A 265,517-nucleotide genomic window follows, 5' to 3' on the forward strand; every position below is an offset into this window, starting at 1 on the left:
CTTTGTTGTTTGTGATTCTCTCAATGGGTAATATTCCTCACCATCTTTTACAAATTTTTATAATGTAGCAAATTATTTTTATTAATTGTTGTTTTTTCTCGAAATATCTTTCAACACTACTATAATTATGTCAGTCCTCAAAAAAAAAACTGTTATGCTATTTCCAAGAACCACAAATCTGATCCATGTGAAATTGGTATCTATCTTTATATGAGCATGCTACATCTGTGTGCTGTATGTTTAGATTCACCACTCAACATCTTCATATGTACTGAATTTTTATATGATCTTACATATGTTATGAAATTACTACAATTGCTCATCAACTTTCTGTTAAGGGAATACTTATTGCTGAGGTAAGGTGTTTTTTTCTGAAGCATTTATTGGGATAGAATGAAATGCATCAAGAGACCAAAGTGAAATTGATAAAATTTTACACAGACTTGATGCATCATATTGTGTTGTACACTTGCTACTTAAAAGTAAAGGATAACTATTTATGATTATGAAAGGGACCCTGCAATGAGTATTCCAACATTAGAATTTTGAAAATGGAAATTTCATATCACCTTCAATAATAAAAGTCTGACCAAGCAATTTGATATGTCTTTCTGTTTATTTTTGATTTGATTTGATTTGTTTTTAATGCCACTTTTAAGCACTAATTTTGGGCTATTTAATGGCAGCCAATTTTTATTGGTAGTGGAAGCTGGAGTTCCCAGAGAAAACCACTGTCCTTTGATAGGAAAACTGACAATCTTAGTCAATTAAGATTTTAGGCAAGTACACCTGCACAAGCAGGATTTGAACCCACAACCTCAGTGTTGACTGGTTAATGATTACAGTAGTAACTACTTAGACCACTATGACATTGAGGTCCCTCTCCCTGTTTAAAACAAGAAGTGATAGAACTATATGTAATTTATGGTATGTCTATTCTAGAATGATATGCCTGGTTGTTTTTTTGTTAAAATGTTTATACTAGAATGATATAATAATTTGCTATCATTTCAAGTGTTTTTGTAATCATTCATCATCAATCTATTTATTTCAACATTTTTATATTTTATCATCTCCTTTTTGATTGATTTGTTCAAATTGAACAATCCAGGAAGAATATATAGCTTTATATTCAAAATTATATGTACTTTCCAAGAAAAACATTCTAATTAAGATTTCCTTATCTTCTTGTTTCAAACTTTATACAAACTGCAATTCACAAAGACATTCTCGTCAAGATTCCAAGGTTACAACCCCTCATACCAAATGTAATCAGTATTCAGAGACAATATATATTATTTGAAAGTATGTATATTTTAATCAGTTGTTCCTTCTTGTTGCATTCTTACATTCTCTCTTGTCTGATAATGTTTGAAAAAGCTGATCAGAATATGCAATTTCCTCTTGCCAGAAACAAAATGAAGGAATCTGATTTAATTTCTGTAGATTCTGTCTAATTTATCTGATAGGCCTTTTATTTGTCTCCACAAAATATGTTTTTAAGTTTTAAATTGTCAACATAGAAGGTTTAAAAATTTTAGATTCAACAATGCGGGTAAGAGAACTTACAAGTCATAATAGAAAATCCTGTGATTTCAGTAATCATTTACAGCTTATTTAACTATTTAAATCAATGACACAATTTTTTTTAATTGATACCATAAAATGCATACAAATATTTAGGAATTGTGTGAATTGTGAAAAAATTATGTTGCATAATCATGATAATACTTGGGTACATTTATAGAATTGTTGGTGTTGTTTTTATCATTTTTGTTATGTATATATATATGTTGTGGAAATACTACAGTTAGATTGCAAGATGCTTCCAGCTGATTACTTGTCATAAACATGTGGTTATGTATTACATCAAACTTTATTTATAAGTAATTTTTATCTTATTCAATTGAACCCATCACTTACTGTCTGTCAGATTTATATGTTTTTGTATGAATTGAATTGAAATAAAAATGTTTTTTTTATTGAAAGAGACTACAATCAATTTTTATACAACCGCAAAAAAATTATTGGCATAGTAAAATGGTATGATGTTGTTGTCTGTGTCTTCTGAAGACTTATTTGGTGTCCAGACATTAACTTACGTTTAAGTGACTGGATCTCTTTGAAATTTAACAAGAAGGTTCAATGCCACAAAAGGAAGGTTAGGATTGATTTTGATGACGATGGTCCCAACCCTTTTGGAATTAGAGGCCAAAAAGGGACCCAAAACAAGTATTTTTCTACTTTCAGGATATGAACTTGCGTTCAAGTATTTCAATTGCTCTGAAATTGTACCAATGTTTGATACCACAAGAAGCAGGTTTGGATTAATTTTTGGGTTAATAGTGCCAACAGTTTAGGTATTATGGGCCAAAATATAGCATTTTTGTGTGTAAATGTATGGATCTCTCTTATATTGTACCACAAGGTTCCATATCACAAAAGGAAGACTGGGATTGAGTTTGGGGGTAATTGCCAAATTCATGCAAGAATTACGGGCCAAAACTAGAGGCTCTCAAGAGACTCTACTTGGGTTTTTGAAATCATATAAAAAAAAGATAAAATTTGGCTACAAAGTAACAACACTTGGCCACCACCACATTAGAAAAGGAAAATGTATGCTATGTTTGATTTCATTCAATTTAGTGGTTCTCTAGAAGAAGACTTTTGTATGCATTTCCCATAGGGTCCTATGCTAAACAAAGTCACCCCACTGGCGGCCATCTTGGATGTTGGATCGGCTACAAAATTACAACACTTGGTCAGCACCTCATAAGGAACATTCATACTGTGTTTGGTTTCATTCCATTCAGTGGTTCTCTAAAAGAAGTCATTTATATGCATTTCCCATAGGGTCCTATGTTAAACTAAGTCCTCCGCTGGCGGCCATATTGGATGATGGATCGGCTAAAAAGTAACAACACTTGGTCAGCACCTCATAAGGAACATTCATACTATGTTTGGTTTCATTCCATTCAGTGGTTCTCTAAAAGAAGTCATTTGTTTGCATTTCTTATAGAGTCCTATGTTAAACTTAGTCCTCCGCTGGCGGCCATATTGGATGATGGATCGGCTACAAAGTAACAACACTTGGTCATTTCCTTTTAAGGAACATTCATACTATGTTCGGTTTCATTCCATTCAGTGGTTCTCTAAAAGAAGTCATTTGTATGAATTTCCCATAGGGTCCTATGTTAAACTAAGTCCCCCGCTGTCGGCCATCTTGGATGATGGATCGGCTACAAAGTAACAACACGTGGTCAGCACCTCATAAGGAACATTCATGCTATGTTTGGTTTCATTCCATTTAGTGGTTCTCTAAAAGAAGGTATTTGTATGCATTTCCCATAGGGTCCTATGTTAACCTAAGTCCTCCGCTGGCGGCCATATTGGATGATGGATCGGCTACAAAGTAACAACACTTGGTCAGCACCTCATAAGGAACATTCATGCCATGTTTGGTTGCATTCCATTCGGTGGTTCTCTAAAAGAAGTCATGTGTATGCATTTCCCATAAGGTCCTATGTTAAACTAAGTCCTCCGCTGGCGGCCATCTTGGATGATGGATCGGCTTCAAAGGAACAACACTTGGTCAGCACCTCATAAGGAACATTCATGCCATGTTTGGTTTCATTCCATTTAGTGGTTCTCTAGAAGAAGTTCAAAATGGAAAAAGTTAACGACGACGGACGCCAAGTGATGATAAAAGCTCACTTGGCCCTTTGGGCCAGGTTAGCTAAAAAGGACTAAAAACAAGCATTTTTCTAGTGTCTAGACAATAACTTGTGTTTAAGAATATGGATCTCTCTGAAATCGTACTACAAGGTTCCATACTACATAGGAAAGGTGGGGGTAATTGCTCAAAGGGGGGATTCAAAAAGTTTGGGGGGTTCCAATTTTATTTTAAATTTTTTTCCAATTTTCAAGAAGAATCCTTTAATTCCACAGTATTGTGTAATATATTTGTAAGATCTTGACATTTAGTTTGTCAGAAATCTTACTATGTAAAAAATTTAATCACAATCCAAATTTAGACAGAATCAAGCTTGAACATTGTGTCCAAATTTGCCACAACTGTTCAAGATTCAACCTCTGCGGACGGATCAGGCTGCGCTCATTGAAGCACTTTATTCTGTCATATCTCAAGTTCACTGCAACAATTATTCGGTATCCAAATAAAAAAAATCATAGGATTGACTCTCACACAGATACACATTTTTGTCAAGCCTTCGACTTTAGTCGAAAAAGCGAGACATAGCGATCCTACATTCCGTCAGTGTCGGCGTCGTCGTTGGTAGCGGCGTCCTCAAATATTCACTGTGTGGTTAAAGTTTTTGAAATTTTAATAACTTTTTAAACTATACTGGATTTCTACCAAACTTCGACAGAAACTTATTTATGATCATAAGATAGTATCCAGAAGTAGATTTTGTAATAATAAAATTCCATTTTTTTCCGTATTTTACTTATAAAACTTTAGTTTTTCCTTTGGGAAACATTACATTCACTCTGTGGTTAAAGTTTTTAAAATTTTAATAACTTTCTTAATATACAAATGTATACTGGATTTCTACCAAACTTCGACAGAAGCTAGTTTATGATCACAAAATCATTGTAAACATAAAATTTAATTTTTTCCGTATTTTACTTTTGAATGGACTTAGATTTTCTGCCAGGAAACAACACATTAACTCTGTGGTTAAAGTTTTTAAAATTTTAATAACTTTTCTATACCATTTTGGATTTGTACCAAACTTGGAAAGAAGCTTGTTAATGATCAAAAGCTAGTATCAAGAAGGGAATTTTGTTATAACTTTGTACCTGTGTATCTGTATTTTACTTATAAATGGAGTTAGTTTTTCTTCCAGTTAACATTACATACAGTCTGCAGTTAAAGTTTTTAAATCATTTATTAGATTCATAATCAATCTTGGATTTGTACCAAACGTGGACAGAAGCTTTTTACAATCAAAAGATAGTATCAGCAGGAATAGTTTTATTGATTTTTTTCTCCTCATTTTTGTTGATCCTGTGATTAACAGCAAATAGTTATCAAAGGTACCAGGATTATAATTTAGTACGCCAGACGCGTGTTTAGTCTACATAAGATTCATCAGTGACGCTCATATCAAGATATTTATAAAGCCAAACAAGTACAAAATTGAAGAGCATTAAGGATCCAAAATTCCAAAACGTTGTGCCAAATACGGCTAAGATAATCTATTCCAGGGATAAGAAAATCCTTAGTTTTTCGAAAATTCAAAGTTTTGTTCCAGAAAAATTCAGATTAACGAAGGGATGAGTTCAACTTCACCACTTAGAACTCTTGGTTTAATAGCATCCTTGTGAGAAGCAACCATCTGTATAATCCGTATGTAGGCGCTGCCGGAATATTGCTACATAGAAATGGAAAGTTCACAATTGAGAATCTGAAATCATCTCTATTGTCGTAAAGATTTGTTTTCAACAGACCCAAATTTTCAACTTCGAGATGTAAGTTGATAAGGACTGGAAGTAAAAATAAACAATCTGCCCTGGTTCTATTTTGTTTGTCTATTAGCGGAGGTTCTACTTCAAATGAATACAAAAATAAATGGCCTGTAGAAGGGTACGATTAGTAACCCATAAAATAATCCCACAGTGTGCTTTAAAGGCCAACATTTTTGTTACACCATATTCGTTGTATTTTTTTGTTCGAATCAATGAGTTAGGTTGTTCAAAAAGTGGGGATTTTTTTCATGACAGAAAAAAGGAATGTGTATTAACGATTTCCTTTTTTGTTCATCAACTGTTTTGCATCACAGGCACTTGTCTCAGAATTTGTTTCTTCTTATATAACTTTTAAATATTTTAGGAATATAGGAATTTTTTTTCTGAAATAAGTGTCTGTGGGCAAAACGGCTAAAACGTACTCTGCTACCCAATCGCAGCTTTCATATCTCTGTTGACATGTAAGCCTCATGTCTGTACACACTGTAGACAAACTAATAGGGTAGTGATTCTAACATTAAACTGCAACAGATAGATATAACGAGGAAGAATGACTAAAACCGACATTTCAGAAAATTTACAGACACAGTCATGAGCTGGATCACCAATACAATGTGTTACTCGTCCCAAGCGACATGTTTTTCACGGTCTCATTTCTTTAGATACCAGGAAAGTTGTCCGATCTATTTCAATGATATTGTTCTATTCCTTATTGTGATAATCTGAATGCTGGTTGAGTGCATGCAATTTTTTGAGGTTTACTTTTATTATTTCGATTTGTGTATTTTACACTGAACATAAGTAAACTACTATTGTATTTTACACTGAACATAAGTAAACTACTATTGTATTTTATACTGAACTTAAGTAAACTACTATTGTATTTTACAGTGAACATAAGTAAACTACTATTGTATTTTACACTGAACATAAGGAACATAAGTAAACTACTATTGTATTTGACACTGGACATAAGTAAACTACTATTGTATTTGACACTGATCATAAGTAAACTACTATTGTATTTGACACTGAACATAAGTAAACTACTATTGTATTTCACACTGAACATAAGTGAACTACTATTGTATTTGACACTGATCATAAGTAAACTACTATTTTATTTTACACTGAACATAAGTAAACTAGTATTATATTTTACACTGAACATAAGTGAACTACTATTGTATTTTACATTGAACATAAGCAAACTAGTATTGTATTTTACACTGAACATAAGTAAGCTACTATTGTATTTTACACTGATCATAAGTAAACTACTACTGTATTTTACACTGATCATAAGTAAACTAGTATTGTATTTTACACTGAACATAAGTAAACTAAGTAGACTACTATTGTATTTGACACTGAACATAAGTAAACTAGTATTTTATTTTACACTGAATATAAGTAAACTACTATTGTATTTTACACTGATCATAAGTAAACTACTATTGTATTTTACACTGAACATAAGTAAACTACTATTGTATTTTACACTGAACATAAGTAAACTACTATTGTATTTTACACTGAACATAAGTAAACTACTATTGTATTTTACACTCAACATAAGTACCCTAATATTGTATTTTATACTGAACATAAGTTAACTACTATTGTATTTTACAATGAACTTAAATAAACTACTATTGTATTTTATACTGAACATAAGTTAACTACTATTGTATTTTATACTGAACATAAGTAAACTACTATTGCATTTTACACTGAACATAAGTTAACTACTATTGTATTTTACACTGAACATAAAAAATAAACTACGATTGTATTTTCCACTGAACATAACTGGACATAAGTAAGCTACTCTTGTATTTTACACTGGACATAAGTAAGCTACTATTGTATTTTACACTGAACTTAAATAAACTACTATTGTATTTTATACTGAACATAAGTTGACTACTATTGTATTTTACACTGAACATAAGTAAACTACTATTGTATTTGACACTGAACATAAGTAAACTACTATTGCATTTGACACTGAACATAAGTTTACTACTATTGTTTTTTACACTGAACATAAGTAAACTACTATTGTATTTTCCACTGAACATAACTGGACATAAGTAAACTACTTTTGTATTTTACACTGGACATAAGTTAGCTACTATTGTATTTTACACTGAACATAAGTAAACTACTATTGTATTTTACACTGAACATAAGTAAACTACTATTGTATCTTACACTGAACATAAGTAAACTACAATTGTATTTTACACTGGACATAAGTAAACTACTATTGTATTTTACACTGAACATAAGTAAGCTACTATTGTATTTTACATTGTATTTTACACTGAACATAAGTAAACTGCTATTGTATTTTACACGGAACATAAGTAAGCTACTATTGTATTTTACACGGAACATAAGTAAGCTACTATTGTATTTTATACTGAACATAAGTAAACTACTATTGTATTTTACAGTGAACATAAGTAAACTACTATTGTATTTTCCACTGAACATAACTGGACGTAAGTAAGCTACTCTTGTATTTTACACTGGACATAAGTAAGCTACTATTGTATTTTACACTGAACTTAAATAAACTACTATTGTATTTTATACTGAACATAAGTTGACTACTATTGTATTTTACACTGAACATAAGTAAACTACTATTGTATTTGACACTGAACATAAGTAAACTACTATTGCATTTGACACTGAACATAAGTTTACTACTATTGTTTTTTACACTGAACATAAGTAAACTACTATTGTATTTTCCACTGAACATAACTGGACATAAGTAAACTACTTTTGTATTTTACACTGGACATAAGTTAGCTACTATTGTATTTTACACTGAACATAAGTAAACTACTATTGTATCTTACACTGAACATAAGTAAACTACAATTGTATTTTACACTGGACATAAGTAAACTACTATTGTATTTTACACTGAACATAAGTAAGCTACTATTGTATTTTACATTGTATTTTACACTGAACATAAGTAAACTGCTATTGTATTTTACACGGAACATAAGTAAGCTACTATTGTATTTTACACGGAACATAAGTAAGCTACTATTGTATTTTATACTGAACATAAGTAAACTACTATTGTATTTTACAGTGAACATAAGTAAACTACTATTGTATTTTACACTGAGCATAAGTAAACTACTATTGTTTTTTATACTGAACATAAGTAAACTACTATTGTATTTTATACTGAACATAAGTAAACTACTATTGTATTTTACACTGATCATAAGTAAACTACTACTGTATTTTATACTGAACATACGTAAACTACTATTGTATTTTACACCGGACATAAGTAAACTTCTATTGTATTTTATACTGAACATAAGTAAACTACTATTGTATTTTACACTGAACATAAGTAAACTACTATTGTATTTTATACTGAACATAAGTAAACTACTATTGTATTTTATACTGAACATAAGTAAACTACTATTGTATTTTATAGTAGCCCATATGTGTAATGAAAAAAGTAATATTACAAAAATACCGAACTCCGATGAATTGTTATTTGTATTTCGTCTTTTTGTCGTTTGTTTGTGTAGTTATCGCTCTACTACTTCGTCTTTGAAGTGTCTGATTGACGTTTCGGTATCTATTTACTTTCCTTCATAAACATGTTTACTATGTTTACATATTGACTATACTCATTCAACTAAGATACCCTTACCTTATCATAGACGTCAGCTGTCTTTTGTTTTTTGCAACAATACTTTGTATAACGCATTTTCCTTAAAATCAAAATTGACGAATCGGTTGCTTATGAAATCTTGACAAGCCTAAGCTTGTTATTGTCAGTCTTCGTTTTCGAGGTCTGCAAAATAACTTCTTTTCATTGACCTATTGTATAAGCAAACGTACATTCAAAAAGCAAAATTATGTATTTCAATTAGTTGTTCTATCAAACTATAATTAGTAACAAAGATCAACAAACAAAAAAAGTAAAATTCACAAAAATATGAGGTCCGAGGAAAATTCAAAACTTTCCCATATCAAATAGCAAAATTAAACACTCAAACACATTAAACGAATGGATAACAACTGTCATATTCCTGATTTGGTACCGACATTTTTTTATGAAGAAAATGGTCACTGATTAATGAAGCTGATTAACATATGTCACTGATTAATGAAGCTGGTATTTTGGACCCTTACAGAGATGCAGGTTTCATCCCACAGCTTTTGGTATAGTTAGTGTTGCTTATAATTTTTCGTTTGGTGTTTTTTGTCTTCATTATCTTCTTTCTGTTGGCAATGAAGTTGTTTGTTTTCTCGACTTACTATTCTCGATAAGTCCTTTACATTTTACTTAGTACAACTTTGAGTATAGGGCATTATAGCGATGTTTTTTTTTTGTTTCGAAGCAAACATATTGAAAGGTGTCAATCAACTGCAAGATTTTATTTTTTTTGCATTTTTTAACAAAATTTGTTATCATTTCAATATTCAATGTAAAAAAAAAAAATTGAAATTGGAACTCTTAGATAGGTTTATTTTGAAATGAAAGAAAATTTACTCAATATAAACATTTATACCAATACGCTATGTACAATGTTGAGACTCTAGAAAACAATCTATTGTGATATGCATTTAAGGTGATTGTCAAATTGCAAGCAGTATTACTGTTTATGGCATGAGTAAGAATCCATCTGAGTTAATAGTTACATTATATATCCATTTTATGGCATAATCCTCAACTTCATCCATTAGTAACCGGAAGTTCTTTTTCAAAGTGGTGATCTGGGAATGCGATATTTCGGGGCTTTGACTCACAGCTCTCTTAGTTTTACAACTATTTTGATCTGAGCGTCACTGATGAGTCTTATTAGACGAAACGCGCATCTGGCGTATAAGAGTAAAACCCTGGTACCTTTGATCACTATTGTTTCATAGTTGATGATGCCAAGGTCTCTAGTTTCAACATAATCAATAAGACTGTATTTGTATGGGGACAATGCACGCATATGGGGGGCTTTGAATTCACATCTTTGACGGCAATGGTCTCTGATAACGTTCCGTGGTTGGAACTTTTAGAGGCAATACGTTTAGCGAAAATGTATGAAATGACAGATGTAATTTGATCTATGAGAGCACAATATTTCGTCATATATTTATCAAAACATGCTTTATCATACCATCACCGCGTTTGAATTTATTGAAGATGAAAGCTATCTATTTACTAGGAATATTGTTGGTGGTTTGTGGACTTAATAAGTCTGAAAAATGTGTCTGTCTTCATTGGGAAAACGATCCAGGTAAAACCGTGTTAGATTGTATTTGTATTTTCGCGGCAGAGTTAAAATAAATTAACGCAATATTTTATGGATCAATGTTTACTAATATTCAACCTTTTATTCTTATTTTCATAGAATCAACGTGCCTTGAAATCCACTTTTTCGAAGGGTTAATCAAACAGAATTTCAGTGTAAGTATTATGTCTTCAAATACAATTGAGAATGGAAATTGGGAATGTTTCAAAGAGACAACCACCCCACCAAAGAGCAGAAAACAGCCGAAGGCCACCAATGGGTCTTCAATACAGCGAGGCAGACCAGCACCCGGATGCGTGCTTCAGCTGGCACCTAAACAGATCAGTGATCATGGACGTCATACTAAGCTCCAAAATATTTAAATGAACTAAAATTAAAAATTATACAAGATTAAGTTGGTTTCGAATAGTATATCATTCTCTTAAGTCGACAGCTCATCAAAATATTCGAATTTATCAAGGAAAACCTAAGTTTGAGACAATGAAATAACAGATACAAACTTAGATTAGAAACGCAAAGGCATATTAATGGGAATTCACTGGTAAATATATCCAAACAGCAACGACCATTATTATCTAAATCAGATTTTATCACCGGCTACCGGTACGACAAAAACAACAGTTGATATACTTAACTTGTGCTTACAAAATTAAGTAAAATATGAGAAATATATATCTCTGGTAAAATACACGAAAAGTGACTGTGTTTTCTGCTTTGGTCGGGTTGTTGTCTCTTTGACACATTTCCCGTTTTATTTTCCAAAAAATTGTGCACTTTTTATTTTTGTAAGAAATAACGAAATACTTCACATGAATAAAATGAGATCCTAACCTATACTTTCGTGAAAATCTCGCTAAATCTGTAATTACAAAGAAGAAGGGAAACCTGTGTTTCAATTTTATTTTCCAAAAAATTCTGCACTATTTATCTTTGTAAGAAATATCGAAATACTTGACATGAATAAAATGTGTATCTGGCCTAAACTTTCGTGAAACTTTCGCTAAATTTGTAATTACATAGAAAAAGGTAAACCTGTGTTTCAAAATAAAAATTTGGAACAACAATTGAAAAACGCGTCTTAAAAATGATGCAGAAATTCGACAAGTCAAAATAACCGACACGTTAAAGTGATAGCTTGGTGAAACTTTGATATGGTTCCCATACTTTGATATGTCTACCATACACGCACTTACTCGTTTTAAAATATGGCATTTGTAAATTATGTTACTACAATGCATGATAAATCTTAAAATGAAGAATTGATCATAATAATATTTAACTATATAATTTGTTTCCAGATTTCGACTCTCGATATTTCACTCATCACCATAGAGGAAAAACAGATATGTAGAAGTAAGATTAACAGTTAATCTCTTTTCTCAGAAATTTAAAACATCGGTATAAATGATCATAAAATTGAGAATGGATCATACCTGTACTAACTTCGAATAAAGCATTATCACCTTCATTTCAAATCATAATAAACTAACAAAATAATTACTTAAAAAGATGTGATTAAAAGTGATACTGGGTCTTCAGCAAAGTAACGTGAACCAAATACGAAAGAACTGGGAATTGCACTCTTAAAATTTCAAAATATTTCCTTATGTATGAATTATTTATCAGATCTTAAAGAAGAAGACAGAAAGCTTGGAGGGAGCATTGATATAACAACAAACCCAGACGGAAGTCATTCGTATGGCGGCAGTGTAGATACACCATTTGGAGGCGTTAGCGGCCATGTGCATACTTCTCCAGATGGTCATATATCTGGTGGAGATGGTGGGGTGTCTGCTGGAGTAGGACTTGGATCTGTAGGAGTACACGGTAGTTACGATAAGGGTAAAGGTGTGAGTGGAGGTGTTCATGGTAGTGTTGGTGTTCCTGGAGCAGAAGTAGGAGGTTCTGTTGATGTTAATTCACATGGGACTGTAACTGGTGAGGGCAGTGTTAATTCAGGGGGAACTACGTTTAGTGGCAGCGTTAATTCTAAAGGAGAAACTGGTTCAAGCATGACTCAGTCATTTCCCTTTGGTAAACGTCACGGTAAGGTTACAAACTAGAGGCTCTAAAGAGCCTGTGTCGCTCACCTTGGTCTATGTGAATATTAAACAATGGACACAGATGGATTCATGACAAAATTGTGTTTTGGTGATGGTGATGTGTTTGTAGATCTTACTTTACTTAACATTCTTGCTGCTTACAATTATCTCTATCTATAACAGTACTTTCTGTGGAAAATGTTATTGAAAATCTTCAAATTTTAAGAAAATTGTTAAAAATTGACTATGAAGGGCAATAACTCCTTAGGGGGTCAGTTGACTATTTTGGTCATAGTGACTTATTTTTAGTTCTTACTTTGCTGTACATTATTGCTGTTTACAGTTTATCTCTATCTATAATAATATTCAAGATAACAAAAAAAACAGCAAAATTTCATCAAAATTACCAATTCAGGGGCAGCAACCTAACAACCGATTATCCGATTCATCTGAAAATTCCAGGGAAGATAGATTGTGACCTGATCAACAATTTTACTTCCTGTCAGATTTGCTCTTAATGCTTTGGTTTTTGAGTTATAAGCCAAAAACTGCATTTTACCCCCATGTTCTATTTTTAGCCATGGCGGCCATCTTGGTTTGTTGGCCGAGTTACCGGACACATTTTTTTAACTAGATACCCCAATTATGGCTTAGTTTGGTTAAATTTGGCCCAGTAGTTTCAGAGAAAAAGATTTTTCTAAAAGATTACTAAGATTTAAGAAAAATGGTTAAAAATTGACTATAAAGGGCAATAACTCCTAAAGTGGTCAACTGACCATTTTGGTCATGTTGACTTATTTGTAGATCTTACTTTGCTGAACATTATTGCTGTTTACAGTTTATCTCTATCTATAATAATATTCAAGATAATAACCAAAAACAGCAAAATTTCCTTAAAATTATCAATTCAGGGGCAGCAACCCAACAACGGGTTGTTCAATTCATCTGAAAATTTCAGGGCAGATAGATCTTGACCTGATGAACAATTTTATTCCGTCAGATTTGCTCTAAATGCTTTGGTTTTTGAATTATAAGCCAAAAACTGCATTTTACCCCTATGTTCTATTTTTAGCCATGGCGGCCATCTTGGTTGGTTGGTCGGGTCACTGCACACATTTTTTAAACTAGATACCCCAATGATGATTGTGGCCAAGTTTGGATTAATTTGTCCCAGTAGTTTCAGAGGAGAAGATTTTTGTAAAAGATAACTAAGATTTACGAAAAATGGTTAAAAATGGACTAAAAAGGGCAATAAATCCTAAAGGGGTCAACTGACCATTTCGGTCACGTTGACTTATTTGTAAATCTTACTTTGCTGAACATTATTGCTGTTTACAGTTTATCTCTATCTATAATAATATTCAAGATAATAACCAAAAACAGCAAAATTTCCTTAAAATTATCAATTCAGGGGCAGCAACCCAACAACGGGTTGTCCGATTCTTCTGAAAATTTCAGGGCAGATAGATCTTGACCTGATAAACAATTTTACCCCATGTCAGATTTGCTCTAAATGCTTTGGTTTTTGAGTTATAAGCTAAAAACTGCATTTTACCCCTATGTTCTATTTTTAGCCATGGCGGCCATCTTGGTTGGTTGGCCGGGTCACGCCACACATTTTTTAAACTAGATACCCCAATGATGATTGTGGCCAAGTTTGGTTTAATTTGGCCCAGTAGTTTCAGAGGAGAAGATTTTTGTAAAAGTTAACGACGACGGACGACGAACGACGACGGACGACGGACGCCGGACGCCGGACGCAAAGTGATGGGAAAAGCTCACTTGGCCCTTCGGGCCAGGTGAGCTAAAAACAAAGCTAGAAACAATGTTTCATAAAGATATACTGGTACTAGTAATTAGACAGTCCATGATAGGTTAAAACGGGAGGTTTGATTAGCTATAAAAGCCAGGTTCAACCCACCACTTGTTCAGGGATGTGGCAGTTGTAATTAAAGTCCGTATCAATTACACACCAAATGTATATATTGGCGTTTGTTTTTGTTGCACTTTAGTGTTTCTGTTGTTCCGTTGTTTCCGCTTATAGTTCGTGTTTCCTTGGTTTTAGATTGTAGCCCGGATTTGTTTTCACTCAATCGATTTATGACTTTTAAAAGCGTTAATTACTGTTGCCTTTATTTAAATTAACTGAGGACTAAATACCCCTTTTCTACAAAAGTATTTTATCAAATACTCAAATTAAAAAAAAACAGTTAAAAATAAGTGAAAATCTTGTATTGTATTAATAATATGCACTTTTCAAAGACCGACCATTTTGTTTTGATGGTTGTCCATATTGTTATATTTGCTGCGTATTTATACTATTTAGAGTTTGATATTTTACTTATAATATTTACAGTTGAGGTTGATGAAGAAAGGGTGAATGAGGAATCAGAAGAATTAAAGATGATCATCAGTAACAAAAATACAAATGACGACAAATCCGGTGATGTCTTGATAACTATACTCATTCCACAAAGGAGTAGGATACAACAGTCACGGATTACTTACCGTTAATTCTACAGGACAAATTTAATGCTCCAAGACAAAAAAACGTTTAGTTGTTGTATATCTGAATAGGTGCTCACTGATTACCTAGTCAAATGTTATTTTGTTAAATAATATATTGTTCATTACTACAGAAAGTTAATAAATGCATGGATTTCGTGTTCCTAGCTTTTTTTTGCCTGAAGAATTCCATTGTGACAATAACTTATAGTAGATAAGAAATTTTTCATTGCACTTCTTGTAAAATTAGATTTTTTCCTCATAACAAACAGCTGTATTCTTGTATAAAATACGTGTAGACTATTTATAAAACAATATAAAATGTGAAGAATCAGTATATTATTTGTTAAGCACGATTGATTTGAATCAATGTGTATTTGGAAATTTGAATTTTATTTGTTTTCATTGCTTTAACTGGTCAAAATTTAAAGTTGTGACCAACAGGAAATTTAGCAAATACGAACGCAAGATAACGTAAGGATACATATCCAAACCATGTTGGTTAGTTGCAAACTGTGATAAGCCATTTATAACATAGATGCATAACCAGGGAATACGTAAATTACAACATTGCCTGATTAACTTTATAAGAAAATTAATCTGTCTGTCCACTATGAGATTAATATTTTCTTTGACAACCAGTTCTGATAGAGATATTTTCCCCATAAAAATTAAATTAGTGAAACAAAAGATGACAAAAAATGTTTGACATACTTACTGCTGTTTTTACTCTATGGTTGATAATGATAGCCTTAAAAGGGGGAGGCAGAAGGTACTGGATGGATAGTCGAACTAATAGTTGACAAACTGACAAAGTTATGGTAAAATACAAAAAAAAAGAGAAAAACAAAAAACCCAAATAACTATCTGCAAAAAAACCATAGAAAACTAAAGACTGAGAAAACGAATCCCTCCAAAAACAAGGAGTGATCTCAGTTAATCAGATCTCAACATGCGACACCTGTCTAGGTGTTCCTAATAAAGCATTGAAATGAGGTCAATGCCCCATCCGCATAATCATTTCCATGTGGACCGTAAAAATGGGGTAAACCTCTAATTTGGCATTACAATTAGAATTTTCATATCAGAAGGAACATGTGAACTAAGTTTCAAGTTGATTGGACTTCAACTTCATCAAAAACTACCTCAACCAAAAACTTTAACCTAAAGCAGGACAGACGAAGAAACGGACGGACGCGCATACCAGAAAACATAATGCCCATAAATGTGGCCTAAAAATAATCACTGTCCATAATCTATCATATATTATATGACAGTTGTTATCTTATGGTTCGTTTCTGTGTTTGTTGCATTGTTTTTTGTTTTTGTTGCATGTCAGTGTTTCTATTGTTTTGTTGTTTTCCTTTTATAGTTGATGTGTTTCCCTCATTTTTAGATTGTAACGGAGATTTATTTTCTCTCAATCAATTTATGACCTTGGAAATAAACTCCTCATAGATAACAGGATTAAATTTTGTATTTACGCCGGAGTTGCGTTTCGTCTACAAAAGACTCATTAGTGACACTCTAATCCAAAAGAGTTAAAAATGACAAATAAAGTATGAAGTTGAAGAGCATTGAGGACCAAAATTCCTAAAAGTTTTGCCAAATACAGCTAAGATAAACTATTCCTGATGTTGAACAGCGGTATACGTCTGGTGCCTTTATATAATTAACCCTAAACTTTTGGTTAACCTTTAGTGCCACAACCACCACTATTGTAACATTAAAACTCCTAAACAATTTACCTTTATATCTACAATGAAATCACAAACAGGTGTAAAGCTATTTAGCAAAATATTTGTATGATTGAACATATTCTGCTGACTTTTGTACAGCGGAATACTACCTTTGCCTTTATTCGTTATAATCATAAAACTATTCTCCCCAAAAACTTCTTAGAGAAAGACAGAGAGTGATCATTAACACAATTTAAAACATTTCAAGCTTTTTTACAGCCAACATATATGAGTAAATAAACAATGAAATAAAGATTGTATGTAAATATTTTATTCAGCCATCACTTAAACATGTAAAAGTGCTATATTCTGGTTCATTCATACTAAAACACATACATCAAAGCTCTGAATTTCCTGGAATTTTCCTGGATCTGTGTTTCTTACTGGCATTACATTAGGCATCAAAACTATTATATCAATTAGGCATATCCACTGATGTAAGGGAGTTCTTGACTTATACCTATTTAAGGTTTTATAAAAGTAGATTAATTAAAAGTTTTGATAAGGTTGATCATAACACAGGTGTCAATTATATTTGTGTTATATAAAATTTTGAGGAAATTTAAAAAAAATCTCATTTCTTTTGAATATGTAGTTAACTCGGTTGACATTTTACTTTTGATTGTTGTCTCTAAAATCATTGAAAATATTGGTGTTAAAGAGTTGAGTCCTGTGTGACTCTTATTATTTCTCTCACTGTGCCTTTTTATCATTTGATTGATAAAGATGGTAACCAGGGAGGATTGAGTTCTCCAGAACTAGTTTAGCACCATCCCATGCTTATATGCCTAATCCAAGTCAGAAACCATATCAGTGGTTGTGTTTTTATGTCACACCTTAATGTTTTTGTTGCTTAGGGAACTAACAGATATATGGTAGTCTCTGTTAATATTATTTATTTGTCTGGTGTTGAACAGTGCTAAAGTTCTTCCTTAATTTTGTATTTTCTGTGCTAAAGAGGTTCCTCTTGTTATCTATCTTCCACAGACAGTCTGTAACTTTCATTTAACTTGTGTATTCAAAACTAATTTTGCTCATATATTTCTTTTCCATAACTATCATCATACAGATAAGTTATAATTGGAACTTAGAATGACCAGCTGACAGTGCTTTCTCTGCTAAAGATACTCTCTCTATCAATAACTTATTCTGTTCTTGTTTAGACTTCTTCCCGACAAGAAAATGTCTCATAAATAATTTAAGACCTTCATGTAAGAGATGTAATTTTGTCAATGGTGCAATTCTAGAGAAAACTTCTTGCATCACATGATCAGGATGATCCAATAGAATTTCTTGTAACACTTGCTTTAGGAATCTCACCATGTTCTTGTCTAAAGTACCAAACTCTACTACCTGAAATAAGATAACATATATTAATTCTCACTTTAAATTTTGTTCCTAATTTATCAATTTCACCATTTGAATTGAATATTTTCAGTTTTACTTTTCTTGCATTGTAGCATTTGTCCAATACTAAATGGTTACATTGTATGTGTAATTGCTAATTCAAGGTTGTAATATAATGATAGGACTGTGCCAATTAACATACACTGACATAAGAATACTTTATTTATTTTTTATTTTTTAATAAACAACATTTTTTTTCTATAGAAAATAATGACAATATTTTTCTTACTGAGCAGAGGGGTTAATTTGAACATTTATATAAAACATAAAGACATGGATGCTGACTTTGTTATATACATAGGGTATAAGTGTTATTTACATTTTTAATATGTTTACCTACATACCTTAAACACACTGAGTGATATGGACTTTGTAACCAAGAGATGGACCACAATTTTCCCTAAATTGTTTCTACTCTGTTCTGATTGGTGACTCATTTCTTTAAATTTGTCCCACAGCATGAATTGGAATGTCATCTTAAAATATCATAATTATCTAACTTTAAGTATTATTGAAAAAGCTATTGTGAATAATGAAGGACATTTTTTTAGTCTGTATTTTCTCAAAACGTTTTAAAATAAATAACATGCATTTGATTTATAAACTTATAACTTTAATAAATTATCACCAAAATACCAATATATCAAAAATCCAAGTTGTCCAAGACAAGTATAACAACAAGATATCAATTGAAAAGTTATTGACATATCCAACGAACAGTGATGATTAAAGATAAAATAACTGAAATAGTGATAGCTTTATCTATCAGGAGATATGTCCCTTGCCATTGATAGCTTTCCCTATCTGGAGTTATGTCCCATGCCATTGAAAGCTTTCTCTATCAGGAGATATGTCCCTTACCATTGATAGCTTTCTCTAACATGAGTTATGTCCCATGCCATTGATAGCTTTCTCTATCAGGAGTTATGTCCCTTCCCATTGATAGCTTTCCCTATCTGGAGTTATGTCCCATGCCATTGATAGCTTTCTCTATCAAGAGTTATGTCACATGCCATTGATAGCTTTCTCTATCAGGAGTTATGTCCCATGCCATTGATAGCTTTATCTATCAGGAGATATGTCCCTTGCCATTGATAGCTTTATCTATCAGGAGTTATGTCCCTTGCCATTGATAGCTTTCTCTATCAGGAGTTATGTCCAATGGCTGAAATCAGCCATTTTCCTAATAATTACTGATGCAAGTGTTTTATCACATTACTTCCCTTAACTGTAATAGCCTGTCAGAATCACATAATGGTTTGTAAACAATATGAATAATGTACATCTTATAACTTTCCTTGAGACAGTGGTCTTTTATCTTAAGGTTCATCCTACTTACCAGAAATCTCCTGTCATATTCACAGAACTTTTGTAGAAGATAAGAATAAAATTGATTATATGATTTTTCCTGGAGACAGCAGTCTGTTATAACATGGATTAACTCCCTTTCTTGTTGATTTTTCAGACCAAGTCGTAAAAGTTTCTCAAATGCATCAATATAGTCCTGAAAATGCACAATGCATACTGTAGATTTAGATTTCTAATTCACCTATGTTTTTTATTAGAATTTATGTTTCTCAATATTTTATTTCTGGACTATTGTTTGTCTGTTAGTATATTTTATTGACAAATTTACTCCTCTGTATATCTTTTGGATCCTGATTGTTTATAGATTCTACTAATTTGTGTGCCAAAACTATAATGATAGACATGTAAAGGAAGCATATACATTTACCATGCTGTTCATTCAACTGAAAAATAATTTGCCTCCATTGTTTTACACATACTGTTTCTTTTTTTCTTTTGAGGTTAGTGAAGTAAATTCAAGTAACGGAAAGAAATGGTACTATATTAACTAAACTATGTCTAAGGTTTGACATATTTTCCCTATCCCAGTGTTACAACTTTGTCATTATAAAACAGAAGATAGTTCTCCTTATTTCAGTATTACTCCCTTTCCTGTGTATTGACTGAGGTCCATACAGAAAGGGGAGGAGGGATGATATGGTACCAATATCTACCTCACTTGTCATTACAGAACAGAAGATAGTTTTGAAGTTTGACTGAGGTCCACAGTAAAAGAAAGGAGGAATGATATGGTACCACTATTTACCTCACTTGTCATTATAGAACAGAAGATACTTTTCCTTATTCCCGTGTTCATTCTCTGTTTTCTGGCTAATTCTAATATTTTATCACTGGCTTCGCCAAGTATTGTAGTTTGAACTGTTTGTTTAACATCTGGAACAGAAAAAAAAAAAATTTTTATATTTTAAAATATTTTAAATAAAAGAACCTTTATGAGTATGCTCACATACCCGACATACATGATATGCACATCTCAAATTACAACATTATTATTATTTAAAAACAGAAAACAGGGAAAATTTCCTTGATGGAGTCAATTCCTGCTTTCAGTCATATTGCCTTTTTTTTCATAGATCATGTACTGCTGATCATTTTTGCCATTTACAGTGTCTGTATACCTATTATATGTTTCAAGACAATAGGCAAAACCATAAAAAATAGTATAAAATCACAGGGCTACCTCAGCTAAAAAGTGTAAACTAAAAGTGTGATCTTTCTTCACATACCTTCATGTTTATCTGATCTTCCTTCCCATGCTGATCCAACGACCCACCAGCGACCTTTGTCCTCTGCATTCATTAAATCTTCTAAGCCTATTCTCAGTTGGTTAGTACCAAGGCTTGCTAAATATGAAGAAATAAAAATAAATATATGAAATATAGTTGGGAATTTAACATTATCAAAACAGTCAGCTGCCTAAATGATAGTTTCTAAGCATTATGTAATAATATGGTTGGTCAATTTCATTTTTTTCTTTGAAGAGGTACAATTACCCAATTATCCTTACTTCAATGGATGATTTGATAATTGAGAATTGAGAAACCCTCTTTATAAAAATAATCATTTCATTCAGTGATTAGGTAGGATACTTGGCAGTAGTTTTGCCACATAGGTTCCCAATTGAACCTTATTCATATTCATATGTCCAAATTTTATATTCCATTGACATGCTTCAACTTGAAAGATTTAAGATCTTACATTGTAATATTGCCTTACACCAAAACTATATATCTTCAAATTATGTACCAAAGTATATTTCGTGGGTATTTTCTGGTGTAGTTATATTTTAGTTGTAATAGCTTTTTGAATTAATCTTAAAATATTTTTTGCCAATTCATGGTTAATAAATATTTCTAGCAATGTCAAAATTGATATCATCCCATAATGTAGTGTTCTTACAATAAATAAACAAATACAAGTGATTGTGTTCTACCTGGGTCAACTGTCTAGCAGTAACCCTGGATCCTACAGTAATATATTATTATTTGTTGGATACCAATTTTTGTGGGTTTCGTGTAAACAGGTGAACCACAAATTTAAATATTCAATGAATTAAAAAACACTATTGCCTTGTTCGTAAAGAATGGCAAAACCATGAAATCAAATATCCACTTAATTCAGTTTTTCTTCAATCCACAAAAATTGATATAAATGAAAATAAATAAATCCACAGTATATAGCTTACAGTAATAAATATTATAGCTTACTTTTAGCATGATTTCTAGCTGTTTTTTTCATCTGTTCACATTTCTCTGGGTCATAATTTGGTATTTTCCTCATGTTATTGTTTTTAATGGCAAGTAATACATCTAACATGAACTGTACCCGACTTGATTGAGTTTTATCCAATGAAGTAGCCTTCCCTTGTATCAAGAGTATAATGTCTTTCAGTGTGTGAGGGTCGTCCTTCCGTAAACTGAATCCAACAGCTGAAGAAATAAATCAGGGTCACTTTATTTCAAGAACAGAATGTCATCATGTAGAATATATAATTGATGTTACATTTAAACATAATCAACTTTAATAAACCAGAATCACTTATCTGACAAAACAATATCTTACACTGCTGATGTCTGTTTACAGTTTCTACCTATATATTATAATTTTTGAGGTCATAGGCAAATAGACATTTTTAAAGCAATTTGATTTCTAAAAAAATTCAGTCCAGGTATTCTCTTCTTTTAATCTTAAAAGGCTCATACTTAGGTAAATGTTCTGTGCATAGGCCAACATCCATGATTTTTGTTAGACAGTGGCTATTTATGTATACATGTACTTAGTCAATCAGTATATTTATAAATTTATATACCTGAGAGACAGTGACTTCCTATAATGATGATTGAAGTGCTTAACGTTTTGACTGTCTATAGAGCCCTCGCACGGTCAGGACTTTCTATACTTGCAGTTCAGAACCAGTAATATCAGTTCAATCAAAAACTGTATAACTGCCTTATATTAACTATGTGTACTTACATCTTAGTACCAGTAATATAAGTTCAATGTCTTTTTCTGTAAATCTTTCCACAAACTTTCTAATGATGTCAAAAATCAGTATACAGTGGATAACCTTCAATAAAACATATATATTTTTACATTTTTGTACAAGCTGTTATTTGGGTCAACATATTTATAAACTCTAGTGTTTTAAATTTAAACATCATTGTGGACATTTCATATCCATTTCTCTCATCCATGTCTGCAACACCTAGAATGTACTCACTACCACTTTGTTAAAATAAGAATACAATAATATTGTTAAATAATTATAGAAAAACTAATAAAAAAATTGAAACATTATAAAATATTCAGCATGTGACTAAACAACACCTTTTTCACGACTGTGTGTAGTGTATGAGTTAATTATTAATGTTGTTTGGTCACAAGTTGAATATTTTTGAAATTTGAATTTTTTTTATTAGATAACATTTTTTTTAATGGCAATAAGGCAGAAAATTCAACATTTTTGTACAAGGAACTATATATTTTTTTTCTGCAAATTGTTTTGATGCAACATCACTAACAATTTCTTGACACTACTTATTGTTGTATGATGTCAGAGGAACATCACCAACAACTTCTTGACACTACTTATTGTTGTATGATGTCAGAGGAGAGAAATCATCAGAGTAATTTCACGAGAAATGATCAGTATTTATTTCACTAGGAAATCTTGGTAATTCAATACAATCAAAGTTAAATATAATAATTCACATTTGTTTGTCTTTCTTTCACATCACATTCTGTTCCTGTATCAAGATAGGCTACCATTGAGTTATTCATGATTTTTTTTCCCCATCTTCCTTCTTGAAGGAGTGGTTTGTTTGTTTGAACTATTGCATGTATTGTACTGTTCAATATCTAGTTAATTCCTATGATTCTATTGATGTATCATTTCTCACTTTACAGATAAAAAAACAAAAAAAAGGACACTGTAAAATGATTTACCCCATAACTTCCAAAATGTTTGATGGTAATAAGTATACTCACTTTGAAGTTATAAAGATGAGAAAACAATAACACAATATTGTCAAGATATTTCCCCTCCAAATCTTCCCAAGTTGCTTTTAATTTCCATGCTAATTCTTGAATGAACAAGCCACCTAAAATAAAGTAAAAAAAAATCATGGAATAGTTCACAAGCCGACTTGAAAATATAAAAGACAAGCATATATTGTTGTTGAAACTTAACATAATTGCTGCCTGGGATTTGAAGTATGTGGAAATTGATGTGAGAAATATCCTGTTTCTTTCCAGTCAGACTAAACTTTTTTTTACTTTAAACTTGTCATTTTCAAAAACATTTAATACATTGAGTAGAACTATCCTGACTGTTGAAGGTCATCTTTAATTTTGTTCATTATTAATTTTAGGTAAAAAATATCTATGTTCATGTGGAGTTTTATCTTTATCATTGATGTTAAAAGCTATTTTACCACCTTTATTGATAGTTAATGACAATGTCCACCTATTTGAATTTTGAAGACTTGATTTAACCTTTTAATAGTATTCAAAACAAAAAATGATTACAATATATTTCAAAATGACAGACCTTCATTGCTAAATAAGTAAAATAAGAGACCATTATAAAAGTTTTCCATCTTACCAACTTCCATTCCCACGTTATTATTTAGTATAGCGACCAACATCATCAGTTCCATAGCTAATCTCTCAGGCGTGACCATACTTGACACAGTCGACTCCATGATGATATCTCGTAACGTTTCATTAACATCTCCTCGACTGTTTGTTGTATAAATAGTCTCTATCTGTGAGATGATTGGACCCATGTTAGCTTCACTTGTCCTAAACAAATATAAAACAATCCAGTATTTTAATACAATGTAGGTTAATTTTTGATTCTGAGTATTACTGTACCCATGGTTAAATGACAATAAGCTAAGGTCTCAATCTATAAGATGATTCTGGGACTCCATGTAAGCCTACCTTGACCATTCAAATAAAAATCTGTTGCTAAATATCAACAATTACTCAGATCTCACAAAACATCATTGTTACATACATTTTTGTAATATACCCTGTCTCAGTTTTGGGCCTTTGTTAGTCTTGTATGATTTTAATGTTAGTTCAGTTATTTGTTTAGTGTGATGTCCAAATTCTCTGAACTGGTACACATTTTGTTAAGGGGCAAGCTGAAGCCTGCCTCGGTGTGCTGTAATTTTCTTGCTTTGTTGAAGACTCATTGGTGGCCCTCGACTGTTTTTTCCACCTATTGATCAAGCTGTTGTCTCTTCGACCCATCTCCATTTCTATTCTCAATTTTATTGCAGTCATTATAATTTTGTGAGATGATTGTATGAATCAAATAATATAATAATATGATATGCCCGTTGCTCTTTTAACTTGTCTTTTATGCTTATGAATTTATATGATCAACTAGAAATATATATACAAATCAAAAGGGATGTTACATTAATTAAAGACATTTTTTAGTCATAAAAAAAGTGGGGATTTTCAACACTTTGGACATATGAATAAAGCCCCATAAATCCAAAACTTAAAATCTGAAATTTATAAAAATTGAAAGGGAGCTTACATCAATAGATATAAACAATTCACCAAAGTTTCATGGACATTGGTGAAAGCCTTTTTGAGTTATTGTCCTAAGTGTTGAAAATCCCCCCTTTTTTATGAATAAAGCCCCATAAATCCAAAACTTAAAATCTGAAATTAAAAAAAAACGAAAGGGAGCTTACGTCAATAGATATAAACAATTCACTCAAGTTTCATGGAAATTGGTGAAAGCGTTTTTGAGTTATTGTCCGAAGTGTGGACGACGGACAGACGGACGGACGGACAACGGTATACCATAATACGTCCCGTCTAAAAGACGACGGGCGTATAAAAATTATATGTTAATATCATACATACATATTTTCTCAACACTACGGCAATATCTAAAAAGGATAAGAATAAAAAATGTTGTACCCTCTATATACTTATATCTAATAGGAAACCAGAGGATTAATCTTAATTAGAAGTTCACCTGTTAATTAAACCTTTTAACTGTTTCTTAAGTCTTTCCATTTTTAACTTTTTCTTTTCATCCATGGTGTCTGACATTGCCAACCTCTTCCCTGGTGGTATATATGAGCCTGTTGCCGCAGTTACTATATTGCCCTGTGAATCTCTTAGCCTTCCATAGATATCTTCTTTTAACGTTGGTTCTGGATTGTCTCCCTTATTGTGATGTAATTTTGATACTGTTTCCGTGTCACTGTTTCCGTCTGAAAAGCTATCATCACTTTCATCACTGTCAGTTTCCTCTGTTGAATATTTAAATGTACTGCTTAGAATCCTTTCATCCTCACTTTCATCATGATTGTGTAAATCGTCTTCATCTTCACTTAAATTCTGATCATCTAAATTTTCCTCATCATCTTCAGTCACATCTTTATCATCATCACTTAAATTTTCATCCTCATCCAAGAGATCATCCTCTACATCTGCCTCTCCCACCTCATTGTCCTCAGAGAATTTAACATTTGATATTGTTTTATCTTTCTTGACAGTTTTAGAAGTTTTCAGTATTGATTTCGCCTCGGACTTTTTGAGATGTGACATTATTTCCTTGATTGCTTTTTTCTTTTGTTGATCATCGTCCATATCATCTGAGTTTTCATCGTCCATCTCATCACTTACCTCCTGGTCACTGTTACTGTCATCTTTATTCCCTGGAAAATACATTGGTAGATGCTAGGGAGATGTCTATTGGTAGATGCTAGGGAGATGTCTAATGAATATTTGGGAATAAAGACGTGGAAGTGGAATAAAAAATAAAGATTATTCTAACTGTGACATTACTTATTCATTTCAATTATATATTTCTATGGATGTAGCAACTTTTACATTTACAAACATATACCATGTATACCATTAAGAATTGTTAGATGAAGACATATTGCTTTTGAAAACATTTAATTCTATAGCTCTTCACTACTTAATAGAATACTGATGAAATATAAGCTGTTAGTTTTCTCAAGAGTAGTTTCACATTGGTTATTTCTGGCTCTTTTAAAGCTTGCTATGGGGTATTGGTTTAGTTCACTGTAAAATACCATACAATGAATCATAGTTGTTTACTTCTATATTATTTGGTCTCTGCTGGGAAATTGGGAAATTGTCCCATTGGAAATCATACCACATTATTGTTATAGCTGACAATAAAATTGAGAATGGAAATGGGGAATATGTCAAAGAGACAACAACCTGACCAAAAAGCAGACAATACCTTGCTACTTGAACATTGATTTGAATCAAATATAATAATACAATACTAATTATAAAGGTTGTGTATTACCTGCTGTAGTTTCCTCCTCAATGTCAGAGTCCTCGTACAGGGCTGTTACTTTGTCTTTATCTACTACGTCTAATAAATCTGTATTTACTGTTAAGGCTTATTCATATGCACAATAAAACACCAAATGTCATACAAACTTTTAAAATATTTGACAAATTGAACTACTTTTGACGATGTTTGAATTTTACATGCATTAACCATTTAAATGAAAGACTGTAACAATATCATCTGGCTTATTAACTTCTTTTTTACCATGGTCAACGAGGAAACAACACAAAAATGCAAAATTCAAGAAGCAAAAAACATTGTAGATCCAGAAGATGATTTGTGTGATGTTTACGGATTTTAACAAAAGAAGCACAATGTGAAGTTTGGGTAACAACTTTTGGGTTTAGTGATGAAGAATGTGAAGTCTGCTGATAATTAATTATCAAAGATTGACAATAGCCAATAGGTATTCTGACCCAAACAATTTTTTTCTAATCAAGATGCATTCTCAACCTAGGTATTTTTTGTTGGAAAGGTACAAAAGACGTAACACTCAAACAAAGCTTTTGTCCTCTTTATTTTGTGGAGCATAGTTTTGGTAAAAAAAAATAAAAACAGACAATTATTTTATTGATAGGATCCAGCAAAAAATTTTATCAATGACAACTGTGACCTTAACCAATAGACTCTGCAATCAATGACAACTGTGACCTTGACCAATAGACTCTACAATCAATACGGATGTTCTTGGTCCCATACGGCAATATCAAACCATAGTTGCTAAAAGCTGGACATTTATGGTTTGAAAAGAAATCATCTGGAAACTATTTTGCCCAAATTGTTGCAATGACCTTGACCTCTGAACTGAGTCTGAATTTAAGTATATAAAGAAACTTGCCACATATAAAATATATATCTACATTTAACATTCTAAATCAAAAGATACAATCCAAGCCATCATTCAAAAATGACTGTGGTAGAGTTTTACTCTTTCTTTTATTCAAATGAAGCTGTTTCGACAACTGCTTTAACATTCTCTCTTCTTTTTGAATGGCAGCACGCATATCTTCTTTTTTCATCTCTTCTTCCTAAATAAAAAATCATATTACAATTGTCATTCAATATAACTGTAAATAATTCTCATCCAACCTTCAAACCAAATAAATACCATATTTTGAAGAAGTCTATACTTAAGCACTTGCTCCTTTTAACATATTTTGAAGAAGTCTATACTTGAGCACTTGCTCCTTTTAAGTGTGTGTGTGTTTAGTTTACAACATCATTATAATGATTAAGTTTTAAGTTCTGTAAAGTGCTTTAGGGTTTAAATGATTTAGTGTACAATTGATAGTAAAAAGGCATCTTTGTCCTTAGGTTTTGTAAAATAACTAGTTAGTCTCATTAGCTAACATGCTGCATCTTCTTTTGTTCATATTAACAATTTTCTATGCTGCTGGTGAAGTTGACTATCCATAGAAATAATTCAGTAATAAAATCAAACACATTAGTAACAATATTCATTTAGACTAAAGATCCCTGTACTGTTATAACAAAAATAGTAAAAATTTTCAACCCCACACTATTATATAATGACCAATAAAGTATTCTGACCAAAAACATGGTCATTCTAACCATTTTCAATTTTTCTTTCTTTTTTTCTTTTGATTTTTTCTTCTTTTTCTTTTGCCTTTCCAAACTTTTCTGTTTTCTTTCAATCTTTTCATCTTCTTTCTTTTTCTTTAACTGGTCTTCTGCTTTAGGTATCTACAACAGTATAATGAAATGTTAATATGAGAGGGGTCCAATTGGTTGATTGATTGACTGTTGGTTGCTTAACATCCAGTAGCAAATATTTCATGCATATTCAGGACGAGAACAAGTTCACAATAAATACAATAGGTAGGTCTTGTCATAATAGAGGCCATAAAGAGTGATGATCAGGGAAATTTCGACTGCCACTGGAAAATGAGGGTATATTGGATAGGGACAGAAATTTTGCCTTACAACAGGCCACCTATGGGCCCTCAAAGAGCTGTTGTAAGGGTTCTTAACGTGTAAAGAGCGTGGCACTCTTTTTACACGAGACATCAGATTTAACGTCCCCATTCTTACCGGACGTGACTGCAAACTGAATACATTCCGCACAGCCAAATGGACACCCCACTTCGGCAAGCGTTTTACTGCCGGTCGGAAGAAGACCAAGTGACCATATTTCGCTTCCCAAGTCACCCATGGGGGGGGGGGGGGGGGGTCCAAAAGAGGCTGGATTGGTTTGACGCAGCTACGACTTTAAACAGGTGGATATTTACATGTAAGTGAATAGAGGTACAAAAAAATGTATATATCCACTCCTCATAACTTGTTGATAACTCAAACACATGTTTTAGGGGGGCAAGACCTTTTTTCGGGATGTTGGGATTGGATGTTTTTAAACTCTGGATTTTGTGATTGGCCCATTCGGGTTTCAGGTTTTCTTTTTTCAAATTTCGGGATATCAACATTTTTTTTTTTAAATTCGGGACCTCGGGATTTCATGTTTTTAAACCCAGGATTTTGGGATCAGGACCCATCCGACTAACCTCATATCTGCCTTTAGAAAGTGTATAATGTACCTGTTTTCCCTGATAATGTGCCAATTTTCTAGCTTTTTTCATATGCCTTTCCTCTTTCCTCTTCATTTTCCTTGGTAGTTTCTTCTTTCCGCGTAATGAAAATTCTGATTTATCATGCTTGTACAGTTCAACATTACTGTCTTTTGTTTTAGGTTCAGACAGGTGCATTATTTCGTCTCGAAATCGTTTCAAATTCGCTGGGTCATCTTTAAACTGGATTTTTCTTTTTCTCGTCATTTTCTACTTGGTTTATTTCACAAAAACACACAGATTACTACTTAGTGTTTCTATTCCATGGGCGCAGCCATTTTTGATGAAGTCATTTCGCCACAAAACACTATTCGTCCCAAATTCTCTTTCGGCCTCTTTTACGATTTGGATTGAAGGAGTCTTGCTGTGATGTGCGTATCAACGTCAACTATCGGTTACAGCCATCAATTCATAAAAAAAGTAAGACTTACAGGCCCGGTGGTACGTACACTTACAAGGTGATGTTTCTTTAGCCCCCTCTAACGATGTATACATTCTACAACTTTAATTACTGATTCGCTTTACCCGTGTATGAAGTCGTGTTTTGGATTTTGATGATTGTAATTTATGTATAACTGACATTTTAATAAAATAATGGATTTTGTAACCACAACGTAATTAAAACTTTACCAAATTCTTTCATAGATACAAAGATTTTACTTGGAAGTTTGGCTGATCCAAACGGTTTTTCACGCACACCCATATTTTTACGGCTGTATTGTTTATAAAGCCCGGAAATTTAGATACAATCTATGTAAGTCATTGATCTTTTTATTCTTAAAGGTAATTAGTTGAACACAATAGTAAAATCTTTTAACATTGTTTTATTGGTATCAACATTGATTGATATGTACAGTTACGAGAACTAACAATCCTACATCATGTCAATGTTCATATTACTAGTATGGCATTGAACAAGGTCATGCGTTTCTCAGACTGTTCATGACGTCTTTACACTTGAAACAGCAGGTGGTCGGTGGCTATGCGTCAACGCTCACTCTTGTCCATTAATGGTTCGTTTAGCTGAGACTGAGCTCTGGCAAATTAAACCCGATACAGACCCCGCATAGTCAGCTATAAAAGAGGGACGAAAGATACCAGATGGAGAGTCCCCGAAATGCTGTGTGGCAGACAGTGTTATTAATTAATTATTAGCTCCCTAGGTAAAACTCCAAATTTCATATTTAATGTATTTCATTGTTAAATAATTTACATGAAGCTTAATAAGTATATATTTGTTAATTGCAAAGCTTTTGCTATTTGAATCCATTGGTTAAAGATATTTATTTATGTTGTAAAGTTTAATATTTGCATCGTCGCAAAATCTTTGGTCACCTTCTTTGGTTTCCTTCTGTGAGAAACTTATATATTTTATAGATCCCATTAAAATTCATTCAATTACCGACATATCGTGGAAGGGCTACGGTATAAACTTCAATTTATTGGGAGAATTATATATGGAACTATACGTGGACTGACAATCAGTCCTACCAAGGCAAGCTAAGCTTTCCACATCTCAATCAATAAACGCAAACTACATGGCTTCTTGTAATAAGGGTGAATTGAAGTATTGATTGCTCCATTTCTACTTTCAAACTTTGGGCACGATGTTCCTACAACACCACGTTACACTTAAAATGCGGCGTCGAAGAGGGTTTTTGACTTCGATTAATTTTTGCAAGTTTAATTCGGTTTTTTATATGTTGGTTGATTCTGGTTCTGTTCGTTTTGTGATGTCATTTTATCATAAGTTACCTCAAATTGTGGAAATCGATTTAATAATGTTTACCCTTAAAGTTATTTCAACTAAAAATGCAGAACTGTCGCAAGTAATGTAGGAAGGAAAGATGAGACGGAAGTACATGTATACGGTTTTCAATAAAAAAAATTTTTTTTAGATGTACAAAAAGGATGTTTAACTTTCAAGGTGCATATCATCTGTCATTGTAAAATTTCTATATCTTAATTCAACAATACAAATATATCTGACACTGCAAGTAAATCGAACATTTTTACCCTTGGTTAAATTTGAATAGAATTGTATTTTCCCTGGCACACAAGTTGTCGAAATACACCCCTTCAATTACTTGAACCTTGGCCTAAGAATTATTTCCCAAGTCATCTATAGTGTTCAACTTCTGATATACATTTTAAAATATAGTAATCTACTCCTGGATCGTCCGCGAAAACGGCTAATATAATCCCGGGTTTTTATTAATTCGATGAAACAGTTTTCGTCGCTCTTTGGGATTCGTCTTTCAATTACCTCCATTTCATGCACAAGTTTCATGACGAAAAGTTCCGGCTTCGCTAGTACAGGAATTACTTTCATCACGACAGTAATAACATGAATAGCAGGACAAATCGCGAAGTAAAACATTCCGTGAACTGGTATTAAGTCTTTTAATATTGGTGATTGCACCTTACTGAAGTGACGACTTTAAATGGTCTATTTCGGAGTACTTCCGCAACATAAATTTCAATTCGCATTTTACATTTAGAGGACTGTCTTGGTGTCTCCAATTTGTCTTTGCAAAAGTTGGACGAAGTTCATGTGATTTTTTCCCCATTTCCCCATTCCATTAAATAAATCGTTAAAAGCTATAAACAATTAATAAATATTGCAAAATTTAATCTGTGTCGAACCTATGTCCCGGGCGGAGTCTATAGCAACATGCACTATTCTTTTTTTCGGCAGCAATCATCAACCTCTTTTTCCAAATTTCATAACACGATCATGAACATTTAATTGAAACTTTAGCACATGTAACGTCGGAAATTAGCGTCTTTCGGATTTTAGACGTTTTCAGACGTTTGGACAAATTGGCTATCGTTTTGTTATGTGTGGAATCATTTTATTCCTTGAAGACCCAAATATGTAGTTAATAAGAAAAGTATCTTGGCATTTTTTACTCTTCGTGTATCTAACTATTGTTTTGATCAATTATAAAAAATACGCGTTAACTGCTTTGAAAAATGAAATATCAATTTGGACAAAATGGCTACCGTTTGAAAAACGACTGAGAAGAGAAGATTTTATTGAATCAGCAATATTTGAACTCACGAACAATGAGGCATGTATTTGTACTTTTGTTAGATATTATTATTGTCATACTCTTTTTATTCATTTTCTGCTATATCTACTTATAAAATTCACTTTCAGTCGTTGAGTTAACGAAATACGTCGTTGGATATTTTTCTTATTCCAGCTTAATATGCAGCCACCGAGTCAAATGAAATTTGGCAAAATAACGGCTTTAACGCCACAAAGAACCGACACATGTCGCTGTTCCTGCCAAGAATAAAAAAGATCAGAGAATAAGAAATAGGATCACTTTACATAAGAGTTAAAACAGTTTTTCACAAATATAACGTTGGACATCCGTTTTTTGTCGAGCCTGCAACTTTTGTTGCAGAAAGCTCGACATAGGGATAGTGATCCGGCGGCGGCGGTTTTGGTCTTTTTATCTAATACTGTATGCTATAGGTCAACTATATTTGGTGTATGGAAATATTTTATGATCTTTATGTCAGTCGCGCAGGTTTTATTTGACAGTGACCTCATTTTCACGGTTCATTGTACAGTGTTAACTTTTTGTGATCTGGTCTATTTTTCTTAAACTATAAGTAATGTGTCAACTATATATGTTGTATAGAAGCATTGTTAGCTGTACATGTCTGCCTGGCATGGTTCATCTGACCTTGACCTCATTTTCAAGGTTCATTGGTCTTTGTTTAGTTATCTTGGTTAATGTTAAGTTTATGAGACAGTTGTAATAAAACTAAGCTTTATACTTAGGACTATCAACATAATATCAATGATTAGTATAGAAGGCGAGACATTTCAGCGTATGCACTCTTGTTTCACATAGCTTTGTAATTTCAATCCTAAAATAAACTGGGTATTACTTAATATATACTAGTCAACAAAAGAAACGATACACGACTTTGAAATAAAATTTATCAAAAAGTATTAAATATAAAACAAAATGAGATATACTATTTTAAAAAGCTTTCATTTGCAATGTATGCACATGTGATAATGAAAATCAAAACTTTTCGGAAAGTATCTAAATTCCGTGTAAACGAGCATAGGGTGCAAATTAGTTTTGCGGAAAGTTGAATAAAAAATCGACAGATAATTTTCTAAGTACTAAATAAAATTTCAAGTTTGGGTAAAAATATTCAATATGCTAATCAAGTTATGTTCATGTTGTAATTAATGGGTTGAAATATTGTTTTTTTTCAAATTTTTGGGAAAAAAGTGTTTTTTGAAATCTCAAAAAATGCAAAAAAATGTTTTTTTTATTTTCGTCTCAAATCAATGCTTTAGATATGAAAACAACTCACAGTAAATTTGGAACCTTTCAGATTAATTTTAAGATTTTTACCGCTTTTTGAATATCACTTTACACATACTGTCTATGGTAAATCAGTTGATAATGTATACATTTTAACGATTTCTCGTGGGGCCGAACTTTGCTTAACAAATAAACAAAGAAACTGTATGATTTTTAAAAACAAATTGATGGCAAACATTGTCTTTACTTTTAAATGAGAGGTTGGCATCATTAATTGGAACTTCTGTTTTTAAAATTGTCGTTTTATGTAAATTTTGTAAAAAAAAAATAAAAAAATCGCGAAAATCGTCACGAAAGCAAAAAAATATTTTTTTTAAACGGATTTATATTTCCATAATGATTAAGTATTACTACCTTCAATATTGGTCCAATGAACGGAAAATTTTATCTTTAATTTGAAAAAAAGTCTTGTATCGTTTCTTTTGTTGACTAGTTTATGATCAAGAGCTGTAAAAACATAATTTAAAACATATATTGATTTTGTTTTAATATTGGTTCGTGTTTTCTAACATTTTTTTTTTGTTTTGCGGATGAAATTTCGAAGATTCTGTTTTAAACCGTTTGAAAGTAGAAATAGAGCAATCACTACTTCAGTTCACCCTTATTACAAGAAGCCATGTAGTTGGCGCTTATTATAAGGAGGTGAACAGCTTGGCTTGCCTAGGTAGGACTGAAACAAAAAGATTATATCGACCTTAACAGGCTATATGGCCCTTCCACGATCGGTACTTTGCTTAACTTCATTGGGATCTCTAAAATATATAAGTTTCTTACAGAAGGTACCCAAAGAAGGTACCAGAGATTTTGCGACGATGCAAATATTAAACTTTACAATATAAATAAATATCTGTAACCAATGAATTCAAATAGCAAAAGCTATGAAATTAACAAATATATACTTATTAAGCTTCATGTCAATTATTTAACAATGAAATACATTACATATGAAATTTGGAGTTTTACCAAGGGAGCTAATAATTAATTAATAGCACTGTCTGCCACACAGCATTTCGGGGACTCTCCCTCTGGTATCTTTCGTCCCTCTTTTATAGCTGACTATGCGGGGGCTTTTCTAATTATTGGGGGCATTATGATGACCTATAGTTGTTAATTTCTGTGTCATTTAGTCTCTTGGCAATCATAATACATATTCTTTTAAATATATAGCGATGTCGTTATTACGACATGTTATATCGAAATTACGACATAGCGATGTCGTTTTAACGACATGTAATGTCGAAATTACGACATAGCGATGTCGTAATAACGACATGTTATGTCGAAATTACGACATGCTATGTCGTAATTACGACATTTTTTTTTTTAATGGCCCTTATCGGCTTCCGTAGTGAGGAGCTATTTCAGCTCCACAGTTAAAAGAATGCGGAGCAATGATATCTCCGCTGGTCTATTTGAGACCCAGTACAAAATATTTCTATAACACGTCTATCCTTTAAATTTTGCCATGTCATTAGAGACTTTCCGATTTGATTTTCCTCTGAGTTCAGTATTTGTGTGATTTTACTTTTAACAAGTTCATTTATAAGGTATAATTCCTCCATAAGAATGGCAGTTTTCTATAAAATATATAGTAAGTTGTAAAAACGTCTTTAAATCATCACAATATACATGTAATTTTATTTATGTCTTCCCTTTGATATTCCGTTCTTACACAGTACTATAGTTCTTTTTACGTCATCCTGTATTCTAGCAAAGGGAGATTATTCCAGAACATCTCTGTTACACACTAAATGCCTCTGATATGTATAATTGTGATATTAAGTCTGGGACAACGCGATTTATCTATTACTTTTTATTTATTTAAACTAGTTAAGTAAATTCGAGTACTCCTATTTCGTAGCTATGTCACGTGACGGTCTATTGTTTAATGTTAGTTATTTCTATGTCTCTTTACGGCTTTTTAGTTAAGCCCGTTAACTTGTAACTGGTTTGTACAATTAATTGTTCTTATGTTGTGATGTAATACCATTAGATTAGGATAAGGTTTAGTGCTGACAAACATGCTTAATCCAGCCACATTTTATAAGTAAAATGGGTCAGAAATATACATGAGTTCAGTAAGCTACGAAATGATACTTATGTGGTCAAGTCCAGTGACGTAGTTCACCACGATTGTCAGGTTTTGAGATCACAAGAACAGTTTAAATACACATTCTGCAAAAGCAGTTTAATATCCGCAGTGCACTTAGGTTTTTCGAACAAAGAAACAAAAAAACATTCCATCAGAAACACCTACTCATAGCAAAAACAAAATCGGTGGACCCCAGCACCAACAGGAACAAACTACATTCTAGAAAACCCACGAATCATTGAAGTTCATGAAACTAAATCAAGAAAATGCAACCATTCGTTCTGAATAATCAAGTCTACTCTCTAGGACTGTTTGGCAAATACAAAGCACTGAATGGTCAGTATTGTGTCAAATGGTAGTTTGAGGAACATTGCCAGGACAATTAAGCATACCAGTAGTTTATTTGCTAGTGATTGACATACATCCGAGTGACCTCACTTGCAAACTTCAACACTGCATTTCACCCCTAAGGAAGCAAGATGACACAATGTAGACCCTTTTGTTACATCGATTAGCATTTATACTGGAAAGAAGTTAATATTATCCTGAATAAAGCAGAAAGTAATATCTTAAAATAAATCCAAAACGTTTTCAGAATTTCATACTGAAATGAGTTTTCTAAGATATAGCGGAGACATTATTAAAAGCTCCGGTCTCTCAGAAGTTTTTTTTAAACTGTTTATGCGCCTACTGCTTTTTGTCAAAAGGTAAGTGGTAACGCAAATTCCCCTAGCTGATCTTAATTATTTCCGTACTCAAATAACTTTGACTCTACTCATTACAACTGAAATATATGACAGAACTGACACCTACGATCCTTCCTGGTATTTTTTTGCATTCTTGTCCTTCGTATTCGCTAATGTTCTTTGTCTATATTACGTTTTGCTTTTATTTGTTGACATATTTCTTTTTTTTATACGAATTAAGATTATTACACAATGTTAATGTAGACTGCTGTACTTCTATTTTTGACGTTTTGACCTATTATGTCTGTTTGTTTTTCTACACACATCATTGTCAATATAATGGTATTGCGACTGCCATGCAACTGAGAGGTTTAACTAGCTATAAAATCAGATTTAACAAGTCAGGAATATGACAGTTGTTTTCCATTCGTTTGATTTGTATAATGTTTTGAGCTTTTGGTTTTACCACTTTATTGTTGTCTTTCCGCTTTGAATTTCCCTCGGAGTTCTGTATTTTAGCCATTTGCCTTTTCTCAATCTTTAGATGGTTTACCTAGGCAGGGATATGACAGTTGTTATCCATTCGTTTGATGTGTTTGATGTTTTGAGCTTTTGATTTTGCCATTTTATTAGGGACTTTCAGCTTTGAATTTCAATCGGAGTTCGGTATTATTGTCATTTACTTTTTTCTTAACCAAATTTAGATGACAAAGAAAACTTTCCACAACAGATATAAATCATATCAAAATAACTGCCAGTAAAAAACTAAATTTCACGATCTAAAATCGAGCATTGGTAGAAGTTTTTTAATGTATCCAATAAGATTATATGCCGATCAAACCATTGAATGAAAAACCAACTATAAGGTGGATCACATCATAACGTTTAGAAAATATTTGGAAAATTGTCGCAATGCTTCCCTTTGGTTCCAGTATATGGATAGGGTTTAACTTCTTCTAAAAATTATCACCGCTGAAAGACAGGGAACTGTTAGTTACATTTAAAATTTATTCAGTAGATGCTTATCTAGAGGCTTCAGGGAACAATTGTTATGCAAAATTCGTTCACATTTATTTGCAACAAATGTCAAATCTGCCTGCATAGCATCATGCCATAGACTGTTTATTCACTCAGGCCTAGGACATCATGTGATCAGACAAACAGATCGTTTCTGGACCGGTTTGTATACTGATCTGGTAATTGAACAAGCCGTGATGCGAAGTTAAAAGACCACTAATGGTATGACCAAGGGGCGTGGTTAGAGTCAATCACAAAGACTCAGTGACTCAATGCCACAATATTCAGAAGGATTGAAACTTCGCAGAAGCTTACTGATGTGCTTATTATACAAGAGCATAAATAAATTTGGGAAAGTAGAATACAGGACAAAGAAGGATGTTCAATTTTGAATTCGTTTTTTGGGAAAAGATTTGTTTTTAGTTAGGTATAAGATAACAGTATATATATAACTGTTAATTTTACTGATGAAAAGATAAACGAAGGCAAATGGGAAATACATTTAGAGGCATCTGGAAAATCAGAATGCAGTATTGATGTTTTTGTTTTCAAGAAGAACAAACAGGTGCTAATTAGCTTAAATTTAGCCTGTAAAGATAAACGGAAGAAAATAGCGAAGAAGAGACTGTTGACCCAAGCTGTTATTAAACGCATTACTGCTGCGGTGAACGAATTTTTCCTTTTTTTTTTGAAAATCTTGAAAACTTTAAAGCTTGAAATTTAGATTTTTTTTCAATTTAGAAATTTTGAGTATTCAAGCTACATGATTTGAACTATCAGGACTAATGCGACAAGCTCAAAGGACATAAGCTGATGTCTTATGGAACATTGGTAACTGTGATGTTAGTTATCAAAGGTACTATGCATATAATTTAGTACGCCAGACATGCGTTTCGTCTACATAAGACTCATCAGTGACAACTTGACTCTGAACTTTATTGTGATTTGATGATTACATTGATTCAACGCATTCCATGAAATAAAGGAATGACTTTTTAGAGATCTAGTATGTACATTATAAAAAACGTCGATATGACCATGAAGTTATCGTTTTTGACCGTTACACATCAGGCTTTAACACAAAGGACCATATACAAATGTGCCAGTCAATATGAGTAGAAGGTGCTTAAATCATTTTCAAAACAACGACCCCTTTAAGTATTAAAACAGAAATTTTATTACAATGAAAATATACTAAATTTCATAAATAAGCTAACTGATGGCTTAGTAAAGAATTACTTTCAAACTGAACTTTCAAATACTGATGCTAATGTTCTTATAGCAAAGACGGGTGCCAAACAATTACTATCAAATCATACTGTTGTCATTTGAGAAGAAATATTCTAGACCTTCTCGTATTTCACTGCAAACTTAATTCGTAGGGACTATTGTACAGATTTGATAAAAGAAATCAAAAACATGGTTCGATCAAATTTTGGGATATACAAAAAAGAAATAAGCTACGAATGAGACTTCCGTTAATACACTCATTGCCATGGTATGACTCTATCTCAAAACTTTATGAAAAACTTCCGTATTTAAAACAATTAAGAATTTCGTAAATTAGCATTACCATTTCTTAGCAACTGTTACAGTGACTTGACTGTAAGTGTTGCTATCCACCAATTGCAACTTATTCAAAATTCTGACCAAATTGCAATTTGTTTTATAAAATCAAATTGTTCAACTGGTCAGAAATTTGAACTAACTGCTGTAGAAAATCACAGTCAAGTAGTGAAAGTGCAAGGTGATAAAATAAAACATACTTACAATCCTATAAGACTTTAACTCCACTTTAATGATGTTGTGACAAAATCAGTTTATCAGTTTGTATAGGTATATTATAGTCATTTCCATGCTGAAGGAACTGTTATTATTTTGAATTGCTATAAAAATGTCCAAACTAAGCTTTCATATAGTTTTTCTTTCTAAAAGTATTCTATATTCATAAGAATATGTTGTGTCATGTGTACTATTGTTTTTCTGTTTGTCTTTTTCATTTTTAGCCATGGCGTTGTCAGTTTGTTTTAGATTTATGAGTTTGACTGTCCCTTTGGTATCTTTCGTCCCTCTTTTAAACTATTTACCGGATTTGTTATCAAATAAGCAACACGACGGGTGCCACATGTGGAGCAGGATCTGCTTACACTTCCGGAGCACCTGAGATTACTCCTAGTTTTTGTTGGGGTTCGTGTTATTTATTCTTTAGTTTTCTATGTTGTATCGTGTGTGCTATTGTTTGTTTTGTGTGTCTTTTTCATTTTTAGCCATGTCGTTGTCAGTTTATTTTAGATTTATGAGTTTGACTGTCCCTTTGGTATCTTTCGTCCTTCATTTAAAAATGAAATAAGATGTCTTATAAAGAATACAAGATATCTTGAAGGATTTATTGAACTTTATAAGATATCTTGAAATAAAAACGGCTTGTCATTAGTATAGAATCATGATCAGTTGAATAGTTCAAGTCTCATGGCAAGACTGGTTCACAAGAGGGTGTATTCTTTTGGACTGGGAACAGTAGAATCCTGAAATTGAGTTTATGTCCTGCAGTTGATACGATATTCCACATTGCGTTTCCTATCATGATTTCCTTGATAGACGGAATCTGCTTATCATGCCTATGAATAAGCTATTTAACAAAGGGTTACCAGTGCTAAAGTAGACGTCATCACTTTTAAAGTTTTACGACATTATCACGGCTTGGTTGACGTTGTGGAATATCCGTCATTAGACGACTACAGATATATCCCAATAGTTGTTTTCCCAATTTTCCTCGATTGTGTCAGCATCAAATGAGACTTATTACCACATTTGTACTTATACATTGACAACATGACGTGTGCTACTAGTGAAGCAGGCTACCAATAAGAGCACCTGTCCCAGTTTTTGATTATGTTTCGGTTGCTCAGCCTATAGTTTAATTGTAGTGATTTGTGGACTATTATTGACGGTCTAACATTCTTTCGATACCTATGTTTTGAAGATCATGTTTTCTCTCATAGTTTATAGAGTATTAACACTTACTCCATTGGATGGTTACTGACAGACAGTTAAGTTTTATAGAAATGATTCATTTAATCATTGTTATTGGTTTTCAACTAGCTTTCAGCATGTGCGAGTTCTCCTATCTGGACTTTATCTGTGGTGTTTTTTTTGTATTTTTATTTGGTGCTTTATATCAAACCTATTTAATTTATTTTTATAGATAGTTTTAATGCTGTGATATTATATTCTTGCCCCAGAACCGGGGTATGATCGAGCGCCCATTTTCTAAGTTTTTTCTAAGTTGTCTGTTTGTCGTCCTTCCTTTTTTTTGCCATAGGTTGTCAGGTTTTCTTCGACCTATTAGTTTTGAATGTCCCTTTGATATCTTCCAACTCTTGTATAAAAATAGGGATAAGGTACGCTTGCCAATTCGCGTTTCAGAATCTAATGCATCCTGGGTAATATTTTCAAACGCGTACACCAAAACGTTATGATTGGTTAATAACGTACTAAACAATAGAAATTCAACCAATGACGTAACGTAATTTACATTTTGGTGTACGAACAATGAGATTACCCATAACCCTTTAGATTCCGAAAAGGCGCATTGGCGAGGATGTAAGCTATTAAAGGTCACCGTACGACCATCCACAAAATGAAGAAGTTCATATTGTCTTGCATATATAGCTATAAAACCTCCCAACTGCACCAACATGGTCCCATGTGAAACAATTCGAAAGCGGAAACTAAACGATTTCAGATTAAAGACATTAAGATAACCACTGAATCAAAGGCTCATAATTCGTTTGATGTGTTTGTGCTTTTGATTTTGATAAGGGACGTTCCGATTTGAATTTTCGTCGGAGTTCAGTATTTTTGTGCTTTACTTTTTTTTTTAACTCAACAGATTTTCTATATTGGGATTTGAGCCATTGAACGATTTCCAATAAATTTGTTTATTTAATTACCAAAAAGTATGAGGATCAATACATCAAACGTGAACCATTCACACTTGTAAGTTTATCAGATACCACATGTCTCATACTAGATAAATATAGATTCATACATCAGTGGATTACAGGATTTATCCAATCGAGAAAGTTGAGTAAAAAAAATTATACAATGTTAGAGACATCTGTTCTCTGAGACTCAAGTACAAACCAGTAAACAGCCTGTTATAGTTGAGAGTAATTAATATCCGTGCACGATGTATTGTGACAGGTAGATGGTATACGTTGCAGCTGTTTTTCTCGGCCGTGAAGGATGATAAGTTTACTTATTATGCAGTCACGTCAATGTGTTTTCTTGTCATAAAACATCATGTACTGTGTTACAACCATAAACAAAGCCGACGAAGAAAGGCGTAATTCCATTGGCTATCTATTCTGATATAGGTAATTTTGCCGAGTGGTCTTGAGCTCTAGACTATAGTTCGGCGACATATTATGATGTCACAGAATCATGGGTGTAAATGCCGACGAGGGGAGATAAAAACGCAGATCCAATAATGTTGTGCTAAAATAAATACTTGAATGGTTTTACACTAGTAATTTTGGGGCCCTTTATAGCTTTTTGTTTCGGTGTGAGCCAAGGCTCCGTGTTGAAGGCCGTACATTGACCTATAATGGTTTACTTTTATAAATTGTTATTTGGATGGAGAGTTGTCTCATTGGCACTCACACCACCATCTTCCTTTATCTATATCTACAATTAAATCCTGGCTTTAGTTATGTATTAACTTTGATTATCCACTTTGTGAAGTCATAGCTTGAAGTTGTCAAACATTGAAATATAGTCGTTCTTTTTATGCTATGTATTTGACCTTCACAAAACGACGACCAGCTGTTCCATCAAAACAGTTACTAACCATTCTATAGATATGTGATGTGTGCATGAAATCAATATAATTCTTAGCCGGGTGAATTTAAAAACAAAAACGTTTAAGAAACACACACGATTTAATAACAACTAGGACAACGCAGCAGCTTAACATATATACATGATAACAATTATCACCAGTGTCTCAACAATAAAAAAGATGATCTCTCAAAATGGATTTAAATGTGCCCAAAATGTCTCAATATATTTATGATTTGTCTAATTATAATTTTCTTTTTTACATTCATCATCATCCTCGTTATTTGTACAATCTTTTCCATTGCTTCCGCTTCCTCCACTGCCTCCGCTTCCACCACTACCGCCACCTCCTGATCCACCACCTCCTGATCCACCGCCACCACTTCCTCCGCCACCGCCTCCGGATCCACCTCCTACACCGGCACTAGCGCTAGCAATTGCTACTGCAGCGGCATTTCTTAAGTCGTCATTACCAGAGGTCAACATCCATGCAAGTCCTTGGTTTCCACCAGCCAAAGCTAATGCGTAAGCAGATGCAACAGCTTCTGCGTCTGCTCCTGCCATTGCAGCAGCAGCGGCGGCAGCGGCAGCTGAAGCTGCTCCACCATCATTTCCTCCTGCAGAAGCGGCGGCAGCAGCGGCTGCTGCTGCTGCAGATCCACCATTTCCACCCCATCCACCACCACCTGCAGCTGCAGCTGCAGCGGCGGCAGCGGCTGCTGCGGAACCACCAGCTCCACCCCATCCACCACCTCCTGCAGCGGCTGCGGCAGCGGCGGCAGCAGCTGCTGCGGATCCACCAGCTCCATTCCATCCACCATATCCACCATTATTTGCAGCGGCAGCGGCGGCGGCGGCAGCTGCTGCTGCTGCTGCACCAGAACCTGCACCATAACCACCAAGGAATTTTCCACCATATCCACCTCCACCTCCGGATGAAGCAGCGGCTGCAGCGGCTGCAGCAGCAGAACTACCACCACGTCCACCTTTTCGTCCACCTCCAGCTCCAGCTCCAGCGGCTGCAGCGGCTGCAGCTGCGGCAGAACCTCCAGAACCACCTAGCCAATTCCTCCATCCAGCACCTCCACCTCCGCCTGAAGCGGCTGCTGCGGCTGCAGCGGCTGCTGCGGCTGCTCCTCCAGCTCCTGATCCAGCTCCAGCACCAGCTCCAGCTCCAGCTCCTGCTCCTGCTCCTGCTCCAGCACCAGCACTTGCACTTGCACCTGCCAATGCACTGACCAATTGTGATCCAAGATTTACTAATACTGAGAGAAGTCCTTTGAGATCATCATCATCATCACCTTCGTCACTACTATCACTGCTTCCACCACTACTATCTGAGCCATCACTTCCGTTACTGTCTGATGAGCCACTGCTATCGGAACTATCATCACTGCTGTCAGAACTGTCTGAACTGTCTGAACTTTCGGAACTTTCTGAACTCACATCTACTTCAACTGCAGCTTCGGCATCAGCACCAGCTCCAGCACCTGCACCTGCAGCGGCAGCAGCGCCTGCACCAGCTCCAGATCCTGCACCAGCTCCAGCTCCTGCACCAGCAGCAGCGGCAGCACCAGCTCCAGCTCCAGCTCCAGCACCCCATGACCATCCCCAGCCACCTTCATCACTTGAATCACTTGAATCGCTACTACCACCACCGCCTCCTCCACCACCACCACGGCCGCCTCTACCACCGCCTCTACCTCCAAGGCCGCCTAAACCTCCAAGACCGCCTAAACCTCCAAGTCCGCCTAAACCAAGAAGGCCTCCAGCACCAGCTCCTGCACCGGCACCAGCACCAGCACCGGCACCAGCACCGGCACCACCGGCACCGGCAGCAGCAGCAGCAGAGGCACTAGCACTGGCGCCAGCACCACCTCCCAGCAACCATCCGAGTCCGTAACTGTCCTCTCCGAATAAATAATCATAATAGTCTTCCCAGTAATCTTCTGCATCCTCGTTAGCAGCTGAAATGTAAATGGTAAGAATGAAATCACCACCATAAAAGTATCAAAGATGTCATAGCCGGAAGATATAACAGATTGATTGGTTCAGATAGAGCAGAAAAAGATGAAGTCATCATGTCCGGAAAATAGGACAGATTAATTGGTTGTTGGTTGAGACAGAACAGAAAAGTCAGAAATCATTACTGCATCAGAGTGAGACAAATAAACAGGTAGCAGTCATTAAATAATAAATAATTCATTTATTATTGCTATTTCTTGTGAACTTGAAAAATTGATTTGAAAATTAGGCGTTGTAGTGATTGTCCAGTTAACACAAACAAAAAACAACGACTTCTAATTGTGAACAAATATGAAAATAAGGATTTTGACATACAGTTGTACATATAGTTCACTACCCACCAGAGACGAAAGAACGAGAATCTAATCTACTAGTATATCTATATTGCATTATACGGTTTTCAACCATAAGAAAAATCCCTTTCATTTATGGTAGCAAGACAAACTGTGAATTGATTTAAAAGAGAAAAACGACGGCCAGAAAACTGCAACAGAACAAGATAAAAACTATATGACATATAGACATGAACGATAACCACTACAAAAATTTGATTGGGGATAAATATGTTTGTGCGCGCTCTACTCTACATTATTCTAAAACTGTAGGTGAACAGCAAAACGAATAAAAAAAGATATGTGAAAAAGGGTCTAGCTCATCAGATCGGCACTAAGCAACAATGAAAACCAAATAAAGATAAACACAAAATAGAAAAAAGAAGGAAAAAAAACTGTACTTATCTAACTACAAAACAGAGCTGCCAAATTATCCTTTAACATACAGAAATAACTAAACCCTCAATAGAGAAACAGAAATAAACAAATTCAAATGCCTCATGAAAGGGTCAGATAAAATTTCTCCAAGAATAATGAATACATTAAAAAAAATATTAATGAATTTCACTTCAAAAATATATACAAATATGTTGGCTGGAATATATATAGATATACTCACAACAACAACAACGTCCTTTGTTCCATACAAGTCCTACATTACACGAAAATGTTTGCCATCCTACTCCATTTACGAGCGAAAGAAATTGTCCAGGGTTACTTGCTGGTTTGAATGCACATCCTACAAAGAAATATACATGAAGTCACTGAAATGTTTATACAATAAAATGTTACAATTTGTTTAAACGGCGTAAGGCTCCGTGTTCAAGACCGTGCCTGGAACTATAATGATTTACTTTGATAAATTGTGACTTGGATGGAGAGTTGTCACATTGGCACTCATACCACAACTTTCTATATCTATAAAATATAGTTCAGAATAAACTGTTGACAGAGATACAAATCGCGGTTTTATGTAATATTGAAAGTCTAATGCAAATGTTGATATTAAAATAGCAGAATTTAAAGATGTAAACTATGTAAATCATTAAAAGCCAATGTACCATGACTGAGGGGCGGAGTAAAATAATTTCCATGGAAATAAGATGTTCACGTACTCATACATCTGCATACCAAGTATCTTTGACCTACCACTAGTGGTTCCCCATACATAAATATAAACTAAGCAAAAGTGTCAATGTCAATAAACCATTATTTATGTGACGAGACCAAATCATCTTTTATGACTCTCCACTATAAATAACTCTTTTTTTTCAAAAGAATAGTCCCAAGTTCTTCCCAGCATTAAGTATAGTGCAATAGAATTAACCTTAATGAACTTTATTGAACAATTTAAATTTTCGTCAATTTCTCAACTGTAGAATGCATTATGTTGACTAAAACACTAATCTTTTGGTCAATTTCTCAACTGTAGAATGCATTATGTTGACTAAAACACTGTTCTCAATACCTTTAGGCATACGAACAAAATTTATGGAAGTTTATTGTTTAGTAGAAGAAGAAGGAATCTGTAGCCTTCCAAATTTTCAGTGTTACTCATTCCTTATGTAGTTAACCAATTTTATTTCAACAGATTTTGTAATCTAACTTATAAGTTTATTAATAGGCAAAACTGACTGAACGGAAAAGGAATAGACCATATAAAAAAGAAGATGTGGTATGATTGCCAATGAGACAACTATCCACAAAAGACCAAAATGACACAGACATTAACAACTATAGGTCACCGTACGGCCACCGACAATGTAAAACAATTCAAACGAGAAAACGGCCTTATTTATGTAAAAACAAAAATGAACGAAAAACAAATATGTAACACATAAACAAACGACAACCACTGAATTACAGGCTCCTGACTTGGGACAGGCACATATATAAATAATGTGGCGGGGTTAAACATGTTAACGGGATCCCAACCCTCCCATACCCTGGGTCAGGGGTATAACAGTACAACCTAAGAACGAACAATAAAAATCAGTTGAAAAAGGCTTTCTATAAAAAAATAAGTAGATCTGGTACGATTCCAAACGCCTGACTACGGATTTCCCCGATGGGTTTACAGGAAAGGCGTACCTAACGTGCGTACCCGAACGGTGTTTTAATAAAAGGTGTTATATATATCAAAAGTACTCACCAGCGAAAGTTTGTGTTACGAAGCAGAGAAGGGCAACTAAAATAAGCTGCCTCATTTTGAATAAACCCAGGTGGTGCTCTGAAATGAAAAAATATTGTTTCCAGTACAAGAAAAAAATTCAAACAGAAAACTAAAAAAAAAACAAAAAAAAAACAACATTAAGTATGAGCACTTGACGTTTAAATACTTATGATTTAAATCTCAAATTACATTTAGAACTTTATAAATACACAAAGCTTAAACTATATTTTTTTTCAATCCAAAAATAAAAAAATTGATAATGATATATACGGAACATTAATAACGATTATGTTAAAGATAAATATGAAACATTAATAACGATACTCTGGTGAATTCCATTTTATGGATTGATTTTTCTTGTTATTCATTTATCATGAAAATTACTGAAGTTGATTTTAATTATTTGTTTTTTGATATTTTTCATCGATTTGAAAAAAAAATCAAGTTCACAGCAATATACTACACATAAACAATTGATTGGAATGATACAATTAAGGAAAAGTTTTTGGTTATACATTCAAATGAAATATAAAGATATAAAATAGTTCTATAGAATTGGATTGCCTTACTTACTGTGTGATAATATGGAGAGCACACCCGCTGTTTAAGTTTCGTAATGATATGAAAAAACCGATTGCGTCTTTATATATGGGTTCATCAGTATTCCACACGTATAATGCCCTCTGTTGGTAGAATGAATTAAGCTAATATTGCATTCTAAATGTAAATAGGCGTTGTACAATGAAATCCTTTGACAGATACCTTGTTTGTTAAGTGTCAGCATTCTGACCGACATGAGCCGTCATCGTGCTCACGATCGTTGTTAAGTATGTATTAAACACATGCTTTTATGATTATTTACTTCATTTATCTTTTTTAATTACAAAATTAAATTACCAACATTTTCATGATGGTTCTAACTTATGATTTTATAATAACGAACTTCATTCAAATCTAATCTTTAAAAGTCATATCACTTCAATCTGACATTTCAGAGATAATTTGTAATAGAAAGCACAATTCTATCACTCATCGAGGATTGAGACGGGACGTAAAAAATACAATTACTTAATAAAGTTAAATCGCGATTCCAATTCTGTTCATAGCGCCCTACGTTATTAGAAAATAAATAATCATTCATCAGAAAATAATTGCTACAATATAAAAAGAGATGAAAACGACAAATCCTTAGGATTGAATATTATGATTGAAGATAACAATGTTACTTTAATTACATAAAGTCCAAATATATCACTCCAGAATTTTATGACAAACTTGGTGAAGAGTAACAGAGAGGTTTGGTAATCAGACAATCAAAATCAGACTTATTCAAAAGTTAAATAAAAATTATAGATATAAATAAACTATATAATCTAATGATCCCTACAGAGAGTTATATTGGGAAAGTAAAGGGTGTACTTGGAGTTAACAAAACCTTATAAAACACTTGAGACTGGACTTTATTTTTGTTTCACAAAGCTTTTACCAAAATATTCATGAAATAAAGATGCAGAATATTTAAAGATCAAATTAATGGCATATCATTTATAACTGAAATTTGATAACTTCAGTATTGGGAGGGGTATGTCCCAAGTTAACAATTTTCCTTTTGTATGAGGTTACAAGTCAAACTAAAGAACATTATGGTGGTCTTGTATATAGCAGAGAAAACCAAAATTTGGTAGATTCTAGTGATATCGGATTCACAATTAGTGATCAGTTATTTTTAAAACCCGTATCACTTGAAATAAGGGGAAACAGCAGGATTGACTGCTGCAATTAAAGGAATGAAAAATGAGAAAAGCCAGTCATCTTTTTATATGTTTTTTTTCTGTGTGCTACAATTTTAGGAAAACTTCTTCCAAAAAAAACCCCGAAAATAGTAAAGGTTTGCTTTTAAAGACTCAGACCTTTTGATATTATAATATGCTGACGACTCCCCATTTGTTTAAGATGGTTTACCTATCTTAAAAGAGGTGCATCTATTAGTGTTTTAGAATTATAGGCTAAATGGTCGGGTCTCACGATGAATTAAGAAAAGAAACCCGAAGGTAATTTAACAAGGTTTAAGAAAATGAGATAGAGCAAGATACAATGTATGTCAATTGGGGTGCCAACAGATTTACGCTACTGAGTATTAAATATGACCATTAAATATTCGGTTGATTAACAAGATATATAAACACTTAATTGTGGACCCAAACGTAAAGAGATTGAGAGAACAATATATAGTTTGTCATTAATATATAGCTTATTTCTAACATTATCAATTCTTAGGTTACTTTACCAATTCATTATAAATTTATTTCCTTAATTTTGGATGGTAAACCTGTCAAAATTAAAATAAAAGAGAAACAATTTCTCAAACATAAACTGGTTAGAACGAATTATTACATAAACTTGTAATTATTGTAAATAACTAATTTGTACTGAAAAAAACCCAGAATCATATGAACTGTTCTATGTAGGCCCAAGAAGTTAAGTTAAGTTTTAATGGCTTGGACAGAACTCCAAACTAAAGTAGCTGTCAAGAACGAATATTTGGAACCTGTTGTTCAGGGGTTGTCGTTTGTTGAAGTGGTTAATAAATGTTTCTTGATTTTCGTTTTTTATATAGATTAGACTGTTGGTTTTTTCTGTTTGAATTTGACACTTTTAGTGCCTTTATGGCTTGCTGATCGGAGTGAACCAATGCTCCGTTTTGAAGGCCATATTTTAACCTGTAATGGTTTACTTTTTAGATATTGTGACTTGGATGGAGAGTTGTCTCATCGGCAGTCATTCCACATTTTCTTATATCTATTTAATGAATTTAAAAAAAGAGGGACGAAAGATATCAAAGGGACAGTCAAACTCATAAATCGAAAATAAACTGACAACGCCATGGCTAAAAATGAAAAAGACAAACAGACAAACAATAGTAAACATGACACAACATAAAAAAGAATAAGCAAAACGAACCCCACCAAAAACTAGGGGTGATCTCAGGTGCTCCGGAAAAGGAAGCAGATCCTGCTCAACACGTGGCACCCGTCGTGTTGCTTATGTTATGACAAATCCGGTAAATAGTCTTATTCGGTAGGTCACTTTCATGAAAGGGAAGGGGATTGTAGTTACGACGTTAGGAACATATCCGATATCATTTGTGAAACGGTTATTCCATAACGGTCAACCAACTCGTGATGGCGTCCGTGAAATTTACGAAGGGATGATTTCAACTTTTTTTTTGACTATTTTGAACTCTTGGTTTAATAGCTTCCTTGTGAGCAGCAACCCTCTATCAAGAAAATCATGATAGAAAATGCAAGCACGGGAATATCGTATCAATTGGGAGATGTATACCCCGTTTGCAGGTGCTGCTGGAATGTTGCTACCTAGAAATGGGAAGTTCACAATTGGAAAGCTGAAATCATCTCTTTTGTCGTAAAGTTTTGTTTTCAACCGACCCTCATTTTCAATTTCTAGATAAAAGTCAAGATATTAGGCCGACTTAACTGTATCTGAAATATCCTTTATCTCTAGTTCGATGGAATAGATGCGTTCCACATAGTCACCAAATTTTGAATTATTTAGTGAAAGTACATCATCGATATAGCTGAAAGTAGAGTTTGTTTAACTCGAGGCTCTATATAGAGCATGTGTTGCTCATCTACATATTCAATATTGGCCACATTTAAGTAAAATATCATTATTAAGGGGGAATAACGAAGAGTTAACTGATAAATTAAGTCGTGTTAGCATATTTGTAGATCTTATTCAGCTGATGATTTTTCCTGTTTAAAGTTTTTATTTATCTTCTAGTTTTCAAGATAATATGCAAAAAAGGCAAAATAATTTGAAAAAATTAACATACATACACTATGAGTTGACGGAAGATTTTGGCCGTTATGTCTTATTTGTGGATCATGTCTAGCTGAACATTTGTTCTATTAAAGTTTCTATCTATCTATAACAGTTTCCAAGATAACAGACAGTCATTAAAAAATTGTTATTAAAGGGCAATAACTTCAATAATGAAACGAATAACAATGAAACGAATAACAATGTAGGTCATTTGATTTAGTATTGCTGATAACTTTTGTTATTTAAAGTTTTATCTATCGAATATAATTTTAAGATATGAGGCCAAAACGCAAACCATTTGTAAAATTATAGAACAATCCCCCTAATAAGGCGTCGAAATAATATTAAGCCATGTGGACTAATTTTAGATCTTTTTTGCTGATCATGTTTGCTTTATCAAAGTTTCTATCTGTTTATTTCTGATTGTCGAGATAATGGGCAATTTTTTTAAAAATTGGAAAAATTCATTATCTAAGGGCAGTAACTCCTACAATAATTCGTCTAACAGTTTTGACATAAATGATCAATAGATAACCATAAACATTTAACATTCTGAACAATTTTCCTCTGTCAGATTTTCACTATTCATATCGGATTTAAAATTGATAGGCAAAGCTTGAATTTTAACACTTTGTTTAATTTAAGCCATGTCGGCCATCTTGGAAGACAAGCGGGGTCATCGGACACAGTTTTAAATCTAGATACTGCAATGATGATTTAAACCAAGTTTGGTGAATAGTCAATTAGTTTCAGAGGAGAAAACATTTGAAAATTAACAGACGACGACGATGGACGACTCACACCAAGTAATGAAAACAGGTGATCTTGAAAACAAATAAAATTGACACTAAGTTTCTTTTATACCAGGGTGTGATTTCGGCAGATAATATTCATATGAAAAATTTTGATATCAAATGCAATCCGATTTTTAAGCTTTGTGGGCCAATTATACCAAGTTATTTTTGTTTTAAATCTAAAAAAGGTTAAAAAAAATAAATTTAAAAGATAAAATACCAATTGTCACATCATTTGTATATTTCACCACAGGCTCCCTTAGTCATTTGTGTATTTTATCATGGACTCCCTTAGTCATTTGTATATTTTATCATGTACTCCCTTAGTCATTTTTGTATTTAATCATGGACTCCCATAGTCATTTGTATATTTTATAATGGGATCCCTCCGTCATTTGTGTATTTTATCATGGACTCCCTTAGTCATTTGTATATTTAATAATGGGATCCCTCCGTCATTTGTGTATTTTATCATGGACTCCCTTAGTCATTTGTGTATTTAATCATGGACTCCCTTAGTCATTTGTATATTTGATAATGGGATCCCTCCGTCTTTTGTGTATTTTATCATGGACTCCCTTAGTCATTTGTGTATTTTATCATGGACTCTCTTAGTCATTTGTATATTTTATAATGGACTCCCTTAGTCATTTGTGTATTTCATCATGGACTCCCTTAGTCATTTGTATATTTTACCATGGGCTCCCTTAGTCATTTGTATATTTTACCATGGGCTCCCTTAGTCATTTGTATATTTTTTAATGGGACCCCATAGTCATTGTATATTTTATAATGGGATCCCTCCGTCATTTGTGTATTTTATCATGGACTCCCTTAGTCATTTGTGTATTTTATCATGGACTCCCTTAGTCATTTGTATATTTTATAATGGACTCCCTTAGTCATTTGTGTATTTCATCATGGACTCCCTTAGTCATTTGTATATTTTTTAATGGGACCCCATAGTCATTGTATATTTTATAATGGGATCCCTCCGTCATTTGTGTATTTTATCATGGACTTCCTTAGTCATTTGTGTATTTCATCATGGACTTCCTTAGTCATTTGTGTATTTCATCATGGACTCCCTTAGTCATTTGTGTATTTTATCATGGGCTCCCTTAGTCATTTGTATATTTTATAATGGGATCCTTTAGTCATTTGTGTATTTTATCATGGACTCCCTTAGTCATTTGTATATTTTATAATGGGATCCTTTAGTTATTTGTGTATTTTATCATGAACTCCCTTAGTCATTTGTATATTTTTTAATGGGATCCCATAGTCATTAGATATAGGAAGATGTGGTGTGAGTGCCAATGAGACAACTCTCCATACAAATAACAATTTAAAAAGTAAACCATTATAGGTTAAAGTACGGCCTTCAACACGGAGACTTAGCTCACACCGAACAACAAGCTATAAAGGGCCCCAAAATTACTAGTGTAAAACCATTCAAACGGGAAAACCAACGGTCTAATCTATATTAACAAAACGAGAAACGAGAAACACGTATATATTACATAAACAAACGACAACTACTGTACATCAGATTCCTGACTTAGGACAGGTGCAAACATTTGCAGCGGGATTAAACGTTTTAATGGATCCAAACCTTCTCCCTTTTTCTGAAACAATAGCATAACATCACAACAAAGAAAAACATACGATAAAATATCAATTGGCAGACTTAACTCAATCAAAAAACGTATGAATAAACAATGAACGAATAAATTTGATCTGCGATATCTGAATACAAATGTACAGTTAATTAAATATTAGAGACAAACATTCATGACCAAAAAGCTAACAAACAAATTCAAAAACAGGACATGACTGAGAAATATTTAACCAATCAATGTTCACTTTAGAAAAAAACCGGTTTTTTTATAATCTTGAAGTTTATACAAATGTTGTAAGAATAAGTGAAGATATTACAAATAATCAAAGCTGGTGTACAGACAAGATCCGTATAAATAAAAAATGACAAAAAAGCATTATAAACAGTATCAACAGGTCGAATTAACAAGAAAATACGATTTGAGAGTACTCGCAGTTACTGACAGCTAGTTAAAAGCCAAAACCAATTAATAATAAAAAATCATGCATCAGAGACTAAAATCGACTAAAACACATCACAGGGATTTAGTATTTTAACGTCATTAATAGTCAAAGAAGACATGACTTGTATATTTTACCATAGGCTCCCTTAGTCATTTGTATATTTCATTATGGACTCCCTTAGTCATTTGTATATTTCATCACAGGCTCCCTTAGTCATTTGTGTATTTTATCACAGGCTCCCTTAGTCATTTGTGTATTTTATCATGGACTCCCTAAGTCATTTGTGTATTTTATCATGGACTCCCTTAGTCATTTGTGTATTTTATCATGGACTCCCTTAGTCATTTGTGTATTTTATCATGGACTCCCTTTGTCATTTGTGTATTTTATCATGGGATCACTTAGTCATTTGTATATTTTTTAAGGGGACCCCATAGTCATTGTGTATTTTATCATGGACTCCCTTAGTCATTTGTGTATTTTATCATGGACTCCCTTAGTCATTTGTGTATTTTATCAAGGACTCCCTTTGTCATTTGTGTATTTTATCATGGGATCCCTTAGTCATTTGTATATTTTTTAATGGGATCCCATAGTCATTGTGTATTTTATCATGGGCTTCCTTAGTCATTGTATATTTTATAATGGACTCCCTTAGTCATTTGTGTATTTCATCATGGACTCCCTTAGTCATTTGTATATTTTACCATGGGCTCCCTTAGTCATTTGTATATTTTACCATGGGCTCCCTTAGTCATTTGTATATTTTATAATGGACTCCCATAGTCATTGTATATTTTACCATGGGCTCCCTTAGTAATTTGTATATTTTATCATGGACTCCCTTAGTCATTTGTATATTTTACCATGGATTCCCTTAGTCATTTGTATATTTTTTAATGGGACCCCATAGTCATTGTATATTTTACCATGGGTTCCCTTAGTCATTTGTATATTTTACCATGGGTTCCCTTAGTCATTTGTATATTTTACCATGGGTTCCCTTAGTCATTTGTATATTTTACCATGGGTTCCCTTAGTCATTTGTATATTTTATAATGGACTCCCATAGTCATTGTATATTTTACCATGGGTTCCCTTAGTCATTTGTATATTTTACCATGGGTTCCCTTAGTCATTTGTATATTTTATAATGGACTCCCTTAGTCATTTGTATATTTTACCATAGGCTCCCTTAGTCATTTGTATATTTTATCATGGACTCCCTTAGTCATTTGTGTATTTTATCATAGGCTCCCTTAGTCATTTGTATATTTTACCATAGGCTCCCTTAGTCATTTGTATATTTCATTATGGACTCCCTTAGTCATTTGTATATTTTATCAGAGGCTCCCTTAGTCATTTGTGTATTTTATCATGGACTCCCTTTGTCATTTGTGTATTTTATCATGGGATCCCTTAGTCATTTGTATATTTTTTAATGGGACCCCATAGTCATTGTGTATTTTATCATGGACTCCCTTTGTCATTTGTGTATTTTATCATGGACTCCCTTTGTCATTTGTGTATTTTATCATGGGATCCCTTAGTCATTTGTATATTTTTTAATGGGACCCCATAGTCATTGTGTATTTTATCATGGACTCCCTTAGTCATTTGTGTATTTTATCATGGACTCCCTTAGTCATTTGTGTATTTTATCATGGACTCCCTTTGTCATTTGTGTATTTTACTATGGGATCCCTTAGTCATTTGTATATTTTTTAATGGGATCCCATAGTCACTGTGTATTTTATCATGGGCTTCCTTAGTCATTATGTATTTTATCATGGGCTTCCTTAGTCAATTGAAAACAACACCTTTAATAATTCTATGAGTCCGAAGCGCTTTTCTGGATTTACCTTCATCAGGAACGCTCAAATCCAAACATTTGAAATCCAAAGATGTATAAGTACCGAAACTGTTAAAGAGCTATATGACAAAAATACTAAAAATAAATAGCCAAATTCATCTAAATTCAACTTTGCCTGAGGGAGTTGAAACCTTAGTTTCTTAATAATTTCAAAATTTATAAACGGACAATTTTAGTTAAGTTTGTTAAAACATGTCAGTACCGAAAAGCTGATGATACCCCCTGGGACTGATAGTCCACCAGCAGAGGTATCGACCCAGTGATATAAAAAAAAAATGAAAAGAACTCGTTTGATAATTATATGTGTCCGAAGCGCTTTTCTGGAAAACCTTCATCAGGAACGCTCAAAGCCAAACATTTGAAATCCAAAGATGTATAAGAACCGACACCATTGAAGAGCTATATGACAAAAATACCTAAAATAAATGGTGGTAAATCGTTTTTATTGTCTTGAATGAGTGTGTAAAGATTATATCTGCATAAAAAAAAATTAAAGATAGAATTGAGAATAAAAATGGGAAATACGTCAAAGAGACAACCCGACCAAAGAGCAGACAACAGCCGAAGGCCGCCAATGGGTCTTCAACGATCTTCAACGCAACGAGAAAATCACGCACCCGGAGGTGGTCCTCATCTGGCCCTTAAATAAAATTGTTCGCAAACATTTGGCGTGGTTAAACATGTTTAAAGATGAAACCTGATACGTTTGTTCCAAAGGGGATATACATAATCTTATAGTTGGCCAAATTCTGTGGTTGCTGCTAGTAACTATACGGTGTATTTTTGTTTTTATTTTGTGTGTTAAACTTTTTTAGGCATTTTGTCTGTATTATGACATCATATTATTAGGAGCATATAGAGTTCTTTATAATTTGTTTTTGATTGCAAATTCTATTTTCCCACTGAGTCGGGTGTTTGTGTTTGGTGTTCATCAATTCTTTCGATGATTCCTGTTATGATCTGTTATCCTTTTTGTTTAGATTGAAAGTAATTCTTATCTCAGAGGGAGTGTTTTATGCTGAACTTAGACCCCGTTTACACTGGCAACGAAATTAAATCGATCTTTATTTGAATCGATCTTAAAAAGACCAGTTCGCGTTTTACATTGCACAAGCAAGACGAATTTAAGGTAGCACAATACAAAGATTTGTTCACTCCCAATCAGACAACTTTAAACAAATGTAATTCATTTCATCCTTCTTTATATTTTATAAATGAGGTACCAAAAGAAAGAAGAAAGATTAATCTTTCATATTGTGATAATTTCATTATGACATAATTATTACATAATTAATTATTATGTAATTAGTTGCTATATTGTGATGTCCACACTTGAATGAATTTAGCGTCTTTGTTCTTCATAGCATCCCAAAATATTTTATAGATTCTTGTACAACACAGCTTGACCTCCAAAACTGTGTCTCAGATTTCCAAAAACATCAATAGAACAAATTTTATACCCAATTGAATTTAGTGGTCTCTTATGAATTGATGTTGCAAACTTCATTTAAGATTTATGAGAGAATGAAATACAATAGGAAAAATCTGAGACACAGTTTTGGAGGTCAAACTGTGTTGTGCAAGAATCTATGAAATATTTAGGGATGCTATGAATAACAAAGAAGCTAAATTCATTCAAGTATGGACATCACAATGTGGCAACTAATTACATAACAATTAATTATGTAGTAATTATGTCATAATGAAATTATCACAATTTGAAAGATTAGTCCTTCTTCTTTCTTTTAGTACCTCATTTATAAAATTTAAAGAAAGATGAGTGGAATTACATCAGTTTAAAGATGTCTGATTGGGGATGAAAAATCTTTGTATTGTTCTACCTTAATCCAGTGCATTTACAATACAACATTTAAAAAAAAACAGTCTGACCTTTATTTTCCTATCTAAATATAACAAACACCTGAAAAAAGATCGATCGCGATCAATCTAAGCGTTTACACCAAAAAAAAAGATCGATTCAAATAAGATCGATCTTTTTCAAATCACCTCTAGAGGTAGACTTTTTAAGTCCGATTGAAGTGTAAATGGGGTCGTATTCGTCAAAACACTTTCTCGTTTTATTATGTAGAAGAATCTATGCCAGTAGGAAAGATAAAAACACTTTTTTCCAACTTTCATCATCATAGCCTTTACAACAATGTACTAATTGAACGCATGAATTATTCTGAGCCGTCATTATGTTTAGATTTATATTGCTTTGTTGATCCCTTGTTCTACATGTATGAATAAAAAGTCAATATCTAAACAAAGGATGTCTTTATTCTGTAGACAGACGTGAGTCCTGTCATTATCACTTAATTCTTACTTATCTTACTTAGTAGTCGATGAATCACGTCGCGTATAATTGTTTTTCTCCAATTAAAGTCATCAAATAAGAAAATTGTTACAATGTTATAGACAGTATTAAACTGTAAAACAATTAGTATTTAGCATGTCAAATCGTTTGTCTCGATGTGTACCTTTGTAGAATGTGTAATTAGCTACATGTGTCGTTTTTGTAATTATAATTTAACTAGGTAATTAATTAGGACAGTAATTATAGATGTTTTTTCTCATTTTTTATTTTCAAATTTAGAAATAGCTTATCAAATACAACCACAATTAATTATGACTTTTTACATTCTATATATCATGCCATAAAGTTGGATTTCACGTGTCAGGCCGGACGGATAATTATTTGCATTCAAAGGAAGCAAATGTTGAAGGTGGAGAAATACTAGAACTACTTTATCAATTTAAAGATAATATATTTTTTTTTGTGAAAGAGAGTTAAATGTTTATTCAATTTTTGAAAGGATAGTAAAATTAATGTATCAGGTAGTTTGTTTTTCTCTTTTGATTTATATTACATTTTGTCGTGTCGTAGAGTTTACTATACGGTTTGGGTTATACTCATTGTTGAAGCCGTCACTTATAGCCCTGGAAAAATTAAGTTATTAAACAAGAAAGGTCATCATACGTTTGGGAATAAAGCAAAACTTTAAAAATTTGAAGATTACCTTTATTTCATTATTAAGATCAGATGACTACAGTAGAAATATTAGTGTATATGATTTACAGACATTTAATTGTAATTATTTCTTTGGTCACTGTAAACAATTTTAGAACTTGAAAGTAGCAAATGAAAAAAAGGTGCAATATCATCCTAGTTTCAATCCATTTTGCTTCAAAGTGGTATGTAGTTTTATTGCTTCAAAGTGGTGTGTAGTTTAATTGCTTCAAAAGTGGTGTGTAGTTGTAATGCTTCAAAGTGGTGTGTAGTTGTATTGCTTCAAAGTGATGTGTAGTTTTGTTGCTTTAAAGTGGTGTGTAGTTTTATTGCTTGAAAGCGGTGTATAGCTTTGTTTCAGCTAATTTCAAAAAATTGTTTTCTTGTTTCATGAATACACCAATAATTGTATCTTTCTTACAGTGTAAGCGTTTGGAATTTTAGAGGCAATTTTTAAGCTAGTGCTGATAAAGATGATATAAATAAAGTTATGCAAAACGCTGATAAATAAAGCAATCAACGGATTACAGTTAACTATGTAGCTAAAAACTGTAAGTTTGACTGATTTTCAAAAATCTAAATTTATTGATAAAAAATATAATAAGACAATTCTTAACAAAAATTTAAATTATTGGGAATGGAACTGTTTTATAGTTATAGTTTCTTTCGAAAACAAACTGATGCAATTTGGTTAGACACATCATTCGAAGCAAAACTTGTAAACCAACAAAACAGTAACACGAAGCGTCGATTAACATTGAGAACTAAAGATATATGTGAAGTTTTAAAAAATGATTTATGCATTTGAATTAAAATCTTTAATTTCAAAATTACTGTCAGATTTTGACTCCTTTCAGATTTTAACATAATTGTAGTGGAACTAACACAGGTGAACTTAGCCCTATCCCATTTCTTAATTTAGCCCGAAGAATTTTGTTTACATGTTAATAATATTCCGTTTTAGTGATGAATGATTGCATGAACATTACAGGGGTCAATGATAGCAGAGTCACACCAGTGGCCACGATCACTCACCACCTGGTAAAAAAGTGTCAGTACGTGTGCTAATGTACAAGTTAGTCCTTGTCGCTTTGTGTTTCATTTATAAAATTTACTCGTTTAATCAAGCTCATCGAGTACTTAATATAACAACAAAACTGCGAAACGAATTAATCCTCGCATTAATCAAAGCACACTGGTATTTTTTTTACCAGGTGTTGAGTGATCGTGATTTTGCCATTGATTTTTTTCCATTGAATTAGGTTATTTTCGTTCTCAATTTTCCTCGGCGTTCGGTATTTTTGTGATTTTTCTTTTTTCTCTGCAATGTATCTCATTGACTTATGTTCTGTAGTATTACTCGATTTATTTCTCTTGACTGGGCGGAGTTTAACCGATTCGCTCACAATAAACCAGTCCATCTATAGATAGGTGTTTTAGGATAAACTCATCAATGAAGTCCAGTCATTGTTTTGTAAATTCCTTTGTTGACAGTGAAAGGTGATTAGAAATCAGTAATAATTATAACGGCAGTCATTCGTATCACACACATCTTCAAATAGACTGTCCTTATTCAAAGTAAAACATAAGCTCCGCCCGATCAGTTGAAATGACATTTATTAATTTATCATACAAGTGTTATTAAAGGGGCACTAGCTACGAGATATATAAAAAATCTAAAAAAATCTAAAGTTTGATTTTTTTCTGTTCAATCAATTATGAAAGTGAAATAGTGAAATAAGGCCGTGAAATAACAATTCGCTTTTTGCAGCCAAAAAGATTCAATTTTGTCAAATTACGCTAAGAAACATTGATAATTAGTTAGTCACTTGCAAGTGAATGAGTCGACCTCTTTAAATCCGTATTCATAGACCTATAACAATCCAATTGCACATGTTGGTTTAATCTATTCATATCTTATGTTTACATCGCTTACATGGTCATCTGAGGTCAAATCGATAGTTAATTAGATGGCGTCTGGACTAAAATACACACGAAACGAAACTATATATTATCTATCCCATGCTCTGTAAACTGTTTATTTTAGACTGTTAATAGTTAGGATAAATGGTTTTCATTGTTATAAATCAGATATGAAAATTTGAGTCAAATCGGTGACCATTAATTTGACAGCTAGTGCCCCTTTAAGAGCGATGAATTTTCCGTCGAACTTTATAAGATGGATTGAAATCATTTACACTAACATATCAAGTAAGGTTAATATTATAAATAGATCACTTAATGACAAGATTGAAATTACAAGATCTATTAGACAAGGATGCCCAATAAGTATTAGTATTTATGCTGTCATAATAGAAGCATAAGCCTGTAAAGTTCGCAGGAACAATAATATACAGGGAATACAAATTTCTGATCATAGCACAAATGTAAAACTTTTTTAACACGCAGATGATTGTTCTATTATATCGACGAATCTAACAGACTATGAAAAATTACTCGAAGATTTAAACAATTTGGTTTGGTATCTGGCTCAAAAATTAATGAAAACAAAACCGAAATTTAAAAAATTGGAAATCCCAATACAATAAACTTTGGCAGTATAAACAAACTAATCAAAGACGAAATTAAAGTCCTTGAAATATGGTTTGGGAAAAATGTCTTTCCTTAATGAACAGCAGTAAAGTTCTGTTGCCTTTCCTTATCGAACAGTGGTAAACTACTGTTGCCTTTCCTTATCGAACAGAGGTAAACTACTGATGCCTTAATTATCGAACAGCGGTAAACTACTGTTGCCTTTACTTATCGAACAGCGGTAAACTACTGTTTCCTTTACTTATCGAACAGCGGTAAACTACTGTTGCCTTTACTTATCGAACAGCAGTAAACTACTGTTGCCTTTACTTATCGAACAGCGGTATACTACTGTTGCCTTTACTTATCGTAGAGCGGTAAACTACTGTTTCCTTTACTTATCGAACAGCGGTAAACTACTGTTGCCTTTACTTATCGAACAGCGGTAAACTACTGTTGCCTTTACTTATCGAACAGCAGTAAACTACTGTTGCCTTTACTTATCGAACAGCGGTATACTACTGTTGCCTTTCCTTATCGAACAGAGGTAAACTACTGTTTCCTTTACTTATCGAACAGCGGTAAACTACTGTTGCCTTTACTTATCGAACAGCAGTAAACTACTGTTGCCTTTACTTATCGAACAGCGGTATACTACTGTTGCCTTTACTTATCGTAGAGCGGTAAACTACTGTTGCCTTTACTTATCAAACAGCGGTAAATTTCTTTGCCTTTACTTATCGAACAGCGGTAAACTACTATTGCCTTTACTTATAGAACAGCGGTAAACTTCTGTTGCCTTTACTTATAGAACAGCGGTAAACTACTGTTGCCTTTACTTATCAAACAGCGGTAAACTGCGGTATACTACTGTTGCCTTTACTTATCAAACAGCGGTAAACTGCGGTATACTACTGTTGCCTTTACTTATCAAACAGCGGTAAACTGCGGTATACTACTGTTGCCTTTACTTATCGAACAGCGGTAAACTGCGGTAAACTACTGTTGCCTTTACTTATCGAACAGCGGTAAACTACTGTTGCCTTTACTTATCGAACAGCGGTAAACTACTGTTGCCTTTACTTATCGAACAGTGGTAAACTGCGGTATACTACTGTTGCCTTTACTTATCGAACAGTGGTAAACTACTGTTGCCTTTACTTATCGAACAGCAGTAAACTACTGTTGCCTTTACAAATCGAACAGCGGTAATCTACTGTTGCCTTTACTTATTGAACAGCAGTAAACTACTGTTGCCTTTACTTATTGAACAGCGGTTTACTACTGTTGCCTTTACTTATTGAACTGTGGTATACTACTGTTGCCTTTACTTATTGAACAGCAGTATACTACTGTTGCCTTTACTTATTGAACAACAGTATACTACTGTTGCCTTTACTTATCGGGTACATATTCCTATAAAGGAAAGATGATTTATTGTGTTTCAGCATGAATGGCTATATCGTAGTGGTGTCCAGTTTTTACTTGTGATGGAAGGCCAAGTACCCAGAACATCATTCAGCCAGGAAAAATGGCAATCAACGTCAATAAAGATGTGGGTCAATTGCACCCTCCAAGAGCACATTTCAAACTTATCTTGCACTAATGATTTTGATCAGGCAACACAAGAATCATGTCTTTTTTAACACTGCACATGCATGGCCCGTTGCTGATACATTATATATTATATTATAGTATACCTGAATTATAAGGCCTATAAATACATAGTTTCCTGCCAAGTTATCCAAAATATATCTGTACATGGTTGTCTAAATGATTGTATTGGTTTTTTTCTCAGTGTTGAAGGTTTTTGTGACTTTAAGATTAACAACAGCAATAACAGTGCTGTTCCTTTTGTATTTTTGCTGTGAATGTACTGATTTTCTGTCATGAATGGATACCCACTATCTTTTCTTTCTATCGTATACATTAATATTATTTTGAAACACTATATTTTAGGCTTAATAAGGTGTCACAGAATAGAAGTTCCTTTATAATATAAGTTCCAAAAGGAAAATATATTCTGGAATATTATTTCCACAGGAATAAATATTACAGTATATGTTCCTAACAGAATAAATGGTATAGAATATTTGTTCCAACAGAAATAGATATTATGACAATGTTTATAACAAAGTTTCCATTGGAACTTCTGTTAGGCGGAACAAATATACGTTGACAAGTCAACTATACCTTCTGTTGTATATTTAAGGCTTAATAAGGCCCTCAAGTCAACTATACCTTCTGTTGTATATTTAAGGCTTAATAAGGCCCTCAAGTCAACTATACCTTCTATTCACACAGTTTTGAAAATAAAACAAACGTTTCTAGTTCTATGCTTATGTTGAAAACAGCAGAGACTTGTATGTATACTGAACACTAACACATACATGATATTATCTGTTTATTCACTCACATAATAAGAAATGTTTACATAGCAATCAGTAAAATTACAGAGAATAAACCATCTTAATATTACCCACTCCTGTGCTAAGACATTCTGCTACTCTGTCAAACTAGAGCATGTAAAATCAAGATTAAAATCTGAACAAAATAGGTATAAAAGTGCTGTTTACCTATTTTGTTGTGTAAGAGTACATTAGTCACTGGTAATTTCCCTAATTCCACATATAAGGACAGTTTCTAAATAGAATTTCAAGTGTTATTAAAAGATATTTAGCCAAACAAAAAATGTCACAGATGTAAACTATAGGAGAATTGCGTCTTACAGAATTATAAATCCAAAATCAAAGTCTGTTATAACCTTATATACCTTCTCTAGGTTATAACATAGGAAAACAAAATAAAATTAGATAGTATCTAAATATAACTTTGCTGCTAGTTTTCCTTTGTGTACATTCTATTCTTTCAAAACAGGTTTATGTCTCAGCTCTTATTTTATAAGTTGTCAAACATTAGAAAAAAGTTCATCATATTTTAAAACATTTTCTTAGAAACTTGCAATATTCAAACACTTAATGCATTTCCTTTTTACAATTTTAAGTAAAGTCCTGTTCTAGTAATGTGAACAAAATAAACTTCCTAATATATATATTTCTTTGGAGATTTTGTATGGTAGACATGAATATATAGTGTGACCATTAATTGATTAATGATACCATGATGAAGAAAACTTAATAACAGTATAACTATACAAATATATGTATGATTATATATTGATGAAATAAAATGTCTCTATTTACATAATGTTAAAATAAAACTTTGGAAAGAATAATGTCCCTAATAATATAATGTTGAGAAATACATGTATCTATCAATACTCAAATAATCATAGCAACATATGATTGAGACAATAAAAGAAATTAAATAGAACATGCAAATATACAATGGTTTTCATCTCCAACTATAAATTATGCTAAGTGTAATATCTGCCTCACTCAGGCCACATGAAATACATTGATATAGTCAGCAATATTTTTACTTAATTTTTGTAAACTTTTTATAAGAAAATCAGAATCTTATTACAGCAACAGTGGTTGATGCCAATTTCCACAGCAAGAACAAAATACTTGAAAATAAAACATCTTAGCTGCCAGACAACACCATAATAAAACCTCAATCTATCAAACTTATCTATTACAACTGTTACATATATCATACCAAGTGTAAAAGCTGTACATTTATTCCCATATAATTGTGACACCAACAAATGTTATTTTATAAACCACTTTATAGTTCTATCTATAACAAAGGACAGTTCCACTCCAGACTTCATATTCACTGCTTGTTTTCTATTTTAGTCATAAATATTAAACCTGAACTTTGTGTGTCCCAATTACATCAAAAAGTGCCATTGTACAGTGAATTAGTATAGACCGATATTGAGTTGTTTATAATGAAGAATGAGAAAACTAAGCATTGACAATTAATGGAAATAATTCTTATGTTATAAAATTGCATCAATAATAAATATAAAAGAACTTGAAGATTGTTGAAGTGTGATACCAATGTTAACTCTTCTTTATCATGCTTATGGTGAGGAAGGGACTACAGACATATCTTCAGAGAGACACATTAGTTGTTTCAATGTACAAAGCCGGAAAACAGAGTGCAACTACACATATACTTTACTAAACTAGACCCATGCCAGCAGAGTGTTAAATAACACTGCCCTGTTACTGATACCAATCAAAACTTAATTATCAAACCAGTGATATATCAAAGAATGCCTACAGCAGTGAATATATGTGTGTACACACAGAACACTATTGTGTATGTGTACACACAGTACAAAATTGTGTATGTGTACACAAAAAAACAATATAAAATCTGTGTACACACAACACAATATAGTTTATGTGTCCATCTACATAGCAAAATATAAAATCTATGTGTACATAACATATAATATCATAAATGTGTATACACAATACGATAAAAGTGTACACACAGTGCAATATCATATACAGTTACCTGTTGTTGTCTTAAACTCAGTTGACTCAAAACTTTGGACGAGTAGAAACTTTCCCGTACTTCAGGACTTTCTCCAATATAAGTATATGTATTTCGACTCCTGATGAGTTGTAATTTCAGTTGAATCAAACCAAAAAGAAGGTCCTTATGTCCAAAAATATGTAGAACTATTGGTATATGGAAATATTTCAATGGTCAGGCTGATTTCTAGATATTGAGAGTCAACTGTATGTGTGCACACTGCACAATATAAAATCTATGTGTACACACTGTATAATATAAAATCAATACATTATAAAATAATCTACATTGATCTCCACACTTATATTTCATAATAATTTAAAAAATCAGGCTCTGATTCTTGATATATACATAAATATAACTTACTCTATAAAAAAAAATTATGTTTACAAAATAAAAAGATAGTCAATTCCATAGTTTTAAATTACAGACTTAAAGGTATTCATCTCATAATACTCAAGCAGAAATAAAAATTCTGATAATAAAATTTACACATGAACAATGAAAGAGAACTGCAGAGAATGAAATAATTAATGAGATGGACGAGTCTCACCAGGAGATCAGTTATAATGATTCACATGTTTATGTTGTCCTTGAGTTATAATGATTCACATGTTTATGTTGTCCTTGAGTTATAATGATTCACATGTTTATGTTATCCTTGAGTTATAATGATTCACATGTTTATGTTATCCTTGCTATAAGTATTTGGGAATTGATAAGCAATGGATATAAAGCATTTCAAACAGTATAGCATTCTCACATTAAGCTTGATACAAAATATCAGAAAACTCTTATTTGAAGTTTCAGGAAAAATAAGATAAAAATTTCATATGTGCATATTATCTATAAGAATGTAAAATTATTTGGTAAACACGAAGTAGATTGAAGATGTATGAATAAATGCACGACAGGGAAGAGCATGCTCACTAAAAGCCTTTTCAAATTTCAAATAATGTCAAATTAGTGACTAAGAGGGCTCCACCTTTATTTGAGAGTAAGATACATGAGTAATAGCCTAAGAAAAGTAATGGACTACTTTTGGTAAGAAAGTTTATTGTTAATGGTCTGTCTATTGCATTACAGACTTATTTACTCAGAAATGGACAAAATCAGAGGAAGAACAACTATTTTGTCAATATTTATCACATGGTAAACAAAATTTAGGGTCCAGCCAATTGTTTTCACATTCTGCAAGTTTTGGTCCATTCAAAAATCTGTTCTACAGTGTAAATACATATTTATCTAAATTCATATAAAAATTTATGCAGCAAAAAACATCACATGAGGTTATATAAGCAAAGACATCATTTATTTCAAAATGTGTAAAAATAATTAGTAAAAGCATCTGATCAACAGGCTAATCATAATAATTAGAAGAAAGCATACATTTAAGTGAGTAATATGACATTGAAATATTAAATGTTTTATGGTTTCGATGACATTCTAGCTGCTGACTTATAGAAAATACACATCTTGTATATGACAGTCAATTTTGTTATAAATTTATAACACTGATATTGATGGTTGTATGAAAAAATGTCAGACAAATGAAAAATGTCAATCTTACATGAAAATAATAAGTGTTTAACGTTTCCGACGACAAACACGCTTGTGTTCTTTATGCCAATGTTCTTGTTGACATTTTACACTACAGTAAGATGTGTTCCAGCAACAGTGATACATAGCCTCTTCTTCACAATTATAACACTGAAATAAATAAATACAAATCATAAAATGATCAGAATAGTAAATTACAGGTGATATACAACCTCTTCAGCTTAACAACAGATAAAGAATTAAGTCACATTTTGAGCTTCAAAATCTTCTTTTTGTCAATATTGAAACCATTCTGAAGCAGGCTAAAAGTATATATAAGTCTAGGTTATGTTTGACAACCAAAATAAACATATGACGTTACATTGTTTAGATGCTCAAGATGATGCAACAGATTCAGAGACTCTTTCTTTTATGGTATTTTTAAGCCAAAATATTTATCAAATGGAATTTATTTTTAATATGTGGCATTAGAATGGATATAACTGTATTATATTTTAAGCTTGGCATTCTTAAATCTTCCAGTTAACTGTCACAGTTATCCATTTAAAAACTACACTTCATGTTGCTAGGTAAACTACATTTTACGAAGACCAAGCTTAAAATTCAATACAGTTATCTCTTTAACGGGACAGATACATTTTCTATGTTCAGTGGACTGTGAAATCAGGGTAAAACTCTAATTTAGTATTAAAATAGTAAATATCATATCATAAGGAACATGTGTACTACATTTAAAGTTGATTGGACTTCAACTTCATTAAAAACTACCTTGACCAAAAACTTTAGCCTGAAGCGGAACAGAGTGACGGATAGAAAAACAGACCAAAAACACAATGTCCCTAGGTATTAAGTTTGACCAAGTCTTGGTGGAGACCATGATCTGTATCAGAATTTATTGCCACACCACTATTGCAGATCACTAAAATAGGATTTTAAAAGGTTATTTCATAAAAACTCAAATAAAATGTACCCATTGTTTCTTTTTTGTCTGTGAAATGGCTTCTTTGTGTTTTTGCTGTAATTTTTTCATTTCGTCCAGGATCTCTGCTTTACATTTTTCTTCTGTTTGTCGTTTCGTTTTCTCTATTTCCCGTACCATACTCGACGTTGCCCTGGAAACAGCCTGCTGTTTATCCTCTTCAAAATCTTTCAGTAACTAATCAACAAATAGAATACAAAACATCAATAGAAGAACCTTTAGGATTTTGCTCTCTGATATAAAGAATTTATCTTAAGAGTCCAGAAACTAAAATGACTGAAGAATACGCAGGTATACTATAACATAATACATCCATATTGTTTTGAAAAATGTGGAATAATGGGGGCATAATGGGGTACAAGTTACTTTGTGGAATGAGTTTAATTAAACAATTTTGAAGACAAGATTCAATTTTTGACTCTTAAAGCAACTGAAATTTTTATCACATGCAAGATATAGGACCAATATGTAGAAATATTGATTCATATAATGTTCTGCAGAACCCTGTGGCATGCCTTCTATTGCTGCTGTCAAATCTAAAGTGTTTTAGACAACATATTCACTCAAGTGTGGTAATTTTGTTGATTTGTTAACTATAAAATTGTATATCACTTAAATTATATATCAATTACATATCAAATCATTAAGCATGAACACTTACCCTATCAGACCCTCATTAAGCATGAACACATACCCTATCAGACCCTCATTAAGCATGAACACTTACCCTATCAGACCCTCATTAAGCATGAACACTTACCCTATCAGACCCTCATTAAGCATGAACACTTACCCTATCAGACCCTCATTAAGCATGAACACTTACCCTATCAGACCCTCATTAAGCATGAACACTTACCCTATCAGACCCTCATTAAGCATGAACACTTACCCTATCAGACCCTCATTAAGCATGAACACTTACCCTATCATACCCTCATTAAGCATGAACACTTACCCTATCATACCCTCATTAAGCATGAACATATACCCTATCAGACCCTCATTAAGCATGAACACTTACCCTATCAGACCCTCATTAAGCATGAACTGACATACCCTATCACACCCTCATTAAGCATGAACACTTACCCTATCAGACAATTCTTTGAGAGCTTTATCTGTATTGGCTTCATGTTCTTTTTCTATTTTATCCTGGTAATCCTTCATCTTTTTGTTGAATTTTTCCTCACAGTTACATTTAGTAGAGGAATCTGTCTGGGAATGTTGTTGTTTAATGGACTGAAAATACACAAAAACAATCTACCAATTGTACACCAATGAAATTGAAGACCAATAGAGTAAAGGATAGCAGTTTTAAATGAGAAATGGGGATGATCCCCACTGTGCTGCACTACTGTTTGCATATTGAAGTAAGTACATTGAATTACCTCCCCTTGTACATGTTGAATAGGGATAGAGTATAGCCTCAGGTAGTAGTCTATAATTGTATAAAGTTTCATCAATATCTATCAAATGGACAGACATGGTGATGCCTATATTCCCCAGTATAAATGGACAGACATGGTGATGCCTATATTCCCCAGTATAAATATACAGTTTAGCAATGCAAATACACCATACATATTGTTTGGACAACAGTCTTGTTGATAGATGTTGCCAGCCAGATGTCTGTAAGTTAATTGTGGTGTTCGGTCGTCATCTCCTTGGAGTGTTCACACATCTCCCTTTATTTATACTTTTTAGAAGGATATTCTGCACTCTGGAGAGCCTGATGACACCCTTGATTAAGTGCAGATTATGTTTCTTTGTCCTTAGTCTTTTTATGTAAGGCTTTGAAGACTTCAAGTTTTTAAGGGTGTATATAAATCTGACAAAGCAGAGGATCCTGTAAGGTCTTTAAAATAGAAAGTGGAATGGAGCATTTTCAGATCCCTGTAAGTAAAGCTTGACAAGAGGATCTGTCTGGTCATTCTGTTGGTTTGTTATAAACAGTATAAAATTCATTTTTATTTTATGTCAAAACAAGTCTTTTTTTAAGTGTAAAATTCCAACTTTTTTAGTGTTTCCTATTGTATCTACCTTTTTAATGGTTTGTGTTGCCATAGTAACAGTAGGGACTTTAGGAACTGCTTGAACTTTGTCCTCACTAGAGGTCACAATATCCTCTGCAGCATTAACCTAAAACACAGACAATTTTATAATAGCCATGCAAATCCATTCAGTTAAAAGGATTGCAAGAATCCAGTCTTCATTAGAATACTTGATTAATACTTTCATATCATATTGGGAGGACTCCTTAAGGCACAAGCAAACTCACTTAAGACAGAAATAAACTCTTAAAGAATAAACTGCCAACTGAATACTATAATTATTAATATTCAACTCTTGTCTATATATACTATCAGAATGACATCTTAAGCAGAAATAACTCACAAAAGAATAAGCTGAGTCCTATTAACCCCTCAATATTGCCAGTAGTGAATAGAATTATTTGTTTTCCTCTTGTCTTAATTTTTGTACTATTCCATAAATTTTATGCATCCGATTGGACATTTAAAACTCTATTTAAATCACATGTATTTATATAAAGATAGTTTCTAAAGATTTACCTTGAGACATGGTCTTTTCTTTGGGGGACTACTGGTGGAGCTTACTTCTAAAGCACTATTCTCCACTTCTTTCTTATCTTTATCAGCCTCACCATCAGACTCATCTTTATCTGACAACACAGTTTCATTGTTAGCTGCCATTTCAGAATCAAAGTCATAGGGGTCATCTTTCTCCTTGCTAGCCTCTGATTCTACTTCCTCTTTCTCATTACTTGCCTCTGACTCTTCTTTGTCATCATCTTCATCATCATTTTGTGAAGGGAGATTGGCTAAATTTTCCTGGTATCTTTTTAGCTCATCACAAGCTTTATTAAAACCTATGAAATACAATAATGACTTGAGATATAGCATACCAACAATAATGAGTTGGCATTTCGTTAATATTCTATACCAAATACATTTATCTCAAACTTATTAATCAGAGCCTGATGTTGATCATTGTAATATTTAAGTATTATAGCCATAAAATAGTTCGTCAAAAAATCTTGCAGTGTATTTTTGATTGTTAAAGTCCAAAAACTCTAGATCTGGAAAGCAAATCTGTAAATTTTTAATATAAATAGCAAACTTCTTTTTTTATCTATCTAACAATAGTATAAAATTTGAAGTGAGCTGATACAAGCATACTCAAGCTAGCATGCAATGTGTCAAAAACTTTATCCTCATTAGTGTTTAATCAGAAATCAGAAAGTTTTCTAATACTTAAAGTAGCTTTTATAAATCCAAACTATATATATCCAACCACACTTGAGCTACTATGTCATATATATATGAAAATATGATAACTATCTAAAGTAGCAAACAACAGATTTTTGTTTCTTCATTTGTTGTGTTATGATGTTTCAAAGTTACAGGACTAAAACCTTCTTCAATCATACACAAATCTTAAATATATCATGTGTGTTTAATCAAAGAGCAGATTGCTCTGAGGGATACGATTGCCGTTGTTTCATTGACACATGTATACATGTACATGTAGCTGGATAATATTATTTTCAAAACTAATTCAACTGCACATTTAAAATAGTTACAAAATAGCCAATCACGGATAAAAGTGTATGAACAATGTAATCAGGCCTATGTTCTATTTTTGTACTATCAATTCCAAGTTTACTTTCCACAGCAGTCACTGAGACTCAGACTGAGAGAAGGTATTTCACTTCGTATCTTATCACCTATTTTCCTACGTTAATTCTAGGAGGAACCCCATTCCTAACTCTTTAAATATTTAATTTCCTTTGGGTCAGTGATCATGACTCCTTTCCGTACACATTTATCGGTTTAAAATGCGATCGTTTTTTAATTTAATACGACGTTTATTGACAGAACGAGCTAATACTCGACGTGTTGTGATTCAGAATTCACGGAAGGAGTCTTCCATATTATCGTTTCGAGTTGTCTCCCTTCCAGAAGAGAGACAACTCGAAACGATAATATGGAAGACTCCATTTCGCCTGAAGGGGTGTTCTACGATAAGGATTCCTTTTTTTTAAATTTAAATGATGCATATGATTTAAAATTATGCAACAACAATAACCTTCAATAGCAGACATACATAGAAAAAATCCCATGAGTTATAAATTAATTAACTGAGTGGAGAATCCAGAGCAACCATTCAATCTAAAACCCCTTGAAGTCAAGAAAACTATACGCATGCGCATAATTTCCAAAACAAACCCTGGAGCAAGAACATATATTAAATGTTTATTAAACGACCTAGATGGTTCTCTATTTCTTTATGGAAGTACAATCTCAAATATCAGTTTCATAACGGTAACATATAAGAAAAACTCCACTTCAGTTCTTAAATGACAGAAATAGATTTATCGGAATTCAGAGAACTCTCGCATTTTATCAAAACTGGGAATTCCCTCTGACGTGTTTCTAAATTTATAAAAATACTAAATATAAATACTGCTTAATTCTGATTTTCCGTGTTGTTTAAAACACGCATATAAGTCAAGGGAATTATCAAACATGAAGATTATGAAAAGAACATTATAGGAAAGTTGTTTAAGTTCAATCCCTTTGTTTGTTTTTACCTTTTAAAGCAAAACTATCATAAGAATCTGAGATGTTCCTTAATGTTTAGAATAAAACGATTGACGTGAGGGCAATGCTCTGAGCCACCGGTATAAGTCTACAGATTGCTTGAAAGCAATCGTATCCCAAAAAATAAAAGAAGTTTATTAATGTATTCTTCCTCCATGTTCTTTATGTGATGATATTAAACGTACCTGCCGTTCTTTTTGTGACTAGTTTCTGAATATTGATATCTACTGGTTTTATTGATTCTTTAGGTAGTAGAGATCTACAAAAAGAAACATAAAATTCTTGTTACAAAGTATTCACCAGTCAGGAGCCAGTAATTCAGAGGTTGTCGTTTGTTTATGTGTTACATATTTGTTATTCTTTCATTTTTTTTTATATAAAGAAGTCTTAGTTTTCTTGTTTGAATTGTTTTACATTGTCATTTAGCGGCCTTTTATAGCTGACTATGTGGTATGGGCTTTGCTCATTGTTGAAGGCCGTACAGTGACCTATAGAAGCTAATTTCTGTGTCCTTTTGGTCTCTTGGCAATCATACCACATCTTCCTTTTTATTTATACAATAAAACATTATTGAAATAAAGCTCAATAACCATAGACATTCTATTATAATTTTTGTACATTAAAGCTGGATGATTTCCTTACTAGAATGATTTATAAGTATTTTAATTTTAGTGCTCTGTGGCTACTATTTTTGTTCTTTGATCTTTTGAGTTAAGCCAATTGCAACTGATTTTTATAGTTTGTTCTTGTGAGGAGGACTAAACTCTCACAAATATATTTTACCCCACTACATTCTTTATGGGCCAGTCCCTAGCCATAATTCATGTCAATTATAAAATTGAAAATAGGAAAGTGGAACATGTCAAAGAGACAACAACTTAACCTAAGAGCAGAAAACAGCCCAAGACCACAGATGGGTCTTCAACTTGGCAAGAAAATTCTGAACCCAGAGGCCGTCTTCAGCTGGATCTAACGAAATAGTATATCCTACTTTATTTCATAAAAGAACAATAACATAAATAAGATGTTAGTTTTATTGTTTGATTTGTTTTACATTTTACATATATCTGAACCTTTTATAGCAGACTGTTTGGTATGAGGTTTTCTCACTTATAAACCTACCTTTTATGAAATTCCTGTAATCACAGAACTGTCACAGATGAAAAAACTAAATTCAAAGAATTGCTTTGAAGTTTAAGAGTGAAAAATCATATCAAAAGTAGTTCTCGGAGTTGAGAAATGAGAGAAAAAATTCCCAAAACAGAAGTTCTCTGGAGTGGACATATTTGTCAATTAAAGTAGTTTAATGAATGAAATAATTCTTTAAATTTATGTAATTGTTGTACTGAGTTAATTTCTGACCTTAGCAGACTTGGAACTAACTGTTAACCTTATGATTTATTTGACCAACCTTTGATGAAATCCACCGAAAAATCTGACATCACATCTATCACCGAGTCTTCTAATAATCTTGGCAGGCCAGTAACTGTAACCTTTCAGTTTTGCATATACAAGTTCATGTGGTGGGTCCTTTAGAGAGAACAGTTTAAAAATACTTTATAAAAATACTTTATAAAACCACTTAATTATAAAAGACACTTCACAAATTAGATGCATGATTTTTTTATGGTCAAGGAACAGTAATTGAAGGATCCTATTAACTTTTTGGGATGCTGATAGATCTAATGCATATGTATACAAAAGCCCTTTATAGATTGCAATTAGGTGTGAACCAAGGCTCTGTGTTGAAGACTGCACTTTGACTTATAATGGTCTACTTTTACAAATTGTTACTTGGATAAAGAATTGTCTCATTGGCACTCATACCACATCTTCTTATATATAAAGATGGAATTGTACCAAATCCATGGAATGAGGCAGAGATTGAAATTTTCTGACAAATCTTACTTGCCCAGGGATTTTTTATTGTCTAGATATATAGTTGCAAGAGGAATATGCATACTACCCCAAGCCTTGCACAATCCTTGTTAGGCTTATCCAATGTATTATACATGATTTTCCTGTCAGTAAGTTATAAAAAAATAAAAAAATATTAATTAGTTTTGATATGTTAAAACCTGAACAGATAAATCTTTTTTAATGTTTTCTATGTGTAAAGAGATGAAGCCGGTCAGATTTTGCTTACTTGTTGCACTTGTTTTTTATGCATAGTACTGTATATAGGCTACAATGTTAAAGGTATAATTGCACTGGAACCCAGCAGAGGCGGATCCAGGGGGTGGTCACCCGGTGCCGGTGACCACCCCCTGGGTTTGCAAAAATGGTGCACCATGTACCAAAAAATGGTGCACCTTGAACATTTTGAAAAATAAATTCGTCGATCAAATCAATTTGTCTATCGTAATCACCAGTCATAAAGTTGTCATTACTTACCTTAAGGCTAAATACATATACCTTGACAGGTATGTTTATACATGGAAGTATATATAATACTTCCATGGTTTATACAATGAACATGTAATCAACAATCGCTAATTACTTGGTCGATTTCTTTGATGTTAAGGTGTAAAAATGAAGAGACAGTCCTCAATCTTAGATGTTTTTAGCAGGTAATTTATACTTTTTTTTACATTTATACGTTTATCTAAATTTTTAAAGTTTATATAATAACTTTTCTCGACCTATAATATTTTTTTACTGTGATGTCAAAATTCAAAAATAATTTTAAAGTTTTAAAGTCACATAAATATTTTATATGGAATGAATACCCCCGTTCCATCATCTGTTTGTCTAAAAGTTTCGTTCATTCCAATATTTTAGTAACTTATACCATGTATACCCTCTTTCCTTCAGGAAATGCCACAAATCAGCCCCCTCTGTAGTACCAACGACTTGTAATGGACCTAGCATTGATACGAATAAAAGTGATCAGATTAAAGAAACAACCCCCGACTTGTGAGCGTTCGAATAGTGAGCTCGGGTTACTGAAAACATTTTTACGTGCAACAATGGGCCAGGACCGACTAAATGGACTTGCACTGATGCACGTGCATTACAATTTAGAGTTAGAACTTGATGTTATAGTTGACATGTTTGCACGCAGGCATCCAAGAAAAATGAAATCGGAATCAATTTTATAAATAATGTGTAACTTTTGTCTTCTATAGTTGTAACTATTTTCATGATACCAATAAAAAAAAATGAATTTTGATTTAAGATTTCAAAAGGTGACCACCCCCTAATAAATTCCTGGATCCGCCCCTGCCCAGGTTGGGTATTTGCAATTGATTTATGCTAATATCCCCATGGTTGAAATCATGGACTCTTTTATAACCAAACAGACAACATAAAATATTCATGAGTACCTGTACTTGATTTTTCACAACTCACATATGCCATGTTTCTGTTTACAACTTTTCAAAGATGTTGTTATATTTCTTACAGTGATACATGTTATAAGATACATAGAACATGAAGATATAAACTAGCGATCACAAGATGGCAGGTAACAGGTTTCCCTTGATGACAAATATTTTTATCTAGAGTACATTATCTAAAATCTATAAAGTACTGTTTATTATAGTGAAACCCTCCACAACTATCCTAATGCTTGTTAGCTGTGACTGAAATGACACCAAGAACGGCAGGTACGTTTAATATCATCACATAAAGAACATGGAGGAAGAATACATTAATAAACTTCTTTTATTTTTTAAACACACATGATATATTTAAGATTTGTGTATGATTGAAGAAGGTTTAAGTCCTGTAACTTTGAAACATCATAACACAACAAATGAAGAAACAAAAATCTGTTGTTTGCTACTTTAGATAGTTATCATATTTTCATATATATATGACATAGTAGCTCAAGTGTGGTTGGATATATATAGTTTGGATTTATAAAAGCTACTTTAAGTATTAGAAATATTTTTGATTTCTGGTGTTTTTAAAAGTATGCAATCAGTTGAAAATTACTTCTTTGATAGTTAAGAACTTACACAAGGCTGACAAAACCAATTATCTGGCTTGGCATTAGATAAGTAATAACAGCTTCGACACTGTTTGATTTCTTCCACCTAAAATATAATAAACATCACATGGTTAAAACATTGGACAAGTAATAACAGCTTCGACATTGCTTTATTTCTTCTACCTAAAATTTTATAAACATATATAATAACAGCTACAGCAATTAAAGTAATTTTTTTGGTTTTTTTTTAATGTGTTTTTGTTAAACAGAAAAAAAGATGTTTCTCAAAATATTTTATTTTTTAACACTACCAAAGTTTTTACCTGAAATTAAATATAGGAATCAATCTGGAATATCATATTATAATTCTTTAAGTATTTTCATTAAAATCTGTGCCAAAAAGAAATATCTCAAAATTTTAGATTTTTTGTTAACACAAAAGTTTTTTCCACTACTTTTTCCACTTTCCTTATGTATATTTAAACATATTTATTAGCAGTGTGTATTAACATTATTGCAATCTGTATGAATTCATTATATTGTAATTTTGATTACAGTTTCATTATGTAATTTGGTTTTCACTCTTTTACAATATAATTCTCAATTTTGTATTTGTTCACTCATAAAAAAGAGAATGGAAATGAGAAACGTGTCATAGAGACAACAACTTTACTAAAGAGCAGAAATTAGCCAAAGGCCAACAATGGGTCATCAATATAGCGATAAAATTCTGCACCCAGAGGGCGTGTTTCAGCTGGACCGTAAACAAAAATGTGTACATGTTAAGCGAAAATGAACGTCGTACTAAACTTTGATATATACCATACAAATATACATGTCCACTCTGTGTTTTTGTTAAATGTATTTCCATTTGTATCCATCTGATGAGTTAGGCATTTTTCAACTGATTTTGATAGTTCCTTCTCATGTTGTTCTGTTACACCAATGTCCAAGGTTAAAGAAAGTGTAGGAAAGCCTTCACATTCTGTATGTATGTGCTGATACCAAGTCAGGAGCCTGTAATTTGGGGTTGTTGTTTGTTGATGTGTTACATATTTGTTTTTCATTCAGTTTTTGTACATAAATTAGGCTGTTAGTTTTCACCTTTGAATTGTTTGACATTTGCCATTTCGGGGCCTTTTATAGCTGACTATGCGGTATGGGCTTTTCTCATTGTTGAAGGCCATACAGTGACCTAAAGCTGTTGATTTCTGTGTCATATGGTCTCTTGTGGAGTGTTGTCTCATTGGCAATCATACCACATCTTCTTTTATATATGTTTACACTCCTTTCCTATTGTTCAGACAGAAATATCTAATTATGTAATTTTCTACTTGATTTTACCTCATGTTCACAATCTTTTGCCATTATTCTTGCCAATTCAGCAATGCCACCTTTGTATTCATCTGTAAAAGAATTTGTCTGAAATTAGTCTAAAATCATTGTTATTGTGGAGAAATCAGTATTTCTACATGTAAAACACAACTGTATCAAAGAAATAAATTTACTTTTTTTGTTTCTAATTTTGAACCATGTAACCTGAAACTGGTAATGAGGTCTAATTTGCCATCCATATAGCATGCATTGCGGTACAAAAGTTGCATTTTTTTACATATATTTATTACCTGTACCAAATTAGGAATGTGAAACATGTTATCCATTTGTTTTATGTGTTTGAGATTTTGATTTTGCCATTTGGTTCCAGAATTTCCCATTTAATTTTTCCTCGTAGTTTGGTATTTTTGTTATTTTACTTTTTACACATGTATATTACCTCCATATATTAAGTGTGTATTGTGATATATAAGTTGTGTGTATTACATCCATATATTAATTGTGTATTGTGATATACAAGTTGTGTGTTTTACCTCCATATATTAAGTGTGTATTGTGGTATATAAGTTATGTATATTACCTCCATATATTAACTGTGTATTGTGGTATATAAGTTGTGTATATTACCTCCATATATAAGATGTGTATTGTGATATATAAGTTGTGTGTATTACATCATATATTAATTGTGTATTGTGGTATATAAGTTATGTATATTACCTCCATATATTAAATGTGTATTGTGGTATATAAGTTGTGTATATTACCTCCATATATTAAATGTGTATTGTGATATATAAGTTATGAATATTACCTCCATATATTAAATGTGTATTGTGGTATATAAGTTGTGTGTTACCGCCATACATTAAATGTGTATTGTGGTATATAAGTTGTGTGTATTACCACCATACATTAAATGTGTATTGTGATATATAAGTTGTGTATATTACCTCCATATATTAAATGTGTATTGTGTTAAATAAGTTGTGTATATTACCTCCATATATTAAATGTGTATTGTGGTATATAAGTTGTGTGTATTACCTCCATACATTAAATGTGTATTGTGGTATATAAGTTGTGTGTATTACCTCCATACATTAAATGTGTATTGTGATATACAAGTTGTGTGTTTTACCTCCATATATTAAGTGTGTATTGTGGTATATAAGTTATGTATATTACCTCCATATATTAACTGTGTATTGTGGTATATAAGTTGTGTATATTACCTCCATATATTAACTGTGTATTGTGGTATATAAGTTGTGTATATTACCTCCATATATAAGATGTGTATTGTGATATATAAGTTGTGTGTATTACATCATATATTAATTGTGTATTGTGTTATATAAGTTGTGTATATTACCTCCATATATTAAGTGTGTATTGTGGTATATAAGTTATGTATATTACCTCCATATATTAAATGTGTATTGTGGTATATAAGTTGTGTATATAACCTCCATATATTAAATGTGTATTGTGATATATAAGTTATGAATATTACCTCCATATATTAAATGTGTATTGTGGTATATAAGTTGTGTGTTACCGCCATACATTAAATGTGTATTGTGGTATATAAGTTGTGTGTATTACCACCATACATTAAATGTGTATTGTGATATATAAGTTGTGTATATTACCTCCATATATTAAATGTGTATTGTGATAAATAAGTTGTGTATATTACCTCCATATATTAAATGTGTATTGTGGTATATAAGTTGTGTGTATTACCTCCATACATTAAATGTGTATTGTGGTATATAAGTTGTGTGTATTACCTCCATACATTAAATGTGTATTGTGATATAAAAGTTGTGTGTTTTACCTCCATATATTAAGTGTGTATTGTGGTATATAAGTTATGTATATTACCTCCATATATTAACTGTGTATTGTGGTATATAAGTTGTGTATATTACCTCCATATAGTAACTGTGTATTGTGGTATATAAGTTGTGTATATTACCTCCATATATAAGATGTGTATTGTGATATATAAGTTGTGTGTATTACATCATATATTAATTGTGTATTGTGGTATATAAGTTGTGTATATTACCTCCATATATTAAGTGTGTATTGTGGTATATAAGTTATGTATATTACCTCCATATATTAAATGTGTATTGTGGTATATAAGTTGTGTATATTACCTCCATATATTAAATGTGTATTGTGATATATAAGTTATGAATATTACCTCCATATATTAAATGTGTATTGTGGTATATAAGTTGTGTGTTACCGCCATACATTAAATGTGTATTGTGGTATATAAGTTGTGTGCATTACCACCATACATTAAATGTGTATTGTGATATATAAGTTGTGTATATTACCTCCATATATTAAATGTGTATTGTGATAAATAAGTTGTGTATATTACCTCCATATATTAAATGTGTATTGTGGTATATAAGTTGTGTGTATTACCTCCATACATTAAATGTGTATTGCATACCTGTCAACCTGTGACGATGAAAATGCAGGTCATGACCTGCATTGAAGAATCAAATCTCAGGTCATAACGCGTACAAACTTTTTCGAGCTGAATTTCAGTATTTATGGTACATTTTCTTATAATGTATATCAAAGATACCAAAACATCAATGCATGTTCACTTGGTTAAGTCATTTTGAATCTTATTTATTATTATTTCATTTCACTTTTAAAGATTTTTATTAACTTGTGTATCACAGTCTTATGTCCTTTACTCTTTGTCTTCATCTAAAATTTATTTTTCAAATGTAATTTTAAATGAGACTACTAGAATTTACACATACCATGTAGAGGTATTTCAATGTATGAACATTTATCTCTCAAATGACAAGGAAATTAGACTATGATAAAATATAGTAATACAGTTAAAGGAAGTATAAATGTAAAAAATAATTTTCAACTTTTTTTTTAAAAATTGTATAAAGGTATAAAAATAATGAAAAGTTATTTTTCAATATGTATTTGAATTTTATATTATTATGATTTAATCTTTTTCACCCATACAACGTAAATATAAAGAATAATTTTGAATGGTGACAAATAAGGGGAAGTAACTCTTAGTTGAAATATCTTTGTGAAACAACACGGCAATTTATCTACGACCTAAAGCTAATGTAATTGGTGTTAATCAACAGTGTGTTTGACACCAAAGCTGTCAAGTGAAGCCATGCACTTAATGGGTCACTTAATTTGACAGTTTACATGGCTAGATGAACTGCATGTTCATGGAAGAATTACGAATTCGCCGGTATTTCAAAGGAATATTACTTATGTCATGAAAATCAATCTCAAGGCTAAGAAATACGGGTGAAATCGGGTCATTTTCGGAATTTCCGGGTTATTTCAATGACCCGGCGGGTGATCCGGGTGATCCCTCAGAATTGTGAAAATCTCGGGTCACACCCGCAGAATCCGGGTCAGTTGACAGGTATGGTATTGTGGTTATATAAGTTGTGTGTATTACCTCCATACATTAAATGTGTATTGTGATATACAAGTTGTGTGTTTTACCTCCATATATTAAGTGTGTATTGTGGTATATAAGTTATGTATATTACCTCCATATATTAACTGTGTATTGTGGTATATAAGTTGTGTATATTACCTCCATATATTAAATATGTATTATGGTACACAAGTTGTGTATAGTACCTCCTTATATTAAGTGTGTATTGTGATATACAAGTTGTGTGTATTACCTCCATATATATTTAGTGTTGATTGTGGTACATAAGTTGTGTGTATTACCTCCATATATTAAGTGTGTATTGTGATATATAAGTTGTGTGTCTGCTAGGAACTCTTCCAGACTTCTATATTTGTGATTGTTGACTTTATTTTCTATTGTATTTAAGTCACTATGTTTAAAGACAAAGAATTCAGAGTAATTCACTTCTTCTTCTCTGTGGCCTATCTTGTGTAGTTCTCTTGTCTGAAATAGAACACAAAGAAAATACTTACAATGCTAAATCAAATACACATAAGGTGTTCATCAAAAAGGAAATATACAATTTAATTTTAGATTTTAGAAAATATATTTTGAAGATAATTAATTACCAGCTCCTTTATTAAGAAATCGATTAATCAACATGAAATTAGAATCAAAGAAGAATTGGAATAAATAGAACTCAAAAAAACTTTTGACACAAGAATATGTATCGCCTATTTAAAGTTAAAAAAAAAGCTAGAGTTAAGAATTCTTTTGAAATTAAAGGGGACAAAGTTTATCTTCTCTTATATCTCATAGTACACATTCTTACCTTTTCTTTCATTCTCATAACAGTATAACTCAGCAGTGTGTTTAACATCTTTCTTTTTAACTTTCTTACTCTTCCAGCCTAAAATATGTAAAACAAATAAGATTTAATCTACGGGTTCCCAGAAGCCTGTACTGTTTGTTCACTTAAAGCATGCATTGTAATGGCTACTAATCATACTTCAAAGCCTGTATGGTATAGTGTCTATTCATAGTTTTAAAAATAAACAAAGTTACAAACAACACATGAATATGTGCGTATGTAATGCCATTTCCTAAATAAATAAAAGACAATAATGTACAAATTATGTTCACGATAGGTCAAATTTAGTCCAATAATTGAACAATTAAACAGATTCCTGAACAGTGAGTTTTGCTTGTAATCAAAACCTGAAAATACAATAAATCATTACGTACCTAATCTATCAAAGGTATGATGGCAACTAGAAAGTCAAACATTTAAGGAAACAAGTCACATGGTATTGCAAAATCAGATAATGCTTGATGCCATAGAATATTTGAGGATTTGAAAACATGTCAAATCATTCACATGGTAGAAAGTAAAATCTACTGAACTCCAAGGAAAATTCAAAACGGAAAGTCCTTAAGGGCAGAAATTGATGAAGCTTGATGTATTATGAAGCTACCTCTTGCAGCTGCTGAGCAAAAAGGTAACACGAAAAGTACCAGGGACAGACAGTGATTATTAAGAATACATCCTTAAGAGAAAAAAAATCCTGAATCCTGCCTGTATATATGTGTCCATTTATATATATTGTGATTAAATTAATGCATAATTCCTATAACTACAAAGAAATAAAAAAAAAAAAATTTGTAACAAGTAACGTGAATAATTTTAACTAGACTATTTGTTTGTACATTGACATATAAAAAGAAAATGTGGTATGATTGCCAATAAGACAACTCTAAACAAAAGACCAAAATGACACAAAAATTAACAACTATAGGTCACCGTACAGCCTTCTTTTTTAAAACAGAAAATAAATAGCTGGATAATATATGTTATAAAAATGTCCATTAATATAATATAGTCACATGCAAACTATTACATTAAATAAATAAAGCAAATAAAAAACTGTAAAAAGCCACTGTCATTTACTGGTTATAATTTTTTAAGCAAAAGAGCTGGTTGTTATATAAGCAAATTTATATATCCATAGCTTTATATATATACACATGCTATAAACTTGATATAAGTACATTATCAGACGGGTATGAAAATTTTTTTCCTAGCATTTAATAACAATTGAAAAAGTGACAATCCTAGTCAATTAAGATTGGAGTCAAGTGTACCCGCATGAGCAGGTTGGAACTCACAACCTCAGTCTTCACTGGCTAGTGATTACAGTAGTAATTACTTAAACTACTCGGCCACCAAGGCCCTAACTAGCCAACTGTACTCATCAGTTGAAGTGACGTCACCATATACAATGTATAAACATGTACAAACTTGTGTGAATTTTACATGCTGTTTGAAATGGTTAATACTGACCCATCAATCAATCAAGCTTTAATTAAGAAGTCAGTTCATAGTGATAGGGAGGACAAACACAACTAGTTTGACCATACTTTAGTAGCTTCCACCAATTTACTTCATTTGGTTTGCTTTTAGTTTAAGAATTTCTTACAGATATTTGTATAACTTTAAAAAAAATTTCAACCCATGTCCCAACTCATGGAGTGATTTAAAACTTAAATATTATTTATGGTTTGAGATTGCAACATGACAACTGTCAGATTTAGAGCTATTCCTTGTGTGTTGTTGGCTAGAATAATTACAGGATTTAACAAGAACTCTTCTAGTCATTATCACAAGAAATAAATTTGACCAGGGAAATCCAGTCTAAAAATATCTATCCCTTGACAACAGTGTTCTCCCATCCCACTCCTATGTGTAATCCCAGCATGCATCACCATGTCACATGACCACCTAAATATGTACCTCATCAAATAAGTAGAGAGTTTGTAAACTTTCACCACTGTAACTTGCCTCTAGTTCCTTGTGATTTAATAAAGGTCAAAGGTTATTATAATACTATAAGTAACAATAAGTAAAGATTAAGTAATAAAATATTTGACAGCTTATTTACTGTTGAGTAGTTTTCAGTTTGGAATGAGCTGCAATAGCTGTACTTAGTACTTTGAAAGGTCTTATAACACTAACATTTATAAGATATCCTTTAGAAGAATCTATTTGGATGCCTTTAAGGAAAAGTTAAGATAAAAAGATTTCTACAAATTAGTAAAATTAGAAAATAAGGACTCCATGGAGATATAACTTTAAACTGACAAAAGTATGTGTGTACTCTTGGTTAAGACAGTATTAAAAAAGTGAACAAATTTCCCTAGTTTGTCACCATGACACTTAAGACTGTATCTATGAATTCCATTGGCAGCAGCAGGGGCTGCAGAATCAATGCATGAACACATAGAAGTAAAGATTTAATTGTCAATCAAGTAGCTCGGGTCCCTAAATGTTCATTCGACAACAGATTTTTCCAAAAAGCAAACTGTCTTATCAAATTCAGAACAATTAACTGCCCTTTTAAAAGATTAAGATACACTTTAAAACACAAGTTGTAATTGGATATTCAATTTTTCAACAGGTTACCTTCATTGTTTTCACTACCATAAGAGATTACATTTATAAGTGCACGTGGTAACTTCATAGTTATTTTACATTATATTTACAAATTAACTACTGTCAAATGAAATATTTGTAAAACCTGAAGCTTAAAAATATGCTTGGTAGAGAATATAATTATATATAATCATTTAATGACATTTTGATGAATTATTTAAACATGATGAAACTAGAGGCTCTTAAGAGCCTGTGTCGCTCACCTTGGTCAATGTGCATATTAAACAAAGACACAGATGGATTCATGACAAAATTGTGTTTTGGTGATGGTGATGTGTTTGTAGATCTTACTTAACTGAATATTCTTGCTTCTTACAATTATCTCAATTTATAATGAACTTGGCCCATTAGTAAAAGAGGAAAATATTTTGTTAAAATTTACAAAATTTACAAAATTATTAAAAATTGACTATAAAGGGCAATAACTCCTTAAGGGGTCAACTGACCTTTTTCGTCATGGTGACTTATTTGTGGATCTTACTTTGCTGAACATTATTGCTGTTTACAGTTTATCTCTATCTATAATAATATTCAAGATAATAACCAAAAACAGCAAAATTTCCTTCAAAATTTCCAATTCAGGGGTAGCAACCCAACAAACAGTTGTCGGATTCATCCGTCTTGGTTGGTTGGCTGGGTCATTGCACACATTTTTTAAACTAGATACCTCAATGATGATTAAGGCCAAGTATGGTTAAATTTGGAACAGTAGTTTTAGAGAGGAAGATTTTGGTAAAAGATTAGAAAAAATTAGGAAAAATTGGTAAAAAATGACTATAAAGGGCGATAACTCCTTAAGGGGTCAACTGACCATTTTAGTCATAGCAACTTATTTGTAGATCTTACTTTGCTGAATATTATTGATGTTTACAGTTTATCTCTACCTATTGTAATATTCAAGATAATAGCCAAAAAAAGGTATAATTTCCTTAAAATTGCCAATTCAGGGGCAGCAACCCAACAACTGGTTGTCCAATTCGTCTGAAAATTTCAGGGCAGATATATCTTTACCTGATAAACAATTTTACCCCCTTGTCAGATTTGCTCTAAATGCTTTGGTTTCAGAGTTATAAGCCAAATTCTACATTTTACCCCTATGTTCTATTTTTAGCCATGGCGGCCATCTTGGTTGGTTGGCCGAGTCACGCCACACATTTTTAAAACTATATACCCCAATGTTGATTGTTGCCAAGTTTGGGTTCAAGGAAAAGATTTTTGTAAAAGCTAACGACGACGGACGATGACGATAACGGACGCAAAGTGATGAGAAAAGCTCACTTGGCCCTTTGGGCCAGGTGAGCTAACAACACATCATCAAAAGCAATCATCAGATAAAATAATTTCATAATTTAATATTATAAGGAAGCTATAATAATACAGCAATAATTGTAAATAGAGTGAGGAAGTCACATGACTCATGCAATATGTCTAACTGTTGGTATAGGGGAAGAACTATGAACGCAGTGTTATCTATACATAGCTATAGAATATACATGTCACAATTCTACATATAAAACTAAAGCTTAATGAAATAAGTCCATAGCAGATATACTAGGAAATAAATTCCATACTCTAAAAATGAACATATGATAATGAAGATTAAAAGAGGTTCATGTTACCATAGAATAAAATACATTGAATGTCTTATGTTAAGTATTGGATAAATTCGTTTTATTTTGGATAAAGGTCTTTTAATGTTAAAGTCAATTCTAAAATTGAAAAATATATGTAAAATCTCAGTTCAATTTTCAAATTGTAATTATTGACTTAGAAGAGCGATGCTTCAATACAAAACATGGTAAATTATCTGCTGTGTGACTTCTGGCATGAACAATTATCATAAAGAGCTTGTGAATGGAAGTTTATTGGACTACATATAAATCAAATCTTTTTCTCCCATTTTCTCCCTCAGAATGAGATGGATACACAGGAAATAAAGAATATACTAAAAAAAGAACATATTTAGCAAGCAAAGAATTGTGTGCTTCATATTTCTGGACATTTTAATCTGCAAAATCAAAGCAGTGAATTTTAAATAATCCCAAACACAAAAAAAAAATGTCAAAACAAACTTTAAATAGAACTAAATACAGCATGAAGTAAAAGCTATAACAAGGTTAGACGAGAAATGTTACCTGTTTTTCCTGTCGGTAGAAATATATAGAAAGCTACATGAAAGTTTATACATCAATAAGGTATATACATTTGTGTTGCATCTACCACATTGTACTTATTATTAATGGGTCCTAACTTTTATTGCAGCAATTGTCAGAAACCAAATTCAGTGGCCAGTATAAACACTTTGAGTGCACTGATTAACAAACTTTTGACAACATAGCAACTCTTATTTTAATCCCGTTATAAGAACTGTACACCCATTTATTTGATGTTTTTTTAAGCTGACTACAGATTGATTGTAGATTATAGAGTAAGGGCTAATTTATCATTTGTAAATATTCATCAAACCTTATAACTAATGTTGTAGATTTCATGCTGCAATAGTTTGGTGGATTTATATGTGTGGAATGACAAACAAGTAACACTGTAAACTATATAGCTACGGCTCACTAATTATACCCTGCTTCAAAAGTAAACTGGTTGATGAACGAGGAATTACAAATCATTTAACACAGTAAAGCATGTTCCCATTATGTCTGATAAAAACCAGGTGCTCTGCAGGGGGAAGCTTTATACGACCGCAGGAGTCGAACCCTGAACAGTTGGGGCAAGTATGGTCACAACATTCAAGCTTGATACAGCTCTGAATTTGGATTGTGATCAAATTTTTGACATAATATGAGTTTCTGACACAAAACAAATGTCAAGATCTTACAAATCTATTGCACAATATTGTGCAATTAAAGATTTCTGATTTTAACTTTTCAAAAATTTGGAATTTGAGAAATTTTAAGAAAATAAAATTGAAAACAACTACCACCCCCCCCTTTTTTTTTGCAATTAGTCCAAAACCTGACATTTCTTTATACATAATATACAAGTAGTGTAAGGGAGGTAAATCCAAACATATCCAACATTGTATGTAAAATGTTTTAGAATTACCTCCCTTATACTGCTTTTAAATTGTATTAATTGTCCATTGACCAGAAATACGTAGTTTTTCCCCTTTGTTGCCCCTAATTGTGGTATGGTATCATGGTATGGAAAGAGATTCATACACTAAAACATAAGTTATTGTTGGAAAACTACAAAAAAGATTATTTTGGGCCCCCTTTTTGGCCCCTAATTTCTAAACTATTGGGACCATAACCCCCAAAATCAATCCCAATCTTCCTTTAGTGTTATTGACCTTCTTGTTAAAATTTATAGAGATGCATACACTTAAACACAAGCTATTGTCTGTAACCTAGAAAAATGCTTCATTTTTGCCCTTTTTTTGCCCCTTTTTCCTGCATATTCGGGAAAATTAACCCCAAACTGAATCCCAGCTTTTCCCTGTGTTTTATGGAAACTTGTGGTACGATGTCAGAGAGATCAATACAGTTACACACAAGTTATTGTCTTGAAACTAGAAAAATGCTTGTTTTTGGCCCCTTTTTGGCCCTTAACTTATAGACTGTTTGCTTAATAACCCCTTAAAATACATCCCAACCTTCTACTTATGGTATTAAACATTGATGGTACAATTTCAGAACAACTGAAATACTAATACACAATTTTTTGTCCTGAAACTAGATAAATGCTGTTTTTGGCCCTTTTGGGCCCTTAATTTCTAAACCTTTGGGACCATAACCCCCAAAATCAATCCAAAGTTTCCTTTTAAGGTTATAAACATTGTTTTAAAATTTTATTGATTTCTTTTCACTTATTCAAAAGTAATTATCCAGAAACATCTGTCTTCGGACGACGCTGACACAGCCGACGTGATAATAATATACTACAAATTTTTTTTTAATTTTTGCGGTCGTATAAAAATGCAGGTTTCTCTTATTTGAAGTTCCCCAAAAAAATATGATGAATTAATTTCATGGGACGTACAGACCGACAGACATAAAATGGCATACTCCCCCTCTTTTGGAGTAAGGGTGTAATAATAAATAATATACCATTCTATATCTAATTAATTTGATCTCAGCTGAAAAGTACAGGTTTTTTCTTGATGTTTGCCAGATCCATCAAACAGTATATGTTGACAGATTGACTATGGTATACTATGATAATTCATGTCTATAAGGGGTCTTTGATAATCTATGGACCAGAAATACCTACCCTGCATATAGTACAAGTAAATGTTGGTCCAGTCCATTCTTCTTTGGTACAGCTTGGATGGAATACTCTCCAGCAATCTGAACAAGGTAGCACTTCTCCTACATTATGGCAGCCAAAACAGTACCAATCATGGTCCCCTTTCTGTAATGTAAAGATAATATTACATTATGGTAGCCATATGGCATGACACTGACTGGATATTAATACATTGTCATTGCATGACATTGACTGGATATAATACATTGTCATTGCATGACATTGACTGGATATAATACATTGTCATTGCATGACATTGACTGGATATTAATACATTGTCATTGCATGACATTGACTGGATATTAAAACATTGTCATTGCATGACATTGACTGGATATTAATATATAATTAATATATCCTGTCAATGTCATGCAATGACAATGTATTAATATCCAGTCAGTGTCATTCCATGACAATGTATTAATATCGTTGACAACACTAATATTAATACATTATCATGGCATGACATTGACTGGATATTAATACATTATCATTGCATGACATTGACTGGATATTAATACATTATCATGGCATGACATTGACTTGATATTAATTATAAATACATAATTATTAATGAAGAATGATCACTTGACTGCACTTTTTGGGTTTTACCTATGAAAGGTAGAGATAAACCTTAGAAGATATTCCACATGGTACAGTATGTTTGCAGCATCCTTATTCTAACATTGCCCTCTGATTGTTTGAATAAAATACCAATCATATTATACTGAATTTCTCATCTATCTTATCATGAAGAGAAAAAAATCCTAACAGTTTATTTCCATTAAACATGATGTTTTTTCTTGGGGGTTATATTTCTTCGAGCGACACATGAATATTTTTAGAAGAGATCAGCCAAAGGGAGACTTATGATTGACTTCTAAAAAGACATGAATCTGTAAATAATACTGTTAGTTCATCCAAATCTGCAGCCCCATTGACCATGATAACTTATATAATAATAAATACCACTAGTTCCCCCTCATCTGGAATCCTATATCCCTCCTGCTCTATTCCAGTCTTGTTTCCTTTTTTACCCAATGTTGTATAGGAGATTACAAGTCCATCTTTGCATGTATATTGTAGCTGTTTTTCTGTCTCCGCTGGTTTTGTGTCATACACACGGGTCATGTACTTTTGGATTCGATCAAGGTTAGGAATCTGTTTTTGTTGTCGAATGTAACGAATAGCATGAACTAAGGCTTTGGCTTTCACTACAGAGGAATGTCTTCTTTTTACTGGTCTCACCATCTTTAAAGCTAAAAATAGACAAAAAATGCTAACAAGTAAAAAAAAAAAAGAAATATATTTCATACTAATTTTGTTCATCATGTTCATGTTTATACAAAATTTGTACATCTATTTGCCTACACTGTTCAGGCAACATTGTCTGAATTATTGTCAAGCAAATAAAGATTGAATTTAATCAATTTTTTGTCTCATTAAAGGGAGATTATCCATTGATTGTATTTTGTCTTTATTAAGACAATCTTTAATTGATTGATTGTCATGAATTATTTTTCCTTGGAGATTATAGAAATTAATATTTTGGAAGATAATTAAAGAGTCTTTTATTCTATAAATACTAAATGGAGAATGTGTCCACGAGACACAGATGATGCTCCTGCTTAATTATCATATGACGTCAGTTACATGCAAAATCATGGAACACATCATTTTCAAACACATTATGCAACATCTTGAAAAATATGACATATTAGTCGATTACCAACACGGCTTCAGACAGAAAAGATCATGCGAATCTCAATTAGTAACAACAATTGAAGATATCGCAAAACATCTAGATAAAAAAGAGCAAGTGGATATGCTAATATTAGATTTCAGCAAAGCATTTGATGTAGTGCCTCACATACGGCTTCTGCGGAAACTAGAGCACTATGGAATAAATGGCAAAATAATAGAATGGGTAAAGGCCTGGCTCACACAACGACAGCAGTGTGTAGCAGTTGAAGGCGAAACATCTACAAATGCCTTTGTAAAATCAGGAGTACCCCAAGGTACAGTTTTAGGTCCATTGATGTTTCTTTTGTACATCAATGATATTGGGGATGACATCAAGTCAAAGTTGCGTCTCTTTGCAGATGACAGCCTATTATACCTAGCAATAGACTGCAAAGATGACTGTAACCAACTACAAAAAGATCTAGATAAATTGATTGACTGGGCATCTAAATGGCAGATGAAATTTAATGCTTCAAAATGTTATGTTCTAAGAATAACCAACAAGAAAAAACCTATATTACATAACTATCATATGCATGGCCAAGTTTTAGAAAATGTAAGCCAAAACCCATATTTAGGAGTTCAGTTTACCAACAATCTGAAATGGGATATACACATCAATAACATCACGGCAAAGGCAAATAAATCATTAGGCTTTCTGAGGAGAAACATCGGCAAATTCCCAGAAGAAATTAAGAAAAGAGCATATCAAGCCATTGTCAGACCAAACGTTGAATATGCAAGCAGTGCATGGGATCCATATCAAGAAAACCACATCAAACAGATAGAAATGGTGCAAAGAAGATCAGCACGTTTCATCAAACATCAATACAGCAGAGAACCGGGGTCAGTTACTAGTCTACTGAAGGAGCTAAAACTACCATCATTAGAAATAAGACGGAAAATAAAAAGGCTTTGCTTGTTTCACAAAGCTTTACATAAAAAGATAGCCATAAATATACCAGATTATGTAGAACAACAAGGCAGGACAACACGGCAATACCACCGAAGCAAATTTAGAAACCTTCAAACTTCAACAAACACCTACAAATACAGCTTCTTTCCACGTACCATCAAAGACTGGAATACTCTACCAATAAGACTGTTAAATATAGAAGATGCAGAGGCATTCAAGAACAGCCTCACATCTTATTTAACAGAGTAGTCACGCAACAAACATTTGATTTTAATTTCACATGTAAATACGTTTTTAATGAGCACCATATTGAATGACCAAATTAGTACTTGCGTGATGGGTCTTAGACCCTTTGCATTTCAACGATATAGATGTAGATGTAGATGAAGATAACTTCAAGTTATAAATATACATAACTAAAGAACGGTAAAAGTGACACTACCCAAATTTGTACTTGATCTGAGTTTTGTGGTACATTTTAATAAGCATTGTGTATAAATTTCATTTGTAACATTTGGTAAAGTCAAACTAAGTTTGAGAATGGAAACAAAAAAATCAGAAATTTTCCATTTGAAAAGGGACATAACTCTTTCATAACGTTTAAAGTGACACCACCAAAATTTGAACTTGATCTGTGTTTGGTAGTAAAAAGAAATGTGTATACATTGTAAGTTACATAACATTTGGTAAAGGCAAACTAAAGTTAAAGAATATGCATTGGATGCAATAATAAGTATCCAGTAATGGCAGATAAATAGCAATAGGGTGTATAGTCCAAATAATTATGACGTCTTGAAATAGCCTTTCAAGACGTCATAATTATTTGGACTATAGGGTGTATAGCTATTGCATGTTGGTTGTCTGCATTTTCTGTTGCTTTATTAGCTTTAATTTTGCTTATTAATCAGTTAATTGCTATAATTTGCTGTGCTTGATACCAATATTTATGCAATGATGTGCTCACTGTTCTTTGTGTTTTTTGTCTAATGCTTATCATATATGTGCATGTCGGATAAAAGCTTTACAGAACAGTGCTTATGTTGTATTGTTATTTATATACCCGACTTAACATAAATCTTGTATGCTGTGCAGATTACTGTATCTTTAGAGATGGAGCTGAATTCATATTAAGGGAAAGCATGTGCAATTCCCCCACTTGAGATTATATCGTTAAGTGCAATTGTCACTATTTTTCAGCACCAGTTTTTGCTATGCAGCTAAAGAATATGAATCAATACTGAACGAGGAGGAAGCACATTAAGCACTAAGAAGGGGTTATTGCAATTAACGATTTTATGCATCCTTTGCTGACATAATCAAATTTTATACTACTATACAAAATATACTGATTTGAATGCATTCAGCTTCTGACTTTCAGATAAAATATTTACATGGGATGTTTACTTACTTCGAGAAGATGGTGTCCTGTGTAAAACGTATTAACAGCAATTTATGCAACGTCATAGATTTTTGTAAAATAGTACGCATAAATTCCTGACGTTTTCTCATGTAAACCGGAAGTGAATACCTGTGCGGATGGCAACAAGTACGCTCAGGTAGATTAAGACATGCTTTGAACTTTGTAAAATCAATAAAGTCTACGTACAGAGATAAGAACAACTGAAGATGCCAAGAATAGTGGAATGTGTCCCCAATTTCTCCGAAGGTCGTTGCAAAGAGGTATACAGGAAGTAGTTTTGCAGACACTTGATCAGTAAATTCCTAAAATAATGATAAAATTCGTCTGCAACAGATTAAAATTCCAATTAATTATGTTGAATCATGCACGCATTAGACAAATGTCTGTCATGTCCGGACTTATTTTGAAATGTATTTTGTTGATAGATGCATGGAATTTGAATCTCGTCTTGCAAACATCCATGGCATTGACTTAGAGTAGAGTCTTGTGCACAAATCTGTCAAAAAACTTGTGCATAAATAGATTCTTATTCATGATTTTTTTTTTTAATTGCTGATTTTTAGAAGTTGTACTTCAGTTTAAAAGCACACATATTTGTTAATTAAAAAAGTGGAGATGATTAGCATTGAGAACATGTACACTACACATAGACCAAATGATGAGATTGTAAACAAATATAATGCAGCCTTCAACAATGAGCAAAACTCTTTATAATTTAAGCTTTTAATGGCATATGTATGTATACAATGTATGTTCCGTATCTCCCTCCTTCAGTAGGAGCACCACCATGGGTTATGGTGTAAAAAGGAAGACATTTAACACACTGCATCGGTACAGATTTAATGTGAGCATTTGCCTATCCAGTCTCCCAGCCTGGCCGTGACGGGTCAAAAAAAAGAAAAAATATTTGTGAAACAGTTTGAAAGAGAAAAGTAATGGCATGATTTATGCTGGAAAAGAATTATAAATATATCAATTGAGGGGGATAGGACCTTTATCATGACTGTGATCGGGTGTTTTTAGGCTCAGGATTTTGGGATTCATGACCCTTTCAGGATCTGGGATTTCTTTTTTTGGAATTTTTGGATTTAAATTTATTTACATTTGAGGCCTCAGGATTTAGTGTTTTTAAGCCTGGGATTTCGGATCAGGACCCCTGCTATCCCTCCCCTAATAGAGTTAGGATAGTTTTGATTTTATTAAGGTGGTACCTAACACTACAGGGAGATAACTCTGTAAAGTCAGCTAAACGTTTTAATTACGTTGTGTTGTATTAAAAGGGAATATTAAGCTTCTTAATGATCAAAATTTGTGCTTGTAAAACTGCTATATAACCAGTGTATATTTTCTGACAAAACGGTTGGTTCAAAATTTTTTTAATTTTTACATTTTTGTTGAAGGGTCAAAGTAAATACTTTGTTAGAATTTTATTAAAATTAGACGAGACAAATTAATTTTAGTGAAAGTGTTAGGTACCACCTTAAAAAGAATTACAGATACAATGCTAGATAAAATTTTAGGAAATTTGGATATGCTTTTCCAATAGTTAGATTCAGCCATTAAAAAATATTTGACGATAGCAGAATATTTTATTATTACTGAAAGATCCTGAAATTATGAAACTGTGCAGGGATTATATATACTTTGAGTAGATAATACTGATATCAAAAGAAAGTACTGCCATTGCTTCTCCCAGATCTACCTTAACTCATTGAATCTTTAAAAATAATCATTTCAATAAGAATTGAAATGTGACATTCATGTAGTAAGCATGTTGTGTACTTAGAGTTACTTACTTATCTAAAAAAAGTTGTGTGGAGTGATTATCTATGTATGAACATGATGTAGATGTCATATTAATAGATCAGAACTTTCTCTAGATAAGGCACACATTGTAAGTTTTAATAGATAATCACAAATCTAAATATGTTAAAGATGAAGACCAAAATAATAGAATGTGTACCAAATTGCTCTGTTGGAAAAAATAAGGAGGTATGACAAAGTCTACTATATATGTAACTATGTCTATCAATAATTATTTCTTGAGGATTAAGTTCACAAAACTGTAGGTAATAGAAAACTGTGGATTCATTTATGTGGGTTTCAATTTTTATACGACCGCAAAATTTAAAAACATTTTGGTCGTATATATTGGTATCACGTTGGCGTCGTCGTCGTCGTCCGAATACTTTTAGTTTTCGCACTCTAACTTTAGTAGAAGTGAATAGAAATCTATGAAACTTTAACACAAGGTTTATGACCACAAAAGGAAGGTTGGGATTAATTTTTAGAGTTTTGGTCCCAACATTTTAGGAATTAGGGGCCAAAAAGGGCCCAAATAAGCATTTTCTTGGTTTTCGCACTATAACTTTAGTTTAAGTAAATAGAAATCTATGAAATTTTGACACAAGGTTTATGACCACAAAAGGAAGGTTGGGATTGATTTTGGGAGTTTTAGTTCAAACCGTGTAGGAATTAGGGACCAAAAAATGGCCCAAATAAGCATTATTCTTGGTTTTCGCAAAATAACTTTAGTTTAAGTAAATAGAAATCAATGAAATTTAAACAGAAGGTTTAAATGACCACAAAAGGAAGGTTGGGATTGATTTTGGGAGTTGAGGGCTAAACAGTTTAGGAATTAAGGGCCAAAAAGGGGCCCCAGTAAGCATAATTCTTGGTTTTCCCACAATAACTTTAGTATAAGTAAATAGAAATCTATGAAATTTAAACACAAGGTTTATGATCACTAAAGGAAGGTTGGGTTTGATTTTGGGAGTTTTGGTCCCAACAGTTTAGGAATAAGGGGCCCAAAGGGTCCAAAATTGAACTTTGTTTGATTTCATCAAAAATTGAATAATTGGGGTTTTTTGATATGCCGAATCTAACTGTGTATGAAGATTCTTATTTTTGGTCCCGTTTTTCAAATTGGTCTATATTAAGGTCCAAAGGGTCCAAAATTAAACTTAGTTTGATTTTAACAAAAATTGAATCCTTGAGGTTCTTTGATATGCTGAATCTAAAAATGTACTTAGATTTTTGATTATTGGCCCAGTTTTCAAGTTGGTCCAAATCGGGGTCCAAAATTAAACTTTGTTTGATTTCATCAAAAATTGAATAATTGGGGTTCTTTGATATGCCAAATCTAACTGTGTATGTACATTGTAGTTTCTTTAATTTTTAGTCCCGTTTTCAAATTGGTCTAGATTAAAGACCAAAGGGTCCAAAATTAAACTAAGTTTGATTTTAACAAAAATTGAATTCTTGGGCTTTTTTGATATGCTGAATCTAAACATGTACTTAGATTTTTGATTATGGGCCCAGTTTTTAAGTTGGTTCAAAACAGGATCCAAAATTATTATATTAAGTATTGTGCAATAGCAAGAAATTTTCAATTGCACAGTATTCAGCAATAGCAAGAAATCTTCAATTGCACAGTATTGCGCACTAGCAAGAAATTTTCAATTGCACAGTATTGTGCAATAGCAAGAAATCTTCAATTGCAGAGTATTGTGCAATAGCAAATTTTTTCAATTGCACAGTATTGCGCAAAAGCAAGAAATATCTAATTGCACAATATTGTGCAATAGCAAGACATTTTCAATTGATTGGAGTTATCTTTCTTTGTCCAGAATAGTAGTTGATTCAACTTAAATCATTGTTTTATACAATAAACAATGTATATTCACTTTTACTACCAACTGATATATTAAAACAATCTTTACCATTCAGTGATAACAAGCACCTTTTGTTACATTTTAATATTTTATGATGTATTTAAATGAGTAGTTATTGTTTCAAACTCCATTAGCAATTTGAATTGAGATCAGTTTTGGAAAAAGAGAAAGGGGGATGTGAAAAAGAAATGGGGGGGGGGGTTAAATTTTTCTCATTTCAGATTTCATAAATAAAAAAAAAAATTCTTCAAACATTTTTTTGAGAGGATTAATATTCAACAGCATAGTGAATTGCTCAAAGGCAAACAAAATATTTTAAGTGCATTAGACCACATTCATTCTGTGTCCGAAACCTATGCTGTATCAACTATTTAATCACAATCCAAATTTAGAGCTGAATCCAGCTTGAATGTTGTGTCCATACTTGCCCCAACTGTTCAGGGTTCAACCTCTGCAGTCGTATAAAGCTGCGCCCTACGGAGCATCTGGTTGTAGATTGAGGTCAGGAAAACTTGCATTTTCATGGACATTTGATTTAGTGGTTTTACCAATTTTTGCATTCAAAGCCTATTAAATTATTTTTGATTTGTTGAAAATTTGAATTAGTGGATCACTTGTACAAAAATGTATCCATGAAACCCTAGACAAGTGGTATGCACTAATAATTAATAAGTATTAAAGTCATAAGAAACCTCAAATTGAAAAAAAATTATGCATATATTTTTTGTATAACCATGATAACTCAGTGGATAGTTTTCATTATAAAACTTGTGTGCATATACTTTTTTCTGAAGAAAATTCTTTAATTTGTCCATATTTAGAAGAAGTTTACTTTATTTTCATTGCTTCCTTCCAGGAAGCAATTCCCTGACATATTTTCTGTATGCAAAGAGACCTCAGTGTGACCCATCTCGTAAAAATCCATGGATCGCAATACGCATGGATGTCCTTAAAATAAACTATTATCTGATTGTACATGTTAAACACATGATCAAAGCCATGCTTTTTTGTTGATTGTTGACAAACAGGTGACAATCTTTAAACTTCGGCTTCAAAACACGAACTTTAATTACCTGCCATATTTTCACAACAACACTGACCGATTGAAAAAAAAATGACGATTATACGAAATTTATTCGAAAAAATGATAAAATCGTGCACAGAAGACTTTTAGTTTATGATGTTTGTATGCATTGGTTCAAGAATTGGAATAACATTATTTTTCACCGGTCACTGGTTTCTTATGACTTTAACTTGAACGAATGTTCATTTTCGTTTATCAGAAAAATGAAATATTGAAAATGAATGGCTGGCATTTTATTAGAGGAGTAGGTCCAGTAGTGAGTAGGACTCCTTTTTTTGCCCCAAAATATAGCACTTTTACAAAACTGTTAAAATGTAAATTTTTGGTGATTTATTGGAAAGTAGAATGCTTCTGCTACATAAATATTAGCTGTTTTTGACAAAAACAATGCCTGTATTAGGTGTTAGCCCCATTGAGTCATGCTAAATTACTGAAATTGTCACAATTTAAGCATTTTAGTTAAATTTTAGACGGTTTCCCTCTTGAATGAAAGAGGTTGCATTTGTGTTTCATTCTTAATATTAAAATTCTTAATATTAAAATGTGAGTTGTATTTGATGATAATACATAACATATATAAAGGTTGAGGATGAACACGGATGCAGACACTTTTATTTTTGACAAAAACCATCTGAACAGTGACATTTTTGGCATATTTGATAGATTTTTCATATTTAAGCCTGAATCAGAGCGTCTTTAATGATTAAATCTGTTAAAATCTGTCACAAAAACAAATTGAATCAACTGAAATACAATATAGACACTTTAGTGTATAAAAAGTGTCCAAAATCTTTCATCAGATGAACCTGAAATTTGAGACCAAAATTGGAGTTACCTACTCCTTTAGTAACATTTGATCAGAGTACAAATACGTCTCATGAATTAATCTAATATAGGGACAACATTGATTTGTACCTTCACTAATTTAAAATGCAGTAGGCTATAACAGTGAATTTTGAGTACTGAAGGGGTGGTAATTATTTGAAGGTTGATGAATGTTTAGTATATCATTATGTGAGCTTGTTTGTAGTACCTCTAGTTTACAGCCTTAGTTATTTGATTATTTACCCTTCTGAAGTAGTTATGCAAGTAGATGAGGGATTGTTAAGGTATATTTTGCTTCACTCTTGTTGTTTTGGTTGCTCTCTCAATTGAAGTTCCTCCTCTCATATCTGTGTAATTCTATAATGTACCTCTATAGGATGATGATTTCTTTTATTTAGGCTGTTGAAGGCATTGCCAATGCTATAGCCAGTACTGATGGATGTAATTTACTGGATGTGGACCCAGGAGTGTCTACTAACAGGACAGTTTACACTTTTGTTGGTCCACCAGAAGCAGTTGTCCTTGGAGCCCTGAACGCTGCCAGAGCTGCATATACATATATAGATATGAGGACACATACAGGTAATACATATACATATACAGATATGAGGACACATACAGGTAATACATATACATATATAGATATGAAGACACATACAGGTAATACATATACATATATAGATATGAGGACCCATACAGGTAATACATATACATATATAGATATGAGGACCCATACAGGTAATACATATACATATATAGATATGAGGACCCATACAGGTAATACATATACATATATAGATATGAGGACACATACAGGTAATACATATACATATATAGATATGAGGACACATACAGGTAATACATATACATATATAGATATGAGGACACATACAGGTAATACATATACATATATAGATATGAGGACACATACAGGTAATACATATACATATAACAGTCTATTATTTGAACTTGGAATTATTTTTAACTATGGAATTTGCTTGATTTCTTGTTACTGAAATTTTTAATAAATTCCATGATTATTCTGTACTGAAATGTTCTGTGCTGCGCACAACACTTTCTATTACAAAGAAAATAGTATATTTTCAATAGAATGTACTGTGCCGCGCACAACACTATCTAACCAAAATACATTGTATGGAAAGTGTTATTAACTGCTAAAAAGATCATAATACAAAATAAACATGGAATTTATAAAAAAAAAATTAAACACAAGAAATTATACGAATTCCATAATTAAAAATAATTCCAAGTTCAAATAATAGCCTGTTATATATAGATATGAGGACACATACAGGTAATAAACAGAATAAAGTTATAGATATGAGGACACATACAGGTAATAAACAGAATATATAGATATGAGGACACATACAGGTAATAAACAGAATATATAGATATGAGGACACATACAGGTAATACATATACATATATAGATATGAGGACACATACAGGTAATACATATACATATATAGATATGAGGACACATACAGGTAATACATATACATATATAGATATGAGGACACATACAGGTAATAAACATATATAGATATGAGGACACATACAGGTAATAAACAGAATAAAGTTAAACAGTTAGCAGTCAATCAAATGCATGACTTTTCTCATGGTACTTTCTTATACTGTCTATTTCTTAAAGAATTTAGGTGATATGTGTCTAGATGGGATTAAAAAAAAGATAGAATGTATTACTCTGAACCATGTACTCAGTTTAATTACTATTGATATCAGTATAAAGAAATAGGTTGTAGTTATCTACTAATTATCAATCTGAAATTAAACAACAAGATAGATAACCATACATTTCACCATTGAGCAGACAGAAAATGTAGCCATGTTTGTGAGAGCTCAACTATTCCTTTTACCTGGGACAGTGGTGTAACAGCAGCACACCATAAGAATGTTTCCCTATAGATCAAAGAATCAAAGCTGCCAACCCCTCACTCTTTATTGACTGGAAACAAGTAACTAACAAGGGAAAGTATTTGCATAAAATTAAATTTTATGAGGTGAATAAGATTCATTGCTCATCAAATTGGTTGCTATACAAAGTGATGTTCAATAAATCTATCTATGTATTTTGTTTGTTTTGTAAATAGGAGAACATCCAAGAATGGGTGCCATGGATGTGTGTCCATTTATTCCAGTCCAGAATGTAACGATGGAAGAATGTGCCATGTGTGCGAAAGAATTCGGAGAAAAACTAGCACTAGATCTTGATGTACCAGGTAATTTAAAACAAGGAGTTTGATGAAAAACTAGCATTATAGCTTGATGTATCAGAAAATTAGAAATAATAGTCTTTAGATTGATGTACCAGATATTTATTATCAAATAGTTATACAAAAAATTGCACATAAGCTTGACGTACTAAGTAATTTAAAACAAAAAGTTTGAAGAACTACTAGTCTATTACTGATAACCATCATAAATGAAGTTTTTTCATCTTGCCCGAGATAAAAGTCTTAGTTTACATGTCTGTCTGTCAGGTTTTATCTGACCTTGACCTTGTATCCATCATGATACTCAGATATGCATGTGAAATTTGTTACTAGGCATTAAACATTATATATCAATCAATCCATCTGATTAATTCAGTATTATTTTTGTGAAGAAATCTTAATCTTAAAATAATCTTTGCCAGTTTTCCAATAAACCTATTTATAAGTTTTGTTACTGCTCTAACTAATTTACTGGATTGTTTTTTTAGTTTATTTATATGCTGAAGCTACAGAAATAGAATCAAGAAAAAAATTATCCAGCATTAGAAGTGGGGAATATGAAGGATTACCAGAAAAGGTTAGAAAGTTGATAAAATATTATTCAGCATTAGAAGTTGGGTATATTAAATATACTCATTATAATGGAAGAAACAAATAATATCCAGAATAAAAAATGAACGGTCAATAGAAAAGTTGAACAAAAAAACTAGACAGCAATAAAAACAATTTTTTTGTATCTTCCTTAAAAGAGGGACGAAAGATACCAAAGGGACAGTCAAACTCATTAATTAAAAATAAACTGACAACTAAAGAATAAACAACACAAACCCCACCAAAAACTAGGGGTGATAAAGCATTATATATAGAATAGTTTTTTGAAATTGCTTGTTCTAACTTCTAGGATAATTCTATAACTCACAGTTAATATGCCTGAAATCATTGAATTCACTGGAGAATATCTAACAAGATTTACATGCTATACACATAACATTGATCATCTGTAATCAAGGCTATATTATTTATAGATTCTACAAGATGAATGGAAACCAGACTTTGGTCCTGCAGAATTTAACCCTAGATGGGGAGCTACTGTGACCGGAGCAAGGAATTTTCTGGTAGCCTATAATATCAATGTTCTATCAACCAAGGAACAAGCACACAGGATAGCACTGAATATCAGAGAACAAGGCAGAGGAGAAGAGCAGGTTAGTTATCTCCCTTTGTCAGAGTGCTCTCCCTTGTATATTGGTTATTGTGTGTTGGCTTTTTGTACATGGTCAATGTTTTATTTTTTCTACATCACACTATTCTTACTTTCTTAAACTTCTTTTATATTGATACGCTTATTAAAAGACAGAAACACGAGAAATGATATTTACCCCAAATGTCATGGTATATAAATAGTATTATATTATATAAATGTTATAAGTGAATAAGTCGAGATTGCAGTGTAGCCAATCAGATTAACATATTATAATGAAACATACATCTAATGTAAATATTAATCAATGAAGGACAGACCATACTTTCTAATATCAAATTTGCTTATATTTGATTCTTGTAGAAATATTTTAAACAAATTTGTCTTTACAATATTTTGTAATTAGCATTGTGTATTTGTGTAGCATAGTGTATTATCATAGCATTTTGTATTTTTGTTTCATTGTGTATTATCATTGTATTGTGTATTATATCATTGTTTATTTTTAGACGTATGGAACAGGGTTTAATAACGAGGTATGCTCACCTTCACTGTTAGCAGTTGAAATACTAACGTTTTCTCACATAAACAGATATTAGACTAATATATTCTTGCATTTTTTCTGAATTTCTAATGTTTTCTCTATTTAAAACGTTGGCAGAATTTACCTGCAGGTTTTTTTGAAACTTATGTTTTTTTTCTCTCACATAAACCAGAGTTAAATAAAATTACCTGCAGTTTTTTTGTTTCGTCTGTGACTAGAATAGTGAAGTGCAAGACATAGGGATTACTGGCAACTACAGCATAAACTATTGATTCATTTTATCAGATAGAAGTCCTGCTTTTTACATGTTATGTAAATGCCATATGTTACAAAATTCCTGTTTGTGTATACTTTTATACCCCTTTGCCTCCATATTACAGACTTTTGATATAGATTCAATCATTATATACAATCAGGTGACACATTTCAGCCTGTTCTCTCTTGTTGATACTGATGTTTTATCAAGTAAACAGTTCTAACATCTTTAAATCTGCAGGTTTTGTTTGTAGAATTTGTTATCATCAACTTTAACTAAGATATAAGATGTTAATTCATATGTCTTGTATGTATGCTAGCTACTCACAAGCTTGATAAAGATGAATCAAAGATAAATACCATTATATATCATTTAAAGTCAAATTTTCTACATATGTTTATAGATTGATTTTCTCGCTTAAGGGGGCTCGCGGGTCTAAATCAAAATTTTTATTTAATATAGGATTTCTCTATATTTTTCTATAAATAAACTTTATCTTATACTTAATAGAAAAATGAAATAAAAAAATGGGGTCACCGTTCATTAGCATATATTTTTGGTAATGTCTTTTTTTTCTGTTGAACTAAGAGGAGAAATAGTGGTAATATCGAAAAAAAAAGAACTAAATTACAGAAATCGCTTAAATTTTACAATTATTTAGTTTATGTACAGCTTATTCGAAAACAACAATAAAAAATATAGGTCACCGATGAGTTGAACAAGATATTTCAATTTTAATGCCAAAAAATGGCATTTTTTGCACCAAAGGGAGATAATTTGGAGCTTTTTCAATGATTACTACATTTTAAAAGTCACCTGGAGCCAACATGTATTGATTTTTTGGAATGATTTTTGTACCATATGATAAAGTAACAACTACTTAAGGTAATTAATAAAATTTGTAATGAAAATTAAATGTTGTTTTTTTTTCTCGAAAATCTGATACCCGCGAGCCTCCTTAAGCTGGTACTGTGAAAGTGAGAAAGCAATCGAGTTGAGATGACCAATGATAATTTGTTTATCACTGTTTTAGCTATGCCGAAGTTGTCAATTTCAGTGACAATGGCACATGTTAGTTACTAGCGATAATTTTTCATATCAATCTACAAATGTGCCTTATTTGATAGAACTCTTGCTAATTCATCCAAAACAAATATCCAAGATAATTGTCAATTGTTTAATTATTATAGGATTACAAATTATATTTTTGTAGCAAAATGACTTAATTTTACACCTTTTTTACTTATCGATAAAGTTGCCTTTATCTTTTAAAATGCTTATAACATCTGGGTACTAAATAGTGGATCTTTACAGACCATCTCTGTTCACAAATTTTTGAAAAAGTTCATCAGTAGAATGTTATTGTTTCTTGTCAACCTTGTGAGTGTTTTGTGATTAGATCAACTAATACATGTACTATTGATAACATATTATCTTATTACTTTAATATAACACTAAATGATATGCTATTAAAGTCATTTATTATTTACTAACAGTTAAGAATATGTTCTTGAAGTCTCTTGATTTTACCAAACATAGAAGTTATATACACCAATTTTATGTTTCAGTATTTTACCATACTAATGATTGACCTGAACTGTGTTCCTCTTGACCTAATTACATTGATAAAACAATCTGTTAATATTTAGGATGTCATTCATTTCCTTATATGACACTTTACAAAATGATCGGAAAACATTTTATTTCCTTATTTTATGAATGCAAAACTGGTGTATAAAAATATAGGAGAAGGCTTATAAAATGTATTATATATGTGTGTATATTAAAATAGTTAGTTATATGAATGTTTATATAGATTATGTCGCTCATTGCTGAAATAAACCAAATTTTAGACTTGATAAGTTCTACAAAACAATGTCAACTTTGATATTTGTTTGCTTGATTGGAATATATAAGATAAACTTAGTTTGATTTACATCTAAAATTAATTAGAGAAAGTAAAAGAAGTTTTGTTTCACCTATAATGCAAAAAGAAGAATGGAAGTAAGGAATGCCAATTTGGCAACAGTGTAAACTATTTGTATAATTCTGTATATTATTGAAGGTGGAAGATTTGGAGTCATATGTCCATTGACCTTGACCTAATTATCATGGTGCAACCATTTCAAAAAACCTTTTTATATTTGGTACAAGGTCTACATATTTGTCATACAGGAATTAATCACCAAACCTTTATTCTGATTTTATGGTGTTTCCCTGGTCAATTTTCTTACTCAGATACTATCAGCAATAGGTCATATATGCATATGATTTTAAGGTGTCAAAATTCTTTTTGACAGGTTCATCTGACTTTGACATTATTTCCATGATTATACATTACAAATATGTGAACTTGACTGAAATTATAACTTTTAAGTCTTGATACAGTAATTCCCCTTTAATGACCAAATAAAGTGGCCAATGTTAGAGATGCAGGTCACAGGCTCTTAGGAAACTCTAGTTTATGTAAAAGACCTTTGTTAAGGTTATTTAATTAAAAACACTTTTACATAAAATCTATGAATTATTTTGTTGTCCAGTAATATAGTTAAATGTTTGTTTACAACTGAAAGGGGTGGAGGGTTGGGATCCTCTTATCGGGGCCTATTATAGCTGACTATGTGGTATGGGCTTTGCTTATTGTTGAAGGCCGTACGGTGACCTATAGTTGTTAATGTCTGTGCCATTTTGGTCTTTTGACGATAGTTGTCTCATTGTCAGTCATACCACATCTTCTTTTTATATACTTTATATATATTGTATAATTATTTGTATTACAAAACAGGATAGAATATCATGGTATCTAATCATAAACATGACTTATTTTGTACATATTTTTTAGCATTACGGAACAGGCTGGAATCCCGTGGTAATTAGACACTTATTGCAGTGTGCACTGCATGCTGATATAGCTATATTCACTGCTGGAATATAACCATTGCTTATATAATTTTATATCTTACAAAGACCTGTCTAAACCAATCCTTGACTTAACTAAATTCTTCTTTGACCTGAACCCCACTGAAGATACTTCACTTTTCTGACCTTTTTTAAACTGGTATCCTCTTCTGAACATCACTGAGTATTCTTCCGTTGTTTTTCATTTATATACAAGATTCCTGTTTAAATTTGATTCTAAACCAAGATTAAATATTGTAAAATAATTTGTCCTGTATATACCAAGCACTTAAACCTAAATCTCACTCTTACTGAGTATCTTTATTAAGACTGTTTGATGGACAGTGTGAAATCGATTTGGTTTAGACAGAGTTTCTGTAGAACTTCTCTCTAACATTCATTGGAATAAGTATGGAAACTCTGTGGATTTAATGAAAATAATTTAATGGATTGGTCACTTTTGATATGCAAACAGTTTATTTATTAATACTAATGTTTATCATGTTATTTTATATTTGTATTGATTAACAATAACATACTCATTTTTAACCTGTTGAAGTTTGATGTATAAGGTATTTTATTTTTATCCCATTGCACAAGGAAGAGAAAGGTATGACCCTTGGGAAATCCCATGTCATGCCTCTACTTGTTGTAATGGTATAAAAAAGTATTAATCAAGCTATATATTTTTGCTATAATGATACTGTATTAAGTTTTTTTAGCTTTGTAATATTTTTACAGTGTTACATGAATGGAATGGAGCTAAAGCTCGCCTATGTTGCTAGAATTTCTAATCTTATAGCATATCTTCTGTCTACAAATCTTATTGTAATTAATTTATTCATGCTTATGTTGTTTTGTATTTTTTGTTCAGTCTTTTAAAAAGCTATGGCATGCAATTATTCAGTTGTAGCCTTTCAATTAGTGTTTCAAAAGATACCCCCTAAATATTGAAACAATGGCCGTCTTTTCCCTCAGAGCTCTTCAGCTCTTTGATTTTTTATAATTTTCCTTGATATTAAATTACATCTTTGCACATTTTATTAAATTTGGATTTTTTGCTAAAATTCTTACAGAGGTAGGCATTGTGTCTTTTCTTAAAAATTTGATATTCATGGTCTATCAAGTGAAATTAAAATGTGTACGTAGTAAGTTAAGTTAGTAAACTGAATTTGTTTGAAGCACTTTTCAGGATTTACCTTCCAGGAGAATGTTAAAACCAAACTTTTAAAGCAAAGACAAATGAACATTAAGATTTTTTATAGGGACTCAAAAATTGTAGCCAAAACCAATATATGTCAACTTTTCCTGACTGCATCTTGTTTCCTATTGATTTATATATTCATTTACAGCATTTCCATTTTCACTATGGATTACATAATGATTTATCATTGAGTACCTATTCCATTAAGATCTTCACATGTTAAATATGATATTCCTGGAAACTACATTCCTCTGTCTTGAAGGACAAACAAAATTTCTCTGACAGGTTTAGTCAGTTTCAATAACACTACTGTTAGGATAGGAAGTTTATAGAATTTTGAAACAGTAAAAAATATTGTAATTTTATTAAAACCAGTTTCATAAAGTTTAAATAAATACCAAGCATATAGTTATTCTGTAAGCACATTTTTTTTTATTTTTCTTCTTTTGGCAGCTTAAAATTAATGTTTAAGTTAAATATCTCTATACAAATTGATTTCAATACAGAACTGTCACATTTCCCAAAAAGAAGAAGAATTTTAACTTACAAATCTTACTATTTTGTTATTATAAAAACTATGTTTTCACCTTCATGAGATGTTTTGTATAATTTAACAGAAAGGGCGATGTAAATCTGTGCAGGCCATAGGATGGTACTTAGAGGAGGCCAACATGGCTCAAGTTTCTACCAATATATCAGACTATAACGTGACACCCATACATAAAGTTTACGAAGAAGTGTGTAAAGATGCTGCGGTATGTAACTTGTCATCTAGCTTGTCTCCTGACTTGAATGATCAATGGACTTAATGAGTGACAGAGAGAAAATATAGCCATATTGTTCTCAATCAGCAAATAATTCAAATATTTATGCGTTTTATTCATTCTATTACTGGACCATGCATGAAATACTGGATAAGTTTTAAGTGCATTTCAAGATTGAAATTATTCCCCTCATATTATGAAAAATAGTAAAACTTATAGCAGCTAGTTCATTAAAATTTGGAAATGTTATAAAGAAACTTTAAGCACGATTGATGCTGGACCTTGTCTGTGAGGTTTGCAAATTGATAAAATAGAAATAACAAAGTCTGATTTTATTATTATTTACATGTAATGATAAGTATGGTAAAATCAAAATAATTTACCTTTGTATGGGTAAGCCCTTAATAATATACATTCTTTTTCATTCATTGCAGGAGTTAAATTTAGCAATTTGTGGCTCCCAGATTGTTGGTTTAGTCCCATTAGAGGCTTTAATGCAAGCTGCTGATTATTACATGGAAAAAGAAAATCTGTTTATTTTAGAAGAAGATCAGAAACTTAGATTGGTTTGTATTAATTTTGTAGTTACCTCCCTTGTTTTAACATCCCTTCAACAGAAAGGAAAAAATAAAAATGCAAGTACAAATCATCTCCCTTGATTTAACTTCCTTGTCACAGAATAGAAAACTTTGAGTAATAATTTAAAAAAAAACATTCTTGTTGGCCTTATGTTGTAGGTTCATTTATTTAAATGGCTGTTTCTATATTTACAGGTTATAAACAGAATGGGTCTAAACTCACTAGGAGCCTTTAGTCCTAAAGAAAGAATTATAGAGTAAGTACTTGAATCCAAAGGAGCTTTAATTAAGTTAAAATGGAATATGTATGTGTTATCCTTTTCTTTTCTTAAGATGTCTTACTATCTACTGTAGTTCAAAATAATGAGATATTCATCTTTGCTGCAATGTCTGATTAACAGATGCCTATGCAGTGACAACATTTACCAATTCTTCAATATTTCAGAAGCTAGAAAAGCTAGACAATAAATATTCAATATACTGTAGATTCATCAATATTAATTGAAAGCAGTTTTAATGGATTTCAGGCTTACAGGGGAATCACAAATTCAAATGTTCAACAAATTAAAACTTTACCATATGAATGTATATAGAGCTTGGCAAAGCCAGGAAAATAAATATCCATGAAAATTCATGTTTTCCTCAATCCATAATTTTTTTTTATCCATTAAAAGCCATAAATCCACAAAAAAAAGTTTTGGTTCATATAATGCTATGATGTGGTCGTTGTAAACAGAAGACACATTTGGTTTTCGGACAATAAATTGAGTTTAAATGAATGGATTTCTATGAAATTTAATAAGATGGTTCAATACCACCAAAAGGAAGGTTAGGATTGTTTTGGGGGATGATGGTTCCAACTGTTTAGGAATTAAGGACTAAAAAGGGTCACAAAACAAGCATTTTCTAGTTTCAGGTCAATAGCTTGTGTATAAGTATTGTGAATGCTCTGAAATTTCACCACAGGGTTCAATACCACATGTTAAAGTCTTGGATTCATTTTGGGGGTAAATGTCGAAACTAAAACAAAAGGGGGGGGGAGGGCTAAAAAAAAATGGGAGGGGGGATTTTTTTCCCCCTCAAGATTTTAAGAAATGAAAAAGAAAATTTATTCAAAAATTATTTTTTGGGGAAAAGGGCTCACAAATATTGGGTTTTTTTGGGGGAGGGGGCTCAATTTTTTTCCCTCAAGATTTAAGAAATTGTCAATTTTTCCGAGGAAAAAGTTGGGGGTCACAATTATTTTGGCTTATTCTTTGTATATTAAAAGTCTCAAATAAATTTACTATGTATTGCACAACATCAAAGTGTATTGCACAAAAGCAAGATATCTTCAATGGAATATAAGTTCAAGTCATATAACCAATTTCAAGTTCTTTGACTTCAGTTTTTCTGTGTCAGAGACCTATAATGTAATATTTACTTACAATCCTAATGAAGAAGATTATTTATATTGAGTTATAACATATTTTCATACAATTATATTTATTTTTAGATATATGATATCAGATGACAATGATGGTCCACTAGTCAGCATGGATGTTAAAGATTTTATATTAACTATTGGATCAAGGTCACCTACACCTGGTGGTGGCTCTGTGGCAGCACTGTTAGCTTCTCTAGTAAGTATAAGGTCAAGGTCATTTACACCTGGAGGTGGCTCAGTGGCAGCACTGTTAGCTTCTCTGCTAAATATAAGGTCAAGGTCAGCTACACCTGGAGGTGGCTCAGTGGCAACACTGTTAGCTGCTTTAGTAATTATAAGGCTAATGTCACCTACACCTGGAGGTGGCTCATTAGCAGCACTGTTAGCTTCTCTAGTAAGTATAAGGTCAAGGTCACCTACAACTGGAAGTGGCTCAGTGTTCTCTAGTAAGTATAAGGTCAAGGTCACCTACTACTGGAGGTGGCTTAGTGGCAGCACTTAGCTTCTCTAGTAGGTATAAGGTCAAGGTCACTTTTATCTGGTGGTGACTCAGTTGCAGCACTGTTAGCTTTTTAGCTCACCTGGCCCCAAGGGCCAAGTGAGCTTTTCTCACCACTTGGCGTCCGTCGTCGTCGTCGTCGTCCGGCGTCGTCCGTCGTCGTCGTTAACAATTTACATTTTGAACTTCTTCTAGAGAACCACTGAATGGAATGGAACCAAACATGGCATGAATGTTCCTTATGAGGTGCTGACCAAGTGTTGTTACTTTGTAGCCGATCCATCATCCAAGATGGCCGCCAGCGGGGGACTTAGTTTAACATAGGACGCTATGGGAAATGCATACAAATGACTTCTTTTAGAGAACCACTGAATGGAATGAAACCAAACATGGCATGAATGTTCCTTATGAGGTGCTGACCAAGTGTTGTTACTTTGTAGCCGATCCATCATCCAAGATGGCCGCCAGCCGGGGACTTAGTTTAACATAGGACCCAGGGCTCACGCTACCAGGCGACTTGGGGGAAGAAGTCGCCTTCCCGACCGTCACTTCGCTTTCCCCGACCCCCAAAAGCGAAAACAAGTCGCCCTGTTCTTGACGATAGTCGCTTTCAGTCGCTTCCGTCATCGGACATTTTCAATTTTTACCAAGTTGATGAAACATCAATTTTTTATTGATAATTAAAGAAACTCAGACATAAACGATTCATTATCTTTAGAAAAGACGTTGAAGCATTGTCTTCGTAGTGTGTAGCAGGTTATTTGATAAAAATACAACTTTTTATCACTTCTTGCATTTCTGCAAGTTCCGGTGCTTGTTACTCGAAAACGTACATTAACCTCAAATTCGGCGGCAACATAAGTTTGTTACTTCATTTAAACGTGATAAAAGTTGCCTCCAGTAAATTTTTAATCCATTTATTGCATTAAAAACGTCATGTTCCTTTCCAAATAACATGCCAAACATCGTTTATTTTTGTAAATTTTCTTGCATTCGTCCGCCATTGACCGATTTCTAAACTCCGGATCTGAACCGGACCAGCTATGACCGAAATCCGTACTTTTACAATAATTACTACGGACGCACTGATGGAACAACTGACAGAAGAATATTGATCCCAAAGGGAAAAATTACGCATTCCACACGCATTAAGAGACTTTTGGTAACATCTAATTGATTGGTGTATATAATTCCCTATATTTTTTATGGATTGTTTCAAACTATTGATTAAAGTTGCTTAACTCTGAGACTATTATACTATATCAATATATTCTGACACAGCTTAATAACTTTTATATTTTTTTTATGAGAAACACTGAATGTCATACACAAGATAATTTTTAATTAAATTGTAATTGATATATTATAATTTCTTTACATTTTTTAAAATAATTTTTTTTTTTTAGTGCTAGATATTTAGTTTGTAGTTTCTCACAAGAACCTTAGTAAAACTTAAACAACTTTTAATTTCAAATTTTACTTTAATTGTAATTTTTTTACTCAGATATGAATTGAACAATATTAAAAGAACATTATGTACATATGGCCCTTTATACTAATTGTAAAATCCAAACATTGTATCGCACCGCGCGAATGAGCACTTCTCTTTCAAATCTCACCACTTCTCCCTATCAGTTTCAAAAAGAGAAGTCACTTCTCCCTATAATTCTGAAGTAGTGTGAGCCCTGATAGGACCCTATGGGAAATGCATACAAATGACTTCTTTTAGAGAACCACTGAATGGAATAAAACCAAACATAGCATGAATTATCCTTATGGGGTGCTGACCAAGTGTTGTTACTTTGTAGCCGATCCATCATCCAAGATGGCCTCCAGCGGGGGACTTAGTTTAACATAGGACCCTATGGGAAATGCATACAAATGACTTCTTCTAGAGAACCACTAAATGGAATGAAACCAAACATTGCATGAACGTTCCTTATGGAGTGCTGACCAATTGTTGTTACTTTGTAGCTGATCCATTATCCAAGATGGCTGCCAGCAGGGGACTTAGTTTAACATAGGACCCTATTGGAAATGCATACAAATGACTTCTTCTAGTGAACCACTGAATGGAATGAAACCAAACATGGCATGAATGTTCTTTATGTGGTGCTGACCAAGTGTTGTTACTTTGTAGCCGATCCATCATCAAAGATGGCCCCCAGCAGGGGACTTAGTTTAACATAGGACTCTATGGGAAATGCATACAAATGACTTCTTTTAGAGAACCACTGAATGGAATAAAACCAAACATAGCATGAATGTTACTTATGGGGTGCTGACCAAGTGTTGTTACTTTGTAGCCGATCCATCATCCAAGATGGCCGTCAGCGGGGGACTTAGTTTAACATAGGACCCTATGGGAAATGCATACAAATGACTTCTTTTAGAGAACCACTGAATGGAATGAAACCATACATGGCATGAATGTTCCTTATGAGATGCTGACCAAGTGTTGTTACTTTGTTGCTGATCCATCATCCAAGATGGCCACCAGCCGGGGACTTAGTTTAACATAGGACCCTATGGGAAATGCATACAAATGACTTCTTTTAGAGAACCACTGAATGGAATAAAACCAAACATAGCATGAATGTTCCTTATGGGGTGCTGACCAAGTGTTGTTACTTTGTAGCCGATCCATCATCCAAGATGGCCGCCAGCGGGGGACTTAGTTTAACATACGACCCTATGGGAAATGCATACAAATGACTTCTTCTAGAGAACCACTAAATGGAATTAAACCAAACATAGCATGAATGTTCCTTATGGAGTGCTGACCAAGTGTTGTTACTTTGTAGCTGATCTATTATCCAAGATGGCGGCCAGCGGGGGACTTAGTTTAACATAGGACCCTATTGGAAATGCATACAAATCACTTCTTCTAGTGAACCACTGAATGGAATGAAACCAAACATGGCATGAATGTTCCTTATGTGGTGCTGACCAAGTGTTGTTACTTTGTAGCCGATCCATCATCCAAGATGGCCGCCAGCTTCGGACTTAGTTTAACATAGGACCCTATGGGAAATGCATACAAATGACTTCTTTTAGAGAACCACTGAATGGAATGAAATCAAACATCGCATGAATGTTCCTAATCTGGTGCTGACCAAGTGTTGTTTCTTTGTAGCTGATCCATTATCCAAGATTGCCGCCAGCAGGGGACTTAGTTTAACATAGGACCCTATGGGAAATGCATACAAATGACTTCTTTTAGAGAACCACTGAATGGAATAAAACCAAACATTGCATGAATGTTCCTTATGAGGTGCTGACCAAGTGTTGTTACTTTATAGCCGATCCATCATCCAAGATGGCCGCCAGCAGGGGACTTAGTTTAACATAGGACCCTATGGGAAATGCATACAAATGACTTCTTTTAGAGAACCACTGAATGGAATAAAACCAAACATGGCATGAATGTTCCTTATGAGGTGCTGACCAAGTGTTGTTACTTTGTAGCCGATCCGTCATCCAAGATGGCTGCCAGTGGGGGACTTTTGAATGAAATTAAACATGTTCCTTTCCTTATAAATGAGGTTGTGTTGTCACTTTTAGCCAAATTTTATATTTTTTTATATGATTTCAAAAACCCAAGTAGAATCAGGTGAGCGATACAGGCTCTTGAGAGCCTCTAGTTTAAGTAAGTATAAGGTCAATGTCATCTACACCTGGTGGTGGCTCAGTGGCAGCACTGTTAGCTTTTCTAGTGAGTATAAGGTCAAGGTGACTAACAACCTTGGTTAGCTATTAAAAACGGTGAATCAATGACAGAACTTTAAGGTTCTCTTTTAATTTTTTTTATCAAAGTTACCTAAAACTGATATTTTATAGGTACCAAACTTAGGGGTTGTTGTTTATTGAAATTTTTTATTGAATGCCACCATCTTAATATTTTTGTTTTGTTTCAAAAAGAACTTTAATTTAATCCTTATAAAAAAACTATCAAAATGTGGAGGCAATTAGATATGGGTTTCCTTTTCTAAATAAATGATTGCAACAAAGATACAATTGTCAAACTTTGTTAAAGAACAATGCCCAAAAACTTCCTATAAAAAGCTGTTAATGGTTGAGGACTATTAAGCTTTTAAAAAACCAATGTATATTAGTCTACATTTCCAATTTTAGATACCAGGTAACTGTTCAATGTTTTTTTTTCATCCACTAGTTTATCCCTTTAATGTCATGCTGAAAAAGATTATCTCTCTTTTTTCAGGGATCTGCTCTTGGTGCAATGGTTGGTTTTCTGACTTATGGAAACAAAAAGTTTTATGAACTTGATTCAAGAATGAGAAAGATTATACCACCATTGTATAAAACCATGAAAGACTTGATACAGTTTGTTGATGCTGATGCTGCTGCATTCAGTGAATATATGGTGAGTCGACTCAGATGTGATGAACTGTTCATACTGGTCTGCTTATTAAATGAAAGACATAGCATAACAAAACTTAAAATCTTACAATCACCTCTTATTGACTGGTAATTACATTACTGCCGACAGAATACATAAATCATATGAAATCTTTTTCTAAAAAGGTAATGATTGACTGTTCTTTCCATACACAGTATAATAGTAATTTATCATTAGGTTATTTGTCTATTGCCCATAACAGGTTGTAAATACCGTTCTACAATTCATAGTTGGAAAATGGTTAACAATCCTGTCATGGAAATTTTTTTTATTGATTTAGTCTTGAAATGCAATCATCTTGCTTATCTGTTCATCGAATGGATGTGTTTGCCTCAATTTTGCCAGTAACCTTTTGAACAATGACTTCATATTGGGTCATAGTGTGTGTGCTGGTTTTAGATTTGTGAGATAACTACTTTTGGTTGACAGATACTTTTAAATTAATCTACAAAATACAGCATGAAAATGAAACAAAAAAGACATTAACATTATCAATTCCTAAAAACTTATGGTATTGTTAAAGAAATTTTGATTGAAATTTTATATTACAATAATGATATATGTGTTCCATATTGGAATTTTGTAACAAGAATGACATTTTATATATAATATGTTTTCCTTTCAACCAACAGTTGGCATTAAAGTTACCACAAGACACAGAGGAAGATAAGGTTTTGTAAGTATGCAAATTTTCTCTCTTTTTTATATGACCGCAAAATATTTTGTGGTCATATATTGGTACATTGTATCACGTCGTCATCATCATCCTCGTCATCCGAAGACATTTGGTTTATGGACAATAACTTAGTATAAGTTAATAGAAATCTATGAAATTTGAACCCAAGGTTTAAGACCTCAAAAGAAGTTTGAGATAGAATTTGGGGGTTATGGTCCCAACAGTTTAGGAATAAGAAGTAAAAAAGGGGCCCAAATAAGCATTTTTCTTGTTTCCAGACAATAAATTGATGAATGGTGTATGGATCTCTCTGAAATTATACCAGAAGTTTCCATACCACAAAGGGATGGTAGGAATTGGCTTTTTGGATTATGGCTCAAATCATTTAGGATGTAGGGGCAAAAAAGGGAGAAAACAAGGGTTTCCTGGTTAATGAACAATTACTTAAGTACAAAACATACTTCAAATGCAGTTAAAGGGAGGTAATTTAAACACAACATTGAAAATTACCTCCCTTGCACTGCTTTTAAATTATGTATAAAGAAATGTTGCATTGTCTTAAGGTGATTAGCAGTCAATTTATTCTTAGAAGTTACTATTTTAAAAAGGCTGATGAAGGTAAAAACAAAAGGGGAGGGGGGTCAATTCCCAACAGCATAGTGTATTGCACAAAGGCATGAACATATGAATATAAATTCAAATCACATAACCAATTCAAGTTCTTTGACTACAGTTATTCTGTATCTGAAACCTGTAATGTGTCAAATATCTAATTACAATCCAAATTCAGACCTGTATCAAGTTCCACTATTGTGTCCATTTTTGCCCCAACTTTTTAGGGTTGGACTTCTGCGGTCGTATCCAGCTGGGTTCCACGAAGCAATTTGTTTACATTTCAATTTTTGAAGAATTATTTAATGTTTATTTTATGGATACTTATTTGACAGCTAATATGAAAATGGTATAAGGTTTTATTGGTTAAGTGATAAAACTCATGTAACAGGTACAAACAAAATTTTCATTTATCAAAAAAGCTTGCCATAGTTTGTATGAAAAATGAATTAAAGCTCCCTATAGCTAGTTGTAAGATATAGATTTGAAACAATAACTACTTCATGATTTCTATAACATCATTTATTAGAAAAATACAAATCACAACTATAAAATGTTTTCTGGAATCGAAAATTACTTTACCATCACAATATACACGAAATAATGCCTAGACTACATAGCAAACAATAATCGATCTATCATATTTTTGTCTTGATATAAGATCAGTACTTTGTTTTAAAAATTGTGTTTACATATTCCAGGAGAGCTGTAGCAATGCAAGAAGGACTTCATACTGCTATCAGGGTACCATTAACAGTATCCAGACTGGCTAATAGCATGTGGCCATTCTTAAAGGAACTAGCAGAAATAGGCAATATTAACTGTAAATCTGACCTACAGGTAAATAGCATTTGACCATTCTTAAAAGAACTAGCAGAAATAGGCAATATTTACTGTAAATCTGACCTACAGGTAAATAGCATGTGGCCATTCTTAAAAGAACTAGCAGAAATAGGCAATATTAACTGTAAATCAGACCTACAGGTAAATAGCATGTGGCCATTCTTAAAAGAACTAGCAGAAATAGGCAATATCAACTGTAAATGTGACCTACAGGTAACTAAAGGGATATAACTCTAGCTTTGTTGATGTCACCTTGAAATAATGTTTACATTATCATAGTAATGATATATATATCTAATTATACCCCACGCAACGAAGTTGCGGAGGGTATAATGTTTTTGACCCGTCCGTCCGTCAGTCATTCCGTCCGTTCGTCCGTCAGTCCTGTTTCTTGTCATCGCAACTCCTCTCAAACCACACAACAGAATTTCACGAAACCTTTTCAGATAATAAGGACATACTATGTAGTTGTGCATATCGACGGGAAATTGCGATTCAATTTTGTAGCTCACCTGTCCCGAAGGGACAAGTGAGCTTATGCCATCACTTGGCGTCCGTCGTCGTCCGTCGTCTGTCGTCTGTCGTCGTAAACTATTTCAAGAATCTTCTCCTCTGAAACTACTGGGCCAAATACTTTCAAACTTTAACTGAATGTTCCTTAGGGTATCTTATTTATAAATTGTATCCGAAGTTTTGATCTATCAACAAACATGGTCGCCATTGCTAAAAATAGAACATAGGGGTCAAATGCAGTTTTTGGCTTATAACTCAAAAACCAAAGCATTTAGAGCAAATCTGACGTTGGGTAATATTGTTTATCAGGTCAATTTCTATCTGCCCTGAAATTTTCAGATGAATCAGACAACCTGTTGTTGGGTTGCTGCCCCTGAATTGATAATTTTAAGGAAATTTTGCTGTTTTTGTTTATTATCTTGAATATAATTATAGATAGAAATAAACTGTAAACAGCAATAATGTTCAGCAAAGTAAGATCTTCAATTAAGTCAATTTTACCAAAATTTTCAATTGACCCCTTAAGGAGTTATTGCCCTTTAAAGACTTTTTTCACAATTTGTTCATCATGTTGACTTACTTTAAAAAATCTTCTCCTTTGAAACTGCTGTATCAATTTCAGCCAAACTTAGGCTAAATGAGTTTCAGAGTATCTAGTATAAATTTTATATTTTATTTCCTTGTATGTCAAGAAACATAGCTCCTATGGCTAAAATTGAACATAGGAGAAAATGATTATTTTTTTTGGCTTTTGAAGAAAATAGGACTATCCAATAAACATTTAAATAAATTGAAAAGCCAAAATAATCATTGATGAGAGATTTAACCAAAAGAATTAAGGTGAGCGATTCAGGCTCTTGAGAGCCTCTTGTTTTCTAGGAGTTACGCCCCTTTGAACTTATTTACTTCAATGTACTACTGCAACAGTTTGTCATCGCAACTCCTCTGAAACTACATAACAGAATTTCATGAAACCTTTTCAGATAATAAGGACATACTATGTAGATGTGCATATCGACAGGAAATCACGATTCAATTTTTTTTCTAGGAGTTACACCTCTTTGAACTTATTTGCTTTAAGGTACTACTTCAACAGTTTGTCATCTCAACTCCTCTGAAACCACACAACAGAATTTCATGAAACTTTGTAGATAATAAGGACATACTATGTAGATGTGCTTATCAACAGGAAATTACAATTCAATTTTTTTTCTAGGAGTTATGCCCCATTGAACTTATTTGCTTCAATGTACTTCTGCAACAGTTTGTCATCTCAACTCCTCTGAAAACACACAACAGAATTTCATGAAATTTTGTAGATAATAAGGACATACTATGTAGATGTGTATATTGACAGGAAATTATTATTCAGTATTTTTTCTTATACTTATTTAATTTCTCCAATGACAATGTGGGGACGTGGGGTATGTGAGCGTGCTCACTAAGGTTCTTTAATTTCAAAAAGAATAATATCAGCTATTTCTAGAACTATTTAGGCTTAATTGGAATAGACCACAATTATCATCTAAATGATAAGATGTGTTTTGCACCATATTATTGGCAGCATTTGTAAGTCAATTGGTCCTGATTTGAGGCCAATAAACCATATTGCTAAAAATATTGTCTATTCATGACTATATTACCCATGATGCAAATTATTAAACTTAAATAGCAGTTTCATAGATATTCTTGGAAGTTGTATGCAGTTTTTGTGTTAAAAGCTTTTGAATAAGATATTGTGAAATTTATTTTATCCAAAATATTTTCAACTGAGAATATTTTTGTTGTTTTAGTAAGTGTTTTTTTTTTATATCTAGGTTGGTGCCAAGACATTAGAAACTGCAGTATGGGGAACATATTATAACATACAAACAAACCTGACTGATGTACAAGACGAGGAAGTTAAATCTAAGGTAATTATCTAGGTTGGTGCCAAGACATTAGAAACTGCAGTATGGGGAACATATTATAACATACAAACAAACCTGACTGATGTACAAGACGAGGAAGTTAAATCTAAGGTAAATATCTAGGTTGGTGCCAAGACATTAGAAACTGCAGTATGGGGAACATATTATAACATACAAACAAACCTGACTGATGTACAAGACGAGGAAGTTAAATCTAAGGTAAATATCTAGGTTGGTGCCAAGACATTAGAAACTGCAGTATGGGGAACATATTATAACATACAAACAAACCTGACTGATGTACAAGACGAGGAAGTTAAATCTAAGGTAAATATCTAGGTTGGTGCCAAGACATTAGAAACTGCAGTATGGGGAACATATTATAACATACAAACAAACCTGACTGATGTACAAGACGAGGAAGTTAAATCTAAGGTAATTATCTAGGTTGGTGCCAAGACATTAGAAACTGCAGTATGGGGAACATATTATAACATACAAACAAACCTGACTGATGTACAAGATGAAGAAGTTAAATCTAAGGTAATTATCTAGGTTGGTGCCAAGACATTAGAAACTGCAGTATGGGGAACATATTATAACATACAAACAAACTTGACTGATGTACAAGACGAGGAAGTTAAATCTAAGGTAAATATCTAGGTTGGTGCCAAGACATTAGAAACTGCAGTATGGGGAACATATTATAACATACAAACAAACCTGACTGATGTACAAGACGAGGAAGTTAAATCTAAGGTAAATATCTAGGTTGGTGCCAAGACATTAGAAACTGCAGTATGGGGAACATATTATAACATACAAACAAACCTGACTGATGTACAAGACGAGGAAGTTAAATCTAAGGTAAATATCTAGGTTGGTGCCAAGACATTAGAAACTGCAGTATGGGGAACATATTATAACATACAAACAAACCTGACTGATGTACAAGACGAGGAAGTTAAATCTAAGGTAAATATCTAGGTTGGTGCCAAGACATTAGAAACTGCAGTATGGGGAACATATTATAACATACAAACAAACTTGACTGATGTACAAGACGAGGAAGTTAAATCTAAGGTAATTATCTAGGTTGGTGCCAAGACATTAGAAACTGCAGTATGGGGAACATATTATAACATACAAACAAACCTGACTGATGTACAAGACGAGGAAGTTAAATCTAAGGTAATTATCTAGGTTGGTGCCAAGACATTAGAAACTGCAGTATGGGGAACATATTATAACATACAAACAAACCTGACTGATGTACAAGACGAGGAAGTTAAATCTAAGGTAAATATCTAGGTTGGTGCCAAGACATTAGAAACTGCAGTATGGGGAACATATTATAACATACAAACAAACCTGAATGATGTACAAGACCAGGAAGTTAAATCTAAGGTAATTATCTAGGTTGGTGCCAAGACATTAGAAACTGCAGTATGGGGAACATATTATAACATACAAACAAACCTGACTGATGTACAAGATGAAGAAGTTAAATCTAAGGTAATTATCTAGGTTGGTGCCAAGACATTAGAAACTGCAGTATGGGGAACATATTATAACATACAAACAAACCTGACTGATGTACAAGATGAAGAAGTTAAATCTAAGGTAATTATCTAGGTTGGTGCCAAGACATTAGAAACTGCAGTATGGGGAACATATTATAACATACAAACAAACCTGACTGATGTACAAGACGAGGAAGTTAAATCTAAGGTAATTATCTAGGTTGGTGCCAAGACATTAGAAACTGCAGTATGGGGAACATATTATAACATACAAACAAACCTGACTGATGTACAAGATGAAGAAGTTAAATCTAAGGTAATTATCTAGGTTGGTGCCAAGACATTAGAAACTGCAGTATGGGGAACATATTATAACATACAAACAAACCTGACTGATGTACAAGATGAGGAAGTTAAATCTAAGGTAAATATCTAGGTTGGTGCCAAGACATTAGAAACTGCAGTATGGGGAACATATTATAACATACAAACAAACCTGACTGATGTATAAGACGAGGAAGTTAAATCTAAGGTAATTATCTAGGTTGGTGCCAAGACATTAGAAACTGCAGTATGGGGAACATATTATAACATACAAACAAACCTGACTGATGTACAAGACGAGGAAGTTAAATCTAAGGTAATTATCTAGGTTGGTGCCAAGACATTAGAAACTGCAGTATGGGGAACATATTATAACATACAAACAAACCTGACTGATGTACAAGACGAGGAAGTTAAATCTAAGGTAATTATCTAGGTTGGTGCCAAGACATTAGAAACTGCAGTATGGGGAACATATTATAACATACAAACAAACCTGACTGATGTACAAGATGAAGAAGTTAAATCTAAGGTAATTATCTAGGTTGGTGCCAAGACATTAGAAACTGCAGTATGGGGAACATATTATAACATACAAACAAACCTGACTGATGTACAAGACGAGGAAGTTAAATCTAAGGTAATTATCTAGGTTGGTGCCAAGACATTAGAAACTGCAGTATGGGGAACATATTATAACATACAAACAAACCTGACTGATGTACAAGATGAAGAAGTTAAATCTAAGGTAATTATCTAGGTTGGTGCCAAGACATTAGAAACTGCAGTATGGGGAACATATTATAACATACAAACAAACCTGACTGATGTACAAGATGAGGAAGTTAAATCTAAGGTAAATATCTAGGTTGGTGCCAAGACATTAGAAACTGCAGTATGGGGAACATATTATAACATACAAACAAACCTGACTGATGTACAAGATGAGGAAGTTAAATCTAAGGTAAATATCTAGGTTGGTGCCAAGACATTAGAAACTGCAGTATGGGGAACATATTATAACATACAAACAAACCTGACTGATGTACAAGACGAGGAAGTTAAATCTAAGGTAATTATCTAGGTTGGTGCCAAGACATTAGAAACTGCAGTATGGGGAACATATTATAACATACAAACAAACCTGAATGATGTACAAGACGAGGAAGTTAAATCTAAGGTAAATATCTAGGTTGGTGCCAAGACATTAGAAACTGCAGTATGGGGAACATATTATAACATACAAACAAACCTGACTGATGTACAAGACGAGGAAGTTAAATCTAAGGTAATTATCTAGGTTGGTGCCAAGACATTAGAAACTGCAGTATGGGGAACATATTATAACATACAAACAAACCTGACTGATGTACAAGACGAGGAAGTTAAATCTAAGGTAATTATCTAGGTTGGTGCCAAGACATTAGAAACTGCAGTATGGGGAACATATTATAACATACAAACAAACCTGACTGATGTACAAGACGAGGAAGTTAAATCTAAGGTAATTATCTAGGTTGGTGCCAAGACATTAGAAACTGCAGTATGGGGAACATATTATAACATACAAACAAACCTGACTGATGTACAAGATGAAGAAGTTAAATCTAAGGTAATTATCTAGGTTGGTGCCAAGACATTAGAAACTGCAGTATGGGGAACATATTATAACATACAAACAAACCTGACTGATGTACAAGACCAGGAAGTTAAATCTAAGGTAATTATCTAGGTTGGTGCCAAGACATTAGAAACTGCAGTATGGGGAACATATTATAACATACAAACAAACCTGACTGATGTACAAGACGAGGAAGTTAAATCTAAGGTAAATATCTAGGTTGGTGGCAAGACATTAGAAACTGCAGTATGGGGAACATATTATAACATACAAACAAACCTGACTGATGTACAAGATGAAGAAGTTAAATCTAAGGTAATTATCTAGGTTGGTGCCAAGACATTAGAAACTGCAGTATGGGGAACATATTATAACATACAAACAAACTTGACTGATGTACAAGATGAAGAAGTTAAATCTAAGGTAATTATCTAGGTTGGTGCCAAGACATTAGAAACTGCAGTATGGGGAACATATTATAACATACAAACAAACCTGACTGATGTACAAGACGAGGAAGTTTAATCTAAGGTAATTATCTAGGTTGGTGCCAAGACATTAGAAACTGCAGTATGGGGAACATATTATAACATACAAACAAACCTGACTGATGTACAAGACGAGGAAGTTAAATCTAAGGTAATTATCTAGGTTGGTGGCAAGACATTAGAAACTGCAGTATGGGGAACATATTATAACATACAAACAAACCTGACTGATGTACAAGATAAGGAAGTTAAATCTAAGGTAAATATCTAGGTTGGTGCCAAGACATTAGAAAGTGCAGTATGGGGAACATATTATAACATACAAACAAACCTGACTGATGTACAAGACGAGGAAGTTAAATCTAAGGTAATTATCTAGGTTGGTGCCAAGACATTAGAAACTGCAGTATGGGGAACATATTATAACATACAAACAAACCTGACTGATGTACAAGACCAGGAAGTTAAATCTAAGGTAATTATCTAGGTTGGTGCCAAGACATTAGAAACTGCAGTATGGGGAACATATTATAACATACAAACAAACTTGACTGATGTACAAGACGAGGAAGTTAAATCTAAGGTAAATATCTAGGTTGGTGCCAAGACATTAGAAACTGCAGTATGGGGAACATATTATAACATACAAACAAACCTGACTGATGTACAAGACGAGGAAGTTAAATATAAGGTAATTATCTAGGTTGGTGCCAAGACATTAGAAACTGCAGTATGGGGAACATATTATAACATACAAACAAACCTGACTGATGTACAAGACGAGGAAGTTTAATCTAAGGTAAATATCTAGGTTGGTGCCAAGACATTAGAAACTGCAGTATGGGGAACATATTATAACATACAAACAAACCTGACTGATGTACAAGACGAGGAAGTTAAATCTAAGGTAATTATCTAGGTTGGTGCCAAGACATTAGAAACTGCAGTATGGGGAACATATTATAACATACAAACAAACCTGAATGATGTACAAGACGAGGAAGTTAAATCTAAGGTAATTATCTAGGTTGGTGCCAAGACATTAGAAAGTGCAGTATGGGGAACATATTATAACATACAAACAAACCTGACTGATGTACAAGACGAGGAAGTTAAATCTAAGGTAAATATCTAGGTTGGTGCCAAGACATTAGAAACTGCAGTATGGGGAACATATTATAACATACAAACAAACCTGACTGATGTACAAGACGAGGAAGTTAAATCTAAGGTAAATATCTAGGTTGGTGCCAAGACATTAGAAACTGCAGTATGGGGAACATATTATAACATACAAACAAACCTGACTGATGTACAAGACGAGGAAGTTAAATCTAAGGTAATTATCTAGGTTGGTGCCAAGACATTAGAAACTGCAGTATGGGGAACATATTATAACATGCAAACAAACCTGACTGATGTACAAGACGAGGAAGTTAAATCTAAGGTAATTATCTAGGTTGGTGGCAAGACATTAGAAACTGCAGTATGGGGAACATATTATAACATACAAACAAACCTGACTGATGTACAAGACGAGGAAGTTAAATCTAAGGTAAATATCTAGGTTGGTGCCAAGACATTAGAAACTGCAGTATGGGGAACATATTATAATATACAAACAAACCTGACTGATGTACAAGACGAGGAAGTTAAATCTAAGGTAATTATCTAGGTTGGTGCCAAGACATTAGAAACTGCAGTATGGGGAACATATTATAACATACAAACAAACCTGACTGATGTACAAGACCAGGAAGTTAAATCTAAGGTAATTATCTAGGTTGGTGGCAAGACATTAGAAACTGCAGTATGGGGAACATATTATAACATGCAAACAAACCTGACTGATGTACAAGACGAGGAAGTTAAATCTAAGGTAAATATCTAGGTTGGTGCCAAGACATTAGAAACTGCAGTATGGGGAACATATTATAACATACAAACAAACCTGACTGATGTACAAGACGAGGAAGTTAAATCTAAGGTAAATATCTAGGTTGGTGCCAAGACATTAGAAACTGCAGTATGGGGAACATATTATAACATACAAACAAACCTGACTGATGTACAAGACGAGGAAGTTAAATCTAAGGTAAATATCTAGGTTGGTGCCAAGACATTAGAAACTGCAGTATGGGGAACATATTATAACATACAAACAAACCTGACTGATGTACAAGACGAGGAAGTTAAATCTAAGGTAAATATCTAGGTTGGTGCCAAGACATTAGAAACTGCAGTATGGGGAACATATTATAACATACAAACAAACCTGACTGATGTACAAGACGAGGAAGTTAAATCTAAGGTAATTATCTAGGTTGGTGCCAAGACATTAGAAACTGCAGTATGGGGAACATATTATAACATACAAACAAACCTGACTGATGTACAAGACGAGGAAGTTAAATCTAAGGTAATTATCTCAGTTGGTTAATCAGGGGTGACACACTAGCTCTAGTATGGTCAAATTACTACAAACTGTTGTTGGCCTGGAATTGGTGAAAGTTACACCATTTCAATGTATAAAATAGGTCGTATCATGAGCTCTTTGCAGACCTCTTTATTCCCTATGTTGACTTGACACTTTCTCAAATAAAAGCTCAAAAGAATGCACTCATATCTGGTCAGTAGTCCAAAAGTCATGGGTTATAATGTGTTAATATTGGAAACATACCTACTTCCTGTTTGCTGTTTCTTTGAATTTGTTCATTTACTTCAAATTATTTTTCTCACTTTCCTAATAAATTAATCACCTGCAAGCAATCATATTAGGTCATCAGCTCAAAAATGATGAGTTGAAACATGCTTGTTCTAAATGATTTATAAGGATTCAACTATTGTAACTGGTATTTGTAATTTTAGGTGACTGAAGAAATAGATGCAGCAATAAAATTAGCTGTTGAATCTTGTGCTGAAGTTCTGAAGATCTGTGATGAAAGGAAAGCTTAATTTGGACAAAACAGTATTTTACAGTGTTAGAGCTTTGTTTGAATCTGTGACTATACTTGATTGTGTTGCATTCCTGTCAGCTTTTTGTAAAAGCTTTTTGTTATATAGACTATTTCATACATGTTAATTATAAAATTATGATAGAATAATTGGGATTTGACTAAAAGTTAATAATTATGAAGAGCTCAATTTCTTTATTAAGATTTAAAATACTAATTTATGTTAATGAGAATATATACTGTTTACATTTACCAAAAGAAATTCTTTTTATGTTATGTTTTTAATTGTTTAAGATGTAAATTGGCTTGAAATATGGTTTATTAGCCTTTTTTATTTGTGTATTTATATAGATGCTCTTTTGAGTTTGATTTAAAACTAATTTTCAGGAAAGTGCTTATATATATCCCGCCAGAGACAAATTTGGTTGTTTTGGCAAAATGGTTATACTATTTATATATGTAATGATTATTTTAAAATCGCTAAAGAATAATAGCAGGTGAAATTCTAATTATTGTCATTTCTTTTCAAGGAAATATTGTTATGAAATATTCAAAATATCAAAATAAAGATTGCACAGTGCCAGCTTATGTATTAATTTTTTTAATACCAAATGTTAGAAGGAAAAATACAATTCATTATTTTTGATTTTACATAAGAAATGTATATATAGAGAGCAAACATTATTCATCACAATTTGTGCCATAATTCTTCAACATTTATATGACAGAAATACACCAGAGAGAGAAAAAAAAGTGATGGTTCAACAAGTTACTCAAACTATATTTTTGATAATAATCAGATAACTTTTTCAGAAACCAAATTACTTTGCATATTACAATTTATCTAACCACAATTAATTGACGCTATTGTTTGAAAATCCATGGTGAAAGATATACTTATGTTAATGTTGAATTATGAGTTATAAATAAACCTTCAGCATACCTTTATTTTTATGTAATGGTAGACAACTGTTGTTAAATATACATGTATTTAAGATTTTAATGAAGAAGTGTTAAGTTTTTGCAAAGATATATTCTGAAATACACTTTATATTTTTATTTTTGTACACATTTGAAATAATTGCTTTTATTTTTTTGTTTTACTGTTCCAGAATAGTCCAAATTAGGTAAATTTCAAATGTTCTTACATGAACATAAATCTTTTAATGTCAAATTTTGGGTATTCAAAACATGGAATTAAAAGTGCATGGTTTCATAAAAAGGGATGACACAATTTTTTGACCCATTGACCTTTTATGTTTTAATGGAAACTGTGTGAACACCTACAAACATGTTTTCAATTTCTATTGTAAAATGATAGATATAGTAAAGATATAATAAAGATATAATAAAGATATAATAAAAAGTTAGTCTAGATCAGAAAAACACATGTTATAAGTGTGGAATAATGTGCAATGGTATGACATAACCACTGGTATAAAACTAAATGGTTAATAATTATAGATAAACATGTATTAATTTATGTTCTTTTAGCAATATATTTTCATCTAACATACACTAATACTTAATAAAATGTATATTTATATATATATGTGTGATACTCCAACAGTATTTCCATAATTGACAATTTCTCAAGTGTATCTAATTAACTTTTTGTCACAAATATTCAATAGGTCAACAGTACATGATTGACTCTAGATTTGGAAATTAAATGTTTTTGTAAGGCTTTAGATTTAATGTTACCAAATATATTTTTTAGATGATTAGATTTAAAATGATCCGTCCAATAAATATTGTACCTTTATGCTGATTCATCAAAACCTGTTTATGTAGTTAGATTTTATTGTTTGTAAATATTATTAGTCTGGCTTAAAGGAGGTAGTAACTAATTAAAACTTTGTGTGATTTGACCTTGTCAATATTTCAAGGTTACAGAACAGATGTAGTGTCACACAATGACTTTATTTGTGCTTTCATCTTTGTTTCTGTAGACTAGAGTTGGGAGAGGGGTTTAACAACAACACGCATATAGATCTGATTAATTCAATATCTCATCACTGAAAGATATATCAAATTTGAGAATGTATTTTTATTAAAGGTCAAACAAAATAATGGATTTTACAGTTATACTCAATACAACTGAAATTGTTAGCAATTAGAAACTCCTCATGCAAATTGATCTGCCTTTAATGCATTTCTTTTTTCACTATTTTCAAAAATGGTTTAAAATTTTTGAAATCAGAATTAACCATCAAAACAATTCAATACTTATATCAAATTTAATAAATAATACAAAGTTCTAGTTAAAGATGTCAGTTGGTTCATCTACAGCACTTCAATTTTAATTCACACACATTTACTGTTTTGTTGTTATTCAAGAATGGTTTATTATTGATGACATATTTTTGATTTATTATTGCTGATTATTCAATATTTAGAAGGTTGTGGCTGTGTTATTTTAGTACTTGCTCAAGTTTGTTTTTTACTTCCTGTTTTTATTGGCCGTCATAGAAATCTTTTTGATTAATTTACATGCAGTTTTTTTATTACATTCCAAATAAACACAATTGTGATAAATTATAGATTTTTAAGCATTTATTTATGTAATTTAACTTTGTGTTGTTACTGACCAAAATAAATTATTTGTGGAATAAAAGTTATTGCCTAATTTGTTATATTGTAAAGTTTATTATACATTCTCACTGGCATATTCTCATCTTTTTTTTATCATATGCCATCTGTTCAAATCCAATCTACATGCACTGAAACTTTTCCAGCGAGGAGTACCTATATATATGAATAATGTTTAGCTTTGAACTTCATAAGATCTAGCCATATGGCACCTGCTACTGAAAATAGAACATATCTGTTAAGTAAAGACAGAAACTGCACAAGAGATATTCAAACTCATAGTTGATAACCATCTGAAAAATCATCAATATTGTATTAAACTCCTGAGCCTTATGATAAATAGTTTCCATGGTAATTTCCTTTCTGAGTAATATTGGTCAGATAGTCAAATTATATTCTGAAAAGAAGGATAGAATTTTTCAAATAGTTTTTTTCTTGCCTACAAAGAAAATAGCTGAGGAGATATTAGTGATTTTAACAGTCCATTGTCATGACAGCATACTAAATAAGGACAGAAATTTAGCATTTCAGTTGTAATACCACCATTAATTTTCATCTAAAAATTGACAATTTGGGTTTGTTAACAACAATTCTTTATGGAAAAATAAATGATTTCAGCTTCCCAATTGTGATCTACTATTTCTATATAACAACATTCCAGCAGGGCTTATGGATTAAATATCTCCAGAGTTTTAATATGATGTCATGAAGGAAGCTACAGAACCAATGGTTCTAATTGGTTAATTTGCATTTATCCCTTTAAAAGTTTTATGGACAATACTTGAGTTGATAATGGAATATCAGTGGCTCATGTACAGATGACCTAGTATATGTTTTTGGTTGGGTTCGAATTGCTCAATCTTTTAAATTTTCCTTGTGACCTTTAATGACCTTAATGTTTATCTTTTTATACGACCGCAAAATTTGAAAAAATTTTCGTCGTATATTGCTATCACGTTGGCGTCGTCGTCGTCTGCGTCATCGTCGTCGTTGTCGTCGTCCGAATACTTTTAGTTTTCGCACTCTAACTTTAGTAAAAGTGAATGGAAATCTATGAAATTTTAACACAAGGTTTATGACCACAAAAGGAAGGTTGGTATTGATTTTGGGAGTTTTGGTCCCAACATTTTAGGAATTAGGGGCCAAAAAGGGCCCAAATAAGCATTTTCTTGGTTTTCGCACTATAACTTTAGTTTAAGTTAATAGAAATCTATGAAATTTTGACACAAGGTTTATGACCACAAAAGAACGGTTGGGATTGATTTTGGGAGTTTTGGTTTCAACAGTTTAGGAATTAGGGGCCAAAAAAGGGCCCAAATAAGCATTATTCTTGGTTTTCGCACAATAACTTTAGTTTAAGTAAATAGAAATCAATGAAATTTAAACACAATGTTAATGACTACAAAAGGAAGGTTGGTATTGATTTTGGGAATTTAGGTCCCAACAGTTTAGGAATTAGGGGCCAAAAAGGGACCCAAATAAGCATTTTTCTTGGTTTTCGCACCATAACGTTAGTATAAGTAAATAGAAATCTATGAAATTTAAACACAAGGTTTATGACCATAAAAGGAAGGTTGGTATTGATTTTTGGAGTTTTGGTCCCAACATAATAAGGGGCCCAAAGGGTCCAAAATTAAACTTTGTTTGATTTCATCAAAATTGAATAATTGGGGTTCTTTGATATGCCGAATCTAACTGTCATGACTGTGTATGTAGATTCTTAACTTTTGGTCCCGTTTTCAAATTGGTCTACATTAAGGTCCAAAGAGTCCAAAATTAAACTTAGTTTGATTTTGACAAAAAATGAATCAGTTAGGTTCTTTGATATGCTGAATCTAAAAATGTACTTAGATTCTTGATTATTGGCCCAGTTTTCAAGTTGGTCCAAATCGGGGTCCAAAATTAAACTTTGTTTGATTTCATCAAAAATTCAATAAATGGGGTTCTTTGATATACCAAATCTAACTGTGTATGTAGATTCTTCATTTTTGGTCCTGTTTTCAAATTGGTCTACACATAAGTCCAAAGGGTCCAAAATTAAACTTAGTCTGATTTTAACAAAAATTGAAATCTTGGGGTTCTTTGATATGCTGAATCCAAAAATGTACTTAGATTTTTTATTATGGGCCCAGTTTTCAAGTTGGTCCAAATCAGGATCTAAAATTATTATATTAAGTATTGTGCAATAGCAAGTCTTTTCAATTGCACAGTATTGCGCAATGGCAAGAAATATCTAATTGCACAATATTGTGAAATAGCAAATTTTTTTTAATTAGAGTTATCTTTCTTTGTCCAGAATAGTAAGCAAGAAATATCTAATTGCAAAATATTGTGCAATAGCAAGATTTTTTTTTAATTGGAGTTATCTTTCTTTGTCCAGAATCAACTTAAATCTTTGTTATATACAATATACAATGTATATTCACTTTTTACTACCAACTGATAAATTAAAATAATCTTTACCATTCAGTGATAACAAGCAGTTATTGTTGCAAACTCCATTAGAAATTTTAATTGAGATTAGTTTTGGAATAAGGGAAAGGGGGATGTGATTAAAAAAATTGGGTTCAATTTTTCTCATTTGAAATTTCATAAATAAAAAAGAAAATTTCTTCAAACATTTTTTTGAGAGGATTAATATTCAACAGCATAGTGAATTGCTCTAAGAGAAAACAAAAATTTTAAGTTCATTAGAACACATTCATTCTGTGTCAGAAACCTATGCTGTGTCAACTATTTAATCACAATCCAAATTTAGAGCTGAATCCAGCTTGAATGTTGTGTCCATACTTGCCCCAACCGTTCAGGGTTCAACCTCTGTGGTCGTATAAAGCTACGCCCTGCGGAGCATCTGGTTTTAATTTTGCAATTACATTCTAATATTTTTTTATGACATGATGAGTTCTGAATATGCATTTAGTATCTTCTCCTGCTTTAGTACTGCAATGATTTATAATAATCCTTTCTTAAAACTGTCCATTTATAAAATTTGAAATCATAATGAAACTAATGTTTCAACTCCCTCAGGCAAAGTTGGCCTTAGATGGATTTGGCTATTTTTAAATAAGGTTATTTTGGGGCATAAAGCTCTTTAAATTATCGGGTTTTTATAAATCCTTTGCTTTCCGGATAATAACTTTAGTTTAAGTGAATAGATCTTCATGAAACTTTTTCAGAAAGGTTCAATACCACAAAAGGAAGGTTGGGATTGATTTTGGGGATGATGGTCCCAACCGATTAGGAATTAGGGGCCAAAGGGGCCCAAAAACAAGCATTTTTTTAGTTTCAGGATAATAACTTGTGTAGAAGTATTTCAATTGCTCTGAAATCATATCGCAATGTTTAAAAGCACAAGTAGAAGGTTTGGATTCATTTTAGGGGTAATGGGGCCAAAGTTTAGGAATTAAGGGCCAAAAAGGGGTCAAAACAAGCATTTTTCTAGTTTCAAGACAATAACTTATGTGTAATTGTATGGATCTCTGTGAAATTGTACTACAATGTTCAATACTGCAATGGAAAGCACGGGATTGAGTTTAAGGGTTATTGCTCCAAGGGGGTTTAAAAAAATTGGGGGGGGGATTTTTTGTTTACGATTTTTGAAGGGCTTCCTTTTTTTTCAAAATTTTTCAAATTTCGAATTTTGAAAAGTTTCAAGAAGAAATCTTCAATTGCACAGTATTGTGCAATAGATTTGTTAGATCTTTGACCACATTAATTTTGTGACAAAAACCTATATTATTTCAAAAATTTGATCACAATCCAAATTCAGACAGAATCAAGCTTGAATATTGTGACCAAATTTGCCCTAACTGTTCAGGGTTCAACCACTGGGGTCGTATAAAGCTGCGCCCTGCGGAGCACCTGGTTATATATTAAGATCTTTTTTTAGATATGGGGAATGTGTCAAAGAGACAACAACCCAAGCAATCAACAGAAAATAGCCGAAAGGCTGAAAACTGAATGAAGGATAGCTGCGTCCCTAATTACACTTGTTTTGTGCAAATTGAAATTTAAAATCTTTAAGTGCTATTTCATGGTCTTTAAAATTGACTCTGTCCTAGTTTCATAAATTTTGCATCAATGATTATTTGTGTCTTTCAATATATATCAATGAGTGGCTTAAAAATTCCATTTAAATGTTCTTTGTATCTGTCGTTTTTTCTTCAAAAGCAAAAAAATGCATTTTACCCCTATGTTCCATTTTAGCCATAGTGGCTAAGTTTCTTGAAGTACAAGGAAATAAAATACAAAGTTTATACAAGATACTCCCAAGTTGGGCCGAAATCGATTTAGCATATTCAGAAGAAGACTTTTTTTAAAGTAAGCAAACTAGATGAACAAATTGTGAAAAAATTCTTTAAAGGGCTATAACTCCACAGGATTCAATTGACAATTTTGGTCATATAAACTTATTTGTAGATCTTACTTTGCTGAAAGTTGTGCTGTTTACAGTTTATCTTTGTCATGACAGTAGAGAACAGAATCTCATACTACAAATCAGTTTTGATGCATAAATGCCTTAAGAATGAAGCCCCTGTATATCTCACTGAAAAATTTAAAGAAATGCCAGAAATAAACCAATATTGTTTGAGAAATGCCTCTTGCAAAAATTTACAAGTTCCAAAAGCCAAAACAGAGCTTTATAAGAAATCTTTTATATATTCAGGATCTATTTTATGGAATAACTTACCAATATCCCTGAAAAAATCAACCTCAAGTACAAGCTCATTCAAAAAAGATTTAAAAAATTACTTGATGGAACATTAAGATGCTGTGCGTTTTTTATATGCATAATAATTTTCACACACTTACTCAAACTTATGATATTGTTAATGCCAATACTATACATGTCATATATGAATTTGTAACTTTTGCCTGTTTTGAAAATTGTATATTTCATAACAATTTTTTATTTCATTATTCATGTATGTGTGTCTGTTTGATATTTTGTAATTGTTTGTTATATTTCATTGTATTTCATGAGGGCCTCAGGGAAGATTAGCTTTATAGCTAACTGTGTAACCCTCTTTAAATAAAGAATTATTATTATTATTATTATTAATAATATTCAAGATAATAACCAAAAACTGCAAAATTTCCGTACAATTAACAATTTAGTGGCCGCAACCCAACAATGGGTTGTTAGATTTATCTGAAAATTTGCTCTCAAGGCTTTAGTGTTTGAGATATAAGCTACACACTGCATGTTACCCCTATGTTCTATTTTTACCCATGGCGGCCATGTTTTTTTACAAAATTGAAAATAAAACACAAACTTTATTCTAGATATCCTAAGGATCATTCAGTTTAAGTTTTACTGGAATTGGTTCAGTAGTTTCAGTGAAAATGTTTCAAATATTTAACACCGAACAGACGACGACGGACGCCAAGTGATGGCAAATTTCACAGTTCCTTTGAAACGGTGAGCTAAAAAAAACTACGTCCGTCCTATTAGAAATAAACTGAAAATAAAAAATTAAAAACTTGTACCATCGAGAGCGCTAACGAGGCCACTTTCCATAAATTTTAATATTTTTAAGGGTCATAACTCTTTAAAAAAAGTCCATTGTCCATCATTATAGAACTTAATTTTTTATTTATAAAAATACTATTTTTGATATAACAAAAATAAAAAAATATTTTATTTTTTTTGTCTTAAAACAGTGGTTTTGATAAGAAAATAACACTCTGTAAAGATTAGACCAATGGAAAGTTTTAAGCTTGGTACAGTGTATCCAATTTCATTATCTATGGAAAATACATTGCCTTGTATCGTTTCTTTTGTGGACTAGTATACTATTGCGCAGAGTCAGATTATGTACACATAATGGCTGTTATTATTTACCTCCAATGTAAATCGACATGTACATCAAAACCTTTATGCAAACACTTATTTGTCACTATGTCAATTTAACTGGGTTAAAATTGAAATTGAAGAAGAACTACAGAACCTTTCTTTCTATTCTAATATATAATAAAATTAATCTAACTTATGTAAAAGATTTGAAATACATGCGGAATGTGTCCATTGGACACAGATGATGCTCCCGCTTGCATATCATAAAAGTTATAAACGGACATAACTGAAGAACAGTAAAAGTGACACTTACCAATTGTGTACTAACTTTTATGGTGATAAGTATTGTGTAAAAGTTTCATAACATTTTGTTGAGGCAAACTAAAGAAAGAAATACAAAACAAAAAATTCAGCAACTTTTTTCCTCTATAAAGAGGCATTGCATAGAACAGTGAAAGTGACACCACCAAAATTCAAAGTTGATCTGTATATGGTGGTTTTAAGCATTGTGTATAATTCTAATAACATCTGGTAAAGACAAACTAAAGTTAGAGAACATAAACGGAAAATTCAGCAATTTTTCTATCTGTAAAGGGGCATAACTCTTGGACGGTTTAAGTGACACCACCAAAATTCAAACTAAGTCTGTGTTTTATGGTAATAAGCAATGTGATTAAGTTTCATAACATTTGGTTGAGGCAAACTAAAGATAGAGAACAGAAACCAACTTTGGGACGTACTGAGGGATGGACAAGGGTAAACCTTAATGCCCCCTCCGCCACTGCGGGGGCATAAAAATGTGTAAATATAACAATTGATTAAATTAGAAAAAATTCAATGAATGGTCATTGCACATGGTTGTCATAAAGGTTTGAGAATCAAAACAGTATATAATAGTTAGGACCAGCAAATTGTCCTCAAGGCCACAAGGAAAATATGTTTTGAGAACCATAAAAAAAAATCGATTATTCTGCCGTATACAAATAATAATCAGTTAGGTTTTTAAAAATAATAATAATAGACAAGCTGTCCTTTTCCACCATATACAATAGAAACATTGACAAATTCTTGCACAATTTAATGTAGATCGTTGGTATATTTTTCCTCAGATAGAACATGTAGAATTTGTATGCCCCCACCGTGTACCCTTGTCCGTAAGTACGTCCGTTCCAGAGTTATACCATTATATAAATGGAAAAAAGTGCTGACTTTTTTGTTTCCGTTCTCTAACTTAAGTTCATGAAGTTTGCCACAACCAAATTATTTGAAACTTATACACAATGCTTATTTCCATAAAATTCAGAACAGTTAGAATGTTATTGGTTTAACATGTACTGTCAATAAGTTATGCCCCTTATAAATTGGAAAAAATGCTGAATTTTCCGTTTCTGTTCTCTCTTTTTCGTCTGTCTGACATAGTTCATCTTACACTGACCTCATTTTCTTAGAACATTGATAATGTTAAGTTAATATGATACTTGTATTAAAATCTTTACATAACACTTACAGAGTTTCAAAAGTAATTCAATGATAAATAAAACCAACCAGACATTTCAGGGTGAACCTTCTTGCTTAACAGATCTTAGTCTAGGTTTAAAGTTTTTAAAGCATTAATCTGTTTCAAAAACCAACAATGAGTTGCATTAAATTGTTCCTGTAACTTTTTTATAGCCATTTTGAAAGACAAGTATCCTGAGCTATTTTTTTAAAAATGTTCATTAAGATTTGTTTTTCTAGATAATCATGTTATGCTCATTGTTGAAGGATATACGGTGACCTGTGGTTGTTTATTTCTATGTCTTTGCTCTCTGGTGGAGAGTTAATTGTCTCATTGACAATTACAACACATCGTCTTATTTTTATACATAGACTTACTAGTAATTAAGTTTTGGATTCAACATTATTCTTTTTCACTGACAGCATCAGTCTTAGATACGACAACGGGTTATGCGTATTACCAATTTTTTTTTTAAACTTCTGATAAATCTTACATATAAGATTGAAGGGAGGGGGTACATATGATGCCCTCAACTTTAGAAGTTGTGTTATGCTTAAATTCTTAAAATACTTAGTTCACAAGTAAACTAAATGAGATACCACGTTTTTTTTCAACAAATTTTATAATTTTGAAAAAAAAAAAAAAAAAAACATCGAAAAAAGGGGGGTGGACCATACCCAGAGTGATGATTTTTCATTTTGTACAAGTCTATCTTCATTTACTATATATTTTTGTTTAAAATTAACAAATGCGTGTCAGAATTGCACATATAAATGGAATATTTTAGCTTTTTAAGTTGCTAAATGTTTGATTATTCATCTGATTGTTAATCTGAATTTTGGTGAAAATTGACAATTTTTGACTAAAAATTTTTTTTTAAAGAAAAAAAAACGCACGACTTTCTTTTTATTTTATGAATATATAGAATGTGGTCTTTCAAAATTTTTCAATGACATTTCATGGTATTGTTGGTCTTGGGAGATAAACAGATTTAAAATTTAGGAGTTTTTGAAATTTTTCATTTTCGAAATTTAACACATTTTTAAATGGTTGCTATGGAAACAAACTATTTAGTAAATGCACAATTTTAATGTTTTTGTATAGTTTGGGGTTTTGTTTGTCAATACTGTAAATATACATATTGTTTGTATTGATTAACAATATTTCTATGGGACTTTAAATTCCGTTATTTTATATTTTCAAAAAGGGTCTTTTTTCACATATTCAAGCAAAATGTTGATTTGATGGTTACCATGGCAACGGGCATAATACAGGGAAAATAAAGACAGAATTTTACTCATCTACCAAAGTTCTTATGATATAGGGCAAAAAAAAATACTTCTGTGACATGTCATGAATCACCTTCTGCATGATTTTTACAAAGACAGGTACTTAAAATACAGGGCTTTGAGTGTTTCTGATGAAGGTTAATCCAGAAAAGCTCTTCTGACGCATGATATTTATATAACGTGTTGTTTTCATTTTTTTTTATAAGAGATGCCAAGTGAAACAAAACTTTTATGAATATTTTTTTCAGTTTCTCCCTAATTTAGTGTTGGATGGACTTGGTTTTTGGAGATAAACATACAAGGGTAAACGGTATTTCAGAATATCAACAACCCTTTTCAAAAGAGGGACGAAAGATACCAAAGGGACAGTCAAACTCATAAATCTAAAACAAACTGACAACGCCATGGCTAAAAATGAAAAAGACAAACAGAAAAACAATAGTACACATGACACAACATAGAAAACTAAAGAATAAACAACACGAACCCCACCAAAAACTAGAGGTGATCTCAGGTGCTCCGGAAGGGTAAGTAGATCCTGCTTCACATGTGGCACCTGTCGTGTTGCTTATGTGATTACAAATCCGGTAAATAGTCTAATTCGGTAGGTCACATTCATGAAAGGGAAGGGGATTGTAGTTACGACGTAAGGAACATATCCGATACCATTTGTGAAACGGTTATTCCATAACGGTCAACCAACTCGTGATGGCGTCCGTAAAATTTACGAAGGGATGATTTCAACTTCACCATTTGGAACTCTTGGTTTAATAGCTTCCTTGTGAGCAGTAAACCTCTATCAAGAAAATCATGATAGGAAATGCAAGCACGGGAATATCGTATCAATTGGGAGATATATACCCCGTATGCAGGTGCTGCTGGAATGTTGCTACTTAGAAATGGAAAGTTCACAATTGGAAAGCTGAAATCATCTCTTTTGTCGTAAGTTTTGTTTTCAACCGACCCTCATTGTCAATTTCTAGATGTAAGTCAAGATATGAAGCCGACTTAACTGTATCTGTAGTATCCTTTATCTCCAATTCGATGGGATAGATGCGTTCCACATAGTCACCAAAGACGTTCCTGCATGAAGTCAGCCTCATAATAATAAAGAAACAAGTCGGCAAGTAGAGGGGCACAGTTTGTTTCCATTGGGATGCCGACAGTCTGTTAAAAAACACGTCCTCCGAACGTTACAAATATGTTGTCAATCAAGAAATCAAGCATCTTGATAATATCGGTTTCAGAGAATTTTTTGTTTGAATCAGAGTGATTCTTTACGAAGTATGATTTATCCCTCCCTAAGACAAGATACTTGTATCTACGTTGGCCATTCTTTTTTATGAAGCAAAGTAATACCAACTCTTTCAATTTGTCTTTTAGTTTGGAATGTGGAATACTTGTGTACAGAGTAGAAAAGTCAAATGTTTTAATACTGTTACAAGATGAAAGAGAGTTAGATTGTATGTACTCTAAAAGATCTTTGGAATTTTTAAGTATCCACATCTGATTCACGCCACCTCTAGAATAGACAGTTTCACAATAACTTTGAAGCCCGTCTTTGATTGCTGATAAAATAGATGTTAATAGTTTAGAAAGAGGTTTCGTGGAGCACTTGGAAGACCCAGCAATATACCGTTGTTTGAAAGGACACTTATGTAGTTTAGGTATCCAATACAGTGATGGAAGATCCAGTTCTTCATCTTTGGTTGAAATACCAAAGGAACAAATAACAGACCTATGATTATCCAGGATTTCCTCTTTGGTAAGTGTCGTGAGGGTATATGTTGAGTTTCCAAGTGAATTGTCTATACCTAATCCGTTTATCAAGCAATTAATGTAGTGACTTTTACAGACAAAAACGATGTTATTTGGGGCTTTGTCTGCGGGGACAACAACATATTTATCATGGAGGTCGGATACGTGTTTAGCAACATTTGGGTCTTTAAAGATTGACGTAGCATTGGCATTGATGGACCCATTCAGTTTCTTGATTCTGATTTGTATTAACGACCTCACTGCCTTAATCCATTCGGATAGAGTGTCTACATCTTCTTTTCACGTTTAGCCCATTGCCTGGCATAATCCTCGACTGAGTCCATCAATATTTTAAAGTTGTATTTCCATTTGATGGATTTAGGCTCACGATATTTCGGACCTTTCGATAACACGTTTCGTAGAGAAGTGTTATTAACAATGTTAAGGTCACCGGTAATAACGTGGCCAGCAGGATTATATATGAATTGGGAACTAGCACAAGTGCAATCAGGAGGTTTAGACTTGAAGTCGTCAATATCGAGATTCTGCAAAACGCGTTTGTTATTGAAAATTTTAGTTGCAATAAGTTTGGTATAGGTATAAGAAATTATTGGTACAGACTGGTCTTTGAAATAAGGAGGTATTTTCGATTGAACTAATTTATGATGAAGGATATTGCCTAGGTTGACGCCATCGAGACCTTTGTTGGCAAAGGAAAGATTTAGAAAAGATCTTTTCTCTTTTTCATCTTTTCCAATGCGAACTGGCTTGAAAAGTCTGTGACTTGCAATATCCAAAATTATAGCTTGAAGTTTGTATTGGTTTGAATGAGGGTTTGTTACAGTGGATTCCAAACATAAATTGAACAAAGAATAAAGCTTTGAAAGGGGTAATGCATAAAGTTTCGTGCGAATGTGATGAATAACTTACGGCTTTTGTATGAATGACAGCAAGTCATTATTAAATAGAGACATCATGCAGAGAAGGTGATGTATAATGACGATGACCATGACTGCGTCTACGTCGAGGAGTCGAGTTGAAAATATTCATCACATTCACCGAGTTACACGAAGGGCTAGATAGAATACCTATACCATCAATTTTGTCATTCATCAAATTTCACGAAACGTTTACAGAAGTTTCTTTATTATTGTGGAATATAATGGTAAGCTCATTAACCGTGTTTATTATTATGGAATATAATGGTAAGCTCATTAACCGTGTTTATTATTATGGAATATAATGGTAAGCTCATTAACCGTGTTTTTGTATTTACTTAGGAGTGGTTATAAATTATTTTTTTGTCAGCCATCATTTATGAACAGAATGTTGTCAAATATTTAAAACTTTAACATCTTTGTCAAATCTCCACCGAATTAACAAATCTTGGACAGACTCTTTTTAAAATAAAGAGAAAGCAATATAAAAAAAACTTTTGTTGGTGATTAACTAATGAATGAACTGAGTTTTTTAAAGTTAATATTACACTTTAACACTTACATCAGCGGTTGCAGAAAAGACACTGAACAATGACATGTTAAAATCGATGAACATCAAGTGGGAAATAGAAATACATCTTTGAGTTTAATTCCTGCAAGTACTTACACAATTAATTATATTTTTTCTGTAAAATTTTTCAGTATGGCAAATATAAGAGTAATTGAAAGTGAATCGTCAGTGCAGACGCGTATATCTGTTAAAGAGATATATAGTTCATAAGAAGAAGGATGATAAATGTTTGTTTGTTGTATCAATTTTTATAATGTAATTAACTCGTCATACATACCAGAATTGAAATTTTGTATTTGCACCAGACGCGCGTTTGCTCTACAAAAGACTAATCAGTGACGCTGGAATCGAGATAAGTTAAAAAAGCCAAATAAAGTACTAAGTTGAAGAGCAATGAGGACCAACAATTCCTAAACGTTTTGCCACACAAAACTTAGGTAATATATTCCTGAGGTAGAAAAGCTTAGTATTTAAAAAATGTAAAGTTTTTTTTCTAATAGTTAATTCATAATTACGACCATATCAATGATAATGTCAATACAGAAGTGCTGACTACTGGTCTGGTGATACCCTGGAGGAATAAAAACTCCATCAGCAGTGGCATCGACCAAGTGGTTGTTAATAAACCCATCATAGATACCAGGATTGAAATTTTGTATTTGCGCTAGACGTGTGTTTCGTTTAACTTTACAATAAATAAACTCATCATAGATACCAGGATTAAATTTTGTATTACGTCAGACGCGCGTGTCGTCTACAAAAGACTCATCAGTGACGCTTGAATCCAAAAAAGTTATAAAGGCCAAATAAAGTACTAGATTGATGAGCATTGAGTTCTGGGGTAGACAAGCCTTAGTATTTCAAAAATTCAAAAGTTTTGTCAAATACAGCTACGGTAATCTATTCTGGGGTAGACAAGCCTTAGTATTTCAAAAATTCAAAAGTTTTGAAAACAGTTAATTTATAAATATGACCATATCAATGATAATTCATGTCAGCACAGAAGTGCATCAAAGACTCATCAGTGACACTCGAATAAAAAATAAATAAAGAGGACAAGTAAAATATTCTATACTTTATTTTTTAAGTAATCCTATTTTTTGTTCTCTAGCGTGGTACCTCTGCAAGGACACAAACTCTGAGGCGTTTGAAAAGTATAGAAGAGAGCGCTCCGATTTGTATATAAGGGTTATACTTCATCAAATGAAATCATGCTGGATGCCTCTTAGTTTACAAGTTTTCATTTCTGCAGGTGAGAAAAATAAGGACAATGGTACTTGAGACTTACACTATGCTCCAGTGTGTGAGAAACTGGTCTATTTAAGAAAGTATATAATTTAAGGTACGGTAACATCCTGGACATACCACATATAACATTGCAACAGTCCATTCTCTATGTATGACGAACTGCAGCTCTGTAATAAGGGGATGAAGAGTAGCAGCCTGTTCCATAATTCAGTAATATGCTATTTTTGTTATTCGTTTGTAACGCATATTTTGTCATTTTTTTTGATAACCGGCGTTATGGCACCTATCATCTATATCCTTTTTTCTATATCAATAAGCCTTTAAATGAAGTCTAAGGTATCTTTTGTAATAACGGGATAAAGGGTAGAGGGTAGCAGTATTAATATGCTATTTCTTTATTTTTTGCATTTTGATTCCCTATTACCCTGTAAGCGTACATGTAGATTGTCCGATGCTACTTTTTCCATGCAATATGTATTTCGTGACATCTCTTTTGTAATAAATTATCTTATATCTTTGAAGAATGCCTGTATTATGTAGCTTTGTCTATGCACTTGGTAATTTTAAGCCATCACTTGGTGGCCATCATTGTCTGATTCCTTTGAAGAATAACTGCACTATGTAATTTCGTGCCATCATTTTGTGTTCGTCATTGTATTATTTTCTTTAAGAATAATTGCATTTGTGTACCTTTTTTCAATGATGTCGGTAATTTCTTGCCATCACTTGGTGTCCTTCATTGTCTTATTTCCACAAAGAATTAATGCATTAGAGTACTTATTCCATACACTATGTAATTTCGTGCCATCACTTGGTGTCCTCCATTGTCTATTTCCTTGAAGAATATCTGCATTATGCAATTAAGCGGGAGGTTTGGCAAGTCATTTAACCAAGTTGAAGAAGCCATTTTTTCTTAAAATGTCCTGTACTGAGTAATTTAGAGACATATTTTGTCGAAATGCGCATCTGGTGCAACAAAATTGGTACCGTTGATTTTATTACTACCACTGGGTCGATGCCTCTGCTGGTGGACTATTAGTCCCCGAGGGTATCACCAGCCCAGTAGCCAGTACTTCGGTACTGGCATGAAAATACGGATTTTTTGTGTTATTTAAATTTGCTGTTACAAAATATTAGAAATTATTATAAATTAAGGAATGTATCTCCCTCATGCAAAGCTCTGATTCCTTTCAAGAATTTGACTATACTTTTTGGACCTTTTGGATTATAGCTCTTCATCTTTTATATAAGCTTTGGATTTTAAATATTTTGGCCACGAGCATCACTGAAGAGACATATTTTGTCGAAATGCGCATCTGGTGCAACAAAATTGGTACCGTTGATTTTATTACTACCACTGGGTCGATGCCTCTGCTGGTGGACTATTAGTCCCCGAGGGTATCACCAGCCCAGTAGCCTGTACTTCGGTACTGGCATGAAAATACGGATTTTTTGTGTTATTTAAATTTGCTGTTACAAAATATTAGAAATTATTATAAATTAAGGAATGTATCTCCCTCATGCAAAGCTCTGATTCCTTTCACGAATTTGACTATACTTTTTGGACCTTTTGGATTATAGCTCTTCATCTTTTATATAAGCTTTGGATTTCAAATATTTTGGCCACGAGCATCACTGAAGAGACATATTTTGTCGAAATGCGCATCTGGTGCAACAAAATTGGTACCGTTGATTTTATTAGGAACATTGTACTAGTACTTGTTATCAAATAGATATAGGAAGATGTGGTGTGAGTGCCAATGAGACAACTCTGCATACAAATAACAATTTAAAAAGTAAACCATTATAGGTTAAAGTACGGCCTTCAACACGGAGCCTTAGCTCACACCGAACAACAAGCTATAAAGTCTGTTTCTCTGTTGGCGTTTGTTTTTGTATCAGTTCAGTGTTTCTCTAATTTCCTTTGTTTTCCTCTTATAGTTGATGTGTTACCCTCGGTTTCGATTTGTAACCCGGTTTGTTTTCGCCTAATCGATTTATGACTATTAAACAGCGGTATACTACTGTTGCCTTTAATTTTCATGCCATCATTTGGTGTCTGCCATTGTCTTACTTTTTTTACGAATATATTTAGACAGGTGCAGAAAACATGAATTATTCCTTGCTTAAAAGCATTTGTGTATAATTTTTCAAGGATACATTGCGTCCGGTCAGAATGGGGACGTTAAATCTGCTGTCTCGTGCTGAGAGAGGTTGCCAACTTGTTATTTGCCGACTTGTTTTTATAACCGTATGAAGCAGAATTAATTCAGAACCTTCGTAACGACACAATGAAAAGGTAAAATCAGAAAAATACTGAACTCAGAGGAAAAACAAATCGGAAAGTCCATAATCACATGGCAAAATCAAATGACAAAACACATCAAAAACGAATGGACAAGAACTGTCATATTCCTGATTTGGTACAGGCATTTTCAAATGTAGAAAATGCACCTTGACAAATTCTCTAATTTACTTTCAGTTATATTGATGATGTTCTATCACTGAATTATCCATATTTCAGTCAGTACCATATATCCCAGTTAACTTGAAGTTAGGGATACTACTTCCCAATCATCAATTTCCCATTTCTCAGCAGTAAAATACCCTCTGCTACTTCGTATGGTGTGGACATATCTCAATTGATACGTTATGCACGCGCATGCTCGATTTGAGTGTGCTCCTTACGCAGAAACTGTTCCAACAGAGTTATGAGGAGAAAGCATTGAAGATGACGCTCCGTAAATTTTACGGACACCATCATGAATTTGTTGATCTATACGAGGTGTCTGTTTCTAAACTAATTACTGTAATGTTTCCCACGCCTTAGATTGTGGTTTATTATTGCTGTCGTCCGTCTGTTCGAATTGTAATGAATGTTCTTGGGTGTGTTTGTGCGGATTTCTGTCACGTAGTGTTGTCATTGTAGACGAAACGCGCGTCTGGCGTATATACTAAATTTAGTCCTGGTATCTATGATGAGTTTATTTCCACGATATTTTTTAATATTGTCACTAAGCGTGATGTTTGGCTATCCATGACACCTGGTTTAACCCAACATGTATTTCTTAAAATGTCCTGTACCTAGTAAGGAATATGGCAGTTGTTATCAAATAGTTCATTTCTATGTATGTTGGCGTCTTCTTTTCCTGTTATGCCTTACGTGTTTTCCCTCGGTTTTAGTTTATAATCCAGATTTGTTTTCTCTCAATCGGTTTATGACTTTTGAAAGCCGATATACTACTGTTGCTTTTGTCTGACCCTTTTAAATATAACCTTATTTTTCAGTATCCAAATTTCTCCGACCGTCATACCGGACGGCATCTATTACAGATAAAGGCATCAGTAGTATACCGCGATTCGAAAGTCATAAGTCGATTGAGAGAAACAAATTCGAGTTACAAATTAAAACTGAGGTAAACACATCAACTAAAAGAGGAAAACAACGAAACAACAGAAACACTGAAGTGCAACAAAACAAAAAACGACAATGCAACACACACAGAAACGAACTATGAGATAACAACTAACAATTCAATATTACACATGATTTTTATGCAACTTTCATACAAATGAGAGGTTTAGCTAGTTTTGAAACTAGGTATATTCCACCATTTTCAAAGTATGAAAATGCCTGTCCCAAGTTAGGAATATGAAATTTGTTATCCATTCGTTTGATGTGTTTGATTTTTTGATTTCATCATTCATTATGGAATTTTGTAAAAATGTAAAATGAACAATGGACTTACTTCAGCGCGGTTTGCTTTTAACTAAACATATCCCTGTTTTCTAAAAATTGATACAGTTTTTTCAATGAAGTGTCAAATGAAATGGAATGAATGGTATATAACATGATATTAAAACTGCAATAGAAGGTGAGTTTAGGATTGTTTTAGTCAGTATTAAAAACTAAACACATTTTAACATTCAAAGATGTAATGAAATAAACCCATCATACTCGGATAGACATATTTTCTTATTAGATAAAGTAAAACACTTTTTAAGGGTATAAAAGAACACCAGAGAACGAAGTGAGGCGTAATCCTGTTGATCCTTCACTATGACCCCCGACAGCAACCTCGGTGAATACAACATCCCCAGCTTTAAGACGAATGATAACTGTATTTCCGCCTTGAAGATCTTGTGCGTTATGATAAGAGTCTACTGCCGCATCTATAACGTTCACGCTATTGACCATTAGATAGATATAAGCGCCTTTAGGTATAGTGTCGCCTCTCTCTCCAATACTGAAAAACAGCAAATACATTCCACTTTCCGGACATGTAAAAGACCCCGTATGTACATTGTATCCATTTCCTTCGTTTGTAATTATCTACAACAATAAATAAAAACATAATTAACAAAAGGGAAATTTGCAAAAAATATAACTGCGAATATAGTTTGAATATGCGGAGTAGGATTCGCTTACACTTCAAGAGCACCTGAGATTAATCCCAGTTTTGGTGGGGTTTGGGTTGCTCAGTCAGTATGTTTTTCTATGTTGTGTCTTCTGTACTATTTTTTGTCTGTTTGTCTTTTTATTCTTAGCCATGGCGTTGTCAGTTTATTTCCAATCTATGAGTTTGACTGTCCCTTTGTTATCTTTCGTCTCTCTTTTGAATAGATATGTTTATCCATGAAAGCCATTGTACAACATCACTCCATGGACATTTTGTATCTCTATTCCTAAGTTCAATACTTAAAATTTCAAATTTTTCTCACGCAAATTACTAAAGATTACCACCCTGTATATTTCAGAAGATGTAGAGCAACAAAAGACATCGATTTTCCTTTTATAAAATACATACCCTGTTATATTTCAAAACTTGTTGTGCGCCAGAATCGGTGTCGTGGTCAAGATAAACACTGAATGCGACACCACCAGAACCAGCTAGTCCAAATGTAAAATTATAGATAAACATTTAAAGTGATGTGGAATAAATTAACTGTTGGGATAACTTTAATCAGATAGTTTTTTTTGTAATTGTAATGATTGACAAGAGCCGAACTTAAAGAAAAACAATCAAAGAATATTTGCTTAGTAAAACTTTAGTTTATTTAACATGATGGCTAACGTAGATATAAATATCTGGTTAATGAAGAGGTCAATCATACTAATTAAAATATCACTTTGATTCAAAGAAAGCAAATTAATTTGAGCTTCTCAAATGTAAACCTAACATTTTTATAAGGCAAACTTTCAACAGTCCTTGCATATGAAGTTTGAATCTCACAGTGGATAAGATGTCCTAGATTGTATTTTTTATCAATATATACTTGATAGAGGGTTGGTGCAACAAGGAAGCGATCATCACAGGGTTCTAAGTGGTAAAGCTGAAATGAGCCCTTCGAAAGCTTCACTAAACGTCATCATAAGGTGTGAATGATTTCTAGCTAAAGACCATCAACATATTTATTTTGTACTGACTTTTTTTTAGTACAGAATGGTTTTAAAAGAAAGGAATAAATATCAATTATAAATATGAAATCCTTTTGACAAACACTTCCCAATTGCTTATTTATTGCTGACATGAACGCCAAAACAATAGCAACCTAACAACCAAAAATGACTATAAACGGGCATCCAGGGGTCCCTACTATAACTTTAACAACATATCTCGGAGTGGGGTAGTGACAATGTAATAGGTGGTAGGGATGAGACGCGTGAAAAAGTCTCTTACCTCAAGCTTCTTGATAAGTAATAGGGTCGCGAAATTAAGAAGGCATATAAGGTGTCATGAGTGGTGGGCATGACCCGCGTGTAAAAAGTCTCTTCTTTCAAGTTATAGAGTCACGAAATTTAGAAAAAACATAAAATTACTGATTGAAACAAATGCAACTGAATCATTTCAGATGTCAATTTTTTCTCAGATACGATTGAATACACCAGATATTTGTCACATCTATTTACCTCTCTATAAAAAAGTGTAAATATGTTATGTATAAGTAGAATGATTGTTAAAACCAAATCTGAGAAGATTCACAGTTGTGTTTAAAAAAAAAAAGGAAATTAGGGATACAGCTGCCGATCACCTCTTACCCCAAAAGAGTCGATATGCCTTTCCCTTCCGAAAGTAATGAAATATTTAAACTATTAATAGTTTTATTATTTACATTAAAGCAGAACAAGATCCTAACATCTTACCTTGAATAAGTCTCTTGTATAGTTTAGACCCCACAATACTAGTGTTGTTTAAAGACTGGTTTGTTTTGTGGATCGAATCTTTAACAGGTACCTTTTTTCCAGCCAGTTTCTTCTCTTGTTTGGATATGTTATTAGAAATGTGTTCATGTTGTATAAACTGTGAGTTCTTCAAATTTTGATTGATGTCAGTCCCAGCTTTTATGTTGGTTATCTCGTTGTCATAATCCTTGAGTACAAAGTTTTGCATATTCTTCAATTTACCAATTTCAATAGCTTGGTCTTCGATAACTTTCCACATTTTCACAAGTTCAGTTTTACAATTGGATTGAACCTTGATCAATGTCCGCAATTCCTCAATTTCAGCTTTTTGATCGTCTTTATCCTTAGTTACTTTCTGCAGCTCCTGAAGTTCAGCAATATGATATGCTTGATTAACCATTTTTTTCTTTTGCAACAAAATGGGAGCTTCATGAATCCTAAATCAATATAAAGAAATTTTAAAGTAAAAGCTATCACTGTAAACATTTCTCAAGATTCTTATATACAATTAGTATTATGTAATTTAATGTCATAAGACGCTAATATACTTATGACACTATTTTACTCATCATTCTAGAATTGGCGATGTGGTATGAGTGCAAATGAGTCATCAAAGATCAAATGACTTGATGTAAGAAAAACCTATACCGTATATTAAGATATAAAGGCTCCGCCAAGACAAAATGTAAAACAATAGACCACCTTCGATTTCATCCGTCACCGGAAAAAAATCGTCAATTATGCGCGCCTTCATGACGTCATTTACCAGATAGAGGGGATCGCCTGTATCCCTGCACTATTAACGTTCATCAAGCGTCTTAGTGATGGTTATTGTGCAGGATAAAGTACAAATAATATTTGTTTTGTAAGTACTTAATTACAATTTCCTAATTACAGCAGCGCTGATTGTCAATTATGAAAATCTATTTTGCCGAATAATTCGTGCAATATAGCATTATAGTTTTCCAACCATTCGCTCAACATTGGTCCAGGAACGGAAGTGACGATGCCCCTAAACGCACGAATGATGTTCACTAAAACCAGAGTTTTTGACGGAAATGCATCGAACTCGAAAGTTGTCTAATTAAACTAGAGGTACATCTAAATTCTAATATGATTTATGCTGCCATTGATTTATCTCCATCGTTTTTATGTACCTTTTATTTCTTTGACTGAGAGTAGTGATGAAATAACTGAGCTGTTCTAATTGGTGATTGGATTGCCAATTTGGCATCAGGTCAAAAGACAAAGATGTAAATAATAAAGATTCAAAAATCAAGCTTAAGGACACCAATTATCGACTACAAAAACACACAAAACAAAATAAATTTGAAGGAGAGTCATTAAAATACAGAAAAATTACGATTTGAATTAAATGTTTCAAACAGATTTTCAAAAGTATTTCTAATTTTAAAGCATTACTTCTGTACTTAATCCTTCTAGACGGACTGAGAAAAAATATGATCATTAAAGAAGTTTACTCAATTTGAGAACTGGCTGATAACAATTTAAGATTAATACTATTGTTCTGATTTGAAATGGTTTTATTACCTCCGTCTTGTCCGGACCAATACCTGCCACAAAGCATCAGATAGAAATATAATTTCTGAAAATTGTTGTTTATAATGTACATTTCTTGATATCTATACTACTAAAGGAGGAGATTAATTTCATTGAGCTGCAACACCGAAATATTTGTGAGATGATGTCTAAATGTTTTGTACTTCCAAAATTTGTCTTTCAAACAAAACATTTCCACAGATTTTAGAGAAAACTCAAATTCGGAAATTGTTATCGATCTGTGTCTTATACGCTTTCGCATATTATGCTCAGTCGACGTACTGCTCGCGAAATTATGATACTAAAATAACGAAGTCATGAACTTTGTCATTAAACAGGAATTAAATCTGCTAAACTTAATCTATGTCACGTAGATTTTCTGGTTGTAGTAAGAAATCCAGGACGGGTTCGAAGATTTTGAAAGTAGAGTAAATAATGCAATTTATTATCAGCACGACTTTATTGGATCACATTAATAACATTTAGAATAAGGCGTAGGTTCTTAGATTTATTCACGAATCGCGATGTCATGGGTGTTTTCTAGTACTTTTTATAGTTAAGGAGTGAACGGAACTAAACAAATATATAAATGCTGTGCTGATAAAACATTCGTAGTATACCCATCAGCAGTATAGACCCAGTGTTAGAAATTTCCTCAATCAAAGTATTGTCTCGTGACTCACACAGCTTCTAATCACACATTTATCTTGTATTAAATTAGACATCTTGTTGAAATCATGCTTTGCTGTCTAGGAGGAACTACCGACCTAGGTGGTCTCGTGCTGGCGTGTTCGCCTTGTGTTCGAAACCAGGTAGAAGCAAACCATAGACTTTAAATTTGGTATTTGCTGTTTAACCGATTAGCATTGGCAGTGAGCAGTAAGAACAAATAGTTGTCTACTCGAAGTAAATATATTGTCGTATTACATTAACATTAATCATCATACTTATTGGCTTATTAAAAAATGCATATGTGGGGACTAACTGTGCACCACCACTTATTGCGGACCATCGAAACAACATCTGATACATAAATTAGATAATGCTTTTAGATATTTGGATGATATATTGGCTCTCAATAATGACGAATTTAGTATGTATAGTAAAGAAATTTATCCTGTTGAACTTACTTTGAATAAAGCTAATACTAACAATGACCACTGCCCTTTCCTCGATCTTGATATCTATATCATTCACGGAAAGCTTTATACAAAAAATTATGATTAAAGAGATGAATTTTCATTTCCTATCGTTAATTATCCATTTTAAGATGGTGGCATTCTCTTGTCACCATCTTACGGTGTTTATATATCTCAACTTGTACGATTCGCTCGTGTATGTAACAACGTTTGAGATTTTAACGAGCGAAATTTATGTATCAATGAAAATTATTACACAAGGGTTTTCGATATCACAAATTAGTAAAAACATTAACTAAATTTTATCATCGGTACAAGGGCATCATTCGTAAATACAAATCAACATGCAGACTTCTTATTCGTTCTGGTATATCACATCCAATCTTTTATGGTAATATTCTTTGCAAAGCACAAAAATGTAAGTATTCACCTCAGAAGCTTACAAAATCTTAAAACAGACTTATAAATAAAGGCAACAGTAGTATACCGCTGTTCAAAACTCATAAATCCATGGACAAAAAACAAAATCGGGGTAACAAACCAAAACCGAGCGAAACGCATTAAATATAAGAGGAGAACAACGACACAACACCGAAACGCAACACACACAGAAACAGACCAATCATCAGACAAAACACCACGAGAATAACAAATGTAACATGAAAACCAAATACATGAATTTGGGATAGACAAGTACCGTGCCACGTCTTATCTCAATATCTCAAAAATAAGAGAAAACACAAACGACTCAACGTTAAAATGCAACACAAAGAGAAACGAACAATATTATAACAATGACCATCTTCCTGACTTGGTACAGGACACTTTTAAAGGGGAATAAAAGTGGTGGGTTGAACCTGGTTTTAAGGCATGCCAAACCTCGCACTTTAATGGCAAAGTTAAATACAACACCGAAACGACAACACAACACCACAGGACCACAACACAAACAAACAGGAGATACCCTCAGGACGAAAAAAAGAAGGAATATAGTTACGATACTGTTGTCAGGTCATTAGAGATTGCATATTTTGGCTTTAATATTGATTCACTATATTTGCATCTGAATCAATAACATTTATTTAAAAACCAGTTGGCATGAAACGGGTTATGTTCTTCTCATAATTATATTTTATGATGGTATGATATTAAACCCCTTACGGGATGAATTGTGCCTGATATTCATATGATGAAGACATAATCTTTCAAACAGTTTAACTGAGGTCTGGAGCTGGCATGTCAATAACTGCTAGTAGTCTGTTGTTATTTGTATATTATCGTCATTTTGTTTATTTTCTTTTGTTACTTCTGCTGACATCGGACTCGCACTTTTATTGAACTGAATTTTAATGTGCGTATTGTTATGCGTTTACTTTTCTACATTGGCTAGAGGTATAGGGGGAGGGTTGAGATCTCAAAAATAAATGTTTAACCCCGCCGCATTTTTGCGCCTTTCCCATGTCAGGAGCCTCTGGCCTTTGTTAGTCTTGTATGATTTTTAATTTTAGTTTCTTGTGTATATTTTGGAGTTTAGTATGATGTCCATTATCACTGAACTAGTATATATATTTGTTTAGGGCCATCTGAAGGACGCCTCTGTCTGCGGGATTATCTCACTGCATTGAAGACCTATTGGTGACCTTCTGCGGTTGTGTGTTCTATGGTCGGGTTGTTGTCTCTTGGACACATTCCCCATTTCCATTTTCAATTTTACATATATCTACTTTTTAAATAAAAAGCCTGTACCAAGAAAGGAATATGACTGTTTAAATTCAGTTGATGTGTTTGAGCTTCTGATTTTGCCTAATGATGAGGAACTTTTGATTTGAAATTTCCTTTGAGACCGGTATTTTTGCTATTTTGCTTTTTTATTTCTTTGTTGACAGAGTTGTTTGTTTTATATCGTTTCGTCCTGAGGGTATCACCAGCCTAGTAGTCAGCACTTCGGTGTTGACATTAATATAAATTAAATGATCGTTTTTATAAATTTTCTGTTTACAAAAGTATAAATTTTTCGAAACACTAAGGATTTTCTTATCCCATGCATAGATTACATTAGCCGCATTTGGCACCATTATTTTTAAATAGTGGGTCTTCAATGCTCTTCAACTTTGTATAGTAATTAATAGTATAGAACAATTTTGTCTACTGTATTTAATTTATTTTACATTTGTACCCACTACGTCTATTTGTATTGCTCGCATGTTGCTGTCAAAAAAAGTGAAAAACTAAGAGACGTAGATGAACAATTATGAGTAGGCTTTAAATCTTCTATTTCAGATATATAAGTTTTTATTCCTACCTTTGTTTATCTGGAACTTCTGTAATCATTTGGTTTAATACAAAGCCGTCATTTTCTTTTTCAGCTTGTATAGGTAATATTGAAAAAGAATGAATTATGGTAAGCAGTAGGATAGTGTATGCAGGAAAAGACACGTCAGCCATGTTGGTTTATGTGTGACTCAAACATCCTTATCTCGTAATATTTAGTACAAACCATACATCGTATCGCTATTTGACCGGCATCTACAGGATATTACAATCTCTCTCATGAACTTTAAAATGATCGACAGAGTAGTTCAAAAGTGATCTGTATAGTCGAGGAAAGATTCGTAAAATCTCTTGCGAAGATGGATTATATATATATCCTCATCATTTCTGTATACAATCGTGGCTATAGTTCTTATATTTTGAATTTTATTCCGTTGACCCATATTTGGTCAATCCTAAATAAAACGGGGTCTTTTCTGTTCGCTTGTAAGAGATGTTGACATAATCAAACACATGTGATGTGATTGCTAGTAGAAAAGCAATCCACAAACACCAAAAGACAACTATGTTCAGAACTACAGGTCACTGAATGTACTCCATCAACGAGCAGAATCCATACCTTTATAAAGCTACAAAACACTATGATGTGACAAAACACTTACAGGGCTAACAGTCTCATTAAAATTACCCCCCCCCCCCCTCCCCCCAAAAAAAGGATAAACAAATTAGTCTAAAAACAACCAACGACATCCTCGAACCAATGACATCAACGAGGCAATGACATCCACGAAATTAAAGGTTCCTTGGTTTGGACAGGCACATAGTTCGATTTCAACTTATATTTAAACCATTTTTTACAGACGGAAATTCTAATTGTAGTTTATTTTTAGTTTAAAAATATTTATTTATAGTGGATTGGGAAACAAGTTATTGCAACTTATATTTACCCCTTTCCACTTTGCGGGTGCGAGTGTTGCCTTGTAGCGGCATTAACCTGCTCTTTTTTCAAAATCTACAAGGCTCTCTCTTAACACGGGTAATTTCATTTATCGTCCCCTCAAGACCATACTTGCAAAGGGAGAGTCGAAAATACAGTCCCTTCAATTTTCATCCCGGAGCGGGTATCGAACCAGGAACCTTTGTGCTAGTAGTCCGATGCACTAACCACTACACCACGGCTCTCTAATTGTATTGTATACAGACACTATAAATAGTCAGAGAAATATAAGCATAGACAGGATGAATGAACGAAAAGTATTTACACCTATATATAAATATATGTTTAGTTATGTACTAATTAAAGGCAACAGTAACAGTAGCCATTTAGTTACAGAATTTTCTTTTAGAATTTTCCTCGGAACTCAGTACTTTTTGTGATTTCATTTCATACCGCTGTTTAGTAGTCATACATCGATTGAGTGAAGGCAGTTCTGGATATTAAACCAAAACCGAAGGAGACACATCAACTATAAGAGGAAAACAGCGGACCATCAGAAATACCCAACAATTATAAACAAAATCAAACAACATTGAAAAAAAATTGACTGGAACACTTTTAAAACATATATAAATAAGCTTATGTAGATATTTATACTTATAGGAGCCATATACACAACATCATAGGTGCAATATCCCTTTTAATTTTAACATTAAGTTCGTTTACCGAATTGCCGACACCAAATAGTATGTGATGAGAATTATATTTCCACCATTTGTTTTCAACTCTTTCAATCCGATTGAATATACACCAATGGTTTGATCATATACAAGAAAGCAAAAAGCAAATGCATTTTGAATCTGATACATGCAGCTAAGTAGATATCTTAACATGGACTATATGCACTGAGTGAATTATGCAGCAAAGTAGGCATCTTAACATGAACTATATGCACTGAGTGATATCTTAACATGGACTATATGCACTGAGTGATATCTGAACATGGACTATATGCACTGAGTGATATCTTAACATGGACTATATACACTTAGTGATATCTTAACATGGACTATATGCACTGAGTGATATCTTAACATGGACTATATGCACTGAGTGATATCTTAACATGGACTATATACACTGAGTGATATCTTAACATGGACTATATGCACTGAGTGATATCTTAACATGGACTATATGCACTGAGTGATATCTTAACATGGACTATATGCACTGAGTGATATCTTAACATGGACTATATACACTGAGTGAATTATGAGCTAAATTTCAATGAGACAAACAATCCAATTGAAATCAAATCCTTTAATTTCTCTCTTTCTGATATTTCGTTTGATGTGTTTTGAGATTTTGATTTGTGCCATTTGTTCATTGAATTTCCGTTTTGAATTTTCTTCGAAGTTCTTCTTTTTTTTTTTGCTTTTCTGATTATTTCCGTTTTGAATTTTCTTCGACGTTCGATATTATTGTTATTATACGTTTTGGTTATCAGGTCGCTAACGTAAAATGTTATTTTTACGACGTCGAACTGTGACAAATCTGGAATAGATAAAATTGAGAATGGAAATGGGGAATGTGTCAAAGAGACAGCCTTTCTCAACAGATTTGTATTATTCAATTTGATTCAACCTGAAAACGAGGACATGGATCTTTCTTTTCAAAAATGACATTTGGCTTGATTATATATGAAGATTTTGGTGCCAAAATCACCGAGTCATTTTATTTTATTGAAATTGTGATTAAGACGAATTATTCCAAAAGCATGGTATACATATCCAAACACACTTATGAAGAGTTGATATTCCGTTCCTCGTGGTTTTACAAAGATCCGTCTACGTTTATCTTTTGAAACATAAAAGTTAGATTATTCTTTCCAAATATAGAAATATCTACGAAACCTAATTCAAAGTAAATTTTTTAAATTTTGACCCAATTTATCTATAAAAGTAGCACATTAAGGTATGTTTTGTTACCTATTTGAAGTGGCTGGATGAATACGAGCTTGTATACAAAGTTTGGAACAAAAATCACAGTGGGGTCAAAATGTATAGTATGCACATAATAGTAAGTCTTTTTAGATTTAATCCTTGATTTGCGTTTATCTTACAAAATTTTATTTTTCTCTATGTAGGTTTTTATTTTCCGTCCTTTTTTATGTATAGATATAAGAAGATGTGGTGTGAGTGCCAATGAGTCAACTCTCCATCCAAATAACAATTTATAAAAGTAAACCATTACAGGTCAATGTACGGCCTTCAACACGGAGCCTTGGCTCACACCGAACAACAGGCTATAAAGGGCCCCAAAATTACTAGTGTGAAACCATTCAAACGGGAAAACTAACGGTCTAATAGGCTTTTTTGACACATTCCCCATTTCCTTTCTCTATTTTATTTTTCTTTATTTAGGCTTTGATCTAATTTTCCTTTTGAAACTTGAGTTTTTTTCTATATTCAAGCGTTGTTCCACTTTTCTCTGTTTAAAAAAAATGAAAGTTTTTTTACACTTTAAGCTTTGCTGTACCTTTCTATTTAAATGTAAGGCTTTTCTCTATTTATGCATCGCAATTATTATAGGGTCAGTATCTTTCTATATGTTCCTATATACGTCATTCAATCAAATTCCAAGTCAGTGTATATATAAATCAACCTTTGTGTATTACAAGACGAACGAAAATTTAAAGGGTTTATATTTTTGTTTGTCTAACTAAATAATGATATGTTTCGTCCCCGATCGTATCACAAGCAAAGTAGTCAGCACTTCGGTGTTGACATGAATATCAATAACATGGTCATTTTTATAAATTTCCTGTTACAAAACTTTCAATTTTCGAAGAATAAGGATTTTCTTATCCCAGGAATAGATTACCTTAGCCGTATTTGGCACATTATTTTTGGTTGATATTTTGGGTCCTCAGTGTTTTTCAACTTTGTACTTGTTTGGCTTTATAGCTTTTTTGATCTGAACGTCACTGATGATTCTTATGTAGACGAAACGCGTGTCTGGCATATTAAATTATAATCCTGGTATGATAACTATTGCTATAATATGTCATATTAACATATCACTACAAACCATTAAAAGTCTGAAATGGCCTATATCTGTACTCGACTGTACTGATTTTTACTCGACCAGTCTGAATTCGTCTGAGATTTACTTGATAATACTCGACTGTAGTCTGAACCATACTTAACAGTCTGAATGTGTACTTGACCAGTACTTAACCGTTTTATACGAGTCTGAACTGTACTCGACCTAGTCTGAACCGTACTCGACCTAGTCTGAACCATACTCGACCTAGTCTGAACCATACTCGACAAAGTCTTAACCACACTAGACCTATTCATTGTATCTATCAACTGAATTTTATCAATTTAGGATATTTTTTTTTAACACAAATGAAATTTGAACAACAACTTGAAATTAAAAATGTATTCAATACAGTATTGAAATTAAAATTTCACAATAATCAATCATAATATAACTTCAATTCAATATTAATCAACATTTACATACTAATATATATCAACTTTTAAAATATAAATAAAACAAGCTGATCAAATAATCTAAAAAAATGAATTGTGACTAATATTTTCAATATTATTCAAAATTTTATGAATATTTGGGAAGTATTTTATGGTAACTGGACTATTTTCACCATTAACTTAAGCCTAGTATAGATTTATGGTGTCAGTTGAAATCAGGTAATAATGCAGTGAATGTTTTTTATTAAGATATATATAAAATAGTATATAAAACAACTTAATAAATTTTAAAAAAAAATGAGAGCTTAATTGTTTTGTTTTATTAAACCAAGAATTTAATATAATCATCATAATAGAATTTCCAAAGCAACCCTTGATAACCTTTTTAAAAAAGGAAATGTATTTCAAAGTAACAGTAAAAAAATTTAAAATTAATGTAAGTATTTTTTTGTCAAATTAACATGGCATATATAAAGCACTTTAATATGTTCTAATTAACTCAGTACACTTGTGTTTTACAGGTAAAAAGAAAGCCCTATTTTCTTAAATTCGTGTATTACTTATCTAGTACATACATATATATACGAAAGGCCTTGTTATTTAATTTAAACAGCATGTTGCAATTTTGAATCAATGTGAATTAGAATTTAATACCTGTGACCAGGTGTGATCTTATTTATGTGTTTGCCCCAAGCAGAGGTTATACTTTATATTTCCCACTAATCAGAAAAATATTTTTATTCATTTTTTTAATTTTATCCTTTTTTGATATAAGTTATATATAATATATTTTTTTTATCCTTAATATAATCAGAGATATATTTCTTTTATAAGGTTAAAATCTTTTATAAATTTTGTTGGCTGTTGTTATATATGTCAGTCAAAAAGAAATTTATTTTTTAAAAACAGTTAAAAAGTAGAGGGTTTTTGGTCTAGTATGGTTCAGACTGGTCGAGTATTGTTCAGACCTTTGGTTAAGTATGGTTTAGACTGGAAAAATAGGTCAAGTACATGTCGAGAATGGGTAAAGACTGTTTCAGACTGGTCGAGTAATAGTTCAGACTATTTTCAACGGCAAAGATAAGGGTCAAGTACGATTCAGTACAGTCAAGTATGGTTCAGACTGGGGTCGAGTAATGTCAAGTAAAAGTCAGACCAATTCAGACTGGTCGAGTAAAAATCAGTACAGTCAAGTACAGATATAGGCCATTTCAGACTTTAATGGTTTGTAGTGTATACTACCATACCTGTGTAATAACCGAATGAATTGATTTATCAAGAAGTTAATGTATACTCTCAAATAATTTTATTTTTAGGAATAAAGCATGAAACCGGAGAATGAAGTAAGGCGTAGACCTGTCGCCCCTTCCACATGACCACCACTGTCCTCGTGTTGAGTTATTACAACATCTCCAGCTTTCAGACGAATGATTACCGTATTTCCGCCCTGGAGATCTTGTGTGTAATGAGGCGCATCTACCACTGCATCAATAATGTTCACATTGTTTACCTTCAGATAGATGTATGCCCCTTGAGGTGATAAGCCGCCTCTCTCTCCTATATAAAACGATAGCAAGTACATTCCGCTCTCCGGACAAACAAAAGCCCCAGTGTTTAAGTTGTATCCACCACCTTCATTTGTGATAATCTATAAAAGTAATCACACATGTCATGTCATAAACAGATTGTGATAAACTATCACAGTAATCACACATGTCATATCATAAACAGATGGCGATAAACTATAACAGTTATTACACATGTCATATCATAAACAGAAGGCGATAAACTATAACAGTAATCACACATGTCATATCATAAACAGATGGTGATGAACTATAACAGTTATCACACATGTCATGTCATAAACAAACGGTGATAAAATATAACAGTAATCACCCATGCCATATCATAAACAGACGGTGATAAACTATTACAGTTATCACACATGTCATATCATAAACAAATGGTGATAAAATTTAACAGAAATCACACATGCCATATCATAAACAGATTGTTATAAACTATAACAGTAATCACACATGTCATATCATAAACAAATGGTGATAAACTATAACAGTAATCACACATGTCATATCATAACTAGATGGTAGAATGTAACCACTTCTAATAAGTCCCTTAAATTTAGAGTCACATAGTTATAAACTCTAACAGTAATCACACATGTCATGAGCAGACTGTGATAATCTATTACATGCCCCTCAAATTTGAAAGTCACATAGTTATGATATATCAATTGTTCAAAACTGCTGCAGGGTGCTGAGGAACATTCCCAATTTAAATGAACATTAGTTTGTAAATAACAAAATATCTGTAATGAGGCGAAAACTATTTGTTAAAAAGGAAAAAGACACTTCATAAATTGGTGTGTCCCGAACGCCATTCAGTATTAACCTCTATGTGACCAAAATGGGATATAACTAGAACAGTCAAAATATATCATTTCAGGATCATTTTAGTTTTACTATTGCTTTCAGTAATCTGTCTTATATCTATATTTTGCAGTTTAATAGTGTTTTTTTTTTCTTTCGGTTGCTCATTAACGTTTCTATTTACACATCATTTTTTACTAAAAGTTTTGTATATAATATGTGTATTTGAAGAGGTTAATATTTTTAAAACTCTTTCATACCAACCTTATTGTACTTTAAAACTTCAGGCGCACCAAGATCCAAGTCATGGTCAAGATAGACACTGAATGCTATGCCAGCACCTACCAAAACAAATTATTAAAATAAGTAATTCGGTATAAATTGCTGAGGAAGTGAATGTGTCAAAAAAAGTAAAATCACAAAAATACTGAACTTAAAGGAAAATCAATTCGGAAAGTCAATAATCACATGGCAAAATCAATAACAAAACGCATCAAAAACGAATGAACAAGAACTGTCATATTCCTGACTTGGTACAGGCATTTTTAAATGTAGAAAATTGTTCTATAGCGCTAACCCTCTCACTTATTGACTAACATATTGATACAAATACTTATTTCATGAGATGTGACTTAGATGAAGATTAGAAAGTGTATAATAAAGATGATAATCACAGTCCTTTTTTCATGCAACAACATTGAAGTTTTTGAAAAATATTGACTTCTCTGTAATACAATTATTTTGAAGTTTCTAAAAAAGTAATAATGACCTCTCTTTAAAGCCACAAAATGAAGTTTTTAAAAAATATTGACTTCTCTTTAATGCCACTACTTTGAGGTTTCTAAATGATATTGACTTCTCTTTAAAGATCTTTATTTTGATCAATATGATCATAATATTGCCTTTAAGTATCGGTTTTACCCCTCGGTATCTATAATATTATTATGGATACACCATCTTCTATAATCTTTGTATTTGTAAAAATTCAAAGAAACATACCTTGAAGTTGTCGCCTGTAGATATTATTCCTCACAGCATGGGGAATATTCATGGATTGGTTGTTAACAGCTTTGATTTGTGTTCTATCGTTGTTTGTTATCTTTAAGGTTTTGTCATATTCTTGATCGGACTCATTGTGTTTTATTTTGTTTGTACCATTACCACTACCATGAAATAGGTTTTTAAGTTTTGCTATTTCGTTGGCTTGATCCTTGATTGTTTTTTGTTGACTAATCAGCTCATGTTCATAAAATCTTCAATGAAAAAATATCATATCCATTAATTTAAAAACTGTTTAATCCTTCTAAGTAATAAACACTGTCATTGTATCTGTTCCTTTAATAAATAAAATAAACCCATCATAGATACCACTATTAAAATTTAGTATTTGAAACTAATATTCTATACCATTAATATGCCGCTGTAATATTTATTCCAGTAGAAGTAATATTCCATTTTTTTCATTTAAAGCTTATGTTATGAAGGAACTTGAATTTCGTGACAACCCAGGTGGTAACTGCATGGTTCTTAATGTCTTATCATTTTAGTGTAATATTTGTACTTTTTTTTCGGCCTAGTGTACGTACGGTCGTTATAAAAGAGGGACGAAAGACACCAAAGGAACAGTCAAACTCATAAATCTAAAACAAACAGACAACGCCATGTCTAAAAATGAAAAAGACAAACAAACAACAGCACACATGACACAACATAGAACACTAAAGAAGAAACAACACGAACCCCACCAAAAAAACTAGGGTTGATCTCAGGTGCTCGGGGAGAATAAATCCTGCAAGAATTTTATATCTTAAAGTTCCAAATGGTGAAGTTGAAATCATCCCTTCGTAAATTTTACGGACGCCATTACGAGTTGGTTGACCGTTATGAAATAACCGTTTCACAAATGATATCGGATATGTTCCTTACGTCGTAACTACAATCCCCTTCCCTTTCATGAATATGACCTACCGAATTAGACTATTTACCGGATTTGTAATCACATAAGCAACACGATTGGTGCCACATGTGGAGCAGGATCTGCTTACCCTTCCAGAGCACCTGAGATCACCCCTAGTTTTTGGTGGGGTTCGTGTTGTTTATTCTTTAGTTTTCTATGTTGTGTCGTGTGTACTATTGTTTTTCTGTTTGTCTTTTTCATTTTTAGCCATGGCGTTGTCAGTTTGTTTTGGATTTATGAGTTTGACTGTCCCTTTGGTATCTTTCGTCCCTCTTTTAAAGATAATAAATATTTCAACAAAAATCATTGATCGATTTGCTAAACATTAGGATTCTGAAGATTTTGTTTATACTAAATGTATATAAACTCATCATAGATACCAAGATTAAAATTCTGAAGATGTTGTGTATACTAAATGTATATAATCTCATCATAGATACCAGGATTGAAATTTTAAACTCGCACTTCGTTTACAAAAGACTCATCAGTAACGCCCGAACCAAAAAAAGTTAAAGGCCAAATAAAGTACGAAGTTGAAGAGCATTTAGGACCAAATAGCTATCAAAGGTACCAGGATTATAATTTAATACGCCAGACTCGCGTTTCGTCTATTCAAGACTCATCAGTGACGCTCAGATCTAAATAGTTAAAAAGCCAAACAAGTACAAATTTTTAGAGCATTGAGGACCCAAAAACTCCAAAAAGGTTGTGCCAAATACGGCTATGGTTAATTATTCCTGGGATAAGAAAATCCAAACATTCATGAAAGTTTCGCTAAATACAGCCTAGGTATTTAAATAAGTATCTAATTCATAATTATGACTATATCAATGACAATTCATGTCAACATAGAAGTGCTGTCCGTTTATATAAAAAAATTATCAACAAACTTAGTCCGTTGTTTATTCTTTAGCTTCTATGTTGTGTCATGTGTACTATTATTTGTCTGTTTGTCCTTTTCATTTTTAGCCATGGCGTTATCAATTTATTTTCGATCTATGAGTTTGACTGTCCCTCTGGTATCTTTCGTCCCTCTTTTAGAATCTTATATCGCAAGCAATGTTTTCCAACATTAAATTGGTTGTTACAAAATAATGAATAACTACCTTTGTCTTTTCTGAATATCTGTGATCAGTTGTCTTAATTCAGAAATCACATCATTTTCATCGATATTACCAGCTTCTATTGTAACAATCGAAAATAAATAACATATGATTATAGCAAAAACAACCCTTGTTACTTGAGATTTGACCGACATTTTTATGTATGTCTTATCTCCATTAGAGAATACATTAGAGTTCAACACTTAGTAACCTCTACGATGATCTGAGAGATTTTAATCAATGATCGAACTTTTAATACCAAATTCGCATTTTTATAAGACGTGTTACGATACTTATCTATCCCAAATTCATGTATTTAGTTTGATGTTATATTTGTAATTCACGTCAGATTTTGTCAAATTGGTGCCTTTTCTATTATAATCATGTGTTATGGTAAAGAAAATTAATCACCGCCTTCATTTATTAGATTTGATTTTGTTCAATTTAATCTGTACGATCTTTTACGTTTGAAGTTAAGTCGGGTGTGTCTATTTTCTGTGTTGGTCTTCAATGTATTATGTATTCGGGTTTTGTTTTCTGTAAGTAGTTAAGACGTCAGTTTTTTCATGTATATCTTTTATATTAATTTGATAATATTTACTGTTTGCAATAGCATAAATTGTTCTAAATAATAAGGATGTTCTTATCACAAGCAGAAAACCCTAGCCGTATTTGGCACAACCTTTTCCAATTTTTGATCCTCAGTGCTGTACAACTTTGTACCTTTTTTTGACTTTCGAACTTTTATATCTGGGCGTCACTGGTAAGTCTTGTGTGGACGAGGCGCGTTTTTGACGTATTGAATTTTAAACCTGATGCCTTTTGTTATCTATTATTCATGTGTTTCTTTGCCTAATACGGTCTCCTATTTATTTGTATTGTAGTCCTGTAATATTATGTTGTCATTTTAATGTTATATTTAACATTGACATTAAAGTGCGAGGTTTGGCATGCCACAAAACCAAGTTCAACCCACCATTTTTTCTTTAAAAATGTCCTGTACCAAGTCAGGAAAATGGCCATTGTTATATCATAGTTCGTTTCTGTGTGTGTAACATTTTTACGTTGTGTGTTTCCGTTGTGTCGTTTGTTTTCTCCTATATTTTAGTGTGAATTCACATTACTATAAGACGTGTCACGGTACTTTTCTATCCTAAATTCATGTATTTGGTTTTGATATATATATTTGTTATTCTTATCGAATTTTGTCTAATGCTTAGTCCGTTGCTGTATGTGTAACATTTTAATGTTGTGTCGTTGTTACCCTCTTATATTTAATGCGTTTCCCTCAGTTTTAGTTTGTTACCCCGATTTTGTTTTTTGTCCATAGATTTACGAGTTTCGAACAGCGGTATACTACTGTTGCCTTTATTTTAACAGATCCATGATCCGAAAAAGTGTGAGAATCGTAAAAAGAGCAATACCAAGATTGTAGATTGTAGGATAAGCGTCTATGATTAAACCAACTATTCAAAGACTCTTCGTTCATTTAATGTTGATACTACAAGCTGATTTGTAAAAACAAGTATATGTAGTTAATTGTATGGGAGCTTTGTTTTAGATGATAGTTATAAAGTGTCACAATATTCCTTGTGATAAATATAAACACAATAAACTAGACCCAAGTAAAACATAATTATGAAATCTCCACCACAATACAATATGGAAATATATATATGAAGATGAGTACTTATGTAATGTGAACAATTGGATTATACTAATCATGAATGTGCAGAAAAAAGCAATGAGCATATATTGAGAAAATTTTTTAAGATGAAGACGTATTTATAAAAGTTAGTTTGTGTATAGGCCATTTGACAGCAACCAAAAAACAATAATACAAATAACGACATGCCATTTCGGTCATGTTATCTTAGCAAAAGACTTTATGAATGACTGGTCATTATAATGATTACAGTGTTTTAAATGAAGGTAAATCCAAAACACCGATTCGGACGTATGACATTAATATCGTGTTGTTTTCTTTTTTTCGTACTCTGTTTTGACTTCTTATATTATCATATTTTCCAGCAGAACTGATGAGTATTTGAGGACAAAACACACGTCCGGCATAGAATTTAGAATGGAAATGGGGAATGTGTCAAATATATAAGAACCTGACCAAAAGGCAGAAAACAGCCGAAATGGTAAATTCAACGTTTTTTGTGATGATTCAAAGTTAATTATTAATGGTTAAATTATATATTTTTTAGTGTTAGTCTAGATTGTTTTTCAGATCTGTTATGTTTTATGACCATATACAGATTGTATAACCATGCTTGTGGACGTTTTACAACTAAATAGACAACACGGTTGTGCTGCAATATTGTTGTTGAGAATAGTTCGAAGTTATAACGTTACGTTTCCCGTATTTACGTTCACATGTTTGTGACGTTGCTTAGACGTTGTATGGGCTTCGCCATTGTAAATATTATACGCAAAGTAAACACAACGCAAAGTACATATACGACTTATTTAGTTTATTCCACACAATTGTATCATATATCGACAATTTTATATCACGTACAAGGGGAAATATTTTCGAACAACTGAGTTTAACTGCATGCATGAACTGGCACCAAAAGTAAAATTATTCTAAGGTATGTTAAGGGGATAAGACTCACTCTTTTATGGTGTGTCTTAATTCAATGTTATATGATTGTGGCTTATATTAACAAATAAAATATGTGATAAACATTTTGCGAAAGAAAATCTTTTTAAAAGTTTTAATTTTGGAATCCTGAACGAGAATTTTTCAATTTTTCAAAAATCTTAAAGAGTTATGTCTACAATAGAATTTTACCAATATATCTATATTTAATTGATATACTTAGTAGTCGGGCGTTTAATTTTGTCCGATTGTAAGTTGGACTTCAATAATTTTTACAGGTTAATAACTTTTGAAATTAAAGTCTTGGTATTGCCAAGTCATTTAATAACGATATGTAATATCAAAATTCTCAAAAGTTTAATGCCATCTGTCATTGAAACGACATGGAATGCATTTTCCTGATTCAATCATTTGTTACCGCAAGTAGGCGTAAACTATCTTAAGAGCCATTCAGGGGGTATAATGCTCTTTTGTTTGTAATTCCAAGAACTGATGTGTAAAAACATACCAAGTAATGTAAACATTAAATGTTAGGAAGTTTTCCTATGCATAGCAATAAAATTAAATGACACGTTGATTAATCTTTTGTACAACCGAATTACAAAATATTATGTAAACCGACTGAAATTCAAACCAATGGCTTGTATAACCGTGTTCATGTTAAAATGTCTATTAGAACATACTCACCCCTTCTCGTCCAATGAAAAGTCAGTTTTTGCCCTCTAGTTTCCATAGTACATGGTTTTCCATGCACTATGAAATGCTATACATGAATGACTTTTCATTGTCAGTTAATTATGCAAGTGAACTCTTTAAAGCTGCACTAACGAAGTGTACAATCCCCTAAGACATTTTCCTGGGGAAAATAGCCTACTGATTAAAGATGAAAGAGCAAGATTAAAATAAAAACATTTTGAATTTTGCAAAATTTCATGCATTTTCTCATGGTACACATAATAGAATGCACAAAAAAAATTGGTAAGGATAAATACAATGATATTTATTTAATTTATATACCTTACATTTGAGGAAATTAATTTTCTTTCCTTCAAAAAATCACAATGCCAGACTGCTGATATATAAAGCAAAGGGTTGTTTTCGGAGAAGCGCAATACATTTAAATTTATCAATAAAATGTAAGCATTTAATATTGAATGGTCTGAATTCAAATATTCATACAGAGAGTTTTATATCTATAAAAATCAAATTTCAAAAAGGGGATTTATATAATATTGTGTTGCTTTTTAAAATAAAAAAAATGTAAAGATATATGAGTATTAAAATTTACCTGAAGCAGAAATAAAACAATTTATCCTTCACAAACTATGTCCGTGCTATTTTATTTCATTCATTGAAATGATCGTTAATTACCTATGTTTTATATTTAGTTTATTATAAAAAGTGAACTCTTATTTAGGTTTGAATATTACAATGGGAAAGGATAGTTTTGTAAGGTCACTCGAAAGTGTGAATATGTTCTAAATTGGTCAGTCAATACTTGGTCATGTTTTATGAAGAATTAAGTCCTCGGCCTCGCCTTGGGCTTAACTCTTCATAAAACATGACCAAGTATTGTCTAACATATAAGTAAACACGTCGAGCTTTTGCAAAATAAATGAATGAGAGAGAGCCATATCAAAGAAAAACAAAAGTTTATATCAAAGCTGCAAGATGTCTCATTATGACAATTATCTTGTATACCAGTTAATCCCTTAAACGTTCTGATTTAAAATATCTTTGATAACATAACTCTCAGTAATGTTATGGTTAATTGAATGTTGAAATCGTTCTCATTTTGTCATATTTACCTATTATGTCAGTTTGGTTGTTTTCACACATCGTTAATGTTATCCATTCGTTTGAGTTGCTTCAACATTTGATTTTGGACTTTCCGTCTAAAATTCGTTATTTTTGTTATTTTACTCCCCTTATAAATTTAAAGTAAAAAAGTTAATATGCGATAAATCAAGTTTTCTAATAATTTACAATTTCAAGTTACTTACATAAAAAGTAAAATCACAAAAATTCTGAACTCAGAGGAAAATCAACTCGGAAAGTCCATAATCACATGGCAAAATCAAACAACAAAACACATCAAAAACGAATGGACAAGAACTGTCATATTCCTGACTTGGTACAGGCATTTTCAAATGTAGAAAATTGTGAATCAAACCTAGTTTTATAGCGCTAACCCTCTCACTTTGATGACAGTCTCGTCAAATTCCGTTATATTTACAATGATGCGTAAACTAAACAGACACAATAAATAAAATAGTCAAAATATATATGGGTACAGCAGTCATCATCGTGTAACAATTTTAAAAGGAACAATTTAACAGAACACATAAACATCTACAAACACATTCATTAATTCGCGTGCCTGACGTCAGAAAATACGTCACATATATTTGTCGTTCAATATACATACAAACAATTTTAAAATGTCACATAGGCAATGCTAGCATACAGGGTTAAAAAATCAAAATCAAAATCAGAAATAGACCGAGATTTAAAATAGTCCAAAAGTTATATATAGAATTTATAAGAATTCAACACGCATATAAATATCATATAGCAAAATCGAAAGCACAAACAAATTAAACGAATGGATTACTACTGTCATATTCCTGACATGGTACAGACATTTTCGTATATAGAAAATTTATTTAATTGATAGAGTTTATTATCTAATTAATTTTTTCACTACACATGAGTGGACAGTTTCGTCATATAGATATAAAAAGAAGATGTAGTATGATCGCCAATGAGACAACTCTCCACAAAAGACCAAAATTACACAGAAATTAACAACTATAGGTCACCGTACGGCCTTTAACAATGAGCAAAACCCACACCGCATAGTCAGCTATAAAAGGCCCCTGAATGACAATGTAAAAGAATTAAAACGAGAAAACTAACGGCCTTATTTATATAGACATACTGTTTTATAAAACATCCAACAATTTAGAAAAATATAATGAATTATTCGTATATGTAATAAAATATCTTTTTACAAATAGATCACGTTTTACCTGAAAACAATATTGATAATACTATTATTCTTGAAAAACTTTTCTTTTTTTAATCAAATTAAACAAAATGATTGAACAGTTCACTAATTTATATATAAAAACTGTGATACTACATATATGTAACCAATGGTTTATAACCTTAGTAATACAAACATACAAAAATAAAATACAAAAGATCATAAAATACAAGAAACAATAAGAAACCTATTAATATGATATCTATAACAATTAAAGATAGATACATTCTTTATAGTATAATCTAATATTAAGATCACAACAATACATTCAACTGTCTATCAATGGGAACGACGCTCCTACCGGTCTTTGTCTATAGGGTACAAAAAATAACTGGTTAAACCCATGTTCTAGGAAATCAGATATAGCATATGTATATATAGATGTTACCTTAACACTCAGAGGGACTTTACATCTGAAACCCTCAAGGTAAGTTTTTTTGAGAAATTTTAGACGTAATTATAGTTGTCAATACTTCTGTGAAGACAAGAATTATCATTGATATGGTCATAAATTGTTATTAACTGTTTGAATTTTTTTAATCCATAAGTAATTTCTAACCCAATAATAATTAAAACCTGTATTTGGCAAAAACCTCACAAAATTGTGTGTCCTCACTACTCTTCAAATTCGTACTTTTTGTTTTAACTTTTTAAGTTTTTCGTGCATTACTGATAAATCTTTTGTACACGAAACACACGTCTGTCATATTGTTTTTAATCTTGGTAGTTTATAGTAAAATCATTTATGGTAATTTTCAGTGGACATTTTATATTTATATTATTTTTAGTGTTAGTGTATGGTTTTATTGAAATCGTTTAAAATAAATAATTTTCCTATAGAACTAACTATGCGCCTCTCCTTGCCTACCTATCCTTATTTTTATATTATTTGGAGTTCGTTCATACACTTGTCAAAAACCAGTTGTGTTTCAAGAACGTTTCGTCCTTTTTCTAAAAAGAAAAAGGTTCATTGGAAGGTACCTAGACCTTGTTGACAAATATTCCATATCAACTTCACAAATAATACACGATGGTCTTGAGATATAGATTATGGGTCCTGACGTTGTTTGTCATATTTATAACGAGTTATAGTATTTTTTTGTTTGTCCTTATGAATATTAATTGTACTGTTTAGTATAATGTTGGTGATATCCATTCGACGTGACTCTTTACTTGTGCATATCGTCAGTGTGTGGTATTGTTCTATGATATTTTTTGTTTTCTTGTCTTTCATTTTTAGATCACCTGGCCCGAAGGGCCAAGTGAGCTTTTCTCATCACTTTGCGTCCGTCGTCCGTCGTCGTCGTCGTCGTCGTCGTCGTCCGGCGTCGTCTGTTAACTTTTACAAAAATCTTCTCCTCTGAAACTACTTGGTCAAATTTTACCAAACTTAGCCACACTTATCATTGGAGTATCTAGTTAAAAACTGTGTCCGGTGACCCGGCCAACCAACCAAGATGGCCGCCATGGCTAAAAATAGAACATAGGGGTAAAATGTAGATTTTGGCTTATAACTCTGAAACCAAACCATTTAAAGCAAATCTGACTTTGGCAAAATTGTTCATCAGGTCAAAATTTATCTGCCCTGAAATTTTCAGATGAATCAGACAACCCGTTGTTGGGTTACTGCCCATGAATTGATAATTTTAATGAAATTTCGCCGTTTTTGGTTATTATCTTGAATACTATTATAGATAAAGATAAACTGTAAACAGCAATAATGTTCAACAAAGTAAGATCTACAAATAAGTCTACATGATCAAAATGGTCAGTTGACCCCTTAAGGAGTTATTGCACTTTATAGTCATTTTTTACCATTTTTTCGTAAATTTTGTAGTCTTTTACAAAAATCTTCTACTCTGAAACGACTAGGCCAAATTTTACCAAACTCCGCCACAATCATCATCGGAGTATTTTGTTTAAAAAATGTGTCCGGTGACCCGGCCAACCAACCAAGATGGCCGCCATGGCTAAAAAAAAAACATAGGGGTAAAATGTAGATTTTGGCTTTTAACTCTAAAACCAAAGCATTTAGAGCAAATCTGAAAGAGTTAAATTTTTTATCTAGTCAATATTTATCTGCTCTGAAATTTTCAGATGAATTGGACAATGGGTTATTGGTTTGCTGCCCCACAATTGGTAATTTTTAAAGACATTTTGCTGTTTTTTGGTTATTATCTTGAATATTAGTATAGATAGAGATAAACTGTCAACAGCAATAATGTTCAGCAAAGTAAGATCTACAAAAGAGGGACGAAAGATACCAAAGGGACAGTCAAACTCATAAATCTAAAACAAACTGACAACGCCATGGCTAAAAACAAACAACAGCACACACGACACAACTTAGAAAACTAAAGAATTAACAACACGAATCCCACCAAAAAACTAGGGGTGATCTCAGGTGCTCCGGAAGGGTAAGCAGATCCTGCTCCACATGCGGCACCCGTCGTGTTGCTTATGTGATAACAAATCCGGTAAATAATCTAATTCGGTAGGTCACATTCAGGAAAGGGAAGGGGATTGTAGTTACGATGTAAGGAACATATCCGATATCATTTGTGATACGGTTATTCCATAACGGTCAACCAACTCGTGATGGCGTCCGTAAAATTTACGAAGGAATGATTTCAACTTCACCATTTGGAACTCTTGGTTTAATAGCTTCCTTGTGAGCAGCAACCCTCTATCAAGAAAATCATGATAGGAAATGCAAGCACGGGAATATCGTATCAATTGGGAGATATATACCCCGTATGCAGGTGATGCTGGAATGTTGCTACTTAGAAATGGAAAGTTCACAATTGGAAAGCTGAAATCATCTCTTTTGTCGTAAAGTTTTGTTTTCAACCGACCCTCATTGTCAATTTGTAGATGTAAGTCAAATAAGTCAACATGACCTAAATGGTCAGTTGACCCCCTCAAAGAGTTCCTTTATAGTAAAATTTTAACAATTTTCATTAATTTTATTAATTTTTGTAAATTTTTACAAAATATTTTCCTCTGTGTAACTAAAGAATCAAGTTTATTATAGATAGAGAAAATTGTAAGTAGCAAGAATATTCAGTAAAGTAAGATCTACAAACACATCACCATCATTAAAACATAATTTTGTCATGAATCCATCTGTGTCCTTTGTTTAATACATGTATGCACATTGACCAAGGTGAGCGACACAGGCTCTTAAGAGCCTCTAGTTGTTTTAAGTTTGTCTATATGCCTTTTTCTATTTCTTTGATACATATGACGTGGGTCTGTACTTATACATCCCTTCATTGTGTTATTGTGCAATGGTATTTTTTTGTAATCTTGTAATTGTTGTTAACTTGCTAATATGCATTGTCTGAATGCATTTTGTGCTTCTGTGGTAATTATTTGTTTGTTTTATAGTGATTAGGATTATAACACAATGTTGACTTATGTTCTCGTATTTTTGATATTTGGTGGTGAAACATCGTATCATAGTTCCGATAATTTTCGAAATTTATATCACTTATTATGTGAAAATTGTTTCTAATAACTAGGGTTTCCTTCATGCTGGAACTGGTGGCAAATGTAAAATTCAAAGCAATTATACTATGGTTTTTTTTTTTTTAAATTTCAATGCTTTTCATGTCTATATTAAATGTTCTTGCCAACAGATAATTTTTTTTTATCGCTGCCCATGAGTGTTGTAAATTAGAAAAAAAGGCGTATAGCGTAAAAGTGATAAGCCAGGTATTATTTAAAGTCAAGAATCTTTCAATATGATGTTTTTTTCATTATCGTAAGTTTTATCTTCTATTTTTTTAATAAATGTTTTTGTAATCAGGATATCTAATCCGAATCCGTATTTAAACCACTCATTTTCATTCTTAGAACAATATGCATTTTGAAATAAATTATCATGTTGTGACAGATCTTCTGTAAATTTGATATCTGTAATCCTGATCTAGAACCTTTTTTGAATTCTCAATTATCCACTATTTGTCATTTAATAAAACACATCATAGTTTTCTCTCAATAATGATTTAAAATCTTAAATATGAAACACATTTGATTTAGTCGAGAATTTGATTTTGTCTGTTTAAGGACTTCCAAATGTTTTTAAATATACATTGTAGCGAATACTTTCTACATGTTTAATACTTGCTATTTTCAATTAAAAGTTATTATTTCCAACGACAAAGAAAGCTTTTTTTTTCTGAATAACTTCAGTGGTTCGAATTAACACGTAGGCGTATTGGAAAATATCTCAATAGCTATCGAAGGGATAAAATATCCTTTTGTTTGTATTTCTTAGAACGGATTAAAAAAAACGTTCTTAGTAATGTGGACACTAAGTGTTACGAAATTTTCCCATGCATAGTAATTAAATTGATTGTCACAATGAATAATCCTTTGTCCAACCAAATTACTATATAGTAATTATACAGATCAAAACTCAACCAATGGCATTGTATAGACGTGTTGGTGTGAACCGTAGTGCAAGAGCAAACATTCTTACAAACGCAACTGGTAAACATATCAAATTAGCTAAAACAATTATGAAATATTTATGTCGGGACCATATTTTGATATAAAAATTGTAAGATGTCTGGAAATGATAATAACCTTGCTTACATGTAACCTGTTTCAACTGACTGAGTTAATTTGATGACGTAGTTCTCAGTATATATATATATATATATATTTATATATATGTGTGTGGTTAATATTTAAAATCCTTTCTTAACATATAGAAAACCCTACTAAAATAATATTTATATGGAATAAAACATATTGTTTCGAATGCATCATGGTATAATAGTAATGACAGTAATCTTCTTCTTCTTTAGTTACGGAATAATATCAACTTTTTGAGGATTACTTTCCGGCGCATGCCTGTATGAGGTCGCTTTAAGTTAATTTCATTTTTTTTTTATTACTTTTATTTATTTATGAAATTTACAATTTTTTAAGTTTCAATTTTTACATTTTTTATATATATTTATATATTTTTTTTATAACTATAAGATAAAAACAATAAGCAAATTTAGTTCAGATGAGAGTGTGTTTTAAGGAGCACCTCATGAGTGAGTGCATCCTTAAAGTTGTCTGTAGAGGTTTGGTTTGAGATATCGGGTGGTAATTTGTTCCAATCTTTGATTGTTTGGCTGAAAAAAGAAAATTTAAAGGTGTCTTTATTACACTGAAGATGTCTGTATGTCTGTTGATGGGTAGTTCTTGTTTTAGACTGGCTTTTTATGAGTATATCTTGCGATGGTATTGCAATTTCATTGTTGATGACTTTGTGCAACATTTTGGAGTCTGGTTTTTAGTCTGCGTTCTTGTAAGGATTGCCATTTTAGATGTTATATCATTTCAGATACACTGCTGGTATTGTAATATCTGTTGCAAGTATATCTTGCAGCTCTTCTTTGTACTTGTTTCAACTTATATATATTTTCTGAGGTGTATGGATCCCAAACTGTACAGCAGTATTCTAGTTTTGGTCTCACTATTGTTTCATTGAGGTCTGAAGAAAGTGTAATGCCTAAATATTTTGCAGATTGAACTGTTCTAAGATATGATCATGCATGTTGTAATAAAAATGTATTTGTTTTTTCTTTGTTGATACTCTAAGGATGTTACATTTCTCCGGGTGGAAAGACATGAGCCAGTCTTTCTCCCATTTTATATCTGCTTCTATGTCTTCTTGAAGCTTTATGCAATCATTTTGGCAGGTTATATGCCGATAGATTATGCTGTCGTCTGCAAAGAGTCTTATTTGGCTGTGTTTTAGATAGTCTGGTAGGTCGTTTATATATATGAGAAAGAGTATTGGACCTAGTACAGTCCCCTGAGGAACACCTGATGTTACTGGAATTATGTTAGAAGTTGTGTTTTCGAGGAGTACTGTTTGGGTTCTATTGGAGAGGAACGAATCGATCCAATGAATTGCTTGATCAGAGATGCCATAGTGTTTTAATTTGTAAAGTAGGCGTTTGTGTGGCACTTTATCAAACGCTTTCGCAAAGTCCATGATTACTGGATCAGTTTGAATATTTTTGTCGTTGTTTTGAGCAAGTTGGTGTACAAGAGAAATTACTTGTGATTCACATGATCTTTTAGATCTGAAGCCATGTTGTAGTTCATACAATATTTTGTTTGTTTCTAGGTGTTTCATCATGTTACTTGCTAATATATGTTCTAATAATTTACATGAGATGCAGGTAAGTGATATTGGTCTGTAATTTCCAGGATGATGTTTGTCTCCTTTTTTAAATACTGGTGCAACGTTAGCATGGTTCCAGTCTGAAGGTACTTTGCCTGTCTCTAGAGATTTGTTGAAGATGATAGTAAGAATGTATGAAGTTATTTCAATGTTTTCTTTAAGTATTTTGCCAGCGATAGTATCTGGTCCTGTAGCTTTGTTAGTGTTTATATTTTTTATTAGTTTATATACTCCTTCTCTACTGATGTTTATTTTTTCCATTATAGGGTGTGAACTAGGTTCTTTTGTTGGTATTTCTATATTTTTTTCAGATGTGAAAGCTGATTGTAATTGCTTATTAAGGATGTTTGCTTTCTCAGAGGGGTTTGTATGAAGGGTACCTTCACTTCGTAATAGTGCAATGCCGGTGTTCTCATTTCTTTGGCTTTTAATATACGTGTATAATTTTTTGGGTTGCTTGTTGAATCATTGTTGGTCTGGTTCTTTTATGTCAATGTCGAAGATCATATTTTCAATATATGCCCAGTATGCTTTTCTCATCTCTTTTTGGAGTTTAGTCTTTATCTCTTTGTATTTGCTGTTGTAGGATGAGTCATGTTTTTTTCTTTTTGTAAAGTTTGTTTTTCTTTCTGATGAGTCTTTTTATGTCTCTATTTACCCATGGTAGTTTTGATTTTTTTTCAATTTCTTTGGTAGGTATGTTTTTGTTGATGGTTTCTGTCGTTTTGGTTTTGAAGGTGTTCCACAGATCATCGACAGTCATATTTTTCTTGTTCACTTTTAAGTTATCATGAATTATTTCAAGATCTTTCTTTATGTTCTCCCAGTTTGCTTTTTTGTAAATAAGTACTTTATGTGGGTGTTGTTTTGGTAATGGTAAAGCAAAATTAATCTGAGCTTTAATAAATAATTGGCATAAATTTAAATGTATTAGATATATATTTTTAAAACTGATTGTAACATATATATAATATATTGTTTCATATTGATTTTTCCAAGAAGAAAAGAATATAGAAGATGGAGCTGCAGTTTTGGTGTTTTCTGGTGCTAATGATGATGAGTCAGTTTGGATGCCATGCTGCAAAATATCAAGAAAAAGTACAGGTCTTATTCTTATATTCTGTACCATAGGATAATTTCAACCCTTCTCACATGTCATATAAATGTTTATTTCTGACTTGGGAGATGGACATACATTCTCTTTCTCTCATTTCACAGAAACATGAGTTTGAATCATGCAGTGGCGAGAACAAGAAATTGGTGTAACTAATTTATTTTTATATCGTTTGTGTGGCTATTGGGCCTTAACAGGTATAATTTAATAACCTTTGTATTTTTTTGATACACATCTAAAGATCCAATCCGTAAGTTGAATGTTCCAATATTTTAACCTGTTATGTTTGTTTGTTTTGCTAAAAAAAAATGTTGCCAATATTATGGAATTTTATGCCGCTGTCATACAAGTGAGAGGTTTATCGACCATTTTCTATATCTTGAAATCAGTCAGTTTCGTTTCGTGTGATGTGTTTGAGGTTTTGACTTTGCCATATAGTAATTATCCGTTTTGAAATTTATCCTTGGAGATCTTTATTTTTTGTTATTTAACTTTTTGAGCCTCTATCTTTGACGGATAATGTATAATAATTCATAATTATATTGGTATCTTTCTGTTAATAATAAATAGATCCATATGATCCTCATCGGATGGACATTAAAGTATTTAAATTCCCTTTCCGATCCAAACACTGTTTATAAACAGACAAGTGCTAATTAGAAAGCTTTCGTAGACAAGTAAATGTTACACTTTCCCAGTGAAAAAAACCTCTTCTGTATTGACCTGGTGTAGCATTAGAACCTCTGTGTGTACATAGTAGGTACATGGTCGTACGTTCGAGAGATGACTAAAATCTGTGTGTACAAAGGATTTTTTTTAGTCGATTGAATAAAGTCAACAATAGTTTACCGATGTTCAATTCTCACCAATTAAGAAATCAAATCAAAATAAGACATAAAAACTGAGGAAATCGTATGAACTCTAAAAGTAGTGAGACCGTGAAAACAGATTAAACTGATATGAAATAAATTCTCAAAATGCACATAATATGCATCTTATTACTTCGGTTTCTATTACTTTTGTATTATTACTATTTTGTTGATACCATAACCTGCATTACTCATCAACATTAGCCGTGTAGGTATTTTTAATATACGACACTAAGCAAAGCAACGGCATGTAAAGTTTCGGTTTAAAAAAGAGTGGCGAAAGATATCATTGACATTCAAACTCATAGATCGAGAATAAACAAACAAAGCAATGGATAAAAATATAAAGGACAAACAGACAAACAATACTAAACAACTACACTACATAGAAAACTAAAGACTAAGCAACACGAAACCCATCAACAACTGGGGTGATATCAGGTGGGTGAGCTGACACTGCTCAACATGTAAGACGTTAATATGCATAACAATTACTTTTGTTTTCTTATTATATAAGTGATGTAAACTATCTATTCTTTGATACTTATATTTATTTATTCAAATCTTTCAATGCTTTTTGATTGAAGATACTAGAAGGCCTTTAAATTCTGGATTCGTTTCAGAGTTTTGAAGAAAAGGTTTTTGCCCATGTTGCTAATTTTACACCAGCATTTGCAAAAAGTTCCTTGGAAGATCGAATGTATGACTTAAACACTCGTTTTCTGTCAATACTGATTAACAAAGTAGTGAAAGATGATGCAAAAATATGGAGCAAACTTGAAGTGGAGAGGAGGTCATACAGTGAAGCAATTGAAAGCCTTAAGACTGAGTATCATGAAGAAATTCAGACGGTAGATAGGCTCCAAGGCGAGGTCATCACTCTAGAGACGCACACTGTGAGATTGAAGGAAAGGTGAGAGAAGTAAAAGGATATTATCTGGCATCTTTTGTATGTGACTTACATTTTAGTCTGAGACCATAGTTGTATTCAATTTCAGAGATTCAAAAGAGGACATCAAATATAGAAATTTTAATATTCCACTCCCTTTTAAACTTTGAGTTCTATTTTCGTCGAAGATTTTTGGACAACAGTTTTTTAGGTTAAAAGATCTACAAAAAAACTACTCTACTTTTTGTCTCCAAGTCGCTCCAATAGTTATGCAAACATTTTTGCATTTGAAATATTAGAACTGCAACAGTTTACAGTAAAGTGTCACAGATTTTTTGGTAAAACTCTAATAATATAAGCTCGTTGAACTGTAACTGAAAATAAAAACAATAATGCATTTATCTATTTTATTATATGATATTTTATCGAATGGAATCTTTCAAAATAAGTGTGTATTTGTATAAAAATTACATAAAATCCGAAAACATCGCTCTAAAAGTTGTATTTATATCCCCGATTTCAAATCCATATTTCTCAAAAACACTATACGTTTTATTATTTAAGTTTACGCTTTAATGATGCTAAATAATAATAGGGTCCAAAACTAAACATTGGACCAGATGCAGATAAGATCAAATTATTGACTTGCAACCAAGATATGCCTCTGATAAGGAACTTTTCATTTTGAATTTTCCTCGGAGTTTAAATTTATTTTGCGATTTACTTTTTTGATAGATTGTACTTTATGAATTCGTTATTGTATTTATTACAGTGTTGAAGATTTCAAATCTAAGTACCAACACATGTTGGACAACTATATGAAGCAATCCGAGACTGTCAATGAACTTGAATTAAAACTTCGAAACACACAGCAAACACTTGAGCAGAGAACACAAGAATATGTTGAAGTGGAAGAAAAAAATACCGCATTAAAAGAGGCAAGTGGTAAAATAGTATTATTATTATATTTTAAAAAAACCGATGTATCATGTTAACATAAAATTTCCAAGGGTGTACTTTAACAGCGTGAATGTGTGTAATTTGATTATATGTAGAAGATTTTGAACAAATCTGAGGGCTTCAGATGTTGTGAGGATGCACAAAATTGTGAACAAATAAAGTTAATGAATTTTGTATACGTTTTGTTAGTCATTGTTATAAAAGCCGAAAATGTACTGAAGTAAGATCGCAGTTTTAGATTACAAACATCTTCTAAGGGTTTCGATTAATTCAACACTGTGCTACAAAAATCCGGATTGCAAGCTGAATTTATTTTTCAACGGCTAATCCGTTCTATTCGTTATATTTCAGAAATACTATAGGCAAGAAACGACAACCAAGATCACAGAAAAGAGAATGGAGACATGTGAACGAAAGCTTAAGGTTTGTTTTTGATAAATCCTTTCGGAGTTTAAAATCATTTGTATTCAAAATACGCGTAATTACTTATCAATGGTACCAGGATTATAATTTAATACGCCAGATGCGCGTTTCGTCTACATAAGACTCATAATAGATTTAAATCTTTTGAACAGTTGCTTAATTTATTAACCGATAACCTATGATTAGTTTGACATAAATCAAGACAGTACAAAAGCACAGAATACAGCTGATGTTCTCATTACGTCTAACGTTTCACTAGCACTTTTTTCGACTGAGTGCTTAATAAGGATTACAACACTTAATAAATTACGTACGCCCAAAGCGCTTTCCTTGATTTTATATATAAGAAACAGTCAAACCCAAACACAAAGCCAGCGATGTAGACGACATAAACACGTTAAAAACTATATGACCAAAATGGACATCAAATGAAAGAAATACATGTTGAAAATTATATAATTTCAAATTAAGACGTCCATAGAGTTATTGAATAAATTACACCTTATGTAAGAATCCTGGATTTTGATTGGTTCATAGCAAGTGTATTTTTCACCAATTTACTGAATATCGTTCATTTTTTAACGCCGCCGTGGTATTTTCCAAAAGGATATGCCTTTTTTTACCCTCTCTGCCGTGGTATTTGCCAAAAAATACTCTACTCTACTGGACGCTTGTAACGTCACGATCATCAATGCGTTTTTGAACATTAACATTCGGTGTAATTAAACAGATATAGCATGTTCTTGAGGGGTATTTGCGAAAATACCAGTCTTGAGAATGAATTTCAATCGACTTACGGCTCGCGAAATTTAACATTCTCTCGACTGGTATTTTTCGCAAATACCCCTCCTTAACATGATATATCTGTTTATGAATCACTAAAACAATTCACATGTAAGCAACAATTAATTTACCGATATTCAAAATTCATTAGTTGACTTGAAATATATATAACTAGGTAATAATTAACAAAATATCATAAAAACTTTAAAAGGAGAGAGACATGATGCGTTGATTAAGCGTCTCCTGTAATGCGTGAATCCTGCTGCATACATCTTTAACATATGAAGATGTATATAATTAATGTTCTCACCTTTAAATATATATTTTTTTTTTAATTTGTTAGCTATTCGAATCTGTTCGGGTACAAGCGGAGACTGCGGAGGAATTAATAGAAGTGTCCTTGAGAGATGTTTCCAGATTGATTTTCAATATGCAATCTACATTCTGGACGAAAGTACAAAACTACTTTGAAAGCTAGAGGCAGAATTTAGAACTGAAGTAAGTAATAGTTTTTCTTGAGTAAATTATGAAAACAATTAATTTTTTTTTTTATTTATTTGCATTCACACAATTAAGCCCTTTGTATCTGAGAAAAGTACAATGTAAAGTAAGATAATTTTTTTTACCAAACTCCAAGGAAAATTAAAGACGTAAAGTCCCTTATCAAATGGCAAAATCAAAACCTCAAATGCATCGTACAAATGGAATACAACCGTCGTGACTTGGTACAGACATTTCATTAAGTAAAGTGGACTAACCCTTGTTTGATAGCTAACGGAAACTAACATAACACTTGTAAGACAGAGGCAAAAAAAAATTATTATCGGAACAACAATGTGTAAACCCATAAATTTACAAAAGATTAAGAAAAATTGCTGTAAGCAAAAACTTACAGCGTGCGTATTGTTATGCGTTTACTTTTCTACATTGGTTAGAGGTATAGGGGGAGGGTTGAGATCTCATGTTTAACCCTGCCGAATTTTTGCGCCTGTCCCAAGTCAGGAGCCTCTGGCCTTTGTTAGTCTTGTATTATTTTAATTTTAGTTTCTTGTGTACAATTTGGAAATTAGTATGGCGTTCATTATCACTGGACTAGTATATATTTGTTTAGGGGCCAGCAGAGGGACGCCTCCGGGTGCGGGAATTTCTCGCTACATTGAAGACCTGTTGGTGACCCTCTGCTGTTGTTTTTTATTTGGTCGCGTTGTTGTCTCTTTGACACATTCCCCATTTCCATTCTCAATTTTATTGGATAACTAGATAAAGTGATATATAAGTTTATATTAAGGTCCGAATTTTGGATTTATTGTGTCTTGTGCGCAATGTACAGTGTGTTTGTCCTTACTCCGGGACTCCAGCAATACAATGAAATTGGAAATGACAATGTTTTTCGTATTCCCCAAACTAAACAAAATAACCGGTAATAATGAATGAATTATGATGTATACATAACGTTTTTTAAATCTGAGATTAAAAGAAATATCTGTTTAAACCTATTTGTTAAAATTGTTATTTAGTCTGTGATTAAACATTGAGTGAAGGAAACAAACCTTATTATTAACAGGTAACTAAGGTAAAGAAGATCGAGTATTCTAAGTATGATAAACTCGTCATAGAGCAGAAAGAAGAATTTGAGAGACAGGTAAATGTAGCCAATATGTAATGTCTTTAGATTAGTAAAATAAATAAAAGCACAGAACAACTTAAGACACAAAGCATTTACAAAATTCTAGTTCAAAGCTAAAGTAAGTAGCAAAACGAGATATTTATCAGGACCTCTTGCCTTTGTTAGTGTTGTATGATTTTTAATTTTAGTTAACTTATATGTTTTGAGTTTATTCTAATACACATTTTTGACAGCGCTGGCTTGCTGTGTTTGATGGGAAGAAGGAATGAAAAACAAAACACAATTTGTAAAGTTAACTGTTATAAAAGAGGGACGAAAGATACAATAGGGACAGTCAAACTAATAAATCGAAAATAAACTGACATCGCCATGTCTAAAAATAAAAAAAAAACAAACAGACAGACAAACAATAGTACACATGACACAACATAGAAAACTAAAGAATAAGCAAGAACCCCACCGAAATATAGGGGTGATCTCAGGTGCTCCGGAAGGGTGAGCAGATCCTGCTCCACATGTGGCACCCGTCGTGTAGCTTATGTGACAAATCCGGTAGGTCACACTCATGAAAGTGATCCTTTATGGTGCAGTTAAAAGTGATACTTTACGGTGAAGTTGAAATCATCCCTTTGTAAATTTTACAGACGCCATCACGAGTTGGTTGACCGTTATGAAATAACCGTTTCACAAATGATATCGGATATGTTCCTTATGTCGTAATTACAATCCCCTTCCCGTTTCACAAATGTGACCTTCCGCATTAGACTATTTACCGGGTTTGTAATAACACGAGCAACACGATGGATGCCACATGAGGAGCAGGATCTGCGTACCTTTCCGTAGCACCCGAGTTCACACCCCCCCCCCCCCCAGTTTTGGGGGGTTCGTGTTGTTATGTATTTAGTTTTCTATGTTGTGTCTTGTGAAGTAATATTTGTCTGCTTGCCTTTTTCTTTGCTAGCCATGGCGATGTCAGTTTATTTCGATCTTTGAGTTTGGCTGTTCCTCTGGTATCTTTCTCCCCTCTTTTGAGAATTTTAGAAGCCTGTTAATATTGCAAATATCTTAATCTCCAAGAATATTATTAGTGTTATTTAAGAAGTGTCTACAAAGAAAAACAGGAAGATTCTAGAACAATTTCCAAAATTATAAGTTATAAACCATAATTCCAAGAATATTATTGTTATTTTAAGATAAGTAGTGTCTACAAAGAGAAACAGGAAGATTCTAGAACAATTTCCAAACTAAGAGAAGAAAGAAATATGCTCCAAGAAAAACTAGCCATTGTTAAAGTACAAATTGAGGCAAGTACCTATTTAAAACGCAACGGAGTAATTTATCTGCCATACATAAGGGTAGAAACATTGTATTTAATAAAATATTAACCACATTAAATTATTTTGTTTAATTCCATCTTACATGACAGTTACTACATTTCTAATAACAACGAATATGTTCTATTATTAAATGATATGAGCAAATAAGACCTAATACGGATAAATCAGCATGTGCAATACTGAAAACGTTTCACTGTCAATATAAATCAAGATTTCATAATTTTTATCAACAGGAATACAAGTCAAAAATAGAGGTAACTTCAGGACAAACAACCACTTATGACATAGTACTGAAAGTGAGACGCGAGGAAGACGAAGGAATGCTTGAGCAAGTTAACTTTTACGAAGTTTTAACAGAATTAGCTGAAGAAGAGTACGTTATCTTGCTTCATAAGAACATTTCAGTTCATACGCATACATTTCTTTTGTCGTACTGTTAATTTCTTATTTTATAGTATTGGATCCTGTCTACTATTTAAATTCGTTATACTGCTTAGGCTTAAGTATGAACAAGGAATTATTTGGTGTTTAGATTTCTAATATGAGATTTTTTTGTTTTACTAAACAAAGGAGATTTTTTATGGAGATTTTCATCAAATTATTTTTGTACAATTTGTCCCAAGTTAAGCGCTGTGCTGGTACGATATGGCATCGTTGCAGTCTCTTTTTTTTTTTTTTTTTGGTACATTAAATGTCACAAGAAAAACTAAGGGTTTACTACTCTTCAGTTTTCGGTAAGTGTAGTTATGAGAAAAGTAAAATCATAAAAATACCGAACGCCGAGGAAAATTCGAAACGGAAAGTCCCTAACCAAATCAGGAATATGACAGATGTTATCCATTAGTTTGATGTGTTTGTGCTTTTATTTTGCCATTTGATTAGGGACTTTCCTTTTTGGATTTGCCTCGGCTTTCGGGATTTTTGTGATTTACTTTTTTTGTATGACAGTCGCATTAAATTCCATTATATTGACAACGACGTGTTAACAAAACAAACTAACATAAGAGGTAAACATGTCCAAATTGAGGTACAGCAGTCAACATTGTGTTATAGTCTTAATCACTATAAAACAGAGAAATATGTAACAAAGAAACACTAAAAGGCATATAGACAAAGCACACCATAAAAATGAAAGATAAGAACTAGCCATAGCACATTCACACAATGACGGGATGCATAAGTACAAAGCCGCGTCAAATGTAACAAAGAAACTAAAAAAAACATATACACAAAGCACATCAGTAAAATTTACAAAAAACAAGAATACAAAAATTGATCATAGCACTGCAACACAATGACGGGATGTATAAGTAAACGACTGTTACTTGTACATATCTTACAAAGCAACACAATGACGGGATGTATAAATATATGACTGTTACTTGTACATATCTTACACAGCAACACAATGACGGGATGTATAAGTAAACGACTGTTACTTGTACATATCTTACACAGTAACACAATGACGGGATGTATAAGTAAACGACTGTTACTTGTACATATCTTACACAGTAACACAATGACGGGATGTATAAGTAAACGACTGTTACTTGTACATATCTTACAAAGCAACACAATGACGGGATGTATAAGTAAACGACTGTTACTTGTACATATCTTACACAGTAACACAATGACGGGATGTATAAGTAAACGACTGTTACTTGTACATATCTTACAAAGCAACACAATGACGGGATGTATAAATATATGACTGTTACTTGTACATATCTTACCAACAACATAATAACGGGATGTATAAGTATAGACTGTTACTTGTACATATCTTACACAGCAACACAATGACGGGATGTATAAGTATACGACTGTTTCTTGTACATATCTTACTCAAATTGATACTACTTCCTTACTAGTACAAACCTGTATTGTGTTTGTGTAAGTGTTTACTAGTACAAACTTGTATGGTGTTTGTGTAAGTGTTTACTAGTACAAACCTGTATGGTGTTTGTGTAAGTTGTTACTAGTACAAACCTGTATGGTGTTTGTGTAAGTGTTTACTAGTACAAACCTGTATGGTGTTTGTGTAAGTGTTTACTAGTACAAACATGTATGGTGTTTGTGTAAGTGTTTACTAGTACAAACATGTATGGTGTTTGTGTAAGTGTTTACTAGTACAAACCTGTAAGGTGTTTGTGTATGTGTTTTTGAACATTCTTTTCCACATTTTTTTGAAAATGTAGCTTTAAGCAATAATCAATCCCACTAAAAATTCATTGTTATCATTGGAACAATTTCATTTATGTGACGACCAATGCTACAATGCATACTCTGGATCAGTTTGAAGCTCACATTCTTTAAATGAATACATGCATACTGTCAATATAGCTATACGTATCACATATTTTTTTTCTATTTTTGTACTTTGCATTATAATGACATATACAATTTCCTTCTAACATTCCTTTTTTCCCTTTTTTATCAAGCCAACTATGATTAACAAGTGAAATGATTATTAATGAATTATGATTTCAGGGAAAGTCAATTGACAGCAGAAACAATGACAATGAGATGGGAAGATTTGAAGACGTGGTTTAGTCAAGGTATGTTGTTTTAAATTATCTCTAATTGTGTTATTTAATAACACGTGTGTTTTATTGACCAGTCTGTACCAATAATTTCTTATACCTATACCAAACCTATTGCAACTAAAATTTTCAATTACAAACGCGTTTTGCAGGATCTCGATATTGACGACTTCAAGTCTTAACCTCCTGATTGCACTTGTGCTAGTTCCCAATTCACATATAATCCTGCTGCCCACGTTATTACCGGTGACCTTAACATTGTTAATAACACTTCTCTACGAAATGTATTATCGAGGGGTCCGAAATATCGTGAGCCTAAATCCATCAATTGGAAATACAACTTTAAAATTTTGATGGATTCAGTCGAGGATTATGCCAGAGCAATGGGCTAAGCGCGAGAAGGAAGACGTAGACACTCTATCCGAATGGATGAAGGCAGTGAGGTCGTTAATACAAATCAGAATTAAGAAACTGAATGGGTCCTTCAATGCCCATGCTACGTCAATCTTTAAAGACCCAAATGTTGCTAAACACCTATCCGACCTCAATGATAAATATGTTGTTGTCCCCGCAGACAAAGCCCCAAATAACATCAATTTTGTCTGTAAAAGTCATTACATTAATTGCTTGATAAACGAATTAGGTATAGACAATTCACTTAGAAACTCAACATATACCCTCACGACACTTACCAAAGAGGAAATCCTGGATAATCATAGGTCTGTTCTTTGGTATTTCAACCAAAGATGAAGAACTGGATCTTCCATCACTGTATTGGATATCTAAACTACATAAATGTCCTTACAAACAACGGTATATCGCTGGGTCTTCCAAGTGCTCCACGAAACCTTTTTATAAATTATTAACATCTATTTTATCAGCAATCAAAGATGGGCTTCAAAGTTATTGTGAAACCGCCTATTCTAGAGGTGGCGTTAATCAGATACTTAAAAATCCGAAAGATCTTTTAGAGTACATACAATCTAACTCTCTTTTATCTTGTAATAGTATAAAAACATTTGATTTTTCTACTCTTTACACAAGTATTCCACATTCCAAACTAAAAGACAAATTAAAAAAGTTGGTATTACTTTGCTTCATGGCCAACGCAGATACAAGTATCTTGTCTTAGGGAGGGATAAATCCTACTTTCTAAAAAATCATTCTGATTCAAACAAAAAATTCTCTGAAACCGATATTGTCAAGATGCTTGATTTCTTGATTTACAACATATTTGTAACGTTCGGAGGACGTGTTTTTCAACAGACTGTCGGCATCCCAATGGGAACAAACTGTGCCCCTCTACTTGCCGACTTGTTTCTTTATTATTATGAGGCTGACTTCATGCAGGAACTTCTTGGGAAGAAAGATAAGAAGTTAGCAATATCCTTTAACTCTATTTTCCGCTATATAGATGACGTTCTTTCACTAAACAATTCAACATTTGGTGACTATGTGGAACGCATCTTTCCCATCGAATTGGAGATACTACAGATACAGTTAAGTCGGCTTCATATCTTGACTTACATCTAGAAATTGACAATGAGGGTCGGTTGAAGACAAAACTTTACGACAAAAGAGATGATTTCAGCTTTCCAATTGTGAACTTTCCATTTCTAAGTAGCAACATTCCAGCAGCACCTGCATACGGGGTATATATCTCCCAATTGATACGATATTCCCGTGTTTGCATTTCCTATCATGATTTTCTTGATAGAGGGTTACTGCTTACAAGTAAGCTATTAAACCAAGAGTTCCAAATGGTGAAGTTGAAGTAAATTTTATGGACGCCATCACGAGTTGGTTGACCGTTATGGAATAACCGTTTCACAAATGATATCGGATATGTTCCTAACGTCGTAAATACAATCCCCTTCCCTTTCATGAATGTGACCTACCGAATTAGACTATTTACAGGATTTGTAATCACATAATCAACACGACGGGTGCCACATGTGGAGCAGGATCTGCTTACCCTTCCGGAGCACCTGAGATCACCCCTAGTTTTTGGTTGGGTTCGTGTTGTTAATTCTTTAGTTTTCTATGTTGTGTCATGTGTACTATTGGTTTTTTTTCTGTTTGTCTTCTGTTTGTTTTATTTTTAACCATGGCGTTGTCAGTTTGTTTTAGATTTATGAGTTTGACTGTCCCTTTGGTATCTTTCGTCCCTCTTTTATTGTAAGGTGTCTTCACGAATTTTATAGAATATTAAAATACTAATCAGTAGAATTTTTAAATTGCAAGTTTGAATCTTTCATATGTATATGTACCTTTTATATGAAATCATTGAAACCATACCCCATTTCCTTATTTCTAAGTAAATGGTTGTGATTTTGTGTGAAAGTTTTGACGCAATACAGCTTTTCATCGATTGCATTATCTACTTTGAATCATATAACTTACATGATTGCCACTATCGGAAATGAGTAAAAACCGCGAAATGAGCTATAAAAGGTGCATCGAAGGAGATGACAAGATGCAAAAACAATTCAAACGAGAAAACCGATTAATCATAAAAGAAGACTCATTGATATGTATTTCTGTAAACACACTGTTCACACAATGTTGAAACGCTATGGTTTGTGTATCCCAGGCGACGATTGCCTTTGTTGTTTTTAAACAATGGTATACTACTATTGTGTTTATTTGGACAAACCTTCAAAACTTTTCAAAAACTAATGCTTTTCAACTTTGTAACTTTTGATTGGGCTTTTACATTCAAATGTATTTAATGCAAATGCTTTGTTCCTTTTATAGATCCACCAGAATACATTAGAAAGAGACTTGAATCGGCCAAAACAATACTGGACAACCCTGCGACAGTACAGAAGGTTGATCGGGAATCGTCTCAGTTGCAGGTATGTATAACCATGATACTCAGACAAAACTTTCTATTGATAAAAGTTTGTTATATAGACGTTTTTTATTTGTTTTTAGCTGAATAGAATATTTACAAATTGTCAAGTCTTTGTTTTGACGGGGTTCGAACGAACGAGCACACTTAACTCTAAGTTTTTCTACAATAAAAGGGACAGTTTAAATGTTAATATACGATTTTAAATTTTTTTCACTTAATGATACAAGGTGAGCGTACAAATATCGATATAACATTCAAAACCATAAGTTGGATAATCATACAAATGCTATGTTGCTTTGTGTCCTTTGATAAGGACTCTATTATTGTACCATTGAAATGAATTATATTATTGTATATCGTATTTAGTATGTAAAAAAATACGAAAAAGGTAAAAATATATCGTTTACGATGATACAACTTCGTGCAACAAACGACAGTGTCGTGTTCTTTCAATTTTCATTTTTCTCTGAACGACACATTTGCTGGTTCAAAAGTAAAACACATTGCCTGATTGTTCTAAAATATTCCTTTATAAAACCCAATTTGTTTGTTAGGTGTTTACCAGCCTAACCTCACATCTCTATTAATTTTCAGGAAAGCCTAGATCATCAAATGAAAATGGAAGGCAAGAACCTCGAATGAAACATGTGATTAGTAAAACTTTCTTTTTTATATTTATATTGTTTCGCCTTCTTTTATGTATTGAAAGTGTTTCGTTTACTATAAATATATTACTTTCATTGCATTATTCATATTGATTATAAAAAAGATTTATTGCGGAAGGAAAACGTGGTCGTTATTTAGAATTAAGAAATTACAAAAAAACAGAGATTCTGACAAAAGATTAGTTCACTTAGAATTTCTACTCATCATAGGTTATTTCTGTCATAAAGCTCTAAATGTATTTAGATACGTTGATGTGCATGACTTCGAAATGATAATGTTTTATTTAAAGCGTTCATAATAAAGGTTAATTGAGAAAAGCTCCTCGGACGGAATAAATAGACGAAGTCCTAGTTTTATTTATTTTCTATATGCTTTGGTGTTGTTTAAAAAGTTAGACTGCTCATTATTTTGCCAACTTATAAAATAGTTAAAAAAATAAATATCACAGAAAAAGCTGTTTGATTTATATTTATATCTCAGATTAAATCAAAAACTGTATCTTACATATGAACACGTATGAAAATACCAAAAAAAATTGGTACATAAATATTTCAAGGATTCAAATATTGATACATACACCAAGTATGACTTATATTTATGTATTTTCAGGAAAGCCTAGGCCAGCAAATAACGTAAATGAACAGCAAGATAAAATTTGTGAAAGCCAAAATAAAAAGCCAGCAGAAACTCAATGGAGACATGTTATCAGTCTTATTCTCTTTTTTATATTTTTAATTTTTCGCCCTTTTTCGAGAGTTTAATAAAGAGAATAATGACTTATCTTTGAAAAACCATAGTAAATTGTGTGTCTTATTTATGCAACATTGTCGTATCAACATGTTAAAATGTCTTCATATCTTTTAAATACGAAACACATATAAAACAAATTCAGTATTAAGTGTTATAGTTCTTTTTCTTTTTTAAAATGCGGTCTTCTTGTGTTGTTGATATGCTTGGACAAACCAGAATGCATATGCGCTATTATTTCGGATTTACGACAGCAAACCCCACAATTTACATAACATTATGATTTTATATAAAACATCGATCTAATAGTCCATTTTGCCAACTACCGATTTGATTCTGTTTAGTTACTTCACTTTGTCAATTGAAGACTGGTTCCAGACAATGCAAAGTATAATAATAATAAATGATAAATAAAAAAGCTTTATTTAGAGTCGGCATGGTATATAAACATAGACAAACATAAGCTCTAATAAGCTTTTAACCGACATAAAGCCATATCATTCAGTATAATGAATTGAAAGTGATGTATCGCCGGATAAACTAATTCTTCCTAAAAAATAATTTCTGATGTCAAAAGAATTTAGAATAACAACAAATTAATGTAATTAAAAAATTTGAAAACCTTAAAGATAACTCCCATTACGCACTTGTAAATTTACTTGTTCTGCTAGGTCTCCATTATAAATGAAAATTAATGTCCCTCTCAAAAAAGAGGGACGAAAGATACCAAAGGGACAGTCAAACTCATAAATCTTAAACAAACTGACAACGCCATGGCTAAAAATGAAAAAGACAAACAATAGTACACATGACACAACATAGAAAACTAAAGAATAAACAAGGAAGCCAACTGAGAGAGGGATCTCTAATTACAGAGTCAATAACGGGAATTGGCAAAACGACTATTGTGTCTGAAATAAAGGCAACAGTAGTATACCGCTGTTCGAAAGTCATAAATCGATTGAGAGAAAACAAATCCTAGTTACAAACTAAATATGAGGTAATACTAAAAAGAAGATGTGGTATGATTGCCAATGAGACAACTTTCCACAAAAGACCAAAATGACACAAACATTAACAACTGATAGTCCGTCGGAAGAGGACGATAAATGGCTGACCCGTGTTAAGAGAGAGCCATATCTCTTGCACGTTAAAGACACCCTTGTAGATTTCGAAAAAGAGTAGGCTAATGCCGCTACAAGGCAGCACTCGCACCCGCAAAGTGGAAAGGGATTAATATAAGTTGCAAAACTTGTTTCCCAATCCACTATAAATAAATATGTTTAAACTAAACTAAAATTAACACCTATAGGTCACCGTACGGTCTTAAACAATGAACAAAGCTCATAACGCATAGTCAGCTATAAGAGGCCCCGATAAGACAATGTAAAACAATACAAACGAGAAACACATAAACTATAAGAGGAAAACAATAACACAACAGCAACACTGTGCAACAAAAAACAACAATGCAACACACACAAGATAAGAGAACAACAGCCTTTTTCCTGACTTGGTACTGAACATTTTAGAACAAAACGGTGAGTTTAAGGTGGCTCGGGTGTCTTCCTCAATCTTGGATTTTAAATAAGCAGATATCTTTGGTCTATATATTTGATGAAATGTGCAAATTTTGAGAGTTGTATGTAAATTATGTAAAAGACTTGATATAAATATAGAAAATTGTGTGTTTTAACATAACTTCAGTTGTAATTTTGTAAAAACGCCTTGTTTGTGTTTGATTAGATTTTTTCAAACTTTGCCAAATAAGGGGAGATAACTCCGATAAAGTAAATTTTACAATAGAAAGTGTTATGAATTTACCTATTTTGATATGTAGCAAGAAAACAAGTTCGGTGACCCCATTTTTTCTTTTGTTTATTTGAAAGCATGTTATAAGAGCAATATTCTCACATTTTATCTTAAAGTTCTTATAGTATGTTTTCGTTTTATCACACAAAATTTAATTTTCCATGAATAATCTATACAAAATCTGACAATTTTGCGCAACCTGTAGCGTGAAAAAAAGTCCGGTGACCCATACTTTTTAATACAGTTTTGAAAAAAGCATGATAAAAGCTTTATCTTAACAAGTTATCAAAAAATTCTGTCAGTTTTAATTAAGACGCCCTAGCCACCTTAACCTGGTTTTGCGGCAAGCCAAACCTCGCACTTTTATGACAATGTTAGATATAACATTAAAATGACAACATCACATAAACCCTTTATTTCATTCTGTATTGAAACGAAAGTTATTTCGCCTTTCTTTTGTTATATGAAACGGCATTAAAAGAGGAAAGACAGATACCAGAGGGACAGTCAAACTCATAAATCGAAAATAAACTGACAACTTCATGACTGAAAATGAAAAGGACAAACAGACAAACAATAGTACACATAACACGACATAGAAAACTAATGAAGAAACAACACGAACCTCACCAAAAACTAGGGGTGATCTCAGGTGCTCCGGAAGGGTAAGCAGATCCTGCTCCACATGTGGCACACGTAGTGTTGATTATGTTAAAACAAATCCAGTAAATAGTCTAATTCGGGATACCACCATTCCTGATGTGAAATTTAAAAATCGCCTTAAAGAAATAATTCACAATGCCTTTCAACATAAAAATGGTAGCACACACTATAAATTTATTACTTTGGGATTTCATAAGGCATATTTCGTTAATAGTGACAACCAAAAAGGTAAAACATGCTACACAGAAGAACAAGTGGTCAGTATGCTGGAGTTTCTTATCGACAACATATTTGTTGAGTTTGGAGGTACACTTTTCCAACAAATTATCGGCATTCCTATGCGAACAAACTGCGCGCCTCTTCTTTCCGACCTCTTCTTATTTTCATATGAATCGGAGTTCCTCCAGACACTTGTCAAAAACAAGAGGATCAAAGAAGCCAGAATATTTAATTTCACTTTCAGATATATTGGTGATTTTCTTTCCATAAACTTTTCTGATTGGGTTCCATTAATATATCCCCCAGAACTAGAGATTAAAGAAACAACAGACACGGTTTCTTCCGCGTCATTTTTACCTCACTTGGCCCATAGGTCCAAGTGAGCTTTTCCCAACACGTGGTGTCCGGCATCCTGTTTCCGTCGTCGTTAACTTTTACAAAAATCTTCTACTCTGAAACTACTGGGCAAAATTAATCCAAACTTGGTCACAATCATCATTGGAGTATCCAGTTTACAAAATGTGTCCGGTGACTTGGTCAACTAACCAAGATAGCCGCCATGGCAAAAATAGAACATAGAGGTAAAATGCAGTTTTTGGCTTATAACTCAAAAACCAAAGCATTTAGAGCAAATCTGACAAGAGGTAAAATTGTTTTACAGGTCAAAATCTATTTGCCCTTAAATTTTCAGATGAATCGGACAACCCGTTGTTGGGTTGCTGCCCCTGAATTGGTAATTTTATGGAAATTTTACTGTTTTTGGGTTATTATCTTGAATAGTATAATAGATAGAGATAAACTGTAAACAGCAATAACGTTCAGCAAAGTAAGATTTACAAATAAGTCAACATGACTGAAATGGTCAGTTGACCCCTTTAGGAGTTATTGCCCTTTATAGTCAATTTTTAACAATTTTCATAAAATTTGTAAATTTTGACTAACATTTTCCACTGAAACTACTAGGCCAAGTTTATTATAGATAGAGATAATTGTAAGCAGCAAGAATGTTCAGTTAAAAAAATGTACAAACACATAACCATCACCAAAACACAATTTTGTCATGAATCTATCTGCTTCTATTGTTTAATATTCACATATACCAAGGTGAGTGACACAGGCTCTTTAGAGCCTCTAGTTAGACTTATATCTCGAATTTGACGTACACAGTAATCTCAGAACCAGAATCTACGACAAACGAGAAGATTTTAATTTTGAAATTATAAATTTCGCCCACCTTAGTAGCAATATACCAACTTCATCTGCATATGGGATATATATTTCCCAGCTTATTCAATATTCTAGAGCTTGCAGCTCCCACTCAGGTTTTGTAAAACGTCATCAGTGTCTGAGTAGAAAGTTGATGAACCAGGGGTATGCCAAAGAACATCTCGTGCTTTTTTTTTTAAAGTTCATCGGAAAGTACCAAGATCTTGTTGATAAATATTCCGTATCAACTTTTCAAATAATACACGATGGTATTGATGTATAGATTCTGCGTACTGATGTTGTTTATCATCTTAACAACGTGTTTTATTGTTCTTTCATTTGTTTTTGTTCTATTATTAATATTACTTTTACTGTGAATGGTTTTATGTGATATCCGTTTGACGTGGCTCGGTACTTATACATCTCGTCAATGAGTGTGTATTGGCTTACATTTTTTAGTGGTTTGTTTTGTGTATGCAACTTTTTATAACGTGGCTCTACGTTAAAAGATCCCGTTAGTATGATGTTGTTCTATTATATGGCATTATGATATATTTGTATTATGAATTACTATATACGTTGAACCACAAACGTCAAAATCATTCAATCGCGTGATGGAATCATCTATTTTGGGGATTCTTATAAATTCTTTATATAACTTTTTGACTAGTTTAAATCTCGGTCTATTTTTTTAAATTTATTCTTACATCATTTTGATTTTTTAACCCTGTATGCACATTGAACGACAAATGTATGTGACGTATAGAAAATTTCTGACGTCAGACACTCAAATCAATAAATGTATTCGTAGATAGTAGATGTTTTTGTGTTCTGTGAAATTGTTCCTTTTAAAATTGTTATACGATGATGACCGATATTTCATTGTATATTTAACGCATCAATGTAAATATAACGGAATTTGATAAGACTGGCATTAAAGTGAGAGGGTTAGCTCTATAGAACCAGGTTTAATCCACCATTTTCTACATTTGAAAATGTCTGTACCAAGTCAGGAATATGACAGTTGTTGTCCATTCGTTTTTGATGCGTTTTGTTTTTTTGATTTTGCCATGGGATTATGGACTTTCCGAATTGATTTTCCTCTATGTTCGGTATTTTTGTGATTTTACTTTTTTAGGTTGGTCACATTCATGAAAGGAAAAAACAAGAATACAAAAATATACCATTGCACAATAACGCAATGACGGGATGTGTAAATGCAAAGCCAAGTCCAATGGATATCACCAAAAACAGACTAAAAGGTCAAAGTTTTATTCGTAAAAAAAGATAAAAGAATACTTTGGCACGTTATTTAAGATGACAACCAACCAACGTCACGACTCAAAATCTATTTTTCAAGACCATCGTGTATTATTTGTGAAGTTCATACAATATATTCATCAACAAGGTCTTTGTACCTTCCGATGAACTGGTTTTAGAAAAAGAACAGGACTTTCTTTGACAAACCCCTGGCTCAACAACTTTCATAAAACTGGTGACGTTTTTCAAAGTCTGAGTAGAGCTGCAAGCTCTTTGATAGTTGGGAAATGTATTTTCCATATATGAAGGTGAAGTTGGTTTTATATTGCTACTCAGATGGGAAATGATGATTTCAAATTCAAAATTGTTTCGTTTGTCATAGATTCTGGTACTAAGATGACAGAGTTTGTCTAATTTGAGATACAAGTCTAAAAATGTTTGTTGTTTCTTTTATTTCTAGTTCTGGGGGAAATATTAATGGAACCCAACCATAAAAAGTTTGAATCGTTTATGGGAAGAACATAATCAATATATCTGAATGTGAAATCAATTGACCTGGCTTTTTTTATCTTCTATTTTTCCGAAGGAACTCCAACTCATGAAAATAAAAAGGTGAGGCAGACAGTTTGTTCCCATAGGAATACCGATAATTTGTTGAAAATTTCTACCTTCAAAAAAAGGCGTATGTTATCCCAAAGTAATACTTTTATAGTGTATGCTACCGTTATTTGTTTGAAAAGCATTGCGGATAAAATTTTGATAGAACTAGTTTCAGAAAAAGATCTATATTTAAAATTATTTTTAAATATTTTGAGTTTTTTAGAATCCACATAATCTTTATTACCACTAAGCGGAAAAAAACAGTTTCAACGTATTTCTGAAGACGCTCTTCTACTGTGGTCAGAATTTTTGAAAATCTAATAATGATTAAAGAGCATCTATAAGGACGTGGTATGAGGAAACCATACGAATTTCTGGAAAAAGTGACATAAACTGTATACTAAAGAATCAAGAGTATGGGTGGGTAGTACTTGCACCCCATATAGGATGGTGGAGGGAGTAACGGAACTGTAAATGTGTATAAAACACAAAATTTTGCAGCCCTGTCTGAAGTTGTTCGGTTTCCACTGTATTTTAACTTAATTAGTCCAATAAATTTTGAGTTTTTGGTTATAGATTAGATAATTTAGACTTATTTTCTTTATTACTAGAAGCATACCAGCATGATTTAAAAACTTTATATTCTCAGCATAAATCGTCATTGTATGGCTCTCTCCAACAGATTTTAAAAACTCTTCCTGTGTTTTGAAAACCTAGATGATGGGGAAAATAATTCGATAAAAAACATTTAACAATTAATTATGTGATCAATAACAGAATTTATGGTATAAGCTCGTCCCTTGTAGAAAGAAATAGGACGATACCCAGGTACTCATCCACACATTAGACTAGTTGACTTGTCAGCAGTGTAGTATTAAAGACGAAGTCCTTTTTCTCTTTTATTACACAAAATGAAAAAGAGAAACACTATTTATATCACATTATTTCGGAATCATGTCGCAATTTTGGATTTTTCCCAAGAGAAATTGCTATGGCTGCTGTCTTGTAAGAACTCAACTGTATTAAGAGTTGTGCATAAGTAAGCATTTGTTGTTATTCAAAAAAATATTATTTTTGTTATTAATGCTATTTTCATTTGTCTTTTATAATATCGGTCATGTTATATACTGTACAGTGTTTCATGTCCCCTCACGGTGGGACCCTAATAGTATTTGAATATTTTATTTAAAATATATATTATAAAAATAGTTGTAGCAAGCGCCCGATTCACACGTTAGAATCGTATGAAATCAAATGCCAAAAAGTGTAAATCAATTATCATTGGTTCTAAACAGAGGCTTTATTCAACCGGGAACAGTTTAAATATCATTCTTTCAAATGAACAAATAAATGAGGTCTATTTTGAAAAAAACTACTTCGTTTATATGTCAACTAAAATCTTAATTGTAATGAGCAAATACTAGATAAAATGTCATGTACAATGTCAAATAGAATCCATTTATTACAAAAGAATAGAAAATATTTACCTGCATATGCATATTATCTATTTAAGGTGGTATGGGTGTCTTCCTCCATCTTGAATTGTAAAAAAACAGTGAACCAAAGGTCCATACTTTCTATCAAGTTAGCAAAATTTGTTGCAGGAATGCAGATATTTAGTATGAATTTTCATTAATAAGAACCAATTTATTAACATACTATATAGTAAAAAACATACTATATAGTAAAAAATCATTTCTGTAGATCACCGAAAGGGGAAGTGGTCTAGAACACAGTATTATTTTATTTAGGGGGTTCACTATACACGCAAATTTTTATTAGTCTTCACTTCAAGGTTAATCGAGCAAATTTTATTTAATAAGGCTTTTTACAGTTTTTTTAACTTTACTACGGGCTCATAAGGATCTTAAATCTGATTTTATTGCTGTGTCCACAATAGACACAGCAATATTATTCTACGTATTTCACCTGTATCGGTTTGGACAATTCCATGGACTATTCCATACACACACCATTATAAGGGGTTTTCATATGTCATGTCAAGATGATATAGGCTATTTACCGTTGTTTGCCACAAAAAAAATCTGGTAAAGTCACTTTTCTGAAAAACCAATATAAATATAGTTAACATATTTATATATTTAATCTAACTGTGTTCATTGACCCGATTTTTTAAATGACAACACACACCTAAAATTCGTTTTGGTCTATTCCATGACATTTGCGCGGGAAATATTCATCAGAGACTTTAATAATTTTAATGGACGTTCATTTGGAAAAGTTTACTATCTATTTTATGTGAACAATTGTCATATGTTTTTGTTTTTCATACATTTAAAGGATGAACGTTATTTAAATTCCGTATATCTTCATTTGACATCAGGTTTGTACGCATTTAGTCTCTTCTCTAGTCTATAATCAAAACTGAAGGCCGCGAGGGACACGTCATGATGACACGTGCTGCACAATCCCACACATTTCACATTATGTAATAAAATTCTACTGTTTGCGATAAAAATATTCACTGTTTAGGGGTGTTGAAATTAGGTCTTACATAGTTGATGCGTATCCGATCCGTGATTTGTATATATTTCAATGGTGCTCTCGGTAAGGCCAAAAAAATGTATGTTTGATTATGGGTACCTGACCGATCCTATTTTGAGCACCCACCCTAAGCCATTTTATTGCCGTCGTAAGAAATAATCCAATCATTATAAATAGGGGAACTCTCGCCCCATGGACAATTCGGACCACACAATTCAAAATTATGGCACAAAAAATAAAATGGACAAAATAATAAAAAGAAAATACCGACCTACCTACCTACCCTACATATTTTGATGATGTAACCTTAAACAGACATGTTAGTTTTCTCGTTTGAATTGTTTTACATTGTCTTATCAGGGCCTTTTATCGCTGACTGCGGTATGGGCTTTGCTCATTGTAACATGTACAACAATCAAACATCAACCCACACTAAACTGAATGTAATAGGGCTCTTCACGGTTAGTTCGGCCATATTGGATAGGGGGCAGATTTTCATAATAGAGTAACATACTATATAGTAAAAAATCATTTCTGTAGATCACCGAAAGGGGAAGTGGTCTAGAACACAGTATTATTTTATTTAGGGGGTTCACTATACACGCAAATTTTTATTAGTCTTCACTTCAAGGTTAATCGAGCAAATTTTATTTAATAAGGCTTTTTACAGTTTTTTTAACTTTACTACGGGCTCATAAGGATCTTAAATCTGATTTTATTGCTGTGTCCACAATAGACACAGCAATATTATTCTACGTATTTCACCTGTATCGGTTTGGACAATTCCATGGACTATTCCATACACACACCATTATAAGGGGTTTTCATATGTCATGTCAAGATGATATAGGCTATTTACCGTTGTTTGCCACAAAAAAAATCTGGTAAAGTCACTTTTCTGAAAAACCAATATAAATATAGTTAACATATTTATATATTTAATCTAACTGTGTTCATTGACCCGATTTTTTAAATGACAACACACACCTAAAATTCGTTTTGGTCTATTCCATGACATTTGCGCGGGAAATATTCATCAGAGACTTTAATAATTTTAATGGACGTTCATTTGGAAAAGTTTACTATCTATTTTATGTGAACAATTGTCATATGTTTTTGTTTTTCATACATTTAAAGGATGAACGTTATTTAAATTCCGTATATCTTCATTTGACATCAGGTTTGTACGCATTTAGTCTCTTCTCTAGTCTATAATCAAAACTGAAGGCCGTGAGGGACACGTCATGATGACACGTGCTGCACAATCCCACACATTTCACATTATGTAATAAAATTCTACTGTTTGCGATAAAAATATTCACTGTTTAGGGGTGTTGAAATTAGGTCTTACATAGTTGATGCGTATCCGATCCGTGATTTGTATATATTTCAATGGTGCTCTCGGTAAGGCCAAAAAAATGTATGTTTGATTATGGGTACCTGACCGATCCTATTTTGAGCACCCACCCTAAGCCATTTTATTGCCGTCGTAAGAAATAATCCAATCATTATAAATAGGGGAACTCTCGCCCCATGGACAATTCGGACCACACAATTCAAAATTATGGCACAAAAAAATAAAATGGACAAAATAATAAAAAGAAAATACCGACCTACCTACCTACCCTACATATTTTGATGATGTAACCTTAAACAGACATGTTAGTTTTCTCGTTTGAATTGTTTTACATTGTCTTATCAGGGCCTTTTATCGCTGACTGCGGTATGGGCTTTGCTCATTGTAACATGTACAACAATCAAACATCAACCCACACTAAACTGAATGTAATAGGGCTCTTCACGGTTAGTTCGGCCATATTGGATAGGGGGCAGATTTTCATAATAGAGTAACATACTATATAGTAAAAAATCATTTCTGTAGATCACCGAAAGGGGAAGTGGTCTAGAACACAGTATTATTTTATTTAGGGGGTTCACTATACACGCAAATTTTTATTAGTCTTCACTTCAAGGTTAATCGAGCAAATTTTATTTAATAAGGCTTTTTACAGTTTTTTTAACTTTACTACGGGCTCATAAGGATCTTAAATCTGATTTTATTGCTGTGTCCACAATAGACACAGCAATATTATTCTACGTATTTCACCTGTATCGGTTTGGACAATTCCATGGACTATTCCATACACACACCATTATAAGGGGTTTTCATATGTCATGTCAAGATGATATAGGCTATTTACCGTTGTTTGCCACAAAAAAAATCTGGTAAAGTCACTTTTCTGAAAAACCAATATAAATATAGTTAACATATTTATATATTTAATCTAACTGTGTTCATTGACCCGATTTTTTAAATGACAACACACACCTAAAATTCGTTTTGGTCTATTCCATGACATTTGCGCGGGAAATATTCATCAGAGACTTTAATAATTTTAATGGACGTTCATTTGGAAAAGTTTACTATCTATTTTATGTGAACAATTGTCATATGTTTTTGTTTTTCATACATTTAAAGGATGAACGTTATTTAAATTCCGTATATCTTCATTTGACATCAGGTTTGTACGCATTTAGTCTCTTCTCTAGTCTATAATCAAAACTGAAGGCCGTGAGGGACACGTCGTGATGACACGTGCTGCACAATCCCACACATTTCACATTATGTAATAAAATTCTACTGTTTGCGATAAAAATATTCACTGTTTAGGGGTGTTGAAATTAGGTCTTACATAGTTGATGCGTATCCGATCCGTGATTTGTATATATTTCAATGGTGCTCTCGGTAAGGCCAAAAAAATGTATGTTTGATTATGGGTACCTGACCGATCCTATTTTGAGCACCCACCCTAAGCCATTTTATTGCCGTCGTAAGAAATAATCCAATCATTATAAATAGGGGAACTCTCGCCCCATGGACAATTCGGACCACACAATTCAAAATTATGGCACAAAAAATAAAATGGACAAAATAATAAAAAGAAAATACCGACCTACCTACCTACCCTACATATTTTGATGATGTAACCTTAAACAGACATGTTAGTTTTCTCGTTTGAATTGTTTTACATTGTCTTATCAGGGCCTTTTATCGCTGACTGCGGTATGGGCTTTGCTCATTGTAACATGTACAACAATCAAACATCAACCCACACTAAACTGAATGTAATAGGGCTCTTCACGGTTAGTTCGGCCATATTGGATAGGGGGCAGATTTTCATAATAGAGGTAAAAATGGTGTGAAAAATACGGGAAAACATCATTAAAACAGAGCCGTTGCTTGGAAACACACATAGGATTTCCCACACTTTCATACTATTTCCACCTTCTTCCAAAAAATCTGCCACCTATCCAATATGGCCGAACTAACCGTGAAGAGCCCTATTGAAAGACATCTAGAGGTTGATATCAGAGGTTGATTTAGGGGGGGGTGTGGGCCCCTGCTTTTTGAGAAAAAAATTGGTTGCTTATATAGGGAATCACTGAATCGTGACTGGAGCGAGCCCCCTCTTAGGTCAGTCAGTGGGCTCCCACTTTAGAAAATTTCTGGATTCGCCACTGGATATACAGTATCGAACAGAAGATAAAAAAGGGAACAATATGGTGAATTATAGAGATTAATATTATTTCATGTACATGCATTTGAAATATTTAAGATATATTGTTTCCCTTTTTTTAGCTCACCTGGCCCTAAGGGCCAAGTGAGCTTTTCTCACCACTTGGCGTCCGTCGTCCGTCGTCGTCGTCCGTCGTCGTCGTCGTCGTTAACAATTTACATTTTGAACTTCTTCTAGAGAACCACTGAATGGAATGGAACCAAACATGGCATGAATGTTCCTTATGAGGTGCTGACCAAGTGTTGTTACTTTGTAGCCGATCCATCATCCAAGATGGCCGCCAGCGGGGGACTTAGTTTAACATAAAACGCTATGGGAAATGCATACAAATGACTTATTTTAGAGAACCACTGAATGGAATGAAACCAAACATGGCATGAATGTTCCTTATGAGGTGCTGACCAAGTGTTGTTACTTTGTTGCCGATCCATCATCCAAGATGGCCGCCAGCCGGGGACTTAGTTTAACATAGGACCCTATGGGAAATGCATACAAATGACTTCTTTTAGAGAACCACTGAATGGAATAAAACCAAACATAGCATGAATTATCCTTATGGGGTGCTGACCAAGTGTTGTTACTTTGTAGCCGATCCATCATCCAAGATGGCCGCCAGCGGGGGACTTAGTTTAACATAGGACCCTATGGGAAATGCATACAAATGACTTCTTCTAGAGAACCACTAAATGGAATGAAACCAAACATTGCATGAATGTTCCTTATGGAGTGCTGACCAATTGTTGTTACTTTGTAGCCGATCCATTATCCAAGATGGCCGCCAGCGGGGACTTAGTTTAACATAGGACCCTATTGGAAATGCATACAAATGACTTCTTCTAGTGAACCACTGAATGGAATGAAACCAAACATGGCATAAATGTTCCTTAATTATGTGGTGCTGAACAAGTGTTGTTACTTTGTAGCCGATCCATCATCAAAGATGGCCCCCAGCAGGGGACTTAGTTTAACATAGGACCCTATGGGAAATGCATACAAATGACTTCTTTTAGAGAACCACTGAATGGAATAAAACCAAACATAGCATGAATGTTCCTTATGGGGTGCTGACCAAGTGTTGTTACTTTGTAGCCGATCCATCATCCAAGATTGCCGTCAGCGGGGGACTTAGTTTAACATAGGACCCTATGGGAAATGCATACAAATGACCTCTTTTTGAGAACCACTGAATGGAATGAAACCAAACATGGCATGAATGTTCCTTGTGAGGTGCTGACCAAGTGCTGTTACTTTGTTGCTGATCCATCATCCAAGATGGCCGCCAGCCGGGGACTTAGTTTAACATAGGACCCTATGGGAAATGCATATAAATGACTTCTTTTAGAGAACCACTGAATGGAATGAAACCAAACATAGCATGAATGTTCCTTATGGGGTGCTGACCAAGTTTTGTTACTTTGTAGCCGATCCATCATCCAAGATGGCCGCCAGCGGCAGACTTAGTTTAACATAGGACCCTATGGGAAATGCATACAAATGACTTCTTCTAGAGAACCACTAAATGGAATTAAACCAAACATAGCATGAATGTTCCTTATGGAGTGCTGACCAAGTGTTGTTACTTTGTAGCTGATCCATTATCCAAGATGGCCGCCAGCGGGGGACTTAGTTTAACATAGGACCCTATTGGAAATGCATACAAATCACTTCTTCTAGTGAACCACTGAATGGAATGAAACCAAACATGGCATGAATGTTCCTTATGTGGTGCTGACCAAGTGTTGTTACTTTGTAGCCGATCCATCATCCAAGATGGCCGCCAGCGTGGGACTTAGTTTAACATAGGACCCTATGGGAAATGCATACAAATGACTTCTTTTAGAGAACCACTGAATGGAATGAAATCAAACATGGCATGAATGTTCCTAATGTGGTGCTGACCAAGTGTTGTTACTTTGTAGCCGATCCATTATCCAAGATTGCCGCCAGCGGGGGACTTAGTTTAACATAGGACCCTATGGGAAATGCATACAAATGACTTCTTTTAGAGAACCACTGAATGGAATAAAACCAAACATGGCATGAATGTTCCTTATGGGGTGCTGACCAAGTGTTGTTACTTTGTAGCCGATCCGTCATCCAAGATGGCCGCCAGTGGGGGACTTTTGAATGAAATTAAACATGTTCCTTTCCTTATAAATGAGGTTGTGTTGTCACTTTTAGCCAAATTTTATATTTTTTTATATGATTTCAAAAACCCAAGTAGAATCAGGTGAGCGATACAGGCTCTTGAGAGCCTCTAGTTTGTTCTAGGTTCCACGGTGACCTAGCTTCCATTTTCGAAAACTGTGATTTAAATGCTAGTCTATTAGAGGGATATTTCCTTTTCATTGGTTGTAGATATGGAATCTTATTTTACCATGAAGTCAGATTTGAAAATGACTTTGGGAATGAAGATATCGTAAAGACTGAATGTCAGTTTTAGTCTTATATACATTTGTATCTATAATACTAAAATTACGAGGTCCAATTTGTCAGCCGTCATCGCGTAAAAATAATGAATCAAAAAATTCGACTTTATATATAACTAATATAGTACAAAGGTGTAGATTAAAAATTACACCACTCCAGGCCTTTTGTTTTCCCTGAATTAATATTGCCAATAATTAAGAAGTTCCGGATAGAGTCCGATACCGATACCAAAAATTAATAGTATATTCAACTGTTACCGATTACCTTATTTGTACGTTCCGCGTCTGACAGGTGCACCACCAAACGGTGTATTCAGGATTAATATCCTATATACACGGGTCGTATCCACAGGGTTGAAACTACTAAATTGTCAAATTTTAATCAGTTTAGACTTTCTTAGATACATTGTAACGATACAAATACTTAAATCTGGACTAAAAATAAGGCGTATAGGTACAGTTTTCAATTTGTTAGCCGGCATGACGTAAAACAGCGAATCAAAGAATTCAATTTTATTTACAACTAATACATGTATGTATATGACAATGCTGTTGTTTAAAAAAATACTCCATTCCAGGAACTTTCGTTTTTCAAATAATTAATATTACCAATAATTGATAAGTTCCAGTTCGACGGTTTCAATCAGAAAGATTTGAAAGCAAAGAAAACTGTGTATCGTTTAATCGGCATAACTTTATCAGATAAAAATACTTATACTAAAATAAGGCTTGCACATAGTTATATACATTAACGGAATGAAGATATCGTAAAGACTGAATGTCAGTTTTAGTCTTATATACATTTGTATCTATAATACTAAAATTACGAGGTCCAATTTGTCAGCCTTCATCGCGTAAAAATGATGAATCAAAAAATTCGACTTTATATATAACTAATATAGTACAAAGGTGTAGATTAAAAATTACACCACTCCAGGCCCTTTTGTTTTCCCTGAATTAATATTGCCAATAATTAAGAAGTTCCGGATAGAGTCCGATACCGATACCAAAAATTAATAGTATATTCACCTGTTACCGATTACCTTATTTGTACGTTCCGCGTCTGACAGGTGCACCACCAAACGGTGTATTTAGGATTAATATCCTATATACACGGGTCGTATCCACAGGGTTGAAACTACTAAATTGTCAAATTTTAATCAGTTTAGACTTTCTTAGATACATTGTAACGATACAAATACTAAAATCTGGACTGAAAATAAGGCGTATAGGTACAGTTTTCAATTTGTTAGCCGGCATGACGTAAAACAGCGAATCAAAGAATTCAATTTTATTTACAACTAATACATGTATGTATATGACAATGCTGTTGTTTAAAAAAATACTCCATTCCAGGAACTTTCGTTTTTCAAATAATTAATATTACCAATAATTGATAAGTTCCAGTTCGACGGTTTCAATCAGAAAGATTTGAAAGCAGAGAAAACTGTGTATCGTTTAATCGGCATAACTTTATCAGATAAAAATACTTATACTAAAATAAGGCTTGCACATAGTTATATACATTAACTCAGTCATGGAACTGCGATACCACGTGTCTGTTCTAGTGTACTTTATAATTTTAGTCTTGCATGTACATAATTATGTGTACATATATCACTGATTCAGTGGCAATGGTAAATAGACACTGACAAGTCTTAGATAATATTTTATAGTTTTGAATGTTTTGTCCGTTGACTAAAATTAGGTGGAGGTTTGTGTGTTCTTATTTCCAACAGAGGTAAACTCAACACATATCAATATGTGCATGAAGCAAATTGATAGTTGCTAGATACGGAATGATTGTACCACAAGAAAGTTTAAACCTGTGTGTATATACTTAAAATATGATAAAAAAATCATGTCTTTTTCAGGACTTCTGAATCCAACCATGTAGTATGGAGTGGTTTTGGTCGATGGATGTTAATGAAGGACCTGTAGTACAAAGTATATCACTGAATTTAGCTCTTTGTCTAAGTGTATTATTGAATACTTTGCTTTGAGCTCAGTTCATTGTTATGCAAATCATTCTTTGTGAAATAAAGATTTGACAGAAAACTCTCATGTACAAGGATTTGCCAAAGTAGTATCACCTCTATTTACAATGTAAGTATTATGGAGATAAAAGCATTCTATATTGATTTGAACCAAATATATTATAAAAAAAAAGAACAAATTTACCCGAGAATGCTACTACATGTACCACTACTAGCAATATGATGCTAGGTTGTTTTAATACATCTGTACTACTGATGACTCGGTTCTGAGTGTAAATGCGTCCTTCAACTATGCAGATAAAAAATTATAAGGCATATCTAGGCTTATCAATTTCTAAAACAATATTTCATCGTACATGTTTGAAATTTTTAAACAACCACAGAAATTTTTGCAGTTGAAATACATGTATGTATCCTGTCGTCATCTTCCCAAGACGGATGGTTTCCAGATAATAACTTCAGTATAAGTAAAAAGGAAGCCTTAAAATTATAACATACTGTGGATTCATTTATTTTCGTGGGTACCAATTTTCGTGGATTAAAGAAAGTTTGCATTTTCGTGGATATTTAATTTCGTGGTTTTGCCGAAGTCTGCATACAAGCCTATAGAAAATTTGTTAATCGTTGAACATTTAATTTCGTGGTAAGACTCTAGCCACAAAAGCCACGAAAATTGGTATCCAAAGAATAATAATGCATCGACAGTAATATTTATAATCATAAAAGGAAGCCTGGGATTGTTTTGGGGGGTTATATATATAGTCCCTAAGGTTTAGGAATAAGGGTTCCAAAGGTGACCAAAACAAGCATTAATCTAGTGTCCGTACAAAAAGTTGTGTATAAGTATTTCAATTGTTCTGAAATTGTACCATAATATTGAATACCATAAGTAGAAGGTTGATGTCTATTTTGTGGGTTATGGGTCAAACAGTCTAGGAATTAAGACAAACATTTTTGTAGATTCCAGACAATAAATTTGAGTTATTTCTTTGTCCAGAATGGTTGTTGAATTACCTAAAACCAATGCTTTATGAAATCTTCTTTAAAAATTGGAGTGTAGATTTCTCTGTCCATAATAGTAGTTGAATCAACTTAAAATAATGCTATACATGTATATACACTACAATGCAAAATTCACTTTACTACCAACTGATAAATTTAAGCAGTCTTTAATGGCCATTCAGTGATTACAAGCACTTTGATTATCATTCTAGGGTTATGCCCTTTCACAAATGGAAAAATTTCTCAAGTTTGTCTCAACTAAATTTAGTGAAATGTGTATATAATGCTTATTACCTCTAAACTCAGTTTAAGTTCAATTTTTGGCAGCTTCACTTTATGTACCTTTTTAACGTTATATGCTAGCGGGGGCATCATCACCATGACTGTATGACATTTATATTTTAATACTTAATGTTTTATTAAAATGAGTATTTGAATAATTATTGTTGCAAACTCCATTAGAAATTTGATTTGAGATAATTTTTATACCACCACAAAAATTGAAAACTTTTTGGTTGTACATTTGTATCACGTTGGCGTCATCGTCTTCATCCAAAGACATTTGGTTTTAGCACTCTAACTTAAGTAAAAGTCAATAGAAATATATGAAATTTAGACACAAGGTTTATGACCATGAAAGGAAGGCTGGGATTGGTTTTGGGTATTTTGGTCTCAACAGTTTAGGAAAAAGGGCCCAAATTTAGCATTGTTCTTGGTTTTTGCTCTATAACTCAAGTATTAGTAAACAGTAATCTATGATATTTTAACATAAGGTCTATGGCCACACAAGGAGGGTTGGAATAGATTTTGGTAGTTTTAGTCCCAACAGGGTAGGATTTAGGAACCAAAAACAGGTCCCAAATAAGCATTTTTCTTGGTTTTTTTTAACAATACCTTTAGCATAAGTTAATAGAAATCTATAAAGGTTTATGACCACAAAAGGAAGGTTTGGATTATTTTTGGGAGTTTTGGTCCCAAGGAATAAGGGGCCAAAATTAAACTTTGTTTGCTTTCATCAAAAAAATGAATTATTGTGCTTCTTTGATATGCCAAATCTAACCGTGTTAAGATTCTTAATTTTTGGTCGTGTTTTTAAATTGATCTACATTAAGGTCCAAAGGGTCCAAATTTAAAATCAGGTTGATTTTAACAAAAATTGAATTTTTGGGGTTCTTTGATATGGTGAGTCTTAACATGTACTTAGATTTTTGATTATGGGCCCAGTTTTCAAGTTGGTCAGATCAAAAATTGAATTCTTCGGGTTCTATGATATTCTGAATTAAACCATGTATTTAGATTTTGGATATTGGACCAAAATAGGTAAATGTCCAATTTAAAATTTTTAAGTTGAAGTTCTTTATAGACCACATTCAATCTGTGTCAGAAACCTATGTTGTGTCAACTATTTAACCACAATCCAAATTCAGAGCTGTATCTAGCTTGAATGTCGTGTCCATACTAGCCCCAACCGTTCAGGTTTCCACCTCTGCAGTCGTATAAAGCAGCACCCTGCGGAGTATCTGTTCCATTCATTTGTTTTTTCTTAATTTGTGTGAATTAACATTGTTACAGTAAATGCTAATTACTACACTTGCATACCACAACAAATACTGTATTGGTACATGTATCACTTATATTTGTATCCATATAACAAAACAAACCAGATGCTCCGCAGGGCGTAGCTTTATACGACCGCAGAGGTTGAACCCTGAACGGTTGGGGCAAGTATGGACACAACATTCAAGCTGGATTCCGCTCTAAATTTGGATTGTGATTAAATAGTTGACACAGCATAGGTTTCTGACACAGAATGAATGTATTCAAATGAACTTAAAATTTTTGTTTTCTCTTAGAGCAATTCACTATGCTGTTGAATATTAATCCTCTCAAAAAAATGTTTGAAGAAATTTTCTTTTTATTTATGAAATTTCAAATGAGAAAATTTTTTTAATCACATCCCCCTTTTCCTTATTCCAAAACTAATTTCAATTAAAATATTCTAATGGAGTTTGCAACAATTACTACTCATTTAAATACATCATAAAATATTAAGATGTAAAAAAAACTGCTTGTAACTATATTAATATATATGTTAAAATTGTTATTTAGTCTGCAATCAAAAAATGAGTGAAGGAAACGAATGTTTAACAACGATTCATATATCCTTCGTGTAACCTTTTTATTAACAGGTAACTAAGGTAAAGAAGATCGAGTATTCTAAGTATGATAAACTTGTCATAGAGCAGAAAGAAGAATTTGAGAGACAGGTAAATGTAGCCAATATTTAATTTATTTAGATTAGTAATGTCTTATTTCCAAAACTTAATAAAAATTAAGTTGTAGTTGTATTACTAATTACACTTTCAACCGGATACCACATCACGTAGAGGAAACCAACTGTAAGTCACCATACAGCCTTCAACATAAGTTTAACCATTACCGCATATCAAATAAATAATAGGTCCAAGACATGACAAATGTAAAGCAAATAACACAATAAAACTTTAGACCTGATTCACGTACAATAATAATAACATGCAAATGATATACAAAAACGCATGACCACCAATGAGTTACAACCTCCTGACTTTGGACATACGGAATCCTTCTAACAAAAGTGTTATCAAACATTTTCAACCAAAAGAACGAGTGCATAAACACTGTCTTATTCCAAAGGTATTAGTGAGGGTCAACAACACATCACAGGAAAACATATAGAAAAGGTTTGACTCATCAGATCGAAACACAACACACAAATAAATCACAAAACAACTTAAACACACATATCTGAGAGAACTCGCCGTTACTAAAAGCTAGCTCAAAGCCAAATGAAGTAGCATAGAAGACTTATTTATCAGGAGCCTTTTGCCTTTTGTTAGTTTTGTTTGATATTTGATTTTAGTTCATTTATATATTTTGGAGTTTAGTATGACGTCCATTTTTACTGGTTAATTGCTACCTTAGTTTGCTATTAAGTATTGAAATGTGCTTTGTTATTAAAGGCAATATCAGTATTTAGTTCAAATATATAATCCTAAATCAATCCTAATTCTATCTTATGCACTCTAATGTGACGTCATTTTTTTATTTTTTGATGATCTGTTTTACAAATTCAAATGACGTATTTTTTGGTCAATTTCTTACAGTTTTAAATATGACGTTGAGGTTTAAACTTATTCGGATGTGTCTACTGTTGTGTTTCAAATGTCTGGTTATGTAATGTATTTCATTTGTTTCCTGTAATTAGTTAATACTTTAGTTGTATCATGTACATCTTTTGTACAGTCATTTTATAAAATTGTCGGTTTGCAAAAGTATAAATTATTCTAAATAATAGGGATGTTCTGGTGACTGACAGAAAAACCTTGCAGTTTTTGACACAACTTTTTTGATCTTTTGGTCCTCGGTGCTGTTCAACTTTGTACTTGTTTCGACTTTCAAACTTTTGTATCTGGGCGTCACAAGTAGGTCTTGTGTGGACAAAATGCACTTCTGGCGATTTAAAATTTTGAACTTGTTGCCTTTTGTTGGCTGTTGTTCGTGTGATTCTTTGTCAATTGTGTTCTCCAATTTATTTATATTGTAGTCCTGTGGTGTTGTGTTTTCATTTTGATGTTATATTTCACATGGCCATAAAAGTGCGAGGTTTGGCATGCCACAAAACCAGGTTCAACCCACCATGTTTTCCTTTAAAAATGCCCTGTACCAAGTCAGGAATATGGCCATTGTTATATTATAGTTCGTATCTGTGTGTATTACATTTTAACGTTGTGTCTTTTGTTTTCTCTTATTTTTGAGTGTTAATTCACATTGCGATAAGACGTGTCACGGTACTTGTCTATCCCAAATTCATGTATTTGGTTTTGATGTTATATTTGTTAATTTGTGGGATTTTGTCTGATGCTCGGTCCGTTTCTGTGTGTGTTACATTTTAGTGTTATGTCGTTGTTCTCCTCTTATGTTTAATGCGTTTCTCTCGGTTTTAGTTTGTTACCCCGATTTTGATTTTTGTCCATGGATTTATGAGTTTTAAACAGCGGTATACTACTGTTGCCTTTATTTAATGGTCAAATACACATTTTTGTCAACACTAGCTTGCTCTGCTTGATGAGATGAAGGAATGACAAACAAATACATGTATGAATTAAAAACTGTCATTCATTATCAAAATGACGAAGAATCGACAAAATGATATGGAAAGTTGTCTAATTGGCAATCATACCACATTTTCTTTTTGTATATTTGAACTTCCAAATAAAAACGAAGGGTGACAGTACCTGAGACCACCTAGGTTTTTAAAGGAATTCTCGCTGCTCAGCCTTTAGTTGATCTGTTTCGTTTTACACTTTTGTTTATAAATATAAGAAGATTTTGTATCAGTGCCAATGAGACAACTCTCCAGCCAAGTCACAATTTGTAAACGTTAGCCATTATATGTCTTCTGGTCGTTTTCGACTGATTACTTTTATAGGTAATTTTGTTTATGTTGCTATCTAAAGTAGCAGAGACACAAAAATGAGGGAATCGCATAAACTCAAAAACAAATAGTGTTTCGAAGCATTTTGATTGTCTTCATATTTGTTTCCCATGTACAAGCGTATTTAAAAGTGCTGTCTCGAACAATATGTTCGAAAATAGTCATTGACCTTTTACTTCAATGACACTAGATTGGTCAAATTACTTCATTTTAATATGATCCATTGATGTCAATAGATAAACGGTTCCAAGCTTATTGCACCGGATATGTGTGTAATAAATAATGAATCTAAAGGTATGCCTAATTCTTAAAAGTTTTAAAACTTTCAACTTAAATCTTAACCTTGGAAAATAAAATAGAAAATTTGTAAATTTTTACGCACGCCATCACGAATTTCTTGATCGTTATGAATAACCGTTTCACAGATACTTTCACAGATATGTTCCTTACATGCTCCTTCCCTTTTCACGAATGTGACCTAACGAATTAGACTATTTACCGGATTTGTAATAACATGAGAAAAACGACGGTACTACATGTGGAGCAGAATCTGCTTACCCTTCCGGAGCACTGAGATCACCCACAGTTTTTGGTGGGGTTCGTGTTGCTGTGTCTTTAGTTTTAAATGTTGTGTCTTGTGTATTACTATTTGTTTGTCTTTTTCTTTGTTAGCTATGGCGTTGTCAGTTTATTTCGATCTATGAGTTTGAATATTTCTTTGGTATTTTTCGCCCCTCTTCTGGAAATATTAGAAACCTGTCAAATTTGGGGTGCTATTGCAAATATCTCCAAGAATTTATTTTTATTTAAGATAAGTATTGTCTACAAAGAAAAACAGGAAGATTCTAGAACAATTTCCAAACTAAAAGAAGAAAGAATTATGCTCCAAGAAAAACTAGCCATAGTCAAAGTTCAAATTGAGGCAAGTATCTATTTAAAACGCACGCAGTTATTTATCTGCCTCAAGGATAGAAACATTACAATATTAACCACTTAAATTTAACCTTGTTTAATTCCATCTTACATTAACAGTTACTTCTTTTCTACTGATAACGACTGTGGTTTTTTTCTAAAGTATTTACATAATCAAAAACAAATGCAAAGCAATACATATTTGAGCTACTTAAACTAGAAATCTAGTTGTTGCATACCACTTTAAAACATAATAGTACAAGCTTGTAAGGAAATACAAATTAAATGCAAATAAAGGCAACAGTAGTTAACCGCTGTTCAAAATCCATGGACAAAAAACAAAATCGGGGTAATAAACTAAAACCGAGGGATACGCATTAAATATAAGAGGAGAACAACGACACAACACTTAAATGTAACACACATAGAAACGGACCAAGCATCAGACAAAATCCCGCGAAGATAACAAATATAACATCAAATCCAAATACATGAATTTGGGATAGACAAGTGCCGTGACACATCTTATTGCAAAGTGAATTTACACTCAAAATGCGTTTCTGAAATTACGTGTATTATATATGATCAAAACTAGAGTCAACCATTGCATTTATTGAGACCATAAGAACCTGAATGGCTTCTGCAAAACTGCCATAACCATCTGAGGTCTCATTTTGATCTTGTCTTTTCTTTTGGTTTATTACAAAATTTATGAACTGAAATTTGAATCGTTTAAAATTTAATTTAATAATTTCATTATTTTTATCAACAGGAATACAAATCAAAAATAGAGGTAACTTCAGGACAAACAACCACGTATGACATAGTACTGAATGTGAGACGTGAGGAAGACGAAGGAATGCTTGAACAAGTTAACTTTTATGAAGTTTTAACAGACTTAGCTGAAGAAGAGTATGTTATATTGCTTCATAGGAACATTTAAGTGCATACGCATACATTTCCTTTGACATACTGTTAACTTCTTAAGTTACGAGGATCCTGCCTACTATTTTAATTCGTTATACTGTTAAGGTTTTCGATTATTATCGTTTCAAGTATAAACAAGGAATTATTTTGTTTTTAGATTTCTAATATGGACATTTTTTGTTTACTGAACAAAGGAGATTTTTTATGGAGATTTTCATCATAACATTTCTGTAAAATTTGTAAAGTTAAGCGCTGTGCTGTTACGATATACCATCGTTGCAGTCTTTTATGTACATCAAATGTCACCAGAAAAACTAAGGGTTGATTTCCCTTCAGTTTTCGATAAGTGTAGCTATGAAAAAAGTAAAATCATAAAAATTCCGATCACCGAGGAAAATTGAAAAAGGAAAGTTTCTAATCAAATGGCAAAATCAGAATTATGACAATTGTCGTCCATTCATTTTATGTGTTTGGACTTTATTTTGCCATTTGATTAGAGACTTTTCTTTTTGAATTTTCCTCGGCTTGTGGTATTTTTGTGATTTACTTTTTTTGTACGACAGTCGCATTGAAAAAAAAATCCATTATATTGACAAAGACGTGTTAAGAAAACAACCAGACATAAGAGGTAAATATGTCCAAATTGGGGTACAGCAGTCAACATTGTGTTATAGTCTTAATCCCTATAAAAGCAGAGAAATATGTAACAAAGAAACACTAAATGGCATATAGACAAAGCACACCATGTGTTATAGTCTTCATCACTATAAAAGCAGAGAAATATGTAACAAAGAAACACTATATAGACAAAGCACACCTTAAAAATGAAAGACCAGAACTAACCATAGCACATTCACACAATGACGGGATGTATAAGTACAGAGCCGCGTCAAATGTATCAAAGAAACTCAAAAAGGCATATACACAAGGCACATCAGTGAAAATAAAAATGTATCATAGCACAGCAACACAATGACGGGATGTATAAGTATACGACTGTTACTTCTAAATATCATACTCAAATTGATACTACTTCCTTACTGGTAGAAACTAGTATGGTGTTTGTGTAAGTGTTTCCGAACAGTATTTTCCACATCATTTTGAAAATTTAGCTTTAAGTAATAATCAATCCCACTAAAAATTCATTGTTATCATTGGAACAATTTCATTTATGTGACGACCAATGCTACAATGCATACTCTGGATCAGTTTGAAGCTCACATTCTTTAAATGAATACATGCATACTGTCAATATAGCTATACGTATCACATATTTTTTTTCTATTTTTGTACTTTGCATTATAATGACATATACAATTTCCTTCTAACATTCCTTTTTTCCCTTTTTTATCAAGCCAACTATGATTAACAAGTGAAATGATTATTAATGAATTATGATTTCAGGGAAAGTCAATTGACAGCAGAAACAATGACAATGAGATGGGAAGATTTGAAGACGTGGTTTAGTCAAGGTATGTTGTTTTAAATTATCTCTAATTGTGTTATTTAATAACACGTGTGTTTTATTGACCAGTCTGTACCAATAATTTCTTATACCTATACCAAACCTATTGCAACTAAAATTTTCAATTACAAACGCGTTTTGCAGGATCTCGATATTGACGACTTCAAGTCTTAACCTCCTGATTGCACTTGTGCTAGTTCCCAATTCACATATAATCCTGCTGCCCACGTTATTACCGGTGACCTTAACATTGTTAATAACACTTCTCTACGAAATGTATTATCGAGGGGTCCGAAATATCGTGAGCCTAAATCCATCAATTGGAAATACAACTTTAAAATTTTGATGGATTCAGTCGAGGATTATGCCAGAGCAATGGGCTAAGCGCGAGAAGGAAGACGTAGACACTCTATCCGAATGGATGAAGGCAGTGAGGTCGTTAATACAAATCAGAATTAAGAAACTGAATGGGTCCTTCAATGCCCATGCTACGTCAATCTTTAAAGACCCAAATGTTGCTAAACACCTATCCGACCTCAATGATAAATATGTTGTTGTCCCCGCAGACAAAGCCCCAAATAACATCAATTTTGTCTGTAAAAGTCATTACATTAATTGCTTGATAAACGAATTAGGTATAGACAATTCACTTAGAAACTCAACATATACCCTCACGACACTTACCAAAGAGGAAATCCTGGATAATCATAGGTCTGTTCTTTGGTATTTCAACCAAAGATGAAGAACTGGATCTTCCATCACTGTATTGGATATCTAAACTACATAAATGTCCTTACAAACAACGGTATATCGCTGGGTCTTCCAAGTGCTCCACGAAACCTTTTTATAAATTATTAACATCTATTTTATCAGCAATCAAAGATGGGCTTCAAAGTTATTGTGAAACCGCCTATTCTAGAGGTGGCGTTAATCAGATACTTAAAAATCCCAAAGATCTTTTAGAGTACATACAATCTAACTCTCTTTTATCTTGTAATAGTATAAAAACATTTGATTTTTCTACTCTTTACACAAGTATTCCACATTCCAAACTAAAAGACAAATTAAAAAAGTTGGTATTACTTTGCTTCATGGCCAACGCAGATACAAGTATCTTGTCTTAGGGAGGGATAAATCCTACTTTCTAAAAAATCATTCTGATTCAAACAAAAAATTCTCTGAAACCGATATTGTCAAGATGCTTGATTTCTTGATTTACAACATATTTGTAACGTTCGGAGGACGTGTTTTTCAACAGACTGTCGGCATCCCAATGGGAACAAACTGTGCCCCTCTACTTGCCGACTTGTTTCTTTATTATTATGAGGCTGACTTCATGCAGGAACTTCTTGGGAAGAAAGATAAGAAGTTAGCAATATCCTTTAACTCTATTTTCCGCTATATAGATGACGTTCTTTCACTAAACAATTCAACATTTGGTGACTATGTGGAACGCATCTTTCCCATCGAATTGGAGATACTACAGATACAGTTAAGTCGGCTTCATATCTTGACTTACATCTAGAAATTGACAATGAGGGTCGGTTGAAGACAAAACTTTACGACAAAAGAGATGATTTCAGCTTTCCAATTGTGAACTTTCCATTTCTAAGTAGCAACATTCCAGCAGCACCTGCATACGGGGTATATATCTCCCAATTGATACGATATTCCCGTGTTTGCATTTCCTATCATGATTTTCTTGATAGAGGGTTACTGCTTACAAGTAAGCTATTAAACCAAGAGTTCCAAATGGTGAAGTTGAAGTAAATTTTATGGACGCCATCACGAGTTGGTTGACCGTTATGGAATAACCGTTTCACAAATGATATCGGATATGTTCCTAACGTCGTAAATACAATCCCCTTCCCTTTCATGAATGTGACCTACCGAATTAGACTATTTACAGGATTTGTAATCACCTAATCAACACGACGGGTGCCACATGTGGAGCAGGATCTGCTTACCCTTCCGGAGCACCTGAGATCACCCCTAGTTTTTGGTTGGGTTCGTGTTGTTAATTCTTTAGTTTTCTATGTTGTGTCATGTGTACTATTGGTTTTTTTTTCTGTTTGTCTTCTGTTTGTTTTATTTTTAACCATGGCGTTGTCAGTTTGTTTTAGATTTATGAGTTTGACTGTCCCTTTGGTATTTTTCGTCCCTCTTTTATTGTAAGGTGTCTTCACGAATTTTATAGAATATTAAAATACTAATCAGTAGAATTTTTAAATTGCAAGTTTGAATCTTTCATATGTATATGTACCTTTTATATGAAATCATTGAAACCATACCCCATTTCCTTATTTCTAAGTAAATGGTTGTGATTTTGTGTGAAAGTTTTGACGCAATACAGCTTTTCATCGATTGCATTATCTACTTTGAATCATATAACTTACATGATTGCCACTATCGGAAATGAGTAAAAACCGCGAAATGAGCTATAAAAGGTGCATCGAAGGAGATGACAAGATGCAAAAACAATTCAAACGAGAAAACCGATTAATCATAAAAGAAGACTCATTGATATGTATTTCTGTAAACACACTGTTCACACAATGTTGAAACGCTATGGTTTGTGTATCCCAGGCGACGATTGCCTTTGTTGTTTTTAAACAATGGTATACTACTATTGTGTTTATTTGGACAAACCTTCAAAACTTTTCAAAAACTAATGCTTTTCAACTTTGTAACTTTTGATTGGGCTTTTACATTCAAATGTATTTAATGCAAATGCTTTGTTCCTTTTATAGATCCACCAGAATACATTAGAAAGAGACTTGAATCGGCCAAAACAATACTGGACAACCCTGCGACAGTACAGAAGGTTGATCGGGAATCGTCTCAGTTGCAGGTATGTATAACCATGATACTCAGACAAAACTTTCTATTGATAAAAGTTTGTTATATAGACGTTTTTTATTTGTTTTCAGCTGAATAGAATATTTACAAATTGTCAAGTCTTTGTTTTGACGGGGTTCGAACGAACGAGCACACTTAACTCTAAGTTTTTCTACAATAAAAGGGACAGTTTAAATGTTAATATACGATTTTAAATTTTTTTCACTTAATGATACAAGGTGAGCGTACAAATATCGATATAACATTCAAAACCATAAGTTGGATAATCATACAAATGCTATGTTGCTTTGTGTCCTTTGATAAGGACTCTATTATTGTACCATTGAAATGAATTATATTATTGTATATCGTATTTAGTATGTAAAAAAATACGAAAAAGGTAAAAATATATCGTTTACGATGATACAACTTCGTGCAACAAATGACAGTGTCGTGTTCTTTCAATTTTCATTTTTCTCTGAACGACACATTTGCTGGTTCAAAAGTAAAACACATTGCCTGATTGTTCTAAAATATTCCTTTATAAAACCGAATTTGTTTGTTAGGTGTTTACCAGCCTAACCTCACATCTCTATTAATTTTCAGGAAAGCCTAGATCATCAAATGAAAATGGAAGGCAAGAACCTCGAATGAAACATGTGATTAGTAAAACTTTCTTTTTTATATTTATATTGTTTCGCCTTCTTTTATGTATTGAAAGTGTTTCGTTTACTATAAATATATTACTTTCATTGCATTATTCATATTGATTATAAAAAAGATTTATTGCGGAAGGAAAACGTGGTTGTTATTTACAATTAAGAAATTACAAAAAAACAGAGATTCTGACAAAAGATTAGTTCACTTAGAATTTCTACTCATCATAGGTTATTTCTGTCATAAAGCTCTAAATGTATTTAGATACGTTGATGTGCATGACTTCGAAATGATAATGTTTTATTTAAAGCGTTCATAATAAAGGTTAATTGAGAAAAGCTCCTCGGACGGAATAAATAGACGAAGTCCTAGTTTTATTTATTTTCTATATGCTTTGGTGTTGTTTAAAAAGTTAGACTGCTCATTATTTTGCCAACTTATAAAATAGTTAAAAAAATAAATATCACAGAAAAAGCTGTTTGATTTATATTTATATCTCAGATTAAATCAAAAACTGTATCTTACATATGAACACGTATGAAAATACCAAAAAAAATTGGTACATAAATATTTCAAGGATTCAAATATTGATACATACACCAAGTATGACTTATATTTATGTATTTTCAGGAAAGCCTAGGCCAGCAAATAACGTAAATGAACAGCAAGATAAAATTTGTGAAAGCCAAAATAAAAAGCCAGCAGAAACTCAATGGAGACATGTTATCAGTCTTATTCTCTTTTTTATATTTTTAATTTTTCGCCCTTTTTCGAGAGTTTAATAAAGAGAATAATGACTTATCTTTGAAAAACCATAGTAAATTGTGTGTCTTATTTATGCAACATTGTCGTATCAACATGTTAAAATGTCTTCATATCTTTTAAATACGAAACACATATAAAACAAATTCAGTATTAAGTGTTATAGTTCTTTTTCTTTTTTAAAATGCGGTCTTCTTGTGTTGTTGATATGCTTGGACAAACCAGAATGCATATGCGCTATTATTTCGGATTTACGACAGCAAACCCCACAATTTACATAACATTATGATTTTATATAAAACATCGATCTAATAGTCCATTTTGCCAACTACCGATTTGATTCTGTTTAGTTACTTCACTTTGTCAATTGAAGACTGGTTCCAGACAATGCAAAGTATAATAATAATAAATGATAAATAAAAAAGCTTTATTTAGAGTCGGCATGGTATATAAACATAGACAAACATAAGCTCTAATAAGCTTTTAACCGACATAAAGCCATATCATTCAGTATAATGAATTGAAAGTGATGTATCGCCGGATAAACTAATTCTTCCTAAAAAATAATTTCTGATGTCAAAAGAATTTAGAATAACAACAAATTAATGTAATTAAAAAATTTGAAAACCTTAAAGATAACTCCCATTACGCACTTGTAAATTTACTTGTTCTGCTAGGTCTCCATTATAAATGAAAATTAATGTCCCTCTCAAAAAAGAGGGACGAAAGATACCAAAGGGACAGTCAAACTCATAAATCTTAAACAAACTGACAACGCCATGGCTAAAAATGAAAAAGACAAACAATAGTACACATGACACAACATAGAAAACTAAAGAATAAACAAGGAAGCCAACTGAGAGAGGGATCTCTAATTACAGAGTCAATAACGGGAATTGGCAAAACGACTATTGTGTCTGAAATAAAGGCAACAGTAGTATACCGCTGTTCGAAAGTCATAAATCGATTGAGAGAAAACAAATCCTAGTTACAAACTAAATATGAGGTAATACTAAAAAGAAGATGTGGTATGATTGCCAATGAGACAACTTTCCACAAAAGACCAAAATGACACAAACATTAACAACTGATAGTCCGTCGGAAGAGGACGATAAATGGCTGACCCGTGTTAAGAGAGAGCCATATCTCTTGCACGTTAAAGACACCCTTGTAGATTTCGAAAAAGAGTAGGCTAATGCCGCTACAAGGCAGCACTCGCACCCGCAAAGTGGAAAGGGATTAATATAAGTTGCAAAACTTGTTTCCCAATCCACTATAAATAAATATGTTTAAACTAAACTAAAATTAACACCTATAGGTCACCGTACGGTCTTAAACAATGAACAAAGCTCATAACGCATAGTCAGCTATAAGAGGCCCCGGTAAGACAATGTAAAACAATACAAACGAGAAACACATAAACTATAAGAGGAAAACAATAACACAACAGCAACACTGTGCAACAAAAAACAACAATGCAACACACACAAGATAAGAGAACAACAGCCTTTTTCCTGACTTGGTACTGAACATTTTAGAACAAAACGGTGAGTTTAAGGTGGCTCGGGTGTCTTCCTCCATCTTGGATTTTAAATAAGCAGATATCTTTGGTCTATATATTTGATGAAATGTGCAAATTTTGAGAGTTGTATGTAAATTATGTAAAAGACTTGATATAAATATAGAAAATTGTGTGTTTTAACATAACTTCAGTTGTAATTTTGTAAAAACGCCTTGTTTGTGTTTGATTAGATTTTTTCAAACTTTGCCAAATAAGGGGAGATAACTCCGATAAAGTAAATTTTACAATAGAAAGTGTTATGAATTTACCTATTTTGATATGTAGCAAGAAAACAAGTTCGGTGACCCCATTTTTTCTTTTGTTTATTTGAAAGCATGTTATAAGAGCAATATTCTCACATTTTATCTTAAAGTTCTTATAGTATGTTTTCGTTTTATCACACAAAATTGAATTTTCCATGAATAATCTATACAAAATCTGACAATTTTGCGCAACCTGTAGCGTGAAAAAAAGTCCGGTGACCCATACTTTTTAATACAGTTTTGAAAAAAGCATGATAAAAGCTTTATCTTAACAAGTTATCAAAAAATTCTGTCAGTTTTAATTAAGACGCCCTAGCCACCTTAACCTGGTTTTGCGGCAAGCCAAACCTCGCACTTTTATGACAATGTTAGATATAACATTAAAATGACAACATCACATAAACCCTTTATTTCATTCTGTATTGAAACGAAAGTTATTTCGCCTTTCTTTTGTTATATGAAACGGCATTAAAAGAGGAAAGACAGATACCAGAGGGACAGTCAAACTCATAAATCGAAAATAAACTGACAACTTCATGACTGAAAATGAAAAGGACAAACAGACAAACAATAGTACACATAACACGACATAGAAAACTAATGAAGAAACAACACGAACCTCACCAAAAACTAGGGGTGATCTCAGGTGCTCCGGAAGGGTAAGCAGATCCTGCTCCACATGTGGCACACGTAGTGTTGATTATGTTAAAACAAATCCAGTAAATAGTCTAATTCGGGATACCACCATTCCTGATGTGAAATTTAAAAATCGCCTTAAAGAAATAATTCACAATGCCTTTCAACATAAAAATGGTAGCACACACTATAAATTTATTACTTTGGGATTTCATAAGGCATATTTCGTTAATAGTGACAACCAAAAAGGTAAAACATGCTACACAGAAGAACAAGTGGTCAGTATGCTGGAGTTTCTTATCGACAACATATTTGTTGAGTTTGGAGGTACACTTTTCCAACAAATTATCGGCATTCCTATGCGAACAAACTGCGCGCCTCTTCTTTCCGACCTCTTCTTATTTTCATATGAATCGGAGTTCCTCCAGACACTTGTCAAAAACAAGAGGATCAAAGAAGCCAGAATATTTAATTTCACTTTCAGATATATTGGTGATTTTCTTTCCATAAACTTTTCTGATTGGGTTCCATTAATATATCCCCCAGAACTAGAGATTAAAGAAACAACAGACACGGTTTCTTCCGCGTCATTTTTACCTCACTTGGCCCATAGGTCCAAGTGATCTTTTCCCAACACGTGGTGTCCGGCATCCTGTTTCCGTCGTCGTTAACTTTTACAAAAATCTTCTACTCTGAAACTACTGGGCAAAATTAATCCAAACTTGGTCACAATCATCATTGGAGTATCCAGTTTACAAAATGTGTCCGGTGACTTGGTCAACTAACCAAGATAGCCGCCATGGCAAAAATAGAACATAGAGGTAAAATGCAGTTTTTGGCTTATAACTCAAAAACCAAAGCATTTAGAGCAAATCTGACAAGAGGTAAAATTGTTTTACAGGTCAAAATCTATTTGCCCTTAAATTTTCAGATGAATCGGACAACCCGTTGTTGGGTTGCTGCCCCTGAATTGGTAATTTTATGGAAATTTTACTGTTTTTGGGTTATTATCTTGAATAGTATAATAGATAGAGATAAACTGTAAACAGCAATAACGTTCAGCAAAGTAAGATTTACAAATAAGTCAACATGACTGAAATGGTCAGTTGACCCCTTTAGGAGTTATTGCCCTTTATAGTCAATTTTTAACAATTTTCATAAAATTTGTAAATTTTGACTAACATTTTCCACTGAAACTACTAGGCCAAGTTTATTATAGATAGAGATAATTGTAAGCAGCAAGAATGTTCAGTTAAAAAAATGTACAAACACATAACCATCACCAAAACACAATTTTGTCATGAATCTATCTGCTTCTATTGTTTAATATTCACATATACCAAGGTGAGTGACACAGGCTCTTTAGAGCCTCTAGTTAGACTTATATCTCGAATTTGACGTACACAGTAATCTCAGAACCAGAATCTACGACAAACGAGAAGATTTTAATTTTGAAATTATAAATTTCGCCCACCTTAGTAGCAATATACCAACTTCATCTGCATATGGGATATATATTTCCCAGCTTATTCAATATTCTAGAGCTTGCAGCTCCCACTCAGGTTTTGTAAAACGTCATCAGTGTCTGAGTAGAAAGTTGATGAACCAGGGGTATGCCAAAGAACATCTCGTGCTTTTTTTTTTAAAGTTCATCGGAAAGTACCAAGATCTTGTTGATAAATATTCCGTATCAACTTTTCAAATAATACACGATGGTATTGATGTATAGATTCTGCGTACTGATGTTGTTTATCATCTTAACAACGTGTTTTATTGTTCTTTCATTTGTTTTTGTTCTATTATTAATATTACTTTTACTGTGAATGGTTTTATGTGATATCCGTTTGACGTGGCTCGGTACTTATACATCTCGTCAATGAGTGTGTATTGGCTTACATTTTTTAGTGGTTTGTTTTGTGTATGCAACTTTTTATAACGTGGCTCTACGTTAAAAGATCCCGTTAGTATGATGTTGTTCTATTATATGGCATTATGATATATTTGTATTATGAATTACTATATACGTTGAACCACAAACGTCAAAATCATTCAATCGCGTGATGGAATCATCTATTTTGGGGATTCTTATAAATTCTTTATATAACTTTTTGACTAGTTTAAATCTCGGTCTATTTTTTTAAATTTATTCTTACATCATTTTGATTTTTTAACCCTGTATGCACATTGAACGACAAATGTATGTGACGTATAGAAAATTTCTGACGTCAGACACTCAAATCAATAAATGTATTCGTAGATAGTAGATGTTTTTGTGTTCTGTGAAATTGTTCCTTTTAAAATTGTTATACGATGATGACCGATATTTCATTGTATATTTAACGCATCAATGTAAATATAACGGAATTTGATAAGACTGGCATTAAAGTGAGAGGGTTAGCTCTATAGAACCAGGTTTAATCCACCATTTTCTACATTTGAAAATGTCTGTACCAAGTCAGGAATATGACAGTTGTTGTCCATTCGTTTTTGATGCGTTTTGTTTTTTTGATTTTGCCATGGGATTATGGACTTTCCGAATTGATTTTCCTCTATGTTCGGTATTTTTGTGATTTTACTTTTTTAGGTTGGTCACATTCATGAAAGGAAAAAACAAGAATACAAAAATATACCATTGCACAATAACGCAATGACGGGATGTGTAAATGCAAAGCCAAGTCCAATGGATATCACCAAAAACAGACTAAAAGGTCAAAGTTTTATTCGTAAAAAAAGATAAAAGAATACTTTGGCACGTTATTTAAGATGACAACCAACCAACGTCACTACTCAAAATCTATTTTTCAAGACCATCGTGTATTATTTGTGAAGTTCATACAATATATTCATCAACAAGGTCTTTGTACCTTCCGATGAACTGGTTTTAGAAAAAGAACAGGACTTTCTTTGACAAACCCCTGGCTCAACAACTTTCATAAAACTGGTGACGTTTTTCAAAGTCTGAGTAGAGCTGCAAGCTCTTTGATAGTTGGGAAATGTATTTTCCATATATGAAGGTGAAGTTGGTTTTATATTGCTACTCAGATGGGAAATGATGATTTCAAATTCAAAATTGTTTCGTTTGTCATAGATTCTGGTACTAAGATGACAGAGTTTGTCTAATTTGAGATACAAGTCTAAAAATGTTTGTTGTTTCTTTTATTTCTAGTTCTGGGGGAAATATTAATGGAACCCAACCATAAAAAGTTTGAATCGTTTATGGGAAGAACATAATCAATATATCTGAATGTGAAATCAATTGACCTGGCTTTTTTTATCTTCTATTTTTCCGAAGGAACTCCAACTCATGAAAATAAAAAGGTGAGGCAGACAGTTTGTTCCCATAGGAATACCGATAATTTGTTGAAAATTTCTACCTTCAAAAAAAGGCGTATGTTATCCCAAAGTAATACTTTTATAGTGTATGCTACCGTTATTTGTTTGAAAAGCATTGCGGATAAAATTTTGATAGAACTAGTTTCAGAAAAAGATCTATATTTAAAATTATTTTTAAATATTTTGAGTTTTTTAGAATCCACATAATCTTTATTACCACTAAGCGGAAAAAAACAGTTTCAACGTATTTCTGAAGACGCTCTTCTACTGTGGTCAGAATTTTTGAAAATCTAATAATGATTAAAGAGCATCTATAAGGACGTGGTATGAGGAAACCATACGAATTTCTGGAAAAAGTGACATAAACTGTATACTAAAGAATCAAGAGTATGGGTGGGTAGTACTTGCACCCCATATAGGATGGTGGAGGGAGTAACGGAACTGTAAATGTGTATAAAACACAAAATTTTGCAGCCCTGTCTGAAGTTGTTCGGTTTCCACTGTATTTTAACTTAATTAGTCCAATAAATTTTGAGTTTTTGGTTATAGATTAGATAATTTAGACTTATTTTCTTTATTACTAGAAGCATACCAGCATGATTTAAAAACTTTATATTCTCAGCATAAATCGTCATTGTATGGCTCTCTCCAACAGATTTTAAAAACTCTTCCTGTGTTTTGAAAACCTAGATGATGGGGAAAATAATTCGATAAAAAACATTTAACAATTAATTATGTGATCAATAACAGAATTTATGGTATAAGCTCGTCCCTTGTAGAAAGAAATAGGACGATACCCAGGTACTCATCCACACATTAGACTAGTTGACTTGTCAGCAGTGTAGTATTAAAGACGAAGTCCTTTTTCTCTTTTATTACACAAAATGAAAAAGAGAAACACTATTTATATCACATTATTTCGGAATCATGTCGCAATTTTGGATTTTTCCCAAGAGAAATTGCTATGGCTGCTGTCTTGTAAGAACTCAACTGTATTAAGAGTTGTGCATAAGTAAGCATTTGTTGTTATTCAAAAAAATATTATTTTTGTTATTAATGCTATTTTCATTTGTCTTTTATAATATCGGTCATGTTATATACTGTACAGTGTTTCATGTCCCCTCACGGTGGGACCCTAATAGTATTTGAATATTTTATTTAAAATATATATTATAAAAATAGTTGTAGCAAGCGCCCGATTCACACGTTAGAATCGTATGAAATCAAATGCCAAAAAGTGTAAATCAATTATCATTGGTTCTAAACAGAGGCTTTATTCAACCGGGAACAGTTTAAATATCATTCTTTCAAATGAACAAATAAATGAGGTCTATTTTGAAAAAAACTACTTCGTTTATATGTCAACTAAAATCTTAATTGTAATGAGCAAATACTAGATAAAATGTCATGTACAATGTCAAATAGAATCCATTTATTACAAAAGAATAGAAAATATTTACCTGCATATGCATATTATCTATTTAAGGTGGTATGGGTGTCTTCCTCCATCTTGAATTGTAAAAAAACAGTGAACCAAAGGTCCATACTTTCTATCAAGTTAGCAAAATTTCTTGCAGGAATGCAGATATTTAGTATGAATTTTCATTAATAAGAACCAATTTATTAACATACTATATAGTAAAAAACATACTATATAGTAAAAAATCATTTCTGTAGATCACCGAAAGGGGAAGTGGTCTAGAACACAGTATTATTTTATTTAGGGGGTTCACTATACACGCAAATTTTTATTAGTCTTCACTTCAAGGTTAATCGAGCAAATTTTATTTAATAAGGCTTTTTACAGTTTTTTTAACTTTACTACGGGCTCATAAGGATCTTAAATCTGATTTTATTGCTGTGTCCACAATAGACACAGCAATATTATTCTACGTATTTCACCTGTATCGGTTTGGACAATTCCATGGACTATTCCATACACACACCATTATAAGGGGTTTTCATATGTCATGTCAAGATGATATAGGCTATTTACCGTTGTTTGCCACAAAAAAAATCTGGTAAAGTCACTTTTCTGAAAAACCAATATAAATATAGTTAACATATTTATATATTTAATCTAACTGTGTTCATTGACCCGATTTTTTAAATGACAACACACACCTAAAATTCGTTTTGGTCTATTCCATGACATTTGCGCGGGAAATATTCATCAGAGACTTTAATAATTTTAATGGACGTTCATTTGGAAAAGTTTACTATCTATTTTATGTGAACAATTGTCATATGTTTTTGTTTTTCATACATTTAAAGGATGAACGTTATTTAAATTCCGTATATCTTCATTTGACATCAGGTTTGTACGCATTTAGTCTCTTCTCTAGTCTATAATCAAAACTGAAGGCCGCGAGGGACACGTCATGATGACACGTGCTGCACAATCCCACACATTTCACATTATGTAATAAAATTCTACTGTTTGCGATAAAAATATTCACTGTTTAGGGGTGTTGAAATTAGGTCTTACATAGTTGATGCGTATCCGATCCGTGATTTGTATATATTTCAATGGTGCTCTCGGTAAGGCCAAAAAAATGTATGTTTGATTATGGGTACCTGACCGATCCTATTTTGAGCACCCACCCTAAGCCATTTTATTGCCGTCGTAAGAAATAATCCAATCATTATAAATAGGGGAACTCTCGACCCATGGACAATTCGGACCACACAATTCAAAATTATGGCACAAAAAATAAAATGGACAAAATAATAAAAAGAAAATACCGACCTACCTACCTACCCTACATATTTTGATGATGTAACCTTAAACAGACATGTTAGTTTTCTCGTTTGAATTGTTTTACATTGTCTTATCAGGGCCTTTTATCGCTGACTGCGGTATGGGCTTTGCTCATTGTAACATGTACAACAATCAAACATCAACCCACACTAAACTGAATGTAATAGGGCTCTTCACGGTTAGTTCGGCCATATTGGATAGGGGGCAGATTTTCATAATAGAGTAACATACTATATAGTAAAAAATCATTTCTGTAGATCACCGAAAGGGGAAGTGGTCTAGAACACAGTATTATTTTATTTAGGGGGTTCACTATACACGCAAATTTTTATTAGTCTTCACTTCAAGGTTAATCGAGCAAATTTTATTTAATAAGGCTTTTTACAGTTTTTTTAACTTTACTACGGGCTCATAAGGATCTTAAATCTGATTTTATTGCTGTGTCCACAATAGACACAGCAATATTATTCTACGTATTTCACCTGTATCGGTTTGGACAATTCCATGGACTATTCCATACACACACCATTATAAGGGGTTTTCATATGTCATGTCAAGATGATATAGGCTATTTACCGTTGTTTGCCACAAAAAAAATCTGGTAAAGTCACTTTTCTGAAAAACCAATATAAATATAGTTAACATATTTATATATTTAATCTAACTGTGTTCATTGACCCGATTTTTTAAATGACAACACACACCTAAAATTCGTTTTGGTCTATTCCATGACATTTGCGCGGGAAATATTCATCAGAGACTTTAATAATTTTAATGGACGTTCATTTGGAAAAGTTTACTATCTATTTTATGTGAACAATTGTCATATGTTTTTGTTTTTCATACATTTAAAGGATGAACGTTATTTAAATTCCGTATATCTTCATTTGACATCAGGTTTGTACGCATTTAGTCTCTTCTCTAGTCTATAATCAAAACTGAAGGCCGCGAGGGACACGTCATGATGACACGTGCTGCACAATCCCACACATTTCACATTATGTAATAAAATTCTACTGTTTGCGATAAAAATATTCACTGTTTAGGGGTGTTGAAATTAGGTCTTACATAGTTGATGCGTATCCGATCCGTGATTTGTATATATTTCAATGGTGCTCTCGGTAAGGCCAAAAAAATGTATGTTTGATTATGGGTACCTGACCGATCCTATTTTGAGCACCCACCCTAAGCCATTTTATTGCCGTCGTAAGAAATAATCCAATCATTATAAATAGGGGAACTCTCGCCCCATGGACAATTCGGACCACACAATTCAAAATTATGGCACAAAAAATAAAATGGACAAAATAATAAAAAGAAAATACCGACCTACCTACCTACCCTACATATTTTGATGATGTAACCTTAAACAGACATGTTAGTTTTCTCGTTTGAATTGTTTTACATTGTCTTATCAGGGCCTTTTATCGCTGACTGCGGTATGGGCTTTGCTCATTGTAACATGTACAACAATCAAACATCAACCCACACTAAACTGAATGTAATAGGGCTCTTCACGGTTAGTTCGGCCATATTGGATAGGGGGCAGATTTTCATAATAGAGGTAAAAATGGTGTGAAAAATACGGGAAAACATCATTAAAACAGAGCCGTTGCTTGGAAACACACATAGGATTTCCCACACTTTCATACTATTTCCACCTTCTTCCAAAAAATCTGCCACCTATCCAATATGGCCGAACTAACCGTGAAGAGCCCTATTGAAAGACATCTAGAGGTTGATATCAGAGGTTGATTTAGGGGGGGGGGGGTGTGGGCCCCTGCTTTTTGAGAAAAAAATTGGTTGCTTATATAGGGAATCACTGAATCGTGACTGGAGCGAGCCCCCTCTTAGGTCAGTCAGTGGGCTCCCACTTTAGAAAATTTCTGGATTCGCCACTGGATATACAGTATCGAACAGAAGATAAAAAAGGGAACAATATGGTGAATTATAGAGATTAATATTATTTCATGTACATGCATTTGAAATATTTAAGATATATTGTTTCCCTTTTTTTAGCTCACCTGGCCCGAAGGGCCAAGTGAGCTTTTCTCACCACTTGGCGTCCGTCGTCCGTCGTCGTCGTCCGTCGTCGTCGTCGTCGTTAACAATTTACATTTTGAACTTCTTCTAGAGAACCACTGAATGGAATGGAACCAAACATGGCATGAATGTTCCTTATGAGGTGCTGACCAAGTGTTGTTACTTTGTAGCCGATCCATCATCCAAGATGGCCGCCAGCGGGGGACTTAGTTTAACATAAAACGCTATGGGAAATGCATACAAATGACTTCTTTTAGAGAACCACTGAATGGAATGAAACCAAACATGGCATGAATGTTCCTTATGAGGTGCTGACCAAGTGTTGTTACTTTGTTGCCGATCCATCATCCAAGATGGCCGCCAGCCGGGGACTTAGTTTAACATAGGACCCTATGGGAAATGCATACAAATGACTTCTTTTAGAGAACCACTGAATGAAATAAAACCAAACATAGCATGAATTATCCTTATGGGGTGCTGACCAAGTGTTGTTACTTTGTAGCCGATCCATCATCCAAGATGGCCGCCAGCGGGGGACTTAGTTTAACATAGGACCCTATGGGAAATGCATACAAATGACTTCTTCTAGAGAACCACTAAATGGAATGAAACCAAACATTGCATGAATGTTCCTTATGGAGTGCTGACCAATTGTTGTTACTTTGTAGCCGATCCATTATCCAAGATGGCCGCCAGCGGGGACTTAGTTTAACATAGGACCCTATTGGAAATGCATACAAATGACTTCTAGTGAACCACTGAATGGAATGAAACCAAACATGGCATGAATGTTCCTTATGTGGTGCTGAACAAGTGTTGTTACTTTGTAGCCGATCCATCATCAAAGATGGCCCCCAGCAGGGGACTTAGTTTAACATAGGACCCTATGGGAAATGCATACAAATGACTTCTTTTAGAGAACCACTGAATGGAATAAAACCAAACATAGCATGAATGTTCCTTATGGGGTGCTGACCAAGTGTTGTTACTTTGTAGCCGATCCATCATCCAAGATGGCCGTCAGCGGGGGACTTAGTTTAACATAGGACCCTATGGGAAATGCATACAAATGACCTCTTTTTGAGAACCACTGAATGGAATGAAACCAAACATGGCATGAATGTTCCTTGTGAGGTGCTGACCAAGTGTTGTTACTTTGTTGCTGATCCATCATCCAAGATGGCCGCCAGCCGGGGACTTAGTTTAACATAGGACCCTATGGGAAATGCATACAAATGACTTCTTTTAGAGAACCACTGAATGGAATAAAACCAAACATAGCATGAATGTTCCTTATGGGGTGCTGACCAAGTTTTGTTACTTTGTAGCCGATCCATCATCCAAGATGGCCGCCAGCGGCAGACTTAGTTTAACATAGGACCCTATGGGAAATGCATACAAATGACTTCTTCTAGAGAACCACTAAATGGAATTAAACCAAACATAGCATGAAAGTTCCTTATGGAGTGCTGACCAAGTGTTGTTACTTTGTAGCTGATCCATTATCCAAGATGGCCGCCAGCGGGGGACTTAGTTTAACATAGGACCCTATTGGAAATGCATACAAATCACTTCTTCTAGTGAACCACTGAATGGAATGAAACCAAACATGGCATGAATGTTCCTTATGTGGTGCTGACCAAGTGTTGTTACTTTGTAGCCGATCCATCATCCAAGATGGCCGCCAGCGTGGGACTTAGTTTAACATAGAACCCTATGGGAAATGCATACAAATGACTTCTTTTAGAGAACCACTGAATGGAATGAAATCAAACATGGCATGAATGTTCCTAATGTGGTGCTGACCAAGTGTTGTTACTTTGTAGCCGATCCATTATCCAAGATTGCCGCCAGCGGGGGACTTAGTTTAACATAGGACCCTATGGGAAATGCATACAAATGACTTCTTTTAGAGAACCACTGAATGGAATAAAACCAAACATGGCATGAATGTTCCTTATGAGGTGCTGACCAAGTGTTGTTACTTTGTAGCCGATCCGTCATCCAAGATGGCCGCCAGTGGGGGACTTTTGAATGAAATTAAACATGTTCCTTTCCTTATAAATGAGGTTGTGTTGTCACTTTTAGCCAAATTTTATATTTTTTTATATGATTTCAAAAACCCAAGTAGAATCAGGTGAGCGATACAGGCTCTTGAGAGCCTCTAGTTTGTTCTAGGTTCCACGGTGACCTAGCTTCCATTTTCGAAAACTGTGATTTAAATGCTAGTCTATTAGAGGGATATTTCCTTTTCATTGGTTGTAGATATGGAATCTTATTTTACCATGAAGTCAGATTTGAAAATGACTTTGGGAATGAAGATATCGTAAAGACTGAATGTCAGTTTTAGTCTTATATACATTTGTATCTATAATACTAAAATTACGAGGTCCAATTTGTAAGCCGTCATCGCGTAAAAATAATGAATCAAAAAATTCGACTTTATATATAACTAATATAGTACAAAGGTGTAGATTAAAAATTACACCACTCCAGGCCTTTTGTTTTCCCTGAATTAATATTGCCAATAATTAAGAAGTTCCGGATAGAGTCCGATACCGATACCAAAAATTAATAGTATATTCACCTGTTACCGATTACCTTATTTGTACGTTCCGCGTCTGACAGGTGCACCACCAAACGGTGTATTCAGGATTAATATCCTATATACACGGGTCGTATCCACAGGGTTGAAACTACTAAATTGTCAAATTTTAATCAGTTTAGACTTTCTTAGATACATTGTAACGATACAAATACTTAAATCTGGACTAAAAATAAGGCGTATAGGTACAGTTTTCAATTTGTTAGCCGGCATGACGTAAAACAGCGAATCAAAGAATTCAATTTTATTTACAACTAATACATGTATGTATATGACAATGCTGTTGTTTAAAAAAATACTCCATTCCAGGAACTTTCGTTTTTCAAATAATTAATATTACCAATAATTGATAAGTTCCAGTTCGACGGTTTCAATCAGAAAGATTTGAAAGCAGAGAAAACTGTGTATCGTTTAATCGGCATAACTTTATCAGATAAAAATACTTATACTAAAATAAGGCTTGCACATAGTTATATACATTAACGGAATGAAGATATCGTAAAGACTGAATGTCAGTTTTAGTCTTATATACATTTGTATCTATAATACTAAAATAAAGAGGTCCAATTTGTCAGCCTTCATCGCGTAAAAATGATGAATAAAAAAATTCGACTTTATATATAACTAATATAGTACAAAGGTGTAGATTAAAAATTACACCACTCCAGGCCCTTTTGTTTTCCCTGAATTAATATTGCCAATAATTAAGAAGTTCCGGATAGAGTCCGATACCGATACCAAAAATTAATAGTATATTCACCTGTTACCGATTACCTTATTTGTACGTTCCGCGTCTGACAGGTGCACCACCAAACGGTGTATTTAGGATTAATATCCTATATACACGGGTCGTATCCACAGGGTTGAAACTACTAAATTGTCAAATTTTAATCAGTTTAGACTTTCTTAGATACATTGTAACGATACAAATACTAAAATCTGGACTAAAAATAAGGCGTATAGGTACAGTTTTCAATTTGTTAGCCGGCATGACGTAAAACAGCGAATCAAAGAATTCAATTTTATTTACAACTAATACATGTATGTATATGACAATGCTGTTGTTTAAAAAAATACTCCATTCCAGGAACTTTCGTTTTTCAAATAATTAATATTACCAATAATTGATAAGTTCCAGTTCGACGGTTTCAATCAGAAAGATTTGAAAGCAGAGAAAACTGTGTATCGTTTAATCGGCATAACTTTATCAGATAAAAATACTTATACTAAAATATAGCTTGCACATAGTTATATACATTAACTCAGTCATGGAACTGCGATACCACGTGTCTGTTCTAGTGTACTTTATAATTTTAGTCTTGCATGTACATAATTATGTGTACATATATCACTGATTCAGTGGCAATGGTAAATAGACACTGACAAGTCTTAGATAATATTTTATAGTTTTGAATGTTTTGTCCGTTGACTAAAATTAGGTGGAGGTTTGTGTGTTCTTATTTCCAACAGAGGTAAACTCAACACATATCAATATGTGCATAAAGCAAATTGATAGTTGCTAGATACGGAATGATTGTACCACAAGAAAGTTTAAACCTGTGTGTATATACTTAAAATATGATAAAAAAATCATGTCTTTTTCAGGACTTCTGAATCCAACCATGTAGTATGGAGTGGTTTTGGTCGATGGATGTTAATGAAGGACCTGTAGTACAAAGTATATCACTGAATTTAGCTCTTTGTCTTATAAGTGTATTATTGAATACTTTGCTTTGAGCTCAGTTCATTGTTATGCAAATCATTCTTTGTGAAATAAAGATTTGACAGAAAACTCTCATGTACAAGGATTTGCCAAAGTAGTATCACCTCTATTTACAATGTAAGTATTAGGGAGATAAAAGCATTCTATATTGATTTGAACCAAATATATTATAAAAAAAAAGAACAAATTTACCCGAGAATGCTACTACATGTACCACTACTAGCAATATGATGCTAGGTTGTTTTAATACATCTGTACTAGCTGCCTACTGATGACTCGGTTCTGAGTGTAAATGCGTCCTTCAACTATGCAGATAAAAATTATAAGGCATATCTAGGCTTATCAATTTCTAAAACAATATTTCATCGTACATGTTTGAAATTTTTAAACAACCACAGAAATTTTTGCAGTTGAAATACATGTATGTATCCTGTCGTCATCTTCCCAAGACGGATGGTTTCCAGATAATAACTTCAGTATAAGTAAAAAGGAAGCCTTAAAATTATAACATACTGTGGATTCATTTATTTTCGTGGGTACCAATTTTCGTGGATTAAAGAAAGTTTGCATTTTCGTGGATATTTAATTTCGTGGTTTTGCCGAAGTCTGCATACAAGCCTATAGAAAATTTGTTAATCGTTGAACATTTAATTTCGTGGTAAGACTCTAGCCACAAAAGCCACGAAAATTGGTATCCAAAGAATAATAATGCATCCACAGTAATATACAATTATGGCCCGTTGAAGAGGTGAATATCCAAAATTGTCAACACGAGAAGGTTATTTCAATGAGGGCTCAGCCCGAAGTGAAATAACTTTTAAGGGTTGACAATTTTGAATATTCATCGATTTTAAGGGTCCACAATTGTTTTATTATACCGAAGTAACAGTGGAAGGGCATTTCGCACACTTACTATAGTGTCTATATTTTTAACATATGACTGATGTTTGAAAATACATTTGTGTTCGAATTTCTCGAATTTACAACAAAAGTAGAACCTTTTTGTAAAATATTGATGGCCCTGAAAAGGACCGTTTATAAGAGATATTATCGGCTGCTGGCACTCTCAGCTCTTTTCATGTCCAATGCCTTATTTCCTCGTCTCTCGGTGGGCTTCCACAAGTGTAACGTGAACACTGTCATTTTGTTTATTTACGTCTGTGACGTCATTTTCATGGGAGGTAACTCAAGTACAAATCAACAAACTGAAAAGGTTATTCACCGGTGAATAATAGGGTTATTCACCGCTGGTGTAAATTTTTAGGGTTATTCGTCCTTCCTTGCAATTGAATGAAAATTAACTGAATTATTCCACGTCACGTGATAAGGTTTCACCCAATAGAATTGTTTGAAATATATGTAAGGTATAATAATATGTATAATCATAAAAGGAAGCCTGGGATTGTTTTGGGGGGTTATATATATAGTCCCTAAGGTTTAGGAATAAGGGTTCCAAAGGTGACCAAAACAAGCATTAATCTAGTGTCCGTACAAAAAGTTGTGTATAAGTATTTCAATTGTTCTGAAATTGTACCATAATATTGAATACCATAAGTAGAAGGTTGATGTCTATTTTGTGGGTTATGGGTCAAACAGTCTAGGAATTAAGACAAACATTTTTGTAGATTCCAGACAATAAATTTGAGTTATTTCTTTGTCCAGAATGGTTGTTGAATTACCTAAAACCAATGCTTTATGAAATCTTCTTTAAAAATTGGAGTGTAGATTTCTCTGTCCATAATAGTAGTTGAATCAACTTAAAATAATGCTATACATGTATATACACTACAATGCAAAATTCACTTTACTACCAACTGATAAATTTAAGCAGTCTTTAATAGCCATTCAGTGATTACAAGCACTTTGATTTTCATTCTAGGGTTATGCCCTTTCACAAATGGAAAAATTTCTCAAGTTTGTCTCAACTAAATTTAGTGAAATGTGTATATAATGCTTATTACCTCTAAACTCAGTTTAAGTTCAATTTTTGGCAGCTTCACTTTATGTACCTTTTTAACGTTATATGCTAGCGGGGGCATCATCACCATGACTGTATGACATTTATATTTTAATACTTAATGTTTTATTAAAATGAGTATTTGAATAATTATTGTTGCAAACTCCATTAGAAATTTGATTTCAGTCGGAAAGCTGACCCCGGTTTGACCCCATTTCTTAAAGCAACAATGGACGTCATGTGATTACCATATATGGGCATTTTTTTACCCAAAAAAGGGAAGCCCGTTTTTTTGAAATTGTAGCTGTTACAATGAATTAAAACTAATTTGCTTTTAAGTGAACATTCTTGAGTATATAAGGAATATTTTCATTAACTCAATTATGGATTTAACTCATTTCTTTCTTTCATAATATGTCTTCAAAGTGTAGGTGTTGACCAAAAAATGTGGTAAAAAAAAATTTAAATCGTAATTTTCTTTCTTAACTTCTCGGGAAGCTATGCTGAATTTAAATTATGTTATGTAACATAACTTTTACTATGATATGTCAAATTTGTGCCAGTTGATATGCACAGATACGCAAATGTGCCAGTTAGAAGTGTCGATATTTCTGACGAAGCGGGGCCGACGGTAATTCACGAGTTACGTCCCTTTGTTTGACACTATCATGAAAAACTATTGTTATATCAAACACCATATGCTGTTATTTACAAGTGGATATTATTAAAAATAATCTCTTATATACATTTTGATACTATAAACATGTGCCAAAAAATAGAGAAACACATTTTATCACTTTTCAGAACTCAGTCCCAGTGAAATAGGCCCTAGATGTGAATCAGATGTGTCCCTATGTGCCATAATAGGGTTAATAATTTAATATTTCAAGAGTTAATTTAATATTCATGTTTTGGTAGGTATTTTTACTGCTGCAACCAAATTCTTTTAACACAGAAATAAATGTCTACTCAATTTATACAAGGGTTGTCTAAATATTCATGAATAATGGATCAAGACAGTATGAAAATGATAAAAAAAAACAGGAGTTGATTTCCTTTTCATTTCTGACACTTGCAAGTAGGTCCTACCTTTTTCATTTAAACTTAAAAGAGATCATAATGAAAGTATTCTGAATGTAAAATCTTCTGTTCATTGTTTTAAATAAAAGGAAAATTATTTGCAATCTTTGTATGAACAATCTAAATATATCAATAAATGTTATCTCATTGATTTCATGCAAGTTATAGTTTTTAAATCAATGAATGGGCTCAAATTATAAAATAACACACTAAACCAATAAATAAATGTTGCTAATCATGAACTTGAAAATGAAAAAGATTAAAATAGACTCAGTAATATTTTTCTTTTTCTATTTGAAAAAAAATATAATTAAAAACATTAAAAAAACTATGCATTTTTATATTTATGTGAAAGTATTTCAGAGCAGTTTCTGGGGGCTAAGTGGACAATTATGTTTTAGATCACAAGTCAAAATTAAGTCACACTTCATGTCAGTATGATAAAGCTTTGAATAAGATTGATTAAAATGATACTCTGAAAGAGATTGTTTGGGCAGCAACCATTTGTTTTCAGGGAGGGGGAACTATGGATTTTTTTCCCCTGACAAGTTGAAAACAATTCTTCTCTTTTCAATTTTAGCATTTCATTAAATGGCAGCTGAGGGTAAAAGAAACATCTTTTTTCTCAGGGTAAAAAAACAAATTATATTACAATCAATACTCAATAGCCACCAGAAAATCAAATGGTTTGTTGGCTGCCTAAGTTCAAATTTAGGACAATACTTTTTCATTTACTTTTGCAGGATTCCTTAAAATCACAAAATGTGTTTTATGTCGGTCATCTAAAGCAGTTAGTGTTGAGCAAAGACAGTATACGATTTACTTACCTTGTTTTTCACTGACTTAGTCTAAAGAGAATATATTAATCCAGTCAAATATTCACAGCTGATCTCGCCATTACTTTTTCAAACAAACATACTAAATATGTGTACATTGACTGTGTTTAGATGCAAGGTGACATCAATGTGTATAAAGACATCAATGTGTATAAAGACCGAAAAACTACAATGTCAAAAAATGTCCTTATTTTGGAATTTAGTTAAAACGGGGTTTCCCAAGGGGTGATAGAACGTTATACTTGATGCTTTTATTTTTATTTTGAAATACGTGTTATTAATTTTTTGTATAGTACATATAGTCTTTGTTATTAAATCTATGAAAAAAAGAGAAGAAAATAATTTTAAACGACGATCAAAGGCATTACGGGATCGTTAAAAGACGGCCAATTTGACATGTTTGAGAATTTATTCCTGTTGATAATATAATCATGCTTAACAAATCGAAATAAATATATTACAGACCCTAATGGCTAGTAGGAAACTGAAAAATGGATAAACTTCCAAATTGGCGCCAAAAAAAAATTCCGCGAAATTAACGCAATTTCAGAATGGCGGGTTTTAATATCAGTTCCATTGTTGTCTTAAGAAAGTAGCAACAACGGTCGTTTCTAAGGGCTTGCTTTCCGACTGATTTGAGATAATTTTTATACCACCACAAAAATTGAAAACTTTTTGGTTGTACATTTGTATCACGTTGGCGTCATCGTCTTCATCCAAAGACATTTGGTTTTAGCACTCTAACTTAAGTAAAAGTCAATAGAAATATATGAAATTTAGACACAAGGTTTATGACCATGAAAGGAAGGCTGGGATTGGTTTTGGGTATTTTGGTCTCAACAGTTTAGGAAAAAGGGCCCAAATTTAGCATTGTTCTTGGTTTTTGCTCTATAACTCAAGTATTAGTAAACAGTAATCTATGATATTTTAACATAAGGTCTATGGCCACACAAGGAGGGTTGGAATAGATTTTGGTAGTTTTAGTCCCAACAGGGTAGGATTTAGGAACCAAAAACAGGTCCCAAATAAGCATTTTTCTTGGTTTTTTTTAACAATACCTTTAGCATAAGTTAATAGAAATCTATAAAGGTTTATGACCACAAAAGGAAGGTTTGGATTATTTTTGGGAGTTTTGGTCCCAAGGAATAAGGGGCCAAAATTAAACTTTGTTTGCTTTCATAAAAAAAATGAATTATTGTGCTTCTTTGATATGCCAAATCTAACCGTGTTAAGATTCTTAATTTTTGGTCCTGTTTTTAAATTGATCTACATTAAGGTCCAAAGGGTCCAAATTTAAAATCAGCTTGATTTTAACAAAAATTGAATTTTTGGGGTTCTTTGATATGGTGAGTCTTAACATGTACTTAGATTTTTGATTATGGGCCCAGTTTTCAAGTTGGTCAGATCAAAAATTGAATTCTTTGGGTTCTATGATATTCTGAATTAAACCATGTATTTAGATTTTGGATATTGGACCAAAATAGGTAAATGTCCAATTTAAAATTTTTAAGTTGAAGTTCTTTATAGACCACATTCAATCTGTGTCAGAAACCTATGTTGTGTCAACTATTTAACCACAATCCAAATTCAGAGCTGTATCTAGCTTGAATGTCGTGTCCATACTAGCCCCAACCGTTCAGGTTTCCACCTCTGCAGTCGTATAAAGCAGCACCCTGCGGAGTATCTGTTCCATTCATTTGTTTTTTCTTAATTTGTGTGAATTAACATTGTTACAGTAAATGCTAATTACTACACTTGCATACCACAACAAATACTGTATTGGTACATGTATCACTTATATTTGTATCCATATAACAAAACAAACCAGATGCTCCGCAGGGCGTAGCTTTATACGACCGCAGAGGTTGAACCCTGAACGGTTGGGGCAAGTATGGACACAACATTCAAGCTGGATTCCGCTCTAAATTTGGATTGTGATTAAATAGTTGACACAGCATAGGTTTCTGACACAGAATGAATGTATTCAAATGAACTTAAAATTTTTGTTTTCTCTTAGAGCAATTCACTATGCTGTTGAATATTAATCCTCTCAAAAAAATGTTTGAAGAAATTTTCTTTTTATTTATGAAATTTCAAATGAGAAATTTTTTTTAATCACATCCCCCTTTTCCTTATTCCAAAACTAATTTCAATTAAAATATTCTAATGGAGTTTGCAACAATTACTACTCATTTAAATACATCATAAAATATTAAGATGTAAAAAAACTGCTTGTACACAACTAAAAATATACTATTTTATTGCCAATGAATGAAAAAATCATCCACCGAAAACTAAATGACAAAGATGTAAAAAGCTACAGTTTAAACAACTACGACTTTAATTTCGTTCATTCCTTTTACTCTCAATGTATCTTTTGATGAATACTATCAAGGATATATTAACCAATCAACTGATTTTCGTCAAGTTGGTTACTTATTGTCTGTTTAGATGTACTGTATTATAGCTCAAATTGCTGCAGGTATATTCAGAAAATATCCGAACATTTTAAAAACAAGTTACCATTTGCTTCGATCCGCCTAAAAACTTTCATACTTTGTATTTACAGTGTTTACAACATATCTTCTTATTTTTAGTTCTATCATTTATTTTGGTTTTCCCAACTTTTTTTCCCGGGCGTTACTTCCAGGGTTTTCCTTCGTGTTCTGCTTTTTTGGTGTTTTTAAGATATACCGGACTGAAGAACATTCACTATTCACTTTTCACTATTCAAGTTGTGACATTTTCTTAGAATGCTAATATGTCAAACCCCAGGGTCCTCAGCAAAAAAGAGAAGGTAAGACAATTGTCAAATATGTTCCAACATAGTTTTAAAAAGTCATAACACTAAGCTTAAACTTAAACTGCGGCCTTATTTTAAATGTCGTTGATGCCAAAGCAAATGATATGTTAATGTTCAAAATTAAATATACATATAAACATTCGTAACCTTTCCTTTCCCTCAGTACAATGCAAGAGCTTAAGGAAAACTCATTTATTTCAAAGCTCAGTTGCTCAGTTTCTTTATCAATAAAAAATTAAAATATGAGCATTCAGAATTTACATGTAAACGAGGTTTTACTAACAATGGTGGCAACAATATTGATTAAAGAAATCTTCAAGATTTACAAAACATTATCGACAAAAGTCGTCAGTTGGGTAATCTTACTGTAATCTAATTATCTCTACTGATAAATAATGCAACACCAATAACACATTTAAGTTTTGTAATGATTTTATTCACAGAGACTGTTTTTCACTGATGTATATATCTTTTCTCTTTTCTTTTTGGAGTTTAAATTGGGAATTCAAAATTCATATTGTTACATGAAAGAGAGTAGCTCCATATTTCTATGCATATGATCGTCAAGTGTACTTGATCAGCATTCCATTAAACATCCGTTTGATATCAATAAATGCCAGAAACTGTCTATTACCAAACTGAGAGCAACTGTTTTTCTGTCACAATTATAAGGAAAAACAGGCTACAACTTGCACAGGATCAGGCACTTGAATATTACATCGAAATTGATGTTAAGCTGTTAGTTAAAAATCCCTCCGGAACTGTTTGATTCTATGACAGTCTTCCTTCCATACAGAACATCGCTGCAAAAATAATTTAAACATTCAGTTAGGTGATAATAATATTATAAGGCAATCCAAAGAGAACCTGAAATATTAGACCAATGTTTGATAAGAGGGTTGCACCCAAAACAGCCATTTTGCTAGGCAATGAATTTGAAAAACTAGTTAGTTGCACGTCTCCTTATGTATTGTTTCACGGTTAAAAGTAAATGTAAGCAGATCTATGGTTCTATAAACCATCATTTTAAACAGGTATTTGGAATCACAGTATTTGGCTGCCTCCTTTCATTGGTTTCATTCTTTTCAAAAATCATTGGTTGTTACCACAGATAAAAATTACCTAAATTTCGTAATATTTTCAACTGACAGCCCCTAATGTTTTCAAGATATCATGGTGGTTTTACCCCTTTTCGGCTTAAGTATGTCATATTGTATATCTTTATAGAAAATTGCATAAATAAAGGCAACAGTAGTATACCGCTGTTCAAAACTCATAAATCCATGGACAAAAAACAAAATCGGGGTAACAAACTAAAACCGAGGGAAACGCATTAAATATAAGAGGAGAGCAACGACACAACACCGAAACGGACCAAGCAACAGACAAAACACCACGAGAATAACAAATATAACATCAAAACCAAATATATGAATTAGGGATAGACAAGTACCGTGCCACGTCTTATCTCAAAAATAAGAGAAAACACAAACGACTCAACGTAAAAATGCAACACACACACAGAAACGAACAATATTATAACAATGGCCATCTTCCTGACTTGGTACAGGACATAAATTAGATAAATTTCTAGTAAATCTATACGTAATTCTTTATCATTGTCAAACTACCACGCATCTAAATCAAATTACTATTTGAAAAAGCGCGCTTTCTTTTACTTTTATTTACCTCCCTTTATTTCACATAGCAAACCAAATTAAAAACTGCCAATCTTTGCTGCATACCAATTTTTGCCCTATAAAAATTTATATCATGCAACACAATAAACTTTACAAATTGGGGGAAAATCAAGGTGTTCCGACCATCGAAAGAGAGGCATGATTGCAAGTTCGAACCCGGACGACACTCAAAATCGAAAATTCACGCATTTACCTATCATATGGAGATAAGATGAGGTTCAATAATTTACCTGAATTCATTATCATATTCATATAATGTTGACAAGTCTTAGTTCGTTTGTATTAGCTCATTTCAAACAAGCAAACCAATAGACCGTCACCGTCGTTATGGAGAAAAAAAAACAATCGGGAATCCATTCCCATTTTCAAACGAAGTCTTTTGTACAATTTGCTTTAATTGATTTTCTCTGCATTGGAATACATTAGACGGTTCAATCAATAAAACTGTTCACATCTGTTTGTCATTCTTTGATCTGCTTGTCGGACGAATGCTATTCATAAAGTGTTTTTCGAGCTAATTCAGGTAAATCTAAATTTGTTTTTGTTATATGCTTATTATTTATTTCGGTTCCAATTGTATAATGCAGTTTTCATAAACTAGTATTGATTCTTTCTAGAACAATGTGGATTTTGGATTCGACTGAATTACTTGTTTTACATACATGAATTGTTCATGTTTTGTATGCAAGTGTTACGAGTGGCGTACACTGTTAAAGATTTATTGAAATTTGAATGGAGATAAAATACTATAGAATAAAATGCAGTTCTATAAATTATAGTCTCTAGCCAGATTCTGTGTGTGGCTGTCCCAGTCAAAAGCCTGTAAATCAGTGAATGCTGTTTTTTTGCTATGGTACACATCTCTTTCGTTCATAATTTTATAAATAAATTAAGCCGCAAGTTATCTCGTATGATTTTTTTTTATTTGTCATTTCGGGGTGTTTTAAGTGCATAAGTGAAATGGGCTTAAGTAACATTGTATCAAAACGCAATCGCAACACACTTTGTATTCAAAGTCACTGCTTCATTCTTGTAAGCGATAGGTAAAATGTTTGTTTTAGCATTAATTCATCGAATTTCAGAAATCAGGCATATTGAAAGAAAGAAATTGTGCTAATAGTTATCAAAGGTACCAGGATTATAATTTAGTACGCCAGACTCGCGTTTCGTCTACATAAGACTCATCAGTGACGCTCATATCAAAATATTTATAAAGCCAAGCAAGTACGAAGTTGAAGAGCATTGAGGATCCAAAATTCCAAAAAGTTGTGCCAAATACGGCTAAGCACTGAAAAGATAAAATGATAGTGATGCTAAAATATTATGCTCATTGATTTGAAACAACCGTAATGTTTCCATTGGTCGTTTCATATTGAATATTATAGTGTTATCAACTGGCTGTTTCTGTATTGCTTCTAGCATAGATACCAGGTTTGCTGTATTGGCCTCGAGACCGTAGGGTCTAGTGCCAATACAAGTGACCGAGAATCTATACCAGTGCCTATACAAGACCAATACGGGTTTCTCCCGCTTTTTCCTGTATTGGCCCTGTTTTGTTTCCCGTATTGGCCCTATTCGAAGAGCAATATAAATTCTTCATTTATATTGACAGTGAAACATTTTCAGTATTTCACATGCTGATTTATCCGTAGTAGGGCTTATTTGCTCATATCATTTTAAAACATTTGTCATCGAAATGACATTCAGAATACAATAAATGGACAAAAGGGAAGATATGAAAAACAGGGCTATCGAGTAATGTACTACTTCAGACAAAAGTGGTCATCTGCTCCACAATCTCAGAAATGAGTAATGCTATTGAGGACTTATTATAGGATATTGAATACTAGTATACGTTTCGTCCCCGATGGTATCACCAGCCCAGTATTCAGCATTTCGGTGTAGACATGGATGTCAATTATATGGTCATTTTTATAAATTTCCTGTTTACAAAACTTTGAATTTTCGAAAAACTTAGGATTTTCTTATCCCAGGAATAGATTACCTTAGCCGTTTTTGGCACAACTTTTTGGAATTCTGGGTTCTCAATGCTCTTCAACTTTGTATTTGTTTGGCTTTATAACTTTTTTGATCTGAACGTCACTAATGAGTCTTGAATTATATAATCCTGGTACCTTTGATAACTATTTAACAACTGCTTTTCATTATTAGTTTAAATTCTTGAAGCAAACTTAACAAAAATTTAAAAATTGACATAACAAAAATCATTTCCAAACTTCTAACATAGTATCATTTGATACTGTTATGTCTCATCCGCTTCATTATGATTTAAAATAGGCCACTGTAGTAAAGTTTGTTTCGTGTAATAAATCTTGTCTTAGCAAACTAATAATGAGCCTGTAAATCAGTGAATGCCATTTTCTTTTTTTTTTTTTATATTTATTTTATTTTATCAAAACACAATACATGATCATGATAATATACAAAAGTATATAAATTATTCTTTACAATGCAGGTAATACAATTACAGATAATTATAATTAAGTTAATTTTAATAATTCTTACAATTACTAATTCTAAAGAACAGTTTGAGTTTTCTGCTGCAAACTAATTTGTCTATGTTTTGTTTTATTTTCTATAGTAAAATTTTGAAGAAGAAAAAAAATTTTTAGAGAAAAATAAAAGAAAAAAAATCAAAAGTTTGTCAAAAAAGTAACAAAAAAATATCTAACAAAAGAACAAATACAAGTTTGAAATTTTTAGAAAAAAAAAGAAAAAAAAGAAGAATTGGTCATCTGTGGTTTGCTCTATATATTACTGCCCTTATATGGTTTCTGATTCAAGAAAGGTGGAAAGTAAAGAGCCAGATTTATAGGTTTTCATTAGCAAATTTAAAAATAAAAGTCTCATGTATTTGTGTGATTGTTCTCAGTATAAACACAGAAAGTGCCAGCTATTCCATTCTTTCTCAAACTGTTCTTGGTTTTGTTTGTAAATAGCTACATTTTTTTCAGTACAATACAGATCATTTAACTTATGCTTGAGTGCCTGAAGTGATAGAACTTTTTTCAAACATCGACTTGAATAAATATAATACTTAATACAGAGCAATATCTTATTTTGTACAATACAGTTTCTAACATCAAAAATACCAAATACAAAAGTCTTACAATTATAGTTAAGTGTTACGTGTGCTGTAGATGAAGTCCATGTATCAAAATTTTCTAACAAAATTTGTACTTCTTCACATTCCCACAATAAGTGTATAATGGTTTCTGGTTGTATATTACAAAAAGTACAAAGAGGGCTTTGTACAAGTTTTATTTTTTCCAGAAAATAATTAGTAGTCAAAACTAAGTGGTTTATCCTGTATTGAAACCACTGTGCTCTACTATTTGTAGTAGTTTTAAATGGAAGTGTATAAATGAGTTTCATTTCATCATTAGTGACACCAAACTTTTCCATAATTTTCATTTTATTTGTTGGTTCCGTAAGATTTTTTCTCAATATGAGGTACATATCTTTGGAACCTTTTTTATGTTTAAAAAAAATCTTGATATTATTAGGAATGCTTGGGTAACAATTCTTAATTGGCGATGTAGCATTTTTAACAAACTGTTGTGAATACTGTTTAACACAATTTATTAAGCCATAATATTTCAGAAAATCTGTACGTATTTGATACACCTTCTGGAATTCAGTCAGAGAAAAAAATTCTCCGGCTTCATCTAATAAATCATTTACAATGTGTACACCTTTGTCATACCAATCTTTGTAGAAAACAACATCATTTTCTATTTCAATTTTCTCATTAAACCATAAAGGCATATTCAAAAAATATTCCCATGTATATTCAATATTTAATGAAACAATTTCTTTCCAGGCACTCAAAACATCTTTCCAAAATGGATTTGTGCATACATTCATACTTTTTTCTATGTTTTTGACACCTGTATTTTCTAATAAGTCAGAATCAATCCCATAGAAAGCAAGAGTGTCCTGTAATTTTTTATTATTGATCAATCTTCTAACCCATGTACATTTTTGTGATTTTATGAAAGGTTTCAAACAAATCATTTTTAGACCCCCTTCAAAATAATCTTTAACTAATGTTTCTCTCTTAACTTTACCAACTGGTTTTTGCCAAACAAAACTATAAAACAAGTTATCAAGTTTTTTAATAAATCTAGAGTCTGGATTTGGCAATGATGAAAACAGATGGATTAGCTTTGGTAATGCCAATGTTTTAACCACTGTAATACGCCCAATTGGAGTTAAGTTTCTCTTGCTCCAATGCTTTAAAAGAGATTCAATCTCCAATATTTTTTTATCATAATTTAATCGTATCATCTTTGATAAATCTACATCAAAGTCTATTCCAAGGTACGAAAAATTATGTTTACCCCATGATAAGTTTAAGCTAGTACAAAGTTCATTCTGACTGTATTTCATACTGCCAATCCATACAACCTGGGTTTTACTGTAGTTAATTTTTAAACCTGAGATTTCCCAAAAATAATTAAGGTCTTTCATGCTTTCCATTAGAGATTCTTCAGATCCATCCAAAATAATAGCAGTATCATCAGCAAATTGAGACAATTTATTTTCAATACTAACAGATTTTAACCCTTTTATTTTCTTATTATTGCGAAGCTTAATAGCTAGTATTTCAGCACACAATATAAACAAATAAGGAGAAAGCGGATCGCCTTGTCTACAACCCCGTTCAATGTTAAAAAAATCTGATAAATTACCCCCTTGGTTTACAGCTGAATTAATATTAGAGTAGAAAATTCTCACCCAATTACAAATAGATTGTCCAAAATTGAAAAATTTTAATACTTCTTGTAGAAAATCCCATGATAATGAGTCGAACGCTTTTTCGAAGTCGACAAATAGGAGAAGTCCTGGTAGGTTTTTTTCTTCTGCAATTTGCATCAAGTCATATAACAATCTTGTGTTTTCTCCTATAAATCGACCTAGTACAAAGCCAGTTTGATCAGGATCAATCAAACTTCCCAATACTTTTTTAAATCTATTAGCAATCACCCCTGATGCAATTTTGTAAGAAGTATTTAGGAGCGTAATTGGTCTCCAGTTTTTAAGAAACTGTCGTGGTTTGTCTCCTTTAGGTATACATGTAATTATACCTTGTCTCTGTGTTACAGAGAGTTGACCTTTTTCAAAACCATAATTTATGGATCTTACTACAAATGGACCAATTTTCCCCCAAAAAACTTTGAAAAATTCAGCTGTAAAACCGGATGATCCTGGACTTTTATCATTTTTCATTGCTTTTAAAACATTTGATGCCTCATGTAGACAGATTGGACCCTCTAGATCACCTGACTCCTCATTTGTTAATTTGTTAACATTGTATTTATCAAAAACAGTATCAAAATTCTTAATCTTATCTGTAACAATATTTTTTTTTGAGTACAACTCTTGATAAAAAAATTTAACCTCTTTGAGAATATCTTTTTGATTATTAATCATTTCTCCATCATCTTTTTGCACTTTAGGGATAATTTTATTCGTAAAATTTCTAGATTCCAAATTACAAAAATATTTACTAGGTTTTTCACCTTCTGAGATCCATATTGCCTTGGATCTTAGTACACTCCCTCTTAATTTTTTCCCTCTAATGTCTTTAAGCTCTTGTTTTTTTTCCTCAAGACTCTGAAAGTCAGTATTGCTGTTAATATTTTCTTCTGCCCTTTGAATCTCTTTTGTAAGATTTTCTTCTTTGTCCCTCTCTTTTCTTTTCTTGTAGCTACTAAATGCTATAGTTTTACCTCTTATTTCCATTAATAAGGTTTCCAAAAATAATTGATCATCAATATTTAATAAAAAATCTGAATTCATAATGTTCTGCTTTTCTGAAAGTGGTATTGCAGAATACTGATTTTTTATATCTTCAATTTTTACATTTATTGTGTCTAAATATTCTTGGTCAGATAGCAATGAGTTATTAAACTTCCAGAGTCCTTTTCCCCTTTTGAAATCATTAAATACTAAATGCAAAACTATGATGGAGTGATCTGATCGATAGCTTGATTCTATATATGAATCTTTTAAAGAAGGTAATAACACATCAGATATGAGAAAAAAGTCTAGCCTTGACTGTTTCAGTGGTGACTTTTTTCTCCAAGTATAACGTCTTTTATCTGGATATAGTTCTCTGTATGGGTCAACCATACTTTGATTATCTATAATTTCCAATAATTTTAACCTGGCTTTTGGATTGTTTACATGTAAGTAATTGTAATAATCTATTTCAGGATTAAGCACAAGATTAAAATCACCACAGATTACAAAATACTGATTCTCAAAATCTTCAATGATATCTGATATTTTTTCATAAAAACCTGGATCGTCCATATTTGGACCATAAATAGCAATTAAGGTTATCTTATGATTTTCAATTGTTACGTCTAATGCAAGATAATTTCCATATAAATCTCTTCTTTCTCTATGAACTTGAAACTCAAAATTATTTTTGAAAAAAATTGCTACTCCTCTGGAGTTTGATGAAAATGAGCTAAAATAGCATTTGTATCCCCATAGGTTTTCAATATCATTTTCTTGTGATGGAGTAAAATGAGTATCTTCTAAACAATATATATTACAATTTTTATCTCGCAAGTAATCAAAAATATCTCTTCTTTTACCAATATCGCCTAAACCCTGGCAATTTACTGACAAAATTTTAATACCTTCCATAATTCTTATACATTGTCAAATATATAATATAGAGCAAACATAGAGACCAAATATATATTAATATAAAAATTAAGACTAAAGGCTGAAAAGTAAGACAAGATACACAGTATCTTGTATAACCAGAATTAAAATCAAAAAAATTGTCCGACATGGTCACCACTGTATTGTTACACATTTGGTGTTTTGAACCTTTTTCACTAATTATATACAAAGATTTTAAGGCTGTGTAACAAGTCTTTGTTTTAAATTGTGTAGTACACAGTTTTGTTATAAAATAATTGGCATGATTTTTTTTTACCATATCTTAAACAGTCTTTCCCTTTGGTTACCTAAGGGAGATAACCACAATATTGTTATATACACATATTGCATATTTTATAGTCTATTTTAAATCAATCTAGCGTTTTAGATAAAATATTGGTTTCAAATTAAACACAAAATATCTTTGTAAGTATATAGACATGATGTAATAGAAAAAAAAAACACCAAAAGACCCATATGATAATGATATGACATATTTAAGACAAAAGTGTAATATTGAAATGTTTATATCAATAGTTTCACGGTTAAAGTTGAAGACATCTAACTTTCACCATTTGCATTGTTCACATCTTTGGTTCTTTCATATTCAATTCTGTAGCTTATATCATCAAAAATGTCAAAAATAATTTGGAGACCATCTTTTGTCTTCCCAAATACAGATCCATTGTAATAGTATGCTACATCAATGTCTTTATGGTGTCGTAGTCCCTTCAGTAGATCTCTATTTTTGATGGTAATGTCATCATACAATTTCACATGGTTCTTCATTTGTTTCTTTGTTCTTATAATTGCTGTTTTCACCTCACTATTCACCACTTTAACAATCACTGGTGGTACTCCAGATTTGTAAGACCTCAGCCTGTGTATTGCCACTATATCTCTCTTTTCCAGCTTTAAATCTAGGTCATCTTTCACTGTTTTTAAAAAAGACTCTCTAAGATTTTCATCATTTTCTGTCTGGAAGTTTACCATCTTGATGTTAAATTTTCGAGAATATTGCTCATTGTAATTAGCCATTGACAATGCTGAATATGATTTGTTCATAGTAGCCTCCATTTCTATTGTTAAACTATTTAATCTAGTATTTTGTTCCTCTAACTGATTACTTAAAGTACTATTTTGGGATTTCAATAGCTGAATTTCTGTGTTTTGTTTGTTAGTTATTTCTGTTACTTTGTCATTGACTTCTTTTTTAATCTCATTCTTTAGAGTTCCTAAAAGTTTTTCTACAATATTTGTAACAATCTGTTCAATGTCTGATTGTTTAACAAGATTTTCCAAGGCTTTTGTTAAATCATCTTTCTTTATGTTATCCTTCAAAGCACTTTTTATTTCCCCAAGGTCTTTACTAATACCACTAAAATCTGAGCTGAGATTCATACTATTGTCACTTTCTTCACTCTTCTCAACATCAGACAATGTTCTTTTAGCTTGTTTTGAGGCCTTCTCACCAGATTTTACCTTTCCTTCTTTGTGGTCTTTATTCTCTTTGTTGGTTAAATCCTTCCTTGGGGCAATAAGTGTTTGTACTGTCTTATTCAAGTTTTTACCTAAATTGTCTCTAGGCATATTGACTCTATGAACAGTTTTTACAATCCTTTAGTTTCACACAGAAAAACACTAAAAATGCAAATATAAATCCAAATGCAGAATTCTAAAGAATAAAACAGCTAAATCCTGAATCCTTATATGTAGAGGATCCTAAATATGTAATTTTCCAATAGCAACAATGTATAGAATCACTTCAAAAACACCAATATTGAGGAGCTGAAATTAATGTGTCACACTCTTGGCAGCCATGTTTTTGTTGTTGCCATTTTTTGCTATGGTACACATCTCTTTCGTTCATAATTTTATAACTAAATAAAGCCGCAAGTTATCTCGTATAAACAAATTTTATTTGTCATTTCGGGGTGTTTTAAGTCAAAGAACTCAAATTTCAATTGCAGAGATTCTGATTTAAATTTAGACATTGCATAGATCATATTTCTAACATACTTTTGAATTTTTAACCCTGTATGCCAACACTCCACATGTAATATTATGAAATTGTTTTGTATAAACATTGAATGACAAAGTTTTTTCCTATGTGACGTTTACATTTTCTGACGTCAGACACGCTGAGCAATGAATGTGTTTTTAATTTGATGGCGCTTTAGTGCTTTTTTGTAAAATTGTTTCTTTTAAAATTGTTACACAGTGATGACTGCTGTGCTCATATTTTGACTATTTGTATACCCCACCTACAAGTAGAGGGGCATTATGTTTTCTGGTTTGTGGGTCCGTTCGTCTGTTCGTCCGTTCGATCGTTTGTCTGTCCAGTTTCAGGTTAAAGTTTTTGGTCCATCAACCTGAAACTTAGTTAGTATATATGTTCCTTGTGATATGATCCTTCTAATTTTAATGTCAAATCAGAGTTCTGATCCCAATTTCACGGTCCACTGAACATAGAAAATGATAGTTTCAGGTTAAAGTTTTTGGTCGAGGTAGTTTTTGATGAAGTTGAAGTACAATCAACCCAAATTGCACAGTCCACTGAGTATAGAAAATGATAGTGCGAGTGTACTGGAGGACACATTCTTGTTTATGTATGTTTCGTTCACGCATCGTTTTAAATATAACGGAATTGGATGAGACTGTCGTACAAGTGATGGGTTTAGCGCTATGAAACCATGTTCAATCCGCCATTTTCTACATTTGAAAATGCCGGTACCAAGTTAGGAATATGACCGTTGCTGTCCATTCGTTTTTTATGTTTTTTGTCATTCAATTTTGCCATGTGATTAGGGACTTTCCAATTGAATTTTCCTCGGAGTTCAGTATTTTTGTGATATTACTTTTTATATGTAGTGAACATTTCAAAATAAGCAGATTTTAATATCCCATTCTTTATTTTACATGTAGATTAAACAGGACGGATACGCGCATCCATCTTGCAAAATAAGTTTTGTGATCTAATTGACGGAAAGATGCATAATTATTGTCGGAACTTGCATGCACGGAAGTATTCAAACTTTGAGAAGACATTAAACAAATATAGCAGTTTATAGCACTGTATTTTAAACAATATCTAATTTTTACGAGACTGCCCAGTAGCCACTCAACGTTGAAACACTGTCAAATGTATGTATGATTCTGAAAATTTGAATTACCGTTGAAGTTTCAACATCCATTCAACATTGATATAATGTTGAATAGTAGTTGAAAATATATTAATAAAATATATTATAACTCTTTTTCACCGGCTTTCCAAATGTGAGCTGTTGTTATTGAAAGTAGACAGGCAGCTTGACTGTACAGGTATTTTTTTAATGTGTTGTTTTCTGGTTTTTATGTTAACTGTTAAATACCACTGCCTCAGGTAAGGGGAGGGTTGGGATCCTGCTAACATGTTATACCCCGCCATATTCTAGCTTTTTATAGCTGACCAGGAGGTATCAGATTTGCACATTGTTGAAGGCCATACGGTGACCTATAACTGTTAATGTTTGTGTTCTTTGGTTCTTGTAGAGTGTTGTCTCAATGTCAATCTTACCACATGCTTTTTTTTTAAATTTATGTACATATACAAGTAGATATTTAGGTTATTCAATTTGAATAAACTTGAATAGTGAATAGTACAAAAACACCATTCACTATTCATGAATTTTGAATAGTGAATAGTGAACGTACTTAAGGCCGGTATCAGATATGCAATAAATTGAATTTTAAACTGCAATACTTAATTCTCATGTAGCCATTAAAATGATTATAGTGTGTTTTTTATCTTCAGGAATATGTTACGATCCATAACCACACACAACTTCATACACTTTATCGAGCCACAAAGATTAGAGTTCAAAGATGGTACCAATTATATAGTTGGTGGAAACTCGACTGGTAAATCGGCCATTTTTGAACTGATACGTAGAAGTTTGTCAAATGAAATCAATACAACGTCATCCTCGTTCACTGTTGATTCTGGTATTGCATATTCAATCTGTCATTTCAAAATCCCAGATGAGATCAAGCAACAGTTTCCTTGCAATCCAACCGATATAATCTCCGGTCTCTTTGTGGAGAAAGCAAACAAAAGCGAAGAAGGCAAGCTTTCGTATCACTATTACAAAGTTTTAGTATTGAAGAAGGAGTTAAATAGCTTAGAAATATTAATGACTAGATTTGAAGGGTTGAGGTCATGTAATGCAGACCAACTTCATTCCCAGTTATATTTGTATTATAATTTGAACAATGGTAGAGTATCAAAATTTATAGAAGATGTACTGAGAGAAGGCAACGATGATACCTTTCATGAAAGTATCCAGTCTCTTTTTGATGAAATAAAGCAAAATGCTATCTCTGATGAAAACATTTCCAACCAAGATAAAGTTGGCAATCTATTCAAGAGCCTTGAAGATGGTTATGTGAGCGTCCTACCAATGCGGTCAATTGGGCCTTTACAGTGGACTAGAAGTGAAAAGAATTGTCACAGCGAGAGAGAAAATAACTATACAATTGCATGTCAAAGAGCAGAGATTATAAATAATCTCCTAGACAGCGATAAAACTGACCCACATCTTCTCAATGAATATCACAAGTTGCTTGTTGCTCCATATAGCTTTCAAAAAGAGGGAAGCGACGTTTTTATGTATAACGACGACGGAGCAACCAGAATTAAAAAGCCCCTCTTAAAAACTCCCGAGGGCATAATAGAGGCTGAACAGCTGATACTATTGTTATCACAAAGAAACTTATTCACAATAACAATAGAAGAGCCAGACAGAGGAATGCACCCACAAATGATAACAAAAATGCGAGACTGGGTTTTAAAGAAAGTGAAGAATAAGACCGTTCTTGTTATATCCCACAATCCGTCAATTTTGGATCATGAAGTGCTTGATAGAACATACATATGCTCAAAAAGTATCAAACATGGATATATTTCTCACTCTGTCCTGAAATTCCCCGATGGATATAAAAAATATGGAAGACTGGAGGAAACGAAAAATCTGTTATTTTGTGAACGCATTTTATTTGTAGAAGGATTTACCGATAAAATCTTGATTGAGGCAATTTTTGATGTCCTGATAACTGATAGTAAAAGGAACAACAAATTCATTGGTCAGAAACATATACTCAATACTGAATTGTTTAGGGAATACCTTTCAACTATTCATGTCGCAGAATTGGTAGAGGGAAGCGGAAGTGGACCAAAAAAGATGGAATTTTGTGATGAATTACAACGGGAATGCTGTATTGTCTATGATGCTGACGTGAGAAAAACATCACCGAAGAAAGAGACACTGTTAGAGCCTAGAACGTTTATTTGGACGGAAGGGGCAATCGAAAATGTCATCAATAAAGCTGCCATTGGTATGTCCAAAGAAATCAAGAATAAGCTAGGCATACCCATTTCGAGACAAAATCTTAAGAACTGGAAACATGATTTAGTTGAAAAGAGTGACAGGGACATTGTGTTATTAGCCAATGCCCTTCTTAATTCATCTCACGAGATCGATAGGTTTTTAGAATTCTTAATTGAGATGATGGAAAATTCTAACTTTGCTCTTAACATAACTAGATCGCAAAAACGAAAACTGTCATTTCCTGACTATAGTTCTAAAAGAATGACTGGAGAACAACATCAAGTGGAGGATCTAGAAACAATTGACGATACAGAAATGGAATCAAGAACAGGAATTACTCAAGATTTCAATGATGCTGTTTTAGATGATGTTGATAATGATTGAAAATTAAACTGTTGGAAGTATTTCCTAATACATAAGAAGTAAATTAGGCAACAAAAACTAAAATTAAAATAAAACAATAAAAATGAGAGAACATTTCTTATTAGTTGGAATTAAGTATCCAGGAACTTATTTTATAGGCCACTGAACACTTGTTTATAGATATAGGAAGATGTGGTGTGAGTGCCAATGAGACAACTCTCCATCCAAATAACAATTTAAAAAGTAAACCATTATAGGTTAAAGTACGGCCTTCAACACGGAGCCTTGGCTCACACCGAACAACAAGCTATAAAGGGCCCCAAAATTACTAGTGTAAAACCTTTTTTTAAGCTAGATCATCGGTAAATATTTCCTAAGATAGAATTTTCTTATACTTCGCAAAATTGAAGATTTGACTATGCTGTTTTCAAAAAATATAATAAAAAGTGTAAGAATTTCCCTATCAGTCCAGTATACATTTTGTACCAAAAGAGTTATCTACCCTTAAATGGCTTAGTTGAAAAATTCTGACTTAAACATGTTAGGTAATACAATAAAAAATTGAAAACAACACGTTTAATAATTTTAATGCGTCCGAAGCGCTTTTCTTGATTTGAAATCCGATGATGTATAAGTACCGAAACCGTTGAAGAGCTATATAAAAAAAAATACCTAAAATTGATATTAAAACTCGTCTAAAGTCAACTTTGTCTGAAACCTTAGTTTCTTAATAATTTCTATTTTTAAACGGACAATTTAAGGAAAGTTTGTTAAATCATGTCAATACCGAAGTACTGACTACTGAGCTAATGATACCCTCGGGGACTGATAGTCCACCAGCAGAGGTATCGACCCGGTGATGTAAAAAATTGAAAACAATACGTTCAATTATTTCAATGCGTCCGAAGCGCTTTTTTTATTTACCCTCATCAGGAACGCTCAAAGCCAAACACTTGAAATAGTTAGTTTTCTTTATATAAATAAATAGTCTAACCAAAATAGTGCAAATCGGTATCCAATTTGCAGATTTGGGAAAGAACTAGACCGATTTTGTACTGCGATTGTACATTCCAAGATAACGGTATACCTTGAATCTACTTTAACAAACAATGTATTTGAAGTTTATGAATGAAAAGGAATTTTCTATAAATAGATGATTTTTCAATCAGTGATTTTCGTGGCAAATTATCAAATAGCAAAAAGATGTAAAAAATAGATTTATTTATTTATATGATTTTATCAAACTTCGAATGTGTTTTAATCCATATGAAGCCATTCTTTTATTCAAAAAATATTGGTCCTTAAAGGTTAATAGTTAGAAAAAAGGATTCAACATAAATATTTTCGTTGTCAATTATAGAATTATTATAAAATGTCCTTACTGATATCTAAAATCAGTAACAGCATAATAATAAATTGAAAATATATGTTTGGGGACGCTTAACCTGGGACATCGGAACAAACTTGAAAAACAACAAATACACTTTATTACATTTAAGATAGACACTTCACCTTAACTTTTCAAACTTGGTTTAAAAGCCTACTTCTAGTCACGAAAATGTTTGATAATATACAAATTATCGAGAAACTTTGTCATCCATTCATACTTTTACAGCAGCGAAACATTATAGTTGGTTCTTTTTGTTCATTTATGGAGCTAATAGGTCTCAATACCGCATATAGAATCAGATTTGAAATTTCAAAATCGAACAACAAATGTTAAGTTACTATTAATTTAAAGACAGGATTTTGTTCCTTCCTGTCACATATGTTAAACAAATACAGTGTATTCATAAGAGTTGCATGTGAGTAAACAAATAAAGGAGACAGATTGCTTATGAGAAAACTAATCAAGCAAAGTACAAATGTAGTGGACGTAAGCAATTATAGGAAACTGTACGGTCTTTGACAACGAGAAAAAATCAACCCATATAGTTAGAAAAGTATGGAACCGACATGACAATTATGAAACAGTTCAGTTGAGAAAGCAATCCGCATAATTAAATATTAAAAAAAAATTGCGGAAAAATAAATATGACAGACTCCTGGCTTGGGACAGGTAAATGATGCATGTGACGGAGTTAGACATGTTTGGGAACGCTCAACCTGGAGCAGTGGAACAAAGCAGGGAAAAAAACCAACCCACTAAGACAATCTGATAATACTTGTAGCTATTGATAGCTAGATCAAAGCCAAAACCAACAAACAAGAAAAACTAGATATCCAAGACACAAATATCAAACGTGAGGATAACCACAAAACCAGGTTCAACCCTTATTTTTATTTTCTCATAATGTCCTTTACCAAGTCAGGGCTATGACAGTTGTTACCTAATATATCGTTTCTATGTATGTTGAATATTTGCATTGGCGTTTGTTTTTATTGCTCTTCACTGTTTCTTTAGTTCCGTTGTTGTCCTCTTACTGTTGTAGAGTTTCCCTCGGTTTACGTTTGTTACCCAGATTTGTTCTCTCTCAATCGATTAATGACTTTTGAATAGCGGTATACTACTGAGCATTGCCCTTTTTTAATTGGTACCCTTCTAAATTAAGTGTTTTAAAAAATCGATAAGTTTTGGTCTGTTTTGAATTTACGCTTTAGAATGATAAGTGTTGTCACTGTATTATCCATTATAAGAAAAGAAGCATATCATACTTTAAAATAGTTAACTTCTTTTAAACAGGAAGTATTTCAATCTACTTATGAATTATCATATAATACTGTAATATATGTTTAAGTCTAATAAAAGATTGATATGTGAAGCGCATAACATATGATGTGAACTCATTAAGCTGAAGGACGCCTCCGGGTGCAGAAATTTCTCGCTACATTAAAAACCTGTTGGTGACCTTCTGCTGTGGTTTTTTTCTATGGTCGGGTTGTTGTCTCTTTGACACATTCTCCATTTCCATTCTCAATTTTATCATTCACGGTTTTATCAGATGGATTATATCAGTTTTCCTGTCTTAAGTTTGATAGTTATAAAGTGTTAAACAATAATAACAAACAATTGACTTCTAACAAGCATAGGAGAAAAGGAGGAATTTAAAACTTTTCTCACACCATGACATGACTAACGATATCCTCGAAAAGAATCGAGTATTTGCTAAAATACATCTTTTTATTTTAATTCTTACTACAATGTTAACGTCGAGAAATGAAATCATTTTACGTGATGCATTAAAACTATGAGCTTTGAGTTTGATAATAAAGTGCTGGAAAGCGTGAAAATTATACTGATTGATTGAAATGATGAAATACTCATCATGAGTTCTTGACGTTCATTCGAAAAATGCATATACTGTTTGCCATAGACATTTTATTTTAATTTAAAAACAATATTATTGATTTTATATGTACCAATGTTATTGTAAAAATATAAGTTGGTGCAGGAACAAATATTTCATTAGTTTAATACTTGATATATCTAGGAATTTTCCTTGACCTTTGACCATGATTAAAAGGAAATTGTACAGTTTGAATTTTTGGACGACTTAAAACCCCAGAGAGAATTGATATGAAGCTTTCGAATACTACACTATAGAGACAAAAAGACAACAATTTTCATCAGTTCAACAGTTTTAAAGAAAGTAAGACAACATTTAAACATGAGGGGACATACAAAAAATCATGCCATCTTGTGTTTTAGAAATTGAAATTTTAAATAAACTTAAGTTCAGTCAAGTTAAGTTAAGTTAAGTTTAGTTAAGTTAAGTTATTTAATATTATTAAAATCAACCGTCCATGTACGGGATTATAACCGTTGCCCGGTTTGATATCAGCATCGAAAACGAGAGCCTTATCCTCACTGCTTCGAGAGCTAACATTGTCAATTTGCAAATCAATACATTTAAACTGTACTTTGAAAATGATTGAAATATACAAAATAGTTCATTAAAAATCTGAATAAAACTAAGGGGGAGGGGCACAGTACTTGAAGGTGCGTATAGCTCACAGCTTTGGGATATGAGGAAAAGTAAATGTGTATTATAAATAATTTTGCAAACTTTCTAGAAAAGATAATGCATTTATCTCTAGCCCAGTAGTCAGCACTTCTGTGATGACATGACTTATCATTGATATTGTCATAATCATAAATCAAATGATTACACAACTTTGAAATAAATGAAAAACTAAGGCTTCTCTACCTCAGGAATAGACTACCTTAGCTGTATTTTTCAAAACTTTAAGAAATTTTCTGTCCTAAATGCTCTCCAACTTCGTACTTAATTTAGCCTTTTTAATATTTTGATTGGAGCGTCTTTTGTGACTCTTTCGTTTACAAAATTTCAATTCTGATATCTATGATCGAGTTTATTTACTAAATTATTTCATTTAAAATAGATACACATTTGAAAAGACAGCACATAAAATAGGCGATAACGTTCTTGAACTTGGCTATAAATCATTTTTTCTGTAAGATCAACATATTGTTTTCCAATTTAGTCAAGAAAATTCTGTTCAAATACGGACAAACATTATTCTACCTTCAAATCATTTCTCAGTTAGGTGAATGTCTCTTTTAGCAGGTACATGTTTTACTTCTACCGGTGTGATCAGTCTTTAATTTGCAGTGCTTTCGTGTGTTCTTCAATAATAATACTATAACAGCTATCGAGACCGAGAGATACATTCCTTAATTTATAATAATTTCTATCATTTTGTAACAGCTAATTTTAATTACACAAAAAAATCCGTATTTTCATTTCCATTTTGTAGGTGACAAATTATTGTAATGCCGTTCCGACCGTTCCCACCTCCCTCAATCCCATATGCAATCGTTTCGTCGTCATTTTGGTAGCAGGTGAGCTATTATCTTATTATTAGAACAGATCGTCCCATTTTTGTTGGTTTGGTTTTCCAAAACCGATGAATAATATGTCGGTATTATTGCCGGAGATATTTTATCATGAAAATCAACTCCCGACTTAGAGTACAATTTAAAAATCTTGCCGATGAAACTTCATATGCCATGATCAAATCGAAATATTATTGAAACGGCTAAACAAAAATACCGAACTCCAACGTAAATTCAAAAAGGGGTATTTATATAAGACATGTAAGTCCATAAATCTGTCAAAATCAAACGTTAGACTAATCAACTAACGGTGCCAAAGTCAAGGCAGTCACAACTAAATAAATGACTTAATAAAATACATTTGCATATTTTTTACCAAATTAATCCTTCAGACAAACAGTTAGATCCTTTCAAATGAAAACGTCATCAGTAAAGTAAAAGTTAAATAATGTCTTACAGCAGTAGAAATTTGATTTAGGTAATTGAAAATAACAATAGACAATAGACAATATTTTATTGGCACAAACGCATTTACAATAAATGGTAATGACCGAATGGATAAACAATTTGCTATACATGGTAGTAAAATACAAACAATTATATATATATGTGAATAAACGATTAAAGGTATAATGAAAATCTATTACAATAGATTACTTCTTGCATTAAAACAATTTGTTACGAAAGAGGAAGATAATTTTAGTGCCTTATAGGATGTATTATTAAGTATGAGATTTATTATATTTTTATCACACAATGTGGTTACACTTTTTCCTGTAATATTAAACATTTTTAATACAAAAGACTCTCTAATACTGGAGTAACCGCTACAGTGTAGCAACATGTGCTGTTCATTTTCAATTTCGCCACTTTTACAGATTTCACAAATTCTTTGATCTCTGGGCATTTTTAAATATCTTCCTCTTTCAATGGCAAGGTTATGAGCACTAACTCTTAATTTACATAATGATGATCGATCTGATCTATTTTTTAAAGCATCAACATAACCTGCCCGTTCATTAATTTTGTAGACACTCTGGAAAAATATTAATTTAGGAGATGCTGAAATATTTGCATGTTGTTCCTGAAAACCCTGATCAGTTAGTCTTTGTTTTATGAAACCAAACAGGGGTTTAATAGTAAGGTTATCATTTGACAAATAAGATAAACCTAAGTTTTGAATAATAATATTTAACTTTTTAACCCATGGGTTGCTTTTTTTTGTAGCATTATATATTTGGTGAACTAAACTTCCTTCTGAAGTGATTAAATGATCCCAGAATTTAATGCTAGATAACATTATCCTATTTTTCAATGGCAGTCTTGCAAGTTCGGAACGACATGCATCATTCGAAGCCTTACAGTGTACTCCCAAGATTTCTTTAATAAATTTTATATGCAACTTTTCGTAGGCATCACTGTCTTTAAATGTCGAAATAATCCCCCAGATTTCACTACAATAAAGGAGAATAGGGGCTACTAAGGAATCAAAAAGTTTTTCCAGAAGTTTACAAGGGTTATCTAATCCTATTGTTTTCTTTATTTTAAAATACGCTTTCCTAGCTTTTTCCATAAGCGAAGTGATGGCGACATTAAAACTGCCATTATATCTAATATTTATACCCAAGTAACAATAAGTATTAACTGTCTCTAAGGATTTGCCATTATAATAAAATTCGTTCAGAAAAGACTTTCCGTTTGAATTAAAAACCATTACTTTTGATTTCTCTGTATTGACTTGCAATTTCCATGAAGAACAATAATTACTTAATGTATTGAGACAATTTTGCAAACCCTCTTTGCTATCAGATAATAATACAATATCATCTGCATACAAAAGTGCATTTAATGAAACATCACCAACTACAACTGGATCTGCATTGATATTTTCCAAGTCTTTAAGTATGTCGTTTATAAAAAAATTAAAGAGAAGAGGACTCAATACATCTCCTTGTTTAACACCACAGTTTGATTCAAACGATGGGCTAAGACCATTAGAAAATTTAATTCTACTTGTAATTTATAAGAATATAACTTATAAATATTAATATTTTTGCAAAAATTGATTATTTTTGATTGTTTTTTTATTTTTTGTAAATTGCCATTTTCAGGGGAGATAACTCTTAAATAGTGCATTTTCTGAAGGATTCTACATGGAATTTTCCTATTTTGTATTTTAGTCGGAAAAACTCACGGTGACCATATCTTTTCTTTTGAAATTCTCAAGGCATTGTCTGAAAGCTATCTTTTCCTCAAGTATTTAACAATTCTATCATGTTGTTTAGTTTCTGACCACAAAATGTTTTTTTCTCTGTATAATCCATACAAAATGTGTCATTTTGTCGCGTCCTGTAGCTTGAAAAAATGCGCGGTGACCTATCATTTTTATTATATATTTCAACATATATCAATAGATGCTACGTTTTGGCAAGGTATGAACAAATTCTATCATTTTTAATTTAGACTCCTATACCACCTTTTATGTTCTGCCATTGATTGATTATTGTTGCAATATGGGCGTTTTTCAATAAAAACGTACTTTCTTGTCCTAGCCACTTTAAAAAACGTGTGTTTGATCTTTGCAAGTAATTTTTTGTGCAGTGAGTACATTGAATTAGATTAAACATTTTAAAGCAAAGAAACATTTTATTTTTTAGAGGGATTGATAAGATATTGATTCCTGAATGGTCCAAAACAACCAAAATGGCATGTCCCTAGACCGCCTGTTCAACATTCGTACTCAAAAATGTCGTAAAAAAGTGTAGAAATAAATATTATTTTTACTTAATATAAGTTCTTTGATAATTCAAAAGTATGTTTCTAGCCAACATATTTTAATAAACAGCTTTTAACATGGGATTTTTAATTTCAGAAGGTGTGTCCCTAACAAAATGTCCACTACGAAACGAAGTCATTAAAATTTGCTAATAAACAGTTTTATAAAATCAGTGTAATTTTTGTTTGCAAGAGATATAAACATTAGGGTCTTACAAAAAAAGTGATGCTTTTATAACGGCAATTAAATTGTTGGTAAGAAAAATTGAGCACATTAAATGCACCAAAGTGATACCGTATTTTTGTAAATGTCCACTACGAAACGGGTCAAATCTCCTTCAGTATCTGGTTTTAAAATTATGAAAAAAATATCATTGTACAGCTTAATACATGCTTTGGTGAATACAGTCAATCTTTATACTATCGCAATTTATATATATATTTTATTCTGAAGAACCTATGTTGATACAATGGTATACAGATATACATAGACATACACAATAATATTATAAAACATGGTGAGGTTACAGCAAATAGAGAAGAAAAGAATGCATAGTTTGGAGGCTTCCATTTTATCAGAGAGAATTCATTTTTGTATTAATGGTTCTAATGAGCTTACACAGCTTTTTAAGTTTTGATTGTTTTGAAAAATTCATAACTGCTTTAAACTTTAGAGTATTAATGTTAGTACAGAAATTTTCATCTATACATTCTTTCCTTTCTTCAGAAAAATATGTACATTCTAAAATGTAATGAAATTCATCTCCAATTTCATTACTATTACATAAGTTACAAGTTCGATTTTCTCTGGGTATGTTTTTCCATCTACCAGATTCTATTGGGAGCTTGTGATTTACGGTTCTAAATCTACAAAGAGTGAAAACGTCTTTGTCGTCTAGCTTGTTGATATAGTTTTCGAAAGCAAAACTTTCTTTATAAATGCAATAGTTAACCGTTTTAGGACTGTTATTAATATTTGCACTCCAAGTTTGGATAAATTGATCTTGGAGAATAGTTCTAATCGTATGTTTTAGCCAATCATAATTGTAAATAAGTTGATAACTCCATATGTAGGAGAGACCACATTCATTAAAAATGTTGGAAATATAATTTAGCCATGAAGATTTTAAAGTAGAATCATTTTCTAATTTCAGCAATAATTTAAACACAATGAAACATAGTTTTTCTTGTTTGCCTTTTAATATTCTTATCCAATATGATATCATTCTGATTTTTATATCAATATTAAGAGGGTATCGACCGAGTTCTCCATATATAACATAGTTAGGTGTAGTAGGTTTTAAATGGAGAAGGAGTTTACAAAATTTTAAATGAACTTTTTCTAGGATGTCAATATTTTCATATCCCCATATTTCACAGCCATATAAAAGAATTGGTTTAACAAGTTTGTCAAAAAGATCAAGTTGACAGCTAATAGAAAGATTATGTTTTCTTCCTTTTCGTAAGACATCGTACATTGCGTTAGTAGCCTTTTCTGCCAAATGAAGTTTGCCCGTTTTAAAACTCCCAGTTCTTGAAAAATATACCCCTAAATAATTAAAGTCTTTAACAATATCGATATTTGAGTTATTGTATTTAAACATTAAATTCTTTTGTAATCTTCCCTTTGTAAAAACTACTATCTTTGTTTTTTCAACGTTCACCTTGAGTCCCCATATGTTACAATACGTATTAAATTTATCTAAAGAGGCCTGGAGATCAGTCGCCGTTTCGGCAAGAATAATCGGGTCATCCGCATAAAGTATAGCAAATAAATTTAGATAAATATCTAACTGTGTTTCAATGTCTTTGCTTACTGTTTGTAGACCAATCACATTTTCTTGGCATAGAAAATCTTCTAAGTCATTTAAAAAAAGTGAAAATAAAAAGGGTGATAGAATTTCACCCTGTCGAACACCATTTTCGCATGGGAAAAATCAGATTTTTTACCATTATATGATAAACATGATTTGATATTTTGATACATATTAAAGATAATGTTGTACATTTTGCCACTTATTTTACTTAAAAGCATTTTATACCACAGAGCATCCCGTCGAACAGTGTCAAATGCCTTCTCAAAATCAACAAATGCACAAAAGAGCTTCTTTTTCTTATTTCTTAGAATTTCAAAAAATGAATGCAAAACGAACATGCAATCAGTTGTCGAATAACCTTCACGAAAACCAAATTGATTTTCCTTCATCAACAATGTTTCTTCTGAAAATTTTATTAGTCTTGAATTTAAGATTGAAGCAATATAGGGATTGTGGGGGAAAATAAAACATGCGAATACGTCCCCTACGAAACGGTCCCCTACGAAACAAGTATGGGAGAAAAACGTTTCGTAGTGGACACTACCACTACCATGCAGTCTTTTTTAATCTTTTTTCAATTAAATTCGTGCAAAACAAATAACAAGGGTTAGTTTCATGTAATTTTTATTATGTTTTTATTAATATATAATAGGGTTGATGTCAACTACGAAACTTTTTGTCCACTACGAAACGGTTTTGTCCACTACGAAACGGTTTTGTCCACTACGAAACGCATCAAAATGTCCACTACGTAACATGAGTTGTACCTTCATATGTGAAGTACTGTCTAGTCTTTATCGATAAAAATGGTTTTCCAATTCAGAAAAAAAATAGATTTTTCTAGTTTTTAAAGTAAACAAACTGGAATGTCTATAGGAAACATTTAAAATTGCAAAAAAATATGTGTGTTAAGAAGAATTTTCGTAGGGGACACAAGTCCCCTTCGAAACAGTACACAA

General features: G+C 32.6%; 8 protein-coding genes and 1 long non-coding RNA gene across 17 annotated transcripts; 5 read left to right on the top strand and 4 right to left on the bottom strand.

The window, feature by feature from the left end:
* The first annotated feature begins 10,678 nt into the window (after positions 1 to 10,678).
* Positions 10,679 to 15,453, top strand: LOC139513870 (uncharacterized). Its single transcript, XM_071302785.1, has 5 exons — positions 10,679 to 10,781; positions 10,896 to 10,951; positions 12,095 to 12,149; positions 12,423 to 12,842; positions 15,195 to 15,453. Exons 1-5 carry the CDS (start codon positions 10,688 to 10,690, stop codon positions 15,350 to 15,352), a joined length of 783 nt encoding a protein of 260 aa, XP_071158886.1. The 5' UTR covers positions 10,679 to 10,687; the 3' UTR covers positions 15,353 to 15,453.
* Positions 15,454 to 17,337: 1,884 nt separating this feature from the next.
* On the bottom strand, positions 17,338 to 30,107 carry LOC139513880 (nucleolar MIF4G domain-containing protein 1-like). Its single transcript, XM_071302813.1, has 14 exons — positions 29,776 to 30,107; positions 28,796 to 28,927; positions 28,110 to 28,251; positions 27,176 to 27,253; positions 25,862 to 26,549; positions 24,461 to 24,660; positions 23,845 to 23,957; positions 22,831 to 22,924; positions 22,065 to 22,286; positions 21,084 to 21,200; positions 20,603 to 20,730; positions 19,829 to 19,993; positions 18,834 to 18,965; positions 17,338 to 18,435 (listed from the first exon to the last, which is right to left on the bottom strand). The coding sequence occupies exons 1-14, from the start codon at positions 30,010 to 30,012 to the stop codon at positions 18,157 to 18,159; spliced, it is 2,727 nt and encodes a 908-aa protein (XP_071158914.1). The 5' UTR covers positions 30,013 to 30,107; the 3' UTR covers positions 17,338 to 18,156.
* Positions 30,108 to 42,885: 12,778 nt separating this feature from the next.
* Positions 42,886 to 47,939, bottom strand: LOC139513881 (spidroin-1-like). Its single transcript, XM_071302814.1, has 4 exons — positions 47,903 to 47,939; positions 47,313 to 47,390; positions 45,780 to 45,899; positions 42,886 to 44,770 (listed from the first exon to the last, which is right to left on the bottom strand). The coding sequence occupies exons 2-4, from the start codon at positions 47,365 to 47,367 to the stop codon at positions 43,044 to 43,046; spliced, it is 1,902 nt and encodes a 633-aa protein (XP_071158915.1). The 5' UTR covers positions 47,368 to 47,390; positions 47,903 to 47,939; the 3' UTR covers positions 42,886 to 43,043.
* Positions 47,940 to 58,528: 10,589 nt separating this feature from the next.
* LOC139513885 (uncharacterized) lies at positions 58,529 to 63,723 on the top strand. Its single transcript, XR_011662538.1, has 3 exons — positions 58,529 to 58,633; positions 59,341 to 59,468; positions 62,898 to 63,723. It is a non-coding gene; the product is annotated as an uncharacterized lncRNA (long non-coding RNA).
* A 117-nt stretch (positions 63,724 to 63,840) lies between these two features.
* On the bottom strand, positions 63,841 to 93,709 carry LOC139513882 (zinc finger MYND domain-containing protein 11-like). 3 transcript variants are annotated; one of them, XM_071302815.1, is made up of 15 exons: positions 93,603 to 93,709; positions 90,505 to 90,794; positions 89,500 to 89,640; positions 84,574 to 84,630; positions 82,615 to 82,692; positions 82,103 to 82,286; positions 78,347 to 78,408; positions 77,031 to 77,108; positions 74,480 to 74,598; positions 73,254 to 73,327; positions 71,017 to 71,333; positions 70,487 to 70,585; positions 69,536 to 69,685; positions 68,435 to 68,620; positions 63,841 to 67,614 (listed from the first exon to the last, which is right to left on the bottom strand). In XM_071302815.1, exons 2-15 carry the CDS (start codon positions 90,784 to 90,786, stop codon positions 67,492 to 67,494), a joined length of 1,950 nt encoding a protein of 649 aa, XP_071158916.1. In that variant the 5' UTR covers positions 90,787 to 90,794; positions 93,603 to 93,709; the 3' UTR covers positions 63,841 to 67,491. The 3 variants fall into 3 exon arrangements, with proteins under 3 accessions (XP_071158916.1, XP_071158917.1, XP_071158918.1); XM_071302816.1 differs by having other exon boundaries at positions 93,586 to 93,630; XM_071302817.1 differs by lacking the exon at positions 84,574 to 84,630.
* Positions 93,688 to 129,326, top strand: LOC139513884 (formimidoyltransferase-cyclodeaminase-like). Of its 7 annotated transcripts, none has more exons than XM_071302818.1 (16): positions 93,688 to 93,874; positions 99,596 to 99,779; positions 101,333 to 101,461; positions 101,944 to 102,032; positions 102,481 to 102,660; positions 103,166 to 103,192; positions 106,299 to 106,325; positions 108,176 to 108,313; positions 108,757 to 108,888; positions 109,096 to 109,157; positions 110,396 to 110,522; positions 115,048 to 115,209; positions 115,878 to 115,921; positions 117,235 to 117,373; positions 121,651 to 121,746; positions 126,624 to 129,326. In XM_071302818.1, exons 1-16 carry the CDS (start codon positions 93,821 to 93,823, stop codon positions 126,708 to 126,710), a joined length of 1,677 nt encoding a protein of 558 aa, XP_071158919.1. In that variant the 5' UTR covers positions 93,688 to 93,820; the 3' UTR covers positions 126,711 to 129,326. The 7 variants fall into 7 exon arrangements, with proteins under 7 accessions (XP_071158919.1, XP_071158922.1, XP_071158920.1 ...); XM_071302819.1 differs by lacking the exon at positions 121,651 to 121,746 and adding an exon at positions 119,707 to 119,802 and having other exon boundaries at positions 93,705 to 93,874; XM_071302821.1 differs by lacking the exon at positions 103,166 to 103,192 and having other exon boundaries at positions 93,699 to 93,874.
* Positions 129,327 to 146,318: 16,992 nt separating this feature from the next.
* On the bottom strand, positions 146,319 to 153,762 carry LOC139513886 (uncharacterized). Its single transcript, XM_071302826.1, has 4 exons — positions 153,586 to 153,762; positions 148,546 to 149,021; positions 147,209 to 147,291; positions 146,319 to 146,733 (listed from the first exon to the last, which is right to left on the bottom strand). Exons 1-4 carry the CDS (start codon positions 153,726 to 153,728, stop codon positions 146,401 to 146,403), a joined length of 1,035 nt encoding a protein of 344 aa, XP_071158927.1. The 5' UTR covers positions 153,729 to 153,762; the 3' UTR covers positions 146,319 to 146,400.
* A 15,648-nt stretch (positions 153,763 to 169,410) lies between these two features.
* LOC139513887 (uncharacterized) lies at positions 169,411 to 190,265 on the top strand. Its single transcript, XM_071302827.1, has 13 exons — positions 169,411 to 169,534; positions 176,303 to 176,407; positions 177,910 to 178,199; positions 178,948 to 179,113; positions 179,487 to 179,558; positions 180,685 to 180,839; positions 181,906 to 181,983; positions 183,162 to 183,272; positions 183,539 to 183,678; positions 185,802 to 185,869; positions 188,612 to 188,712; positions 189,306 to 189,365; positions 189,987 to 190,265. Exons 8-12 carry the CDS (start codon positions 183,231 to 183,233, stop codon positions 189,351 to 189,353), a joined length of 399 nt encoding a protein of 132 aa, XP_071158928.1. The 5' UTR covers positions 169,411 to 169,534; positions 176,303 to 176,407; positions 177,910 to 178,199; positions 178,948 to 179,113; positions 179,487 to 179,558; positions 180,685 to 180,839; positions 181,906 to 181,983; positions 183,162 to 183,230; the 3' UTR covers positions 189,354 to 189,365; positions 189,987 to 190,265.
* Positions 190,266 to 207,774: 17,509 nt separating this feature from the next.
* On the top strand, positions 207,775 to 219,576 carry LOC139511161 (probable inactive protein kinase DDB_G0270444). The gene is made up of 8 exons (XM_071297734.1): positions 207,775 to 207,780; positions 209,585 to 209,662; positions 212,684 to 212,794; positions 213,557 to 213,696; positions 215,116 to 215,183; positions 217,927 to 218,027; positions 218,621 to 218,673; positions 219,302 to 219,576. The coding sequence occupies exons 1-7, from the start codon at positions 207,775 to 207,777 to the stop codon at positions 218,666 to 218,668; spliced, it is 552 nt and encodes a 183-aa protein (XP_071153835.1). The 3' UTR covers positions 218,669 to 218,673; positions 219,302 to 219,576.
* The last annotated feature ends 45,941 nt before the right edge of the window (positions 219,577 to 265,517 follow it).

The sequence above is a fragment of the Mytilus edulis genome, chromosome 2 (genome assembly GCF_963676685.1).
Source record: "Mytilus edulis chromosome 2, xbMytEdul2.2, whole genome shotgun sequence".
NCBI classification, from domain to species: domain Eukaryota; kingdom Metazoa; phylum Mollusca; class Bivalvia; order Mytilida; family Mytilidae; genus Mytilus; species Mytilus edulis.

What these genes read in the sequence shown, in the direction of transcription:
- LOC139513887 (XM_071302827.1), top strand. Translation starts at nt 183,231, where the DNA reads ATGCTCCAAGAAAAACTAGCCATTGTTAAAGTACAAATTGAG. An exon ending in TTGTTAAAGTACAAATTGAG is followed by an intron (nt 183,273 to 183,538) that starts GCAAGTACCTAT and finishes TTTTATCAACAG; the next exon opens with GAATACAAGTCAAAAATAGA. An exon ending in GAAGACGTGGTTTAGTCAAG is followed by an intron (nt 185,870 to 188,611) that starts GTATGTTGTTTT and finishes TTCCTTTTATAG; the next exon opens with ATCCACCAGAATACATTAGA.
- LOC139513882 (XM_071302815.1), bottom strand. Translation starts at nt 90,786, where the DNA reads ATGGTGAGACCAGTAAAAAGAAGACATTCCTCTGTAGTGAAAGCCAAA. An exon ending in ATTGGTTTTGTCAGCCTTGT is followed by an intron (nt 74,599 to 77,030) that starts GTAAGTTCTTAA and finishes TTCTCTCTAAAG; the next exon opens with GACCCACCACATGAACTTGT. An exon ending in TCAAAGAATTGTCTGATAGG is followed by an intron (nt 68,621 to 69,535) that starts GTAAGTGTTCAT and finishes TTTGTTGATTAG; the next exon opens with TTACTGAAAGATTTTGAAGA.
- LOC139511161 (XM_071297734.1), top strand. An exon ending in AAGAAGAATTTGAGAGACAG is followed by an intron (nt 209,663 to 212,683) that starts GTAAATGTAGCC and finishes TTTTTATTTAAG; the next exon opens with ATAAGTATTGTCTACAAAGA. An exon ending in GAAGACGTGGTTTAGTCAAG is followed by an intron (nt 215,184 to 217,926) that starts GTATGTTGTTTT and finishes TTCCTTTTATAG; the next exon opens with ATCCACCAGAATACATTAGA.
- LOC139513880 (XM_071302813.1), bottom strand. Translation starts at nt 30,012, where the DNA reads ATGACGAGAAAAAGAAAAATCCAGTTTAAAGATGACCCAGCGAATTTG. An exon ending in AAGATCAGATAAACATGAAG is followed by an intron (nt 20,731 to 21,083) that starts GTATGTGAAGAA and finishes TTTCTGTTCCAG; the next exon opens with ATGTTAAACAAACAGTTCAA. An exon ending in TATCACTCAGTGTGTTTAAG is followed by an intron (nt 18,436 to 18,833) that starts GTATGTAGGTAA and finishes ATCTTATTTCAG; the next exon opens with GTAGTAGAGTTTGGTACTTT.
- LOC139513884 (XM_071302818.1), top strand. Translation starts at nt 93,821, where the DNA reads ATGCCAAGAATAGTGGAATGTGTCCCCAATTTCTCCGAAGGTCGTTGC. An exon ending in ATGAAGGATTACCAGAAAAG is followed by an intron (nt 102,033 to 102,480) that starts GTTAGAAAGTTG and finishes TATTATTTATAG; the next exon opens with ATTCTACAAGATGAATGGAA. An exon ending in GAACAGGCTGGAATCCCGTG is followed by an intron (nt 106,326 to 108,175) that starts GTAATTAGACAC and finishes ATAATTTAACAG; the next exon opens with AAAGGGCGATGTAAATCTGT.
- LOC139513886 (XM_071302826.1), bottom strand. Translation starts at nt 153,728, where the DNA reads ATGGCTGACGTGTCTTTTCCTGCATACACTATCCTACTGCTTACCATA. An exon ending in ATACAAGAGACTTATTCAAG is followed by an intron (nt 147,292 to 148,545) that starts GTAAGATGTTAG and finishes CATTTGGACTAG; the next exon opens with CTGGTTCTGGTGGTGTCGCA. An exon ending in AAGTTTTGAAATATAACAGG is followed by an intron (nt 146,734 to 147,208) that starts GTATGTATTTTA and finishes TTATTGTTGTAG; the next exon opens with ATAATTACAAACGAAGGAAA.
- LOC139513870 (XM_071302785.1), top strand. Translation starts at nt 10,688, where the DNA reads ATGAAAGCTATCTATTTACTAGGAATATTGTTGGTGGTTTGTGGACTT. An exon ending in TCATTGGGAAAACGATCCAG is followed by an intron (nt 10,782 to 10,895) that starts GTAAAACCGTGT and finishes TTATTTTCATAG; the next exon opens with AATCAACGTGCCTTGAAATC. An exon ending in TAATCAAACAGAATTTCAGT is followed by an intron (nt 10,952 to 12,094) that starts GTAAGTATTATG and finishes ATTTGTTTCCAG; the next exon opens with ATTTCGACTCTCGATATTTC.
- LOC139513881 (XM_071302814.1), bottom strand. Translation starts at nt 47,367, where the DNA reads ATGAGGCAGCTTATTTTAGTTGCCCTTCTCTGCTTCGTAACACAAACT. An exon ending in CGTAACACAAACTTTCGCTG is followed by an intron (nt 45,900 to 47,312) that starts GTGAGTACTTTT and finishes ATTTCTTTGTAG; the next exon opens with GATGTGCATTCAAACCAGCA. An exon ending in CAAAGGACGTTGTTGTTGTT is followed by an intron (nt 44,771 to 45,779) that starts GTGAGTATATCT and finishes TTTACATTTCAG; the next exon opens with CTGCTAACGAGGATGCAGAA.